This window comes from Argiope bruennichi, chromosome X2 (genome assembly GCF_947563725.1).
Source record: "Argiope bruennichi chromosome X2, qqArgBrue1.1, whole genome shotgun sequence".
Taxonomy (NCBI): domain Eukaryota; kingdom Metazoa; phylum Arthropoda; class Arachnida; order Araneae; family Araneidae; genus Argiope; species Argiope bruennichi.
Genome location: NC_079163.1, coordinates 125,015,596 through 125,289,940, shown reverse-complemented (window position 1 = coordinate 125,289,940; position 274,345 = coordinate 125,015,596). Strand labels below are relative to the sequence as shown.

The 274,345-nt window shown below is 29.8% G+C and overlaps 5 protein-coding genes across 7 annotated transcripts; 3 read left to right on the top strand and 2 right to left on the bottom strand.

Annotated features, from left to right (window-relative positions):
- Positions 1–31,689: 31,689 nt before the first annotated feature.
- Positions 31,690–45,511, bottom strand: LOC129960993 (protein cornichon homolog 4-like). The gene is made up of 5 exons (XM_056074780.1): positions 45,314–45,511; positions 45,014–45,082; positions 35,251–35,363; positions 33,555–33,695; positions 31,690–32,145 (listed from the first exon to the last, which is right to left on the bottom strand). Exons 1-5 carry the CDS (start codon positions 45,386–45,388, stop codon positions 32,088–32,090), a joined length of 456 nt encoding a protein of 151 aa, XP_055930755.1. The 5' UTR covers positions 45,389–45,511; the 3' UTR covers positions 31,690–32,087.
- Positions 45,512–45,957: 446 nt separating this feature from the next.
- LOC129960421 (glycerol kinase-like) lies at positions 45,958–52,095 on the top strand. Its single transcript, XM_056073843.1, has one exon. It carries the CDS (start codon positions 46,080–46,082, stop codon positions 47,730–47,732), a length of 1,653 nt encoding a protein of 550 aa, XP_055929818.1. The 5' UTR covers positions 45,958–46,079; the 3' UTR covers positions 47,733–52,095.
- Positions 52,096–54,793: 2,698 nt separating this feature from the next.
- LOC129960464 (uncharacterized) lies at positions 54,794–101,897 on the top strand. Of its 3 annotated transcripts, none has more exons than XM_056073913.1 (2): positions 54,794–54,918; positions 100,855–101,897. In XM_056073913.1, the coding sequence occupies exons 1-2, from the start codon at positions 54,856–54,858 to the stop codon at positions 101,104–101,106; spliced, it is 315 nt and encodes a 104-aa protein (XP_055929888.1). In that variant the 5' UTR covers positions 54,794–54,855; the 3' UTR covers positions 101,107–101,897. The 3 variants fall into 3 exon arrangements, with proteins under 3 accessions (XP_055929888.1, XP_055929889.1, XP_055929890.1); XM_056073914.1 differs by lacking the exon at positions 54,794–54,918 and adding an exon at positions 54,927–55,240; XM_056073915.1 differs by lacking the exon at positions 54,794–54,918 and adding an exon at positions 60,935–61,104.
- Positions 101,898–125,999: 24,102 nt separating this feature from the next.
- On the top strand, positions 126,000–185,622 carry LOC129960143 (potassium channel subfamily K member 1-like). The gene is made up of 5 exons (XM_056073320.1): positions 126,000–126,174; positions 160,438–160,578; positions 169,875–170,086; positions 174,396–174,582; positions 175,744–185,622. The coding sequence occupies exons 1-5, from the start codon at positions 126,000–126,002 to the stop codon at positions 175,989–175,991; spliced, it is 963 nt and encodes a 320-aa protein (XP_055929295.1). The 3' UTR covers positions 175,992–185,622.
- Positions 185,623–187,708: 2,086 nt separating this feature from the next.
- Positions 187,709–270,529, bottom strand: LOC129960253 (allene oxide synthase-lipoxygenase protein-like). The gene is made up of 15 exons (XM_056073531.1): positions 270,168–270,529; positions 261,531–261,788; positions 218,846–218,890; positions 216,135–216,358; positions 210,124–210,256; positions 206,872–206,967; positions 203,808–203,904; positions 201,496–201,613; positions 199,105–199,197; positions 198,346–198,406; positions 194,769–194,871; positions 193,558–193,649; positions 192,681–192,860; positions 191,276–191,439; positions 187,709–188,266 (listed from the first exon to the last, which is right to left on the bottom strand). The coding sequence occupies exons 1-15, from the start codon at positions 270,447–270,449 to the stop codon at positions 188,152–188,154; spliced, it is 2,061 nt and encodes a 686-aa protein (XP_055929506.1). The 5' UTR covers positions 270,450–270,529; the 3' UTR covers positions 187,709–188,151.
- Between the last annotated feature and the right edge of the window lie 3,816 nt (positions 270,530–274,345).

The following is a 274,345-nucleotide window of genomic DNA, read 5'->3' as shown; positions in this document are numbered from 1 at the left end:
GAAAGTTCCAATGTCAAATATTGTTCATCATTAATAAATAAAAAATAAACTGTAGAGAAATAAGTCCAATGTCTTTAATAAATACAATAATTATTTGTTATCATACGGGAATGGGCAAGGAAAAAGGATTGGAATTTCTAATCAATCGTCTGCATGGTCTCAAGGGCAATATTAAGGGCTACACTAATATTAAGGATGGCATTAAGTGACTTCCAACGAAAAATTCAATATTTATAAGCCAATAATAATCATTCTACTCAGCTTTTTTCATTTTGAAATAAATTTATTATTTATTTATTTATTGCTTAAAATATTATTTCATAATAATAAAGATTGTCCTCTTGAAAAAAAAGGAGCTAATAAAGACTATGAAAATAAAACTACCGATTATAATTTATTGGATTCATATATAAATCTATAGCGAAGTTGCCAAAATGATGTGAAAAATCTCCTATATTTTCCAAAAATGTTTGTTCAATGAAAATTGACTCAGCACATTTTGTAACTATAAAAGGAGAATGAAATCAATTATAAATAATTGAAAATAAATTTGTACATCAAATCCATTTTTTTTATAGTAAATAACAAGACAAAGAGGTTCTGAAAACATTACAGATGATCATTAGCCTTGTTAATCACAGAAGAAATTTCTTCTCGGTAATCGATATACACTATCCACCAATAAGTGATTGGACACCTCTGATCAAAGATATAAACGCAGTTTATTAGTAATCAATAGTTGGTACAGTCTCCACCGGACGCAACTACAGCCGGGGCATAATTTCCCCACAAGTGTCTGGATGATGGAAATGGTATCTTCTACTCGGCTTGGAAAAGACATGAAAGTTCTTTCATTGTTTTTGGACGGTTGCTGCAACCCTTAATTTGGTGATCCAACTTGTCCCAGGGGTTTTCTATAAAATTCAAGTCTGCACTCTGGGAAGGTCAGTCCAGTCGGTTCACTCCACTTCACATGGTGAACTTCGCAACATGACAACTGGCATTATCTTGGAAATAACAATGATCCACCCTGTAAAATTGCCACAGCATAGGAAGCACGTTGTTGTATAGAATAGTGGAGTAGGAACCGCATCGAGCTTATCATGAATTGGGATTAAGGGTCCCGGTCCATACCAATAGAAACATCCCCAGATCATAATTCCATCTCGGCGACACTTTACTGTAGGCACAATGCATTCTGGTAAAAGGAGTTATCCATGCATACGCCAAACATAGACTGCCATCCGACTGGTAGAGATTGAACCTTTATTCATCACAGCAGAGAACCTGTTTCCTCTCATCTAAAGGTCCAATTTCGACGTGCTTTGAACCACCTCAACCAAGCAGCGCCGTTAGATATTGTAATCAAAGGCTTATGGCCAGCAACACGACCATGGATTCAAGCAAATATTCTTCCTTTCGAATGGTATTTATAGAAAAAACAGTCCTGGAGGCTTATTGTAACTCCTGGAATATGCGGGCCATCCGTTTGATGCGGTTTTTCCGCATTTCTTTGAATAGCAGTCGTCAATCTCTATCTCTTAATTTCGTGGGTCTACTGGATCGTAGCATATTCCAATAATCACCACACACCTTCCACTTCTTAATTACAAAAGGCCACTGTCGATTTTGAAATGTTTAACTTACAAGATATGTCCCTTAAGTATCGGCCATTTCTATGTTATCCGACAATTACACCTTTCTCGAAGTCAGACGGCTCTGAATTTCGTGGCATCTTGCATGCGACGAATGCCAATGCTGTTTCCTTCGTGATATTTGAGTACAGAATGCGTGACGTAGGTCAGGAGCACAGATATTCTCATTTGCATGGATGCTCAAATACTTATTTGTAGATAGTGTATATAATAACATTAGAAGCTCTGTTTTCTTGTTGTAGGATCTTCTCTTTTCATAATATTCAAATCAAAATTAATCATTGAAACTTTATTGAAACAAATAGAGATCCACTAGCAGAATAAAATGTAATGCCAAATACAAAATACAAATACTGCAGAAGGAAAATATCAGTAATAATTTCTAATAAATCAGAATAAGTTTAAAATTATAAAAATTTGAAATCTTAGCTAATTGACCTTTGCCACAAACCAGCATAAAAATTGTAAACGTGAAGTTTATGATCCCATAACTAATTCTTATCCATATTTAGGTTTATTCATACATCGACAAATCAGTCAATTTAAACATTAAGAAATCCTGTCTGAGTTGTTTGGGATTTGTGCATCCAATAATAATACAGACGAAAAGATATATTTTTAACCCTGGCTGGCATTACAGATTTTATTGGTTAGTTATATAATAGATAAGCTGTGTATTTCAACTTTTTTATCTTTAATAAAATAATGAACATATTTCTAATCTAAAAGAAAATATTAATATTCAAAAGATTAACGAAAGCCCTGCACCTATTAACGGTGCTCTTTTAAGTGCGTTTGTTTTCAATTGAAAAGGAATTATTAGGTGATTTGGATGCAGAAATAATTATCATTCATTTTTGATATTCCTTACTTCCTTAAATATGTATAATATTTATATACAGTAATTAATATTGCATCTTGTATATCTTTTAAATTGGGAATAAATTCTGTTAATTTATCGATTTTAATTATATATATGTAAAGATATTTTAAAAATTAATTTCCTAATTTTTCCCTCACATATTAACTCATTCTAAAATATTCTCTTATTTCTTGATTCCATTCCACTTTTTCTATTTAATTAATGCAACAAAAGCTCTGTGAAAATGCTTTCGTCGGCGATTCCTACACTCCGAGTGAAGAGATAAAATATTGCTGACAAGCAAATTCTTCTAAAAGATGCTTATGATTCCCTTGTCTGTGGTCGACGCTTGTAGGAAATCCCTATTAAAATCTCACTGTATATATATATATATTCGCAGGGATAAAATTTTCCTTAGCTTTTCCTCATTTCATTTTGTGTCGTTCTGTGTTGTGTTCATCGCTTCTGTTTGTTCATAAATCATGTCTCCCGAGATGGAAATAAAACGAAGTTAAAAATTCAAAGCGTCTTTTCCGTCTTTGGCCACGACTTTGCTTCAAAAATTATGCATTACTTGTAAGAGTCGACAAGGATAGTTCTCTGTGCCCAAATTGTCAAATTAATTAAAAGAATTAAAATTAAATTCCCTGGAGGAGAGGACTTAAACCGTCGTTGCCCTTAAGATGGTTCCGTTCTGGTTCGGCCGCGCTGTCTCCCGTGACGTAGCTTCTTTGCTGCCTTCGGATCCAGCCACGCCGTTCCACGTCAGCCGAAGCAATATCCTCTGCCATCCGTACTCAAGGGTCCAGTTTTCGTTGAATTACCTTCCTTCACTGCCTCCCGTTACCTGTGACCTCATCCGACATTCCTGCTGTGCTGCTCAATACCCTAGTGTTTGTGCTCCTTGTCATAGCTTCAAGAAATTGAAGCTCCTTGTCTGTGCTGACTGATCCAGTTTTCCAAGATATCACTTGTGTTTTATACTATCATCACAACATAAATTCAAATACAGCAGTCTTATTGAGATGTGAGTATAGGGTCAACCTCCCAATTAATTTCTATCTCTTTCTAATTTTATCCCGGATATTTTGTTCTCAACTTTGGAAACAAATATTCCTGGATGAGAGTGGAGAGAGAATAAGAATTACATTCCCCTTCTTGATGTCCTAATTTTTAGGTCATTAAGTTTCGCCCACTAATAGTGGACAAGGTTTAAATTGTCACCACTAATTGGCTAACTAGTAGATTAAAAAAAATTTTCTTTTAAAATTACACATTTTTATACTATTTGTTTGAGCATTAATGTTTATAATAAGAGTAATTTAACTCTCATATTTATTATTTTCATATTCAAGTGTTTCATACAAAATCAGAACTATGTTGATATTTTATTATTATATAAGTTCAATTTATTATCCCATTATGTTACACCCAATTTGATAATTTTAGTGAGTCTTCTACTATTAAAGGACACCATTGTGCGCAAGCTTGCCGTTGAGACATTCCTCATCAAATGGAGACAATCAGCTGAGTTTCTCCAGAAAATAATTTTTATATTGTACATTTTAATATTATTATTTTGGTATTGTTAAATATTTAAGTTATCTAATATTTTTAGAGATATCACTTTATCTTTTTTCTATTTTAAATAATCTTCTTCAAAATGATTTCTCTATTAATGTAAAGGTAAGGGAAACTTAGGTATCTCTTTTAATATGTCTTTAAATTTTAATTTCTTACTTGAACATCACTGTAACGTATGGCTGTGTGTCGAAGGACCCCGACGCACTTCCATGTTTGGGAACTTCCAGGTGGGGGGGGGGGAATTGTAATGATGTTTTAAAACCTAATTTAAAAATTAATTTCCTAATTTTTCGCTCAATTCAACACATATTAACTTTATTCTAAAATATTCGATTCTACTTTTTCTAGTTAATTAATGCTACAAAAGGTCTGTGAAAATGCTTTCGTCAGCGATTCTCACACTCCGAGCGAAGTGATAAAATATTGCTGATTTAAACAAATTCTTCTAAAAGTTCCCTATGATTTCCTTGTCGGTGGTCGATGCGTGTAAGAAATCCCTATTAAAATCTCACAGTATATATTTACAGGGATAAAATTTTCATTAGCTTTTCCTCATTTAATTTTCCTTGATGTGCGTTATATATATATATATATATATATATATATATATATATATAATGTAAACATATATATTTTTGAGTAGTTTCTTGGCTGAAGAGAGAGAAGATACTTTGAATTTTAAAACTTCGCTTTTATTCCATCCCGGGAGGCATAATATATGTACAAGGACGAAACTGGCGTCCATTCACAAGCGATACAAGAGCAGAAAGGCCGAAATATTTATCCCCGGTGATTATATACTGTGAGATTCTGAGAGGAATTTATTTAGACGTGTCGATTGAGGTAAGGATAATCCAGATATCTTTTAAAAGCATTCGCCTAGCTTGATAGATTTTTATCTCTCCACTTGAAGCATGTGAAAGTGCGGATTTATGTAATTTTACATAGCTCGTGTAGCATTAATTAAATAAAAGGTAGAATTAGTTCAGGAAATAAGAGAATATTTTAGAACGAAGTCTATATGGGTGAAATTAAGATATAACTTTGGAAATCAATTTAAATTATATATATATATATTTATATATATATATATATATATATATATATATATGTATGTATGTGTGTGTCCCCGTTGCTGCCTATTAACTATTATTTTCAGATCCAGTTCGCCACTGGTTACAAAAAATTTGCTAATAAAAAACAGTAATTTAGAGAAGAGTATAGTAGTAAAAGTAGAAAATTGTAAAAGAGAAAAGTCAAATTGAATCATTCCCAACAGACTTTCATTTTCCGAAAAAACAATAACTTTATGCTAATTCGGGATATCTAAATTTTACAAGACATAGATATAATTTTTTTACTGTTAATTAATGTTTTAAATTTTACATTTTTGCACTTGAAAGCAGAAATTTACTTTCAATTTATGTTCTTTTTTTTTAAAAAAAAGGTGGAAATCTGTGCGTTTTATCAAAATAATTCAAACTTTAGGCTCGTTCGGGAAGAACTAAATATTTTTCAATTTGACTAAAACATTTTTTGTAAAATATACGAACCTAGTGACAATTCTTTGTGGACTTGAAACTTTGAATTTAAACAAGTTTTTCCTGATACTCCGTACTATACTCCCTAAGCATTATTTAAATGCATTTTTGCTATATAAGAAAGCATTCTCTTTTAAAAATCTGTATATTTACTACAGTATTTTAGAGAGAATATTTTAATAAATATACTATATATGTTCATCTTTTGGTTTTATCTTTTATACATAATAAATAAAATAAAAATGTTAAAAATGATATGTGTAAGTAATTTATCAAACTATTTTGAGTAGCCTATGTGCTCTTTTAGAAGCAGTTGTTGACGAAACAGACAAACAAAATAAATACTGAAAAATTTTCTCTTTTAAGCCTTTAAGTCAAAAATAATGTCTTCGAGATGTTGATTAAAAGCACACACCAAATAAATATTTAAAAAGTGAAAAACTGGTACATTCAACATCTCGATCTGAAAATTCAATTCAATCACATTTTCCCATTATCTTTTTGACAGTTTTAGTCATTTTATGGAAGCAAGAACAAATATACCTTTTCTTATATATTTATCTTATTTCTTATATATATATTAATATTTATCTTATATTTTTCATTTGCCACATTGAGGACAATTTTTGTCACCTGCAGATCACTGCATCCTATTCAGATAAATATACGCAAATAAATGAAAGAAAAGAAAACATTTTTCATTCTTATGTCAGAAAAAGTAGAAAATGCAGAAATATGTTTTTAAAAAGGAATAAAACAATTCATATTTTAAATAATTATGTGCTTCAAATAATAGTTTAAAGATAAAAATGTTATATTCTGTCTAGAATATTTTTATCATCTATGGTGACATTTCAGTTATTTTCAGTTCAGGGGAGAAAATTTTCAACTCAGTGATAGCAGCGATCCATTTTGAATGATTCTTCAAGCTATTATGTAATATAATGTTTTATAATGTATGTTATTTATATTATTATTAATAATCTTTATTATGAGTGTTGAATACTGAGACTTGGGGGTACATAAGATTACGCCTTTCATATATCATTCATAATAATTATTTTAGTGTATGCAGCATAAATTCGTAATAAAGAAGTAAAAATAAAGAAGTAAATTAAAATAAAATTAAGGAAAATCATTTTCCGAAATCTAAAAATTAGTAGTATAGATGCAGATTAGTTTAGTTTAATTATTTTACCTGTCCCGTTTTAAAGAAATACTAGGGCTATTTTGGGACGGATCTCGTAATTTTGAACTGCGATCAAATGACGAGGATGACACCTGAGCTGCCACCCTCTCCTCTTCTCTAGGCTAACATACCACACCAGTGAGAGGACGTTTGACTACGACGGATTTAAAGGGCACCAGCATAGATTCAGAAGAATCTATTATTTATCTAAACAGTCATATTCATTAACTTGAAAATAGTTTAGTATAGAGTATTACATATTTAGTATAATGTTAAAACATAAATAAATAATTTCTTTACATTCACTTGAAAAGATACCACAATTTAAAATAATTATTTACAATGAATATTCCTTTTTAAGATGGTTCATTTCTTCCAATTATGAATGCTAACGTTTCAATGGCTTTGTTTATGAAACTTTAAAAATGAGATAAACCGGCTTATGACGCATTTCTTCTTAATTTACATCAAAACCACAAAAATAAATACATATAAATAACTAATAAACTGAATAAATAAAAAGAGTAATCGTTGCAGTTATATAGGCAATTCAACAGTAAAATACAGGTGGTTATCAAAATAACGGAAACACCTTAGATTTATAAAGACTCCTTTAAAAGTATGATGTAGGACCGTCTTTGGCATGTAATACAGCTTGAATTTGCCTGGGAATCGATTCATACAAGTGTTGAATTGTATTTAGAGGAATATTATACCATTCTTCCTAGAGATATTGTGAAAGTTCTGGGAGAGATGTTGCTGGAGGATATCAATTCCGTATTGAACACTCTAAAATAGACCTTAACGGTTCAATTATATTGAGGTTGAGTGACTGTGCAGGCCAAGGCAGTTTAACTTCATCCGCGAGTTCATCAAATAATCATGATTGGACAAGTCTCGCTGCATGGATAGAGTTTGCATCATAGGAAGTTTGTATCATAAGATGGACCTGGTCATCTAAAATTTTTCTATACTTCTCCCCAGTGATCCTTCCTTTCAAGGTTACGATTGGTCCAGCAGAAAACCACGATATGACTGCCCCTATCATGACAGATCCACCTCCATTCTTGACAGTTGGAAAGAGACAATCACGATCATACGCTTGTGCAGGTGTCCTCCAAACGTGCACCCGTTCTGTTGTAGAAAAAAGTGTGAAATACGATTCGTCAGATCATATTACTTTCTTCCACTTATCAATCGACCAGGTTTTGTGAGTGTCATATCACTGTAGACGACGTTTACCATTAACATCTGTGACAAGTGGCGTGGGAATTGCTGCTCTGCCATAAATGCTCTGTTTATGAAGGTGTCTTTAAACTATAATCACTGACACTGGAGAATCCAGATCGGTATTGAGCTCTGCGGTCACTTTTGATGCAGTTGTTCGCTTTTTAGACATTGCAATCCGCTTCAATACCCATCGGTCTCGTTCGTTGAGCTTCTCTTTCCGTCCTCTATTTTGCTTTGCCGAGCTTGTCTTGCCGCGCTGTGGATATGCTGTCATGACTTTAAACACTGAACCTCTAGAAACGAATAAAATTTGGGATGTTTCGGTCACACTTGCTCCAGCTAGATGGGCTCCTACAATTTGGCCTTTTTGAAAATCTCAGAGGTCCGACATTTTACGTTTTTGAAATAAATCCAAGAATTACAGAACTTCAATAAAGCTAACACATACTACCAGAATATAGACACTGCTATTTATAAAAAAAACCGGAAGCTATTATTGTATTTTAATGGTTATAAAACGCATTCAAAAATGCCACTTTCATTTACAGGTATTTCCATTATTTTGATAACCACCTGTATATACTCTTAAAATAAAGACGATATCAGAATATTATATATAGATAGACGATGCCACATATTTTCGTTATGAAGGATTAGAATAAACCTGAAAATTATTTCCCGTGAGCAAACAATAGACATTACGATAAAACAACAGTTAATTAGTTTATTTTTGCCATTCCCCAAATGTGTTTTTAGCTACAACATTCAATCTACATTAGATCAGCTAATGCAGCTTGTCGACAGCATTTGAGCGAAACGTATTTGACATTGAATTCATTTATTTGTTTCCTTTCATAGCTAGCTGAAGGTTTTGGGTAAGTAAATTATTTCTCTGAGGGATTTTTATTATACCAGCATTCCTTGGGATTAAAAAAGTTAAAATGGAAGTTTATTAAAGATAAATAAAAAAAAAAGATTAGAGCTATGTTGGTGTTCGATCAATTTATGTTCTTATTCAAACCAAACGTAATTCTGGGCAGCATCTCTTAAGCATGGGATAAAGACCAAACGAGGGGGCAGGCAGAGTAATACTGGTTTTCTCGTTTCAACCAAAATTTGGCACAGAACTACAATTTTAGCAAAAAGAACACATATCAACCTTGATTTATCTCAGTCATTGCGTTTATGAATAATCTCATTTACATGTATGACCGACAGACGGTCAATCCCTTGACATATTTCATACAAATTCTATACAGATCTACACTGTAAAATTATTTAAAGAAGATGTGTACCAAATTTTACCCATCTAGCTCTTTACTTTTACAACTATCACATTCTCTTGCACTCGGACGGACGAGCAAACTTTCTTTGACTCGATTTCGTCCAAAATTTGGTAGATACATGCAAATCTGATATGAAAACAACATACCAAATTTCATCCGTCTAGCTCAAAGCATTTTAGCGTTATCGTAATTACAGCCATACACATGCCCAGAATATTTTCGAACTTAGGGAGGCATGAATCGTGGAGATTCGTCAAAATCTCGAGTCAAAATTTAATAACTAAAATATTTTCTCTTAGTATATTTTGTAGACGAAAAATTAAAAATGATTTAAAATATCAACTTGATTTAAAACATTTTGTTTAAATTTTCTGAATCACTGCTTTAATCCTACTTTCCATGATGTTTTAATAATTCGGAAAAAAAAAATAATAATTGTGAGAATGTATACAAAAGAGAATAATGAAAAACTAAGTTTAACAAAATATTTTTAATAAATTTTAAATAATCAAAAACCATTAAATATTTGCTTAAAATTTATTCACTAAAAATTTTCATTCATCAATAACTAAACTATTCAAAATTAATTGAAAAAAGAGCAAAAATAGCCGAAGTCTGAATAAGACTGTGTATAATAAGATATTTACTGTAACAAATAAATTAAGTAAAAAAAATCATCTTGATTTTACTATTTTTGTATTGGATTTATTTTTATCATTAAACAATGCTTCAGTTTTTTCAAAATTTTTAAATAGCGGAAATATTTCCACCCGAAATTAATTTTTTCAGACAGAAAATGTTGAGTTAGGAATTCTGCTAAACATTCAAGTATTCAATATCATCCAAAAATTATTGAGGTTAATTGGTGATATCATATTTTGACTTTTCTTGAAAAATAAAGTAGAAATTGAAAAGCCTAAATGCCATGTATTTATCTATTTTTTCTTTCTTCTGCGGATGTTAAAAAATACTTGAGGGTATTACAAGAAACACTCGAAACAAACTTCCACACAATTTGTGGTTTTCAGGTTCATAAGAAATAGAGTAGTGCATTAGCATGAGCTAGATTTTTAAGGTTGCTCTTTTTCAATCTGTAACGCAGAGTTAACAGGTTTGGTTTTAATAGGTTGCGCTCTCCAAGTTGAATTACGTGTCCTTGAACTCGAAAAATCTTTGGTCCGCATATAATATATTAGTCTCAGAAAATATGTCATCTTTTATTAATGGAAGTGCTATTTGCTTGGGGATTCAACTTTCGTGTAGGATATTTAACAATTTCTTAAAATTATCGAGTATTTCATTCATATTCAAATGGACCTTTTCTATCTCTAGAATTAAAATTTTTACCCTGTTTAGTTTTAATTATTGTAAAGCAATGAATCACTTATATTCATTACGCAGAACTTAATTTAGTGACATAAATCATCGGTTCCTTATCGTTTTCTCTTCTTCTAGTACTGGATTAGTTTTATTTTTTAATGCTTTTTTTGCCATATCGCCAATCCAAGCGCAAATAAGTTTTTATTAATGATTTTGAGGTTTAAGTTAGCTTAATCCAATCGACTCGAATTGACTTAATAACATTTGTAACATATATTCTTGATTTTACATTTTATTCCATTATTTATTTTCTCTTATACGAAGAATGCGAAGAGAAAGTATTACAACCGTAAAAAAAAATTCGAACTTAAGATTTTGACGGATCTTCTCATTTCAGACCTCACTGATTCCGAAAAATACATTTTTGGAATTATGTTTGCTGTCGACTTCTGTCGAATTTGGAATAAAAGTTATTCACAGAAATTTGTTTGTCTGCCTTTGAAAGGCAAATGTGAGCGATAACAACAAAACTTAGGGAACTAAAAGAATGAAATTTTATACACAGATTTAACATCTAAAGTGTACATGCATTTCAAATTTTTGGTTTCAGTCTGTTAACTATTGGTCAGTACAACTGCATACACGTAAACGCAATAACTTATATAAATAAAATATAGTATGAGAGCTTGAAATAAAATTTTATTACTTTGTCAGACTCATTCTAATCGGTCTATAAAAATTTGCTGAAAGTGCATACTCGACTTTCCGCACTATACTAAGAAGCACTAAACGTTCATTGCAAAATTCTGAAAATGAAATTCTGATCACTTGTGGCGTTCACGGCCATGCTCAAAGTCTACAATTTTCCTAAGTGGTGATGAGAATAACACATTTATTAAGTGATAAAGTTTCTGATAGACCACTTTTTCTGATTTATATTACAACACTAAAACAAATGAAAACACCTTTGAAATAATTTCACATTAACTTATCATGAAAGGTAACAAGAGTTATTATTTATAACTATTTATTCCGTTGGAAGGCAATATTAGTGCAGTCTATTGAACTTGTTTCATGGAGATGAGCTTTATAAAATTATATTCAAATGAAGAGAAATGCATGAAGCTTATATGCATTAGGCGTGCGTGTGTGCTCTCTCCATTAGTTTTTTTTTTTTTTTTTTTTTTTTTTTTTTTGTTCGTGAAAGGTATTAAATATTTTGAACTTAGAACTTAAAGGAACAAAATTCTTCATTTTTTTTAAAAAAATTTAATACCTTTTGTTTTATGTCTTTACTTTCGGGTATTCCCAAATAATCCTGCTCGAGGGATGCCTGTACCACAAGCTTTAAATCTCTAATCTAAATTATCTGCTTACAACCTCATCATATTGTGCATTTAATCAAAAGAAAACTAATTGAACTATCAATGTTCCTGCTAATAATACTAAAGAAATCATTTTAAAATTGTCATATTTGTCAGAATTATTGTATCACATAAAAGTAAAAATTACAGAAGTATTGACTCTTGAATATTATTTAGAAGATACTCTATGGTTATTTATTTCACTTTTATCTTCCCACGTAATAACCTTGGAGAGTGGTCATATGATGAGGGCGATGACTTAGAGGAACTTTGAAAAATTTCACACCACACTACAGAAAGAAAATGCGATGCCAATCGAATGAATGAATATCAAACGAGCTTACATAGATTAAATTTTGATGCAATAGAGTCTCGGTACCGTGCCCTGTGCTCTAAAAACCAAGACAGGTAATTTACCACAGCTTCATATAGTTGCAGCAATTATTATGGAAAAAGAATAAGTAAGATATTAAATTTAAAATCGCCGATTTCGAACTTAATATATTATTTTAGTTAGATAAAATCAAATCGTTGATTTATCGAACCGAATGATAAATATTTTTAATTCTTAGGGAAAAAAAAAAAAAAAAAAACTGAATATGTCATTGAACCTGAAATAAACATTTCACTTTTATCTTCCGGGGAACATATACTGGTACTTTTTTTCAACTTTTTAATGAACTGTTTGCACCGCATAAAAAAGTACCATCAATAATTTATACAGATGGATTCTGCATTACAAAAAAGTTAGAAAATAAATAACACAAAGAAAACATTTTAAAGAAATTTTAGCTGCTTCATAAGATCCCGATTGCTTCGTAATTTGTGTTTTGCTTTGTCAGGTGGATCTATTTGGGACTAAGCCAATAACTCGGGGATAAAAATGGATATTTCATTGCAACATTCAGCAAAATTGTAAGGAAGACATAAATCAACTGCAAGGAAAAACGTTTACTACTAAAATCACTTTCAGGTTATGGTCCTTTTAAGAAGCCATGTTAGATGGCGAAATTTTATACAGTGTATTTTTTAGAACTTATAATTTAGGAAGGATAATCAATATTTTCATCATCAATAAGCGATCTTTGTGCCTATCAAAAGTTGAAACTGCAAAGTATCATTATAATATTGTTTGGTCTCTGATTTGTTCAAACTGTTTATATTATTTAATACATATATACAGGGTAGGTTGGGGAAATCAGAAGCAAGAGACATTGTCATTTTTATAGAACATTATTATTATAAGTGATAAAGAAGAGGTCTACATTTGTTGTGACTAAATAATCATGCTCTGTGTTCATCAAAGGATACTTTCTACCTAAAATAATTTATTAATTAATCAACTTGAATTACAGGAACACTCCCAAATATCCTGGTATGTTTTCCAGTTACACCAGATACGATGAGTAATCCAGATACCATGTACTGGGAAACTTGTAGTTCAATTTTGATAACAGTAACGAATTGATTTGAAGAAAATATATTTGAAATGATAAGAAATTGGGGTATGTTGATTTGTAATTTATTTTATTGTCTATTTCCGAATATCCTAAAGTGCTGCTTTTTTTTAACCGAATTTCAATAAAATATATCTTCTATTTCATGGATTATCGCACTTAAACTATCATAAAAACTTAAATCTTTCAATTAGTAGTAATTTATAATCATTCTGTATTGTTTTGTCTGTAAAAGCCTCTATAAAATCAGAAATGATACCATTTTATGGTAGGAAAAGGAAATGTTTAAAACAGAGAATATACTTTAAAAATATTAAAAGCTAGTAGTTCAATTTTATTATGAGTGCGGGGTTGAATGTTATTCTGTGAAATTTCGAAGAGAGAATACTGTCTCATGTATCGCTCTCAATGTATGACCACGGTTTACAAGGTTTGTTCCCAAATAATTCTCGTGTGCCTTCAAAACAGAAGCTTGATCTAAATAATTAAACTTAAATCAAATTGTTTACTGTATTTCTTAATTTTTCTAATGAAAAGTGATAATTAATTCAAAGTGATAACAAATCACCACGCGTATATTTGCTATCACTTGATAAAATACAGCCAATTAAGAAATGCAGATTTAAACATTGCAGAACTTCTGCCTCAAGTTCTAAGAGAGAATTCAGGAAAAGAAGAGAGAGAAAAAAATGAATAAAAATGGCTGATTTTATCATACCGGATGCTCTTTGACGCTTTCCCTAAGACAGAGAGAGCTTCGGCACGCCCTCCGATTTTGAGAAACGCAGTGTCAGCACACTTGCCACAATGAATATGGTAAAATAATGTTTCAGATAATTATCATATCATAAAGCGAATCATACACAGAACATATACAGAACAATGAATTTGAATAATTTGCTGGATTTTAACCCTTTGTTTTTTTATACTTTTTTTTTTTGAGAATTTTTATTAAAGTATTCATTTTTCTTTGGAGTAAAAATCTTAATCGATTGGTTATTTTGAAACAAACCGACAACTTAGAAAATTTAAGCTCGATTTTATAATTCTTTCTGTTAATGATAAATTCAAAGAAAAGAAAGATGTGTAAACATTTCTTAACAATGTAAATGATTCAAGAAAAAATAAATAACAATAATCATTCTTATTCCGTTTTGGTTAATACAGGTAAGTTCATTAATAATTTTTTTATTAAATAATAAACTATATATTATCATGGGGCTACTTTAAGGATAGTGGCAATTCAAAAACCCAGAAAACTGTTCATTTTTGTGCACTAGTTCTGTTTAATTCGACCTTGACACCTAACTCCAAAAACAACCAGATTGGGAATAAAAAAAAAAAAAAAAAAGAGTGAATTTCTTTGTACTAAATTAAAATATCAAATTTTTGAAAAAATTGCAAGTCCATTTACGAAGAAAATGAGTTAAAATGAAACCTACCATGGATTTCTTCCGAAATTAGACACCCTGCTCTGTTGTGATCATTTATTCATTCACAACTCCGCTTGATGACGTCAAAACCCTTTATTACCCTCCGTTCCGGCTTTTCTCAAATATTAAAGGTATGAATCAGCCCTTGACCCAACTTTAGTCCATCAATGGGTGGAGCCCTTGGTCCCATGAAGGAATATAGTAAAACAAATTGATCTATGCATTAAACTTTGGATTAGGTATTCTAAACTGTGAATGGCTGCCACGAATTTTCTGAAAATTCCTATAGCGCTTCTTAAAATTAAACAGTCAATTATTAAAAGCATTTAAAAGCGGAAAAAAATCAAGAATATATACAAAAGCATTTATAACACATTTTGCGATAGCTTTTCATTCCATCGGTTATATTATGCTGAGGATAATCTATGGATCTTAAAAGTTGGACATAATTCCATCACAGCCAACTTTCTAAAAGATCAAACGTAGTGAAACTTTTTTAAAAAAAATTACGAACTATTTGCTGATTAGAAAAAACGCACAATCTGCGAGATTTGAAGGTGATCCGAAGATAAATAGTTTAAAGTTGATGTCAGGATCTGAGTGAAATATTCGAAACTCGATCTCACCAACGACCCTTCATTCATGTGAGCTTGGCGACAGTTACATTTGACGACGAAAGTTATAAGTCCTCCCACGGGATTGGCAAAGAGGTTTGGAGAGGGAATTGCCCCTTTCAAGTGTCGTTCTCATCATCTAACCAAGGCTTCAAATTAGCAATCACTTCGCCTTGTTCGTCTAAAACTCCTTTCTGTGATCATTACGACTCTGAGTTAAATTAAATTAAGTCGGAAAGGTTTGTTTAATTTTTGAATAAATCCAGGATGCTTACGCAAACTGGTACAAAAAGTCTGAAATCGAGATTGTCATTTAACAAAATTGTAACTTTATCCCAATTAATTATTATTCCTATTTACTTCATTATGACACGACACAATTTCAAACCCATATCATTAAACACACGAATGAGATGAACGCTTAAATAATTAATATTTTGGAATCAAGAACTTATTTCGAAAGATTTTAATTTCAAAATAAGTGGTCACTTATTCTTATCCTTATGGGTTCCATCTACTGTTTCATTTCGCCCATTAAGCTTCCGTCGTTTTCATTTCATTAAGATTTTTAGTTAATGGATAATGCAAGTACTCAAGTTTCGACAGCTGATAGATGTGAATTATTAGCTACATCGGAAGCTGCTTCCACTCTTTTTATGCATTTTTATTAATTTGATTTGTTTCATGTTTGTAGAAGCTGAATTTGCAATTGATTTTTCACTCATATATCGATGCGCCAGATCTGTGAAATTTAGTACGAATGTGTCCGTAGTGACAATGCATTATTTTGGTATTCTCGGAACTTAAATATCAGTTAATCGATTGATTGAATTAAATTGTAATTTTGCAAGACCATTTAATAGAGAATTTGAGAAAAAACGAATTTCATGACAATATTTATAACAATGAATTTAGATTAACAATTTTAAACTAGAAATTTACTAAAAAAATAAAAATTTCTTTTTTAAATACCATTATAAATGTGTGTTCTAAAAACTATTTTCTTTAATTTTATCAAAGGTGTTATTTAAAATCCGGAGCGGAATCGAGAACAAAAATGTATTTTCATGTTTGTATACATTGTGATTTATTTATTTAACTGAAAATATTCTGACCGTATTGAAAAATTCTATATTATCTGAGAGTCTTGCTTCAATGAAATGAATGAGAATTAGAGTAAATTCATTTTATTAAATAATAAATTAGATATTAAAAAATGGTATGAAACGATACTCAGATTGAATTTAAACAATTCAAATTCCACTCATGGAATACGAATTGAAATTTTGCACTAGCAGACAAGCGGTTGCAAACGCATGCATTAAGCAATGTAAATATTTTCATGTTTAGAGGAAAAATAGTTTCTTAAAGAGAGAAAGATCTTTTAATAAGAGAGAAAGATCTTTTAATAGCACTTAAACTGGTTGGTCAGCGTGAGTAGTAAAGGCAGTTTTGTCGATATTAATTAAAAATAGCCATGAAAAAGTTTTTAATATTTAAATTAAATAATAAGAACAATTTTTAAAAATAGACTTCATTGATGTACAAAAAAAGGATTTAAGAAATTATATTACACTCTTTAATTCTTAATTTCTAAATCCTTATTAAAGATATCATGAAATAATATTTTTTTGGGGGGGGGCGGGGATTCAGTAGAAAATTCAGTATTAATAGTCCATCACTGTTTAATATAATAATAAATTTTATAAAAACTGGTTTTAAAAATACTCTTTTATTAATGCATTTAAAAAAGAAAATGTTATTATTATTTTCAAATATTTTTTTTTTTTGCTTTTCATGTTTTATTTAATAATTCATAATCATTAAATACAACGGAATTTCGATGATGAGATAATTCACTCAGTTTCACATTTGCTACCAAGTTGCATCATACGTATGTAATTAAAATTTAATTTAATTAATCAATTAAATGATAATTATGTTCTATAAATATTAAAATACTATAAAGTCTTCGAGAATACATGTACAATATATCAAAATGCAAACAAATGAAAAAAAAAATTACAAAATATTATTTTTTATAAATATGAACAATTCAAATTAAGTAAATGTGAGTAACTAAGCTTAGCATTAGCTACAAACCTCCTAACTAAATTTTTCAAAAACGAAACATCTATTCATGTGTATAATCCAGGAGTGATATATATAACAATGGAGTCAGTAGATTTCATAACAATAGGCTTGATATTAATTAAGGAAATAAAACGAATTATTGCATTTGCTGCGCGGAATAATATAAAAGTAGTGGTGTTCAAACTCTAGTCGAAAAATTATTGGTTTCAAAAAATATAGTTATGGAAAAAAGTTGTGGAATAATTTCTTCGAAAAGTTTTGAATAACGCAATTAGGTCTCCCGTAATTAGAATCACAACGTTAATTTTATCAAATTAAATTTAGACCTCATTCTAATTTTCTAAATATACTTAACTGCGTTCAAATTTTAATAACAAATACATTTTTAATGAGGCTGAGCCCCAGAATTTTAAGACAGCACCTTTCTGGTTATGTTTTATAGACAAGCAAGTTTGTTTTAGTTAACGCCTGAAAGTATAAGCCTGAAAGATATCTATATTTATTCTTTCGTTTTTGTTTTTTCGTACTAAAATTCTCATCAGCTAATAGTTCGGTACATATTGCATCTTAACTAATTGGCCCTCTCTCCTAAGGAATGAATATCATTTTCATTTCTTATTCTTTAGACTGCAATTCGTAACTACCATTAAGAGTATTTATTTATGAAATGCAGAAATGTATAATTTTTGACTTAAAATAAAGCATTATCTGAATGTGAAATATGGCTGGAAAAACTATTTCAATTCTTAATTAGATTTTGATGGTGATCGACTAGAATAATAATAAATCGTTCAATTCTATCAAATTTAAAATTTCGATGTTTTTAATATGTATTAAACTTTACTCGTTTTAAGTGATAAATATATCAAACGAAATAATCTCAAACTGTTATTATTGAATCTTTTCTTTATAAACGGTGAAAGATAAAACTCAAATCAATGTGCAGGGTAGCATAATGGATATCTTGGTTAAGTAACGAAACTATTTATTTACAAAAATACACATATAGACATACTAAAGGTTACGAAAGACATAAGAGTGGATTTCATATCCCTCTTTGTTTATACAGCAGCGTTAGACTCCAAGTCAGAAGTTGTGACGTAAATGTCGCACGGAGTAAAGGGTTACTACGGTACATTGGCCGCCGGCTGGAGGCCTTCTATTGCAATTCATGTTGTTAACGTTTTTTGGTGACTATGGGAAATATGAAGTGAAAAACAAAAATGACAAAAATAAAAGCTTGATGTTCAAGAAAAAATGAAAACAAATAGGTAAAGTGCACTTAGGGACAAAAAACACTTGTGTTTAAGAAACGAAAAAGCGATTTAGAGCCGATTAGAGGATGTATTATGGAAAGTTGTCAGAACTTATCAGAAGGCAGTGGCTGGTAAAGCATACTAACACACAGTGTACTTGGAAGGTAAAAGTAAGAGATTATTCAAGAAGAGCTTTAATTAAAATTAATTTCTTTTCATCCTCCGATTTCGCGCTGTAATCTTTACAACTGCATACGGTAAGAATTCGTTGAGTAATGATCTAATTTTTCGGAAATCTTCGAGCATTTTTTGGAGGGATGCAGTGTGAATCGATAGTAGTTTTGCAGCAGGTGCTTGATTTGGGGTATAGAAAAGTTAATGATTAATGAATTCATTTCTAGCAGCTTCAGCTTATGATTTTCTTGTAGATGGGATTAGTTCGATCTTAAGGAAAAGCTTTGTAACCACGCCAAATTGCGAGGTGTCCTATTTGGTAACAATTTATGCAGATAGATTCTTCATTTTTTCTTTGATGAAGCAGTTTGAAATATAATGGTTTCCAATGCATTTAATGCAGGGGCAACACATTTGCACTTTCTTGCCCAGTGAAAGAAATCTGCACAACTGAACCACATTGCAGCTCTGTTTTCTCTTTGATAGGCTTCATTCGGATTTTTTAAAAAGGTATAAATTTAAAATTATGGAATGAATTTAATAATTATCAGTCTTTTTCCAGTTCCATTAGAATTAGTTCCATTATTCTCTGAAAATCTGAATTGGATGATTCTGAGTAGTTGGCACTTTTATTTTTGTTTCAGTTTTTCTGCGATATCTTTTTTATTCATGTCGTTTGAGCCTTTGACTATTACTTTGAGGGGACGTCCTTCATATACTTCAGAAAGTACATACTCTGGATGCAATTGCTGAGGAATAAGTGTTAGGATACATTATGCAAATTTCTTGTTCACTAACATTGTAGTCACTTGTCAGCTTTAAATTTATTGCAGGAATTTTCTGGAATTAGTTGGAAAAGGGGATTTTTCTTGATTGGAGTCTTATACTCGTTTTGGAAATCAAGATCTGGTTTGAAGGAACTGTTTGAAAGTCTTTTTTTGATGTCCTTTTTTAGTGTCTATGGTTGGCAAATTCTTCATCAATGTTAATGAAGACGTCAAAGTAAAGCAGTTCAGGGGTGGTTTATGATAAACTCTCAGCAGAGTTTTCAGGAGCTGTGAGGGATTTTTCTGGGGTTTCCGTGATGTTTTCACAGTTGATTAAGCTAGTTTTTGAGATATAGGGTATTCTTTATTATGTGGGTACTACTTACAGTTCCCAATTGGGCATGTTCCTTTATTTTTCAGTAAAAATTCAATTTAAACGAGGTCTTCTTCAAACTCTTTCCTTTGCTTGGTATCAGCAATACATTGAGGAGAATTTCCAAGGCCTTCCTTAAGTATATTTAAAGCCGTGTTCCGACGACCTGTGACCTTATGGATATGGTCGTAAATCTGCCAACTGACCCATTGTATGACCACCCCCATTTGTGGACATCGATCTGGAACTTCCAGCAAATTGTCGATATAATGAACAGACATCAAAGAACCCCGGGAAACCACAAGAGAGGGGAAAGTAGGAAAAATGTGCCAGACTCAAGGCGGGCACATGTCGTCGGAACGGGGCTTAAGACAGTTGCAGTGAATGAATCAATACAGCCCCGAAATATATTTTCCTTCTTTAATATTGTGTCATATTTTTTTATTGCCCTGTCTTTGCTTCGGGTGATCGGAGCTAAAGTTTTCAAGCAGATTCATGATTTAATTTATATTTTTCAAAGTAATAGCTGAATGAAGAGAATTTATAGATCTGGATCTATTAGAAGGCGGATATATATATATATGGATGTATATGGAAAATATGGATATAAAGTCGGTTGTTGCTACTCCCGCTATTCATGATGAAGAACGAAGCTCTTATGGAAATATAATTCTTTTTTTCAATTTTGAGCATGTCTAGTAACCGATTACTATTTAAGAAAGGAATTAATTAGTGAAAAGAATTGGAAGTGATCAATGAATTCCAACACAATAATTACTGTGGAGCATGAAAATCGTAATATAATCAGAAAAATATTTTTTTGCTTTCAAATGTATCTAATGAGAACTTAAATTAATTTATTGATTTTAAAAATTTCAAATGATCTTAAATGAGAATACCAAATCAATTTTAGTCAGACTTAAATAAGAAGGGAAAATTAGAAAGAATATTCCTAAACATTTATTAGTAAAGATCTGTAACGTTTTCAACTTCAAGTATTATACAAAAACTGAAACGTCAAAGCAATCATTAGATGTATTGGCCACCAGATAAATGCATTTAATATTCACAGGACAACACTCAAATGCAGTTATCTGCAGGGAACGTCTTTTCAAATATTACTTTGGAATTCTTATTACATTGCAGACGGACACAATTTACAATGAATTCTGATTCAAAGTAAATTATCATAGAAATAAACAATCCGTTATTTGAGACAAAAAAAAAAAGTGTAATACTTTATGATTCAAACATAAATAAGAGGAATAAGATATTTAAAGAAATGATATATATAGTGAAAAGTATGTAGCTTTTAAATAAATATTTTTTAATAGTATTTTAAAAGGTGGATTTTTCAAAATTTAATTATTTTCTGCTTTTGAGCCTTTAAAGCATACTTCATTGTTATAAATATGATTGAATTTTGAAGTCATAATAAGAGAATTTTTTTAATAGATGTCATTTCCTGAAAGAATTTTTTCTGAAATTCTCTCGAGAAAAACTGCTCGTATGGAATTAAAATTTACTTTGATTAATTAACCGATAATAAGGTTAAAAAACATTAATATAGTGTATTTCGTATTAGCACAAAATGTGCAATAGTTATGTTGCAATATCGCCACGATATTATATGGCCTCCAGATTATTGAACAATATCGTAGAGATGCTGTACAATGCCTCTCGCTGATATTGTTGCTATCGATAATACACAAGTGTCCAAAATTGTAAATTCTAGTTCATGAGGAAATGAGTGAATTGATTACAAAATTCTATCTTTACAAGCATGAAAGATAGTCAAGATATATATAGAAAATCAAATTAAACAAAAGTATTTTTAAGAAATTTGCTGTCAAGAAAGATATTTTAAAAGTTTCCAATTTAAATTTTTTATTTTTCTCTGCCAGTTGGTTTAGTAAGTTTCCTATTCAGTTTTGCTGAAAGGGAGATTCGGCATGTTATTTGAAATATGTTTAAGAATTTGTTCAAAATGAAAGTGAAATACAAAATTACTATTAAAATTAAAAAGCTGAAAAATAATTATATGCTATTTAGGATAATGTAAAAATCATTATTGAGCTATAATTCCTTTGGACCATGAAATGCAGGCTTTGGTATTGAAAGCCCAAATCATTAAATTAATATTTCTATCTTTTTAAAGAATATATGCGACACTATGTGCACAACAGAACATAAATTAGAACATCTTAGAACATAAATTCACATTTTTTTTAATTAAGTCTAAGAAGATATGGCAGAAAGTGTCGTCACATTGTACTTTCAAAATGCTATTTTTTACTTATTTCTGCAATAAATTATGTAGTTTTAGAAGTTTATTGCCCTCTATAAAACTCTATTTCTTAAAAGAAAATATTTAGAAATACACTGTGGAACTCATAAAAGGCAATTGATTGCGCAATAACAAAATGAAAGAATATTTCAAATCAACAAAAAAATAAATGAACATTTCAGAGAGAGAGAGAGAGAGATTGTACCCCAATTAAGCATAAAAGGACTGAAATAGGAGTCGTAGGATAAAACAAGAGAGTGAAATCGGGATGGGTCTGGACTGGGAAGGAGGAGATATTTAAAATCAGTAAGCTATTGATTATGATTTTAGGTAAACAAAATTAACAACATACCTATTTAAAAGTTTAGCATTAAAGCCTGTTTAAAAGCATTTTTTCTTGAACTATGAAGTTAAATGTTCCATTAGCTTGTCATAGTCATATCAATTGTACTCAAAGGATCCCTTGGATAGAACTTAAACTTAATATATAAAAGATAAATAAAGATATTATTTTCAACAAATGGAAATTTCCAAGACAATGTTGAGCTCTCTGATCAGAAATCTAGTTTTAAAAGATATTCAACCAAATTATAATTCGCAGAAATTTTGATCTCCTTTTTCAAAAAGCTGTGCAATTCTGAACTCTGTTAGTGAGAATAATACGAAGATTTGAGTGAAACAAAAGAATGAGCAGAATTTAAAATTTGTAAGCTATATTCAAGAAATATAAGCTCTATATCTGTACTAAAATTTCTTTCTGTTCCGTAACCATTTTGTTTGAAGGATTGAGATAAGTACATACAGAGCCGGCCTTCTTTATAAAGAGGCCTGGGTGCAAGAAACCATTTGGGGCCCTAACGTTTTTTAAAGTTAAAAAAAAATACAAACACATAATACTATTGCATGTTTATTTAATGCGTCATTTTGTTTTGCAATTAATTGCTTCAGAAAAAATTTAAAAAATTTGCAGTTTCTTTTTCGGTGCTAAGTATAGCAAGGGCATTTAAGCGGTCTGCTCACAAGTTTGACCGAAAATAATTCTTTATTAATTTTAATTTGCTCAAAGAGCGCTCAACATTAGTTATGGTAACTAGCAACGTAAAGAAAAGTTTTAACACAGTTAATACATTTAGAAATAATGTATTAGAATTAATAATAATTGTTTAATGAATTGTTAATTAGACTTTTAATTAATAATAAATTGTTTAGTGTATATTCTAATATATCTTGTGCGTTATTTACTTCTCGTAGATAGCACAAATTTCCTGGATTAGGTTTTCATCTACATCTTTGTTATAAAACGTTGCAAAGTTTCGGAACATTGCTCTAATTCATGTTTTTCTAAAATTTTTATATCAGTGATTAATTTGAAATATTTTTAAATCTATCTTCTATCTATGCAATAACAATATTAGTTAGTGTTCAAAAAATAATATTTAAATTCCTCTACCGGGTTTTCTGTAACTTCAAACTCTTCTATTTCGGAATATAATCTTTTTCGTTTTCGATATTTAGGAAAACGTTCCGAACTATTCAAATTACATGGTATCACTTTTCCTTTGTCTAAAAACGAGATAAATTTTGTTCTTAAATTTGGATTTCAGTTTTAATTTTATTGACTAAATTCAAAGACCAATCGAAAACAAATGTTTTTACTTGAAATAGTTTATTGATAGTGCTAATTTTGGACAATATTGTACACCATACTATTAAACATAAAATAAATATCATTTCTTGTATTAAATCCAATTGACTTTTAGATTCAGATACCTCTGCATTATAATTATTTGTGTCAATAAATTCGTCTAGAGTGTTACAAATTTGTTCAAACTATATATACACTGCTTTAACCGTAACTATTTGGTCTTCCCATTGAGTGCCACATAATGGTTTAAGTGTAACTAGGGGATTCTGCCACTAAACCACTTTAGTATAGCAACAGATATATTCAGGTTCAATATATTCCAAAATATGATAAAACAATGAAAAAAATAAAAAATGTAAAGCAAAAAGTACACTCGCAAAAATCACCTGCATCATGTCTAACTATATTAGTTAACAAATTGTTAACTATGCTCCTGTAGTTTGGAAACTTCGCTCCATACACAAAAACGTTTAACCCTATCTCGTTCACTACGACTGGATCTTCTTATGAACAATTCTTAAGCATTTCCATTTGATCTGTCTTCTCTTTTTCGACGATTTCGTTTTAAAATCGGTACGGCACGACTTAAACTCAGCGTAAAAAATTTTGTCCGTTTTTTGACCATTAATTTTTTCTTTAAAAAATAATTTTTTCAAACCGATGCGAGATTAGCTTTCGCTTGAAATCTTATTAAATTATTAAACCGCGTGTTGATGTTCCCGGGCGAGGTCGAAGTGTTGCCAAACGGCGATTAACAAATTCGGCCTGATTTTGCGTCTACGTAAGCGTTATATATATATATATAGAGAGAGAGAGAGAGGTGTTTAAACGCTTTTGTAGAATTTCCCATCTTTTTGTAGGTGCAGAAAATAAACAATATAAAAAAAATGCAAAATCAAAAAAAAAAAAAAAAAAAAACATATTGCTGGAAGCGGCATCGCAAATTTATAAATTCAAAGAGTATGATAGGCAAGGCATATAAATTGCATGAGGGTTTAGAGCAATTATTCTAGATTGGAAGCTTTAATATTTCCCTTTAATGTTGCTTACCTTTGTGGTATGTTTGTCCTCAACAATTCATAATATCTAAATCAAGCTCATTTAATCTTTACAATAGATTTTGCTAGTCTATATCCTTTAATCAGTTACTTCATCAAGCCATATAAATGGAACATTCATGGTTAATTTTTTCTCTTCGAAAATTAACATTCCGAATAATGATTGAAATTTGTTTCTTATATGAAATATCAGGTGTACAATCCATTTGGATATTGTAGTACGTGGCGGCTTTTATATTGTCTTAAATTTTGTTAACGACATTATTTCCTAAAGCAGGAATAATTTGTTTTTGTGATCAATATGCTAATGATGCAGAATTTTAGTTTTCGAATTTTTCAGGTGGATTATTCATTGTTCCGAACTCTATTTCAATTCTTGATCATGCTGAGGCCCTCTTAATCGCGGAGCCCGGTGCATAACATCCACCCCCAGATGGCCAGCTCTGAGTACATATATTTCTGTTAAGCAGAAGTTGCTCTAGATTCATGGCACATATGTTAACAAACACGATTTTTAAATTTAAACTTGTCAAAAGGGTTTAAATCTTGCATTAGGGAACTATGGTTGGTAATGATGCGTTGATAATTGCCGTAGAGTATGCTCTTAACTATGATGAACAAGTATCTGTGCTTTACTAATGTTTTTAGAGTAATTTTTTTAATAATTGAGGAAACTACACCTAACGAATATTATGAAATGGCGCCTGATTTTTCCATGTGAGAATGTTCAACTTCCTAAGTAAATAACATGTTCCTTGTCTATTTAACGTGGATGAATAAATCGTGTCCCCCACCCCTTTTGAATGAAAAATTCTTTTTTACCCTTTCTAATATTAATACCCTGCTGCGGCGAATTTATATGATTACGAAAGTTTGGCAGGATAAGTTTGGAATATTATAGTTTGCAACATAAAACCATCGCAAAACAGATATTTAAAAAAAAAATCTTTCCTAGAATAATTGCATGGTAGGGGGGGAAAAAAATCGGTTGAATGATGGAAAAGTGTTTGAATCTATAATTAAAAATCAAAGCAGTATATATATATATATATATATATATATATATATACAGTACACTCCCGATTATCCGCGGAATTGGGTGGCACGGCCGCCGCGGATAATCCGAAAAAAGCTAAAAATGGGTATAGCAAAAGAGAAAGCAGTCATTCCAACTTTGAAAAATCGTTTTATGTACAATAAAACGTAAAATAAACAGCAGGAAATGTTTAACTAACGCTTAATATTTTAGTATATCACTCAAAACTAACCTAAAATGCATTTTGTTAATGAAAACAGAAAAGTGCTTTGTACTTACAAGAAGCGTCAAGGATACATAGAAATATTAATACATATGTACTGTTTTAATACTGTAATGTATTATGTAATTGCAAAAACATAACTGTAAAACTACACCTTTTTGAAGAAATCAGTCATTTGTGTTTGCTTCTTGCTTTGGAAGCATTTTCTCTTTTCTTGGAAGAAAAAGAAGAAGAAGAAGAAAAAAAAAAAAAAAAAAAAAAACTTAGTGCGGCAGGCGCGGATAATCGGGAGTCTACTGTATAAGCATTATTTTATGTGAAGCAGAATGCAGTTTCGAAGACAGAAAGACTCATTGAAGTTTTAACTCTATGAGCCTGACCAGCGTGAGAATTCCAGTGCCTCAAAGTCCTGGACCGTTTTTCGTGAACGAAAACGAGGAAGGGTTGGCTTAATTTGTTTTTACTGAATTTACACTCACAGGTGTTTCGACGATTTTTGGTACATTTTTTTTGTTTGCATTTTATCATTGCTTTAGAATTAAGAGTAAATTAAAAAAATAAAATAAGAATAAATTAATTTAAAAAAAATATTATTATCTTCGAATTTCCTTCGGATATTTTTTTTCAAAAGTGTATTTTCTTACTTATGAAGTATGAAAACATATGATGATAAAAATAAAATTGGGATTTTAAGTATTAGAATTAGTGTTTTTTTTATTGTTTTTTAAACCTTTATATAAAGCATATGAAATTATCATGAAATCTTCAAAGAATGGGAAACTATTTTAGCAACAAAAATCTTGAAAATTCAAGCTTGTTTGTATTTTATAATTATTAATAAAATAATTTATTTTTATTAAAGTAAAATTGGGCATGCTTTTATTTGCTTTTTAACTTATCCAAAATATTTTTACAAACTTTTTAGATGTATTGCAATATTAAATAAGGTGTTGGTGGCTCGAAAAACTGAAAGGAAACTAATGAAAAGATTTTTAAAAAATGTATCGTTAAAATTTATTATTTTGCCAATATAAAATATTTTAATTACCAAATATTAGCAATAATATAGAATGCAGTTTGTAAAAATTTCTTTCTTTCTGCATTGTATATTTATTTCCCTGAAAAACTAATTCAGTAAAGATGATCGCGAAGAGTATCTTTACACAATTCTGCCATCTTTGCTTCTTCAAATATATATATATATATATTAGTAGATAAAATACATAATTAGGAGGAGGTGGGTACTCTGGCGATATTTTACAGAAAAAAAAATAATGTTACCGCTTCCTCAAATGATCATTTTATTTATTCTCATAAAAAATCTATTACATAATCTTGTAGAATTTTTACAGCAATTCAAATTAGTATCTGAATTAAAATTAATATTTTTTTTATTTAATTCCATAGTTAAAACATAATATATTTTATTCCAAATAGCAAGATTTTTGTATTTGTATAAAACTTTTTCACAAATAAGGTAATAAAAATATTAAGATTATTTGTACTTTTCTCAAGCATGTAGACATTTATTAACCGGTTCATAATTTTTCAATTATTTTCACAGAAGTTCCTTCAAAATTAAAACTGATTGCATCAAATTTTACTTTATTTCTAAATTTTACATAGCAATTGATTTTAATTAACATTCACCATATTTTTCTAAAATGTACTAATTGTAAATAGGCGAGGAAAGGAACAGAAATTGTCGAAATTTTTATTTAATATCTAATGGAGGTTTCTTTGGTAAAGCAATGCATTTAGAAAAATTGATTTGTAATTAAAATAAGGTATCAGAAAAGAAAACACGAAGAAACAGATTTCGAAAAAATATTTAAATAATGATTGTCGATAAAAATAAGTAAAGAGGAAGGAAATAGATTTTTTAATTGATAAACATATTAAAAAAATTAATATCTTATGCATAAAAAATGAAAAACTTATGGCAATCGTAATAAAATGTTTAAAAAAATCCAATAATTGAATTTAGGTCTTAACTGATCGCCTCAAAGCGCTTGAGTCGGGCCCCTGTTGGACGGGGCGATCTCATTCGAGTTCATAGGGTTAAAGTTTATTATTAATAATAAGGCTAAAGTTAAGCTTTATTTTCTCTCTCTGGAAGACATAATTTATTTACAAGAATGTGCGGACAAGGCATGTCCGCTCACAGCAACAGATTAGTCAAGAAGTGGCGTAAAAAACGGGAGAAACAAATTACCCGTCTTATATAATGTGATGCGTTAATAGGGATTTTCATGGCATGTCAATCAAAAAGCAAGGGAACACACAGTGATCTTTTAGAAGAATTTGTAAAGTCAGCGGTATTTGGTCCCTTCATGCAGAGCGTGTGAAAGTGTCAGCGTTTAGCCAATTCAGCAATTTTATAAAGCTTCTCTTGAACTAATTAAGTAGAGAAAGTGGAATTGGATCAGAAAATAAGGGAATTAAATTACTATGGACTAAATTAAGATAAAGCTTTGGAAATTAATTTAGATTAAATTAAGATTTTAAAATATCATTACACACACACACATATATATATAAATCTTGTAATCGAAAATATTTGTCAGTGTGTGAGCTTCATTATTCTTTTCGCGTAATGTAAAGAAAATAAATTTTATTGATTTACTTTTTATTAATTTCACGAGATTCTTGTCGAAGAGTATTAGATTTTATAGAAGTAATATTTTACTATTCATATTTCAATTAATAATTGTAAAATTTATTATAAAACTAATCTCATTTTTAATCATTTGTTTTAGAGAAATACGATTATATGAAAATTACAATACAAATTTTTTTTTCATTCTTTTGTTTTACTTCATACTGTTAACTGGATAAAAATACAGCATGAGGGGAAAAAAATAGATATGTTCCAAAATAATCTCAAAATATTGCATGGGTAGATTCATGAAAATGAAATAATTTTCTTTCCTTGTTCACAAAAAGGGGAGAAAAAACAAAACAGAGAAGATTTTGAAACTGAGGCATGTAGTTCTCGACCTTCGGAAGCATCATGAAAATAATAATAATAATTTGCTCAATAATACTGGAAAACTGCATCGAAGTAACCTAAATATACTGTGTGAGCTACATTATGAAAGAATTAATAAGAGATGGTGTATATAGTCTTTTGATACTATTTTGTAATTGGCCTTAATACTTGGTTTATAATTCGGAGTCACCGGCCTTTTAAACGCACCGGAAATTATAGAGTTAATGTGCTAATTTTGTATGAATCACTGAGCTTCATGGTTAGAAAATTTAGTCCCATAGAAAAAGGTACTCTTAAAATTTTACCGTCATGACTCAATTCAACTGCAAAAATAATATATGACCCTATCTACTATTCTTTTTTCGAAGGAAAAAAAAAAGCGAACATATTAATTCTAAAAAGGATGCTAGCACACTGAAAAATTGATTTATAGGGATATTTCTAATTGTAAATAGGGTCAAGTAAAGGACCGACTGTTTTAAAAATGAAAAGCTAAACAACAAAATCATTAGCATTTTTGCTAGAGATTAATAAGAGAAGTCATGAATTATTATCAATGCATTCTTTTGGTTTGTATTAAATATCACCATCAAATGGTGCGCCAGTTAGAAACCGCATAACAATGATTTTATGCATAACAACCACAAAAAACTCTAAAAAGACAACTACATCCAAATGGGGCATCAATAGGAACATTGTCGAGCACGCAGGTAACCCATATGATAAAATTTTCCTCGAAATTGCAGCCATTTTTAATGCTCCTGACGATTTATTTGTGCAATTTGGAAGACTGTTTTCAGATCCACCTATTTGCAATGAACAGCAAGTACACCTTTAGCTAGAATATGGATTCCCACTGTTAGATTGCAGAATATGGCGACTTTTATCACCAACGATTGTGCTAATTTGTAAGCATCAGCACCATTTAAGCAAGAGTTATACAGAGCTCTTGTTGAAAATGACAACCTTCATTATAGTATAATTTCCTATAAAATGGTAGAATTTTTTTTGTCACATCAATATCTATTTAACGTTTGTTGAGAATTTGTCTAGTATCTGTATAATTTTTAATAAATACTCTTTGTTATGAAAGTGAGTTTTGGCATTGGTGCAAGCAATACTACTCATAACCAACTGTCATATTTTTTAAAGAATATTTACTTTTGTTGTTGGGAATATGAACTAGAAATTGGGTGTATTAATATGATTCCAACCATTTTTAATAGATGGCGATAGTAGTACTACTTGCCTGCAAACAAACTGGGAAAGATGTATTTGAGAGGTTTGACAACCATTAAAAATTAGTGTGTAGCTTCTGGTTAAAACTTTAAAAAATGACAGCTTTGAAAAATATGCCCAGTTTTGAACCACAAAACTGGGAAGTTATATGGCATTACAGCACTGCAAAGAAAATTGCAGTAGAAATACACCAGTTGCTGTTGGACATTTATGGCGAACATTCTGTATCGAATACAACTTGCAGAGTGATTTCGGCTATTTAAAAATGATGATTTCAATTAACATGACAAAGAGCATGATAAACTACCAAAAAAATTCCAAGATGAAGATCTGGAAGCATTACTTAAACCATCAATGATGAACAACGCAAGTAACAGTTGATCTATTTAAATGAAAAATTGAAAGAGAAATGTCTAAGATATGGTGAAAGAGAAGACAAATTTGTTACCTAAGATGACAATTTGCGTCCACATGTAGCTAGATCAGAGAAAGAAACTTTAGAATCGTTTTGCTGAGATATGTTACTCAACTCGTAGTACTCACCAAATGCTGCTGCTTCAGACTATTTATTTAGCTTCTTACACACTCTTTACAGAGGTTCAATTTCCACACAGGTATCAAAAACTGTCTTGATAACTGAATTGCATCTAAACCATCACTTTCTTCTTCGTAAAATTCGTCAATTTCCTAATACATTGACAAGACAGAAAAGTATTTAGATGCATTTTTTAAATAATAAAGCAGATACAGATTTAAAATTTTTATCATATATTCCCTGCTGTACAAGATCCAGTAAATGGAATTGTAAAGATTCATCCCAATTAAAAAATTATGCCAAAATTTATGAACAAACGTATTTGAGATGATTACTGAATAAACATAAGAAATTAATAAAAATTCTCAAACCAATTCAAAGTTTATGGAATTGTGCAATTCAATAAAAAAACACTACCTAGTAAAAAAAAAAAAATCATACACAAATAGTATAACTTTTCGAAAAAACTAAACAATAGCAGATGAGAAAACATTTATTTTCTTTTACAAAATTCATTGAAGTTTTAGATTACAAATAAATCACACTATACAATAAAATACATTCAGAAATGAACAACCATGATTATACTTTGAAATATGCTATAAAATGTTAATTAGAATCATAAATATAAAAAAATAAAATTTTGCCAGAAATATTTCAAAAAATACTTCAGAATGATTTTAGATGAAAAGCAATAATGAAACAGATGAAACAAAGCTATCCGAAAAAACATATGACCTTTTTTTCAAAAACAAACATTTCAGAACACCACATTTAAATATTTAGGCATGTTAGGCACATATGATCTTTCTAGCAACAAAGAAGCTTCGCACATCAAGAACATTATGAAGCAGCAATGACTTAGTGACAGAATTAAAATTCATCAGATGGACCATTATCTGGAGATTTCATCAAAAGGGATATTATCATGCTGAAATATAAAAGAAAATAATAAGAATAAATACCATAGTTAAACAAGGAAACATAAATATTTCAATTTGAATATTAGTAACTAGTTAGTATTTAAAAAAAAAAGGAGGAGGGACTAATAGCAGTTAAAATAATTCATAATTATACAATAACAGTAAATGGATTCTTCTAACTCAGTGTTTAATACACTATGATATTACTAGCATGAAATTTGGGACCGGGAACATATCAACAGAATATAAAACATTATCAAACAAATGTAAACATATTAACACAATTTCACAAATAACTGAATTTAATTACTTTTGCCCATCAATTATAAATGGATTATTTCTGAGTATTATTTCCAAAACAATATATGAAAATAAAAGGCCAAATAAAAAGGTTCTAAAAACATTTATATAAAATTTCATATATTTTCTGCCAACACTGGAGTGAATGTATAGTTGACAAACATTGTCCAATTTTGGTAAGTTTTCAAAAATCCTTCTTACATTTTTGAGTGGTCAACAACTGCAGCTACAGATAATTCACTTTTTCAGAAAACACACAATTTAAATATGAAATATTTCTTCTCAATTGAGTATACATTAAAATACTACTTAAAACTTTCTTATGGATTCACTTTTAATTATTTTTTTCACATAAAATTGTAGTTGATGAATAATCAGAAACTATTCACTGACTTATACTTTCTTTTATTATTAATCTTTAGGAGTCAAACAATTCACAAATATTGTTACAGAGGTAAGTTTAAAAGCTTTACAAATAAATTATACACAATTGCAATTTAAAACTTTTAAGACATATGTGGGACTGGAAAAATATTAAATTTTATTACTCCCCCCTTTTTTAACCCCTCACCAAATAATTTTCTGGTATGCTTTAGTTAGTAAATGATTTCTTTAAAATTCTTATGTAGGGAATAGATCCAGGATATGATGGATCTTATGGATAGAAAAAATGATATGCTCATTAAAATGCTGTATTAAAATATTCTCAACTTATCGAGAAAGCATATTAATGTGAATTGATCTTCACAACTTGTGAATGAAATAGAAAATGAAATAAATATTCAATGCATTCTTAGATACAGGAAGCTCATTAATATTAAGAATCAGAATGAATCATATATGAATTGTCTACTAGGCTATAATATGCCGGTTTAGCAATACTTGAAGAAATCTGAAGAAGCTACATTTAAGATGAAAACAAACAAGAAATATGCCAATATCTAAATAAATCAAACATCTGAATTATGCAAATTATGGTATAACCATGTAAAAAACACTAGATGAATTTTTAAAAATAATTGAATAAATTACACCAGGAAATATTACTTACAAACACATACTTTACACAACTACACAAACACACACTTTTTGAATATTAGTAACAAAGTATACTCACCAGTACAAGTAAACAAAAAAGAAAATTAAATAGAAAGCTAATCTGATCATGGAATCTCTCATATGCTGCTTTAAGTTGCCACGATTATGAATTTCTGTGGGATCATAAACACCAAAATTTCCAGATGGAACTGTGAGATACCTGGTATGTATAAAAAAGATTTAAAATCAATTGAGTAAAGCTTAATACAATTACAGAAATAAGGAAAATATTATGCATAAAAATAATAAATTAAAATTATATGTTTAACTGCACAAAAATATTTGTAGCAATATTAAATGCAAATTTATAAATATTATAATTTTCCATTTCTTCCAGAAAAGGTTCACAATTAGTTAAAATCATTTTCTTGTAAGAAATACACATCCTTCACAATTGTGATACAAATGAAAAATTTAGTTTCCAATCAAAAAATGGTGCAATTTAAAGAATGCAAAAAAGACAACTAATAGCATTTATAAAAGAGAGAATGAAGATATTTATATGTAACATATTTTTCCAAGCAGTGATATAAGTTAAAATCATAAAATTACATAACCAACAAAATTTTTTTAAAGAAATGTTTAAAATCGCCATTATCTGAAAAGCACTTCAATTAAATACAATCATGTTTCACTAACAGAAATAATTCAATTCTGCCAAATCACGTGCAATTAACATTATTTATCTTAATTTTTTTTATATTACATGCCTTTTTTTAAGCAACTGAATGACAAATTGCCCCATAATAGAAATGTTTCTATTCAATTTAGGTCTTACAATAAATTAAAGATAAAATAACAAAATTCATTTCCTATGGAATGACAGATTAGAAGGGTATAAAAGTATTTTTGTAGCTGTGAGTATTATTTGGTTGTACAGAATATCTTCCAAATCTTTCCTTCTATATAACTAATTAAATAAAAATATCTTGTTCTAAGATAATGGATATCATATAGTACTGGTAATTGTTAGGCTTAATTTTTGTTCAAATTAATTTCTATTTTCAATCAGAACTTTAGTACAAGAGAGAGATGTTGCAGTTTTGATGTTTCACCCATTAATGCACAGAATCCTATTTATAGGACAGCTTCAATCACTTCCATGGTTAAAACAAACACATTCCATTGTTTCTTTTTTGTTTTGTTTCACAAGTCAATATCTATTCCCATACAATTTTCAAAAACCATATACCACCCATTAGCCAGATTTTGAAGTCAAAGCATCTTGATTTGATTTTTTTTTTTTTTTTGCTGCAATTTATATTCATATTAATGCAAGGTATTCAGAAGTGGTCTTTACTTTGCGATATATTACTATATTTAAGTTTTTTTTAAAAACATATATCACAATTTTTTTAAAAAATGAAATTTTTTGAAAATTTTTATTAAAAAATATTTTAAAAGATTTTACTTCAGTTAATTTAATCTTGGTATTTTTAATATAATTTAAAAGAAAATAACTAAAATCCATGCTTTAAGTTTAAATTAACCATAGCATCTCTAAGAAAATTCTGTCAATAATAAACAAAATTAAAAATTTTGACTTTATCAAACAACTTTTTTTGTTAAAAATTCCTATCTTTTATTTTTTACAGTATCAGAATTTTTTGAAACTACTCCTTGTACAATATGCACTTTCTAAGCACTATAGCAGCATCATTGGCAACATAATTTTAAAGTATTTCAATACCATCATATTCTAAATATTAACTTACTTATAAACTTGCCAGCAAGTCATGGGTAGATTAATAAGAAACAATATCCAATGCCACTCAATCAAGAGAAGTACAGTAACCACTCCTTGAGCAACCATTTCTGGGATAATCCACTGTAAAGATCGTAAACAAATTTTTCATTTAATGGATTTTATATCACCTAGAAAAATTATTACAGAATATGTTTCTGTAGCAAAAGTTATTACACTGCATCTACTTGAATCACTAGTGCATAAAACCAACATCTTAGATCAATCACTTGAATCATATCAACTTTTAACTGACAGAAAAAATTTGTCTGCATTAACATCTTTTAGTTTGAACTGTGGGTCAAGATATCGACTGCAGATTACACTAATTAAACATTATTGATTTACATTTCATTAAAACCAGCTTACTAAGTCAATGTTATTTTTTAAGATACAATTTCCACTAATTCATTGCAAAATCCTCACAGATTTTGCTAAATTCGATAATTCTAACAATATAACTAAAATTATTTTCACTGTTAGCCCCATTTATTAGTTATATAAATACCCTAAGCGCCCCCTAAAAAATTCTTAGTTTAATTTTATATACTCTGAACTTGAATACACATAAAAAACATTGCAAATATCAGATAAAATTGAACATGAATTATTCAAAAGAATTAGGGATGAACTTCAACAAATATTAATCAACTTTATTCACCCCAAAGAAAATTCTTGAAAAATTAATTTATGTTCTGCTTCCTGATCTGGTAAAAAACATTTTGAACTGAAAATATATGCCTGTTTTGTAATAGACAAGCATGTGAAACAAAATCATACATGAATTCAATTCTAAGAATATTTAACAAAAATTATCTTACTAATACCATAAAATAAAAATAGATAGCCAGATAATGTTATTTAGAGTGAAGTCTGTCTGATATAAACAATCATGTTGCCAAAAATGCAATGGTCAAAATGAGTTATCACATGTCCTCATTTCCTAATTTGCACACTTTTTTTTGAAATAGAAACGGACGAATAGGATTCATATAGGCATGGCTGGTTGGGCTGGGCAAGTAGTGAAACGCTTATACAAATGTAAAAAACAATTTCACAAAATTTAAAAAAAAAAGCAGCTTACATAATGTTATATTTAATACTATTCAAGCTAAATACTCAAACTTAAATATTTTCTTTATTTCTTGAACAATTGTATAGCCCATAAAACTATTTTATTTATATCATAGATGAAAGGAATCAACAAATGAGAAATAGAATAAACAGCAAATAGAAAATGTCTTCAGTCGGGAAGAATTCATCTTTAACTTTGCTGTTCTGTTCGCATTTACTTCACATATGTAGCATTTGGGTCAATATGACCCGACTCTATAGATTTAATAATATAAAACAGTTATAAAAAAATAAAAAAAAACATTTGAAATTGAAACTCACAATAATATAAAGCACCTATAAAAAATAAAAATATTCAAAATTGAAACTTACTTTTATTTACAATTTGAACAATAATATTTTACTTGAGATTTGTGAATGTTATTCTTACAATTGCAGCATAACATATTAGTTTTGCTGTCATTAATGACAGACAGAGCTTGCACACTGCACGTTTGACACACACTGAAGTATTCTCAGGAGATCCCGATGGTATGTTTTCCCTTTTTCTCTGTATTTGTTTCACTATTTTTATTGAGTCCTCACTTCTTGGTAGGTGTGGCCTTGTTTCAATGAGTGGAAAAATAAGTTATATTCCAAGCTCTTCCAAAAATAGCCTTCGATTAGTCAATTTGTTTTCATTCCATTCACTATATATTGAAGTCCATAGAACAAATGCATTGTACACAGATATATCAAGCATGTTATAGAATACTATCATGGGCCAGCGATTTGTTTTTCTTTTACAAGCATATGTGTTTAAAAGTTGATCAAGAGTATCAACAGAACATTTATATGAATTACAATTTAAGATCATTAATTTTTTTTTTTTTGTCAGGTTCTGTTGCTAACTTCTTTGTCATGATACAAAGTACACATGAGAATAACATTCTTGTTTTTTTAGGTATGTAGTTTAAAACTGTTGTGTCTTCTGAAAAATAAAATAATGAGCTGGGAACTTTGCTTGGAATTTGTTTACGAAGTTCCGATTTATTTTTTCTAATGATGCCAAGCAAAGTCATTTTACGTTTTAGAAGAAGTTGTAATATGTGAAAAAATTACCACATGTAATATTGTGTCCTGAACACTCATAAGTAAGATCACATGCTATTCACATTCCCTGATTTTTCTCTGGCTTTGACCCTTGTTCTTTTCCAGTGTAAATTTGTGTTTTCAGTACATAAAGTTTTACTGTCACATAAAATCCATATTTTGATCCCATATTTAGATGGCTTACTTGGTATATACTGTTTGAAAGGACATTGGCCAAGAAATTCTACTAATTGTTCATCTGCAGTAATATGTTTATTTGGATTATATAATTTTGGTAGAATTTCTATCCACTTTACCCAGATATTTCTCACTGCAGGTAATTTATTCAAATTTCTTCTTTCTTGAAGAGTGGATTTATTATCAAAACGAATAACTCTCGATATGGTGTAAAATGTTTCGAGGGACATTGTCGCATGAAATATGTTTCTGCCAGTTTCTTTATCCCAGAAGCTTTTTCTTGATTCTCCATATGATTTATAAATGCCAGCTAACAGTAATAATCCAATATATACTTGAAAAGTTTTACTTTCAATATTCTTCCACTTTTTTTGACCCAACAAAAACGTCAACGAAACAAGTTTCCAAAACGTATAAATTGCAGAAACTATTGTTATTCTTTTATTTTGAATTATCCCGAATAAAAGTGAACAAGTATGAGTAAAAATAAATGATTTTTTTTGCATTGGGTCATATTGACCCGAACGATATATTAGGTATAATTTGAAAAATATCCCTCCGAAATAATAATAATAATTAAAAAAAAAAACATAAATCCCTCTAGGAATACATATTTATATTATTTACAGAAGATGTCAAGAAGTTTTATGAAAATATTCCTGTAATATATATTTTTACTAAGATATAAATTTTATTTCGGGTCATATAGACCCGAGCAGAACAGCAGGGTAAATAAGTTCTATTACAGAAGTTGTTACAAATTAAAAGCAAAAAAATTACAAAAAGCAAAATTAAACTAAAAAAGAGGGAAATGTTCCTCTTTGATGAATAATAATTTAAAACTATTTGTTTTTGTTAATATTACATGCTTAAAATTTATTTTGAAAAAAATAATTGCCTTTGAATGATTTTAGAAAATATTGTTAGTTTCAGTATTCAGAGACGACCACTTTTCTACGATTCTATCTCATTAATTTTCGGAATTCTTCGATATTCTTTGATCTTGAGTTTCGCCCTATTAGATACTTTTTTTGTTCAATTCTTTTTCAAGTATATGTGAATATCATGTTGTTTTTGACCGCATTATTTTAATTCAGTCTGCGAATATCCGAGTTTATTTTGTTAAATGTAAACATCCCCTCCTTTCACCTTTCTTCTCACCCCTATTTTGACGAATTAAACTGATCCTAACGCTCGCGCAAACGCGCGAAGGGTTTTAGAATTCGTTGTCAAACAATTTCTCTAATGAAAACCAAAAGCTAATGCTCAAAGACAACATATCCTAATATCCTTTAGAACAACATATCCCAATATGGAAATTATTGCATTGGATGATCATATATGATATTCTAAAGTTATTTTGGATGGAAAAACTAGTGGTCATAAATACACACACACACACACACACACACACACACACGCGCGCGCTATCTACCAATAAGTATTTGAACACCCATGCAAATAAGAATATCTGTAATCCTGATCTACATCAGGCATTCTGTACTTAAATATCATGTAGGGAACAGCATTGGATTTAGTCACATACAAGATGCCATAAAATTCAGAGTTGTCAGACTTCGATAAAGGTGCAATCGTCAGCTATCGCAGAGATCCTTAAGAGGCATATTTAGTGACTTCAACCTTCCAAAATCGATGGCGACTAGTGAGATTGATTGAGGTGAGTAGTGATTGTCGGAATGTACTTCGACTCGGCAGACCCATAAAACTAAGAGATAGAGACCAATAAGTGCTGTCCAAAGAAATTCAGAAAAATCGCACCTAACCAATAGCCCACATACTCTAGGAAGCACACTTGCTTGGTTTCCATGGTCGTGCTGCTTCCCATAAGCCCTTGATTACAAAAGCTAACTGCGCTGCTCGGTGGAGGTGGCGCAAGGCATGTCAAAATAGCACAGTAGATGAGTGGAGAAAGATTCTCTGAAGTGATGAATCACGGTTCAATCTACCAGTCAGATGGCAGAATCTGCGTTTGACATATGCATGGAGAATGCATTTTGCCAGAATGCATTATGTCTACAGTAAAGTTTCGCGGACGTGGAATTATGGTCTGAGATGTTTCTCCTGGTATGGAATGGGACCCTTGATCCCAGTTCATGGTAAGCTCAACGTTGACTCCTACTCCACTATTCTAGATAACAATGTGCTTTTTATGCTGTGGCAGTTTTATAGGTTAGATCATTGTTCTTTTGAGGATGACAACGCAATTTGTCATGTTGTGAGATTTACCATGGATTGCTATGATGACAATGGGGTGAACCTACTGGTCTGGCCTGCCAAGAGTTCAGATTTGAATTTTATAGAAAACATCTGAGAAAAGTTGGATCGTCGAATTAAGAGGTACAGCAGCATCCACTCAAAAATCGGTTAAAGAACTTGCATATCTTATCCAAGTGGAGTAAAAGAAAATACCACTACTGTCCATCATCCAAACACTTGTGGGAAACCTGCCACGGAGGGTTAAGACTGTAATTGCCTCAGGTGGAGGCTCTACCAACTATTGAATAGGAATAAATTGTGTTTTTCTCTTTTATCACAGGTGTCCAATTCAAAATTTAATGTAAGAAAAGACCAAGCATAGAAATTGACTAATTATAGGATAAACTATTTAAATTATGTCTTTTTTTAGAAGTTTTATTTCCACTTAATAACAGAAAAAGTTTTATACTGATGTCTGATTTAATTACAAGGCATAATACTGCATGCTAAGGAAACATAACAAAAACTATATGATTGCTTTCTAACTTGGAACCAGTTAGAAAGTACTACAATAAAAAATCTTAATTTTTTTCATATTTCCAATGATATTTGATCATATATTTCCAACAATTTTTGATATATAGAACAGTAATTTATGTAAAGTAGTGAGTTAATAGTCACCAAAAAGTTAGTATTTTCTATTTGAAAATATTCACTACTCAGTTAGTGCCCTTGATAGTGATTAGTATAAAGATTTAATTTAAAAATTTACGTGTTTAGAAAATAAATTTCTTACAGAAACAATATACTTCTATGTAAAATATATTTTACTGATTGGTATATAGCTATGTTAATGCCCTGTATTGAAGCTGAATAAGTCTATTACATTAATACACTTCATAATTTCAAGCCACAATCAGATAATGATGATGACTCTAAAGTCACATTCACCAATATGAGGAGATTCAACTCATAAAAAGAATGGGTGTCCATTACATCCAAGAAGACAACAAATCCCTGAAAGAATTTAAATTTAAATTCATGGTCTTCTTGTACCAAATCCAAGATTTTACTGACCTATTCTTAATCTGGTTAATATAACACCATATATAGGTTTACAAAAATGTAGAGACAGAGTATTTTGTAATACTATAATATTTTTGTTCATTATCTTCCATTAATTTTGGCTTGAAGCAAGTATTTTCTTATTGTTGCTTTTCTTCGTTCCAAAAGCAGTCCCTTATTTTCAATTTTATTTTTTGAAAAGAACTATTTGTTTCAGATTTTTGGATCTGATTTGTCCGTTGCAACTTCAGTATCTGAATAAAAACTCTCTGCCCTATCTCAAGCAAAACTCCCCCTTTTTTTACTTCTTTTAAAAAGAAATGAAACAATATTTTTTGAATAATAATTTATTAAATCCTTTCTAAACTGGAATAATGGCTGGCTGCAACAGAAGAATTAAATATTCTCACCAGTCGATAATCTGGCATAATGAAATAGAAATACACAGAAAGAAAAGGTGAAGCCAAGTCATTCAATCTACATTCTCATTGCCTCAAAGGCCAACCCATGTGTACTGGACAAGGCTGGTTACTGAACTGCAACTCCCCAAACTTTTTTCAATGATAAAATTTAATCATTTGACTATCTTGTTTTCAGTGCAGTATCAAAATTTACTAACAGTTTAACACAAATTTCTTTTGATGCAGATAAAATACAGGATGGGGAGGGGATCAAGATAAGTTTAAAGCAGAACTAAGGAAAAAGCAAGTCTATTTTAGAATTTTGCCAATCCAAGAGCTAAGAATTCCCTTTGTCCCAATTTTTATTTTTTTTTATTTTTGTTTCATTTTTTCTCAAGATGAGCTTCAAAATTAGATGATTTTGAAAACTAATAAAGAAAAATAATTAATTGTATGTAAAATATTAATTATGGATTATTGTAGCTAAATTTGAATACAATATTTTTCTGTTCAAAATAACTGTTTTGACAGTTTTTAAAAATACAGATTAGAAAGCCTGAAAGGAGGCACATTCAAGATTTCTGCAACTCCATCGTCATTCTGTATGATTCTTTAATTTAAGATTATGAAGAAGTTCTGAAAAACATTAGCAGAACCAAGGAACACACTGCCATTACAAATATCAAACAGATTTTTTTTTTATTGTCATTAACAATATTATTCATTCAAAATAAAATGTAGGAAGTTTGAATAAATATAAATTCTTACAGAATTTCAATAAAAGTATTCATACTGAAAAGTGACACAACATACTCATAGTGGCATAAAATACTCTAAATTAATCACCCCCCCCCCTCACTCTTGAATTATACAAAGTATGAAATCATGCAAAGTAAAAGTATACAAAATACTGTAATAGCCAAAAGATCCGACTTCAAAATTTTATGGTATATCCACATGTTAAGAGTTACCTATTTCCACATCATCGCCCCCAAAAAACTGGAATTATGAATGCTTGTCCATATGCATCTTCATGTGATTTAAAGCCACACAGATCTCAAGTGAAAAATTATTTATCTTTTCACTTGGAATAAAACTAGAAGAATAGACTCATTTCTAAGTAGCTTTTATAATTAATAAATAAAATTATCTTAAGCCTAATATTATTATTTTAACTTTAAGCTTCATTAATGTTTTGGATATTCAGTGACAATTATTTAAATTCTAATGATCAAGAACAAGAGATAAAGCAAAAATAATGGATAAAATTTATTCCAAATTCTGAATTAACAAAGAGTAATATCTTAGTTAAAATAATCTTCATCAAGCCAATAATCTAATAATAATCATTATACAATTGAAAGTAGGTAAAAATCCCAAGAAGGATAATTAGTTTAAAACATATTAAATTTAAGAGATTATTCCAATTTCGCTAGAAGCAAGTGCTGAAATGTGATTTCTTTTACTACAAAATTTCAGAAGTCGAGTCATCTTTAATTTTGATGATTCTATTTTGAATTCCATACCAATTAAATAAATGAAACAGAGCCTTTTATTGTCACACTTGCTAAAGAATAAAATCATTTTTGGAGTATATTACTATACAGTTGAAAATGAACTGATAAGTAAGTCTGTGATACTATAGTAGAAAACCAATGCTTTTTATGAATATTATTGATGAATAATATAGAGAAAAATTATACATCAGTTAAAAAATTAATAGAAAATCTAATGGTAGTCCAAGTTTTGAAATAGTGGATCCACCTTAATATATTTCATGTTAAATAAGAAAATATTGTTTATTTTAACAATTTGCAAAAGCTATACAATTTTAAATGAAATTTAATAAGCAAAAATTTAGACTTGTTTACTTTCTCTTAGCCAACAGCAGAAAAATTTTAAATTGACAAGAGAAAAGTATAAATTCTTTAATGAGAGCACGTGATGACATTTAATGTCAAATCAGATCAAAACAAATGCACCGACTTGAATGACAATAAAACATCATTTATTTGGACTGGTTCAGACACAACAATATTATGAACACAAAGTAAGAGGACACATGTTAAATTCTGGATATACATGTTTTGTCCTACTATAAGATCAAACAAAGTTTGAAACCCCATTTTAAAAGAAAGATAAAACAAAAGCTACATTATGAAAGTTTCAGAAAAAATATCAGTATTATTAATAAATATATTTCACATGTAAGGATTTTTTGAAATGTTAACATTTAAAATCAATTATATATATAAGAAATAATCTAAAATTAAAAGAGCACTCTATAAGAAACCAAGCTAAAATATAGGCTATTACAAATCAAATGAAAAGCATAAATTTTGATAGTAAATTCAGTAGATTATTTAAATTCAATTGAAAATTCAATAGTTTTGTAAATACTCATGTTTATTGAGCAAAAACTAGATAAGATAGCATCAAAGATGTAAAAATCGGTAACAGAAAGGTATCTAAGATAAAGAAACCCAACCAATTTAAAGCAGATACACATATTAACAAAAAGATATATTAAAATTAGCAGTGTGTAAGGATATTTTGTAATATTATATTCAAAATTATATACTGAAATGCTTCAATGTGGAATACTTAGCAACAAATTGCAAAATGCAGAGGAATATTTTCCTTCCCTCTGATAACTTCATACATGCTGTAGATTCAGACTATTTTTAATAAAAACTTTAAAAAAAGGTAGAAGAATTTCATGTATTAAAATTTTACTATGCAATGTTTTATAGATATATTAGAAGATGGTTAGAAGCAAATTTACTTCGTACTTAGATCTAATTTTGCAGTGATAGATTAATCTTGCATTATTATAAACCATCATGGGATCTTGTTTTAGTGAACAGTTGGATAGTTTTCTCCTACATAATTTTTAACAATATTTTCACAAGTTTTATAGTTAATAAATTAAGTTCATTTTTAATGCCACTCAATAGCAATACGAGATATTTAAGCCATTACACATAAATATATAAAAATGTAACTATAGTTAGTAGTATAGAATAAATTAAATAATGAAATATAGATTAGAAATGCATTATTGAGTACAGATTATTTGAAAATTACTATTTTTAACTAAGACAATATAAAAGAAAATTATACTTTTATTCCGTTATTCAACAAATTGTCAGTGCCCTCCTACCAAATGCAATTAAGGTTTCTTTGATATGCTGTTTAGAAGCTGACTTCAGTAATGAATATAAGATCTTATAGTCAGCTAGCAATGCTGGCCTGAATACATATTTAACTAGCAAACAGTAAGATATGAGTAAATTCTATAGATAAGAGAAAAATTCTATTATGAAATACACTTTCAGTTATTAAATAATCAAATTATATATTTCTTCATATTTTAAAATCTTATGATAAAACTATAATAACTATTACTTTTATTGCACATGCATTTAACCTCTTTCACCATGGGTTTTTTGTGTTAAAAATGTCTTAAAAATTCAATATTTTTAAACAGTTTAATTACATTAAACACAATAAAGTTTAATCGCTTACATAAAATAAATAAATAATTTCCAATACTAAAAATTTTGACAAAACAAAAACTACAGATGCATTATAAAATTAAACAGATAACGAATAATTTAAGCAGTAAGATAAAATTTACTCATGAAAATATAAGTAACACCCTGATAGTATAATGTTTGTTTGGTTACTAAATTTTATGTTACTTACTTTATTCAACTTTGAACAACACTGTTGAGCGTTTAAATAATCACATTCAAGATCAGACAATGTTATAACCTAATTTTTTGCTAAGGAATATATAAAATATCTCATTTTCTATTTATAATAAAATACTATCACATACATTATTAAATTCAGCACAATATATATATTAAAATAAAGAGAAAAAAAGTCTATTAAGGGTTTTATTTACTCTCTTTTACTTGATTTTATCAATAATCTTACATATTTTTTTACACAAATGAACTTCCTAGAATTAATGTATTATTATGCTTCAGTAAAGGATACAACAAACACTGTTAGGAACAATAATGCTCCAATATCAAACAGGGAAAATACAAATAGAGTAACGTCACCGATCATATTATTTTCAGCTTTCAAACCGCATTGAAATGAGAAATATAGTAATGAAACTTTAAACTCAGTACAACATATCAGAGTCAGTAACCCTTTTCCGCAAGCATGTTTCTCTGGAAGTGAAAGTCATAGTTTTAATACCAAGTCAACAACCTTGCTCGATAGATCTATATTCGATAACCTGTCACTTTGATGATTCAGCAAATAAAGGAATATTTCTTGTCAACATTGTTTTATAGCTAATTCAAGCAAAAATGTAAACCTACACATTAAGATTGACATTTAATAATGAACAGGAATATAGCTCTAGTATAAAATTACAAATTTATATTGAATAGTTAGCTGTTAATTTAAAGTGTCGAGAAGAATTTTAATCTTTCTGATAATATTGCTTTCAAATTTTTGCTGAAAATGTTTTATATAAATCAAGCGAAAGAATATTTATTTCAAAAATGATTACTCAAACCACCTACATTGTCCTATATTACACAAGCGGCTTTTAAATATATTTTTAACTGTATCTGTATTTTTGAATACAAGGTCACATGTGTAGTTTCGTATCGAAAGTAAGCAAGATTTGTGGTCTGTTCAGTTAATTCTGTAGTGCATGCACTTTGGTCGTGAGGTGTGTAGTGGACTTTGTTGTTAAGAAAATATTTAATTTATTTCGCTGCCTCACCAGTTAAACTGAGTAATCATGACAGAACATGTGGAGATTTCAAATAAAGTTAATTTAATAGGAGCAGTTGATCAAGGAACCGGTAGCTCCCGATTTCTAGTCTTTGCACCGGATACTGCAGAAATAGTTACATATCATCAAATAGAAACTAAACAAATATATCCACAAGCTGGATGGGTCGAACAAGATCCAATGGAGATATTATCCAGTGTTTTGACTTGCATTGATAGAACGGTTGAAAAGCTTCGTGAATTTGAAATCGATCCATCCTGTATCAAAGCAATAGGAGTAACAAATCAAAGAGAGACAACTATAGTATGGAATAAATACACTGGTAAACCATTGTATAATGCTATAATATGGCTTGATTCTAGAACTGCTGAAACGGTCGAGACGTTATCTAAACAAAGAGGAGCAAAAGCTATAAAGGAGAAATGTGGTTTACCCATAACTAGTTATTTTAGTGCTGTGAAGTTAAAATGGTTAATTGAGAACATTCCAGAAGTAAAGGAAGCGATTAAACACGATCAATGTTTATTTGGTACTGTTGATTCATGGATCATTTGGAATTTAACTGGCGGTGTTAATAATGGTATTCATGTAACTGATGTTACAAATGCCAGTCGTACAATGCTTATGGACATTCGCATGTTGAAATGGAATTCTTGGTTATGCAGTTTCTTCCGTATTCCAATGTCTATTTTGCCTAACATTCGTAGCAGCTCAGAAATCTTGGGATATTTATCTTGTAGCTCATTATCTGGAGTTCCTATTTCAGGATGTTTGGGAGATCAGAGTGCAGCACTTCTAGGCCAGCTCTGTTTGAAGCCAGGTACCGCAAAAAACACTTATGGAACAGGATGTTTTTTACTTTGTAATACTGGTAGAGTACCTGTTTGGTCCCAGCATGGATTGTTGACTACTATTGCTTTTAAGTTGGGTCCTGATGCGCCTACTATGTATGCTCTTGAAGGTTCTGTAGCCATTGCTGGAGCTTTGATTCAATGGCTTCGAGATAATTTAGGAATTGTTGCAGATTCCTCATATATTGAAACATTAGCTGCCTCCGTTGATGGTACACATGGTGTTTATTTTGTTCCAGCATTCTCTGGACTATATGCTCCTTATTGGCAGCCCAGTGCAAGAGGTACCATCTGTGGACTGACACAATATTCTACCAGAGCACATCTTGCCCGTGCTGCATTAGAAGCTGTTTGTTACCAAACATGTGAAATTGTTGATGCCATGAAGTTGGATAGTGGATTCCCAATGGAACAACTTCAAGTAGATGGTGGGATGACAAGTAATAAGATGCTCCTGCAAATGCAGGCTGATTTGTTAGGTTTTCCAGTTGTTCTCCCTTCAATGCCAGAAACTACAGCCCTTGGAGTGGCTATAGCAGCTGGAGCTGCCAAAGGGATTGAAGTATGGGATATTGCTTCAACTGAATCCAGTGATGTGACGATTGATATTTTCAGTCCTAGCATATCACAGACGGAGAGAGATAAGAGATATGCAATGTGGAAAAAAGCAGTTAAACGTTCTTTATACTGGGATGAGGATAGTTTGAAATCAAATATGATTAGGAATCCAATTTTACAGTCATTACCTGGTGGTATATTTTTATTTACATCTTTTGCTATTCTTTTGCTAGCTGAAACACTGAAATGACCAATATTTTAATAATTATAAAATTGCTTATTTGCATTCTGGTTATCTTAGTTCTATAAAATGTTTTAAAACTTTTTTTTTTTTTTTTTTTTTTTTTAATATTGGTTTAGTGATTAGGCTCTTGTGCATGTATATTTACCGTATGTTCACAGAACATAAACACATTCCTCTGTTATCTAAAGTTTATCATGTAATTGTCTTTGAATTCTGAATCCATTCACAATTTTAAATAGCCTTATGCTGGATAAGCAATGGTATTCATATATTTTTGTTTGCAAGAAGTAAGTTAAGAGTTTACTTATTATAATATTTATTTGTTAATGTTGCTTAGTTTGACCATAGACTTAACCAGAATGCAATAGTTGACTGTTTTTTTTTTTTTTTCCTTTCTTTCTTTCTTTCTCCCAATGAATTGTTTCTGTGCCATTTCTTGTTTAGAGTGAGTGTCCCTTTTTTTTTTTTTCCTTTTAAAAAGTCAAGCTCAGCCAATATTTTAATAAGATGCTTGACTTTTGAATTGCTACAATGATGTGCTTGTATTTTTATAAACGCTTGGCCATTAGTACTTTGGAATTCTTTGGTTTTAGTGACATGAAATTATTAAAAAACTATGTTTTATGGTTGCTATTGTTAGGTACTTAAGAACCATATTGAAGTTCGTATTGAGTATTAATAATTGAAGTTTCTGTACAGAAGTTTTTAAAATTATGTGTTCAGTATTACTTTCAACTTTAAAACTGAATGAAATTAATATTATTATGAAGTCTTGAATCTTGTCAAACGTCTATTTGAAAATGTATTCTGCTAATATAAATTGTTTTGGATACTGTTGAAAACTTATGTTAAATATTTTGAGCTTTGATTATATGAACATTCCATAACTGTAAATTTATGTTCTCAATTTATAATGCTGAAATTGGAATTACTTGACTATATTAAAGCTTGTAACTACTTGCTTTTAAAATGTTATCGTAAAAATGATCTTTATTTATTTAATAATTTTGCATCAATTTTTTTTCGGGTACCGCCAAGTTTGGCGCCAAATTTTAAAGCTAAAGTTGCCAATATGGCAACCTCTCTACGCCTGCAATGTATGGCAACCCTGTGAAGAGAATGGGGTGATGTCGATGATGTAATTATAAACTAATCAGGTATGAATTGACTTTGAATATCAACCAATTAGGTATAAGGGCACCTTTTCGCGGGGAATTTCTAATTTCTACTGCTCCCCAAGTCTTGTAACGTAGTTTTTTCTTACTTTCTTCGATTTCTCTTATGGTGGCAGCTTTTCGGGGGGAATTTCAAGATTTTCTCTTCAGTTAATTGATGATTGGATTTATTCTGATTTCTTCTGCTCTCCAAGTCTTGTAAAGTATTTTTTTTCTTTCTTCGATTTTTCTTGTGGTGTAAAATGGCTGGTATGAATGTGACAAATGAGGAATCCCTTAAATTGAGGATTTTTTTCGATTTAGAACGTTTGGGAGCGAAAGCGTGTGTTGAATGGTGCATTAAAATGGATTTAATTGCTGATGGAAGTGCGGTGAGTGCGGGCAGGATATGGTATTAACAGAAAGGAAAGGTTTGTAGGAGAGAAGGGCATTATTGTAAATTAACGAAATTATCATCGTTCAATCGGGCGAGTTAAAAAAAAAATTGTATTGTTATTTTTGTGCATTTTTTTAAATTTAACATTGTTCAAATTGTGCTATTTTTAATTATTTCTAATTCTTATTTTTGTTCTTTTTGTATACTTCATGCCAAATGTTTCTCCTGCCATAGCCCCATAGACGCTGTAATCTTCAGAAAAAAATCTCTTGAAAATAGTCATAATATTGAGAAATACAATTCTGAAGATTACAGCGTTCGCGGGGCTTGACAAGAAAAATTTGGCGGGAAATCGCCAAATGGTACCCGTCTCTAGAACTGTACCAAGAAAAATAAGGCCACTGACAAAATTTCCTTATTTACAAACAGCAAAACTTCCAAATTTGAGGAATATATTCAATTTATATTTTAATATAGTATGTAAGCAAATGCTATGTTTACATTATGTAGTTTTTATAGTTATTAAAATAATATATTGTTTTCAAATTTCATTTTCTCATGAGAAAGAATCAAGAGTCAATTATCCCCCCCCCCCCAAAAAAAAACATGATTATCCGTATCAAGTGTTGTCCCATTTAATCTAGATAATTGGATTTCAACTGTAGCATTTTGTACCATTGAGAATATTTTGATTTTTCAGATTCTGTATTCTTATTCCTAATTTCTGAGTTTCCTCCCTCCCTCTTTTATCCTTTTTTTTTTTTTTTGTATATTTGAGTATAATAGAAATACAATGCCATTGAGTAAAAAAAAAAAAAAATCACATTTGAATTAATAGAAAGATTAATTAAAATTATCTTGAAGCTGAGTAAAAAATATTTCATAATTCAATAGATAAGTTTGACTAGTTCTGAGATTTAAACTTTAAATTGAACTATATTAGCTTCTAACATTAAAGTACTGTGTTGGGATTAGATTCCATTAGCATTAGGCTACTTTTTTTTATTGTGGTTTATTTTTAACTTTGCCGTTAGTAAGAATTTAAATATAGTATCTTTTAAATATAAAATATATCTATTTTCTAAATTTTTTACCAGAGAAATTTATAATTTCCCTAAATTTTAATTATGACTGATGAATTCTGAAGAATTAGTTTGTTTTGTTTCAGTGTTTATCATTTTGCAATGTCTTTACTTTAAGACTTTTTAATTTATTTTAATAAAGTTATGCTTTCCCTATTTTTACTAATTTTCAATAGTTTAGTTTATTTTCTGATATAAACTTTAATAAGTCATTGTGTTATTTTTCAAGAATGTGCTTCATACCTGTGTTTCTTACAGTTATTCTTTCTTGTTAATTTTTTTCAAAGTTTTATTATGTTTGTTATCTACTTAATGTTTAGTTTTAGAATTGATAAGTTATAAAATTTTTTCATTGTTTCCCCATTTTTTTTATTAATCTTTATTGAAGGATATAATCAAACATTAAATAATGCACAAATATAGAGCAGTATCTCATAGTTATGATTCTCACGTTTTCATTTTACTATAACAAGGATATCAAATTCAAATGCTAATCAGGGCAAATAAATAAGACTTAAGTTTATGTGACCTACAACCCCCCCCCCTCCTTATTTTTATAGGATCATAAGTTTATTTTAAAAACATAGTTAAAAAGATGATTAAATTAATATTTTTGTCTTGATAGTTGGCATCTCCTCCCTGCTATCATCTTTCTTATTTCTGGGGATATCATGTGTGCAGTAATTAATATCAAAACTGATACAAGGTGAATGTTAATATTTCTGGAACTGGGAGGAGACTTATATCCTTTTATAAATGAAAGTAATTCGATAATTAGAAATTAAAATTTTGTAAAGTATTACATTTGCTGGAGTATATTTGCTTGCAGTATATTTTCACAGACTGCAAGCCAGCCTTGAGTTTGAGACCCTTGTATTATAGCATTGGTAGGAAATGAAAACATAAAATAATTCTTAAATGTTTTTTTTTTTTTTTTTTTTTTTTTTTTTGTTATTGTTATCAGAATAGTTAGTAATCTTGAAAATGTTTTTCTCAAGTTTCATTTTTTTAAAACTGGGAATCACCATGATTTATTATCTGAAATTATGTTAATATAAAAATATTCATTTGTGTAAATGCAAGGAAATATTCTTCAATGCTTATTCTTTGAAAATCATATTTTTTCCCATTGGATTTATACTATATCTAGTCGTTTCATCTGATCATGACATATTTATTTTAATTAACTTTATTTTTTATATGAGTTTCTAATGAATTAAAATCTGTATTTTGAAATCCTTCCTTACATATTGTTGTATAATTTATTTGTTAGTTTAATTGAGAAAGTTGTATGCATAATATGCATTTTTACTTTTCATAGAAGTGATATTTTTTTATTTTATTTAAGTTGGTTATCTATATCGTTACATGTTAAATTCTTGTTTTCTGAATACAGTAGATCTATGTTATGCTACTGACAGAATTAGGATATTAGCAATGTGGTTCCTGTTATTATGTAAAATTTGTTATTGCAAATTGATTTGTATTTGGTGTTTGGGTTAGTTGCTTATATGGAAGGTCAGTTGTGTAGATCTGCTGTATTCCTATTTGTTTTAGGAATTTATTTTCAGCCTGGAGTGCCTTTACTGCTGAACAGACAAAGGATTCTTATTGAATGAAATGTTGTCATGCTAAATGTAATGTACTAAATAAAATGTACATTTCATTTTAGTAAAGTTATCTAACTTTGACTGTCAGATTTTATAATTATTGTTGTTGCAAAAATCTTAATAGAATAAAATTTTTGATACTAAAATTTTGTCTTTATAATTACTTATATGAAAATTTTCACTCATTTATAGATAATTAAATTTTTATCTTAATTCTAATTTAGCTGACTTTCGGAAGCTTATGATAGAGTAAAATTGGGGAGATTTTTTTCATGTTATTCAGTAACATATGCCTTCATTTGGAATAATGTCAATATAAATTTAATATGCTTTTTTGAAAAGTTACAATTACTGTTTTTAAGCCTGTTTCAGGTTTTGTTTCTATCATGTGTTCTTGGAATTGGGATATTTTATAGGTGTTTATTTATCTTTTATTGCTTTGAATTCAACAAATACATATGTGTACAACATTAATGACTCCTATGCATACAATTTTAAATTTCTGAAAAAATGTGATTAAAATAATAACACTTAACAGTTGATAATTTTGGAGGTATGGAGATTGCTTTGTCTGATTTTCTTTAGAAACTCTCTTAGAAAAATATGGTGATCGAGGTTAATAAATAATATACTGATGGACAATTGCTACGGACAGATCACAAATGGCTATATAGCGCATAAGAAAAGTAAGCATTATTGGATGCAAAGTGAAATAAAACAATGCCACTTAAATATAAAAACACTTCTGATTCGCTCTTGCGTTTGGTTTTCCGATACCTCTCAAAACATAATTACTGTAACTTTGACTGTCTGCCATCGATCTAGCCGTGTGAAATGTATCCCGAGGCTCATATAATTGCAAATTCAATATATTTTTTTATGAGTTCAGTTTCCAAATGCCTTAAAGCCTAGGCTGTAAATGTCTCTTTTTGCCTTAATTATCGGTTATGATTCCATAGTATCTTTTCAAAACTGTCTCTAAGAAGAAATAATTGGATCGATTGCTAAAAAGAACGAATAAAAGATTTGATTCAACTGAAATTTCTCGTTATTTATATTTACTATTGCATACATATAATCGAAATATGTATTTAAAAAAATAAATGACATTTATTAGATTAATTATAATTAGTTTTTTCATATTCAAGATAAACGTAAGGAATAAATTTCAATCATGTTTGCATGTAATTTCAAAACACTACACTAATCTAAATAAACTACTGTAGACCATATGCTTTTCAGTTGCTCCATTATAAGTTGATACATTACTTCTTATTTTCAAAAACACTGTATATAAGCTCTGAAAGTATTTTCTATTATTCTTTCCAGTATTTTTTAGATATTCGATTTGTAAATATATCTTTTTCGCTAAGTATTCGCAATTGTTATAGGACTGATTTTTCATAAATGCTTTTATAAACACTAGAGACTAACACATTCATTTGGTGGTAAATCGAGATACTGAATTTGTTAAAAGTACCATTTTTTAAAAAGTAATTATCCTAGATAATGCCGAACTCTTCTTTCTTTAGTATCGCAATACATTCATGGTATTCCAAATACAATATGTAAATCAGGTCATCAACTGAAACGGTATTGACCCAATTATCCCCCTCCCCTTCCATCAAAATTTTTTCCCTCTTCCATATCATAAAGCTTATTGGGCACAGAGCCACAATCCCCGATAGACACCCCCGATGTCTATCGGGGGGTTGTGACACAGTCAGCACATTAGGTAGGGCAGATTTCATTTTTGCTTGAATGCCCATCTAACGCTGCTTGTGGACTGAACGGAAGAATTTCAGCTAAGGACCATTGAAGATGCAAATACAATCCATGAACGTTTGTTTGAGCTCATTAAGTGTACCTGTGATGCAAATATTATTATGGTTAATATTTTTTCTGTTTGTTTTGTTCCTGCAATAAACGATCAACATGCACAAATAATGTTCCATTTTACAGTTAATATGAGTGCATTTTGATTTAAGGTTCTATGTAAATGTTCGTTTACTTTTTTTTAATCAATTTTTTCATTCCTCCATTGATTATATTTTATCGCTTTCTCTCGGTAAAGTAAAATCTCAAATATGCACCTCTCTGGAACGTGGATTTATCACTTAAATGTCCGAAAGAAATGAGATAAGTAGAAATCGAATTCTAAATTGATTCGAAGACGTGTGTTAGAAACTATCTTATGCTTTTTTTTTTATTTTTTTTTTACCTTGACTTATTAGCATCATGCAGCATCTACACTTCTTATAGGATAGTATAAAATACATCTTCATATTACGTGTTCGTGAGAAAATTTCTTGGCATGGAGCGATTTAAAATGCTTTATTTTAAGCATATAGGACTAATATTCACTTTCTTCAAACATCACGTATTTAAGAATTAATCTCTATTACTGAAAATCCTTTTAACTTTTTCCTTGACTTTTGGTTAGTAAAAGTTCATTAATAATTTAAGAGATTAAAAGAGTCTGCCAAATCTTTGCACTTAAAGTATTTAATTAGTTTTGTTTGCTATTTATTGAATTTTAAAATATTTCCACTTTGGAACTTGTTTGATTTGTTTCTGAATTTCTTTTCTGTTCTCTAAAAATTTCAGCTATCTTACCAAGATTATTTCCATTATAATATATATTGATTCACTTAACGTAATATGAAGCGAGATATCCGCAATTTAATAAACTGTAAATGAGTCAGAAAACGCCCAGTCTGATTGCTTTCGGAACGTGCGCATTTGTTTAATCGGCAAATCAGCAAAGCATTAACCGATAACAATAAATTTTCACAATAGCCACATTTTTTAGTTGATAATTTAAGTAACAAAGGTCTTCAAAAATCAGTTAGATTTTACATAATCAGCTTGGTGCTAGAACCGAAAATGGAAGGAAAGTACTTGGTGGCATCTGATGATAAGACATTTTCAACAAATTCTTATGGCACGGTAAGGATCACTTATAAATTATTCCTGACATAAGGTCTAAGATATACCTTTTTTATTATTAATTTTATTCATCTAACATTTTTTTTTTTGTTAAACATGTTGAAGTTTTTTCTCCGTTCATTAAAAAATTTGTAAATATGTTTCTTAAGAATGATATCAATTTCAGAGTAGTCATATTTTTTAATTAATAAATTAAATAATAAAGGTTTTAAAAGTTCAGTTAGATTTTGCATATTCAGCTTATTTGCTATAACCGAAAATGGAAGGAAAGTACCGGATGATATCTGAGGACAAAGCATATACAACAAATTTTCATCGCCTGGTAAGGATCGTTTGTAAAATATTTCTGATATGATCTAAGATCTATTTGTTATATACCACTGTCACGTTTGATATTGTTCTAATATTTTTTTTTGTTAAATATTATAATCAATTTTTAAAAATTCATCTTAAAATCTTCTTGTAAATATGATTTCCTTTCGTTTCTAAGAGTGAAGAGAGGTTCTATACCAAAAGGACACTAATACCCAAACTGTTAAAAGAGTATATATATATATATATATATATATTGTTAAAGAGTATAGATATAATAATTTCACCTGTTCTTACAGAGTTGTTAAAAAGGTATATTCATCAAGTGTAGTGGCTTATAACATCGCTTTTTCGAAAAGTAAATCTTTTATAAGCAAATGAAGCAGATGTTCGACGACAGCAGCAGCTTCAGTTTATGAGAAATTAACACATATTTAGCTTTTTTTTCGTAGAAGCTTCGAAGGAAATTATTCTGAAAAAAATTTGTACCATCTTAAAATTAAAATTTTCGTCTTTTCAACGATACCAGTTTCATTTTTGTGCAATTTTTCTTTTAACTGATACTACTTTAGAAAATTTAAAGCATGTAATTTTTAAATAAGGAATTTATATGTATTCCTGTACTGGACAACATTAAAACTTTGAGCTACTCTACCGCTATTTTTTTTAAAAAAATTCTCTTTTATTTCAATACGTATGTCTTGCACAGAGTTTTGCATATCATAATATTCTGTATAAAAGTAATTTCTATGTTAAAAATATTATACATAAAAAAATTTTAATTCCGAGAAACGCCGGATTCATCAATTTGTTACTAATAAAACAATTAATTTATCATCTACGGTAACGTTTAATTCGGCTGATATCATATTAAAATGAATTTTTTTCCCTTCATCATTGTCTTCACCAAATTTATTTTGAAAATTAAACTGCATTAGCCGCGTCCATCGAGGGAGTAAAGGATTATGTCGTATTTCCGTGTAAGTTTCTAAACAGCCTTTTCTTGTATGGTTCTGTTCTGTTAATTAAACTTTTTTTTTTTATAAAAACATTTTTCATTAGATCGGATTATATGCGCCATATTCGTGTGTCGCTAGATAGTGGATTTTTAAATATAAAATGAATGGGACAATTTTTAATGTTAATTATGGAGTTAAAACACCCCTTCTCTTGAATTTGGATGGTGATATGTCATATATATATATATATATATATATATATATATATATATATATATATATATATATATCTTTTCTTCAGCGATATTTATTTAAAACTAGATTAGAGAAATTAATTAAAATGTGGCTGCTTGTAGGTTGACTAAAGTGGAGGGTGGTAAGCACTTGAAGTCCAAAAAGTAATTATCTTTTCAATTCTTTCCTATTATTTTTATATATCAATTCAAAAGAAAATATTCTTCTACGTTTAACTTATCTTTCTTTTAGAATGAAAGTAATATGTTAGCTTTTAATATGTAAGCCATGCGAAAGTGCTAACAAATAAAAAAAATGCTTTGAAAAATTGAAAAGTCAGGGGCAGTGTTCTCTCTTCGATTTTCTTGTATTCTTAAACAAATTAGTTTTTTCCTTTGGTTTCCCTTGTATCCTTCTCTGCATTTCGGTAATGCGATGTAAGGAATGAGGTGGTAAGCTCTTGAAGGTCACGAAAATCTACAAGCTTGCTTGTCTTCCCTCAAATTTCCGCGTACAGAAGACGCAGTATGACGCGTATTTTGTGCTTTTTAATATGATGCAGAAAACCGTGTATGTGTTTTGAAGGCCTTTGCTCCCACCAATTAGATCTAAGCGTCGACAAAAAAAAAAAAAATGCAATTTTGGCAAAATTCATATATATATATATATATATATATACACACACACACACACACACACACACACACACACTCTGAGAGGTTTTTCAATTATTGTTTTCATGTACACATAAATATACAGACTAATACATATTCTTTCCACTGATATATTTCTTTCAAAATTTAACGCATATTTAAAATACTGATGATAAATCTGTAATTTTGATGTAAATCTGGAAAAATAATTTATATATTTTTAAAGATAGATAGAATTTTTGCATTTTTAAGCAATCGCGTTCACATGCATACTGGCAGACAAACAGACAGATTTCGCCTACATTTCACAGAAACCTACAAATTCAGTGTTAAGACTAACGAATTTCATCGTTCTGCATCAATGCATTTTTGAGTTATAGCGTTCACAGACTGACAGACATAATTTCAAAAATGTGTTTTTCGAACTCTGGGAGGTCTAAAATATGGAGATTCATCAGAATCTCGATTTCGGATTTTCGGTCAATTCTCTTATACGAAAAACTAAATAAAGGACCGATGCTTTGGCTATATAATATTGAGAGTATAAATTTTGTTCGTGAAGACATCTTTTCAGATTTATTCATATTGAACGATAACCCCGGACAAGAGACTAACCGATTGATTTTGACCAAGATTCCTCACCATCGATTCATTCAGACATTATTTCCGCTTGCCGTTGACCACTGCTCATTTCTTAGTCAAGTTGAGTCTTAAACTAATGCTAATCAAAGGTTTAAAAAAGTTTAAGTCTTTGGGATAATTATTATCGTTCAATTCTTCATTTCTTTTCGCAATAGCATTTTACTGTACATAAGAGAGTGGTACACTTAACTTTGGGTCAATTCTTATTGGGATTAGGTACTTTTTGATGCAATTAACAAGAATGGAGTTTAATGTTTATGAGCACCATTAAGAATTAATCGATGCCTGTAACATATTTTAATTCAGTGTGGCTAAAATTATTAGAATGTTTCGTCAGTATGATTTACTTTCAGTATTATTTAATGAAATAATATTCTGAAAAGGAATTGGTTATATATTATTGTGTCATTTTCTTTAAGAATTTCAAATTCATTCTAATAAAATTATGCGACATGACAATCAGTTTTATGTAAAGTACCAGCGAATGAATATCAATTATCTTCGTCGTTTAGTTTGCAACGCTAACTAAATTACGTAAGTGAAGCATTTAAGAATAAATCTAACATAAAAGCACAAAATAAGCCTGCGGTAGATGAGAGTTATTTAAGTGACATAACTAAAATAAAATTCAAAGAATTTCAAGTCTTTCACTCATGTCTTGAAACTTTTTTGACATTGCCAGAAGGACAAAATTAACTTATGATTCAGATCACGAATTTGCGTAATGATGAAGCATTATTTATTTTGGTACAAGAATATTCCTTCACTAAATAGATTGTAAAAGAGTCAGCTTTGTCGTATTTTATAGCATTTGAGATAATTATTAACCTTAATTGAATTTCCATTCATTCTTCATTTGACTATCTGGGCAAGGAAATATTTTTAGAGCAACAATTTTAGTTAAAATATTTTTTAAAACAATTTTAACTATGCATTCTTAATGCATATGAAGCCTAAATAAAATAAAAGATAATATCCAATATCAACAGACTATTTAAGTACTTTTTAAACTAATTAGAGTCTTTAAAATAGTTTAAATTAACTCGGTGTAGAAATTTAAATATTAATATGGAATCATGTGTTGATATCAATCATTGAATTTTATTGTAAAACCAATTTTTGTGAAAGAAACTTACAATTGAAAACATTAATATTCTTTACAGGGATTTATAAAGTGCTGAAAAAATTTTAAATTTAGTAAAATCATGTTTGACAATTGCCTATAATCTTTTTTTATTTTGTAGTTAAATTGTCACCAGAAATTTAAAATGAATGGTTAATTAAATTATAGTAACATTCCATTTTGAAGCAACACTCTACTTTGGGTGCCAGGGCCTTGTAATTTTGAATCGCAGTTAGACGACAAGAATAGGACCCGAGTTTACACTCTCTTTGTTTACTTACACGCCACACCGACGGGAGATAATTTGACATCAGATTTAACGTAACGTTCACTAAGCTAAAAATGCACAGTGGATCTCAGAAGGAATTTGGTTTTGAACTTAAAATTTTTCGATTCAGAAACTATAATTCATCGTCGAGCTACCGCAGCTTAGTGTAAGGAATTATATTTATGGATGATGATTTATTATGAGTAGATGCTGTTTTTGATGGTTTAGTCTAGATACATTTACGCCCGGTATCGAAGCAACATTTGGGTTATTTTGGGACGGATTTGTAATTTTGAATCGTGTTCAGATGACGATTACCACTTCTGAGATGGTATCCACTCTCCAAACCTCCGCGACACTCTAAGAGGAGGATATTTTTCCGCTACGGTTTAGCATGCGGACTCTTACTAGGTGAATTTTGGTTTTGAAAGTGGAATTTCCCGTTCCGGAAGCCGAGACCTTGGTATCTGGTCATCGCGATCCTGTTTTTATTGTTTAAAAGCGATTAATTGCAATAACGAAAAATAAACTTGATGATACAATATAAATAGGCTGTTTTTATTTGCTTCTAATACATAATTATGCTCTGTTCTTTGCACAATTAATTCATTAACGAGTGATTAACAACAATGAATTAAGTTAAGAATTGAAATTAAAGCTAGATATTGATGCAAGGAATATAATTCAGTTTTTATATAATGAGATATAATCGATTTTTAAACATTACCATTTTCAAAACATAATTGCAAATTTCATTAGCTACATTCGTTTGTTTTGTTGTATTGTTCTCTAATACTGAAATTGCGTGCCGAGTGTTCATAATATTGATTTGTAGCTGATTGAAGAAGATGAAAACTAGGGCTCACACATTATTGCGTAAACTTCCACAACTAATTAATTCGTTTATTTATGTAATTGTAATACGATTCGTTTATTATTAAATTTGTGCATTATTCATACATTGAAATATTTAATACACGTATTATTTGGAAATGAAAATTTTTGCTATAAATCTAAGGTAATACAAGCACTGATGCATTTATGTAATAATGCAATAATATAAAATAATATATTCCAATATATAGTGTTGCAGCGTTAAAAAGGGTAAGAGAATACCGGGGAATAACATGATTTTTGTGTGGGCTGTCATTGTTTGTGACAGATAAGGATCAATCGCGCCAGAGAAATAATATTATTTTTTTCGTCTTCCCATCGTATTTGATTTCAAAAATGGCAAAAATGCACTAATGGTTTGCTTCCGTGGCTTCTCCTAAATCTGGCAATCATGTCGCATCCACAGCCGTTTTGCCTCTTTCCCCTTCTCCCCCTGCTGGTTCCCGTCGCTATGTCCCTGAATTTACGTTGGGAATAGTAGAAAATATATTTCGAGTCCATATGAAAATTGTTGCTAGAATTGAATTTTTTAAATGAACAAAAAGTAAATAAAATAACTGAATTAAAGTAGTCATGTTTTTGTAATTGCATTCAAAAATTATTTTAAATTTTATTTTCCATTAAAGGAGAAAAACAAACAATCAACCAAAAAAAAAAAAAAAAAAAAAAAAAACTAGAATTAAGAAATCTTTCGACGAAAGATAATTTTGGTCGTGTTTTGTCTGTAAATGAAAAAGAAATCCAAGAATTCTTTTTTAAAAGAAAAACCTTAAGTTGCATAACTGCAATTGTTTAATTTATCTCACCTTGTAATTTATCACCTTTGCATCCTTGTAGTAATTTATCAGACTGAATTCTATTCATAGAGCGTTTTCTCAGGTACAACGTCTAAAGTTGAAATAAGTATTAACATAGGTAATATTTAAAATCAATTCATTACAATAAGAAATAATAAGCTGCCTCTTTCGTGGTTTTTTTCACTTCTTATTATTTTTTAAAAAAGAAATCTGTTTCACAAATTTGCTATTTTGTTATATATTTTTGAGTAAGTTTCTGCTGTTCAAACGAACTACAAATATGGTTTATAAAAATGGCTCGTATGTAAGTATTTTTATTTATTTCTTTTGGAAAAAAATACCATTCGTCATTTAGTCTTAATTCCAGATTTGTCGTGACTAGAATAAAATCATTTGTTTCCAGAACACAATTTTGAGCTTTATAGCACATAAGTCACCTTAGAGATCCTTAAATGTTTCTTTCTCTCTCTCTCTCTCTCTCTCTTTCGATTTTTTTTTTTTGGCAATGTTCCTAAACTGATTTTTTGTGTTTTCTCTTTTTTTATAGATCAATTAATTCATTTGAAAGAAATGATTTATTTTAAATTTAATGTTGATAAAATATGTAGTACTTCTATAAATTAAAACTTTTTTATACTCTGTAATTATAATCTCATTGCAATTTGCTAATTGTTAGTAAATCTCAGTATTAATCAACGAAATTCAAAAGCATAAATGATTCCTAAAGTGAAAGTAGTTGAATAGAGCCGATAAAATAGATTACAAATATTGGAATTCTTTTCTGGTATATTTATCTGAATAAACAAAATGATTTTGAATTTTTTGCTTTGCACTAAGTTACTAAAATTAGCCTTAACAAACTGTACTTCGACCACAGAAAGAATTTGAACAGCAATCCCATGCCCATTTGAAAGTTTGGCATTTATTATTTATACTTCGACTGTAAAATCTTTTGCTTTTTGAAATATTAGACTATTAAAGCAAAAGTTAATTTAAATAGTTTGAAAGCATCCTAAAAAACACGAACGTCGGCGGAAATTAAAAATTTCAACTTTCTGAATAGGTCGAATTTCAAGAAATTATTCTATTTTCACCATTTTAAAGTTGCTAAGGATTAATGTAAGAAAAAAAATGATAATGCGTTTTTGTGTTGCTGCAATTTCGCATGAATAAGTTTAAAGGCAAAAATGTATATGAAAAATTACCTGTACTATAAATAGCAATGGTTTTTCTTTCGTAGTAGAAAACTGTGTCATTCTGATAGGGCTGAAGCATTGTCGATGGTATATGAAAGAAATTCCTAAATATAGTGAGGTAGTACCGGGAATTTACACTTGCTATTTTTATTTTAATAAATATTTATTTAAAATATAAACGCATTGAAGTGTAAAACCTTTCGTCTGCTGCACGATTCACTGTGACTACAATTTAAAAAAAATTGAAATTGGTTTTGAGATAGAAAAAGGAAAATGAAATTAACACAAATGCTGTTGCAAAAAGTTATGTGTAGTTAATAAATAGTTGCGAGCAAAGAAGCTATCAGTACATTCAAAATAATACTTCTTATTGTTTAAGAAATTTAAAATAATTTTCAGCACAACTTTGAGGGAATATGAAATAGGTCAGTCGTTTCATGCGCTTTGGAAATTAAAGGATCTTTATGGAAAGCAGGTACATTTCATGGAGGTTTGACCTATCGTCAAGCTTTGATGACTTACACTGAGACATGAAACGTTGTCACAGTAAACGTCTTTACACTTCAGTTACAATTATTTTTTAGTACTCGTGATTATCAATACATAAAAAATAAAAGTGCAATTGACGAAAAGTAGGCACTAATTTGAAATTTGAAAACGTGAAAATAACTTCTGTTTTTCATATATTCTTGTAAAGGAAGAAGCATTTTTTTTACGGCTTAGAAATGTCCTTAATTGAAAATATTAAAACTTTTATTATATTTTTGGACAGTGGAACTTTTGCAAGCCATAAACTTTTGAGGCAAAACATGCAGCAAATATTTAAAGACGTAGTTATTTTTAATGAAATACATTCGTGTTCGAAAACTCAAAATGTAACACTAAATTTTGATACTCTAAGAAATGTAACTAACTGCCGAAAAAGTGAGAAGTACATTTATTTTGATTTTGCATTTAGGGTGAGTAAATCCAGTTTCACAGTGTAAAACAATATAAAGTTATTAAGAAAAGCGTTCTTTCAATATTTCAACTACAGTATTCTTTGCTAATTTTATTAACGTAAAACATGTTTTCAAAAGATTTGCCTGTTAAACTTTCCGCTTATTTAAGAAAAGAAAAAAAAAATCTTTCATTCGATATCGAAATGAATGAAAATCGTGAGGTTTTACACCTTTGTAACATCTTTTTAAATGGATGATTCCATCTGAGTTTTAAGATGCACCTGCTTGTGATGTGATTTATCTTGTAGAGTCAATGACTTTGTATCTTGAAAGCCACGAACTAGCTTTAAGTTCTCCGACTTGATTATACATCGTGTTGTGATTTCTGCAACTGACTGATTTCGCAATTGGTGAAATATGGGTAAGAGGTAAACAGGCGCCATCAGTGCATGCTACACTAGATTGTAGATACGTAGACATTTCTTAAAAATTCATCCAGCTCTTCACATTTTCTCAAAATCATGAAATCATATTCATTCTAAAAATAACACATTTGTGGTTACCTGGTTGTAGAATTTGATTATTCACTTTTCAAGAAATGTTACAATGAGTTCAATGTGCTTGTTTATATGTGTTATGTGCTTGGTAATATTTTTAAATTTTCAATCCTTATTATTACTTTGAAATAATTAAACATAAAATAAACAACTCTTTTGGGTTAATGCTGAAGTTTGAAATGTTACTCTTTTTTATTGCTTTGAAGTTTTTTTTCACTAAGAAATAATGACTCAATTTTGTTGAGCCATACATCAATTAAAATGTAGCAAATACTTATATAGAAAAATAGAACTTGAATAAATAAGAAATTATTAACAAAATGTTTTGATAAAGAAATTGTAAATTAACTAATTATTCTGAAATAATTAAGATTTGATCAGCTTGTAATATTTTAAAGACAAGCGAATAACGTATTTATTTTCAATCTTTTATTTTTGCAAAAATCGAATAGCTAACTGCTTTAAAAAGCGGAATGGACTAAGTGTATATTGACACTTCCTTTGGCTACCACAATAGATTTGCGCAAGGAGAATCTATTAAATCTACTAAAGTTGGACAATTTAAAAAAAAAAAAGAAGAATGATTTTATTACGGTAAATGGTATTTGGATATTTCTGTTTTACACCAAAGCCATTTCAGATTAATTTAAACCAGGTAATTTTAACTTGTTAGAAATGGAATTCTACAAGCATCCTGAATTGGCATCTTCTATTACACAAAATTTTCACCACATTCTCCTATTCTAGGATTATTGTTCCACATGCTTTTCTAGTGCAACTGCAGAACGGAGTGTTAATATACATTTAGTCAAGAAAGCAAATATACAAGACAGTATTATCGCTGTTTTTTGAAAAAGAAACAGACTAACAGTACCGATATATGTATAAATAATAACAATTTATTTTTAAATTAAGAATTTTATTTTTTATTTCAAAATTGAAAAGTAGAACAGAAATGTAAACATTTAATTTTAAAAATGAGTTTAACTTAAATTAACCTATATTTTACATCGGAAAATAGTAATTATGTAAATAGAAAAAAAAATGGCAAGTTTTAAAATTTTTTTTTCAAATACTAAAATTTAGTAACGTTTCGGAAAGCTTGTGGCTCCAATTACTTGAGAATCATTCTTGATTTCATTACATTTATTTTGAGTGAAAACAAGATCTCATTTTTCTGCCACTCCTTTGGAACGGGTCAGTTGAGATCAGTTTTAGTTTTGATGCTTAATTTCCGAACTTGATGGTCTAGATAGTTCGATAAATGACCCAATGAGGGTGATATCATGTGATTGAGGTAGTGTTTGAATCATTTCCATGCATTATAGAACATCCATTATTATACGATACGAGGAGTATTCTTAGATCATTCTTTTGTTAAAAAATGCATGATCTATCAAGTTCTAATAGAAGGTTATTTGACGTATATTACGTGTAAAATTATCTAAATAATTATATCGATTAATTTTCACCTTGATTATAACTAAATTACTTTTTCCAGAAGCTGCTATGCACTCCCAAATCCTAATCGAAACCACCCCTGTTTAAGTGTTCCTCTAATATAATTGGTTCGAGATCAGCACTTATTTACTTTCCTCCAAATTCTTTGGTGTTGAAGGTCGAATTATTCTCATTCGAAATTCTGCCGATGAATTTCTCTGGATTACATGATTTCCCAAATTTTGACGGGTTAAATTATGAAATTCGTCTAGTTTTTATGCATGAAAATGCACTGTCGCCATATTCACGGTATATTTTGGGTACTCCTCTGCTCATGAAACTTTTCAATGTCTTTTTTTTTCACTGTAGCAGGACTTTTCTCGACTCTACTAGTAAGTTTCCATTGAAATTTGTTCTTCTGATACAATTTCATATTTAAGTCACTCAGATCTTTGATATTCGTTTCCACTTGATGTCATTGGTGAAATGAAGAGAATATCATTAGAGAGAAATGAAACGCATTTTCATAAAAACAGGAAACATGTTTCTCCATAACAATTATAAAAACGTTATGCGAAATAAAAAAGCCAAGCACTCACCATTTTTTTCTTACATTTTGATATAATACGAAAAGAAGTGGTATGCTGCAGATGTAATATGAAATGATTTAAATAGTTCTTTTCGTAAATGGAAATACCGTTTGCGTAGCTCAAACAAAGAATATTGTAACCTCAAATTTGAAATGAAAGCGAATGTGAAGAAATTGTTAAAATGTAATGTTACACATGCTTCACGGACAAAAATAAGCAGTAAAATTTAATTCTGTTAAAATATATAAAAAATGTCGCCACACATTAGAAACCTTGCAATAGAAAGAAGTCCATTTTCAAACTGGCCTCAAGTAAACCTTTGATGACTTCAAATTTTTTAAAACCCCATAATCATTCAACTAAAGTTCTTAAAATACTCTTAGAATCTTTAAATTATTCTTCTATACTCTTTAAATGGCATACTGTTACTAAGTGCCCTTTCTTTGATTAAGGTTTGGCCACTAAAGAATAATTCTGCTTCGATAACACCTGCTCTTAAGAATACGTGCAGGTGAAAGAAAAGTCAAAGGCTACTCTCCAAGGTCCGTGGCTTGGTAGTTAACGTGCTTATGAGAAACGCAATAAAATATAAAAACTGAAAATCCCATACAGTCCTTGCGAAATCCTTGAAGACGCGTAGATTGGCCATCTGTGGCATTAGATGTGTACACAAAAGCGGTTTGCCAGGAGACTACTATCAATGATTCATCAAACAGCTCAAGTATAAAAGGAAAGAGCAACATGCGATATTTTTCTAATTGTGGACTTATACGCGGAAATTTTCTTTGAGTTTCTTTTATCTTACGAATGGAATTATGTGAGAAACTAGAATTAACTTCTGAACAACTGAATTTTTAATAAATATAAATATCTGATTCAAGCTATTTCTAAGTCTCTAGCCCTTTCGCCAGTTTCCTCTACATGAAATTTCGAGAACTGATTACTTTCTAATGTCTCATCTCCTTCAAGGGACGAATTCCAGGAGGAGAAACACTTGTTTTTCTGTAGAATTTTGGAAAATCCTGAGAGTATCGTATTTGAGGACAATGTGTTTGGATTGGATCTACTAAGATATTTTATTGAAATCTGAATTGAATGAGAGAGCAGATTAGAGACAATAACTGAGAGAAAATAATTTTAAAATTCTTGCTCTATGACTCATTTCGAGGTCATAAAACAAAAATTTTAAAAATGTATTAAAAAGGAACAAATGCTGTTAAATAACTGTGATTTGCACAAATGTGTTCAGGGATTAATCGGATTTCTTTTATAAGAAAAAGATGATTAAGAAGCCAAATAAGGCCTCTAAAAATACAAACAATTCATCTTTGCATGACATAGATTTATTTAAGCAATTATTGTTCAATATGACGTCTACCATATAAAATGGCATAAATCTGGTGAATTACAGCACTTGTGACACCTAAGTGGATTCTCTCTGCGTGACGAATGGAATCTTCTTTAAGTTCTGTTATTATGGCAAGGGAGGACTGGTATACAAGGAACTTTAAATAAAGTAACAACAAAAAACAAAAATCGTAAATAATAAGGAAATGAAGTGAATATGTCTTTTTCATTTATATGGGTGGAGTGGGAGTTTCTTTAATAGCATGTTTATATAAGTAAAAATATTTTCACATAAGTTTAATGCAGTGTAATAAGCCTATTCTTGTCACTTAAGTAAAAAAAAAAGTATCCTTATATCATATCATGAGTGATCAAATGTGATTTAATTTTTACAAATTGCTCTTCGGAGTTTCTGTGTAAGATAATAGCTATTTGAGTAAATTGTGTGAATATCTGTTTTTTTGTATAAAATAAATTTTATTTAGATGCAGGTATTTCTAATTTCAGTCAGTCGCAGAGAACCTGCACTTAGAATACCGAAAAAACACTGCTTTAATTTCAAGACATGAAAAGAATTTAATTTTGAGAAAAGTGATATAACTTCGAATTAGTCAAGATTTAGTGGAGGGGGAAGAGTAATTAATAATCGAAACGTAACTCAAGCTATGTGTCATTTGCTACATGCCAAAAGAGGAAATTTGCAAAAAAAGTATGAAAATTTTCAGTGTGCTGTTGATCTCTCTCTTTATATATTTATATATTAACTAAGTTCTACTGTGTAACTTTTTTTAGAAGTTCCAAAACAAGTGCGAAAGTAAATATTACACCTAAGATATGGATGACAGACATATTTCTTCCCGTATTAATGTACAGAAAAGTGAAACAAAGAATAATTTCACATGCTGCAGTCATTGTTTTTGGCACGGAAATCCTTAACTACGATGCATACAACCGTCAAGAACTGTTACAAATAACAGAGAAAGAAAATATCTACACCCTTGGAACAGCAAATGAACTTATTTTTATTTTCTCGTATACGAAGCATACAGAAAGGAAATATTGCAATTATCAAAAAGATTGGAATTCAATATTTTAACAAATCTACACGTTTCAGGGTTCCCTGACTCCAAAAAATACGCTTTTGGAATTATGCTTATATGCCTTTGAACCTGATAACTCAAAAAACGGTTTGAGCTAGATAGATGAAATTTAATATAGCGTCTTTACACTAAAGATAGATTGCAGATTTCTGTCAAAGTTTGAACAAAATCCATCCAGAGGAAGTTTTTCTGTCCGGTTGCCCGAGAGCTAGATGAATAAAACATGGCAAACAGATTTAACATCTAAAGCGCAGATATGTATAAAATTTGGAACCAAATTAGTCAAAGGGTTGACCATTTGTCGGTCTGTACTTTCACAAGCATTTAAAACTGTAACTCAACAACGCAATGACTTAAATATGGAATATTTAGTATGTGATCTTATGACTATAATAGTTCTGTGTCAAATTTGGATCCAATCAGTCGAAAAAAAAAGGCATATTAAATATATATTTCTGTGTATATGTTGCTTGTGTATTAACCGCATCCCAGCGATTAATCCTCAAAGATTGAACGCTAACAGATTCTTTTGTAATTATTTTTCGCCAATGGCATGCGTTAATGATACACAAGTATATTTATTAGAGGGTACACGAGAAAGATTTCAGAGAGTCACCCTCGCTGGCTTAATTTAATTTCTCATGGCGGTACTTTTACAGAAGTATACGACTAATGTAATGAACGTTTAAAAGCTTTTTGTGATTTTTTTTACTCTAAAAATGAGGCTGATACAATTTTTTCACATCCTTAGCAAATGTATTTTAACATTTTAAAGGTCATAACGAGAGGGAATTGGCCTCTTGACGTTTTGACCCACGGATTTAATTTGACCTAATTATATAACGCATCGCATTTGGGAAATTTACTGTTATTTCCATCTATATTAGAGAATAAAGGACATCTGAGGTACGAGGGCTATGATTTTTCAAACTCTGATGAACCATAAATAAAGACAAGAATAAAGAACAAACTTAATTTAATATCAGAAGGAGAAACAGGGTAATTCATAATGAATATAACGATAACAAACGGCTATAACTATTTAATGAAAAAGAATTTATCGATGATTAACACAGAATGCAGACGGAACTTCAAAATTTCCCATGCCCATAAACAATTGAAGAACTCAAAGTACGCATTTGTAATGCGTTTGCGTCGGTGACAGCAGACATGCTTCAGAATGTATGGCGTGAAATGGACTACCATCTAGATATTGTCCGTGTGTCCAAGGGAAGTCACATAGAACATCTATGACGTATGCATACAAAATATTGAAGTTCCGTCTACATTATATGTTAATCTTATCAATAAATTCTTTTTCATTAAATAGTTATAGCCCATTATAATCTCTATATTCATTTTGAATTACCTTGTATTATTAATATAAGTTAGTTACTTTTCGGACTTAATCTCTGCGAAATTTTCGATATTTGTCATTTCGTTTCATCAGGTTTCCTGTGTCTTCTTCAAAAAAAACGTTGAGATGGTCTTTAACGTTCCTTTGAAACTCCTCATAAGTCTGGAATTATTGTTTTGGCTTCCTAGCCAGTTCTTCAATTTAGGGAAGAGAACTTCGCTCGGTTCTGAGGTGCATTCTCTATGAAGGGGGATAAGAGCGCAAGACTGTCGCAACAACAGATCTTATTTAACGAGTTTATGAGTATGAAATGGTTCGGAAAAAATAACCCCGGAAGATGCTAGAATCCCAGACTATCAGCTGGTCGACCATCATGATAAAATTGCAACTTTGGAGGGTGAATGTTTAAACATTCCTACTCCTTAATCTTCCCTTCCTTCCAGACTAATGAGGAACTTTAAGGTTAAGACCTATCTCACATCATTGGCGGCAACGTTCTTCGAAGAAGGAATCAAAAATCTGATCCATTGATATGAAAATTGCCTGGATTAGTCGAAAAGTAACTATATTTGTGCATGGCTTTTGATAATAAATTAATTTTGTTCACTAGTCTTTTTTTATGATTCATCAGAGATTAAAAAAAAAAAAAAAAACTGACTCTCGGACTTAATTGTTTTCAGGTGATTTTTGCAGTTTAAATTAATTACTGTTTTAATTTAATTACAAATTTAAAATTAAGTATCCTGTAATTTAATGCACGCGTCGGGCACTTCATTGTTTGCTCAGGATTAAGTTACAATCCTATTTGGATTACGCCGCCCATTATACACCGCGTGAGCTGAATAAAAAAGGCGTAGTTAATTAACTCTATACAAGCATTATGTTTAGTGTGCTAAAATTGTTATTTTATTCTATAAAAATTTAGAAATTTTAAAGACACAAAAGACTGGATGAGGTATTTGCATTTTTTGATGCACACAATAATTTTCTTTTTTTCTGCGGATGCTACTCTCACAATCGATGTTAGTTCAATTGGGGAAATATTAAGCTAATTCTAGAAAGCACGAGAAGATATTAAAATAACAATTAGTAAGATATTTATCTATAAGTAATTTCTCATGTACATCATTATATTGTTACTTCCTTTTTTTTTGAATTTATTATGCTAAATATTCAGGTTATTTGGGAAATTTCCAAATTTTTTTTGGCTGATTAAATTAGTAAAAAACCTAGAGGAGAACTTATTATCAGTTGGACGCTTTATATTTTTAATAAACTAATAATTGTTAAAACTGCAGTGATTCCACTGATTTACTTTATGAAAAGGATTTCATAAATAAATTAATTCTCCAGAATTTAAATCATTTTCCCAAAACTCAGATCTTGCAGTTTTTTTTATTTTAATTTATTATGTAAGAGTAAATATATATATTTTTTATTTCCAATTATTTCTCCTTTAAAGTTTGCTTTTCTACCCTCTTTTTGCTATAAATGTATATTAGAAATTAGAAAAGTGAAAAAAATTTCCAATAAACAGGCACTAGTTTAATAGCGCTTAATTAATGTAACTTATTTAGTTGCTTGTTTGCTGTTTATGCTATAAAATTCTTCATAATCATACACTGATTGAGTATAAGCAAATACATATGTATACAAAATCAGCTTCAGAGTCAGACAAAATCGTAGCCAAATATTTTCATACTCCTTTCGCCAACTTGGATGAGTTAGCGATTGAGCTTCGTCTTCAGTCAGAGGAGTGTATTTGCTAAGGAGGAAAAGTAAGAAACGGAAAGCAAATCGCAGAGGAGTAACAAGGCTGTAATAAACGAAACTTTGTCTACACCTCTTAATTTATAGATAGACAAGTCTATCTATGAGTCTGACGTAAGGTTTAACTTCTTAGCCATTTCCTCTTCAAAGACATTAATAAAAATGAGTAGGTTAAATTGTAAACAATTAAAAATTTGAGAGTAAAACTGACTAAAATCTTCCTTAAGTAGCATAAGGAAAAAACTGGGATTGGAAACGCTTCTATCTAATATTATTTTTAATTTTTCTTTATTATAAAACAACGTCATAGGACTTATCACATATCATTTCAAGAAAAATGAAATTTGATTTCATTTGGTGGAATCTAAAAGTTTTATTATGATTCATTTAACGGAGTTCTTATTCATCAAATGTTTTCTTTTACTCATTTCCTTGTTACGCTTCTCAGGAAGCTGAATGAGGATAAATAACAATTTCGAGATACACTTTTTCTGTTAGAGCTGAGGTACTCTGATGCATAAATAAATAAACAAATAAAAATACATGAAATGCTTATCGAAATTTTAAGCTGCATGAAATAGAACTGACGAGTCATATAATTGAATTTTTAGAAAATAAAATGCCACGAGAGGCAGTAATCACAATCAGAATCGCAAACACCGTAAGCACCAATTTTTTACCTTAATAAGTTCTCTCTGGTCTTTTAAATGTGTCTCAGAGGAAACAATTTTCTAAATCGTATTTCATCAATCATTATAATGAGAAGAATAGTTTATGACTATAGGAGGAAAATTCATTTCCTTTTATCTCTTGATTACCTTACAGCTAAAAAAAACTTTTGTGTGTGTAATGTTTCCCTAGACAGTCGAGAACAGAAATTAATCAAACCTCTTTTTCTTTTTCAGTTAAGTATGAGTTGAATTTACTTTCCCTAATTTGAAATAATTTTTACGGATAACTATTAGCGAGTAACGCATGTGTTAAGCCTAGGTTTAGTGAATTAACTATTGATTATACTGCTCTAAACATCTCTGTGTTGATAATTGATATAATTAATGCATCTCTTTTGTTGATACAATTCTGAAATTTCAGTGGCCCATCATGTTTAAGTATTACGATTCTCGGATCTATTTGTTCAGTCTTTTCTCAAAGCTGAAAAGCTGAAAGATGCAATTGTCATGTAGAAAATGAATTTGTATGTAAAAATTGAATCTCGCATAATTGAAACTTTTATTAAAGATTTTTTAAGTCACCAAGACGTGGAATATGAAGGCGTTTTATCAAAGATGAAATCAATCTCCCTAAAATCATCCCTTATACAGTAGTTTAACGAGGGTAAATGGCATTTTAATGGTCCTGTCACTTGAGTTTCTTTCATAACTTGTTCACGTTTTTTTAAAAACATTTCATGTTAAATATTATTGAAGAATCCGAGGTTTCGATACCACCTTAGAGATTTTGGTTCACTGTAAATAATTTATATTCTTCTTAATTGAAGAGTTTTGTTCTGGAAATAAGTGAGAGATAATTGTCTATTTTCTCCATACAAAAACAATTTTTCATCAGTGAAAATTAAAGCACTTTTATACTAGGGATGCAGAAGGAACCACCACTTTGAATTTTATGATACTGAACTCTTATTTTGAATTTTAAGGTATGGATTGGGCTTTCAAATTTCTGGTTTTAAAATGCAGTTTTAAAATTTAAATGAATTGCTGTTTAAAATAATTTTTATTCTTACTCCGCATCGTTTCACTTAAGTTCTTGCAACTTTTAATAAAACTTTATAATGATGTATTGTTGCTTATTCCTTCCAAGGATTCCGATGTTTAAATAATTGCTTTTAATTATCATATTTAAATGATTCCATGTTGAAATTTGTATTTGATCTAATGCTATTTGAAAACAATAAGTTATATCAAATGATAACACATAGAAAAGTTATTGAATTTTCAGACTTTTGTCACTCCTTTCATATATTGTTAATTATTATTTGATATCTCTGATTGAGTAGATATAGTGAATTTTCAATGCAAAGTTAAATCAGGTAGCGATTCTTTTAACTATGCTATTATTTGCTAGGAGATAACTGAAAGAAGTGATTCTGCAACTGATAACTCCAGTTTTTCTTGTATTAAAAAATTCAACTTCTTACCATTTCTAAAAAGGAAAGGTCATTTATGAAGAGATAAATAATTTTCCTTTCTCCTTGCTGAAAGAGAAAATGGTTGAAACCATTTAGAAAATGATATTTGCTTTGGACATTTGAAAGTATTGGTTCAAATCGTTAGCTATTTTCTGCTTATAGATTATTTTTTATTTTGACTTGCTGCTTAATTGCAGGACTTTTCGGCTTAAGCTTTTCATGCACAAATAAATATATCATTTCATGCAATATTTAGAGCTTTTCACATATAATACATATATTCAACAATTGACGAGGAGGATTTTCAAGAAATTTTTGCATTATACCTAAAGAGGGAGGAGTTCGGATCATTTGCTGTTTCTAGAAAATACGGTTTTCAATTTTACAGAAATAAACACATGAAAAAATGTCTGATCCTAGCCCTCAAAAGAAAGCAGTTGGCATTGGACCTTAAATAGACGAGTGCATTTGCTGAGAGGACAAAAGCGCGAAACAGTGAGCAAATGGCAGAGAAATAACAGTACTGCAACAAATATGACTGTGTTGATGTCTCTTAACTTATCAAAATGGTCTCATCTGACATCACACAATGCTTATATTTCAGTTGCCATTTCCTGAAATCCGAAAAACAGCAAGATTAGTTTTACTATTCTCGTTTTGAATAGAAATTTTTGAAAGTATTATTAAGATAACCGCTATATTTTATGCCAGTCTTTGGGATCACAACGAAATTAAATCATGTCATTAAAATGCGATTGCAAAAATTTCAAAGCATGCATCGTCATTCCGTATTAAAATAAGTAACATATCAAAATATTTTTTGAAATATTTATTCTTTTGCGAATGTATTTTTGAGATTAAATACATTTTCCGCCTTTCTTGCAAATATATATTACGTCTTAAAACAAAATTACAAAATCTGAAATCAAATTTCAATTAAACTTTTTTTCTATTAAAATTTAATTAAAAAATTTTCCTATTCAAAACTATTGGAAGTAGATTTATCTGATTTGAAAACTTTTTTTTGATGTTGTAACAATGATGAATGATACACTTTCCTCTTTTTTTTATGATTGTGGAAAGAATAAGAAAAGTTATAATATTTCGTTCTTAATTTATGTAAAAAAATCCTATGAATATTATTTATGCATTTTAAAAACTTAATCTGCCAAGCGTTATCTTTTTTATATTTAGATATATACTTAGTTTGACTTTTAAAGTAATTCATTTTATGCCTCAATGCTAATTTAGCCGACAACAACTTCATAAAAGATAATTTTTTATGATAATTTCTTTCATATTTCACGAGTTTCTCATTCTTTAAAATAAATTCTTTTTTTTTAAATGAATATTCCTAATAAGGCTTTAAAGAATTGAGATATAATTACATTTATCAACTCACATTTCTTTACAAAAATATAAATAAAAATCGTGATATCGCGTAAAATGCGCCATTCTTGATATTTTTAACTAATAGGAAACTTCAAAACATTATCGGTTATAAAAAAGATACTGTCATTTTGCATGTAATGTACTTAAAAATTGAAAGTTTTGGTAAGTGAAAAGTCTCTTAAAGATTTCTTTTCTTTGAATTTCTATTAAGCTTGTTAAATCTAATATATTCAGATTTAATCCAATACATTTGCGCTCATTTTATTTCAAACTTCAAATTTAATTATATCAAAATGGAAAAAAAAATCATTATTAAAAAATAAAACTTTCAGCATTTGTTAGGTGATATTGTTACAAATTCGAACTAAAGAATTCATTTAATTTTTCTCTTCACCTCATTTACCTCGTTTTAAGGATTTTAATCAGCCCTGAATTGTTGAGGCGAAATTGAATGAACATGTAATTCACAAAACATAATATTATGAAGTCTGATATTTAAGGACAAAGAATTTATAATAAATAACCAGAACTGACTTTCCTTAATTAATTTGACTTAACTAGATTAGGAAATCTTCTATTCCTGCATTTCATTTACATTTCTTTTATTATATTCTTATGCCAATCTAATTATTAAATAAGCGGAGCAGAAACTATAACAAGGATTTTAAGCTAATTAGCAGTTAGTATTAAATAGAAGATTGTAAATTTCATTTGATTTAGAGAATGAAATTAATAATTATTTGAACCGCCTTCAAATTTAATTAGTGAGTCTAAACATTTTTTCCACGATGATTTTGCATTCTAGAAGCTTTATTTTAAATGTATTTTTTCAAGGTTTCTAACTTTGAAAAGGCATTTTGAATGAATTACTTATTTTTTAAACATGGTAATTTGACTGTTGAAACTAATTTTATCTGATTAATTTAATTTATCATCTTAAATGAATGAAACAAATATTTATCTAAACTACAAAATCGTTTGGGAGCCGAAGTTGTATTTATATTATTTAACAATTTGCGCAAACTTTTAGAATGAAAAAAAAATGTATTATTGTTAAACTTTTCTAATGCATCTGTCATAATGCAATAGAAAAAGATGACGCTTCCACTTCACATTTCTAAATTATTTAGAGCGTGGGACCGATTTGGGGATGGGACACTTTTAAACATACATCTTACTGTATAGCCCTATCTTCCACTAGATCAAAAGATTTTTGCAGTACGTTAATATATATATTTAATTACTAACAAATAAATGAAAAAAATAATCCAATAAAGATGAAATAGTTCCAACTATATATATTACACATTCAATACATTTGGGAGCAGAGATATATTCTAATAATACCAATAAAAAGAATTATTCTAATGTAAATAGAAAATGATATTAAATAAATTTTAAAAAATTAAGAATTTATCAAAACCTAACACATACTAGAATATGTTTAAAGGTGAGGATCACTAAAGAAATTATTAGGTTAAAAATTAATAATTAATCTCAAATATGAAATGAATTGTTCTGAATTTTTGATCAGCAATTGTTCTGTTCGCAGTGCATCCCCAATCTGAATTGCCGCATAAATTACACGAGAATGAGTTGACTTTATAAAAGTGTTTTTCAAAATGTTCATATAAATATTAATGTTTTCATTATCATGAAATTCAGTTTGAAAATGATAAATAATTTTATAAAATCCAATTTTCATGGAAAAAAATATTTTAAAGACATTGAAAGTGATAAAATGATGTTTATATAGCAAAAACAACAACAACAAAAAAAACCCAAAAAAAATGCACATTATCTATTATTAAACATTTTTATTTAAAATTAAGTGTTTCATGTTTGTTAATATGAAATTGTATAATTTAATTTTAAGTGATGATCAATTTTGATGATGAATCACTTCCCAATAGGCTAGAAGACTGAAATGTTATACATTTGAGTATTATTGATGGCAATTACACTATTTAGCATTTTAGGAATTTAATTATCAATTAATATTAAATTAAATTCCAGTAGCATCATCTGGTAGTTTTGATAAACAATACATCTCAAGATTGAAAAATAAAAATTAATTAAATTAAATGTTTTTTTATTGTGTCAGAAAGTGTAAATAGGACTATTTTTACTATAGTATTTACCTGTGAAACGGAGAAGCATGTGCCTTATTACAGAAAATCTTGGGTAAGATGAAAAAAAACTTTCCCCCTTTTTTTTCAGAGATAGAGATTTGTTTACTTTAGTTGCAATCGTGCTCAGAAAAACTGAAATCAAAACTTTCCAAAGTTTCATTATTCGTTTTCTATGTCTCTGCAGGATATAAAGGTTATGAGCAATATTCAGTTTTTGTATTTGGTTCTTTTCCTGAGGAACATGTTAGCCTGACATATACCCATGACTTCCCATCATAGAGTATTTGGAACAGGCATTTAATGTAGTAAAAACTTATGTTTGAAATGACTTATTATATGGCAGGAAGTGATATTGAGTCTAAGAAAGAATAATTGTTCTGTCCCATCAATGATGTTTATTATTTTATGTCAAACCAAAAACTGACCATTTTTAAGAATCAACTATGTGATATACAATTATATTTCTTCTTACTTTGGAAATTATTAATGGTGATTTGAAAATGTTTGAAGTCAAGTATGGAGGGTGGAAAACTGTTTTCTAGGAAGAAGAAACAAGATGGGGAAAAAAAAAATTGTTGATAATGATTTTAAGTCTTTTCAACAAGAAACGGGAGTTGTGGAGAAAGTGGCTTATCTTGAATTATCCATGATAGATTTTTCAATACATAGATATATTGGTCGATTACATTGAAAATGTCAGAATGAATGTCTGTCTGCAGGTTTGATGGATTTGACTGTGGCCGATTGGAAAGGTTTGAAGAGAACCAATTCGAACTACTATATATTTGGATTTTTTTTGTTGATAATTGTTTTGCTATTTCTAATAGTCAGATAAAAGATATATTTCTAGGTCCTACGCTGAAGTAGATTTTGATGTAGTTTAAATATTTTTTAAGGTTGTGAAAATTTCAAAGTGAAACGTGTTGAATAGGAGACTGAATGTTCTACTTTCTACAACTAAATTGAACTATCAATTCTCACACGTTTAAAAAAATACTAAAATATTAGATATTTCTTACTTGTGTATCAATCTTTAAATCTGAGATGTTTCCTTTTCGTGTGTCAAAGTACTTTTTGTTTTTATAAAGGCTCATTTCTTGATTTTCCCCGTCTAAATTAGAGGTCGAATGAATATAAATGCCCTCAAACTAAAGGAATTGAATAGATAAGATACTTCATATGCGATATTCCAAGAAATAGATTATATGTTTAGTGAAAAATAGGAAGAAAAAAACCCCCAGTATTTTAAAGTAATTAGAAATAAGCAGAAAAATAAATTTTATAAGGAAATATTCAGTTCTAATCATTTCAAATATATTCTATTCGGGTCAGTTCATTACTCTGACCTGAAGGCATATCACGTGTTTTCGCAATTATCCCTTATTCTCTGAGTAATTGAGAATTTATCGGAATAATAATGAGCATCGCTGTAACTGAGACTGATTAATTAATAATATTGAAACAAAGGCAACTTTTTTTGAATCCCATAGAGCATGGTTATGCACTCACTTAATCTACTTTTCTTTTCCTTTTCATACGATTATTTCGAATGGAAGAAAAGGAAATATTCTACAAAATTCTTTCCCATTAACTTTATCTGATTCTACAAAAAATAAAATGCGTCTATAAAGACTTTTTAATTAAATAATTAATGCTAATATGCTAAAGCTGCAGCTTAAAACAGATGAATCTAGCCTATGGTATGCGTAACCCTCGCAGTATACGTGGCGAACTATTAAGACTACTCGAAAATGATCTAGGTAAGAGGCTGAAAGAGAAACATTAGGAGATTCTAACATTTTGTTTCCCTAATTATTTGTGAAAAGTGAATGTGAAAATTCAGTGGAACACTGAAAGTCAGTTTAAGGGGGAGGGGGAGAGCTGACGAAAAAAGAGAAGAAGATAAGATAGACTAAGATGCAAGAATTGAATAATGATTGTTGCCATCATTTCCACTCACCACCAATCATGTTGCAAGATTATGCACGAGCCATCCATCTTTACGCAAAAGTTGTTGCTTTATTAGGGACCACTTTTCTCTCTGTTCTTTTTCTTTCTTTTTTCTAGAGTTGTACAGAAAAATCCCGGTTCCCCTCAAAGCTTTCATTTCGACATTTTTATTTAAAACGAGATTAAAGGAAACATGGTTAACTGATTATTACGATGAATAATAATTTGCTCTCATCCAAAATTAACGAGAAATTATTTTAACACTGTTTTATTTTATTTTTATGTTGAACTAATTCTATTAGAAAGATAGGATAAAAATTATAATAAAAAATACATCTTTCAAATACTATTACATCAACTCCATTCGCTTGACTTCGACGTCAACCTAAGCCGTTGCTGTTATTAGTAAAAACTTTTTTCAGTGAAAGGATAATAGGGAAGGAGAGAAGGCGGATGCAGCAGTCGAGGGTACTCAAAAATAAAAAGATTAATGAAGGGATGCAAGAATAAAAATAGGTTTAAAACCTCTCTAAAGCAAAAGTCCCCAAAATAAAAATCTATAATCATGAATTTCCTTTTTATGCATAAAAATAATTTTTTTCTGTTGTATATTTATAGGAGATTTTATAATTTTGATGACAGTCAAAGGGCGCTGGCAAACTGTTTTTATTTACTGTCTATAAATAAAATAAAAAAAAAAATAGATAGTATATTAAAGTTGCCAGACAAGTTAGATATGATGATTCCTACAAATTCCTTTTATGATTCCTACATTAAACCTCACCGGAGTAACTCATTTGCATTTTTATCATCTTATTCGTATCTAATTTTATATTAACGAGCACTAAATAATGTACAAAAATGATTAATCTAAGATTGATTAAATGTGCTTCTGATGCCGGATAAATAAAGCATATTGTTATTTTATTAAATTATTCTGAGAAATTAATCAAGTATTCTTAAGAAATTTATTATAGACATGAACAATTTATTACTTCGCCTTTCCTGTCTTCAAAATCTTGTCTTCCTATCTTGAATTGGAAATTTTTATCCCTATCGCATATGAAAAACACATAAATTTGAAATTTATCCTTGAATTGTATATTTTCATAATAATTTATTAGATGTACTAGAATAATTTATTAGATTCGTTCTTAATACTCATTATTCTGTTATACAGAATATTAATTCTAATTGTGATCCAATAGCTAAAGATGGGCATTTTCATTCGATTTGAAAAAATGCTGTAAATGTCTTAAAGAATTATATTTTTTGTTGTTTGAGTAGAAGAATGTACTGAATACTAAAAAAAATTATATCTAAATTTTTACACTATACCTTGGTCTTGATAGTCAAATTTATTAAAACATTTTTGACAGGATAACAATTAAAGAAATAAAACTCCATTCTTCTACGACTTAAATTGCCCGAATTATGAACTTTTGAATGTCATTGTTTTTGTCGATTTTAGACTATTTCAACTGATATCTTCAGGAAGATTATCGAATAAACGAACTCCATTTCCTCTAAGCAGAGTTCAATAAGCTTCATTAGTAAAAGCTTCATAACTCGGTCAGTTATCCTCGGAGAAAAGAGGAGCTTTTTTTTAATTCAAAATTTTAGAGTATCAAGAATTTTAAAGTAAATATGGATAATAAAAGCAGCAGAGTGTATGGATTTGATAATGTTTTATCTGTAAATTTGTTGAATCCGGCAACATCAAATATAATTATTTACCTCATTTTGAGCAATTTTTCAGCTGGAAAGTATATGCCTATATCTAATGATTTAGAAATTAACTTTTAGATCATGATTAGAGCGTGTATCTTATATAATATCTTATGCAGTCCATTGGAATATAGATGATATCTAAATAATCAACCACTTTTAAAAATAATGAATGAAGTAAAAAAGGAAAAAAATATTCTGAGTGCATTTAAAATTTTAGACACTATTACGTATTAGATAAAAAAATCATTTAATGGTTTAATCATCCTAGCAAAATGTTAAAAATATCCGAAATCATAATCTATTAGTTAAAATAACGAATAAAATGAATGTCGAAAGTAATTTTGATTCTGTGCAGATCAATTTATATGATTGCGCTTAACAAACTAAATCATTTGAACTATTATGCATTCCTGAGAAATACAGATTGCATCACAAATAACCACATACTTTTGAAAATAATAAATGTTGGGAATCAATTTTAATTACGTATACTTAATTTGATACAATGATATAATGAAGTGAAATCGTGATGAATATCAAAATCACTCAGGCCAAAAATCATACAACTTTTTTTTTATCATAGATAAAATATGTAAAAAGAAAGTATTTGGTTTTTACATCAAATTTGAAGATCCTTATCAAATTTCAAACATCATTCTTGTGCAGGAAATCTGTCTATCTGGCTGTCCGAGTACAAGTAAACGCGACAATTATAAAACAGAGGAACTAGATAAACAAAATTTGACACTCATTTTTAGCATCTAAAGTGTAGATCTTTATCAAATTTTAAAGCAAGTCTGACAAAAATTGACCATCTGTCGGTTCGATATTTTAACATGCATGTAAACACGGTAACTCAAAAACACAATGACTTAAATAGAAATTTTAAAATTTAAATGAAAACACAATGACGTAAATAGAAATTTTAAAACTTAAATAAAATTTTGTTTTAAATGAAAACACAATGACTTAAATGAAATTTTGTACATGATCTTGAAACTATAACTTTAGTTCCAAGTCAAATCTTTGCTAAAAAGGACTTCCAAAATGCATATAACATTTTCTTGTATGCATTTTGAAATCCTCATGTTCGAGACTCTAAAAATAAACATCTGAGCGCTCTTGGATTTCACAGCTTTTCCAGGCACCAGAATTTTATGCTGGGGGGGGGGGATAGCACCATTATTACACAATATGAGAAAAAGTGTCGAGGAGTCGGCTCTTTCTGATTGCAACCAGGAAGTAAATAACTGGCTCTCAGTCCCTGCAATTTTGTTTTAAAACCACGGCATTCAAAAGATATACAATATCTGTCGTTTTTCACATGCTTGATTCTTTCTATTTGGATTTTTGTAGTGTTTTCATCTTTTTATCTGATGTTCTTGAGATACCTACCTCTCAAGGTCTTCCTATCACATCTCAGATATCACTTCACAAGATTGTTCTTTAAAAAGTCGGGTAAAATTGAAAAAAACAACAACATTTTATAGTCAATTCGTACTATATATATATATTTAAATTATTCTGATTGGATTGATTTTAATTATTAATATTACTAGTTTTATGATTTTTTAACAACTTTTAAAGGGATTAGTTTAATAATTTTTTGAGAAAGCATTTAACTGATTTTGCAACAGTTTGAAGGAAAAATTCATTAAATAGATTAATATATTAACTGCATATAACAAAATATGAACGAAATGAAAAATTAATTTGTCAGTCAATGGATTAAAATCAGCTGAATAGTTTGACTTTGCCTAATTTGATTGACATAGAATTTTGAATCTGCACCAGATCTTTATTGGAACTAGCTTTGAATCGTGATCGGATGATGAGAAAGACACCCGAGATGACTCCCTTTCCAAATTTCCATACCACATCAGAGGGAAGCTAATCGATCCTGATGGGCCAAGACCCGGAAATGAATTTCGATTAATCGCACTGAAGTCACGAAACCATAACTTTGTCATCAAGCTATTGCAACCAACCAGCTAAAATTAGATGAAAGTCCTCCGATCATGTAAAATTTTACGACTTGAAACCAAGCATTACAATTTTTTGCAAAAGAGCTACATGTAATAATTATTTTTTCCTTTAGTTATCTTCAGTATTGCTTAAAAAAAACATATATTCACTTCTCGCTTGACGGGTCCTGGCACGGAAATGGGTTTCGAATAATGGAATCTGAAACTGAACATTACGATATTTTGCAAAAGAGCTAAGTGTAAAAATTATATTTCCTTCAGTTATTTCCAGTCTTGCTTAAAAAGTATAGATCCTCTTTTCTCTTCAATGAAGTGAGTTATATGTTCGTTTAAAAATTCATACTTGTCATTCATTTTTTAATTTATTTTTAACTATATTTTCTTGTTGGCATCGATTCTTACTTTTTCGTACGCAAAATAAAAAGAATTGTAATCGTAAAATAATTGACTTCAAAATTTAGGTTCATGTTCAAATTATAAACGTCCTTGAGTTCCAAAAATTTATGTCTATATTTCTGTGAATCCGATTACTTAACAATGGAACTAGATAGACAATGAAATCTGATATATTGTCTTTTTGCCAAAATTGTAAATATATATTGAGTTTCAGATAAAATCTACCAAAGAGAAATTTCTCTGTTTATCTTTATGTACGTGAAAGCGTTAGTTCAAAAATGTAAAAAGGTGCAATCAGAGCCGGTCTTCTCTATAAAGAAGCCTGGGTGAAAGAAACTATTTGGGGTCTTAAATTTTTTGTAAAGTAAAAAAAAAAAAAAAAAAAAAAAAAGGTACAAACACGAACATATATTACTATTTTATATTTATTTAATGCGTGATTTTGTTTTTGGTACTATTTACAATTATTATTACAATATTTTATATTATTTATAATTAATTATAATTTTTCGATTAATACAGCAAATGCATTTAAGCGTTCTGCGCCCATGCTTTACCTAAGACAATTGCTTATGTATTTTGTTGAAAGAGCGCTCAGCATTCTCTGTAGTAACTGACAAAGTGAAGAAAAGTTTTAACACAGTTCATGCATTTAGAAATAATTCATTATAATTATTATTTAGTATGTATTGCAATATGCCTTGTTCAGTATCTGCATCCCTTTTATTTGAAATAAAATCAGTATAAAACTAATTTTCTGTATTAAGTTTTCATTTACATTTTTGTTACAACATTTTACAAAGTTTTTGGAACATTTTTTCTTATTTATGTTTTTCTAAATGAATGAATGAAAGAATTAATTAAAAAAAAACAGGATTTAATTTGAAATACTTTTAAATCTATCTTCTATCTGTGCAAGAACAGCACCAATTATAGAATTAAACAATGACATCTAAATTCTTCTACCGTGTTTCCTAAATTTCATCTTATGCTATTTCGGAATATAATCTTTTTATTTTTTGAATTCTTTTTAGGACAAATATTCTGAAATATTCAAATGACGTGTTATTACTTTCGCTTCGTCTAAAAATGTGATAAATTTTGTTCTTAAATTTAAAATTTAAGTTTTAATTTTATTGACTAAATTAATTTAAAATAGTCAAAAACAATTGTTTTTGCTTGAAATAGTTTATTATAGTGCTAATTTTGGACACTATTGCAAACCATACTATTAAACAAAAAATAAATAGCATTTCTTGTATTGAATTCTACAGACTTTTAGCTTCGGATACCACTGTTTTGTCGGTATTTTCATTAATGAATTCTTCTAAGGTATTAAAGTTTGTTCAAACTTTATCTAGACTGCTTTAACCGAATCTGTTTTGACTTCCCTACGAGTGTCGTATAATAGTTTAAGAGTAATGTTTAAATGTATTTGTAGAATTTCTCATCTTTTTTTAGATGCAGAAAATAAGTAATATAAGCGTTACAATAAAAAAAAAATACAATATATATTGCTGTAAGCGGCATCCCAAATTAATAAATTAAAATGATGTGATAGGCAAGAGAAATAAATTACATGAGGGTTTAAAGCAATTATTCTAGATTGTATACTTTATATTTCGATTTCCTATTGCTGTCTTATGTCTGTTCTCTATAATTCAAATCATCTCACTTAATCTTTCCAATAGAGTTTTTGCTAGTTCTTCTCCAGTCACTTCAAAAACCCTATAAATGACTCATTTATAGTTAATCTTTTTCTTCAAAATTTGCATACCTAATAAGGACTGAAGTTACTTTTTTATGGGAAATATCAGGCTTACAATCCATTTAGATACTATAGTACGTGGATGCTTTTGTATCGTCTTCAATTTTGTTCAATACTTCATTTCCTAAAGTATAAATAATTTGTTCTTGTTCCATGTATTAAATGATGCACAATTCCATTTTTCGTTGATCCATTAGCACAACGTCGTATTTACTTTATAACTCGATTAAACCTTAAAAATATCCATTATTAGGGGTACCTATTATTTCATGGTTTCCTATAAGTGGAAGATTATTACAGACTAAAAATATAATCTCATTTTAAATTCTTTAAAATAGTAATTTAAGTCGTCCTGTTTATTTATTTATAGTAATTTGATTTGTTTTCTAGCATAAATTTAATCGTTTTAATAATTTTTTCCAAGTAATAAACGAATTAAAGTGACTAATAGAGCGCTCATGATCTTGAATTACATTTGATTTTGCTATCTCCGTTTATTATTGCCACCTAGAAATCGTGTAAATAATTCATTCCTCTTTTTTTGAAAAAAAAATGTAACAAAAACGGAATCTTGCATTTTTGAATACATTAACCAATTGCGAAGCTGAGTTTTACCATTTGACATTTTTCTTAAAGTAGTACTATTATCTGTCTGCCTTTGCATTATTTGCGAAATCTCCTTTGGGTTTCCGTACAATCCGGTATTAACACAAAACATTCTAAACTTATCAATTATAATACTTGGCAATAAATCTGGATCACTTATATTGACTTGATCATATCTGTTATTGTTATTTTCGTAGTTATTTTTTGATTCTATCGTATTTGTATTAACATACGGTTCATCAACGAAATTCACAGTTTCAAACAGTTTCTACATTTCCATGACAAGATTGTATAGTTTGTGCGGAACTTTCTTATCCAGTTGAAACTTGAATTATAACTTTTGAAGTTGAAGCAATTTCATTGCCATAATTACTTCGCAGACAGGAAAACAGATTTACTTGTGATTTCTTGAAATTTAGCTCTTCTTCTTCTTCTTTTTTTTTTTCTTGCTAATTTCTCTTTCTGACACCCAGAGGGATATTTCCTGACATGAACATGATTAGATCTAACAATATTAAATAGCCTGAATTTTCAAAATACTCTCTGCAATCTAACCTAGAAGTGAGTTAAATGACTGTAAATCTACTTACCGTAGGTTTATAATATGTTGCACACTTGCACTAGACTGTAATATATCTGTAAACTTCGTATATTTCCGAACTCTTCTATTGTTTAAGTTAAATTTATTCCTTTCATATTTTTATTCCACGATTTTTGTTCAAAATATTATTTTAGTTCTTGATCATATTGGGGTTAGGTTCTGGTGCGTAGCATCCACCGCACCCCCCAGATGGCATACCTTGAGTACAATTAAACTAAGAATGAAATTTTTTACATGGTTTATCGCCAGAATTATAGATTTGTATCAGACTATTTGCATGAACTCGTTGATCAACTGTTTATGAGTGGTTATGTATGAATGCTATAAGTCAAAAACGCGACAAGCCAGATAAATGATACAGTACACTCCCGAGTATCCGGTTCGGGATTATCCGGCTTTCGTACTATCTGGCTTAGTTTTTTTTGTCGTAATTAAATGAGGAAGACAAGGCGTTGCATTGGCAACATTGCTAAGGCATTGGAAGCAGACTTCTGTTTCAATCCTCCTACGAGCCGTGTGCAAAATGCAAGTTGTGACAGGAAAAGAGCAGCGTTCTGCTCGCTGTTCATAGTTTTGTCAGTGTGTAACGAAACAGTTTATTGCCGCTGTTCCTGATTATAACTGCACAGTACTTAGAGTATTCGTAAATTGTTCTAGGGATATGCTTAGTGTTTTTTCTTAAGTATACCACAGTGAAGATTTCAAAATGGATGATAACCGAAAAAAAAAAAGTTGTAGTGATTATGAAGAAGAAATTACGCGCTATTCAGCGACTAGACTCTGGTGTAACAGCAAAAACCGGCAACTGCTTCTATGATTCACCGAGCCGCATTAACATTCTATTTGGCTTGAGATATATGGAGGTCTTAGTACTCAATAAAAAGTGAGAAAATACGTATTATAACAGTGAGTTTTGGTATAAAAACTTTGTCTTCTGGTATTGGTGGGCAAAGAAATACGTTCATAGAACTCTGGCATGTCAGGCTTTTTGCTATCCTGCCTACTCTTCCGCCACATTAGTCCGAATACTCGGGATATATTGTATTTGATACATGTTGAATCAAAAATTGAAACCATATTTCAAATTTTGGATCAATCTGTCAGTGGAAAGATAGTTAAATTATGTACTTTATCCGCTTCATAGCACTGTGAAACTTAAAACGCTCCATACTGACAGCAGAACATTTATATATAGGGAACATATTCCTGCTTCTTATTAGTTTACTTTTTGATTTTAAGATTTTTTTTACGTTTGATTAGTCTTTCCATAGAATGAGAGACAGTACGTAATTCGTGGGTGAGAAGTCGCCAAATTAGTAAGTGGATTCTTGTTTCTCCTGGAAATATGATAATGATGCGGGATTTCTACCACTTCTATGACGGCATATATCTCTTATGAGAGAAGTGCGGCCATGACCAGTATTGGCTCTAATAGCTCCACCTTAAGTTCTCGCGTCGATGTCCCGATAATTATTATTCAGCTTATAACAAATGCTTATGTAGCTTATAAAGAATGCTTATGGGATCATCAATTGTTACATTTTTAAAGTAAACGAATTATGAAAATGTATTTAATTAATTTTACAACAGTCTCGAAGCAAGAAATTTATTATTCTAAAATTCGCTGGCAGTCTTCCCGTCGTGACAAATTATTTGAGATGATAAATTAAAATTCCTTACAAAAGAGATATCATTTAGATCTCTATCTTCATGGAAAACTCTCAACAAGTTGATAATTAAAATAACTCTTTGAGACAAATTTGAATTAAGCACTTCAAAAGCCTTCCGTTCTAAGACTTCCAAAATTATGAAATTCATTTATTTGCTTTGTTAAACTGAGTACGTGTTCTTAGCTGTCAAGAATACAACCATACATTTCATTTATGTCCCTTAAGCTTAATTACTTGAATGAACATAGCTTTTATTTCTTATTCTCTCCTTTTGTCTGCATTGTGTTTATCAGAGAATGTAACTAATTAACAAAGAAGTTGAAAATTAGTTGCTTCTAATCACATTTATTGACAAATGATTGTACTAAATTTACATAATTGTCGTAATATACTTTTGCTAAAATATTTGCGACGAGTTGTCTTTACTTTATTTTATATTTTGTATAAGTCTTTCAAGTAAAAGTAAACAGTTGATATTTTACGGACTAGAGACCAAAAATATAAATGGCGCAGAAGTGAATATTTGTTTTTATTGGTGACATTTTCAAGAAAATCTTTCAACTATTTTTGAGCATAGCCAGTTTTTGTCTTAGAAAAATGTTTGAATTTTGAAATTTAATTGATTTTTATTAAAGGCATTCATAATTTTTTTCAGATGATATAAGTGATATTTAAAGAATATGTGATGCTTATTTATTATTTTAGAAATGCTTTAAGAAAATTATATTTAATTTGTTGTTTTTTTTGCAATTTAAGAGCAATGAGTGATTATATTTCCATATTTTGATTAGATATTAGATAGAATTAGATCTTAAGAAAGATAAAAAAGCTTTATATACTAAATTTCAAAGCACATGAAACAGAACCTAGATTTCGAAATTACTACTTCATTTACCAAGGGATATCGATCAATAACTACTTCATATATTTCCGCGAAAAAGATTTTTAAAAACTGAGAGGGTACCAGTAGAAATTTAAATAAATAATTAAAGATGCAAAATTTATTAATTTCTAAAAATTTAATTTTTACTCAATTGATTATTATGGATAAAATAGTAAATGGTAAATCTTTCAATCAATAAAAAAATTAAGAATAATCAATAAAAATGAGTTCATAATAATTTTTCCATTTTGCATGATCCATCATAAAATATTTACATATGTTTTATTTCTTCCTGACAAGTAATGTGTATCGTCGATTAACAGCTATTGCCATATAACTCAATTTTCTAAATTTTTCAAGAGGAAGAAAAAGTTAATTTTTTGCAATGAATAACGAATATAGCATATTAAAACTGTTATAAGAATATGACACCTTACATCTATCTCAGATACGGGAAAAATTCTGTCATATTTGTTATTGATTGCAAAAAAAAAAAAAAAAAAAAAATCAGTTTTCCTTTCTTCTGAAAAATTGAGATAAGTGATGCTTCTTGCTGGGAGACGGCGTGTAATAATTTTTTGTCATAAGCTCGGAATAATTCTGATCGAAGGTAACAAATATGGCTTCGATTTTGTTTTATTGTAGAAGAATTCCAATATTTATCTTCCAGTTTGACAAGAGTTCCGAAGGAAATGTCGTTTCACCGACCGATCATCATCAATAACATATGAACCTGTTTCTTCGATCCGTAGTCTTCCGTCATCATTTTCTGTCTGATCTTCTGATTCAATGTAATAACATATCTCTTTAGAAAAAGGAAACAAAAAGCAAACAAAACATGTCGAAGGGATACTTTCAGTGAAGAATATATCGCCCAAATAAGTTTCCGAAGAATCTTTTTACTAAAACAGGATAGATAATATCTTTAATATAGTTCGGTTAAATATATCGTGCAGTTTCATATTTTACAAGCAAATTTTGCAAAAATTGTTGCTAACTCCTTAATGTTGGCATTAACGTACCACTCCAAGTGAAATGATAGATTTTGGGCATAGAGCTTAACATTACTAAATATAGCATTGGAGACAGTACAAATAACGACTACTACATTCAACAGAAACTTGTGTTTTCTAATTTTAAGAACATATTCATTTTTTAAAGTTAGTCACATAATGCTGAAACGAACTTTTGAATGAGTATTACTATATTTTAGCGGTATTCTATGTTTTTCGCATGCATCTTCACAAACATCCCTAATAGCTCTTAGAGAACTTTTGAGGATATTTGAGTCATAAAAATGTTAGTTTAGAACATGCAAAGAGACTACAATGTTCTTTTTCAAATCGGCCTGAAATCGGTTCTGTTGTTTTTAACGAATCAGCCGTTAAAATTGGGGTTTTTAAAGCATTGAGCGCTACTGTATATGTATAAAAAAATCTGTTATCTTTAGAGAAAGGGGCTTGGGATTTAACAGGATTCATAGGCCACCCTATCCAAACTAATACATATGGTTAATTATGATAGCATACACTTTATTAATTTGGATATAAATGGCATTTAATGTGCTAATCAGCTAAAAGGAATCTCAAAAAGGACACCAAAATACTGAAGACTGCTAAATTATTCCTAAAGATTGTATTAGCAACTGCAACGCAGCCACTAGAAGATTAGAAATAATATTATTACATTCTTCATACTTGTATGTATAATATGTAATAATTCTTATTAATTAGATTTATGATTTTTATTAGTATTATTATGTATGTGTCATTTTTTCATGCTTGTACGATGTTTGTCTAGGAATAGAAAATCACAGGAAAACAATAATACGCTTTATTTTAGCCTTACTTGATCAAATGTAAAGTATTTTCTAACAATGATTATAATGACAGCAAATCTTTGACAATGTTTAGTGGAAGAAAACTAAAAATAATTTTATGCTTGTTTTCTCATATATAATCAAAATCTGCCTCTGTCTATGAAATTTGTTTTCTGAAATTTCTGAAAATTGCTTAGCACTTTTATTCATTATGCATAATGATACTCAAGTAAAATTTTTTTTACCACTATACACTGAATGCAATAATTTAAAATGCGTACATAAATGTAACATCTAAAAGTGAATACTTATAATGATTTCTACATGCTTCTTCTAGATCTTCAGTGTTTTAACACATTTAAAGAAATTTTTGCCCTTTCCAATAGAGAGGAATAATTATTCGACTCATTCAGTAAAATCGATGAGAATCTCAATTGCAAATTTTATAGAAGAATAAGAATATTTACATGCTTAATTATAAAAGCTTCTAAATTTAGTAAAAAGGCTTAAAGTTTGTAGATATTTAAAAATCAGCATTTAAATTACAAACCTTAGTTCTGCCATAAAGTTTCAAAATTTGTCGTATCATTCTAGTATCACTTAAACTTCCAAAATCTCTGGAGAAGGCAATTTAATACACTAAAGTTGGTTTTCAACAATATTTAAACTAAAAAGATTCATAAACATTAGTATGCGGGTATTGTACCACCACCACCACCAATCCTTTGGCGACAGCGCTACTCTCTCCTAAACCCTCCTCTTCCCTGGCGAGGCAGTATGTGAACATATTGAAAAACATGAGTAATTAATAATTCAGACAGAGCGTGTCTGTATAAATGATTGACATCCAAATATAAAATGTATTCTGAAGGCCTTACTTCGTCATAATGTCGCAAATTTATATTGCTCACCTCATTGCGATGAGAGATCATCGCAATGCCCTCTCTCCCTCCATGCTCTATAAATAAATGCGTATCAGATTAAAGTAATTCTAATTAAATTCTGGACATGTGCAAACTTACCTGTCATACTAAACCAGGGTAGGATATAAATGGTAAGGGTCTAGCCGATAAAGACTAATGAAAGTCGTCGAAAGTTTTCGAACACACCTGCTTATAAAATAATGTCCCTCAAAACATAAATCATGATATTCACCGAAATTTTTTATATTAAACTTTTTCCATACTTTCTTTACACGAGGTTTGCCACGCCCTCGTCTTGAACAGACATGTTATTTTACATGACTAAAAAAAGATGAACAAGGAAGTAACTTTTCTTCATCAAATTTCTCAATACTGCCTACTTACATGAACAGCAATGTTTATACGGATAGCACTCTTTGCGAACCATAAGTTCATTACATTTGCCAAAGCATTTTTTTTTGTGAACATTAGTTGGTTTTCGTTCAAATTTCACATTAACTTTTCAAGAGAAGTACTTAAAAATAGATAAGAATTTAAAAATCGTAGACGACCTATGGGAAAGGATACAAGCTACTCACTGTCATTGAGTATGCATTAGTATTTTATTTTTCTAAGCTCTGTATGATGAAATTAGAATCGTTCTTTTTTAATCATGAATAATGGCAGGCAATATTCTTTGCATAATTAAGCATGAAATGCAAATTTTATATCAATAATTTCCCAATTGCTTTAAAGCCTTTTTAAATTCGTTCTCGTCCTTTGGAGTACAAGTGATAGGCTATAAGGCATCTAAAATTTGTGAATCTAGATGCCTTAGAATCTTGGCTTTATTTAAGAAATTTGATAAAAACATTTTCCAAAACATTTTTTTCGCAGTACACTATAGGTGGTACATAAGTCGTCATCAGAATTTCTATATGCCTGCATCAATATTAAAAAGAATACATTCAAAATTCCTGTAAATAGCAATAGAAGCAGGTGACGTGTTATGGAATTTTCAAACAAATCATTTATTTTTAAGAGTTGACATTTAGATTTTTGTGTTGTTGTTTCTTATGGCACTCGCCACGGACAAGATCGCTGTTCAAAGACAGCCGATTTAAGCCTAAGAGGGAGCGCCTCTTGTTTTTTATCGTAGAGCCAACTTGGGCCAAGAGTACGACTTGACTACTCACGCATCACTCATTCGCTTGCACAACCTCTTTTTACAGGAAGGCACATTCACACATCTCACAGATAGAACAGGAAGAACAACCATGCCCAAACCGGGACGTCCAAATCACGGAGAAGATGCGCTACCCCTATGCCAGAAGGCCGGCATTTTTTGAAAGGAATGATTTGTGCAATCTGTTATATGCTTCTCCAAAAATGCGTTTTCCGAAAATTTTTATGCAAACAATAATTATAATAAAATGACTATTGTTTCCAGTTTGTTAAATTCAACAGAAGTCTGATAATATTTTGAACGAAGCAATAATGTCTTTTTTTCACTTTGAGAAATTAGCAGTAAATTTACATGAAGTTTGTAAGCAGTTTTTGTTGTTGGGAATTTTATTTATTATTTTGTTAAGTGGAAATGTTTCATGTTCATAAAATTCGCTGAAATATTATTTGGTTTTCCAAACTTATCAATATCAGATTGAGGAATAGGAAAAAAAAGATAGTAATTAAGTTAACATTTATAAACATAAAGTAAATAGCATGAAAGTTTATTGGTATGACATACTTCATGCAGACCTACTAACACACACTGCGTGAAACATCTATTACCATGATTTTTTACATTAATTACAGTTTCTTTTTTGCTACAGCTTCTGGTAAAAGATTTCGGACGAAACATTTAAAGGTTGATATTTTGGTTTTTAAATTTCTAAATAAGGAATTTCAAATCAAACCTGATCCATTAGTAACAAATGCGAGGAAAAAACCTATTGCCTAAGGATAAAAAATTCTTAAATAAAAAAAATTAAATGTTATAGAATAAAGCTATACATGCTTAAAACTCGAGTGCAAAATATAAATTATGCATTTTGTAAAATTATTCAAACAAACATTAAAAAATTGTTCCGCTTCAAAAGTTGAATATATAAAATCATAAAGAGGAAAACTACTGTACCTTATCAATGCAACCATACATGTTGATTGATTCTTCTTAGAGTAAGGTACATATATTAGATTAAAATTGTGGTTAGATTAAAATTATGGTTAGTTGTGGTTAGATTAGATTAAAATGACAGCTTTTTTCTTCATCTTCGTTAATTTACTGAATGAGCCCCAATATTTATGTAGAACTTAATATCTTTTCTTGTTTCATATAGTTTATAAGTATTTGAAAAATATACTCTCTGACACAGGTAAAAAAATATGGTAAAGTGTTTTTTTTCATTCCTTCTTTGGGATAGATGAGTTCACTTGTAAGGGGTTCAAAATGGTCCAGATATCAGTGTTAGGGGACCGCATGGGAACAAAACGTTAATGTGTATACGTCACTTTTAAATGATCTTTATTATGAAAGGAGGGACAATAATTTCATGTTCTGGGCACAGTTTACAGTTGCAAAGCTACTGATGGTGATTAGAAGCGAAAAAACCATATTATACTCTAGGCTCTTACTACCGCTACGCCAGTGTCCAATTACAAATGTGTTTAATCTTAATGACTTAAGTCATTCTTGCACTGTGGAATCGCTTGGTCTTGGCAACTGGCTTTCCGTAGCTGCTGAAAGGATTTGATTGTTCTGTTCTTTGACGTGAAACTGTCCCGCTACTCCTGAGGCAACAGTGTCCTCTTTAGAAGACAAATCTTGACCGATTGCAAATGGTTTTTGCAAATTTGTTTTCAAGGATGAAAGTCCTGTTTGATCAACTAAGGGACTTGTTGCAGCATGTTTTGTTCTTTGTGCATATAGAAAAGCATCCTTTCTCTTTTCTGACCTTGCCTTGACTGGAACTTTTTCAGCCTTGATGGCAGAAAGTGTGCGGTGCAACTTGTTAATTCTTATATGCTTTTTTAGATAATCCTTCCTGCAATAATTTCTATGACACAAGGAGCATTCAAACTTCTCTGAAGAGTGAACTGAGTGTGTATGGTTCCACAAGCTTGATCTATGAGAATAGGATTTGCTGCATGATTTACAATTGTAACTTCGCTTCTTTGAATGTGAAGGATTTTCCGGAGACAGAGCAAAAGACTCCTCAGTTAGTGGTATCTCGACTTCACCAAGCTGTATTTCGACATCTGCCATTTCACTAGACGAGTTGGAATATGAATGAAAACAAAAACTCTCTCTTCATTTGTGTAGATTGCAGAGCCCCGTTCTAGATTTTTCGGCAGGTGGAAATATCGGTAAATCTTTTGTTAAAGATTATTTATGACATTTTCAGAAGTAAGGCCTTCTCTCGTCTCTTATTGGTAAGTTGAATGCACCTATTTTGTCTCTGCACATTAATATACGTACACCTTAGATACGAAAGTAACCACTCACATAAGAGCAAGTTCAGGTTCTCCTTCATTATACTGCCTCTATTTATTTTTGACGGGAATAAAAGATAAGATAATCAAACCTTGTGAGTCCCACTATTGGGGGCGGCATCATTGAAACAGCTGGACGATTCGCCAAATGACTGTTGACCACGCATCTATTCCGATGAACATCAATACCCATCAGATTCAAAAGACGTTATACAATAACTCAGCTGAAGCTTTATTGCTTGGCCACTGCTCACTTCTTTTCTCATTTTATTGACAGAAAATTACAGCCACTCTTTATTTTGAATAAAGCATAGTACTATTAATCAATGCATGCGAAATTTTCAAGATAGGTGTTTTTTAAGACTCTTTTTTTTCCGATTTGGCAAAAATTTTAGCTATTCATAGTTAATAAATTATACTTGATTGATGGGATAGCGTTCTTTAGAGAATGTGTTAGAAAGGCTCACGCAAATAATTTTTTATTGCATTGCTCATTATGTATTTACTTTCTCTTTTGGGTAAATAAAAATTATAATCTTTTTTTTTCAGAGCATGAGTTGAGAATTGATACTTGGAAAACTTTCGAGACAATCTTTTTCGAATCATTAAAGAAGCTTCTAAATTCTGTATTCACAATTAGAGGAAAGACCAGAATCCTTTTTTAAATTGATGTAGAAAAAATATTGCTTTGCGAATTTTACTGAAAAAAATTATTGCATACTACTGTAAAAAAAAAAAAAAAAAACTATTTTTTGCATAGAATTAATATTACTTGAAAAAAATAGCCTAATTTTAAAATCATATTTATTCCAGATAAGATTTAATGCATATATTTTAAATAATCTATTTTCAAATAGTACCTTGAAAGAATTTTTACAAAGGAACAGATTCGAAATCATTAAAGTGTATTTTAATTGCTACAAATGAATGCTTTTGGGAGTGGCAAAAACAGAAAAAAGTATACTGATATTACTATTTTTTTTTTTATTTAAGACAATCTTAAGGTATAGGATCAGCATATATATACATTTACTTTGCCTTTACAATAAGATTCAACATACTTAATCTTGAGATAAATATATCATTTAGAGAATTGATTTCATGCAAATTTTTTTGTACAAAATCTCTTGCAAATTATCTAAAATTCAAATTGAAATTTGCGAATGCCTCGGTGGCCTGGTAGTAAGGTCTCGGCTTCGGAATCGGTTCGAGACCCAATTCCACCAAACAATCGTTGTGTAAGCGGATCTGGTGCGCGTTAAATCCGTCGGGGCCAAATGTCCTCCCACTGGTGTGATGCGGAAGTTAAGAGAGGAGGGTGCCAGCTTAGATGTCGTTCTCGTTATCTGACTACGATTCAAAATTACGAGATCCGTCCCAAAATATCCCTAATGTTGCTTTAAAATGGAATGTTAATATATGCGAACTGAATGAAAATTGTCAAAATAGCTGTTTGTAATTATACGTCACAGATTCATCGGTTAAATTCTTGTTCGTAATTATATACCATACATTCATGAGCTGTTTGATTTCTTTTAGTTTCTGCAGCTGTCTTGAGCTTCTTGGATATTTTGTTCGAGATAATCCCTAAGGAATTCTACTAATGCTCAGTATCACTACATTCCTCTATGAATGAGGTTTTCTGAGCTTTGCTACTTATTTCTTTTCATAGAAGATTCAGAAATATCTTGCCGAATAAAGGATGAATAGCATCTGAAGTCTGTTCGTTTTGAATTTCGCAGAGTCGTTCCCTTTGCTCTTCATTCAAAAAGCATTCCGATGGGGGAAAAAAAGTAAAAAAGTTTTTTTTTTTTTTTTAACAAAAATATTATTTTCAAATCCCAAAAGTTTCTTCCTTGGTTCATGTCATAGAAATCATGGGGTTGTTCTCGTTAATACCAATATATCCACTATTGTTTGGCATTTAAAAAGAAAAATCCATTTTATTTGAAAACTATTGCCACAGGAATGAACTGAGAATGATTCCATGTTTTATTACAAAGATACGGCTTAATTCATACAGTTTGTGCTTTTGAATATGCATACAAATGACGCTAGCAAAATCAGACACAATGTAATACTTGAAATTTCCAAGACTAAAAGGCTTTTCAGAGCAGCTGAGTCCTTCACTTCCCGAACAATTCTGGGTTACAGCAGCACTTGTTTTTTTTTAAATTTTATTTGAGTATGGTCTTTTACAAGAGCAGCAAAGGCTCAAAACTAATACGTCAATATCGATTGAATTGACAGAATTGCAATATATTCAGCAGTATTCACCAATTGCCACTCCACGAAAACGAATCAACCTGTTGCCATTCTACTCCAAGTTTTAATAATTTTACATGTAATTCTTCTCGTTGCCATCTTGAATAAATTTTGCCAATTCTTGCTGCTGAATTAGAATAAATTTTGTCACTTCTTGTAGCCAGGGGACACATATTTTGCCATTTCTTCCCCCTTTTGTCATTGCCATCCAATTCATCTAATCCATTTTGTCAATCCATCTTATTTCTCAATCCTTTTTTATAACTTTTTGTTTTCCTAAAAGAACTACCTTGAATCTGGGGGGGGGGGATGGAATGAAAGAGGTTATGGGGGGGTCACCAAAGGACTGATGCTGTTACTACTTTCAGTGGTGCTGTACCCGCATTTATTATATACAAACGTTTGTGTAGATTTATGCTGCTCTTTTATTTATAAAACACAGTGAAGGATTTGACATTTTTGATATTATAAGTAGATGGCCTCAATTAAAGTTTCATAAAGTTATATATCAACATTTTTTTAAAAGAAAAACTCCATAAGATCTATTATGATATTATAAAAAAAATATCTAGATCGAATGCTTAATATTTATCTTCACGCATGAATTTTGTTTTATTCTTGCTTTTATAATTTTTCTGAAAGTTTTCTTTTTGCTTTGTCGTCTCGTTTTTTTTTTTTTATCGCATGTGATTTACAATAATAAATCTTGCACTCAATACAATCTTCTAATTTTTAATTAAAAACATGGACAGTCGAAAGTGCCGTTATATGTCCCAATACGGATGCATTTATATTAAACAATAAAAAAGAATCAGTTTTTTTAATTCGGCAAAGTTCATCATTAGAATCAGCATTTTTACTGCCTTTTCTTACCCCCCCCCCTTCTAAACTGAGATGCCTATCAATGTTTCTGATAGAGTCGAATCGTAAATGTAAAGCGCCAAAGACAAAAAATGTAGCTGAAAAATTCAATAAGCATTATCATAATTAGGAGAAATCTGTTGATCTAATGTCTAACTGCATTTTTCTGGTTTCTTCTAGATAGGAAAGTTCCAACAATTTTTAAACTTATACGTAAAAATTTACTTTAAAAATAAAGTACTCAGGCAGTTTGATATTTTTTACTTCTATAAAACTACAATAGAGGGCACTGCATTGCAACAATCCGTCCGTGATTGTGGTGAGGGAAAAGGAATCTAAGTTGAAGATATGCATGGCTTGAAAGAGCGCTCAACAGGAGAACTTTTAAGAATACTTTTAAGTATACTTTTTAAAGAATTTTCATAGGGTTTTCAAGCAAAAGAATGGTTTGATAGTTAAAACTCTTTTCTTTATAATTTCTCTTTTTGGATTACGGAATGAAAGCAATGCAAACAATTTCCGCAAAAAAAAAAAAAAAAAAAAAAAAAAGTAAAGGATTTAAAAAAAAAATGTTTTTGTTAATGTATTCAAAATTGAAAAAAAGAAATGTTTTTATTAATGTATTTAAAATTGGAAATTTTTTAAATCAAAAATATAAAGGTCAATATAAAATCTCATAGACATGACACACAAATTTAAATATTATATTTACAATATATTCCTAAACTTTAACAAATGTTTGTAAATTTTCTTTTTTTAAGCTACCGATTGAGGTTTAATTTCCTCATAGTATTGTTTTTAATGAAACTTGTTTTCACTATTCTGTTTCGACCTCATATTTTCAAGAAAAGTAATTTTTTAATTTTCACTACATGAGCAAAAGCATGTTTTTATTTTCTACTTTTTATTCTGGTTTATAATCCATTCTTCGAAATGTGAGGGAACCTTGTATTCAATTTTTTCTGCTCAAATTCATTCAGAGATAGCGCTTGCGATTGCGTTTGCGCTCATAACCATTCTCTAAGTTTTCGCACCATGCTAACGTGGTATCATTTAACGCGCGACTTCATATTTAGAAGGTACCAGATCCAAAGACACGACGGGTCTTGGGACGGGATGGGAAATGTGATTTCGAACCTACCAGCAGTAAATTTGAGACCTTATCTCTAGACCATCACGACTTCTTGGTATCGACAAAACTAGAAGATTCAAATTTGTAAGATAAAAAAAAAGCTTATTAATGTGACTCAACAATTGATGAAAAATATTCCAGAAAATCTAAAATACTTTAGAAAATTACAAATTTTCTAAATATAAATAAAAGGGGTGGACTGTATTTTTAATCTCCTACCTTTTCTTACATTCTTTTCTAATTTTTTCCAAACTTCCGATTAGAAAAAAAATGCTAGACAAATCTGTCATTTCTAAAATATAAAACGAAATGCATGGCTATGTTGTTAATGCTGAGAAAACAATTCAAATTTATTTATAAAGAGATATTTTGTAGAAATAAGTATACTGGATCCTTTAAACTCATATTTAAAAAGCATGAATAACAGATATATTACATATCTATTAAAATTAAGTGGAAAGACTATGTCAAAATTATTCTGCTTACTAAAAATTTCCATAAAGAACTTAAACGTTTTAGAACCACTTAGCTATAATTGATGAACCACTCTAGTTGTCATTAGTGGCTCTGTTTTTTTATTTTTAATCTAATAGTATTCAACTAAAGTGCATGAAAGTCAGTTACCGATATTGCAAGTCTCTCCCCAAAGTCAGGAATCGAAATATGCAATACTCAGATAAAACGTAATTAAATTCATGATTTTCATTCTTAAATCGTCTTTCTGGCATTGAAAAAATATGCCAGAAAGAATGTATAAGTGAAAAAACACATCTTATTGAAGTTAGTGAAACTTTCCTTATGTTGTTGTTTCTTGTGGCACTTATCATAGACAAGCCTGCTGACAATGTCAGCGATTTTAAGTCGAGAGAGCGTCCCTTGTTTTTCAGTAGCGCCAGCTAGGCCCAAGAATACGTCTTAGCTACTCATGCGTCATATTCGCTTGCACAACCCCTTTTTACAGGGAGGCGCATTCACATACCTCACAGATAAAGTACAGATGGAAAACAACCATGTCCGAACCGGAACTCGACCCCGTGACGCCCAGATCACGGGGAAGACGCGCTATCCCTATGCCAGGTCGCCGGTCAAAAAACTTTCATTATAATACTTAATACTAGACTGGATTTCATTGAACTAATAAGAAAGTTACTAATAGGAAAAATCAGCGTCGATTATGCTAATTTGTTCGTAATTAGATAAGTTACGTATCAATGGATTGGTCGATCAGATTTCCCCTTATAATTTAAGTACGCAGTTATTACATATTGGCTGAGAAAATTCCAGTTTTTAGAATTGATTCTTACAATCAGTGGAATGTTCTCACCTCGAATATCTCATATATTTACAAAATATGATACATTTTGTGCTATGTGAAATATATGATATATATTATGGTTTCAAGATTGCATGCAAAATTTCATTTACTTCTCTCTTCTTTGTGAGTTACAGAGTTTACATATACACGATCAGATAAATAAACAGACAGTTTTTTTGCCTTTGATGTATTTAGTCCAAAATTAGGCATATATTTACAATTCTGGCGCAAAGATCATAATTTAAAAATCCTCGAACCAGATCTTTTCATTTTTAAGTTATTATTTTATTGTTTACTATTGTTATTTTTCACAAGCGCATGGATGGGCTGAAGAGAGATTTCCAATTGATAGATTTGATTTAAAATTTGGTGGAAATCTAAGTTTTGGTATGAAGATCCATATACTAATTTTCACATGCTTAATGCGCTGAGTTTTTCCATAAATGTGTTTATGTATAAACCAACAGGGAGGAGAATTCAAATGATAAACAGGTTTTAATAATGAATTTCAGCGATATCTCATGGTCGTATTTTCTGAAGCTTGCAATACTTTTTATTGTTAAACTTTATTCACAAAAGCATAAATATTGCCTTACTTTTTAGTTGCTGATATAAATGGATGTAATGTATTATCTTTCTTAAAATCAAAAATCATTTATATTTGTGTTTTCCCATATCATTTACTCATACAGTACCTATCTTGATTTTAGGTAAATCCTGCCCACGAAGACAGCAAGAGCATGTCTCTGGAATGCAAAGCAAATAAGTCATCTGGTAATGAAAAATCCAGCAAACTTTGCTCTTGCTCCATGGGTCAGAGCTGTGAATGTGGTAAACCGAAAAGGAAGGTGCTTTTGGAACCTTGGGCAAGATACAAATCTATCACTTTAGCAGTTGGACTTTCGATCTTCGGAGTTTGGCTGGTTGTGATTGCCATAATTGCCAACCAAGGGAAACTCTAATTTTCGGTGTTCCAATTCATTAAAAAATTAGATAGAACAAAAGATTGAGTCACTTTTGTACAATACTGAATATGATCTGAATAATTACTGCAACTCTCGAATGATTCATTTTTAAAATTAATAGATTTGTGCAAATATTCATAGTTCATTTTTTTGAAGGTAATATTGAAAAATGCATTAAATGCAAATTTTGTTCAAAAATATTGATAATGTGCTTAAATGAATTTTTGTTCGATTCTGAGAATCTTTAAATGTATTTTCTGGAAATGTCGATGAAAAAAAAGGACAAAAGCAGTATCATTTCTCTGATTTATGTATATAAGTTTTGGCAAAAGAAAAATTCTTATATCTTATTTTTTTAAAAAGCATTTTGATGATATTTTATTATTATATTTTGAAATCTATAAATGGAATAATGCGGTATGTTTTTAAATTTGAGAATGAAACTAGAATAGACTATAACTGAATGCATACAATATGAACGAAAAATAAAACTAAAGCTTGTTTAAACTATTTGATATTTATTAAACGTTTGATCTTTAAAAACATATTTAAATTGTAAAAGTTCAATTTCATGAATCAATGTTTTGGCTATATGAAATAAAGTTAATGAAGTATGCTTAATTGCATTTGTGATACGATTGTATTAATGTTTTGTGTGTGTGATTTGCATTTTGGGATACGTATCTGCTTTATGGTTGTTTTATACCATTGCATTATGTGATATAAAAAACAAAAGATCTCTTTTTTTAATTAATCAGTAAGAGCTCAATAAAGTATTAGCTATCTGGTGTTTCTAATTTCTTGTGACATTTTTATGAATCTTTATTTTTTTATTTAATAACTCTTCTTAGGCAAAGCCGATGACTATTCCATTTTGTTACTGCAAAGATTTTAAATAATATATCAAAAATGTTAAGAGATACTCTAAATTGATAGATACAGCATTCAAAAGATAAAAAAAAATGACGACTTTTTTTATCTCGCTAAATTTAAAAAGGAAAACCAAAGGGAGTAGTCCTCTCGAAATTTCCTCGCATATCTTTGATGATTATTCGCCGGGAATGGTAATACACAAGTATCAGAAAACAGAACGCACATTTTGGATCCCTGTTTCCCGACTGATTAAAACCAAAATTTGACAAACTCCAATTACAATCACAAAATCAAATGCGAAATATTTCATGCATTTAAGTCATTGCGTTTTTAAATCATCATATTTACATGCTTATGAAAATGAAGGCTGACAGATGATCATATCTCTGATAGATTTGACTTCAAACTTGGTGCATATCTACACTTTAAATGTTAAATATGTGCTCCTAATTTTATCTATTTAGCTCTCTTAGTTTTGCAGTTGCGTTAACTTCTATTCGGGGCTGCCACAGCGATCTGGTTGTAAGGTCTTGGCTTCGGAATCCGAGGACTTCATGTTCGGGACTCGATTTCACCAGAGAACCATCATGTAAGCGGCTCTGGTGCTCGTTAAATCAGTCAGGGCTGAATGTCCTTCCGCTAGTGTGCTGCGGAAGCTTGCTGAGTGGGTTACCAGCTCAGGTATCATCCTCGTCATACGACCGGGGTTCGAAATTACGAGGTCCGTCCCAAAATAGCCCTAGTATTGCTTAGAAAAAGGGACGTTGATGTAACTAAACTAAGCAAAAACTAAACTATATTCGGAGAACCGGACAGACAGTCTTTCACTGAATGGATATCGTTTAAAATTTGGAAAAGATCTGTACATTTTAACAGCGATTATATACCAATATTATCATATTTCATGCATATAGATCAAAGCATTTGTGAGTTTTTGTGTTCACAGACATTCAAAATTCCAATTACATGTTTTTCGGACCAGGGAGGTCCGAAACGTGGAGAATCGTCCAAGTCTAGAGTCCGAATTTTTTGACAATTACAATACTTTCTCTTTACATATTTCATATAAATATTTTATATACTTCATATACGATAAATTAAAAATGCTATTTAATACAAAGGAAAATACTTTACAAGTACTTGGCTTGGATTGCTGTGTGCCGTTTACGTGGAATGTTTGAATATATATATCTCGAAAATATAATTTTTTTTATAAAATGAAAAAAATCTTAAGAAGGTGTATATTTTTAGTGGTTTTAATTTTTAAAAATATTCTGACTGTTTCCAAATTTTTTTTTCAATAACTTGTGTCTAAAGTACAGTACATCTGATGCGCTATGACTAAGCACAGTAATGTTGATATATCACTTTTAAGATACAGTTTAGCTGTTTCATTCTGTAACTTTTCAGATTTTGATTGATAAACCAAAAACTTTAACAGGTGTTCGTGGGTAATCAAATAAAAGGGACCTGATCTGTCTTTTTTCCATTTATTATACATAAAGCAGCTACTGACGAAGACATCTAAAGCACATTAACATAACATCACAAAAGCACGCGCACACACAGCAACAGGAAACACATCCGTTACATCTCTCATTAGGCATTACAAAATTCTGAATCATAAAGTAATAAAAAAGAAGCGTATCAAAGTTCAACAGAAACTGCGCATGCGCCGATTTCCTGATGACTACAGCTGGAATAGGGGAAAGGCGTCTCTAAGACGGAACATCCCGGCCCCCGTTGGACAGTTGTCCAACACCTTCTTCGAAAGGGAGTGGGCAGAGTCTGTTGATACTTCGCCGAAAAATTCCTTTAGGGGTTCTGATGTCTGCGACACGGACTAGTCCATCTGTTCCAGGATATGTCCTTTCAATTCGGGCCAAGTTCCATTCCATGGGGCTCTTGCTATTATCTTTCAGGAGTACCAGCTGTCCGGGTTTGATGTTCAGTTCAGGTAGTTTCCATTTAGCTCGAGACTGCAAGGAGTTGAGATATTCTTGACTCCATCTTTTCCAAAATTTGGTTCTAAGAGACTGGATGAGAGACCATCTAGAAGATAAAGAAATGTTAGTCAAGGAATCACTGGGTTCTGGTATTGACAACAGTGGTGCTCCCACCAAAAAATGGCCAGGTGTCAAAGGTTGAATATTAGCTGGATCGGCAGAAAGAGGACACAGTGGTCTTGAATTCAAAACTGCTTCAATCTGTGTCACCAGCGTAGTAAGCTCTTCAAAAGTCAACACTGTTGATTTAGTCACCTTCAACAAGATCCGTTTCATAGCTCCAATATTTGCCTCCCATAATCCACCGAAGTGAGGAGATGCTGGAGGTATGAAGTTCCACACTATACCTTCCTTGGCACAAAATCTTTGCACGGAATCCGATTTGCATGCTTTTAGCAGAGAATCCAAAATATTTTTTGCGCCCTTAAAATTAGTGGCATTATCACTCCATATGATTGAGGGTTTTGACCGCCTAGCTATGAATCTCCTAAGACAAGCTAAAAAACTCTCAGTAGTCAAATCAGACACTACTTCAAAATGAGTAGCTCTTGTACTAAAACATATGAAAATTGCAATGTATGATTTTAAAGTCACCCTAGACCTTTTTAGATTAGGTTTAGTAATTATGGGACCAGCGAAATCGAGTCCCACCTTTTCAAATGGTCGAGATGGGATAACTCGATCTCTTGGTAAATCGTCCATCATCTGTTGAATAGTTTTATTTTTTACTCTAAAACAGGTTAAGCATCTTTTGATTACACTTTTTACTTTGGCTTGACCAGCTGGTATCCAGTATTGCTGTCTAATTAAATACAGAGTAGTTTGAACACCGGAGTGGAGTGCTTTTTTATGAAAGTATTCTATAAGTGTATCTGTGAAATGGTGTTTCTTTGGTAAGAGTAGAGGAAATTTTTGTGAATCTGGAAGATCAGAAAATTTTAATCTTCCGCCTACTCTTAAAAGTTCATCATTATCTAAGAATACATTTAAGTTCAGAAGGGGATTATTCTTTGGAAGAACTTTATTCCTTTTTAGACAATTTATTTCAAATTCAAACTCTCTCATTTGTATAATTTTTATTAAAGATTTTGTAGCATTTTGTAATTCTTTTACATTTAAATGATCTTTCTTTCTGTTTTGCAGAGCTGATTTACAATTATGTAAGAATCTTAAACACCATGCAGTTACTCTTATTAATTTGCTGAAAGAAGAATATCTTTTAATCAAATCATCATTTAATGGATTTACTTTTGCTATTGTAGAACTTATTAGAACATTCTTTTTCAATTCTAAATTGTCTGCGTCTTCTTTGATATTTGTCTCATTATTTATTTTAGCTAATTTAGGCCATTTACATTCATTTTTTAACAACCAATTTGGCCCATGCCACCAGAAGTTAGAGTTTCTCAGTTCATGTACCGTTAACCCTCTTGATATTAGATCAGCCGGATTATCAGTTCCAGGAGTGTGATTCCATTCAGTGGGATTGGTTATATTTTGGATTTCTTTAATTCTGTTTTTTACGAACACTTTAAATCTTTCAGGGTCACCCTTCATCCAATAGTAAACAATTGAAGAGTCAGTCCAGAAGAATCGTGTAACAGGAAAGTTAATGCACTTAACTATTTTACAGCCTAGTCTTGCTGCTAAAAGAGCACCCATTAGTTCTAATCTTGGGATCGAAAGTGTCTTTAGAGGGGCTACTCTACTTTTTGAAGCGACCAAATTTGATTTGATTTCCCCGTTTTTCAGTAAGACTCTAATGTACGCTACAGTTCCATATGCCCTCTTAGAGGCGTCGGAGAAACAATGTAGTTGAGCTTCAACTATTTCATTGGTTTTCGCTTCGGCGAAAAAATATCTAGGTATTCTAATAAGATGCAAATTTTTTATTTCTTCGCACCATTCATTTATTTTAGTGGTCAGTGTTTTCGGGAGAGGGTCATCCCAGTCTAATCCCAAGCACCAAATATCCTGTATTAGACATTTTATCTTGATGGTAAAAGGTCCTACAAACCCCACTGGATCAAAAATGCGTCCAGCTACTTGAAGAACATATCGTTTGGAATTTATCTTTTTAGACAGGAATTTCTCTAAGCTTCGAGTGTCAAACTGGAATATATCTAAATCGGAATCCCAGGCCAATCCTAGCACTTTACAAGGAGTTAAAGCAGAGTTATCATTAATTGAATATTTTTCTTCGTCTATTTCTAAACCTGCCTCTCTCCATTTATCACGAAGCTCAACTGAGTTAGTTTTCCATTTCCTTAATTCCATGCTCGCTTCTTTAAAGATGTTATAACATTCTAGGCTTATTTTAAAAGCTGAATCAAAGTCTCTTTGGCTACAGATTAAATCGTCGACATACAATGATTTTTCTAGCATTTGACAAGTATTAGAAAATTGTTCTACATACCTCTTTAGATGGTATTGGATTGTAGCTGCAAGGAGGAAGGGGCTTGATTTGACACCGAAAAGAACTCGAGTCATCTTGAAAATTTCCTCTTCTTCCTTTTCCGGATCTTCCGTCCAGAAGAAACTAGTATAATTCTGATCTTCTTCGGCAATCTGTATTTGCAGAAAGGCCTTCTTTATGTCGGCAGTTATGGCAACAGCCTGTTCTCTAAAACCTATTAAAATCTCAAAAAGATCTGGAATGAGATTGATACCAGTATGTAAACAATCATTTAACGACAACTGTCCTTTCGCATGAGAACTCGCGTCAAATACCACTCTCAAACGAGTGGTAGTTTTATCTTCCCTTATTACCGCCCTGTGAGGCAAATAAAATGAAGGTTTTTCTTCTTCACATGTTATAACTTTCTTAATGATACCTTCTTTTAAATGATCTTCAATAACAGCTTTATAATCTAAAAACAACGAATTATCTTTAATAAATTTTGATTTTAAATGCGAAAACCTCCTTTTAGACACTTCAAAGTTATTAGCTAAATATTCTTTCATATTTGTTTTCCAAGGAAACTTTACAGTATATCTTTTATTTTGATAAACAATATTTTCTTCAAATTGTTTCATAATTTCTTTATCTACAGTATGTTTTTCGAAATCATCCTCTTCAACCCCTTCTACCCCTAAATTCTCAAGATCCCAAAATTGTTTAAGTTGGTCCGAAATATCCTTTTCATCTACTACAATCTTCATGGTCATTAAATCATTTGATAAACCTACGTGACCTTGCAAGCACCAACCAAAAATTGTTTCAGTCGCTACCAGTTTGTTATTTAATCTTTTTATTCTGCCTGAAACGATTTCATAATAATAATCTACACCAATTAATATTGAGATATTCTTGCCTCTATTATCAATATTATCAGCTAGCTGTAAATTCTTTAATTTATTGTAAATTTTAGTAATATTGTTGTTAGGTACAGGAAGAGTAGTGGTTGAAATGTTTTCTGTAACCAAAGCTTCTACTTCAATACGTAAAGAGGGATCCTCACGGTTTTTTAATTCTACTCTCACTATACTGTAAGAATGTTCCTTTGCTTGTTTAGCGCCAAAAGAGTATACCGATAAAGATTCTTTTCTTATTACTTTCAACTTTAATTTTTCTGAAACTTCACGTGTTATAAATGTTCTCATACTTCCATTATCTAACATTAGTCGTACTGTTTCAAATTCATTTGTTTCATCATTGCGTACTAGGGCTGCACATGTTTGAAGAAATATATTACCGCGAAAGAAGCTTGTTTTGTTTTTATCGTAATGTGAAATTGCGGTAATTACGTTCTTATTATCTTTATTTAAATCGGACATGTTAGATTCTGCTTGAGAGCAAATAGATTTATTATGCTTCTTCCCGCATATTTCACATGTCAAATATCTTCTCTGGCGGCATTCATTAACTCGATGTTTTGGCTTCAAGCATAAAAAACATCTGCCATCTTGTTTTAAAACACCGAGTTAAATGGGATAGAGTAAATGCCCATACATCTCTGAAGTAACTTTTAATGATTCTAAACTTCTTAAGTTTATCTCTACGGTATCATACAACTTCCTAAGACCATAAATATTATTTGAATCAGTTACTGGTACAAGATTTAGTAATTTTGACATGTGTGCGTTAATAACCAGTTCTTCTCTGCCAAATCTTTGTTTCAACAATTTTAAAGCCTGATCATAATTCTCGTCTGAGAGCGCAAAGCCATTAACCGCAATCGCGGCCGCACCCCCTAATAGTGACTTTAAATATGAGAATTTATCTATTTTTGACAGATATTTGTTATTATCAATAGAATTTTGAAATTGATTCCAAAATTCTAACCAGCAACAGGGGTCTCCATAATATTTTTCAATTGTAAGTTTAGGCAATTTTATGGTCTTAAAATTATATTCGTTTATAGGTACGATGGCTGAACTTTCCTGAGTGTTGTTTATTGCATCTAAATTAGGATTTCCTGTAGCGCGTAATAAAGAAACATTTGATGATATTGATTGGCGCTCTGATTCGTCTTGTAAACATTTTAATTGCGCTGATAACTTGGACAAACAAACTATGATTTTTTCATTGTATTCGAAAGCCGACTCAATTTCGGTTTCGAATTCCTTATCATCTTTGATTAGATTTTGTATAAGTTTATCATAGTCTTTTAACTGTGTAGACGATATATTCAAATAATTTAAGGCCTCTTGCAAATCTTTGGTGGTAAGAGAATCTATTTTCTCTTCCAAATCGCTATTAATCTTGTTAATGTACTTTGTAACTGAAGATCTATGCAAACCTCTGGTTTTTCTCAATTTAGAAAGTTCATCCATCGTTCTTATATTTAATATTCAAAAACTCCAAATTAAAATTGTATTTCTAATACATCAAATTTCAATATCAATTTTAGATTTATTCATGCATTATCAATCAATATTTCAATAGTATTCTATCAGTAACCAATATCTTTAAAGCGAATATAGTATCAATATGTAACAAAAATTCAACTTCAAATATAAAAATCAAATTTCACTATATTGTTACATTCATTCCTTTCAACTTCGGACATTCCAATCCATGAAATTAAATTACTTTAAATGTCCGAGTTTCTCTTAAATAAAGGAAAATATTCGCTCACCTTTCTGGTTACTGATTCCTTTCGATCTTCATAGCTGCTTTTCCATTAGATCAGGCCCGCGTTGGGCGCCAAAATGTTCGTGGGTAATCAAATAAAAGGGACCTGATCTGTCTTTTTTCCATTTATTATACATAAAGCAGCTACTGACGAAGACATCTAAAGCACATTAACATAACATCACAAAAGCACGCGCACACACAGCAACAGGAAACACATCCGTTACATCTCTCATTAGGCATTACAAAATTCTGAATCATAAAGTAATAAAAAAGAAGCGTATCAAAGTTCAACAGAAAGAAACTGCGCATGCGCCGGTTTCCTGAGGACTACAGCTGGAATAGGGGAAAGGCGTCTCTAAGACGGAACAACAGGTTTCAATAACGAATTTGATTTGATCGATTCGGAATCCAAAAAAGCAAAAGCAAAGAAACTAAAAAAAAAAAAAAAACTTCCACTGTCGTTTAAATGTTTGCATATCACTTAAACTGCTTAAAGTATAACTGCTGATGATCCATCAAATTGTTGTTCTTTATGCTTTTAAAATCAGGTCCAAAGAATCGATACTTATTTATTTCAATGTCAGCTTCTAAAATTAAAGTAGAATTTAAGAGTGATAATCAGTGGCGGATTTTGGCCTCTTGTAGACTTAGGTGTTGTGAGCTCCTTCTTTTAATTACTGCTCAATTTCGCTTCTCTTTTCAACATATTTTTTAGCATAATATAAAAGGGATGAATTTTTTTATTTAACTAACTATGTAAAAATATTTTTTATTCATTTATTTTTTTAATATGTACATCATTGAAAAAAGTGATCAAGTAATGAAATTCATAAAAATTTACTGTAATTATTACCTAATAATTTCAACTTTATAAATATAAGAATTTAGTTATTGTCATAGATGATAAAGAAATAATAAATTTCAAACAAATAAAATATAAATGAATATTTTGGGAGCTTGCCCATTGGAATGTAGTAATGGAATTTAATGAATGATTGATATTCCTTATAAATATGTAAATGATTGATGTTACAAATGATAAATTTTACTTCAACAAACAATTTAATAATTCGCCGAATATTGAAATTCTAATACATTATTGTTACAGATATCACCTCACCTCCGGGTTCTTTTGGATAATGGTGGTGATATGATGTGAGAACACAATCAGCAGGCCTCAGTAGAAAACAACAACGGCGTTTATTTAGACGAAGACACTAATACAAAGACGACGAGTACACAGACGACAAATATTTACAGCAGAGACGAACACGGGACAGCACACAGTAGCACACTACAGCAGACAGTAGCCCACAAGTAGTAATCGTCCACAACACACGAAGCGGCCAGACAGAATCCAGCAGGAGAGGATTCCTCGGAGCTTCGCTCTACGGTCTCTCCAACGGCTGAACTTCTTGCTGTCTCTTCTCGCTTTAGCTGCCGACTCACTACTTCTCACAACTGGCTACTACACACAATATACGATGCTTCCTCCACAGTAAACAACAGGATTCGGCACACAGCAGTTCAGTACTCGTACCACACAGCGCTGGTAATTCGTCGTTGCTTTGCTATTCTCTGGAACACTAGTTACTATGCTTCGACTCCGACTACAATTACCGGCAACGTACACTTAAACGTAGACGAAAGATTCTGTGGTATCCACAGCGCGAAACGCTGTAACCTATGATCAGAGATGGTTAGTTCTGGGTTGGTATATTCGCTGGAATGAAGTCTGGGGCTTGAGTGGAAACTTGGTACGATTTTGGAGTGTTTGTAGTCTTGGGTCTTTGGCAGCAGGCAGGTCCAATCCGGGTGGATCTTCCAGAGGAGGAGTGAGGTTTCTAGGATGTGATGGTTTTTTATTCTTCGGAGATGCATCTTCCCTTGGTGAGGGAGGTGTGCAGGGGTTGGGGTACTTGAGACTGCCGTCCTTTTATAGTTCCCAAGAGGCAGGGCTAGTAGCTTCTAGACCAATCAGATGTATCTCGGTTCCTAATGGACGGATCGACAAAATTCTCGAAGTTTCGAGCATTACCCATTTTAGTCGCCAAAGTCAGCAAATTCGTCGCCAAGTCGCTAAATGGTCATCAAGTTTGTCACCAAACTCTGGGACCTCTCGCTAAACATCCGGCAGCATCCAATACGGATCAGTCTTTCTTATGATGACACTATTCGTGGTGGACAGCAAATGGAACGTTTGTAACATTATTATTCAAATAATTTGTATTTCTTACGAATTTGTTTATTTGACAATAAGGCTAATAACATTTTTAAAAGATCTGCTGTGACCCTCCTCAACGCAATTGGTCCTAGGCAGCTGCCTAGTCTGCCTATTTAGAAATCCACCACTCATATTAATTTAAGTATTATTTTGGAAAACCTTTGGACATAAATCTTCAAAATTGATTTATTCTGAGTATTAAATTATGCAACATAACAAATTCTACTTTCTTCTATTTCACATAAAAGTATTTATTTTTTATGAAGTAGAATTTTTCTTAAATTTAAGCTTTAAGAAATTGTTGAATACTGAAAATATGCAATTTTTTTGTTAGGATAGTGTGTGATGCTTTTATTTAAGAGTTTTGAAAGTTTACCTGCATAAATTATATATAATTTAATTTTTCAATTGTTTTATCATTGGATAACTAGCTAAGAGTGGTAGTTAGCGTTCGATTTTTGTATGTTCAGTTTTGATTAGAAATGTTCATTTAATAGTTAGCGCCTCATGTTGGTTTTATTTACTAGAATAACATGCCGTTTTGAAGCTATATGGGCTAAACAAGACCTGATAAATTTCTTGCATATATTGATTTAATTTCATTAAAATCAACATATAGCGATACTTAATTTCATTATCTTTTCTTAATTTATGCTAAATAGCGTTGTTTTTTTTAAATATATGGAAACGTCCTGTATAAAACTTTTTGTATCTTTAAAAAAAAATTTTTTTTTAATGATCACTGATGTGAGCGGCTTATTAGAATTTTCATAAAATATCAAAATGTAATACCAACTTAATGTAAGATATAAAATTATTTCGAAAATACAAATGAGGTAAATGGATTGTCTTTTTTAGAATCTTTCTTTGAATAAGCTTTTAAAGATGAATCTTTCGTGGAAGCTTAGAATGTGATCGTATTATCACATTTGAGCAGTGTACCTATAGGTTAAAAACAAACAGAAAATACTAATGCAATTAATCAATAAAAAATTCCGTTTGAGAGTTATTCACGCAAGCACATACTCGACGCCCTCTAACACACATGCATTCACTTTAGTTATTTTTAGAGAATGAAACAGGAGAGTAATGGCTTCCGTTTTCTTTTTTATACAATTTTCTGTTTAAAACACCTCCGAAAAAAATTTGTATAGATTTTTTTGTCCATCATTTTGTAAAGCAGCCTTACTTAATAATTCTATGCATGCTTAGTTAAAACGAATGGGAAAGATTCATGCAATCGACCAATAAAAAATTCGTTTTGCAAATTGCTAAAGCAGATTGCTCTTTTCATTGCAGAAAATAATTTAAAAATCTGTTTTTAAAGTTCTGTTTTTTTAGTTTCATAAAGGACGGAATTGAAGTGAAGTAGTTTCATGTGTCTCTTTTGTGTAATGCATACAATTTTTTTTTTTTTTTTGCATATTTTTTATCTATCATGTTATAAGAGAGCATTATTCTCTAATTTTATGAAAAGTTTGTAGTCGTTTAAATTTTCTGTCGAAGTATATATTTATTTTTTACTTGTAGTTCGTACCCGAAAGTTTTCTTTTCAATTAAAGAATGTAGATAATGATTTATCCGAACTTTCCTTCCTCCTCTTCTCCTCCATCCACTCAACTTCCATAAAGATTTTTCTTGAGGAGAAATAGCAGCGTTTGAGAAGAAGAAAAGATTATTCTAATTATGAAGACGGGACTTTTTTTTCTGTCGTAAAAGTGTATTTAATGCTTTAAGCTTTGAAAAAGACTTAGAAAACGGAGGCGTACATACTTATTCATTAATTGGCTGAAAATGGTTTTATATATAAGCTGATTGTTATATAAGCGCATTTATGATTATAATAGTTATTTATAGTAAATGGTAGGATTATAAACTATTTTATCTTTGAAGTGTTGCTTTTTTCTGAAATTTTATAAAACTTTTTAGAAATGTGCGCGTTAACGAAAAAAAGTTTTTTTTTTTTTTTTTTTTTTTTTTTTTTTTTTAAAGCATTAAGAATCTTAATATTCATTTCTTTTTATAAAAAGATGTTCTTGAACTTGGTAGTAGTAAAAATGATAACTGTTCTTTATCAGGTGTGCGACAAATTTTAATAAGCTTGTCTTTTTCAAAACGTATTTGCACAATTACAAGGATATTGACTTATTCATGCCCCTATTCAAATTAGCAAATTTTTTAGCTGAAATAGTTATAGAATAATTAGAACAAAATATTTTTTTACTATTAGAATGATTTTTATACAAACTATATAACATATACTCCAATATTAAGGTGATACGAAAAGCAATTAACAATATTCAACACACCTTGAATTTATTAATAGGAAGGGATAGAATTACTAATGGATAGAATGATAGAATTACTAATAATTACTAATGAAATAATTATGATAGAATTATTAATAATTACTAATGAAGTAATTATGATGGAATTTCGAATGCATTTAATCTATTCTAATCGAGGCAAAAATGCAAATTTCTAAACAGTTGTAAATAGACAACTGTTGTAAATTCCAACTATAAAGATGCTCTCAATGACGTAACGAATATGTTTAATATTTCTTGCTTTAATAAATGTATTTCTGAAAAAAAAAAGCGATATGTTTCAAGCAGTTCACCAATTCTAATGGCTATATTTAGAAAATAATCTTGACATATTAGCATTTTAAACAAAAACAAAAAAAAAAAAAAAAAAGTTCGACTCTTCTAAGACTAAAAGTTATGAAACTTTGAATGTCAACATTTTAGATAATTTAATATCTCAACGGCTGCTTCAAAGTAAATAGGCCAATCAACGCATTACAATTCTATAGCAGCTGATTGATCTAAATAATGAAATTAAAAGCTTAATAATTTAAATAGTTTTAATCGCAGAGGTAAGGAATTCTTTTTGTTTTAAATGTTAGTGTGTTAAGACTATTTTGATTAAAATGACTGATAGGACCGAGGAACTGCATAAAAATTTAGGTGTCGTGATTTCTTCAACAATCAATTTATTGTATCAAACAGACTAAAATATAATACTTTAATTAAAGGCTTTGTCTAATTAAAAGTATACACCTGTCTAATTATTTAAAAATTGGTTAGAGTGTACATATTGTATACTAGCCGCCTTTGGCGACCAGTCGGTTCGCCAATCTTAATGTTCGTTAAAATTTTAATAATTAAATATTTTATGCAATTCCAACTTTAATAGATTCTTCAGCAAAATATTTTAAAACTTCAAATTTTGATAGTCATATAATTCACTCATAATATTATAAAGGCCTTCAGTCATAACGTGATATGTATCTCTCTAATTTTCTGTTGCCCCTCGTAGAATTTATGCTTTAAATTAAAGTGTAAATGATTAATCTGCAATTAATATAATAATATTTTTTACTGAAACAAAGCATTTTTTTTAATAATATGATTACTGATAATAGAGTCACTGAGCGTTTAAACTTTATGGGCACTAAAGAATATCTTTCTTAATTTATGTAATATCTCAAGAATTTGTCAACAAAGTTTCTCAGATTCATCATGAACAGATCGATTAATGAACAATGTTTCATTTTAAATGCATCAAACACTAAGAAAATAAAATGAATCGTTTAAAATAATCGGTCGAAAACAGGTTTAAAAAAACTACTTAAAAAACGATGTACTTAAAACTATAAGCATATACAAAAAAAAATATATAACTAACATAAATACAATTTAATTACAAAACTACACAAGTAACCTAAAAATAATTTAAATCATTGAAAACAGGTTAAAAAAAACTACTTAAAAAACGATGTACTTAAAACTATAAACATATGCAAAAAATATATAACTAACATAAATACAATTTACTTACAAAAGCATGCAACTAACCTAAAAATAATTTAAATCGTCCGTTGAAAGTGGTTGCTATGACAACAATCAGAACAATGCGCATGCGTGAATTTTCTTCGCCAGTTAGGTAACGCAAATGTGTGAATTTTTCTACGCCAGTTGGGGTAACGCTAGGCAGATTATACATTTTTAATTTCCTTTATTCTGTGTTATTTTAATTCAAAAGTACTTCAGAATGAATCTGAAACATGGATTAATTAACAATGTTTAATTTTAAATGCATCAAACATTAATAAAATAAACAGAATCGTTTAAAACAATCCACCGAAAAATATTAACCCGAGCCTCATTACTGTTGGGAGAAAAAAGAAACGGAAGCCTTACTCATTTGGCGGTGGGGGAAATGGAAGTTTTTTTTTGGCGGAAAGGTTGGCGGTGGGGAAAATGGAAGATTTTTTTGGCGGGAAAGTTAGTTTTTAATTAATAATTAAAATTCTAATTAAAATTTCAAAAAAAGGGACCCCAGGTGCACATTCCCGACGTCTAAGGTATACACGTACCAAATTTGATAGCTGTATGTCAAATGACCTGGCCTGTAGAGCGCCAACACACACACACACGCACACACACACACACATTGAGCTTTATTATAAGTACTAGCCGCCTTTGGCGACCAGCCGGTTCACCAATCTTAATGTTCGTTAAAATTTTAATAATTAAATATTTTATGCAATTTCTACTTTAATAGCTTCTTCATCAAAATATTTTAAAACTTCAAATTTTGATTATCATATAATTCATTCATAATATTATAAAGGCCTTCAGTCATAACGTAATATGTATCTCTCTCATTTTCTGTTAGCACCCGTAGAATTTATGCTTTAAATTAAAGTGGAAAGAATTTATCTTCAATTAATATAATAATATTTTTTACTGAAACAAAGCATTTTTTTATAATCTGATTACTGAAAATAGAGTCACTCAGCGTTTAAACTTTATGGGCACTAAAGAATATCTTTTTAAATTTATGTAATATCTCAAGAGTTGGTCAACAAAATGTTCTTAGATTCATTATGAGCAGATCGATTAATTAACAATGTTTAAATTTAAATGCATCAAACACTAACAAAATAAAACGAATCGTTTAAAATAAACGGTTGAAAACAGGTTTTAAAAAAACTACTTAAAAAAACGATGTACTTAAAACTATAAGCATATACAAAAAATATATAACTAACATAAATATAATTTACTTACAAAAGCATGCAACTAACCCAAAAATAATTTAAATCATCCATTGATAACGTTGTCATGGCAACAATCAGAACAGAATGCGCATGCGTGAATTTTCTTCGCCGGTTACGTAACGCAAATGCGTGATTTTTTCTACGTCAGTTGGGGTAACGCTATGCAGATTAGAAATTTTTAATTTCCTTTATTCTGTTTTATTTTAATTCAAAAGTACTTCAGAATGAATCTGAAAGATTGATTCATTAACAATGTTTAATTTTAAATGCATCAAACATTAAGAAAATAAACAGAATCGATTGAAATAATCCGCCGAAAAATTTTAACCCTAGCCTCATTACTGTTGGGAGAAAATAAAACTGAAGCCTTTCTCGTTTGGCGCTGGGGATAATGGAAGATTTTTTTGGCTGAAAAGTTGGCGGTGGGGAAAATGGAAGATTTTTTTGGCGGGAAAGTTAGTTTTTAATTAATAATTAAAATTCTAATTAAAAATTCGAAAAAAGAAACCCCAGGTGCACATTCCCAACCTCCAAGGTATACATGTACCAAATTTGGTAGCTGTATGTCAAACGGTCTGGCCTGTAGAGCGCCAACACACACACACACACACATTGAGCTTTATTATAAGTATAGATATAGATATAGATAGATAACATGTTAAAATTCTCTATTCTCTAAAATTTTGAAATTCCTTACATGATTTACTTATTTCAACAAACATTTGTATAATTTTTTTATATGTTTCTACAAATTTTGCTCCATAAGTGAAGTCATTATTCTAGCAATAAATGAATAAATTTCATAAAATAATTTTTATAAACCCATTTTTATTAGTACACTATAAAGGAAGAATAATAATTATTTCACTTATAATCTGTTTTTACTTTTTAAGTTAAAATTCCTTTTTAAAATTTTACTGAATATGAATTTGGTTTCACCTTCATTGCCAAATGAAATACCAACATTTAATAGAAGTTTAATTAAATTAACTGATAATTAAGTTTTAAAATATTAAAATTGTGTAATGTATTTGAGTATATACAACTGTACAAAATTTCACAAAGAGTCAGGAGAGTCATCAGTTTAGAGCATTAGAAATTAAGTCAAAAATAGATTTTTAAAAAAAGTTCAATTTTTGCAAATATGAAACAAGTCAAATTGAATGTAATTGCGTAAAACGTACAATTTTATTGTGGTCCAACATTTTTAAACCGTTAAAAGTAGGTATATATTATTAGCTGTAAAAATACTTTAAATCACCCAAAGATTTATGGATGTTATCCATAATATTCAATTTAATAACTGGTGTAAAAAAATAACATTTTTATTTAAAGGAAACATTAAGAAGAAGATTTTACTGGTTAAAATGGAATACATATATAAATTTCGAAAAAAGGAAAAAAAGGCATTTGGCTCGTGCATGATTAATCCGCTTGCACGAGCTCGCAGCTTAAACTTCGACGTCATCTTGATGAAAGCAGGATCACCACAGATTCATATTTTATGCAGTAAGCGTGAAAAATGTGCTACTGAAAACAAAATCTAAACTTTTATACGGTTTCTCCATCCAGTCAGGCACACTTTGTAAAATATATTTGACACAATAACATTTTAAACAAAAACAATACCACTCTTCTCCAGCTAAAACTGACCGAGTTGTGAAGCTATGAATATCACTATTGTCAATCACTTCAATGTTCGTCTTGGGAAGAATCATCGTATTTCCTCGAAGCGTCTTTGATTGTCTTGAAATAACGAAATTAAAATTTTAGCCGCAGAAGCGAAGAACTTTGTGTGTGTGTGTGTGTGTGTGTGTGTGTGTGTTTAAAGTGATTTTCGTGAAAATCCACTTGAACGAAAGCATCAGAAAAATAGGAAGTAAAAATAAAAGTTGAATGTTTCGTTGATTGTAAAATAGGACAGGAATTTTAACCTCTATAAACAGGCGAAAACAGGAATTCTTTTCATAAATAAAAAAATATTTTACACAAACCTGGTTTATAGCTTACATATATTGTTGAAATGCATTCTTGGTTTAGATGACAAGGAATGCATTCAACATCAAGTTAATTTTGACTTAAAATGTGTAACCTTTATATTAATTATATTTTTGAAATTGTTTCTTGATTTATTCGATGATATTAATAATAGACTGCCCTTAATCTACGAAAGATTTGAAAAGAGCCCTCAAGATATCAAATCTATGAAAAAGCCGTAGGAACTAGTTCCATGTTCGAAGTTCTGTATCGTTCGGAAATCACTAATTCTGATCAAATTTTAATATCATGACGGAAGGAAAAATAATGCAAGAATTTTTATTCTTAATGATTTTGTGCTGTCATTTTTTTATATACAGGAGAAAAATAATAACTGAAAAAGAATTAAAATTGCCCTTAAGATTAAGATAAAATAAATGATCATGCTTTTTTTTTCACGGGAAGGAAATATATTCGAATTTTCTTATTTGTTCTTATACATTTCTTATTTGTTCAATAGATTTTGCACAAGGAATGTGTTCTCACTTAACTCGGATCTATTTCATAAAAATGGGAAAATAACTATATTTGAAAGCAGATATGTAAAATTTTAACTCCCTATATACTGGCGCAAATGAACTGAACTACCCCGTTTGCTATTTTCTCCGTGATAAGTGTCGAATAGGATTGCTCTTTTTCCTTATATACTTTATCTGACACTGTATCTATTAAGCAGTAAATCCCGCTTGTGACATTTTGTTTCATTCTTCAGGCACTTATCCCATAAATCCTTGTTTGTTTTGAGCTTATGAGATTGTATGGCCATTTTAGCCATGGTAATGGGTAACATATTCTCCTTGAAATTGATATCGGTAGTTGAGTAAGTCAAGGCAAAATACAGATACTCTGGTGGCATTTTAACGCAATTGGTTTTTAAATGTAAGACAGGTCATTCCATTTTCTTTACAGGATGCTCACGAATTTCCTGAGCAAACTATATAAATAAAAGTGAAAATTTATAAAAAGTTTGTGTGCTACAGAATATAAACTACTAGATAGATTTTCTTCAAATTTTTCTCACAAATACTATTAAACATAAGGAATGTTTAGTGAATATTATGTGATAATTACCTAATCAGTGAACTTCTTATTAATAAAAACAATGTTTTCATATGCAGAGAGGATTATATTATCTTTATTGCTGCCATTATTATAGAATAAAAATTTTACAGATGTTTTAAATAAGTTGTTCTTTTAAATATAATATTTTCCTTTAATAAAGAATTTTACGTGAATTCTGCGTTATATAATGGATGATATGATTGGAATATTTGATTATACTCACTTATTTTGTTTAATTTATCTATCTCTTTGAATAATAGCAAAGCATGAGTTAACCATCGATTTCCTAATTTATGATTTTGGATTTTAATCAATATTGCAATCCATTATAAAAAAAATATCTATATAGTTTTACACTTGTTTGTGGTTTACATTTTTTTGTAAAATGGTGCAGGCTTAATTAAATTTAGGTGACATTAAAATAATGTACATTTCTTATAAACGTCCCCATGTTCAAGAAATAGTTCACCTATTTCAAAATGTTATCTTTTTACTCTTATCAAAACATTATTTTAACGAACTCTGGAATTTGAATTCACTGCAGAAAGAAAAATCATCTCTTTTCTTATAAATACATTAAGCTGGCAAACATTTTTATGAGCTTTTTTTCTCAAGGAATCTACTAATCTGTTGAAAGAAATCGAAGGAATTGAAAAATTTCGAATTGAAAGTAATTAATGTATTCACCTCTAGAATTCTTTCTGAATATAGGAAGAATAATTTAAGCGGTACATAGTTCCATAGTATGAAAGATAAGATAGAGGGAAACATTATTTTGTTCTTTCAAAAATGAAATTTTCCTTTATATCATATTTAAAACAAAAATCTAGAAATGGAAGTTAACCGTAAAATAGGGTGAAAAGAAACTAAACTCTTCCCTCCCCCTATAAAAACAGACCCTTGGACAATTGTATCAAAAAATAAATGTAAATTCACAGCCGCTTATGTTTTACTTAGATGGCAATAAATCAAGAAATCAAAAAACAATTATTTTTTAGGTTGCTTTATACCGATCTTTATTTGTAAATGTCAACTTTTCTGTCACGTTTCCGCACATTTCCATGTAAAACAACCATACAATGATTTGCAATTAAATTGCAAATTAGTTTTTAAATGTACTTCTAATCTAACTCTGTGTTGACTGATGGATATTTTAGAAGGAGAATTTATTGGAAAAATAAAAACAATTCTCAACTATTTTTGTTTTTACTAAAAAAATACAAAAAAGCCAACTTGTTTAATTTTAAAGAGAAATGATAAATGAAATAATCATTTCTCTAATGAATATAGTGAATTTTTAAAGCATTTCATGTATTTTGTTATAGGATGTTTATTTTATCTTCTTCAAAACACGATCAAAAGTTTCACGCGTAAAAGTTAAAGCATGTAACGCAGCCAGAAAGTAGCGCCAAAAGTATAAAATAATTTTTCATCCTTTCGTTATATTTGTCTCTTAAATCTCAAAAATATTTTATCTTCACGGCGCTCCCAGCCCTAGAGATCCACAAGGCCAGCAATATTTCTCTGGCTTTCTCTTCGCTACGCAGTTGCATTCTCTCTTAACCCCGGAGATTCTGAAGTGACAAAGGATTATGAAAAAGTAAAAAAATTCGTATAGATAATATGTTTTTAAAGTTTTCTTATACAGAATAGGATGCTTGTGTACCATTATGGGAAAACTGTTCCTGAAAAACAAGTTTAAGTTAATAGATGAGTCATTCTGTTTTCGAGGATATGCTTAGAATATTGCTCATAACCAATATTGGTAAAAATTCTAGTTTAGAAACATAATTTTTAGAAGTTTGTTAATGCAAGAACTATGTTTTTAATTTTTTACATGAAAAATAATGAGTGGGAAGTTAAATTCTTTGTTAATTTCATTTGGGAGCAGAAATCTATGACTCTTTAGCTTTCTAAATGTATTTCTCAGTTTTTACACTTGAAGCTGGAAAATGGTTCTTTTTATATCATTTTAAGGAAACTCGAAAGCCTGTGAAAGAATAGTAGATTTTCTAAATTTTATTCTGTAAATGATTTACCGTTTAAAACTTGAAACGAGGAAGATGTATGGATTTTGATAATTTGGGGGAAAAATTCACACTTAGTGTAAAGTAAGTCCTGGATCTGTAAGATTTATTCCATCATTAGAAATCCAATTTTCCGACAATTTCCATTAGTGTTTCATTTTATTCTGTTATTCTAAGTCAATTCAAAATTGTAAAAGAAAATAAAGGACGAGTCTTACAAATTTACAGTAGGAGTTAATATATAAATATGATATGCATTTCAGATAAAGATATGAAATCAAATCCCTGCATAGAATATCTATAAACTTGCAGTCATATATTACGGAAGGAAATGAGATACCAAGTAAAATTAAGAATGCTAACGCGAAGAACTGTTCAAACAAACATATGTTTGTATATTCTTTGTCAAAAACTTTTTTACAGATGGTTTATTGGATGACAGATGGTTTTATGACGAAAGTCTGTTTTGCGTGTGGGCACTCAGGGAAGTCCATCTCCAGTAGTTATTGTTAATTTCATTTCACCTTTGACTTATTCTTTCTTTTTAACTTCAGAAGGATAAGATGGTTACAAAATAACAATCGTGCAGGAAGGTTTTTTTAAAGTATCCTTTTTAATTAGAATCATGACTCCATTTTATTACTTTTATCAATGTTAAACGCTTTTGCGTGAAATTATAAACGCCGTTTCATGTTTGAAGTTAAAAACGGAATTTTTATGAATGGTATTTTTTTGAACATTTTGATTTGTTATTGTCGACAATTTCGGTTAGAATTAGACTGAAAATTGCTTATAAATCTGTTTCAAAAAATGTTCCATATTTGATAAGAAACAAAAAGTCAAGCACCTAAATGAATAATAATACTAATATGTATTTGATATTTCTAAGAAAAAAAGGTGTCTTAGTTTGTAAGTATGAAAAATAAATTTGAGTTTTCTGTTTTTACTTTACAAGTCACACTATCTTAAATTATGTTGCATAAAACTGAAATTTTAATTCGCATTCTGTGTTCGGGGAACAAGGATTAATACAATTTCTTGAAACGCCAATGTTCTTCTTCAATTGGCTTTTCTAAGTATTGAATTGAAATGAACGAAATAAAAAAGTGAGAAAACTCCTTAAATGTTTGTATCTATTTCAGATTCATTATAGTTTCAAATCACATATGGCTTTTAGGCAATAAAAATTATTTGTGTTACTGTCTGATTTGATCATGATACGAAAAGATCTGAAAATATCACATGTACCAAAATTGAACTGAAAATGTGAATCAGATTATTTGATTAAAATGACTAGGAGTAGTATAGTTTAATTTTTAAAATTCGGAGAGAAAAAGAGCGCCTAAAGGTTTTAATGAAAAGGTCACTGTTGTCAGACATTTTTGAATTATTTGAAACTGTTAAATATTTTATTCTTTTGAATCGACTGCTTATATTACCCGTTGCTTTTATTTTCCATTGCAAACATTTTTAAAGCATTTCTGATAAAATAAAATTGAATAATTTTGCATTAGATTCGAATCAAAAGGATATCCATAGATTATTGAAGAAATATCAGCAAGCTATATCAACATCGCAAAAAAAAAAAAAAAAGGTAGTGAAAGATAACATTTATTAAATTCGATTGCCTTCAAAGTTTGCCAGTTTCTTTAAAATGGAATTAGTAATTCGTTTAAAAAGATAAGATTCCTTTGTAAATATATTATTTCCCAAGAACAACTGTTTTCAGCAAAGCAATCATTTTAAGGGTTTTAATATAAGCGAAGTTATGGGGGTTAGTTTATTGGGAATGATTGATTGCCGATTCCTTTATTCATACGTTGCCTAATCAAATTTCGTTGAAAATAAATATATAATTTGATTTTGTTATCTTAAATTTATTCTGATCACACAAAATCAAATTTTCTCTTTATATTCTTATTAATTAAATCATGCATGCAAATTATTTATTGAAAAGATATTAATGTACATTTCTTTTATCTAAGTAGTTAGAAACTGTTTATCGATGCCATATTTATTAGCCATACCATATTATTATTATTATATTTTACATAGATTAAATACATTTTGATACCAAATTGAAATCTTCTCTTTTATTCTATTTCCTTAAATCATGTCTATAAGGAGATGAAATTCATGATAGAGTAATACAAATTTCTCTAAATAATATTCAAAATTTGTTTTTTCTCGAAATTTTGTTATGATATTTTACGACGATAATTATTTCAAGATGGATAAATTAACTTAAGAATTTGCGAAATATAATGATCACTGAAGAATAATTAGTAAATAATTAAAACAAAAAATGAATTTTTATGCTTGTTTCTTATGCATGATATCCCGTTCGAAAGTTTTTAGTTAGAAATTGTCACTTTGAAAATTTGTACAAATAGCATTTCAGGACATTTGGTTCAGATGAAAACCCCAAAACCGAAGTTTATTTGAAATTTTGAAGCTTATAAATGACGTGTTCTGGTAATTTTAGATTCTTATTTTGCTACCAAGTACCACGTAAATATTCTTCTTCAAATAATTCTGTTACTAAGTTCACAGCCGAGTCTAACAATTTTACATTTTATGAATAATTTTTGAAAAATTTAGTAATTAACCAATAAAATTATATTTATTTGTCGCATTTTTCATACACAGTTTTGAATAATTGGAATAATTTATGTCATAAAAAAGCATTTGCTTACTACATATTTTACTTTAAAAAGGTGAATTTTGGCAAAGAAATGTTATTTAAGTAATTAATGCTTCTAAATTTATTGCCTTTAATTAAATAATTCTCTCTACATCTTAACGTTACATCTTTGTCATGAAAATTTATACGACATTCGTTAAAAAACAAACGAAAGAAAATTGTTCAGAGAATGACATATTTAGTGTTTTAAGTACATAATGCAATATAAAAAAATGAAATCTTTAAAATATCTTTATGCCGAAATTCAGAGTCAAAAGCAGATGATTTTGACTTGAAGAAACGGATAAAAGAAACGAACTCTTTTATTCAGAAATACTATAACCTTAGGGAATTCTAACATAAACTTTTTTATTTCTATTTTACGTCCATACGAGAATATATCATTCTGAATAAAACTTCTAGATTTTATTCTAGTAAAGAAAGAGAATACTTTTCTTTGTGATTTTCAAGATTTTAAAAGGACGTTATAACATTTTACTGTAGTATATTTCAATTTGTTTTGGTTGTCATATATATATATATATATATATATATATATATATATATATATATATATGTGTATATATATATATATAACTTAATTGATCTTTATTAATTGATCTCTAATCAATGGTTGTAATAATCACTTGTTAATTAAAATTTCTTCTCGTTTTTTTCTACTTGTTAATTAAAAACTTTTGCTTCTTGAAGTTAAAAATGTAATAAATTAGTAAATTCTTTAGTCAATTATTAAATTTAATAAAAATATAAACTTTTTTTTTATTTATAACTAAATAAAAAATGGAAATTGGTAATGAGGAAAGTATGAATCACTCTGTTATCTAGAATTAACAGTTTTAAATATATGCGTTCTGATCTTTTCTTTAAAATTTTTATTACACAATTTATTTATTTTTTGCGGTGCACACCGTTAAATACGAGTCATGATTTCCTGCATGGATGATGTATGAAGTGATATTTTTTAATGTTGAAATTAAATTTTTCAAGTAGTTAAAGAGGTTTTTTTTTTTTAGAATATTTAAATACTATTGCTATCGATTACCCATAATAACCGATCAGAATAAATGATATTTTTTGAATAAAACCTAGGATATCATAATATATATATATATATAGTTTACCCATAATAATATTCTTGGAATAAAACCTAGTTTACAGCTCTAATGCATAAATGAAACATTTATTATCGTTTAATCATCTCATTACTGTAAAATTATTTCCATTTTAACATTTTGAAAGTACAAACGGGCTTGAGTTAATTGCGGTGGTAACTAATTGGTGAGAAATCCAATTATCTGTTTATTCTTTCAAATCTAAATATTTTGATTCTTTGATGCATGAAGAAGATCTCAAAGCGGAGAAAAATATGAAACACCATGTCTATATATAAAGGCAATATTAAGGAATATCACTAAATAAGAATGTTCAAAATATGAAGACTTTTAACAGCTATCACAGCAACCAGATATATATATATATATAGACTATGCCTCAAAAAAATTTTAATCTTTAGTAAAATTATTCTCATAAAGTGATCCCTAAACCGGTGAAACTGATTTTATTTAAAAAAAAAAAAAAGCTTTACAAGTCAATATCTGGGTAATAATTTTTAAAACTTATCCAACAACAAACTACGAAAAAAAATTAATCTCGAAAGATCTTCAATGTTAAATCTTCTCGTTTTCAAAGGATTCTCGATTTTATTCGAAATTCTCCCGCTTTCATCGTCTGAGAGCCGAGGGTTGCGCATGCGAGAGGGCGCCACGAGAACGTAGGCTGCGTCTCGAGGCACGGATGGTCAGAGGAGCGATGGCCGTGAGCAAGAGCAATCTGCGTTTGATCCTGCTGTCCGCCTTCTACTTGCTTTTTCTGGTAATCGGGGCCTCTATCTTCTCAGCCATCGAAGCTCCTCTAGAAATTAGCATCATCCGTGACCTTCGCAGCACGAGGGCAGCTTTCCTCAAAGACCACGCCTGTCTTACAGGTCAGTAACATATGCTTCCCTCATACAATCTTTCGCCCCCCACCAAATTCCCCATGGGCTTCTATCAGATAGACGGGTGTGAGACATAACATTTATTACATGTGTATTACTTTTATACCATACTTTATAATCATTGCAATTATCGAATGAAAAATTAAACAAAATATACGGATAAGAATTATAAATGTGAAGATAGTGACAGGAGATTGGGCATAAAGAAGAAGCTTTTTCAAATATTTAAATATTCATGAAACAAATCCAACATATAAAAATAGGTATAGGTAGATAGATATAAGGAATAGAGTAAATGCAGCAGTCAAAAATTTTATTAAAGTTATCTTTATTATTCGTCTGTCTCAATATGTAAATGGATAAAATAGATGAAAAGAGTAATAAGTCTATACAAATATAAATATATTATAATTAAATAAAAAGCAAACTGTAGGATGCAAATCTTCATAAAATCTCTTCATTTTCGTTGACATATAGAAATTAGCTTTTAATTCCTTAATTATTTTAAGTGAGGAAAAAAAAGAAAACGCTTTCGATTTTTGAACTTTTAATTTTAACCAATTGGAGGGATTTTCTTTAACTTTTCGAAGACTGAATTGATTAGTCGTTTCTATTAAATGGGAAAAGAAACAACTGCTTATTTACCCGCATCTGAGGGAAAGAGTAAGGTAGATGAGTCAAAGAGGTCGTCACCTCTTTCGCTATCATTTCAATATCTTTCTAAACTTAATTAGCATACTTTGATCCTTTAACAGATACTCAACATACCAGCATTTTCTAAGTGCTTTATCGCTGTTTCGATTCAAAAAAGAATAATGACCTCTTGCTAAAACAGAACAAAAATGAAAGGACCGTCACTTTTTATATTTTAAAGATTGTTTACCTTCTGATATGTTTTTCTTTTGTATATTATAACAATTTCGCTGATTTCTATGCGGATAGGAAGTAATTTAATCTTGAAACAATGCTTCTTTTTTATGTTAAAACGTTTTTATCTCAAAGAATGAAATGGATGAAAGCGGAAAAGAAAGATGAAACGGATGGATTCGTGCATTCGGAAACAGCAAAATAGTTTTGGCAGTGTTTCTGTCTAAATTGTTTGTTCGTGATAGAAACAGTTTTTGAAATGTCGCATAGTCTGAAAAGCAGTAGTGAAGAGTGACATGTTGTCTCTTTACTTGATGTTGTTGAAGAGGAGTCTCCAAGTTTGCTATGAATTCAAGCGATACCAGCGCAGCTGTTAAGTGATTTAATAGAAGTATTCAACTTTAGACTGTTTTTTCACAGTTGCTATATTCTTTCGATGCAGTATTAGCGTTGTGCACAAAAGGATAATTTTAAGAAAGTTCATCTAGCTTATTGTTCAGAGCATGTCTCTTTAATAGTTATATTCCTTTATTTTTTTATACTAGAAAATATAAAGTTAAGATACGGAAATAATAATATAATTCCTTTTATTTGTAGCGCTTGCAAACAAATTATGTGTGCTTTTTAAAATAAAGGTTTGAATTATAAGAGAATGAAAATATTTATAGAAGTAGAACAGAAGAAGAATGTTTTTCTTTCTTTTCCGCTCTTCCGCAAAACTTTTTAAAGTTTTGACTTTAAAAATGCTATATTTTTAATCATCAATAATATCTTTGATAAAAATGTTCAATGTTTGCATAATTGCTATTAAGAAAATGAACTATGTAAAATATATGAACACTTCAAAAGATAAGTGTTTAGTATTCGGTATTCAAGTAGAATAACTACATAGTATTCGACATTGAAATAGAATAACTGTATAGTATTCAACGTTGAATTTTTTACAGCTAAGTTAGAGATCTCGACTCTAACGAGACATAGCACTCTCTCTCGAAGAGTGGTATGTATAAGAAACTAAATATATGCGATTTATCTTTTAAAAAACGTTTATGACATAGTTCTTTACATTTTATTACTAGAGTGAAATTTAGTTATGCAACTTTCAGAGTAATAAGTTCGCAAAATTTTTATTCATACTTTTTCGTATAAAAATCCATGTAAAGAAATGCTATCAGAAATCTAAAATTCTAGATTCGCTTTTAATGATGATAATTTTGAAAGTGATGATTTTTAGATATGAATTTTTTAGCCGTGAAACTCAAATTTCATCGTAGTTAAAAAATTAATAAATGTTTCGAAAATAATTTTTTTAAGCATTAAAAAAAAAGAGAGATTAAAATTTCGTCTTAGCTACAAAATCGTCAAATATAAAGTAAAAATATTCTTTAAACAAAATGTGATTTGATATGCATCGATCGCTGATGACAAATCAAAAGTAAGAATCAAAGCAAGCACTTGTAAGATTCATGAAGTAGTTGATCTTAACTGCAAGAAGATGAAAAGTGTTTCTTAGGTACTTCTTTAGAATTAAAGGGATTAGTATCGGATGAAACATGTTTTCACTTAACATCTGCCGGAGACTAATCTTATCAAGAGATGGAGATATCAATAAGATGATTTCATGAGACGGATTTATTTCATCCAGAAGAGGATTTGAAAAGTCCTTTTTCAATATCATTTTTTACAAGCTTTCTTTCACCATGGAAAGGTCTCAATGTGGTTGTTCACTTCATAGCTTTGAACCATTTGTTGCTGATAATGAATATTTGAATAAAGAATACCCTAAAAATATATGTTTGCTTCAAATATTTGAATTTATCATGGATTGAAGAACTTGATTATCTGGCGTTGGAGGCGGGGGTGGAAGGGCCTCGAACAGAAGATGAGATGCTGCTGTAAATATAATCGAGTTCTAGACATCTTGATGGTATTTATGGTATGACGGAGGAGTTAATGAATAGTCTCTTGTCTAGTAATATGTCGTATATCTCGGTGATGGATGAACTGACTGAATGTAGCGCGTCGATTTGGATCTATTGGATTGGGTCTGTTAGCTCTGTTGGGTCAGTTTTTTTCCCTTACTTCTCTAGTGTTTAGATTGTCTTACAGATAAGGCTTAAAAGAATAATTAATCATTAAAAATTTTCATCAAATAAATCAAAAACTGAATAAATCGAAAATTTATTTAAAAAGAAAGCTTATTTCTTTCTTGAAAATAATTTCGAAGATGACGCATTTTCTATTACTTTTCTAAATAATTGTCATAAATCAATTGGTTATTAGTTCTTCTACATCTCTGCATAGGTTTTGATTTCTGAAATTTCCTGCATCTGATTTACGTGTAAGAGTAATGAAATAAGATTAAATATAAAATGCTAGTGCATCAAAACAAATAAAAAGTTCAGCTTCCAGAGTACAACATTTCCTGGCCACCGTTGCCACAAATAAACCATAATTTATTCATTTAATAATCTCCAAACAATTGTAGTGACCTAGAATAGTGAGATGCGTGGAGAAAAGAGGTATTGGTTGCTGATTTTATAATTACTGAACTGTTTCTGTCTTTTCTTAATATTCATTCTACTGCAAAAGTTGACCCAGCCTCTTTAATGATTTCTTTATATGCGACACAAATATGGACCAACTTCCTTTAAAGAATCTTAGAACAAAGATGTTCTTTCCCTTTACACCTTCATATTGTTGTTTGAAATATGTGTCGTCTCAGATCTATGTGGTAACATATTATAACATAACTACAACGTCAAACAATTGAAATTGAAGAAAATGAAAGTCTCCGTGTCCGGTTATGATTCAGCAAATCTGAACCCGGAAGAGATGTCAGAATGTCAGACTCGGATGTAGTTGTAATTTCCTGTTAATAAGGTATTGCATAAATTTAAACCTTAGTTTTCTAAGTTACCGCTCCTAAATATTTCAGAAATCTTTATTAAACTGAGCTGCTGGAAAGAAGATGAGTTGCAATGAAAATGAAAACATAAATTGGTTATATGGAAGTAAAGGAATTCATAGGCTGCATTTCATTTGTTTTTGCCCCATCATTTAATTCTACCTACTTTGTGAATAATTTCATATTCTTCCATCCAGCTTCTGTTTTTGTTTTTATTCACGAAAAATCTATATATTTCTCAAATATTTATAAGTAAAAGTGAAACTATATAAAGAAAAAGAAATTATTTATATAAATGCTTTCAAACATAATTTCCTTATGATAAACTGATTGTACCTTGTTATTATTTGCTATGCAAATGAAACGTAATGCCAGAATATGATTTTAAAAAATCTTAATGGAACTTTAATGTTTGATTTTTAACAATAAAAAATTGATAGTAGAAAAATATAAAATATACATATGTCTTTTTTATTAGTATATGAATCTGAATGGTTATTCTGACAATAGTTAAATTGCTTATTTTGACTTTTTAAAAGCCTGATTTCACAATATCTTCAGTTTTACTTAAGATGAATGTGTGTGTGTGGGCTTTAGCACACGGCCAGACCGTTTGATTTAGAGCTACTAAATTTGGCCTAGATATACTTTTTAAAATGAGCAACGTGCCCCTCCGAGTGATTTTTTTGAAATTTTATTTGGTATTTAATTAATTAAGAAATAAACTAGATTTTGGTGTTTTTTTTGTGAAAATTTCCGAAAATATTCTTGTAGAAAAAGGATTTATACACCGTTTTTAAGGCCCAAAAAATTATCTTTTCAATGATGCCTATTTAGTTGTTGTAAAGTTCTTTAATTTATATTTAATTAACTTTTAAACATTTTTTTAAGTATATTTTACAAAAATATTTTCATTTTTTTGAATGAGACAAAAATAGTTTTCATTGTTTCATTAAATATTTGATCGCTCAATTTTCTTCCATTGTTGAAAACTAAAGAAATATTCTGTTTAATATCTATGTAGTTTACAGAACGAATAAATAAGTGAAATCACAATACTGCTAAATTTAGAACATAGATGAGCCGAACATAATAGCGCTATGATGTCATAGAATTCGTCTCCATTAGAAAAATTCGTGTACACAATAAACAAAGCATATATAAGACTAATAAAATAACATGGCTTTAATGTCGGACAGTATGACGGAATGATGGACATGAAGTCTTATTGAAACAATTAAATTGAAATTATATATAACCGATATCTCCTGCCAATTTGATTCAATCATACAATATTGCTTTAAATATAATTCTTATTAAATTATATTATTTTTAATATAATATTTTATTTAATCATATTATATTATTCTTAAATATATTACAAATAAATTAAAAATCATGAATCATTTTATATGCTTAAACTTATATTTCTTTTTAATTGACATACATTTTGTGCTTCCGGGAGGCAGTCTTGATCTTTATTTCTGCTCCTAGAAGAAACTTGTTCTAAATAGTCATCATTTTATATGAATCTCGTCGTAGATTCACGAAAATAAGTAAAATCAATAAAGTTTCTATGATATAACTTACGTAAGCAGCGACCTGGACAAGATTGTTAACGATGAATTATCTCGTAGACGGCAGTCAACGTATTAACATTAAAGTTCCTAGATATACTCATTATTTTTCATTCTGCTTTGAATTAATTCATTGCTTTCCATTCATTGTTGTCCGTTCTGTTTTGAACCAATGCAGTCTATAATCAGCATCATATTTAGTTGGCGATATTGAGAAAGTTATCTGTTGTATCAATACGGCCAAAATGATTTTTATTTAAATAAAAATAACTGTAATATTTGAACAGAAGTTAGGTTTAAACACAATAATGGATATTCTGTTTAGTAAAACACTATATTTTGAACAGAAGGTACTTAACTCAAAGAATTTTTTCCATATTCGTAATGCGCAATAAAACAAGTAAGATGTTGGTCACCAGACATAAGGTATCTTGTCGCTTTATTTGTATGTACTATAAACGTTGAGTTCCTATTGTAGAGAGCTCTTTCCGTCAAGGATTTTAATTGCATTTATTGAGATGAATATGATCACACAGGCTCATTGGCGACACACTTTTTCCCAAAAGAATTTGCAAATTTCACATATATAATGGGAAATGTTTGTATTCACAAGTAAAAGAGTTGGTTAGTGTTACTGCTTATAGTTTTTATAATTAGGAAAATATAAATAAAAAATGAAACTTTATTTTAAAAATGACTTGTATATTATTTTATAGTTCAGATTTCGCTCTTTGATGAAATGAATAGAGTTTAATGTAATGATAAAATGCCCATATCTTATAACATAATTGATACATTTATTTGTAGAAGCAAGAAGGTACCAATTGTAGTATATTTGCTCTTTTTTCATCGGCTTGATTTCATGTGATAGATTAATGTTCGACTTTAAAATACATGAAGACAATTATCAATAATTTTATAGTTTTGAACCGTCAACTGGCAATGAAGATGAACAGCAAGCTTAAAACTAGAAAACATCGATTCAGCAAGAAAAAAAAACCTTCAATTCAAACTTAAAAATCTTCTTTGTCTTCATAGATTCAATGTATCGTTAGTTTGATTTTTTTATTAACAGACCCAGATGATTCATTTCTTTCTCATAAAACTTTTTTTTTATCATAAACCTGCACAAATTAATTTAATGCATGATACAGGATTGTTTGCGTAAAAAATGTTCCTTTTTTCCTTTCTTATTTTCCCGACATTTTTTCCTTACTTAACACTGGCAATCTAACATCAAAATGAGGATAAATAAGCTATCAAGCCATAAATATTTAACACTCCTGCAATTAAAAACTTAGAACTATTGTGGTTAGTTGACAATTGCCCATGGATTGCTAAAATAGTGTTCTTTTCAAAAAAGTGTATTTATTCATTTATTTTTATTATTAATTCTTTATTTATTATTTATATTTAGGGATATTTTGATTCATATATATTTTTTATACATTTATTTTTATATTTCTTCAGTGAACAAATAGTTAGTGCAACAAGTGTCTTGAGAGGTGCAGCATAAATACGGTTGAAAATCAAAATGTAGAAAGTTTTAATACATTTCTTTGTCATATTTATTTTTTTAAATGGTGATAAACCGTTCAGTAAGTGGTCGATTCCTTTTGATGAGAAAAGATATTAAAGTTTTTATTTGATGAAATGGTGAAACATTCACCTTTAAAAATCTCTCTCAGTGCCCGACGTTCAAATCAAAGCGTGCTTAGGCAAGACGCAAAATAATTACTCCTATACACTCCGAATTCGAAGCATTACTACCGCATATCATTATTGATCCGGTAATGCAGATAAATGCATTTTCGGTACTCCCATAGAATAGATTCTTTTCTTTAGTGATGGTCTCAAAGGATCTCGTGAGAAAAGTCCGTCTGCAACACATTATGAATGCATGGACCAAAGTTTCAATGAGAGACTTCAATGGGATTTGCTTGTATAAAACGCGTTTTGACACCAGACACACAGAAGCCTTTGTGAAGAGTCCTTTGCCAATATTTAGGATCAATCTTTTATACTATCGCAAGCGGAGAAACAAATAAAAGTAAAATGTACGCAAGTTTAGTTTTCGAAATCTATCTATTATAAGATTAGTTGATATTTTGGAATTAAGTCAAGAAATAAAATTACCAGGAAATATACACATATAAATTAATGTATGCTTGCTTGTCTTCTATTCCACAATTCGGTAGATGCAACAGGTACACGAATGAAAGGGCGTTGTATGAAGGAAAGATAAGAAGATAAAAAATTTAACTGTCAGACATAATAATCGAAAAGAGTAAGGAACCATTCTCCTTATCGAAAATTAGACAAATAATTGGATTTACATGATTATCTGAGGGAGCCTATGGATGTTTGGCGTTCTGGGAATTGAACTCTGTATTAATATTTTTGTGAAAGTGGCTTGTCATAGAGCGTTTTACGATATATTTATAAAAAGGCAAATAGTAAAAATAATACATGTAATAATTAATATCTTGCTGTTTTTAGAAATGACTAACATTCCATGAACTAGAAATCGTTTAACAAATGAAATCAATTCATTATAGTGTAGAAGTACTTTGAAATTAAAGTATCGAATATATGAAATTGTAATTAAATAAAAATTATTTTTTTAAAAAAATATGCATGTTTAACTAGTTCCACTTATAATTTAATTAAAGTAATCCATATTAATTGCTATTTTATTAGTGTTTAAGTTTTATTTTAATAGTTGAAAATCTGATATTAACCATACTAGCATCTGGGATTAGATTTGCATCAATACTTTCCAGATTTTCTCTCATTTTTTAACTGAAATGTTTTTGATCGGCCTAGGAACCTGTTGTATTCGGACTTTTTGACTATCAAAATTTATTAAAATGGTGTCAAATATGACATAAAAATATTTTCCTTGCTTTCATTTATTGTAATTGTTAATAAGAAATAAATTAGAACAAAATTCAACAAACGAATGAACAATCTTAAAATAGACTTTTTGCAACAGGATGTATAACGATGTGCTTTTATATATATGCAATAAATTAAATTTTTCTATCTTTTTAAAAAATAATTATTTTCTATCCACTTAATTTCGACATTAAAAAATATTCAAACTTCCGAATTTTGCGCGTTTACAGAATTTTATGCCGGTTCGAGTCCCGGTTCGGGCATGGTTGCTCTTCATCTGTTCAATCTGTGAGATGTGTGAATGTGCCCCCCTGTAAAAAGCGGTTGTGCAAGCGAATGTGATGCGTGAGTAGCTAAGACGTATTCTTGGCCCTAGTTAGCGCTACTAAAACAAGAGACGCTCCCTTGGCTTAAAATCGCTGACTTCGTCAGCGAACTTGTCCATGGCAAATGCCATTATACACAACAAAAACAGAATTTTATGGTTCTAATAACTGTAACTTTAATTGTCTTAACGGCTGCTCAAGCTGTTAGTTTCAGCTCTAGTTTCGAATTCGAGACGTGAAATTCATTTCCGGAGTTGTTAAAATATCGCCAACTTCCTTTTTCACACGCTGCTTGCTTTGAAATTCTTAATGGTGATTTCTTGTTGCATCTCTCTCATGGATGATCATAGTTCGGATTCGTAAACAATAATATTTGAAGAGTACATTTAAATTCATCTTCAATACTATAAACTTAAAGTTTAAATTAAACTGAGTTATGGCTATACATCATAACTGCAATTTCTTCAATACTCTACAGCGCAACACCTTTTATCTTTAATTGTATATATCGTAATAAATTATTCTTTTATCAAACTTCTGCGTTAGAAACTGAAATATTCGATAGAGCTTTAGATACCATCCCATTAATTTCTTATTTTCTTTCTTTCATAGGCGTTATTGCTTATTTTCTTTCATGGCAATAAAATCGGGCGCATTTGAACTATCACAATATCCAGAACTGTTTGGAGTCAGTTTTAAGATCACTTCAAACAACATAAACCTATTACTATCTCACTGTCAGACAGATAATAAAGTTTCATTCTAGAGAGAAGATAGAATTCAATACCTTCCCTTTCTGAGAAAGTGTCAATATTCGCGAAATACCGCCGTTGCTTCTTTGCTTAAATGACAGTGACCCACACCGTATTTATTACAATAAGAATATCGTGCGTTTTGGTCATTAAATGCTTCATGAAAGTTGGTTTCAGTCATGAAATTCATTAAAAGCACTCTCATGCGGGATAAGTTTCACAATGCCAAACTGCCATATAAGTGAGCCTATTATCCCCCAAGTTGCGAAAAATATGTCTTGAAGATTTTTCTTTTTATCTTCCGAACTTTTCACATTAAGTAACAATTATTAACTATGATGTTTTTCTTTGCTGCGTTGTAACTTGATTGTAAATTTCCTGACAGAAAAAAGTTTTTCCCTCAAAGTTTTTCCTCATTATGAAAATAGTTTTCTTTTTTGATAAGCACATAATATATCAGAATTGCAGGTAAAATATGAAAAGAATCGGTACGCAATGTAATGAATGATAGGTGGATATTGGAATAAAATGAAAATAATGTTTTTGAGGTAAATTCAAATTTACTCTATTATAGATATATACAATGAATATTTTTCAGCATAATTTAAACCTATGTAATAATTAAGGTAGTTAATATTAGGTCTTATAAAATGTAAGTCTAAATAAATTTTGATATATTATTTATTGATGTTTTCAAAAAATTATCAAGCATATCTACTAAAGTGCGTAAATAAACATAATTCAGTACAGAATTTCTGTTGAGTTAATTTACAGAAAAATGTTAGTAATTAGGCTTATAAATAAATATGTATTCAAATAATTTTGAAATGGGATTTAAAATTTATTTTTCAAACATTCAGTGAATTTTTTTAATCACTTTGTTAAATATGATTTCTTTGATTGTTGTAAAGTTGTAACGTTTGCAACTGATTTTTCACTCTCTGATTCATGTACTAGAATTCTGAGATTTTTCAAAGCTGTACGTTCTAAATGACAATACTATTTGAATATTTTCTGAATAGAATTATTCATTAAGGTAATATTAATTTAATTTCGGATTCATAAAAGTGATGCCATCTGATAGGAATTTGTGAAAAAACATATCAAGTTTCCATTATGTAATAAAAAATTATAAATTGAAGACTAAAAAACAATAAATAAATAAAGGAAAAAAATATTAACTTTTTATCACACTAATAAAAATAACTTTCAAATAATTTTAAATTGAAAACTAAAATGCAGAAAATAAATAAAGGGGAAAAAAGAATATTTCTCCGCCCGCACCTTCTTGGGAATAAATTCAGCCTTCCTTTGATTAGAATTCTCAAGTAATATGGAACAACTTTAACTTGTGAAGTAAAGTTACTTTATTAGTGCTAGACTTCACTAATTCCGTTAATTAGAATTCTCAAGTAAGGTACTTCTTTAATTTATGTAGAAATAACATTCTAGATTTCAATAAATTTAATAAAATACTTTTTTGAAAGCATGCTTTTATTTTTATAAAGTATAATTTTTTAATTACTTTTCTTTATCCCAGTCAATTATCTTTAATTCATTTTTGCAAATATTATAGAATCTTGAAATAGTTTTTTTATCAAATTGCTTATTGCCAAAGAAGTAAAAGGTAATTAAATTAATCCATTAATTAATAATTTTCTCCTTAAAATATTAATACTGTATATTATTATAGAATATTAAATATTAAAATAATGGACATGGAAGTGCAAAAAAATTTCAAAAACTACTTCACATCAGTAAGTGAATGCAAGTTTGATTCCATCTCTAAAGACCTGAAAAAAAGTTAATTAAAAGAGTATAATAATTTCTGATGGTATCCTCATTAATTCTGAGTTTTTAAGCTATTAATACATACTTCGATTTCAACACAGAATTCTTTGAATTTTATTTTCCCTTACTTAGGTTTAAAAAAATTTAAGACGACTTCTTTTCTTTTGAGGTATACAGAGAAATGTAAATGTGCAAAATATAAATGCTAGCGCAATTTGAAACGCAGAAAAAACGTTTGAAAAATACAAAGTTCTGCAGTTGCTTTTTTAAAATAGTTATCTGCCTATCACCGACTCAAATATTAAAAAGTAAAAATAGTGTTTAAAAAGTAAAAACGTTGTGCTAATACATGTCCTGGAAGTTTACATCTTATAATTAACTACTAACAGAAATTGATATAAAACTGATAAGCTCTAAAATACTGCCAAACTATTCAGAATTAAAACGGTAAATCTTATGTACAATATTATCTCAGGATAATAACCTGATTGCGAGTTTCGTCAGTTTTGTTGTTGTGTGTTTTTAAATTACCGCGTTTTAGGACTAGAGCTGTTTCGTATCTCTTAATATCTCGAGGACTAAAAAAAGAATTTGGTTACTTTTTAAAATCAACATCATAAGCAAAGGGGTAAAATTCAAATTTTTCTTAAAAATTAATATATATGTATATTAAATTCCCAACAAGGTAGGGTTAAGTATTACGTAAATATATTTGTATCTTGCCTCTTTCTTGACAACAGAATAAATGAAGACAATTTATAGGTTCTTTAATATGTGCTCTTTCAACCTTCATTGATGCTATCTTTCGAAAAACTTTTTTTTCTATGCAAACCTTGCTTATCATAAAAATAAAAAGATTAACACGGGAAGAGAAAGAAAAACTGAAATAAACATTTACTTCCATCTTGAAAGGAAAATAAACATAAATAATAAATATCATGTATGACAATAACATATACATATAAATAACAAAAAATAATTAATAACGTTGAGCAAGAGTGCGTAACAAAAGATCCACACAAAAATATTCACACAAGCAAAATCATTTCAATAAAAATACTACGTACGTCAATCAACTCGGATAATTGTTTATATAAAGAATCACTGATTTCAAAAATTGCCAGAATTTCAAAATTTGTATTTTTATTCAAGAGCAAATACGACTGTCCTTTAATGTTATCTACAGATTTATTACGATGAAAATTGTGCTTGTGGATGCAGTCAAAAACTATGTTCAATTGGATCTTCATGGCCTGAAAATATTGCTTTTGTCTCTTATGTAAAATACCGAACAATATGTCAGAAATGAACGTTTTCATCTGTTGTCAAATTAAGGGCAAAACGTCAAACGGAGTTTTCTCACTTTCAGTGCGTTGTCATAATTGCTAGTCTATACAGTCCCTGAGAAACATTCTTTTTGTTTTCCCCAAGCGATTGTAAATTCCACCAAACAATCGACGACCAAAGTAATGAGAAGTGGGAATTTGCATGGGGCGGAAGAGGATGAATGGAAGAGAACGGGATGATACGAAAATGAGATCCAGACCTGTTTCTCAATGCGAGATTGCAATGGCAGTTAATCAAGCCGCGTTATGCAAAGCAGACTGATTCTGAGTCTTGAGCTTAAGATGATGGGACTTCATGAATATTTAAGCAAATGCTAGTGAACTATTTCTTGAAGTTATAAAACAGAGCCAAAATAAAGCCGGTTTATATTTACATGGAACGATTTCACTAACTTTTTATCTTTTGGAAAAGCTTGATTAATGGCTCGTAAATATTCTCTTAATAAGAAAGTTGGAAAAGTTTTTTTTTGTTGTTATTTTGGCTGTATGATAAATACTGTTAGTACTCAGCATCCATCAAAATAGGCTATAAATACAGAAGTGAAGTAAAACCGATTTTTCGTCCATCTAAACCGGAACCACATGAATGGAGGCGCGAAAAACTTAAGTAACTGGGCAAAACGCCAAGTGTCGTGTGGCTACCAGGAAAGATCGATTTCCGCCAACGGCAAACAATTGTATTTCTTTGCATACGCATAGAAGACTATTCACCGCGTCGTTAAGATGTATGAATTTATCGTTGGACAATTCATACCAACCTTTTTCTCCTGTTGGATTCCATTTTCTTTCAACATCTAAATCTAATCTTTTCTCTAAAATAAAAAGATACGTGTTCTGACTTCAAAAATGCTCATACTTTTTTAAGTGGCAGAAAGTAGCCTCTTAAGTATAAAAAATATCTCTTAAGCGATTTTTTTTTTATATACTAACTGGTTACAACACACCGTCGCTGCACAGCAATTGGAACTTAAAAGGAAAAAGTTTTAATTTCGTCCGCTATTCGTAAACTATTGCTATTTTTTACTGCTTGAAGCACTATTGTATTTCTTTTGCATACATATTTAGATTATTCGCTGGTATTTAAGGCACTGTGTCGACTTATTATTTTTTATTATTTCTTAGTTTCCAGCATACTATTTTTGTTTTCTTTAAATTGAAGTGCTAAGGAAATCAAAATCAATCTCTTCACTAAGATATTTATGCCATTCTCTAAGAAATATGTTCTGCTTTCAAAAGATATAATTTTTTTTAGTAGTGGAAACCAACTACTTAAATATGAAAAAAAGGTATACTTGAACGATTTTTTCACCAGGTTGTATAATGTATTAACAGTCGATGCACAGTGAATAGGAATCAATGATTCAACTACGAAAAAACATTAATATCACTGAAACGAGAGATGAGAGATGTTAAATTCTTCACTTTCTTAATTCATAAAAAATTAATTATAAAATGTGAATCAAGAAATTCCTTTAAATAATCGTGATAATTTTTAGTTATTGATAAACTGATTTATTGCTGCATTGTCCACGGTGAAGGGAAGATATTTATGGCTGCTGTAGTTTTTAATCAAATTCGGGGTATCGCATTTAGCCAATTCCACACACAAAAATCCGCCTTCCAAGTATAGCTTTCCCTTTATCTTCAACTCATTAGAAAGGGGAAGTCAAACCGACTTGGGGGCAAATCGGTATCATTTGATGCAGAAGTTTAATTTAGCTCCATTATATATTGAGTGAAATTCCTGAAGGGCATTAACAGTTAATTGGATTAAATTTGTGTCTAAGCGGAAAGAAAACTGAGACAATTTCAAGCATCGGGGCAATAAAAGCGAATAATTCGTTGCTAAACACACATCATTCTGTCATCTTTTTTTTAAATCTATAGCAAAATAAATTTCTGAAGTAGATATGTTATTGCTTTCAAAGAATCGTTTCAACATCAAAGAATATACTGTTTATGAAGAATACATGATTTCGCGCATTTCATTTCAAACTGAAAGTTAAAACAGTTGAGTTTTGTTTGAAATGCACCGATAATCATTTGAAAATATAATGAAATCTCATTAAAAGTTTTAATTTGACTATCTAGATACGACAGTTCTTAAAAAAATTATGCATAAAGTATTTCTTCTTCGTCTGAAATCATTGTCTTTATTTTCTCTTTGATTTCTAGTATGGTAATAATGCAGAATTTGACTCTATGAATAAGTTGAAATATGATATCAGTAAACTAAAATTCTGAGTGTAAGTTAAATTTATATTTTAGTAAATTTAAATTTTGCAAATAGTTATAAATTAACACAAGCGGGGACACCTATTCCCAATTAACGTTAACGACTTCGGCAAAGTCATAAATATTGAAATGCCAAGCGATTAGCTTCTTTACATTGTTAATTAAGTAGGATTAAAATTAATCCTTTAGCCCGCAGAATATTGACGTAAGTCTTTGATTTTCTTCTATCGGCCTTTGAAATTCTTTGGCCAATTATATTGTAGGATTAGCGAGAAACTAAAGTGTGACAGTTAAATAATGGAATGTAACTGAAATATACCTTGATATAAAAAATTTAGGCAAGGGCCAGATAATATCAGCATTTTTTCACTTTACTTTAATTTTGATGTTTGAATTTGAGTCATTTATGTCAGAAAAGTATATCTCTTCTATAAGCAAAGCTTAAAAATCTGAAAATAATTAATATACTGGGGTTTTCTGGAACTTATTATTAAAAATTTAGATTTAGAATTTTTAAAGGATAAATATAATTTAGTTATGAAATGTAAAAAATGCATGCTTTTCAGATCATCATTATTTGATTAAAAAATAAAAATAATGTAATGGGTATAGGTGCATTTGCCCGAAAGACATTTCCTACTTTTTATCTTTCACCATTAGGCTGAGTATTTATTCAAAATATTTTATGGCTTTCAGAGTTTTGGACTGATTTCTATGAATTTCTAAGGAAAATATACCTATCTGATAATGTTCCATACGTTTTGCGACCTAGAAAGTAAGACTGAACCTCTGTTCTTGGCTGAATTCATCTTTCCTAGAATCCTGCTTAATATGGCAATTAGCATCATTTTGGAGCTTAATTTCGCGGACTTCTGCGTTATCATGAAAAAGTTTAGGAGTAAGTTATCTGCTTCAATATATGAATTGCCAGATAATTAGACAGAAAAAGCAAAAATATTTTGACTTGACTGATTTCACCATTCAAGGATTACGCCCCTTAATTGAGAAGGATGCAGTTTAACACAATTAGAATATGTCGCTACATTTGCGCATTTTAAATTTTTGCTTTATAAAACGCGTAAATAAAACAAAGTTTTGTTTTATATCACGTATACAGAAATTATGAGTGTACATAACATAATCTTAAAAAGTTTAAAAATTATAAATATGTTCCAAAATTTCTTTTATGTCACCGAGATTGTTTATTCTTATTTTTTTTAATCCTTCGTTCGAGAACAACTTCTTTCAAACATATTATCATTTTTACTTTTTCGCAGATGAAGCGTGCAAAAGGAAAGTGTTATAATAGTCAAAAAATTCAACTCGAGATTTTGATTTATCTGCTCGTTCAGAATTCCTTGAATCCGAAAAGCACATTTTGTCTGTCTATCGGTCTGTGAACGCAATAACTCATAAGCGCAGCGAATTATAAGTATGAAATTGGATTTACGATCTTTTCCCAAATTTGAAGCTTTTCGAAGTTTTGGATGATATTTGCCTATTCAACCATCCACGTCTCTTTAAAGATAAAAACATTAATAACTAGCATAAGGAAATTAAGAGTATAGATTCGTCACCAGTCATGTAGATCCACAATAAATTTTGGAGCTTATAGTCAAAGAGTTAACCATGCCTAGGTCTGCACATTTCAAACTATATGAACAAGGTAACTCGAAAACGCAGTGACTTATGTTAGACAATGAAATTTGGTAAGCCAATCCAGCATGTCTCGTTAAGCGAACATTGCTCGTTAAGCGAATCACTTTTTAACATTTTGTTTTGCAAGGTACTCGTTAAGCGGAAATCGACTATAATTGCCTGAGATAGTTGAAACAATAAGATAAACATTATTAGAAATTTTTGAGCGATTATATGCCGTATTGGTATGTATTATCTGGGAGAAGAGTCAATGAAAATTCCATTACTTTATCACTAAATGGGAGAGAAAATTTATTCAAACATTTCAAGCATCGAAAGAATTTGGATCGTTGGGAAAACATGTAAATTGTTTTGTATATGAATATTTTTTTAACAATTAAACTATAGTTAAGAAAATTTTATTTCTTTCATTTCTTCATACAAGTTTTGAATCTTGATTAAGTTTATTCCGTTTTGTGTTTTATTGTCTCCATAATTTCACCCCTAAAAAGAAAATCTCATTATTGCAGTTTCTAAAAATTGAAACCACTGCAAGGGGCCTTGGGAATGCTGAAACAAGAATAATTTCTTGAGGTTAATTGTGCTTGTTGTTTGAAATAACTTTTGAGTGGAATTTAGTGGCTTCATTTCTGGTATAGAGAAATAACTGCTTTTTTTTTGCTCCAAGTGATATTATTTTTTAAATTGGACGTTCTAGCCTAATTAACTGCGTTAATGTAATAAATGAGTAAAAGGTATGTGTATATGAGCGTGCATAACTTTTAATAGACTTAATAAATCAGAGCAGTCAGTAAGAATGAAATCAAAACTACATTATTACTTAGAACCAAAAACAATGCAGTTAATTTGCTCAATTTAGTTATTTAATCTAAATCAAATAATGTATTAATTTTTGCTTTAATATAGGAACTTTCTTAATTTACACCTCATTTATATCTTATATTGCTTATTTACAAAATTTTAAGTTAAGAAGTTTATTATTAATATCATATACTGAAGATCAGCAACCAAATTCTCAAAACTGAATCAGTTTAATGCAATCAATCCATATTTATGTATGAATTTTAAAAAATGTATTATTATTTCTTCATCAACACATTCGCGTACAATATGAAATATTAGGTAGAATTATTGATGTCAGATTTTTCTCTTCTGGATTAAAGGGATTTTTCTTTCGAACTATTTATCGAGCAATATCCTAGTGATGTGACATTTTTGTATTTTTTTTATTGAAGGTCATAGCTGTCATTTGTATTTGTGGATGGAATAAATATTTAACTGTTATAACCGTATTGTCCGTCAATGTGTTAAAAAGAACGAAGTTTTAATTTTCTCAATAATGATGATGCTATCACTATATAAAATTTGTGCTTAAATCATATGCAGTCTATGAATTGGGAAAGAAATTCATTTCAGAGAGGAACAAGTCATTGATCCATTTGACAGGAAAAAACCTATTTTTTACATTGGAGATGGTACTTATCAAGGACTAAAGTGATAAAGTGATTACAACAACAAAATGTATTAATGCACATTTGAAAAAAAAAGAGTCATTAGCTTTACTAAGATTTTCCTGGATTAAGGAAAATACAAAATTCTTTGACCGATTGGAACAGTTTGGAATATAAAGAAATTCTACGAACTGACGTAAATGTATCCAGCCCAGACCAGAAATGTTTTTGTTCAGTGGTAGTGATCCTTTTGATCAACTGTTGCATTTTTCTATCCATGAATGTGCTAAAATTTTATACAGCTGTTTGTAGGCGAATGTGGTTGGATTTGTTATAATTAATAGTTCATTTTAATTAGAATTTAGGAATTCCTTTTTGTAGGAAGAAAAGTTCATAAAACGACAACAAAGAACCCATGCATTTTACAAGGTCGATTCTACCCTTAGGTGTACCTATGTGATCCGCCTAGGGGTGCCACAATAATTTTAATCTTATCTATCAACGAAAGCATTGTTTGTATGTCGAACTTCTCATCTTATAATAAATTTTTAATTGCTGTGTGTATTTGACTATGACAATGATATACAATTAAGCATGTTAATTAATTTTTTAATTAAAAAGAAGGTTAAGGAATAACATTAATAATTTTTAAAGCAATTTAAAGAATTTCTGTTAATTAAAAACAAGGGCCTAATTTTCGAGTCAAATTCGTTTATACTTGGCTTTGTTAAGCTTGGTAATCATGTGAATTTGTAAGTATGTAGTAGTAAGGATTTTTTTAGTTTGCTATGTGACAAATAACCGTAGCACAATCTGTGGTATTTGCTAACATTTAAGTTACTATTTAGGTAGATATGACTTTTAAATTCTTGGAAACTTCGCGTTTCTGACTAAGAATGGCTACGGCTTGAGTTTTAAGGAAGAACGAGAAACGATTGTACAGTCTTTACCTGTTTTCTGAAAACAATTTAGAGTTGTAGATAAAATAACTCATCTGCATGGCGCACAGCAAGACATTTAAAAAGTCTCAATGAAGCCAATTCCTGCCCACAGCCTACATGCTAAATGCACCGCGTCAGCTTAATTTTGGAACATATAACTTATTTGCAACGAGGAAAAATCATATAATGTCACAAAAAGCATGAGATAACGTACAATTAAATTTGAAATTATAGGCACAATTACGTTTGTCACATGATGTATTGACTAATCTCATCATTCTAGCTCTGCGTATCTAAGCAAGGATACTTAATAAAGGGGAAGTGTATGATGGTCAAAGTGACCTTTGAAATATACAGGTATCATCTGAGGTAGAAGCCTGACTTTATATCCAGTATATGGGATTAGGTTGCCTTTATAAATAATTTTAGGAAAATTGGGCTCACATTTCTTGGCTTTGAAAAAAAAACAGGAAAACCTCCAGCAGCAGCTTGATTACAGAGAGTAAATACATTCGATGCTAAACTGCAATTTTGTCGATCCATTTTTGATAATGTTAGCTAAAAGAACAATCAGGATAAGGTCATGACCTTACTTAATTATAACCTGCAGTAACCCTTTTCAATTGGTGGGCTTCAATTGACTTTATTCCCCTACTAACCTATTTTCACCGACAAGTTAATTTTCCTGAATATTCTTTTCTGTTTTATCATTGAACCTAAACTACTCCGGGAACATTTAGATTTTCTATTACTACTTCACCGGAGAAAATTTATAGACAACACACCTAGGTAATTTTGATTTTCTACAATACATCTTGCTGAAGACAGCAAAAGAATTCAATGAATTTTCTCTTTCATTTATGTTTAATGAGTTTTACCGAACCATTTGAGAGCAGAAATGCTTTAATGGTCAATAAATACGTCCCAACGCACAATAATGGGACCAATTTAGATTCATGAGATGAAATCTTCTTTTTGAAGCGAACTTCGATTCCTCCCCGTGGACTGCATATCATTTAATTACAAATTTTATACCATTAAGCATCTCGAACGAGTTAAAAATAGGCTTTACTGATAGAAATAAAACGAAAAAATGTTGCTTCGTTGTTAAAAATAGTGAAGGTCAAAATGAATTTAACTTTCAATTATTTATAGTCACTATTAATTCTTTATAACCTTGAAAAACTGGATTTGTGCATTATTATGAAATCTTTCTACAATGAAACAGGTGTCGAGAAAGCTATATTTAAATGTTTCAAGACAACTGGGCTATTTTTATTTCAACCTGTTAGACGAAAATAACCTCTATTTCAGGTTTTTTTTTTTTTTTTTTTTTTTACCAGTTTATAATAACAATTCTGGCTTTTTCAGAATGGAAAAACGCCAACTTGAAATAATTGAATGAATTATAATTCTTCTTCATTTTAAGGAAACATTTATTTTTTATTCATGAAAATAAAATAAATTCATCATAAAAGCTTGATAAACACAATCATAAAAAGAGCAAGAATCTATCATTTTTATATGACTCTTTATTTATTTATTTAATTATATTTTTAGCTGTCTAGAAAAAGCATTTTTAAAACTGTTCATGAAATTTAAAGTATGGATTGAAAAGCCAATACTCGAAAAAGCCTTTTTTCCTTTTATTTTACAATCGAACTTAAAAAAAAGATTTTTACGAACTTTAAAGTACATCTTTCAACGAAATTTGAAATATTTAATATTTTCCGAACTCTTAACATTATTTGACAAAGTAAGAATAAAACCTCTTCCAAACTTCAAGAAAATATGTTTTTAATTGTTTTTACCAGGATTTGAGATATCAAAAACAAAATTTAAATATTAGATATTTAGATATGTTTGAGTATTAGCTATTAACTAAGCAAATCTAATGGATATTAAAAGGTTGGGTTTTTTATTATTTGGTATATGAAATGTACAAAGAAAAAGCAAATTAATTTTTTAAAAAACGAGATTTTGATGAATACCCTGTTGGAAATCTTTCAGCATCCAAAAAATATATTTTATGTTTGTATGTGAGTATCAGGATCCAAAAATGGAATGTACCAGACAAATTAAATTTGATGAGTGGTCTCTTTACAAAAATTGTAATTATGTTTCAAATTTAGTATGAAATCTATGGAAGGGTTGACTGTATGTTTATTTTTCGAGATGTAAACACCATAATTGAGAAACGTAAAAAGCTAGATAAATGAAATTTATTCCTTGGTTTTGTCACTATCATGGCAGAACTATATCAAATTTTTATTTCAATCGAAAAAAAGAAAGAAAACATCCTAAATACATATTCTGTTTTTTCATTGTATTATGAAGCACAAAACGCGCTATCTTGTATTAGCATGCAAATAAAATCGAGAGGAAATGGGAAGGGTATCAGAATATTATCCGTTCGGCCGTAATGTAACGAACAGTAACTGAGAAACGCATTGACTTACCAAAATGAATTTCGTTATATGATTTTGTCACTAGAATTATAGACGCATGTCAAATTTTGAACAGAATCTCCAAGGGATTGATTTTTATCGGTCTGCTTAATTGGGGGTATATTTATGTCATAATTCAAACATGCAGTTTTCTAGATGAATGAAATTTGATGTGTTGCTTTGTTATCGAAATGATAAACATGTATGAGTTGTAGACTCAACTGGCAAAAAAAAAAAAAAAAAAAAGAGCTTAAGTGATAACTCAATTCTATTTACTTCACTACGAAGCTGGATATTTAATGTATCACATGGAGAAAATATAAGGGAAAAGAACTAAACACTGCCGCTTGTTTAATTTTGTATCTGACTGTCTTGTGACATATATGCCTATTTCTTCATTTCCTTCGAAACACATTCAATTGATAATAAATATAATTGCAAAATAATTCCTAAGCAAATCTTTTTCTCTTGGCTTATATTCATTTGTCAGATTTATAATCTTAGTAGAAATACGCAAGTGTATCGGAAAAGTGATGATTTATTTTTGTGCAGTTTAAACAAATCGTAATAGAATTTGTACTCGTTACAATTATGGCCTGCAACATTGACAAGGCAGTACGCCACGTGAGATTATTGCGTTAATAATAAACATCAAAAGTTGTTGGATTTAACATCAAATTAATTACGGAAATGCAATTTACTTAATAGTTTGACAAAAGCAAAGATGTCATTTGGATTGAATGCCGTATCAAAGGTCAAAGATTGCCTTATCAAAATTAGAACAAGTACTGTTCTGACATTTGTTTGCGCTCAGCAAATCTAAGTATTAGAATTTCTTGATGCAACTATTCTTATTTTATTATCAAGTCTTTTCTCATTCATTGTAAAAAATTATTCGGTATTTTTTTCAATCGCCAATGTTTCAGACTATGATTTTAAGCAGACTAATTACGATAATACGCAAATTGTATGTATTCTAATTAAAAATTCTAAAATAAAACACTCAATAACAACATTTTATGTATCTCGAATTAAAATCCTATTACCATCATTGATAATTGAAATCATCTCAGTTGTTGTTGCCCTTTGCCGCTGACTAAACATACGTTGTACTTTGCCTGAAGATCCGCTTTCCAGAGAGACGTTGGGCCAAGTTGCATTTCTAAACAAATTAGTTTCACGTGAAAAAAAACTCTAATCCCTCTTATCGAAATGAAGTACTTTCCATTATGATAAGTGCAATCTCTCTTAGATCTTTTAAACAAGGATGGCTTGTTCTTTCCATCAGAAGAGAAGTTTGTGGTATTTTCTGATTGTTAAAATGATTAAGAGAAGAAAAGAATTCAGCTGCGAATATATTTATTCTAAAATTATGTAAATTGTAACTGATTCGATCAATGTAACATTTAGGATGGGTTCTAATGTCTTCAATGTGTGAATCCATGAAGTTCGATTGTTACTTCCAAATCATCCGTCAATCCAGGAAAAAAAGACGGAACTTACATTTCCAGAAATCATGAACTTTTCTGGAAACATAAAGATGCCAGGACACAATTTTTCTTCAATTTAGTTTGAAAAAGATCTACTAAGCAATTTTTGGAGAAGATACTTTAGTTTCAGAAAAGAATTTGATAAGTTCAAAATAAAAAAAATTCTTTAACAACAAGTGTTCACCAATTATATAGAATTTTTTTTAACTTAATTGCTATAAAACTTTAATAAAACGGTCGTTTTGTTAGAAAATTTTCAGTTAAAATATTGTTTTTCCGTTTCGACTCATGATAGATACTTGTAATCCTTATCTGAAACATCGTGTTTTTTGTAAAACTTTGCACTGATTAATAAGTAACTCTTGAGAAGCTTTACAGAAATCCTATCAGATCCTTTCATCCTATCTCATCCTTTTTTGAAAGAAAGAATTACAGTAATAGTATCTAAGCTTTTAATACCAAATATTGTTCGAAAAGATGCACAGAATACAGTTTTTATTATAGTCATTTGTATTTTTAACTTCAGAAGTTCTAATAACAAAACATTTGTTACAAAATTGCTTTCCTAATGAATTAAAAGAATTTAAACTATTTTAGTCCAAAAAATTTTTTCAAGATAAAGTCATTTTTAGCGTAGAAGATTTAAATGAAAATTATATAAACTGGTAGAAAAACATTAAAAAGAAGGAAAAAACATACGGATTGTAAAATTCTATTTTAAGTATTTAATTTTATTGAAGTGTTAAAATATTGATAATAAAATTTAAATAGAAATATTGTCATATGTATAGAAATATTCACAAGTATAAGCTGTATTTAATTATTATTTGTGACCAGTAAAAAATTGACACTGACTGATAGTCTTAAATCGATTTCTAAAATATGAGCTGTAGTCAGATGGAACATTCGTTTTAGAATGCTTTGATGGGGGAAAGGGCATTGCAAAAATTATAATTATTATACCCTTCCCTTATAGTGATCTGGGATATTGTTTTTAAAAGCAGCAATGCTCAAAACTTTGTGTTCATATCTTAATACCTGAAAATACAAAAGCAATCGACGCATTCTTTGCAAGTTTGAAATATATTTGCAATCATTGAAATAAGTAAACTACACGGGGTGTTCAAATAAAAAGGTACGAAACGTCGTAATAACGTAACCGTTAACATATTTGCCTATGCAGCTATAGGAGAACATAGCGAGATATCTAGGGATGCGATTGGAGTCTCCGGCGTAGATCGGAGCATGCGCGGGCTTCTGCATGTGCAGGAGAGAGCAGAGGCTCTATTAAAGAGCGCCATCCAATTGACGTGGCAGTGAATGTGAAGATAGGATTCCTCGCGCACAGAAGAACCATCAATTCCGATGTGTACTGTGAGACACTCCGAAAACTACGCAGGCCCATCAAGAACAAAAGACCGGGGCTACTCATGGAGGGCGTGATTCTGCTCCATGATAACGCGCGTTCATACGTCTCCAGGGTCACACACACGTGACTGGCCAAATTCAAGTGGAAACAGCTCGACCATCCGCCCTACACCCGGACATATCACTCTATGATTTTCATGTGTTTGGTCCCCTGAAAAACATCTGAAAGGGAAGCAATTCAACTCGGACGGTGAACGCAAAGACGCTGTGAAGGACTGGGTCTCGTTGCGGCCACAGGAATTCTGGGAACAAGGAATCCTTCGCCTCGTTAGTCAATGGGATCGTTCTGCTCAGGCCTATGGTGTATACTTTGAATAAAGTCTTCATTTATACCCACAGTGTCGTTTCGTACCTTTTCATTTGAACACCCTTGTAAAATAATATTAATATAAGCAATTATTTCTTCAATTTCTGAAATACTATTAATTAGAAAAACAGACACAAATGGGACAAATCTAACAATTTAATGTTCTAGTTTCTCTCTTACGCGTTTGTTGTAGTCTCTTATGCCCATAAACGATTTTGTTAATTATTGTCTCATTTATTTCTCATGGTGAATTCCAGAAACACCTATCATCAATCTAGTTAGAAAAACACTCTTAACATTGCTTATGGGTGAGACTCAAAAATAAAAACAAATTGGACGAATATAACAAATAAATGCTACGAATTCTCCTTTACGAGTTTGTTTGTTGTAGTCTCCTATTTCAGAATTTACTTTTAATAATTTCTGTTTTAGTCATCTCTTATGATAAACTTCAAAAAACTTAATTTTAATATTAAATTATATGAAGATATTATTAAGATATTATTTTATCATTGATAATGGCCGAGGTGCAAACATAAACACAAACTGGACGAATATAACAACAAAATCCAATGAAATTTCCCTTACTTCTTTGTTGTAGTCGCTACTATCAACATATACTCTTAATAACTTTTGCCTTTTTTTTTTATATATATTTCGTGACGAACTGCTATAACTCAGTATGATAACAACCATTTTAACACTGTCCGTGGGCGAGGCTTAAAAATGAACACAAATTGGACGAATATAACAACTGCATGTCATGGTTTCTTTAATCTTAATAATCCATCTTATTCATCTCGTCTAACGAATCATTAAAACTCGTCTGATCTATCTGAGAACAGCTGTCTTGGCATTGATTTCTGATGAAACATGCCTATAACTATCTAAAGTACTAAAGATCATAAAGTTAGTTTAAATTAACCTACTGCAGAGATAACATGTCATTAGAGTTCAGCGAATATTGCTGACAAAGCGAATACTCGTCAGTTACGATGAATATGTTAAATCAGAACTTCCCAAATTTTCGGCTGCTATCCAGAGTAGGGTCATGTGGATTGGGGACAAAAAAGATCACCAAATTGTTTCAGATTTGTAAGTTATTCCAATAAAAATAGAGAAAATATAGTCACTTTACTTCAAGCATTTCACAGAAACTCAAATAACTTTCGCTGAATAACTGTTTGAATTTAAATTTCTTTTCTATTATTATTAATGATTGCTTAGTTTTTGTGTTTATATTCCGCTTTTCGAATCGCGACAAAATCTTTCCATTTGAAAGCTTGTTGCTAGCGGTAAAAGTTAAAAGAAGTCCTATTCTCAGCAAACGGATGTTTTTCTGACATGCTAGGCTTAGTAAAATTCAGAGCTTTGCAGAATTTTAAAAATCTGTGGTGATTTACGTTTATGTTAGTCATAACACGACGCAGCGTTATGCTTCTGCTTTAAAGAAGACTTCAGCGACTTACGTTATTTTCTTTTCCTGTATATTTTAGAAGGGTATTTAACACAAGACACTCTTAAGCATCTATCTATTTTTTGCTGCAATGAGTCAGTTTGAAGCAGAAGTCAAAATAAATTTAGTATATATATATTAATGCTCTTACGCCTTATAATAAATTTTAGCAAAATTTAGTAAATAATCGAAATGATTTGTGGGCAACTAATTAAATAAATTTATAAGATTGATCATGAAAGCTTACATATCAGTTGTTTTGGGGATTTTCACCAGATTTTTTTTAAATATAGTGTACAAATTTCTTGTATTTTATTTCTTGTACTAACTACAGAATTCTTTAACCTTTCCTTCGAGATAGATTTGAAACAATTTCATATCACATTTATACATAGGCTCGAAACAGTTGAGTCATTTTGATACCTAACATCAAAAATTAGTGTACCACATTGAGGAATAGGAAAATAAAGAGTGGTTGAAGGGATGGATTTGTATTAATATGATTATAATGAAATATACAATATTCATATCATATACATTCAAAACCAATACATATTTATAAAAATAGATTGTAATTTTTTTAATTACATAGAAATAAAATCTTGAATGGATATCAAATTGACTCACTACGTAAAACTAGTATTAAGACAGTCTAGCCAAATGTGTAAATTGTATATGTTACTTAAATATCATATCCCGTTGCAGGTAATGAAATAGACCTAGAGTTTTCTCCAGTTATGGGCCAAAAAGTTTTTATCATATTCTGATGAAGAGAGTTCTCCTTAGTAATAGAAAAGCCAATCGAAAAATCTTGCAGAAAATGGGGCATTGAGAAAAGACATTTAGTTCTGTATTTTTTTTTTCTTTCTAATGTTAGAATTGCTGTGGGTAAAATCGCCATTACAGGAATCACGTAGTTTCCATACGAATGGTGTGACTTCAGGAAAGTGTCATTTAGATTGTATAAATTCCGAAAATAGATACTATCTGTGATTACAATTCTGTACGGATCTCATTTCTATAGCAGTTTTACAACGAAAATCGATCTTTTGAAAAGCATTTTCAAATGGTCAACTCTGCTTGAGTGTGACTTAAAACAAACGTAAGTCTACCGAAAAACGAAGTATTTCGCTTTTATGTTGAGATGACTTTGTTTATTTAAGAGAAAAACCAACGTTAAAATTAATAAAATATAAAAAATCATATTTTTTTATTTCTTTAGACTAGAAAATTAAGAGATTTTACTTTCACTCACAAAATTAAAAGATTTCATTTCAAAGATCAATTTATCATTATTCATGATTCCACTTGACTCGGGAAACGAAAAATTCCCTCTCCCTCATAATCAAACATTTAATGTCTGTGAAGATATTTCTCGGTTCTCTCGAGTTGGCAGATTATTTTAAACCACAGACAGGCTAATGTATTTACTCAGGCGGGGTGGGGGGGAGGTGCGAAGTGGAAAGCTCAACACAAGGGGAATACGATTGCATTGACATCTATCTTCTTCCTGTCATCAAAATAGGACTATCTGACACCAAATGATGTTTATTTCTCAGTGGCCTTCTCGTGAATCGGAGAACATCTAGTCATGGAAAAGGTAGCAAAGCTCATAATTAGGGATTGCAATACCGGTATTTTGAGCCATTTGTACAATTTTGTAATACCGGTATTCACAAGTTTAAATACCGGGTTTTCGGTATTTACTAGAAATTTTTAAAATTGTCTCCACTATATGTTCAGGGATCGAGAAAACAAAATAGTATACATTTTTGTTTTTATGTCCCCCTAACGGGCGAAATTAATTAACTAATTAATGGCTTAATTAATTGCTTAAATCTAAATTAGCGAAACATAGATTATCCCTGAAAGAAAATATTGTATCCATAACGACTGATGGAGCAACAATTATGAAAAAAGTTGGAAAGTTGATTGGTGCAAATCAGCAGTTGTGCTATGCACATGGAATTCAATTAAGAGTAATAGATGTATTATACCAAAAAAAAAAATAAAGAACAGAAGAATTCAAATACTGTGGATATAGAAACTTCGGATTCCAACTTTGAAGAGTGTAAGAGTGAAAGTGTATTGATAATGAAGATAATGACAATGTAATTGTTGAAGAAGATATTGCTAATGACGATGAAATATTAATCTATCAAGAATTGCTTCCTATAATTTATAAAGTTCGAAAAATTGTTAAGATATTTAAACGTTCCCCTATAAAAAAGGATTTATTACTAAAATATATACTAACTGAAAATAAAACAGAATATATGTTAATATTAGATTCTAAAACACGTTGGAACAGTTTACTCCTAATGATGGAACGATTTTTGAAACTGAGAAATCCAATCCAAAAAGCAATAATCGACTTACACCTGTAAACCTGTTTTTCAGATAGTGAACTCAGAACTAGAATTCGACTTAGAATTCAAAACTATATCAGCTATATCAGAACTATATCAGCTCTACTTCCAATAAAACTGACTATTGAGGTATTATGTCGAAGAGATTCTAATAACAGCTAATGCAACAATAAATTTCATGTTGCAGTCCCTGAAAGAACAGCACACATCACTATCTAAAGAATTATATATTACATTGAAAAATCGCACAGAAGAAAGGCATACCGAAATAGAAAAGGTCTTACGGTATTTACATAATTAAAAGAATTTTAAAAATGAAGATGAAAAAGAAGAACAGAAAATAACCAATTCAAATTTGATTAAATTTGTAGTAAAATTTCTTAACATTTTTTTACCCACAAACCTATTCACATTCAGAAGAATTCGGTTCAGTTGTCGAAGATTATGATGGCACTCATGTCGATAGTGAAAAGGAATTGTCTCTTGAACAAAAATTAGAATTAGCGATAAATAAAAAAATTTCAACGAACCAAAATACAATACAGAAATCAGCTATATCCGAAACCATCCGACGAGAAATCGATTTATTTGAAGATGAGGGATTTAGAGGTAAATACTTGAAAAAAAAATATCGCGCATTGCTAACAGTATCACCAGCTATCGTAGATGCCGAAAGAGCGTTTTCGACAGCTGGTAATTTTTGCACAAAATTACTTTTTAGGCTTAATGACTGTAGAATTGATGCATTATGTTTTTTTTTTAAGATCACACTTCAAAAATTTATAATAGTACCACAGACTGAATAGTGATATTTACACTTTTTTTGTGATTTAAATAAATAAGATGTTCCTTTACTTTTTTGTGATTATATACTGTTATAATTAATAAGTTACAAATTATTTTTTGTGATATTTACACTCTCTAACAAAACTGGCAAATAAAACAAAGAAACACCTGTGTTTTCTTTCTTTTTCTAAAATTTATCCCGGTATTAAGATTTAAAAAATACCGAATACTGGTATTGAAATTTTGGTCCGGTATTGCAATCCCTACTCATAATTACCTTGATGATATTGAAATATAAGACTGGTTTGGTAAATGCTGATAAAATATGCATGGCAAGTCCATGGTTAATTTGATAAAATCCACCATTTAACATTTTTGCTCTTAATAAAGGCTATTAAAATTATGCCTGTCTTAGGATTTAATGGGAAAGATTCTTTTTTCTGTTTTTCTTGTATTAAAAGTTTAATATATCTACTTGCTTGTTATGATAATCATGATCACACATGCTCATCAGATGTCAGAAAATAAGCAGTTTAAGTGGTCCTTTTCTAATAATTATGTAATGTAAATGTCTCTTAATTGTTAAAATTTTCAAATGATAATGGATTCACATCGTTATCCTTATATTGCAACAGTTGATAGTGTCTCTTACCCTGGCGACGGAATAAAAGCAAAGAAAAAAAAACAGACGTCAAATCATGTAAGCCAACTTATAAGCTTACTATGAACAAAACATTTACATTTACAATTTGGGAATCCATAGCTATAATAATAATATGATACATATTCATGTAGGATGAAATAGATGGCTCTCGTGGATCTCAAAAATCATGACATGTTTTATAAAACGTCTTAAAGAGCTTATGCTTCCAGTCATAGACTTTTTTTATGCATTTGGATTTGGGCAGGTCAAAAGAGAATCGTTAAATTAAGCTTAAATTTGCAAAGACTAATTGAAAATCCATGAATGTCCACTACTTTCACTAATCACAAATTTCTTGTTCTGTCTGAACATAATTGCTTGCCAAATGACGCCGGCTTCAATTTTATTGAATCAAAGGCAAACAAAAAGAATTTATTTAACGCCTTAAAAATTGGATCAGTTTAGCTTCAACGGCTAAAAAATAAATCTATTTTACTTAACAAAAATAAATCTATTTCACTTAACAAAAATAAATCTGTAGAGGCCGGCGTCCTGGCATAGGGGTAGCGCGTCTTCCCCGTGATCTGGGCGTCCTGGGTTCGAGTCCCGGTTCGGGCATGTTTGTTCTTCATCTGTTCTATCTATGAGATGTGTGAATGTGCCCCCCTGTAAAAAGGGGTTGTGCAAGCGAATGTGATGCGTGAGTAGCTAAGACGCTCCCTTGGTTTAAAATCGCTGACTTCGTCAACGAGCTTGTCCATGGCAAGTGCCATTATAAACAACAACAACAAATCTATAGAGAGTTTCAGTCGACATCGGAAGGCTGTATATACAATACAAAGACAAATACTGGTAGGGAGGAGGTTAAATGACTGGGCATAAAATGGCTAAGCTGAGTCAAGATGGATTCCATCTTCTCTAAGGAACCTTTGTAAAATTATTTTCCTGTCCTTTCGAGACTCATAAAAGAAAAAAAGAAGCACATTTTGATCTACTATTGCACTACATTGTCTTTCATTTTAAAGGAGCTTTCCTGTGTTAAAGAGAAAACAGGGGCATCTACTTTTCTGATGTGTCTGTCTACTGTAGTTGAAGCAGCGATTGAGATTCATCAAAAGAGTCTAATAGAGATACTCATGTGCACAAAACAGCCGTGGTCATTGCTAACTTCAAATAAAGAGAATGGGAATGAAGGCGTTGATTCGAAAAATGCGCAGATTGACCTGCTCAAAAATTCTAAGGGAGAATTAACTTAAGACATGTTTTCTATTCATTTGAAACTATTTTGAAAAACTTAGCTAAAGTTTTTATTTAGTTTTATTTTGGCTTCACAAATGTTCTTTGTATAATTCCTTGTTAATAAAAATCATTTGTTATATCATTATAAAAATGAGTACTTTTTTACCACTATTAGCATCCTTTTAACTTAGTTGTGACATTTATTGATTTACTCTGAATGATTTCTGAGGTCGCCATATATTCACAGAGACGACTATAACAGTTAAATTCTATAGAAGAAATATTTTGTAATAAATAGACTATTTTACAACCAAATTTAACCTAATAAATGGAAAAAATAAAGAGTGGTGAAAGAGAGAAATAAATAAATAATGTATGCTTTATGTATTATTTGGTTTCTTTTCAACTTCCATCGAAATTGAAATAAAGAATAAAAAATATATAATGCATTTATTGTTCTAAGACATTTTTACATCTGTTTATAATTTACATGTTTTGCTACGTTTTCTAATGTTTCTTAGATAGTTGCATTCATTTGCAATCATCCAATAAAAATTTGTATAGCTCAAGAGCGGCAAATTTTTAATATATTTCATAAATTACATTTGATATACTTGTATATTCTTCAAGAATCTTAAAGAATTTTTTATGTATATTCACGGATGATTGCGAAAATGCACTTCTACATAAACATATTAAATGGAAATGAAAGTTTTCCGAAACTTATAAAATATTTCCTGTAGAAAGAAACAAATAAAAAGACAAAAACCCGCTATTTCTCTCTCAGCTAATATAAATTAAGAATATACCTCTTTTCATCAAAATGCTGTATTAAATTTCATTTCATTCAAGTATAGACGGTGATTTCGTATTTGCATAAATCTTTTATGCAAAGTTATCAGTAATCACAGGTTTAGCTTTTGATTTTTTTAAATATTTTTCTTTGAATCGCACTGCATGAAATGTCAAAGCACCTCTTTGAAATTAAATATTTCATTTCAGTGTATAAAAATTGAAACTGAAAACTTACTCACGTAATGAAATTTACTAAATGTGAAAGTATTGAATATATTCATTACAGCCTCTTTTCATTAAAGAACGCAAATAATTCTTTTCTGTCGATAACAAACGGTCGATTGATGAATGCATTATTTCTAGCTTCATTGTATGACGAATTAGTTACAATCTTAATTAGACTATTCTTACATGAGCAATTTATTTATCCTCATCGTAAATTACATCTAATTATATAAAATTATGCTATACATTTTTATGAAGAAGAATCATCTTTCACATGTATGTCAATATATTAAAACATCATAGCAATTATTTTTAAGTGTGACTTTACTACTTTTTTATGTAATAGTTTACCATCAATGCAAATCATATTCCTACGAATCGATAGTAATCATTTTAAATATTAATAGAATTTTATCGTAGAGAGTTTATAAAAATTAGAAAATTAAAATAATTCTATTTATTTGAAGTCACGTTCACAAAAAAATAATTCTTGAGCATGTCATTTAACATTCAATTAAGCTGGTGTGGTAAGAAAGTTTGGAAAGGGAAGTGCTGGCTCAGACGTCTTCACCACTCAGAATTATTATGTTCCTTTACAAAATAACTCGTGTTATTCTAAAATTGATGTTAATATAAATAAATTAAGTTAAAACTAACATCTAATTTCACATTGTTTTACCTGGAGCTGCGTCATTACATTTCTATTCACTTTCAAAATATATAACCGATTTCAGCATTAAATCATCTCTGCACACTTTATAATGGTCAGTGAGCATGGATTGACTTCATTTGCCCTATATTAATACTGCTTATGCAGAATCAAACCAGAAAATGTCTGGAAATACAAAAATTAAACCAAGCTTCAAAAATTAGGATTATATTAGAATCTAAAAAAATCCTCTCGGCGAGCTGGGAAGCTGGCAACATAAATTGTTGATGTTAGAAAGAGTCAAAATTAGGGCTTGAAAATTACTTTTCAGCCCCTAACTTCTAAGATATTGTAGTTATCGAAAAACTTTAAATACAAAAAAAAAAAAAATGTCTGTCTTAATGAGGCTCTAATTTGGCTAGTTGGATTTAATTTTCTATTTTCAATATTAAGAAAATTTCCACCCTTTTCAGCTAGATGGGCCATGTACGAACTTGTCACAGATTTTTACATTTCTAACATATTCCAAGCTAGTTAAAATCCAAACAAAGTTACTCTAGTATATATATATATATATATATATATATATATATATATATATATATATATATATATATATATATATATATATATATATATATATATGCGTGTGTGTGTACAAGGTGGCCAAAATTAAAACGCCCCTACTCTGAGCTCTCTATACAGCGAACTACTCAGTGTAAAGGCTCCAAAATTGTTCAACATACTACTCAAGACATGGGGAGACGGATAACGCGAAAAAAAGGTCCAGAAACACCAGTAGATGGCGCTGTACAACAGAAAAACATGATAAAAAGACTTGTGATTGAATGTTTAATACATTCGAAAAAAATCTGTTACAAATTTGTATTTTGAGTCTTTTCAGCATATTATTGTTGTACAGCACCATCTATCAGGGTTTTAGGAACTAATTTTTTGTCGCGTAATCCATCTCCCCATATTTTGAATAATATGTTCGACAATTCAGGAGCCTTTACACTGAGTAGTTCGCTGTATAGAGAGCTCAGAGTAGGGGTGTTTTAATTTTGGCCTCCTTGTATGTATGTATATATATATATATATATATATATATATATATATATATATATATATATATATATATATATATATATATATATATATATATATATATATATATATATATATATATATATATATATATATTCCTGAAGTCTTGTCACATGAGCCCATTGCAATAGGTAGTCTTCCTATAGGAATCTACCTAAAATAGTGGCAATTCTTCCTTTCACTACTAACTTGAATTCTATTCATGCAATGACCTGGCTGTATGGCCTGGAGAGTTTAGGTTGGGGACATGATACCACCAATGACCTTATGTGCATTCTGCTGACGAATGTGAAACATAACGTTTGTAAGTCAAATAGTTCTTTTGGTGTGACGTGGCAGATTGAAGAGTGGGTTCAGGCACAAATGCCGTCTTTATCATCTTAAAATTATGGAATTAACCCTAAAATCACTCTCGTGTAGTCCACTGACCTATTCTTAGCCCTTATACTCGTTTGGATAGATGAGGGTGGCGTCTAGTGTAGTTTCAAAATGGAAGTCTATGTTATCTAAACTTTTATTTTTCAGACCCATTTACATTCTGAGTTTTCTTTCTTTACAGATGAGGAACTCGAAAATTTTATAGTGAAAATTATCAATGCCAACAACAGAGGAGTATCAGCGACAGGCAATGTTAGCAACGAGTTAAACTGGAGCTTCGGCCAGTCCATATTTTTCTCTAGTACAGTTATAACCACTATAGGTGAGTCATTTCTATATTTAATTCAAAGTGAGAGTGGACTTCCCAAATCCAAATATTGTTATAATTAGGACATTTCGACAAATAGTGCATCTACGTTCTCTTCAAGATATTGTTCTTTATTTGGTCTTAAAATAGTGCATTGTTATATAGATTTGCAATACAACACTGTAGTGAAAGCTTATAAGCCAATTAACAGCGACGACGCTACACGCGCAATGGCTTTCGTATTGTGGTCATGCTACTGAGCTACGGACCACGTGGTCCCATGTTCTATCCTCGCCCATACCAATCCGCTGCATTGGTGACCTCGGAAACCGAACCTTCAACCTTCGTGCAGCTGTTGTGGCGCGATCTAACCACAGCAAACCAAAGTCATCAGACTCACTAGACGCAGCAACACAAAAAGGTCGCAGCAACCCGAAGTTGTCAGAGTCACTTGACATAGCAACAGCAACCACTCGCACACGCTCGCCATAACGCTTGGCGCTGCTCAAATGGGTACAGGACATTAGAATCAACAGCTAAAACATCACCACTCACTAGACGTATCGTTCGTCCCACCTTCGACTCACTGGAAGGAGTGTCTGTAGTGAAAGCTTATAAGCCGGTTGACAGTTACGATACACGGGCAATTGCTTTTGTATTGTGGTCATGCTACTGGGCTGCGAACTACAAGGTCCCAGGTTCTATCCTCGCTTATTCCAATTTGCATCAACACCATTGACTGCTTACTTAATTCTTTTAGGTACAGTGTGGCTATCATCGGAGTAATCTGCTTTTAATAATCAACCGATGTTATCACTTGCACATACATATTCTGAGATGGTAACATGATAAGCAAACGAATGAATAAATAATTTTAATTAACTAATCTAATCTAAGTGAATGAAATAAAAAAAATTTATATATGAAGTACTTTTACATAATTTTTTCAATAAATGTTTTATTTATTAAGACAAGAATTTTGAGTGGAGAGGCTTAGATTCTAATAGAAGTAGACAAAGAAGCTGTTGTTTAAATTTCTTTCATGTACTCAAAACCTCAGTTTACAATGACATTGTCTGACACCTAGAAGTTCGCATTACAATTGAAGAAGACGTTATCATAAAAAAATTTTAAAAATATTTTGTTACTATAGAAAGTATGATAAAAAGTTTAAAGTATTTTCTGCGATTAAAATGAATATAGAAACATTCTATTTATTTCAATTTCTGTGCATTGCTAGAATAAAGAAAAATTAAGATATGATATGTTTATTTCAACAAATAATCGAATATTTAATTTAATACAAACAGAAGAATGCGTTTTAGAAAATCACCAAACAATGCACGAAAAAATCACATAAAATATATAATCACCTGTTTTTACTGCTATATTTGTTATTAAGGAATGCATTAGAGGATTGTATCCTCTCCACAAATTCTGTGTTCATGAAACCATTAAATATTTTGTAGCTTTAACTTAGAGTTCTTGATACCTTGTTTTATGAAGTACTCTATGTGAAAGTTACAAAATATTTATAGATATTTATTAACTGATAATTTTTCACCGTTTATCAGTAGGTTTGTGGACTTGCATAATTTCCACTTTTTAGACAAACTTGGAAATACTAAAATCTGTATACACTTTTTTCATTTTAACCTATTACGTATCGTGTTTTCCATCATTAACAACAATACCATAGTGTAACCGCTATCGTATGCTTGTCACAAGTCGAGAATTTCTGATATAGAGAAAAAATAGAAAGATGCTTCTCAGTCGCTATCTTCTAATTAAACCTGGCTTTTGAATGTCCTTCTAATTATTAGTTTTGCAACAGTAAAACGGAATGCACAAATATTCCTAGAACCTTTAAATGCAATGTTAATCTTTTACTTAATAAAAATATTTATTCAAAATAAATTATTATGATGTCAGTCACAATTTAAAATATCTCAAAAGTTCATCAAATCAATCAATGGTATCAAAACTTATTTGCAAAGCTGAAGCCTTCTCCAAATACTACATATCGTCGCTTAACAAGCAACACCATCTATCTCAATTTTTCAAATTCTACAACAAGAAGAAATGTCTGAATTTTTGGAAACTATAACCAATATTTCTGGGAGCTTTTTCATATCTGGTTTGAACATACAATCTCATATTCATATGAAACGTGAAAAAAATCGGAAGAAATTCACTACTGATTGTAAAATATTCAGCCTTTGTAAAACTTGGGAAAATTAAGATCTAACTTGTTTAGCGATGGTATATTTGCATCAAAAGAAAGATCAACAATGTATTTATAAATAGCGTTTTATAATTTTAAGGCCTTCTTAGATATTTTTGAACTTAATTTCTTATATTTTTGTAAATCTCTGGAGTAATTCTACAGTCGAAAGAGCACTAAACTACCGGAATTAGATATGAAATTAAATATACAATTACGAAAGTGTAGATTAAAAAATTTTGCTCAAGAGTCTGACTGTTTTGTTATTAAGTTTATAACATTTTTCTTGGTAATCAATCATAAAGTATTTAGTAGATATTTTTATGATTTAAAAGTAATTCATAAATTGAAAAGAAATGGATTAGAGAGTCCTTTGTGCCTATAAACACATTTAAACATTTTATTTTCAGTAGAAATATAAATTATACAATGTATGAAATATAGAAAAATCATAAATGCACTTATCGAAAGATTTTGTAATTAACTATTTCCGATCTTATAGAAAAAGATATCTGATATATCCATCATCCAATCGAACGAATTTCAAGAAACAGCCTCTGATGTTGAGGAAGTTACTCACAACTCACGATCTGTTTACTTCAAATGCAGTTAATAGAAAGGTATAACCGAATTTTGAAACTTTTCTTTCATGTTGAAATCAACGAGCCGCTGGTGCGTCAATTTAAGTTGAAGAAAAAGACTTTTTTGGAAAGCCATTTCTTTTAATATTACTTAATTTTGTTTTACAACTTTCAGAATTAAAGCTTTCTTTTCCAGTATCGAATCTCTATATAACGATGCTCAGTCTGGTTTCATTTTCCAATAACTTTCGTTTATGAAAAAAGCAGACATCCGATTACATAGCGGAATAAAACAGAAGCGTTGGAAATGTTCCTCGTTTTCTTCTTATAAAGCTGACTGGAGAAAGGCAATTATGTTACCGTAATTCTATTGGACGAAATGAAGCCTTATTTTATTGCTTTCCCAGAAAAAGTATCAAAGTTCTTCAGAAGTGCATTTTTTGGGATATAGAACATTTCTGATCCACAAACGAATGTTGGAAAATCGAACTTTATCCTAAACCAAAATTTGTTTTCTTCTTCAATAGGGGATAATAAAACGACTGACAAAGTCAAAAACTGCGAAACTGTAATTGCAAATTATGGGAAAATTGATTTTAATTTATTATAAGCAACAAACCTTTCTTTGTTTGAAAGCAGGAGTTATTTTTTTTAATAAAGAGCAATTTTTATTTTTTTGAGAAAATATCAAGTATCGATCTTTATACTTTACAAAGCATTTAAAACCTCTACTTGCACTAATAAAAAACTTAAAAATGAATCTCTTACTCCTCAGAATTTTAGTAATCAAACAATAGATACAACGAATTAAAGCTTTTTTATATTGATTAAGTTGAATTTAAGCTTGGAAAATATAGTCTCTCAATCAATTTTTTTTGTAATCAATGTATTCAAGCATCTTTTCCTTTAGATTATTTAACTGCTAATACATAATTTTATTACACACTTTAAAAATGAGTGATTTTCTTACTCCTGAAAATTTTTCAAAAATCTTTCTCAATTGTCAATTATCAAAAAACTTTTTTATATATGTTGCTGCATGGCCAAATCTTGCTCTTGAGACCTTAAACTCACTAAACAACCGAAAAATATTTGGGCATTGAGATTAAAGAAAATTTGATGACTTTGAACGAAAAAAAAGTAACAACCTGAAATAAATGTATATTGACTGAAGTACCACGAAGCCGATTCTAAAACATAAAATATTATTTTGCATTGTATAAAGTAAGTATGGTAATGCTGTAAGTACATGTTATAAGTAAACATGTTTTTGTGACCAAACAGAAGTATCCGAAAGCAAATGTGTCTGTCAGTTTCTTTAAGAATCAAAAATAATGATGAAAATCATATGTCCAGCTCTGAGTTTAAAATACCTTATTTAAATTTATCAAATAACATTTTTAGCGTACTTTTGCAGAAAATATCCAAGTCATAAAGTCTGCAGAATGACGGTCGTCATGGCGACACTTATCCTTCCTTTTCACTTAGGGAGAAATATGGCGGAAGTTTTATCTTCATTAATTCATGGCACTATCTTTCATGGGCTAGTTTTCAATGCACTTCTTTAGAATATAATCTACAAAAAATTAATAAAATCAGTTTCTACGGCAACAGACGACAGCCTGTTTATGTCGAGGAAAATTCCTCGGGTTGTCAGGCTGTAAACTTCACAACCAACTTTTATTTACTAATTTCGTACACTTAAGATTTTCTTTTATTTTCTAATTTCACACTTCAAGTGTTAATAAATGTACTAAGAGAATAATAAAAAAGTGGAGCCATGGAAGGAGCATTTTAAGCAGCCTTTTTCCAGAAATCATTTTAATAAATGGCTGGAATTGAGATTTTTATCAAATGTAAAAAAGCTCCAGTCTGTATTTTTCATCTCGATTCTTTTCTTCTTTTCTCAATATTTGTACTTATATGATAATTCATGGTGGAAGTGGAATGATTCTTATCTTAGTAGAATGATGGTTATTTATGAATTTCGGAAAGTAAAATTCCATGTTTAATTTGAATTTACAATGATTGGTACTTCTTTTGATTCATTTTAATTTCATAAGATGTTTTAAGCCTTAATGAACTGTCAAGAGAACATTCAGGAAACTTCAGTTCTGTGCAAATGCTTTCAGAAACTATATTTACTAGATTTTGGGGGTATAATGTCGTGGATTTAAGAGCTCTTCTGTATTTTATCTGAAATTTGATTAAAACTTTAAGTGTTACCATAAAATAAGTTTCCGCTATTAAAAGATAAACTCTCTTATTATTACATAAACTACTCTAAATGCTCCTCCATGTTTGGGTCAGACCAATTTAGGCATTGGCCAATCTCAAGATCTGGTATAAATGTGAATCTTAATGAATCAGATAATTTGTAACAACAAATGATATATGATATATAAAAGTCAGTGGTAGTGGTCTCCAACAAACTTTCTCGCATGCATTCTAATAGACTTGGCAGGTGAGAGAACGCCTTACATGGCCCAAGCGCACAATAGTTAAGAAATATTCACATTCAGCGTGAATTTGACATTTTTACTGAAGCTATTATGTCATGTTTGGTGAGTTGTTTGGTGATTAATCCCTATCATGTGTTAATAGTATCCAAAAATCGAATTGATGCTCTAGACACGTTTTTCTCAACCGACAAATAAAAATTTGACATAAAACTGCACTTGTAGTCACAAAATCCCATACCAAACATACCAAATTTGATACATTTAAGTCCTTGCATTTTTGAATTACAACGTTTAGATGTTTCTGAAAGTACAGACCAACGGACAGTCAACCTATAGTTGTATTTATCTCATAATTTGATTGGTGTTTACATTAAAGAGGTTAAATTTGTGCATCGAATTTTATCCATCTAGCTCTCTTCGTTTTTAAATTACCGTGTTAATTTATATTATAACAGCCGGACAGACGAACTTCCTCTGAACATATTTTATTCAAAATTTGGCAGAATTCTTCAAATTTGATGTAAAGACTGTATACTAAATTTCAAACGTCTAGCTCAAAGCGTTTTTGAGTTATCTTTGTCATAGACAGACAGTCATTTTCTAAAAATTCGCTTTTCTAACATGAAGGTCTAAAACATGAAGATTCGCCAAAGTTTCGAGTTCGAATTTTTTGATGATTACTATACTTTCTCTATACTACATATACGAGAAAGTAACTAGTATTCGTTGATAAATAAAATAGTCACGCCATTCTAGACTCGGATCCGTTGTGATCGGTGTAGCTGATATTTTCTTGAGATCTTGAAAATATGGCTATTAAATGAAACTTGATGGATAATTTCTTTTGAATGTGGTGCTCAAGAGTAGCTGAAACACTGGAGTAACAGGTTTTTGAATTTTATTTCAAAATTCTTTAGTATCTTAGAAATTTTTGACTTTCTGAAGTATAGTTGAAGTAGAAACACCCACTTGTTTGGGAAACCATTTTGTTGTGTGTTTATCATCTGAAAATCTGCTATCGATATCTGCGTTTAGGGCATGAACTATTTGCAGGACTCGGATATTGTCCTACTGGATCCAAAGATTTCATTATTGTGCAGATTCCTTTTTTGCGAATTTTAAATTCGAATTTATGGAAAGTATGCATGAATGTGTTAAGTATGAGTGGACAACAAAATTGTTTGAAAATTTTTAGTTCTCATAGGTACATCTAATTAGAAGAAATTTCTGTCATACTTTAGATAGATTTATGTTAAAAAAAGTTTATTGAAATTTTATTTAGACAGTTTTTTTAATGTATTTATAATAATTCAAATTTAAAATTGGAAAAGCTTTGCAATTATTTTGTTAAAGTTTTATTTTCTGTTGCACTAGAAATTTTGACTTTTGGAATAAATAAAAAAAAATGGAATCAGACAAAAACAAGACGGATATCAAACAAAACCAGAGGGAACAAGACATTTACGTCGCATTTTAGTAAGGTCAAGAAAAAAGTGGATGTATTAGCATACAAACTAATGAGAGTTAGAGATAAATTTTATAGAAAAAGGAAACACCATCTAAGAAGAATCTACACTAAGACCATCGAGCCATTTGTTCTTTTCGGATACGGTGCATGGGAACATAGGCTAAATCTGAAGAAAATCTGAGAAGCTTTAAATGCAACTCAACGGCGTCCTCTCATCATTATGTCTGGGGCATATAAAACCATTTCTACCGAAATCCTTCAAGTGATATCGGGAATTTTGTCAATGGTTCTCAGGGCAACGGAAATGTTCACTAAATTTCAAATAAGCACTACTAGTAATAAAGTTAGAATAGGAAACAAATGCTTCAGCAGTAAAGATTATGAGATGTATTTTGACATGTTCGAGCAACACCCTACAGAATGGCTTATTCATGGTTTTCAAGTTAAAATCCCAGATATGAATGGAATAGAAATTTTTACAGATGATTCGAAAGATTATCATAAAGTAGAAGCTGCAATAGTAGTATACTACTATGAGAAAGAGATAGATAAAAGTCTTGTGAAATTATCGAACCATGCCACAAGTTTCCAGGTGGAAGTGCAAGCAAGCTCTAAAGGTGGCCATTCAATATTGTGAAAAGGTGGAGGATGGACAAAAATGCTCTTTTTCAGATTCTCTGTCAGCCCTACAAGCCATACAATCATCCCACAATTGTAATATGGAAATATGGAAGATAAAAGAAACGATAAAAAATGTAAAAATTAACAAGTTGATAGAGATGAATTGGATTAAGGTACATATTGGGATATATAGTAATGAAAAAGCGGATCAATATGCAAAGTTGGCGGCGCAGAAAGAAAGTGTTGATATACTCGTAACTGTCCCCAAATCAAATATGTCTTAAAATGGGAATTAAGCGAAGAAATAAAGCTTCAATGGTTCGACAGATAGTATATGTCTAAAAAAAGAAGAATAACTTTATTCCTAACCCATAAATAAAAATAAGAAGATACCATCCACTGGTAATCCAAATTATATCAGGACATGGAGATTTCCCGCATGTTTCCGAAGATTTGGAAGAATGCAGAAAAATAAATGCATCTGTGGAGGAATCGGTGCTATTCACCATTATTTAAAGGAATGCATAAAAGTCTCGGAATTAAGAAAAAATCTGGAAGTTGAAAATGATGACTACTTACGTACAGTATGTTTTTATGTTTTTATCAACTGTTTGGATTTCTGTTGCTGTGAAACGAGAATTTGGAGGAATACTGAGAATTTGGAGGAGGTTTTCTTTAAGTTATGGCCTTTTCCTTGTTTAATAGGAAGTTAGATGAACGGAAAGATGAGGAGAAAGGTCAGTGATTGACCATTTTATGGATAGGGGCCAACTGCCTCAAAGAGGATGTCAGCTTGGTAAAGCGGTCAGTGTTATGGACGGACAATGCTAAAGATAGCAGTCGGTCACAACAAATTCTGTCGATACTGCTACTTTCAGTTGTGGCGGGGTGGTCGGCTGTACACAAGAAAACAAAGTCACACCATTCTTATTTCAGACAATAATAAATTTATCCTAAAGTGTTTATTTCTTTGGATTTGCTTATAATATTTCTGTATCTACGAGGAAAACTACCATTAAGTCCGATTTGATGTTTTCATTGAAATCGCATTATCCTGGTTGCATTTCAGATGAATAAAGTATCGTAGCTATAAGTCGGGAAAAATTAATCTTTCTCAAAAACATTGCACTCTGCAATTTCTTTTGACTCGTCTGTAGAATATTAAATTGTTATTCGTGATAATTTATCTCTGAAATATAGATTTGAGCTGATAGTCAAAACCTGTTATCGGCTGTAATCACATTACTGAGAATCAACTCCAAAATATATATTTCGAGATAAAATAGTTTTTGCAAAGCATTGAAAAGAAATTTCTAATGCTTCATTTTTCTAAAATATATTATCGCTTTATATTGATAACAAATTAGAATTTATTCTTGGAGCATAGAGAATTGCATCTTTCGGTGCAGTTTTCAATAATGAACCAGAAATTTACAATATGGTACTGAATTACTGATTGTATATCTGTGTCCAATTCGGTATGTTCATATCCTTTTTATGAATCATTCTAAGCATAACTTACAAGATCCAAAAAGAGATTTTAAAAAGTATTAGCTAAGAATGCAATAAGGTATGTAATTAAAAATATTCTATTTCAAGACTTTTAAGTGAAATATTCTTAAACTTAAGCCGTCACTTTTTACAACTTTAAATATATGCTGTTATACTTTTTCAGCTAGAGTACACGCGACTTTTATCAAGCTCTGAGTAAAGGTTGCCAAGTAACTAAGCCTTTCTTGGAAATAACCTTTTTTATTTTCGAAAAAAAAAAAAAGAGTGAATGACTCGTTGCCAAAAATGAACGCTTAAAGATTTCCAACCAGTAAAAGCATTTTTTTCCCGGCGACGATTTATTAGGTATTAGTCTCTAGTTTCTGGATTTCTTCCGTGTTTGGTTCAAATCCAAGAATCTATCGTGAATAATGCAGCATGTAAGGCATGATTATTTTTTGCAGGTTATGGACATGTGGCTCCTTTGTCTGAAGGAGGTAAGATTTTCTGCATTGTGTACGCTTTGATCGGCATCCCTCTGACACTAATTCTTCTGACTGCATATGTCGAGCGACTGCTCATTCCTAGCACTCTTTTCTTGCAATTTATGAACTCCAGACTTGGACATCTCTACCAGCCTTTCCACATTCGGATTGCTCATCTCACCTTCGTCGGGGTACGTTTTGAATGCATGATATAACTTCTATCTCTTTTATATAACTTCTATCTCTTTTATTAGCTAGCATTTATTCTGTACAACGCCGAGTTATTTTATTCACTCTAAAATAAATTACTAAACAGAATCTTCTTAAATTAATATCGAAATAGAAAAGAAGCTAATGACTACTTTCCTGTTATTTGCATTTAATTAATTAATATTGTTCTTAAATTTTAGTTGAATTAATTTATATTAAATGTTTTGAAAAGATAAAATAAGGAAAATGATATTTACTTGGTGAAGGACTTATTTTCAATAAGTCAATGCTTCATTAAAGACATGTGAATAATTCTTCTTATTTTATTAATATATTTTAGCCATTTACAATGTACCAGTTTTATAAGAGAGGAAAACGGAAATCTATTGAAACAGCTCAAAACATATTATTTCATAAGAATAAATTTCGTTATTATGAACATGTTTTAGGGATCGAAACACTATGTTTAGTATCTTTACCAGTCGCGTAGCTATAGGTTGCGCTACCAAAAATATTGTAATTTATTACATAAGCATGTGAACACTGCTATTGCCCTGCTCTATAGTAGAGTTGGCTTGATACCCGGTTTTGCTGCATCAGATTCAAGTTGATACGATTATGCCTGATACTTTTATTGAACTCTCTTTTACCTAATACAGCCGGTAACTGATTCTTTCCCCCTTGGAATGAATTCGAGAGCTCAGTAATTATCTATTCTCGCATTTGCACCCAGACTAATAATTGATACTAATACGAATATGATTTCAAATTGGGATTTCGCTTCTTCGGAAAAGGTATTGATGACGATGTGCTGGAGCCCTTGGTTTTGACCGTGATTAGCAAATCAGTGAGAAGAGAAAAAGAAAGGCTTTGTTAAAATAGTTAATACGAAGGAAAAGGAAATTCTTCAATAGCGTATGCACTTTATGTGGGGCAAAGAGCTGTAATAGCTGGGGATGAAATATATAAAGTTGAAAAAAGCATCACGCGAGCTAATAGCGTCACCGAGGCAGGCTATCGAACTAGGTTATATCGACCTGATACTTAGTATCAAATTGATATAGTATCACCCGATCGAAAACAAATGAAATCGAGGATATTTCTAATCGGTATTAATCGTAACTCGATACAGACTGATTCCGAGCACCTGATACTCTTAATATGTATGGTTTGTGTATCTGATACATTTGAGTATCCGATACAAAGTATCAGATTAATACAGTATTACTCAACCCTAAAAACAGAAAGGGAAAAAGACACTCTTAATTTTTTCCCCAATCTTTAACGTAATTCTTAACATGAAATTAAAAAAATACCGACTAGAAAACATACTGATCTATTAATTGTTAAAAATCATTTTGTTTCATTAAGTTTACCTGGAGCGAGTACTTATTTATTGTTATTTCTAACTATTCCTGTCATTAGACCAGTGCCGAGAATCATATTCAAAATGAAAATTGCAATTCAATAAAAGTTGTAGAAATTTGTTAAAATAAAAAAAGTATTACTTTTTAGTACGTTAATAAAAATGTATTAAAAAGTTTTTTTACTAAATTTATTTTATTTATTGATAATCTTTTACTAAAAATAACCAGCTCTGTATGTATATAAATCGGTATCAACTTTCGGCCTGATTCGATGAAATAAAATTGAGCAAAAATGACATTTTTCAGATTTTATCTTTCATTTTTTTTCTTAAGTCTCATCTGAACAGGAGGTTTGTTGAATTCCGTTGAATATCAATGAGATAATAAAAATTAGACTCCTTTAATTCTTTGTAATGAAAGCAAAAAAAAAAAAAAAAAAATTATAGTGCTATTTTTTAAAAAAACTTTGGTCTCGAAAACTGATAGCAATCTTCGCTTAAGACTCCTCAATAATATTTTAAAGCAAAAATACATTAATATGGCCATATATTAATATCTTGAATTTTCTTCTTCAGGGAGAAATAGCATACTAATTAAATATAAGTTTAGGAATTTTATTAATAGTTCTAAAGACCTCTGCCGAATCCCAGCGTAATCTTTCAAAGCTTAAATTAATAATAAAAAGGTTATTTAATGTCCTCAAGAATGACTATCCATTTTACCATTGCTTTCATATATAGAAAGTTAATTATAAATGAAAGTGGTTAAATGAGCTAAAATATAAGAAAAATAAAAGTTAAGGAAGAAAAAAGAAAGTTAAAAATAAAAGAAGAAAATTTGAGCTTAATAAATGCTGTAAATGTTCCCTTCTTGTATCAAAAATTATTAAAAATTTTATTTAGTTATTAACTCTCCTCCAAATTTGATTTCGTCTCTCAAAATCCAGCTGGAAACACTGATTCGGAATCACAATAAATTGATGACAGGTTTGATTCAAACGAAGATGAATAAGATATAAATGTGACTTCATAGAAAAACAAAGCTGAATATTATTGGACCGACAGGTGGAGAAATTTATTTGTTGAAGCGTATTACCTTACGTGATCGTACGATTTTTTATGAACATTGATGCATTTATTCACAAATATTCACAGCTTGTAAAGTTAAGAATTCAAGCAATACATTAAAATGCATTTAAAACGAAGTTAAGAAGTTTAAAGGGTTTTATCGTTTAAAGGGTTAATGTTTGTTAGTAAGTTTCGAGGTAAATTTTACCTACAGAGGACAATCTGCAAATTGGTAAAAAAATGGCGGAAATCCCCACGAAATGCTTTACTTACAAAAGGGAATATTTCTAACACTAGATTTCTGGACTTATTAGTTTCCTGTAATAAGAAATGTTTAGTGTGTTAATAAACCTTGCTTTTACTAGGCATTGAAGTTTTTTAAAACAACATTTAGGAATTAATCCATAATAATCGATCATTTGCTGCACTTGTGTTTATATTTAATTATGGATATCCAAATTTTCCTTTAATGAGAATTAGGTTGCATAGCATTTTTTGTATTTGAAAAGCATAGTACAATTTGTACATAAAAACATAGGGCATTTTCTGAACAAACGCAAAAGGTAAAAATTAATCACTACCATTACGGTTTAATCAGAGGAAAATAACTTCACAAATCAATATTGCTAGTTTGGTATAAAATGCAAGCATTTGAATAAACTAAACGAAGCATTTGACTAAGAAAAATATTTTAGAAAATGTATTATGAAAAGATTTTTCGCCTCTAAAAATAGATGTCAAATCTATCGAACCTCAACAGGTATTGTTCAGTGTAGTTGTCATTCTTTTCTCTAAAAACTATTTTGAATTCTTTTTTCATCATTTTCTTCAATGTTTTGGCCGATTTTTTTTGGGAAAGTGCCAGTTGAAAAGCTCTTTAAGTTGCATTATGCATTTCACACAACGTTTGTAACGTTTTTCCGCAAACAGACGACATAAATTTATTTTGTTTCCACTGTTCACGATCATCTTGGGGTTTCTGTTCCTCACAGCTGTTGCAAAAACTTTTGTTACAGATTTTTTAAAAAAACCAAGATATAACATTAACATGATTATTCTATCGAACTCAAATAAGAAAATAGTTTTTTTTTAATTCATTTTTTTTATGAATGCATTGGAACATTACATCTTCAAAGGAATAGTCCTATTATAGAATATGACGGAAAATGTAAGCAGAAATGGATCGGTTGAAATCAAATTTTCATCTTTCATAAATCTGAAATACAAACTTAACAGAAATTCTCTTTAAATAAGTTTTACTTGAACATTTGATTGAAAAATTATATAAGTGGAAATGTAGATTTTTAATTCTTCACGAGAAACAGCTGAAATGCATCTGATAGTGATAAATGATGCAAATTTTCTGATATTAATTCAAAAGGAAAATAAACAAATAAACTTAATAAAATTAGTTCTTAAAAATTCACTTTTATTTCGTTTCTAAAAATATAATATTTTTTATTTTAATCTTTGAAAATTTAATTTTTTTTTATTTTAATTGAATTTGAAAATATTTAAAATCGTGTTGACATTGTCAACACACTAATATGCAAATTTTAAATTTCTACTATATCAGGAAGCGAGTAAAATATCGATCACAAAATTCTATTTTTACGAAAATGAAACAAGACAAGTTACATAAATGATATATTCACGCGAAATGTCTGAGTTTGCTTCTACAATTTTGAATCACCTTGAAGGAATTCTGAAAGATAGAAATTTATGATAATCTAGAATTAAAAATTTATTAAAGTTTTATTTAGTTTTCCAACGATGGCAATAATTGTAATTTAAACATATAATTTTAAGCTTTCACCTTGGAATAAATCCTTGAATGGATTTTTTTTTCTTTACAGCTCATCGTTTTCATTTTCTTCTTCCTCATTCCGGCCGGAATCTTTACTGATTTAGAACCTGACTGGAACTATTTGGACGCTATTTATTACTGCTTTATTTCTTTGACAACGACTGGTCTTGGAGATTTGATTCCTGGAGATAGTCCCAATCAACCATACAGGCCACTTTATAAAGTGTGCACAACAGGTAATCTCTCTTTTGTGTATTATTATACTTGAAAAGCGATTCTACATTCATCAATTAAAGACAGAAAATGAAAGAAATAATGTCCCAGAAACAAGTTTTTCATGAGTCAAATACGTATAGAGTTTCTGAGTCAGCTTTACAGTATTAATTGCAGCCGAATTTTTCCGCACTAAGCACGTAATAAAGAATTGACAGAAAGGTTTTCAAACCAGAATAATAATATTCATAACTGGTAGTTTTAGAAACAAATATCAGTGGGAAGACAAGTGCTTTTATTGCAATGAATAAAAATTACTAATGAATAACATTAATATAAATGATGTTGATGTAATTATATAAGTTTAGTTATTTTATAATTATATAAGTTACGTTTATTTAATAGAAAAACATGATTCTGCAATTTCCCGTTCAGAATTTTATTTTATGTTAAATTTAATTTATTGCGTTTTAAAACTGAAAAGAAGACATATGAGGTTTTTAAAATGCTAAACTCAAATTTGTTCTTACAATTTATAGAAATGAAATGTTTAATAATATTTTAAATGAAATATTTGAGTATTATGAATTATTCATATATATTATTTCTTAATTTAGGCCGTAATTGTTTAATAGTAATCTTAAAAGCGCAATATAACAGTTAAATGCAAGTTTTCCAGCGCATCATTTTTGCAAAATTGAACTTTTCCCATAAAGCTTTGATTTTTCTTGTTTCTGTTCTAACTTTCACATTGTAATTGAAATATTCATAACAACGCATTTTTCTACTCGCTGTAGGTAATAGTTTTATAAAATATTAATGCCACCGTTACAGGAAGGCTTTCGAGGAAAGCTTCCTTAATTACTTTAGAATGATGAATGAAATTATTGCGGTTAAATAATGCATTTTAATACGTTAAGGTTTTGTCGTTGCAAATAAATAAACAAAATATAATCATTGAGCTATATAAACCCAAGAATTAGAAAAACTGAAAATCAAAAATAGCGTAAACTGGCATAAGTAAAGAACTAGATAAAATCTAATAATTGAAACTGCTGTATGATTTCAAAAGGGAATTAACGTTAACGTTTGTATATTTATTTATATAAATTTTAATATTTTTTCTGATTCCTATTTATTAGGTTATTTCCTGTTTTTCCTGTTTTTTTATTTTTATTTATTAGGTTATTTATTGATCGGCTTGACCTTCATGATGCTCTTCTTGGCTGTGCTGTATGACATTCCTCAGCTGAATTTTGGTATGTTCTTTCTCTTGAAAAGCGATGGTACCTCAGATCCCGAGAAAATGCGTTTGCACCCTTCAACAGGATTATACGGGCCCAAGTACTCACAACATATCGATGAACCAACGATTCGACACGTCAAAGCAGTACCACATCCTCAATCTTCTTCCCCAGAAGACAACCCTTAGACGAAATTTTGGTGTGATGGGAAACATATCGTTTAATACGGTAGGAATCGACTCAAAATTGATGGCTTTTGGAAGAAAATTTTAGTTGACCTCACCTAAATCATTGTTCCCTTGAGGAATCCAGTATCTTACGACCAAATTTATCCAGACACGCTGGATTGACTACTTATTTTGGATGAACCAACTCAATGAGTGCCCACTTGTGTTCATTTAGGACCTAGTTTTAGGTCATAACATGTGCATTGCGTATGTAACTGTTCTTCCACTCCAAGTGCAACTTCTACAAGAGAAACGAAAATTCCCCTAAAAGCCCAAAAGTTGATTCTTTTTCACCATCATGGGCAACGAAAAATTAAAGACGAATTGAAAACACCGTTATCGATTTACTGGAATAATCAAAAAATGATCTCATCAATCAATTTCGGTATTACCTCCTAATCAAATATTTATTGGGGAATATGTATTCAGGGTCTTGGGGATGTCTGGATATCGCTACTCTACTTACTTATGGTACTTAACGTAAATGAAACGCTTCTTTTTCAACAATGAAAAGCGGAAAATGAGGTTATAAAATTTTAGTTTAAATAAATCTTAATAAATAATAAAATTATAGATTTTAAATATAGAAATTATGTTTAAAAACAAATTGCAATTTTCTATATTATATTTTAAACAATTGTGCTGCAACGATGGAAATTTAGAAATAAGTTTAAAATTCAAATGGATATAATTAAATATATAAATTTCATCCGAAATGAATCATATAATAAATCGAATCGTGTAAAGTGGAAAAGTACAAGACATTTAATTAAAATTCTCATTAATTATTAAATTAATAATTTAATTAAGACTCGCAGATTTTCTAAAAAATATTCATCCCTCATCGTGAGCATTATAGTTTTCATAATAATATTCTTCTAGAACCATATTCTTCTTTTTACAGAAACTGGAAAGTTGCTGCCATCAGGTCACATATTATCTCATCTTGCAGCACGTGCTCAGTAATTTACAACACTTTCTATGAACGTAGCACTTTAATAATAACCTGATGAATAACAACTATTCTTTATTGTTAGGCACTTTTAAGGAATATATTTAAATGAAAGCATTAATTCGCGCTAATACGAGTAAGATAATTAGAAAGGATTCTGATGAATGACATCTGGCAATCACCGAAACTTCTAGGCTATGTCGTGCTCATAAATGGTGAGAATAGAAATATCAAAAACTTGTTAGAAGTTTGACAAGGTTGTATAGTAATGATTGCAAAACTTTTTAATCAGGATATCTTGCAAGTTTATATATAGGTGTCAACTTGGTCATGTTAATGATTTATGGGCGGCTGATATCCAATTAAAAATTAATCCTACTTCATTGATGCCATCAGCATTTTCTTTCAGCTCTCAAAGACCCCGGATGAAGTCACTGCTTGATACCATTCTCCTGTTATCAAACACTTTTCAGGAAGAAGATTTATCGAAGTAGGCATATTAAAAATGGATTTTAATTGCTGAAACTGCAAACAAGGTCGGATATGTTGGTCCGTTCTGTTTCGAGCTTTAGCCAGAGTGAATGCTAATTGAAGATATTTGAAAATTATGTGAAGACTAATTTTGTGGTAATCCTTTTGAATCTCCTAGTTCAACTGTCAGCAGAATGCTATAAATGAATTAGATGATGTGTATGTTGTTTGATGTCCTTCTTGTACCTTCTTCTTAACCCCAAAAACCTATTGCATATCGTCCTTTTTCCTAGAATTTCAATGTCAACCTTATACCAACATCCTTAAAATACTAAGGAAATTTAATGAATTGAACTGTTGTCGTTTCAATTCAGATTCTCTATAATAGTTGATGTTATTTGGACATGTGAAAGTTTATGGTCGTTTGAATGGAATAGGATTTTATGATCTAGTTATTATTTATCATAATTTGCTGTGCAAAACATCATTGAGTGTATTTATATATGCAAAATATTATATCCTACTTCATAATGTAAGACACTTTACAAATAATAAATGTGCAATAAATAATTAGCACATCGAAGGTAGATAAATCTACATTTTAAATAGTTAGAGTTAAAATATATATTTTTTTCTCATCAGATTAACTGTCTTGAAGAATTTATAGTCTGTTTTTTTCTATAACAGTAAAAGCGTCTATAAAAAGAACGCTATGATCTCAAAATAAGTAAAATAAGTATTTCATGAAATTGGTTTTTCTATCGCGTGAAAAAAGCATATTTTTCATTTATGCAAAGTCTTCTGAATATACAATAAACAAGTATTAATATTGCTGCATACTCTATTAAATTTTGTTATAGCTTAAGGAAATGAATAATTATATCGAGATATAAATTTAAACCCATGCAGCTTAGTTTATTTTATAGAAAAATAAAATTACTTTCGAATGAAAGTAAATTATGCTGAAAATGTTCCTGCTTTCAGACATCATCGAATTTTAAAATTTGCTTATCTTGTTGCAAGTTGATTTTAGTAAATTTTATAAGATCTTCAAGATCATTGTTATAATATTTTGTATGCTTTGTAAATTATTCTTCTGAATAATTATACATTTTGGATCTTTTCTTTAATTTTCAGACTATATCAGTTTTTCAGGCACTAAACAATAATCTGAGAAATATTGATATATTTTATGGCATACACAGCTATTTATAGAGGTAAAAATAAACTAATGATAAACTTTATGTAAATGTTTTCAAATTATAAAAAATATTTTTATGCTGCCGAAATGAGTAAGCTTGGGTAAAATAAAAACTCAAAATGCAAAGTGATAGTGCTGCAATTTTAAAAACATATGTATTTTGCAATGGCGTGGCGAGGATGAATGACTTTCAGACGCAATACTTATCTTTCCCAAACGTCAAATTTGTGGTCTCCTAGCTTTAAACACGAAATCAGTGGCAACTCGCCAAATAAAAAAGTTAGCAATGATGCAAAAAATATCTATTAAGCAATGGCAATTAAAAAAAACTGCTTTACCCATTAATAGCCTAATACTTTTAATTTCAAAGCCAGATATGACGTTTGTTACATTCCAAAAATATTAAATAGCCAGTATATGATATAAGTTCCTTGTAATTTTGTCATAAAAGATTATGAATGTTGATTGAGCAGAACCTCCCTCTCACCACTGACACTTCAATCTGATAATACTCGCCCCAAAATTAATATCAAATAAAATATGCAATAAATTATTTGCATCGTTTCATTGCTTTTAATAAAATTAATAATCATTGATATCTTTTGATAAAAGTTATCATTTGAGAAAATTATCCTCTAACATAAGAAAATAAATATTCAATAAACCAAAAGTGTTTCTAACCAGACAGCAAAAATCGAAAGTGGCCAATGAGAAAGAGAGGATTGAGAGAACGAATTTTAGATGGGAATGAAAAGAAAGAGGAAATCAGCTTATTGTGCTCCAAGGCTGGGCTGGTCTGAGGGCAACTTTAGTGCTTCTAAACTCAAAGGGAGAAAAGATTGCTTTTAGTCCCCAAATTAATCAATCAATTGTGACGAGCCACGAACTGCGTTTCTCTTACTTGCTGTTTCATTTTTCGTCTTCTATTCACGTTTTTATTGTCCTTTTTCCACTTTCTTTCATCATGGAACTCTCAGAGGGAAGAGGTAAACAAAGTAGAAGAAAATAATTGCAGGGAATGTTGCAACTCTGCACCCTATTTGGATAAGTTGCTACTGTACAGGATACAACAAAAAAAAATCATCGTTATGTTCCTCTCTCTAAAAGTTCTGGCAGAGGTAATCAGTTATAATTAATACCCTTATCCACTCCTCGCTACGTCACTGATATAAACTTCGTGTTTATTTTTGCTTCAAAATAAATAAAATATCATATCATTGTTGCACTTTACTAATAAAGTAATATTATGTGCTTTCCTTAGCTTGCTTATTAAGTACGGATGTTAGAAGAAAATTTTTGAAGAACTTATAAAATGGCAGAATTTATAAGTGTTATTGAAAATATAGAATATGATTATCTGTGTTTTATATGTGGTTGGAAAAAAAGAAATACTTTATAAAAAAAACTTTTAAAGCTAATCACTGTATCTACCGATAGAATTTCCTATAAGGAAATCTAAGCTCATCTAGATAGTATTTAATGTGAATTTTCTCGGTATTTAAAACATTTAAAAAAATAATTTTAGTTTACACCGAATCTAAATATGTGACTCGCTTTGTTATTTATACCAATCTATGAAAATAAAAATTTTTAGAGGCAAATAATTTAAAAGCTCCTTTAAAAAGTGGATTGTTTTTTAAATTCAATTTAAGAAAAATTTCAGGAAAAGCATTTCTTCGGACTAATTAATTAAACTACATTAAGTTATATCTTATAGTAACTACGTTAAACTGAAGAACAGTTCTGGTGTTTCCTTCTACAAATTAAACAAAGAGAAACTTATTTGCCTCATTAGACGGAATGGTTGCATGACAATTGATTAAAAAAATAATCAGATACTCTCAGAGAGCCCTTGATACTGAATGCCTATCACGAAAAAAAAATCAAACTAGGAATTGTAAGACATTTCAAACTGTGCTGCATTTAGTAATTTTGCATTTGTAAAACACTTTCTTAATAGATATGTTTTTAAAAGGTGATTATTTTTATTCATTTTTTTCACAGTTTTACGATCAAACATCATTTAACTTTTGGTCATCAGCTTTTGGTTCAAAAATTAAGTAGAATTTTAAAATTGCGGTTAATTTACTAGAAATTTCTGCGTTACCAGTTTGAAAATATTTATCTACTCTGAGCCCTTCTAAGCGTCTTTCATGTTAAAATGAAGAATCTAGAACCTTTTACACTTATACACCGACCCTCTTGAATCAGCCATTGTGATTTGGCAAAGTGATCAGATTCTGTGATTCTCTGAGACACTACAGAATTTTGATTCTCTGTTCTGACTTAAAATGGGATTTATTGAGTTACATGTCTCTCTAGTCATACTTTTCATTTATCATTCATTTATTTTTATTAAATAGTTGATATAAATAATTGACTATTTGTATGAGGAAATTGGGAATTTGGGACACAGTGTTATTTTATATTGTAACCATAAGACGTAAACCTGAATATGATCCATATGGATGAATGAGCCTGAAAGAGGAATAATAAGAAAAACAGCATTTTATTTTAATTTTATTTTTTAAAATAATTAATTATACTAAAAAATGATTCACGGGTTCATTGCCTTGCAAATTATTGAAGAGTTTTCAAATCTTAGAATAAGAAAGAAACGTTTTAGATCTTTGATGTCTGAAAAAGATTTCGACAGCGCCTTATTTAAGAAAAAAAGGGGAACTTTTATCTGCAAAGTTTTGTCATCGCTTATAATAGAATGCACGATCGCCTTTTATTTCATCAGATATTCAAATGCATCCGTGGATTCTACCGTTACGGTCGTAATATATCTCAGATCATTAGAATTCATTCCAACCCTTCGATTCTATTTAAAAGACACCTTTAGTTTTAGTGAAAATTCAGGTAACCGATGTAGGGTTTTTAACAATTTTTTACTATATAAGATCTCTATACAAGATTTTTATCTGATATGAAATTACCGGTTTCTCTGTTTTCAAATGAGACGCCCTTAACATTCCAAAATTCGGCTAGTGTGGTTTCTGATGCGAAGGTATCGCTGCACTTTTTCGCACCATTCGTTTTCTTAAACCACATGAATTATCGATCCTTAATGGTCTTTGTACAGAAGTCAAACCTTTTAATGGATGACTCGTCGCGTTTTGAGGAGAGTTTATGAACCTGAAATATTTGCCCATTCGTCGCAAAAAGTTTTTAAATTATAAATGAAATTGAGATAAAATCCCCGATAGTTATTACTCTATCCAACATAAAACTCGTCCAGGTATGAATTTTGAAGAAAAATTTTTATTGCCATGTTTACTATTAAGAATCAACTGCAACTAAAGCAAGCAATGTATTAAAGTTAGAAAATATGTATTGCTTCACATAAATCGAAAACGGTGAAGTGCCAAAATACATTATCGTATTTTTATCATAGACTATTGATATAAAAATACACGAATATTATGTTGGAGGTTAACAAAATTTTAAAATAATCATTGACGAGGGGCACGCTCTTCAGACATTGAATGTTGATTTTAATTGAAGATTTTAGATAATATTTATAGAATTAGAAACAAATATAGAAATATGGAATCTAGCTAACTGAAGGTGATGAGTTTTTTTTAATTTTAAATCAAATACTTTACCAACAAATATTATTGAAAAGATGATACATACAGGTAACCCTCGTATAACACAATTGTTATCGTACCTAAAAGAAACCCATATTATACGAATTCGTTCCATGCAAAGTAAAGAAGTAGGGCTCTAAAAATTAATACTCTACTTGTTAGTTTCCCTAAAAAAGCCATTTTATGCGAGTTCGTTCTTTACGAAAAAAAGAAATAGTATAAAAAAAGGAGGAAGAATCATGAAATTCATATATATTATTTCTAGAACTAAGCGGAAAAGGCCAAATTTGCATTACATTGACAAATTTATAATATTGTTATAATACGATATTCAGAGGTTACCGCTTTTTGTACAGCTATCAATCCAGGTACTAAGGGCTTTTCGATCTCATGAGTTGTTATGTTGTTGAGTCCAACTCATGAGTTGTATGAGTTTGGACAAGATGTCGTATTTATAGGGATATAACAACCAGCAGTATCGACAACTATAATTTTATGCTCCTTTCTCTCTATTGTCTGGATTATTGCTTCATAAAAATGCAAATTCTTAACTGCGGCATTTATGAATCTCTTTCCACATCTAGTCAACAAGTGTAACCATTACTTTTTATTCAGGTGAAATGAAATACTAGTTAAAAGTTATTTTTTTATTTTCGTTTGGCATATATTAGGATCTATTTAAAATTTTAAAGATAAAGATTTTGAATTCCAATTTGATGCATCTATGCTCAAATGACAAAATATTCTTCGCTATCTCGTAGATATTTCTAAATCGAAATAATTTTTCATGCTAGCATTTACGAATTATTCGGAAATTTCCTTCAATTCAAATGTGACTTTTTGGTTTTTAAATACGTTCCATATTATTCGAATTCCGGAATTACGAATGGGACTCCTTTCATTTTTAATTCCTTATAGCTGAATTAATTGCACAACAACTTTTTAATTGTATTTTTAGTTCATTAGATAAGTTTTGGTGTAAAATAACTACAGGAAAGAGGAAAATAGTTCTTTAATTAATTAAAATAATATCATTTAATGGATAATTCTAGAATTTTAATTTATACCTTCATCTACCATTTATTGCTACAGTTGGAACTACACTTCTGTGCCTTACTGAGTAGGTAAAGCGCTGTATGAAAGTATTCACGCAACACTGAAATATCGTGCAAGTATCAAATTTTTATATTACTTGCTATTTCTATATTTCTCCAATTTTAAGAGATTCTGGTGAGTTTTAAGAGTTTTATTTGCTTTCTTTGTTGGTCGATGATTTCTCAATTTTTGAAATTGGGTTAGCGTGGCAGCATGCTGCCAGAGGGATTTTCTCAGTTCTAGAAATATGTTAAAGCGAATTCGCATACACAAGCATCTTGTTCCAAAATTTCAAATAGAATTTCTCTTATTTTTAAAATCTTATATATTATTTGCAGTTCGATGATTTCTGCAGATTTGAAAATGATTTTAACGGGTTCTTAAAAGTTGTAATTGAGTTCTATGTTCTTCGAAAATATCTGTACTTTTCTAACCTTGTGATGTTTTGTTGCAAGATATACTCCCATGGTTATCAAATTATATTAGAGCGCGATCATGTATAAAAATTTCCGTGTTATATTGGGGTTACTAATATTTGAAAGATACCAAAAATAATTAAACATAATCTGTATTCATATAGATGACTATAACAATAATATCCATTGCAGATTGTATTACAGCAATATTGCCTAAATAGAATTCAATTCTTTAAAATTTCTATGCTCGGTATCATAAACTCCTTCGAGATTATTTCTTCAATACTTTTTGCACAGTTTTACTGCCGATGAATTTTTACTTATAAAGTGACTGAGTTTTACAAAAGCAATTTGTTCAAAAGAACTGTTATTTAGCCTTACGGAGCAATATGAAGCCTTATGAAAATTTAAATAGCTACATGTTGAAATAGCATTGCTCGTTCAGTTTGGAAATATTTTCCTCATTAGCTCTTTTCATACATTATTAATTCTCCGTTAATCGCAGTTCTTGGTTAGATTTAAGATTACAGTACGGTTTCGCTACTACACTCGGGGAACGTTCGCCAATCGTTAAAATGCTTGTCAAACGGACACCACTTTGGCAAATTACCTGGGTTTTTCTTAAATACCCAAAATTTCACTTGAAAACAAAAAATATTTTGCTGCATACCTATAGAATTTGAAAATATCTGAATTTCTGTATTTGGCGATTCAATGAGTTCGGCATGTTTTATTTATGCGACTATATTGTTATTCGTATTTGTATTATTACTGCGACTAACGGAGATTTAAATGCATAAGGCATCTGAAACTTTAAGAATTTCTATTTATCAGATTACGGATTATTTAATCAGATTATTTATTTTTAATTTATGTGTCCCAGAAATTATATATCATCAAAATTGTCTTAGTCCTCTGTAAAAAGTAATATAAAACAATTTATGCTATTCAATTAGTTAAATTTGTTTAAGCCAGAGACAGTCACATTTTTAAAATGCAAATGTGCCGTTTTGTTCAATGAATGTGTTACAGTCATAGAACTTTAGAAATGCATGAATAATTCGAATTTCTATATGTGTATTAGTTATTTCAAAAATTTTTTTCATCTATGTATGACTTAGACGAAATATGAGAAAATGGTTCTTGAGATTTGATGGATTTTTCTCTAGATGGTGTTTATTGACTCATAAAAATAGCAAGCTGGGACAAATATTCACGGAAGACAAAATTTATGAATAAAAAAAATATTTTGTAATTTTTGACAAAGTGAAACAAAATGACTTTTCATCAGTCAAGTGCTTGAAATAAACATAACACAACTATCAAAATTTTTATGAGATGAATTGTCTCATTTCTATTGAAGATAACGTTTCATTGTGAAACTTGTTATATTTTCATCATCATATTGAAATTAAATGCTAGAAATTGAAATCCTTAATCCAAATAAAATATCTAACATATTATGGTAACGGAATATTCTTTGAAATATTCTCACGATATTTGTCCCATCCTGTAAAAATAATATTTTCCATTCATAAGGGATAAAAGGAAATGTGTTTGATAATATTTTGTAAACTAGTTTCAAATGTTATATATACATATATATATATATATATATATACACTGAATGTCTTTCTATTCTCACTGTCATCAACAACATGTTATATTAAGATATGCTGCTGCATTTAAAGGAATACTGTGCTTTCATGTATATTTAAATATTTTCTTGATCATTTTTTATGTTTCAGTGTTCTCTGTGTAAAACACTTTTCCTGTGGAAAAATTCATGAAAATGTGATCCAAGATTATTGTAAAGTATCGAATGTAAAGATCGCATCTATGTTTTAAATATAATAAATTATTGAAGATGTTGAAAATTAACCTCTTTTTTCCTGCTGCTTTCCTTTTTTATTAATAAATCAGCGACTTTCTAGTAATTTCGGGTTAAAAAGGTTTAATGTAAAAATTTTTCATGGAAGACATAATTCTTGTAAGATATTGAATAAATATATATATAATTTCATTTTAAAAATTTGGTTTGATTTTAATGTTTAGGTTCAGGGACTTATGAGAATTTATTTAATTTAATATCGAGATGTGTATCTGGCAAAAAATAATGATTAAAAAAAATTACAATAAAATTCAAGAGTAGTCAGTCATACCAAAATTAATCTGTTTTACTAGGAACATATAAGTGGAAACGTCATATCTGCTTACTAGAGGATGTTGTTTGACCTAAAATGAGTTCAGTTGTGCAACTATTAAGAGATGGCAAATAGGCATTTAATGAGCGATATAGCTCATAGATACTAGCGAATAGTGTTTATTTTGTATTGCCAAAGATTTTCGAGTAGACACTTGTTCCATTATTAATTGCTTGGGAATTAGATAATTTATAATTAACAACTGCACTGAGTATTGACAGCGCTTATTCTACACTAAGCTCCAAATTCTACATTCTGTGTTCTGTACCACGGTGTTTAAATCATGATCCATAAATTCAGTATGCATTAGCACCGTCGGTTATCGGTCGGTACACCGTCGGTTATCAGTGGTAGAAATATTCCAAAGATTCCTCTACCAGTTAAAACTATAATCAGTCATCGCGGTTTCTCTGATAAATTTAAATCGTTTAAAACTGATCTTTGATAATTAAGTTTTGAAGGATTTTCTTAATACAAAAATATTACCAAATAATTTTTTTCTGCTCCTGAGTACTATGCCATAACCAAAGACAGAGTATACAGAATCTGATGGCAGTGACATTCGGCTTCGTAAATTGTGGTGATTGCTCTGAATATAGGTAATACTCATAATTTGGAATCAAAGCCAAATCACAATGATTACAAATGCGTTGTGTAGCTTATTCTTCAAAATTCTACAGAATGATGTTGGAGCTCCATAGATTCAATGCATTCTCTTAAAACCGACATGAAGAGATATCAAGTCAAATTTTCAATAACTAGAAGATTCGAAAGCGTTATCAATCATTTAAAAATTTGAAGCAGGATTACCAGCGGTTCCAAAAATCAAATTCGGAAGCATCCTCTACCACCTAAAAAGTTGAAATTCTGCATTCATCATCGGTTTCTATAACAATTTTGAGTCATTCAAAATTTATTCTCATTCCAAAAAAATTTCTAAATACAAAATTATTTATAGTTTCTTTTACAAATTTTAAATCTATTTCAGTCTTTTGTGTCATAACCTTCGACTGACCTCATGGCACAAGCATTCACCTTTGTAAATTGCCTTAACTTTCCTAAATATGGGCTTCTTAAAGTATAGCATTTTTTCCTTACATCAAGCTATCTAAAAATATAGGGTTTTTTTGCCATGAAAACTTTAATAATACGTACTTTTGCCAGATTTTTCGATATAGACAATAAAAAGAAAATTCACGGAAACAATCTTGTAAATATATTTTAAATTGTGTTAAAAGTTGTCATTAATTATTTATTAATGCTCCATTTACGTATCTTCGGTTTCTTTGAAAATGTATACTTAGGGTTGAAAAAAATTTCAACCAAACATGTAGTATCGAAACTATTTTGAATTTGAAAAGTAAACATGTGCGGAAAAAATATTTAAAAAGTCTTGATTTAAAGGCTCATTAGAGAAAAACACTCAATACAGCTTGTGCTTATATACTTTTTAAAGAAAATAAATGAAATTGGAAAACTTAAGTATACAAAATGAATGAAACATTTTTTAAACAAAAATCGATTATGTCTATTATGTCAAAAATTTTGTCTATTAGGGGAACATGAAGATATTTCCATCAGTTTTTTTCTTTCTTCATTTCTTTTTATATTCTAATTGTTATGAACAAACGGATCGATATATGTTAGAGCGTTGAATTTGTGCAAGGGAAAAAGATGAATTTTAGATTTTATTCATTTGTCCGAATGCAATTATTTCGGAAGAAATGAACATTAAGCCAAACCTTGAAATGTATATAAAACTTTATTTAAACTGATGGATAAAATGCAATGACTTAAGCACTATGCAATCAAATTGAATGGGTTATGAAATGGTTTCGCTTTTTCTACATAATGATTGAAATGATGAAAATTCAGATTACAGACTTCAAATTCTGCTCTTACGGAACATTTACAACTTTCCTACATAACATAAAGACTCTTGAGCAAATGATAACTGCATATATTACCATGAATGCAATGTTCCAAATGATATAAAGGGGACTGATGTTGATATGAAACTAATCATATCCATCTATTCATGTCTTGATCAATCCTACATTGCGATGGTCTGGCATGGTTCCAGTTCTTAAAGCTCTTTGAATTAATACTTCATGCAATGCTAATCCTGATTTTAATTCGACTTCAGCAAATTCTTTGTCCAATTTTGAGGAATACTGAGATTCGCTTCAAATACTGATAGCATTGGGAATGAACTCGGGATCTAGCCATTCATATGTGAAAGCTTGGGATCTGTTGCGAAGTTTGATTTGACGGCTAATTTGCGCTAGTTCCTCTCGAAATCTGAAATACAAATAATGAAAAAATAAAATTACAGAACTTTTAGATATATTTTTGAAATAAAAATTTAGGAATACTCTTACATATCTAAAGCTAAATAAGATTTAGAATGTTCGTCTATCGTCACAGTAATGTCAAAATGCCGAATATCAACTTTAACAAATAATTTTTTATTGAAGCAAGACATCTGTTTTGGTAATTTACTTTTGTTCTCAAATTGTATTTGATCAGTATATAGAAATTTAAGTTATAGAACAAAAGCAAAATGTCATACGTTTCTAGCGGTTTCAAATGTTTCTTCAAAATGTCATATGTGGTGTAAGTGAGGTCTTATACATTAATCATTTTATATAACAGCGACTATATCTGTTTTATCACTATTTACGCTTTAAAGAATAAAAAAGTAAGCAATCATATATCTATCTCCTATTCTTATTGCACAAATTTTCGTAATATTTCCACATTGTTTAGCGCAATGTTTAAATGTAAAAATCATTTTAAACGATCCATGCAAAAAATTTTAGAGGTATAATAACTAAGACAAATTGATTCAGTTTTTATGCACAAAATTCTTAGGATAAACTTTAAGCTTTGGCATAGCCCACTACAACAAACATTTTTCAATATAAGAATATTTATGTCATATCGCGTCACTTGACACAGAATGAAACGAAAATTATTCAGGGCAGCTTCATTTAAAAGTACTTTTTTACAACGATGTTTACAACAATTAATCAAAATTTCGCACTCCAACAGTAAAATACATTTAAAACGTCAATGGAGCAAATGCAATGAAGTTACAAACATACCAAATATTCTTACACACTAGCAACTACAACGGATACTCGAGCTACAAAGTTTTCAATTGAATCCATTAAAAAATCCATAAATGCGCACAATATGTGTATTAGTGCTGGGGGATGCAATTATGAGTAATTAATGTAAGAATTGCTGTAAGAAACACTTTTAAATGATACTGCATGTATTTATTTTTCTTTTATATGCATTTCTTGCATTTGTGCTTGTCCGCATAAAATGCCCTCATACTTTCCTAAACAAAAATACTTCTTGTAGTATGATCTACCATATTTTAAATTTTGTCCCATGCATTTCTAAACACATTGTATACTCGACATGTTCAAAATGCTTGTACGAATTGGCATTTCAATATAATACTCTTAATTCTTCCTTTACAAAGCACCTACGTTTTGCCTATTTTTAAGAAAAAGACTTTTGACAATATTTTTCTTTATTAAGTTTTTTTTCTTTGGGTTTTTCAAAAGTTCAGTTCAACTGTTAGTGAAAATCATACATACTGTGGAGAAATTTAATATTCTGAAGCAGTATGGAAGAAAAATTGCTTATTAATGTATTTACTTGCATTCAAATTTAAACAACACATTTCGAATCTAAAATTGCTTCAGGAATTGGATGACACACAAAACTTTAACACTTTAGAACACTAATTAAGTCATTCTTACACTCATTTCTTACGTCGAAAACTCCTTTCAAAATGTAAATCATGAATAATATTCATAAATTCGATAAAAAAAGTAATACCATAGCATAAATAATGAAAAAATTATGATCCGTAGGATTTTAATTAATGCAGTATTAGTCATAAGAATGAAAGGTTTCACTGGATGATTTACAGAAATTATTTACTTCCACATAGGTTTTACTGCTGGTAGAAAAATAAAACTGTTGAAAAGCTGGTTTTCTCATAAACGCCTACGTTAAATCAGTGCCAGAAAAACTCAGCATAATTTCTTCTTGACAGCATCTTTTAACTGACCAAATTCCGACCTTTGCTTCGAAGGCAATAAAAAAAGGTAAAAATATTCTCTCGAGAGGATGTAAATTTTATTAATTTCCATAAAATGTTATCTTTGAGCAGTTTAAGCTAATTATTCAATCGTTGACATGTTTAGATTATGTTGCCCATGAGCTTAAGATTCTCTTCAGTTAATGATTAATAGAATACTTTATTTCTAGATGTTTTCCTTTAATTAACGAGGCTAAAAGCATATCTGCCTTTACGGACCTATTTGGAACCTCTTACTTAAACAGCATTAGTTCCACGTCAAGTCAATTAACTTCAGTTCCGAAACTAAAACTCATTTACTGGATTTATGCTCACATTAAATAGAAAATTAAACTTGCGTTTAGAGTATAATAAAAGACAAATTAAAGTAAAATTTGTTGCAATTTTCTTTAATAGATTCAACTTAGGAGATTTACTGTATTAACACACAAAGAAATTTATATCAAATTTAGAAGATGAAACTCTGAGCAGTTGAAACATTTCGGATGATTGCGATTCTTAAATGAATCTCATGTGAATTACTGACATAATGTTTGCACAAACAGTATTTTTCCATTAATAATATTATTTTAAAGATAATTTTTTGGTGGAAAGTTTTCTGAATTCATCCCAAGGGTGAGAATGTTGATGTTTATGACTTTTTGCCCTTTAAAAACATCAACTACCGATTTTACTGCTAAAACGTTGCACACAAATTTGCAACTGGTATTTTTAATCGCAAAGGTGAAATACAAACACCTCTACTTTTAAAATGCTATTCATGGAATTTATATTCACTATTATTTAGTTTGACTTGTTTGTAAAAATGGAATTTTAAATCGATTTTTCACTCGTCTCCTAAGCTGCTAGAATTTTGAAATAATATGCTATCTGTCCCTTATTGACAATGCATTTAGTATTTTAACATTTTAAAAACTTAATCAATAATTAATTACTATTAGGATTAAATTGAATTTCGAATTCTGAATAGTGGTGTCACCTGATAGTGAGTTTGAGAAATAAACTCAAAACTAAACAGTATAAAATAATGAAATGTTTTTAAAAATCTGCTGTTTAGAAATAAATGTAAGTGTGCTTTTAAAAATTATTTTTAATGAAATTTATTTGAATTAATAGAATATAAATAGGATGATATGAGATTTTCTATCATGCAATGGTTTATAAAAAGGATAAAATAAATGACTTACTCTTCAGCCGCTTGTACACATGCTGGATGGAACATGAACTGTGATTCGAAGTCTCCTAATGACTTAGTCGCTCTCATACTCAGTAACTTAGTGATTACCATTATGTCTAGTGTTGTCTCTTTATTTGGAATACGGTTCAAGATATCACTGTCTGGCAAAGGAGACTATAAAAATGAAATCAGAAAATAATTATATTATAGATTAAAGAACATTTCTTTTGATTTCTTGAATACAAAAAAAAAAATGATTATAAATAGAACTCAACTAAATAAATGAACTAAATTGACAATTTTTGTCTCGTAAAAGGAAAAAAATATAATCGTGATAAGCCTTTTATTAATGTAATTTAATGTTTGATAAAGTAATAATAAATCTTCTTTACAGATTTTAATACGTATGGAAATAAAATTATTTCAATATTACAACTCAAATACTTCTCTTTTTAAAAAAACATTTATAAAATTGCTCAGTCTACAGAAACTTAAAACTGTATTAAAGGAAAATGGTGGGTTTTTATGTATGTGTTGAATATATTTGAAACATTTAAAATGTTTCGGATTATAATGTGTTTTCTAATTCCTCATGGGTTATTTTAAATTCTAAAAAATTAACCCTATGTTTGGCTCAGTGTGTTCTACATTTGGAACTTGTGTCAAAACCCTCATCATATACCTACTATTATTTAAATATTAAAAGCAACAACAAATAAAATAAATTTAAGCTATGTTTCTTTCAGTATGGTACATATCTTTATAGAATAAATCAACAATTTAAAAAAGGAAACGAATCGCAGATCTGCATTTAGGGAGAATTAAAAAAAAAGTTCCCATTTATTAATTTCTCTTAGCCAATTTTTAAATGAGATATTGGCTTGCTTACTGGTTTGCAGCTTATGTATTAGTTTTCCTTCACTCTTTACGGCTAAAGATAAGCTTTTACATAATAGTATGCATTTAGAGCTCTCTTTCTCTAGTGTGTGTGTGTGCGTGTCTGTGAGTGAGTGTGTGTGTGCGTGTCTGTGAGTGAGTGTGTGTGTACTTGACACACACACACTCACATAATGTATGACATAATAAAAATCACAAAAACATTTTCCTCATTTCAGTTGTTTGATTTTTTCTCATCTTCAGTTGTTAATTTTTAACATTTTTATTTCCCACGCATTTTAATATATTTTATTTGTAAAAAAACTGAAAAAAATTTTGAGATATATTTTATATATACAACAAGTCCTTTCACTAATGAAGTTTCTCTGCAAAGCGAACTATTATTGGCATTACATTCTAAGATATATATGATGCAAAAATTATGTATAATGAGCAGTATATAAAAACCATTTATTTTCATAGAATATTTTTATTTTTGTGCATTCTAATTAGTGGGTATCAACATTTGAATGCCTTACTTTGTCTTTAGGGGGTTCTCCATATAGTATTCCTGGGTAATTTGGCGGGAAAGCATATTCATCATATTGTTGAAAATTGGCCGCTGCATGTCCTAAACTGCAAGTACTGATTATGGACGTAATCGAGTCCACAACTTCTTCTGTGTTTGTGAATCGGTTGTTTTCTTCACCGGGAACGCCCTGAAACAATACATCTGATTATGGCATAGTTTGCTTCAGAGTTTATTCAACACATAGTTATGTATTAATAAAAATGAACTATTTATTAGTTATTTCTATTACTTTTATACCCTATTTTCAAAATTCTCTTTCAGGATTTTCCTAACAAAAAAGTCATTAGGGAAGTTATATGATCAATGAAATAAATAATAGGGTTGCATTATTTACTACAGAGTGAATAAAAGTCCAGATTATCTTTCGTAGAATGCAAGAGAAATTCACGAAAAAAAACTACATTATGATTTTTAAAATTTTGCCTTAAATGTAAAAGAGATTAAATAAAAAAATTAATTGAAATTCATACATAATATGGATTTTTAGAATATTTATGGCTACTTCTATATTTAATAAGGAAAATTCATTTTTATTTAATAAAATAAAAATTACCGTATTTTGAATGCTCAGGTGGCATTGATTAAAAAAATTAAGTCAATGTTGATTTGCAAAAAAACAATTTTCGTACATTTAAAATTCTAATATAATGCATAATTGGCAAAAAATGACAAACAAAACTGACCGTTCATTCAGAATACAGAAAGGCAGATAGGATGTCTCTATTTATGGAATATAAGGACTTCAAATAATTTTTTTCTATCATTATAAAATTCCAAATATGATTTAAAATCTGTGGCAGAAAAGCATTTTTTTGTGCACTCACCAGAAATCCACATCCTCCTAACTTACGATCTTTCACCATCTCGGCTCTCCATTGCTGCAGTTCGTAATCGTTGATCACTTTTTCATCCGTGTCTAGAAAAAATATAAAATATAATAGCCTTCTCAGAAGCCATTTATTTTTATTACATTATTTAATAACTTTTAAAACAGAATTGATGAAATAACACACAGATCTGAAACTCACCATCCAAACGTAAATTTATGTATAAATGTCAAACAACGATCTGATTTTGATTTAAGATTAAACTTAAGCTGCAATTTATTTCCTTCTTTCAATAAAATTAGAATTAGCTGTGAATTTTCATCCTATTTCATTATGCATATCGTGTTCTTTATGGCAGAGTTAATTCAATTCTGAAAGTTTTGAAGTTATTTAATGGTCGTTTTCCTTCCATATTTATTAAATCCCTTTAAGGCTTTTTGGGATATCGTAAACTTGCATTTATAATGTAAAAATAAGAATCTGGTTGATGCTATGCCAATATAATAAAAGTAACAAGTCAAATGTAATATACCACAAGTTAATCTAAAAAAACCTTATATCAATAATTCTATGCCAGTAAAATTTCCAACAATTTTTATCGATAACTTTCTTGCATTAATAGTATAACAGAAAAAAATATCCCCTGTTTTCACGCTATTAAAAGTTAAAAAAAGTACATTTAAACAAATCTTTCTATATCAAAAGTTTTGTTTCAAATAATGCCCAATGATTTTTAAATATTAATAATTTGCAATTACAATGGAATAGAAAAAAATTCCATCTGATGCTATGTTAATAAAAATAATACGCAGAAAGATCAGTTTTAAAATTTACAACCAAACAAAAGTCTTCATATCAAAACTTTTCTTCCAACAATTTTTAAATATCGATAATAAATTACATTTACTAAGTAACATGAAATATGTTGACTGATGCTGTGTTACTTAAAGTAACACAAAAAGTAATTTTCGCAAGTTATGGCTAAACAAAACTTTTCGCATCAAAAATATGGTTCCAACAGATTCCATAAGCGTTAAATGGTTTGTAATATGTGCTTCTCGAACAGTAGTCCCATCAAAAGAATTTCACCTGATGTTTACAGTGTTAATGCTTTGTCCATCAAAAGAATTTCATTTCCGTTAGTAAAGAATTGCTAACTGAATTTTTTTTTACTGTTGAAAGAAAACAGAAGATATAAAACATTTTACCATAGAAACGATGCACCACCTTAGAAACGTATTTTCTTATCGTATGATAGATTAAAAAAGCGTCGTCTCTATAAGGATAATGAGGCAAGACATCGCATTCCACCTGAAAAAAATGTTATTATGAACAAAGCCACAACAATATCGGTTAAGAATTTTGAAAGAAAACAATCTTCATTATGGATATTTTCACTTCATGTATAAGAAGTAAGCAAAGAAAAAATATTATAAATGTCACCTGGGGATTTTGATGATTCTCCAGGTTACAGGCTTTCCTCATTCCGAAATCGATAGTTCTTGGAATTAGCCTTTTATCAGTAAATCCGAAAGCTCGAAAACAGAGGGAGGTAAAGGAGTGAAATGTGGTATGTGGTCTTTCCACAAAAATTGTGCGTCAGCTTCAAATTTTTGACTAAATTTAATAAAATAATGTCTATCTCTCTGTCTACTAGTATGCACGTACATGACGTCTAAAATGCAACAAACTAGATGGTTTAACACGTTGATGGACAGATCGCCCTCAGGCATCAACTCATAAAAATGATATGAAAGAACACCTTACGACGTAAATGGCTTAATCCGTTCTGTCCTATCATATAATTTTATAATTATGCGTTGTGACGCTAGGCCTATAGACAATGTATGATAGTAGTCTCTCAGCAGGCACTGCCACCAAGATTGTACTGTCCATCAACATGTTAAATACAGTATATGGTTTTTGTCACTAGTCAAACTTTGGAATAAATATGTGAAAGAGTTGATTTGCCTGTTGGTCTATGTATTAGGGAGAGTGTGAATCCAACGAATTAAGACGGTAATGATCTAAATAGATGATTTTAGATGACTAATTAAAGTAGGTGAATTATTTAAAAAAAACTGTAGATCGATCTAATTTTGGAATGGATATATCAGTGGGTTTGCTTTTTTGTCTATATCTTTGTAAATATAAATAAAACTAACAATAAGCTATATAAATAAAATTCGCCATATGATCTTGATATTAAATTATGAATTTGTATCAAATTGTGAATTGAATTGGTTTACAAGAATAGGCTCTAAATGTAATCTCGATTTTCTTCGTTATACAATATAATTCAATATTTTATATAAGTAGTTTAGAAAAACACCGGAAGAAAAGATTTCAGCTTGTGTTTTGTTATTTAACAACAGTTATTCAAAATTGATTTAATGCGTATGCGTATAATACGTATGTACAAGGTGATCGGTAAAGTCCTTTAAAGCCCTTTAGATCCAAACAGCGTCTTGTATAACGCGTACATATGGTAAAGTGACTATATTGAATTTATTGGCACAGATGAAGCACCCCTAGAGGCAAAATAAAGAAGTTACAAAAATAATTTAAAAAATGAAATGCGATCGCCAAAAAGGGTCAGCTAGAAAAATGTATGTTGTACCATGATAAAAACACAGAAAAATGTTTCATGAAGGTCACTGTAAAATTGGTGCAGATCTTTGCGATTAAACTTATGAACTTTCCATGACTTGAAAAAAAGTTTGTCCTAAAACTGAAAAATGTATTATCCGGTCATTTCCTCTACCGCGTGTTTTAGATTTCTTATATTATTTTTGTTTACTTTCTTCCTTGCTTACATTTCACTACGCCGTAGCTTAACTTGAAAAACTGTGGGATAATAACGAAGAATATATTTTTTAATTTAGGTTAATCCCTTTTTACTCCGTGAAACTTCTTCCTGTGTTTTTATTATGGTATAACGTACATTTTTCTAATTGTACACTTTGACCGATTTCTTTTATTTTTTGAGTTATTTTTTGTAACTTCCTTATTTCGCGGTACGCTGTAACCTGTCTCAATAAATTCAGCATAGTCACTTTACTGTAGGTACACAGTATTTGCCTGGCTATACGAGATACCATGTTGAATTTAAAAGAATTAAAATGATTTTACCTGTATATAATGTATATAATTACCCTGCATATAATGTATATAATTACCCTGCATATAATGTGCATGAATACAGTGCGTTTGTATTGAGTATCAGATTGCTACCATATAGATTATATAGCCACAGATATGTAAGACAATAATAGAAAAGAACTGTTGTCCTTGTTTGATTAATATTTATATGCATTTATATTATCTCCGTTTTTAATTGGTGTGATACTCTAATTTCGAAAAACTGGTATAAATTGCTCACTATTTACAGAATGAGTTCATTAAATATTGTAACTTTCATAAATTCTCCTCCAAGCAATACGGGTTGCTGCACCTAGAGATAATGTCTCAGTTTCAGGACTGGAAGTCCGCGTACTCGAGGCCCGATTCTTTGTACGAGTTATGGACTTGGGTATGTTAAATCTGTCGTTAACAGGCAAATGCCCTCACATTAGAATGGCGTTTGTGGGCCGAAATATGTTAAAACCGTCTTCAAGAGACACTTTTTTTCTCAATTTATAGTGGCCAGGAGATATGAAAGGATGGAATGCGGACTCAGGTACCGTCAAATCTAACCTTTGTACAAATTACGAAGTCCCTCTCTAAATGTCATTTCAAAATGGGGCATGAAACTAACTAAACTGAACCAAAACCACCAAGCCACAAAAGGCTCTCTGGACTGACGTATAAATTTAGTGAATCGAAAAACTTTAATATGATATTAAGTTTATAAATTCTTCTGAAGAAGTTATTTATCTAAAAAAAAAACTTTTCGAAAAGACAGTCTTCATTTTAATGATAATGCGTTCAGCTAGTTTAAGGATTTTACTATTACAAAATATTATATAACGTTTAAAAATTTCAGAACTGCTTTGCCTAATTGATTTAATTTGTATATTTATTACATTTTCGGCGAAAACAAGGCAGTAAAAAACTCTTTATCTGATCTCTTCCAGAGTTTCCGGATAAAACGGATGTACCAGAGGAGGCTTGCGAAGTGTTTCCTTTCAGTCAAATGAAGTTCCTTATTTAATAGAACAATGTAACTGGTTATAGGGTTTTCGTCTTTTTAAAGAGTAAAGCTCTAGTTGGTGGATATTATGAATTCATACATGAGATTTAATGAAATGTTTTTATTTTTCTCAACATGTAATTATTTTGAATTCATGAATTTATGTATATTCTGCTTATACATGAATTTTAAAGAATGAACCTTCGGATGTTGTATAAGTATTTCATAAGTAATTACATGACGATTCCGTATGGAAAAGATACAGGAGAGTCTCATTTTAGAAAATATTTCACGATCGGCCTTTTTATTGTTCATGTAGGAAAGATAGAGGAGGATCCCGTGTATAGAAAATATTATAGATAAATTCGGTCACTGAGAACATATGCAGGAAGATTTGAAACCTGGAAAGTATTTCATACACTCTCCATACGGAAAATAAGCAGGATGAATTCATATTGAGAAAATATATCTATATCTATATTTTGAAATGATCAAATCCATTTATTGAAAAGGAACATTCGAAAACATCGCAAAGATAACAATAATTCTTTTTAAATACTTACTTTTACATATCTTAGAAATTTTTGATTAAGATTTCACAATTTCAATACAATTGAATAAATTGCCAATAAAAACGAGAAATATCAACTTACTCCTCTCGATTTAATCTCATTGGGAACTATTCCATGGACATTCATGTGCCACCGACTCATGCTGTAAAAAAACGATACTAAAAAAATGTCTTGACATAAAACAATCTGAAAAATTAAATATAACTAAAATAAGTATTCCCCCACAGTCATGATAAAATGGAAAACTTGAGTTAATTTGGAATAAAGAAAAAAAATTATACAGGTAGATTTCATCGTTTGATAACTTATACTGATTTAAGCGTATAAAATTATATTCGTTGGTAAAGTGTTGAAATTTGCCATTCAAAGATTTTCAAAAATTTTTTATCAAATGTCGCATCAAAACATAAAACTCAGAATTTAAGTAACTCCTTTTCAAACAAAATACGAATGAAGATGTTGGTTTAAAAAAATTTAAATAAGACGAAACCTTTTTAAAAAATAAATTAATAAACACTGATAACTAACTTCAGATTCACGAAAACAGAATTTCTCATTTGTTTTAGTCGATGCTTAAAGTATTGAAAACAAATTGCCAATGATAGTTAGCAAATGTATTAAAATAAGGTAGCTGTAGAGCCTATTATACAATAAAGGTTAAAATATGAGGAAATCAGTAAACATTAAAATTGTAGTGAACACAATAAAATTCTTTATCTTAGCCCTACTCGTAGTAGATCGTAAACTCATAAACTGAATTTAAAAGAGAAATGATATAGAAATGCCATAAAAATTATTTTTTTCGACTTAGTTATAAGCTACTAATATCTTCGAGCTTACCCTTTCGCTATGAGTTCGAACATTCCTTTTCTGCCAATGGTCATCGTCTTGTCTACCCAACCGCCGGGCGATATTAGCTTCTCTAGACCTCTTCTGCAAGATAAAAATCAAAAGAATATTTCTAAAAATGTATCGGAACTTTGCCATCTGTTTCACAAGTTTTATACATGTGATTATTCATTTTAAATACCACGCTCTTCATAAATATTTTAAGAGACAGAAGTTCCAATAAATGTATCTGAACATTATCTTTTTTTATAGCAGTACAAAATAACTGCTATCGATTGTTTCTGAGGGTTTTTTTCCCCAGATTTATACAAGTTATTTCCGCTTATATCAGTGTGATCAAAAAGTACCAGGATTGTTATCATTAAACAAAAGATGTGAAATTTTATTGCGTATGTTTAATATAATTTCTTCCGATCATGATGAACTTCTTCCAATGTCCCCATCTCTCCCAATCATCAAAACGCCATAAAGTCTTTTTCGTGAAACCCCTTTAGGTTCGCAGCGAATTTTCTTTTATTACACAACTAAACTCAACCAATAATCACAAAGAAACAGTCTCAACTATGGAAATAAAAAAAAGCACATTCAGGTGAATACAGAGTTTACAGGACCGCATTTTTTAAATATTTTTGTCAAAAATTTGTGAGTAACAATGGTTTTATGAGAAGGTGCAATATTGTAGTGAAAATACCATGCGTTGTATCATTAAAATTCAGATCATCTTCGATGAATTGTTTCGCACAAACACCACAAAAGCTTCAGATAATATTGTTTTTTTGATGGTCTGACCAATTGGTAGACATTTATAAGGCACAACGCACCAACAACCAAAGAAAACAATCAGCATTATTCTTGATTTCCGGGTGATTTTGCCGTGTTTTTTTTCAGTTTTGCATCACTATTCTAACACCACTCACTTAATATCAAATGCATATATCTAAGCTTCATCATCTGTAATAATGCGTTTTGAAAGCTAATCGTCTTAAGAAATCGCTTGGTACACTTGAACATGTATATAAAGCCACTTGAAGAGTGTCGAGCCGCAAATTTACATGGTCTCTACACAAGAACTAAATGGTAAAGGAGCTTGTGCAATAGTGTCTCAAATTGTCAATCGATCACCGACAAGTTCCGATTCTCTGATTTGATCGACATGTTAATGATCATTTGAAAAATAATGGTCTACCATAACTGTGGCAGATTCTTTACCTCCTTTAAACATTTCGTAATCTCAAACATTTTTGGTTTTGAGAAACAATCGTCTTTAGAAGCATTTTGAAGTTTTTGAATTGTTTTTGTAGCAGAAATTGCATTACGGAAACCAAAAATTAATGCATATTCTTTGCGCATTCGCCATGTTGGAAAATCGACAAATTTAGAAGGTATCTCATTAGAAACAACTTTATTTTAAGACGGCAGAACGAAATAAAATATTGAGTGTAACCAGATGTTTATATATGTCGCAAAAATATTTGATAAAAATGTGTAAGTGATTTCTAGTATATCTTTTTTAAATTAAATATCCCCGCTTCTTTTTTATCACAGTAGTATATAACCATATAATACTTGGCTGCGAATGAAAGTTAAAAAGGGAATGGCGAAAAAGGTTTAAAAAATCTGCGATTTTAGCTGCTTAGAAATTTTTAAAAAATTCTGTATTTATGCATAACTTTTAAAAGAATTTTTCTGAATTCTTTTCATAGGTTTGATGTCTTTTTCTCATTTAATAAAAAGCTCTTTGTATTAATAATATGTAATATAACACACTGAAATAAAAAGCAAGCAACGCCAAATTATTCAAAACATTAAAATTGTTTCAGCATTCTTCTAGCAAAACAAGCAGCGATTCATTGAAGTCAAATAAATGCAACGTCAAATTATTCTGAAGATTAAAATTACTTTAAACTAACATTTAAATATATTCTGATCTCTTTTCGTTTACATTAAAACTTTTCATCTTATATATATTACAATACAATGAAATTTAAATTACATAAATTGCATATATTGCGCTTCATTTCAGTCGAAAATAATGCAACACTAAATTATTCAGAGAAGCCTATTTCTGTTTGATCATAATAAGTATAGAAATATAGATCTAGATTTTATATGCTTATTTTCCAAATGAGCAGAATTTTCACAAATAATAACATCTTGCTTTTCATTTCCATTCTATTCATGTTACTGTAGCTCAATGCCCAGAACTAATTTTTTTTTAAATACGCAAAAGGTATTTATGATATATTGTATAAAATCTGCATCAATAATTATTCATTTATTTACATTAGGACATTGAATCATTGCATTGCACCAGTATGCAAATAGTGTACTATTTATTTACATAAAGGTGTAATTCAATGACGCAAAGATCTGAATACTCACGTATTAATGGCGAGAAGGAAGAGGAAATGAGGTGCCAAGAGTTTGAAAAGCGGATGTGAGTTGGAAAGATTTCGGTGGGTACAGATCACGACTCCTTCCATTAAAAGATGAGTGAAACCTGAAACAAATGTCATTTAGCTTATGAGTTTCTGGAGCTACTGAATTCTGTAAATGAAGATATACTTATTGGATAATTAAGATAATCCCTTTGAAGAAATAAATCTCTTCTATAGATTGGTGGATAAAGATTACTGTTTTTCCTATTATTTTCCTGAATCTCTGAAATTTCAGCAGCGTTTTCGAAGCATTATATTCCTGCCAAAAATTGATACAGACAAATTCTGATATAATAAACATTTTTCATGGAATATCTATTCTATGCCATCATAGTTTCAAGAAATTTATATATATATTTTTATGTATCAATGACCTCGGTCCACAAACAATGTGATATGAGATTAAAAGAAAACTGACTTCTTTTGTTTGTTTACTAATAAAACTCGCGTTTTCTTTAAGAGTTTATTCATGCTACAACATATTTTTTGAATATTACGTAATATATTTTTTGAAGATCTTCTAAGCGTGCTGCCCTTTAATAAATAGGATAAAAGAAGATACATTTTTTTTTTTATTACTTAACTTATTTTTCAGGAAGATAACATCAAAATTTTAAATTAACTCGCTTTCTATTATTTTTGATGAACTTTTTTCAGCACGAGTTAGTTTTAGTTTTAGTTAGTAGTATAGTTTGGTGAAGCCTTGATTTTCAACTTGTCATAAAATGTTCCTTCTTTAGAGAAAGATGAAATGCTGAGCTTTATTTTTCTTTACATCAAAAAGGAAGTTCAATAAATCTCTTTTGGCACGTAAACATTCAACCGAAATTCGCAATGGTTGATGCGCCATGATTTTACTAGAATAGAAAAAAAATTGTAATCATTGATTATTTGAACTTGTGGTTTTCTCTTCTGATAAAGCAAATAAAAGAAGAAAAAATAATCTGCAGGAATTCCAAATGGAAAATATTGAACAAATTTTTAAATAATAGGTGAGTGTTTTAGTGTATTATCAATCATTCTGAAAAATAAATCTTTTTTCAGTTAAATTTCTAAAGATAAAACGTTTAGACATAGGTATTTACGGATTGTTTTGATGAAATATCTCCTTTTATACAAAATTACGAAAATTTTAATTGCCCTGGACTTGATTGATAACCTATGAATACAGAGTATAAATCAAGTTCGTGTGGAATCTGAAATTGTGCATGCTTGAAAAAATCAACGAACTACTAACGATGTTCACTATCATATCAGTTTAATCAGCTTGTTGTTTCTAGTAGCACTAATTGTGCAGTCGATCGTGTATCACATTTCCATCAGACTTAGAAATGCAACAGATATAGAGAGAAATACTTAGTTGTCTATCAGGAAAAAGAAACTATCTACGGTAAATAAGGGAATATGTCCATGAAAGGACATTGTCGATGTTGAATACATGAAAACGTCAGATAATAGGGAAAGAAGAAACAGTGACGCTTTTGATGCAAAGTGCTCTACACCAAGAAATAAAATTAAAATCTATCAATATTTTTTTATTCGAAGATAAAAAAAAGATAATCTTAACATCTCTTACTAAATAATAATAATAGTAAAATAAAACAATCACAATGAAGTAACGAAAACGAGTTTAAAAAGAAGAAATCAAGGATTTTTAAAAAGTATTTGATAGTAAGTAGTTTGAATGCAGTTCTACGTTTTCTAGCTGCTATTTCATGCTAATTATTAGAACCATTCCCACAGTAGAACTTTCTTAAGCAATTTCAAGTATTTCATGGTTGCTTTTGTGGCTCTTGGTACAACCTCATGAGTAGCTGTCCCTGAAACTCTTGTATGTTCCTAAACTCTCGTATTTACTTTTTGCCACCATTAAAAATAACATGAAAAAATACAAGTAAACTCCTCTCATTAAAGCACCTAATCATATATAAAATATCAGTCAACGGTTAATAGCGACATTCATTATCACAAAGCTCTCTAATCGACTTAGAGCCTGAAGCAGAACAACAGTCGCTCACGTTTCCGTCTGAGCATAATGTCTAATAAATAGAGAAAGAAAGAGTCACGTAGCAATCCATTTATTTACCGAAGTAAATACCATCGGTTGTTTTTTCTGATATATGTATACAAACAGAATTGCCAGTTATAACGTAATTTAGGATCATTTATTGTTGGATAACGATTTAAATCCGACTTCAAATGAGGCCCTTTTTTAACTTAAAAGGAAATGATAAGTTTTGAGTGCTCTTTACATACCTAAGTGAGTGCAAGATTGATGAAACATGGCGTCTGCATTACTATAGTACATTTTTGCCGTCAACCACGTGGTTGGAGGATCACTGGGAAGGAAAACCTGAAAATAAATTACAAAAAGAACTATTCAGTAACTCGAGAAGATTGAGAAGACAGACATTTGAATTCAAGCGAATTTCATTTTCAATATTCTCTTCACTAAGAAATATGTAGTAGAAACGTCTTTTGATCGTTGAGAGTTAGTTTCTTAACTATACAAATTTCTCCAATCAACTTTTATTAAATTGCATTACTTTAAATAAACAAAAACGTTCTTTGAGGTAAATATTTTTTTTTCCGAAAATCACTAACTTTGCCATTGTAACTTTCTTCGATATTTTCATTAAACATGGAATCTGTATGGAATTTACTTGCATGCTTTTGAGAGTTTTTGTACACGAGTGAAATATGATTATACATCATGGTACGAAAAAAAGAATGTGCTAAACAAGAGTTTTAAGAATTCAAAAAAAAATTAAGTAGATTGACAATCTAAATTTAGATGAATAAATAACATTTGTATAATATACTACTTTTAAAAGGATTTTATTCATTGTTGGCTTCCAGTGTAATGTAGCAAGAACTAATAATTATAGAAAGAAACTTTTAACTCATGTTTTTCTAGAGATTTTAACATTTATATTTACCAAATTAGCAGCCCGATGGAAAAAATATGTATCATCACCGATGTATTTTCCAGATTATTTTGAAGTAATTGTTATCTTCTTTAGATTGACTAAACCCGCTTACCAGTTTTCGCTTTTATTCAAGTCATGACAGAAAAAGTTATAAGAAATAAAGAATGTTCAGTCAAGCGTTTGGTTACAAATTCTGTCACTTAGATAGCCCAGTTGTATTCGAAGCTATCTTTCAGTACACCAGAACAAGCAACAAAAAGTAATTAGGTGACAAAAGAAAACTTGCCACGCTATAGATTCTAAAGGATATCAAATACGTAGTCCTTTGTTTCTTTAAATTGTCTTTGGACTTTCTAAGGAGACAAATGAGCATTGCTTTTCTTTCAAACAGCAAAATTCCTTTTAACTCTCTTTCCTGCTTTTTTTTGTTTTGTTTTCACTTTCCAAAACTTTGTCTGCATTTTGGAAATGCTCGCTTTTTCTTTATCTATGAAGCTGTCACTGCAGTTGATAACTATACTCATTATTCTAATATGCCTACATTGAAATATAACCTTGATTTTTTAAATATATTTTCGGCATACACAAGTGTGATGTTAAATTCTTCCACAACAGTAGACATTTTTAGTTTTCTTTACAACAATTCCACTTTCAGATGGTCGGACTAAAGCTTAGATAATTTAATGTATTTCTTAGCTTTATATCATTGTATATATAGGCTGATCCTTCCAATGTAAATCAAAAACAAATTTCTAAATAGTCAAAAATAGATAGATATTTTTTCGATTGGAAAAATGTTTTAAATTACGTAAAGAATTACATTTTATGTGTTTTGAATTAATAAATATTCTGCTGAAAAAATTATGAAGTCTAAATTTTCATACAATCTTCCAGTCTAATCAGTGGCATTTAATAACATATTTTTGATACACTAACATATTAAACAAAACAAGAAAGAAAAAAAAACCGTTTCTTTCGTCTGCAACTAAAACTGTCCGAATTATGAAGTTTCAAATAGCCCTATTTCAGAAGATGTTTGACCAATTCAATGGCCATCTCAGGAAATATCAACCAATCAACGGCTTTACTATATGCGGCTATTGATTGGCTTAAGATAATTAAACTCAAAGCTTTATATTTCGGTCAGTTTCATTAGCAGAATAATAGAATTTTTTTGTTTGTTTGTTTAAAAGATGAACGAACCAAGATTATTTTGCTAAGCATGATTAATACTACTAAGAAGCAATAAAAGAAATTTTATTTAGAAATTTTTTTTTCAGCAGTCTATTTATTAACTTAAATAAAGTAAAATGTAATTCTTTGCGTCATTCAAAACATTTTTCCCATTGGAAATACATACCTATCTTTAACGGTTTAGAAGTTACCTATAGAACCAAGATCAGAGAAGGATCCCTGCATTTATTTACTTCAAGCAATCAAGTTGTACATAAATAATTTAATTTCAGATCGAACACAAGGACTGTGATGGCCTTATGGTTAAAGGACTGTAAGCTCGAAACATGGTTCGATGGAAAACCCCATTAGCCTTTAAGCACGTTCATATAAATCAAATTCCCTTATGCTAGTAAGGAGTTGAAGGATCATTTACAGACGCAGTTCCTCAGCAACAAAGATTTTTTTTAAATCACAAAATTCTTCTAAGTATAACCCTTTGTAGTTTCAGAACATAGAGTTAAATTAATAAATCTAACTTAAAATTCTGGTACTACAATTTCTTGAGCAATAATTTGAAAAGCTATTTGTAATCGAAATTATTTAATTTTAATAAAATGTCAAAATGCTATTTTATAAAATAAAATGATATTTTCTAACGTATCTTTTAATTTTAAGTCGTTTTTTGACCCCCCGATTTTCAAATTTTCTCACCGTACCAGTAAGATAGAATGGAATGGAATTAAGATTCTCTCCAGATTGCTATTTAGATTGCATGTAATGCAACCTTTCTTGGAGATCAGAGTAATGCTTAGAATGCTGCTAGATTTTTTTTTTTTTTTTTTTTTTTTTTTTTTTGCTATTTGCCATTCACTGATAAGACAATATACAAAAATTAAGAAAAATTTAAGAATCAAAAGTTAAGTTAAATTCAAGAATCATGACGCATAATCTATTACATTTGTATAAATTCATATTTAGAATTAGAAATCAATCGCTTTGATAAACTAAAATAAGAATATCTTTGATACCGAGAAATACATGATCTTTTTAATATGAGTAGTTTTGTGTCAATAATAAAAAATTTATAAATTAGATTTCAATAAAGAAAATGTATTATTCTTAGAAATAAACAGATAAGATAAAAGTGGAGATCAACGTCCATCCTAAACTTTTGAAACTTCGAATACATTGCAAATAAAATCTGTTACACTTACTGGATTGTCAGGCCCTTTTTCTTGAAAAAGCTGAATAGCTATGGGCATTAATTCCTTATGTTTGTTGAGAAAGAATAAGGCTAAAGGAGCACACAACTGCAAAATATAAGATTATTAGTAAGTTTTTTTTTTTTCTTTTTCTATTAAAATCTCAAAAGATAAAAATAATGCAAAAATCAAGCTAATCTGTGATTTTAGTATGAAATGAGGATTCATTTATTAGCAATGGTTTTATAAAGCACGCAAAAGTAATTTTAACACGTATTTTCCAAAGATCATTATGTGTTTGTAAAGCAAAGTATCTAAAACTATAATCAACTGAAGAAGAAAATAAATCAGGAAAGATAAATAATTTGAAAACGTATGATTTGTGTTTTCAAATTCTAGCTAAGATACACTGTGTCGCAATGGCACAGTAAGAGTGATGTATTTAGTTTATGATCATTTAAAAAGTAGCTTAAACTGTTAATTACAATTTCTTAAAAATACAAAAATGATCACAAAACAGATATTTTATTATTTCTAGCAGAAAAATTCATAAAAAAAAGGATACTTAAATTCAAACATAAAAAAAAAAAAATAAAAAAAAAACACCATTTTAATTCTTGAATTGCGTTGGTTTCCTATCCTTCTCAGGATCTAATAGCAGCAATTTTAATTCTTTTCTACCGAAATACTAAGAGCGCCCATTTCCTCTTTCGTACGCCCTTGCTTTGAAATTCTCATAAAGCATGGCTTTCATTCATTTGGCCTAAATCGTAATGGCGTAGATTCATTTTTAATCTTCTATGCTCCAAGTTTAAAATAAACTAATTTATAACCTTTCATTGCGGGTATATTTTTTTCAAAAGGATTCTAAAGAATTAAAAAAAAAAAAAAAACCTTAATTTTTTTCATATATATAGATATATTTTGATAATAACAGCTTTAAAAAGGACATTTTGCAAGAAATGAATGAAATCATTTTTTAAAAAACTAAATTTGCACTTTGTTTAACGTTCTTGTCTACAATTTACTATTAATATACTTTAAAAAAATCACATGCAAGAAAATTCGTTTTACTATTCATCGAAACGAATCATATCTGAAAAACTCCAGTTTAAAATACAAGGTTTTATTAATGAAAAATATTTTATTTGCTTTTCATTTTATAAAATTAATATCCTTTAATGAATTTCAGATTTCTAGTAATGACGTGAAAAAAGAATTTTTTTATTCAACATATTTACAAACTGAAGCTTTCATTTTTAATAGCGAAGACATTCAAATTCATGAAGTTACTTCTTAATTCATCCTTATACGAAGGTTTTATCCATTAAAAAAATGCTAGGTAGTTAATCAATAATCATGAAAGAAGGCATCGGACATATTCTGAAATTGATTAAATTTCGAACAGCAAAGAGTTATTGATTCATATTTCATCTCAAAGAAATATCGAAAGACAGTAATTTCAGTCATAAAAAAGTAAAAGAAACTGACCTTCAAATGTTAAATAAAAAAGCATTTACAAGCTTCAATTTCTGATATATATATATATATATATATATATATATATATATATATATATATATATATATATATATATATATATATATTTCAAATACGTAAAACTATTTTTATGAAAATTGATTCACTCGCAATTTATTGGGTGAGAAGATAAGTTTAGCAGTGAATGGGACTTCATTTCTGTGTGAATTGTATAAAATTCTCCATTTTTTAGAAAAGGTTTAGTTTCAAGAAAAGTTTCAAGAAAATCCTGAGTTTGACTAATGATGCGAAGATTATAATTTCTTTTCATCATGTATCATCATTCAAAAAATACGTTAAATGTAAATTATTCTCGATGATAGGGCAATATGAAATCTGAACCAGAAACTGCTCTGTTGATGGGATTCCATTAAAAATTGATGTGTATCTAACTCAATAAATGTTTTGCTCTCTTCAAAGATTGTAGTGACTAAATGGTCATGGTATTATTTTTGTTAATAGTAAATTGCTCAGTAGACTAGGAATTTAAGAAAAAATGACAAGCTTCAACTTTTAATATATATTTTCAAGCATAAAACTATTTTTGTGAAAATCGGTTCACTTTTTTAATCATATTTTATTCGAGAGAGAAGATAAGTACAGCAGTGAATAAGATTTCTTTTCTAAGTGAATCGTATAAAACTCCCCATTTGTCAGAAAAAGTTCAGAGTTTCAAGAAAATTCTAAGCTTGACTAATGATGCGTAAGTTACATTTTTTTTTTCATTACTTATATTCATTTAAGAAATACGCAGGATATAATATATATTCCACGATGAGACAAATGAAATCTGAAGCGGAAAGTACAATGTTGTTTGGTTCCATTAAAAATTAAGGGAGACCGAACTAATGACTAAATGGACGCAGCATTATTTTCGCTAATGATAAAATGCCCAGAAGTTCGGGATTATTTTTCTGGTTATTGTTCCAGGTTAATATTTCCTGTCTCACCTCTTAACATTAATAGTGCTTTTAATTGAAGTTCAGAAAATTTAGCCACTTTAATCATCGCTCTTCAGGTTTTTAAAATTAATAACAGCAAATTAGGAAAAGAATCAAATCGGATTCCTTTAGTTGTGATGCTATAGGTTTTTATTTTTAAAAATACGAGTAACAAATGGGAGATATGGAATCAAATTTGGTTCTCCGCGCATCAGTTTTTTTAAGTTAATAGTAACAAAGGAACTAAATCTATTCACTTTAGGCATCACCCTTTAGATTTAATTTTTTAAAGTTAGTAGCAACAAAAATGAAGAAAGGAATCAAATCTGTTACCTTTGCTTACTGCGCTTCAAGTTTTTATAGTTAATGGCAGCAAATATACAAAAAGAATCAAATCTGGTATATTTAGTTATGATGCTCAGGTACTTATTTTTCAAATTAACCGTAACAAACAAAAGAATAAAATCAAATTTGTTTCCTTTTTGCCGTGCCTTTTCAAGCTTTTGTTTTTGAAGTTAATAGAAACAATCGTAAGAAAGTAATCAAATATATTTATTTTTGATACTACACGTCTGATTTAATTTCCAAGATTAATAGTAACAAAAATGAAGAAAGTAATCAAATCTATTTTCATAAGAAAATTGACAATTTCTTTTGTTTTTAAAGGAAAAGCATGAAAAAATAACTGAAAATACATATTGGCAAAAAAATGATCCGATATTTGTCTATACTATTTTTCAAGTTTTTCAATGAGTTATCAAAGAATAAAAAGTAAGTTACGTACCAATCGATCATCCTTACAATTGATGCCTTGTAAGATTTCCAGGTCAATTATGAATATTTTTTTATTCTGTATAGCCTCAGCCAAAGTTAGTCCTTCCAAAAATGGTTCCACCATATCTGCTGTTACTCCAAAACTTTTCATTTTAAAAGAAAAAGTGAAAATAAATTTTAGTTTCTTTATGAAATATAAAATGGCATTTTCCTTAAAAGAGATTTACTTCAAATAAGAACAAAAAGTAGGTTTAAGTAACAACTCAGTTTGAACTCCATTTATCTTGATTTCGCCACTTTACAGCAATTCTATTAGGTGGAATTAAATATAAAAAAGAAAATGACTGACATATATTTTTGATTACTTATGCGTAGCAAGTATTATACATCCATTTGGAATTTTTAAAAATGAATGTTAAGCTAAATTTGGGTCTTTATCGATTAAATGCCTTTTTTTATCAGTTTTATAAGAAATTGCTCCTGAGATATGAAAGAAACGCTGGAATTTGTTTTTAATCTCTTATATTTGAATATTTTGTCATGAAATCGCAACTTCCGCAGAACTTTAAATTTGGATTTACCCGTATTAATCTAACAATGTGTATATTAAACAGTTATTTAGTGATTCACATCTGCAAGTTCATTTTAATAAAATACCACCATTCACTGAAATTCGAATGCAACTTCGATTTTTGGAAAAACAGCATAAAGTGGCATCTACAGAATCACTGTCTTTGACAAAAATAAAATCAGAAATGATTTTGTCACATATTCAAAAGTAATAACGAAATAGACAGGTTAAAATTGAAAGTCAATGTCCAGAAGATTGTGAAAATGTTCAGCATTATTAAAAAAAAAGAGGAAAGAAGTGCGGAATTCGATCTAGTGAAGAATTTCGTGCCTGCTCGTTCATTTAAACCTAATGTTTCTATTCATTGGAAATCGGACTCTAGTGTGATAAAGCGAAAATAAAACATAAAACAACATCGACCGAATCAACGACTTTGACAAGAATGAAATCAGAAATTCTTTTTTGACAAGTCAAAAATAAGAAGGAAATGAAAAAGCTGAAATGTAAAGTCAGTCCTTCGACGACTGTAGCGAATTACCGGAAAAGAGAAAAGGAAGTAGTGAAGTTGGTTCTTGACAAATAACTGGAAATCGTGTATTAAATAGTGAATAGAAATTTGAAATGTAAAATTTTCTCTGTTGAGGCGAAGACATTCCAAATATCAAAGGAAAATCGGTAGAGAGGATTTTTTCTTCTTGCTTCATGTATGTACAATCAGTAAGAGAGTTCTTACCTGAACACATTCTTACATTTACATGGCATAGCGCGTTTCATTTGCAACTTCTTAGTAAAACAGAATGTATTTTCTACCTCTTCGTATTGACTGAATGGTTAAATAATCTTATATATATTGACAATTTTTCAATAAAGAACCTATATTAACCCTTAACTGGGGACGTGCGGTCTGTGAGATCGCTAGCGATGGATTTTCGGTCACCCCTATTCTATTTTTATCAGTTGAATGGATTGACCCTGTAGCTTCCTGTTTTGTGACATTCAATACACGTGCAATCTTTCAACCGATTTCAGCAGATGCTTTTTAAAATAATTCATTTATTTCTTTGAGCGCGGTCTCTAAGACCGCACCTCCCTGTTAGTGTCCCAGTGATAAACAAAGGCAGCAGATGAACCCCGAAATATTAATGAAGCAGAAAGTGATTTTAGTGATAAGGATAATCGTACAAAAGAGTTTTTCGATGAAAGTTCGCATTCAACTGATTCTGATATGTATTTTCAAATATAATTAATTTTTCTAGTAATAATGTATTTTGAAAAATTTATAAAATATATTAATATACCAAGAGATATATATATACAGAATTTATAGGTTGATTTTTATACTATTTCTTAACCTGTATGTTTAAAATGAACTAGAAAACTGTGCTATGAAAGTCTCACAAGCCGATAAAAAAAGGGCCAATTTTACCCATTGTCAATTTTTATTTGTCATGTAATTGTTGAATTTTACATTATATTGTCTTCCATATACCTTCATATATTGTAAAAATAAATATGATTTAAAAAGTAAAAAGTAATATGTTTTTTCAAGAATATTATTTGTTGTAACATGTCATTTGAGAAAAAAAAATGTATCTTCCAACGCATTTACTTTTTTCAATAATAATATATTTTGAAAACTTTCTAAAACATATCTATATATCAAGAAAAATATCTGCAAAATATATTGGCAGTTTTTCATACTAATACATTCATTAGAAAATTTAATTTGAGGGTAAATAAAATGCAGTCTCGTAGACCGCACTTCCCCAGTTAAATCCTAAAATTTCACCTCCCCAGTTAAGGGTTCAATTCATTTATCTAGTGCTTTTGAATTATCACATTTACATACTTACGAATAAATAGATTCGCAAATATTCACGGCACTGACAGATTGAATCCAAAACATGACAATAAATTGACTATTCAAATGATAAAATTCTACCCAAATTTCCTTATTGCAGCACTCAGAAGAACATATAGAGAGATTTCCCGTTAACTGTTTTCCTTGAAATTTGACGCAGATCTAGAATTGGGGGGTATATACAGTGAACACCGCTCTTAGTGATCCAATCCAAAGCAATCACTATGTCCGAAAGATCAATAGAACCGAAAAGGTTTGAAAAATAATACAATTCTGTCAAAATAAAATGATACCAGAAAATGCGAACCAATGGCATCATTTGTATTACCAGGCCTCTCAATCTTCTTTGGAAAAGTCTGCTGACTTTTCAATGAATCAGGGTCAGCCTCTTGATTGGACTTAATAAAAACTTCATGTTGAACTGCTTGGACATCAAAATGAATCACTACAAGCAAATTTTTTATCACAAGTCCGGCGGAGTTTTCATGTATTTTGGCTTATAAAATAAGTTCTTCGCTTTTTCGATCAGTAAATCCGATTCATCGTCCCGTCTGTGATCACAACAAGCGAAATCTATAATATCAAATTTAATTTCATATGACTAATTCTTTGCGTTTTTAAATTATGACATTCATAGGCAGACAAACATAAAATAAAAGATGTTTTTATTTTTTTTTCATATTTAGGAGGTTTATAAAATGGCAATTTATCACTATCTCAAGATCAAATATTTTTCACCATTACAGTGCTTTATCTTTTTATACTTCAAATACACGGCAGTAAAAAGACACTCCGAGCAAAAAGACCTCCTGTAACTCTGCAGTAGACATATCTTTCTGTCTGACCATTTTCGCACTATACAGACTGAGCTGGATCGCACAAAGGAAATTTCCTAACTTCTTTCACAAAGAGTGTCGATTCAGCTTTTGCGAAATATTCCCATTATTTTATTTATTTTTATTTACTTTACTTTATTCATTTTTATTTCACTTTTATTACTTCTTTTCCTCTTAGTTTTACTGTTGCCGTCCAAACTGATAAGGGTTCTTCAGTCTCTTCAGAGAGGTTCAAGCAAAAATTGGAACACATAAAACCATAATAAAAATATTTCTAAGCTGAGGGGAAGGCATTGACTTTCAGTACCGAAATACGTTGCTATTTATCTAAAAATACTGACAATGTTTGTAAGGAATCTGTGAATTTTCTAAATGTGACATTCCATTTTTTCCAAACAATAGAACATAACACTTTTACGATTAAGGTAAAAAGTTAATGGATTTTAGTCTGACAGGAGATAAGAATATAAGAATACTCGTCAGTAAAATCTCTTGCTAGATTTATAAGATAATGTCACTAGCATACCAATCTTCTCCAAAACTATTAAAACAGACTCGACTCTAAAGCATGTATTACATTTGCGTATAGTTGATTGCTTTTTCATTTTATATTAGCTTTTTTTCTTATTGTATATAAATTAGAGATATTTCAAAAGGAGCAAATAAAGAATGAGGCGTCATTCCTCATTTTCATAATCACAGCTTAATTCATAATAAAATATTCACGTACAAAACTATTTAAATGTTTCTCACCAATACAATGAAATTTTTCGGAAACATAAAACTTTTTAATGAATTCCTTTTCACATTTTATGATGAAGTAATACAATTTTTTATTGAGTTTTTTCCCCCAGAGTAACATGAACCGTAGTGGCCTTAAGATCTCAGCATCGGGTCCGAAAGACTCCAGACTCGAAGTTTGATTCCATTAAAGATCTATCGTGTATATGGACCTGCAGCACGTTAAATCTCAAGTCTCGGGTCAAACGTCGTGCCAGGTTATATATCGTATTCGTTATCTGACCGTGGTTTACAAATTATGAGGCCCGCTCCAAATGAGCCCTCGTGTTGTTTCCAAATGGGAAGTTAAAATGGTTAAACTAACCCATCGTAACATATTCTAATATAACATTTAAATGCGAAAAATTTTCAGTGAAACTGTGTGAAAATACTAAACAAATTTATTCGCATTCAGAGTTTTTTTGGCAGACTTGCTTGCTTTGATTTCTTTGATTAAAGCAATCAAAACCACTGGAAAATGTTGTCCCTTGATTTTTTCGTAATGAGTGAAATTTGTGTCGCAAAGTATACAATGAAGGAAAATGAGTATATATTTTGGATGTTTTTTTCGCTTATTGGGTGCAATATTTTATATAGAGTGTTGTTAGAGTGTAGAGTGCTTATATAGAGTTATATACAATGCTGTTGATAAGACAGATACCGAATTTCATTCTTCCAACTTATTACTTTTTTGAGTTAGGGAGTTCGTATTATTACGAATTTGCAATATTGTTTCCCAGCTCAATCAGTCTCTCATAAAGAAAGAGAGATTTACAGATAATGGATAGTGAATAAATGCCAAGTCAATGACCTCCAACCTTGGCAACAATTTGTCAACAAGAGTGAAAGTCCCGAAAATACAAGATTTATGGCCATATCTCTATTAAGAATTAATTTCCAGAGACCCTTCTAAAATTTACTATATCCTATCAAGGAAATTATATAGCTCTTACAGGAGCAGCAATTCTCTCTTTAAACTGTTGATCGCGAAGCGAGATTTTTAGCAGCAAATTCTGGGTGTTATCACTGTTTTCAATTTTCTGATCGCTTTTGTTGGGAGTTTTTATAAGTGCTGTTCTTTGGTACACCTTAGCCGTATTTTTTTGCTATATGTCTTGTGGCACAAAGCGGCGTTTTCCATTATTCCTCGTACTCTCACCGCACGATTTTCGTAACAATAACAACAGAGAGACCGTCAGTCCTTTGACTTAGGTCCAAAACTTAATGTAAATATGCACTTCTAATTATAAATCTATGCACGTTATTCCATCCATCTAGATAATTGCGTTTTTGAATTATTATGGATACATGAACATAGACAGACGAGCAAATAGACTTCCCATAAACGAATCTTGTCCAAAATTTGATAGAATTTTAAAAAAGACTTGAAAACGTTTCATACTCCATTTAATTGTTGTTGTTTTATTTACATTAATACTAAAGAGATATCTGAAATCTCAACATGATAATTAGTGCTCTGTGTTAAAAAATATATGACATCTTTTTTCCAATAAATTCAAAAGGAAAAACCTCAAGTAGGGATAAGAACAAAATTTATCACGTGGAAAAAAAAAGGTGTGCATTTAATCCTAAACTGTAAGATTATTTTTAAACTACAATTGCGCGAGGAATGCAGGAGAAACGTTTAAAAATACTTTTAAATAAAATTAAGGACTTGAAAGATATTATTTTTTAGTTAAATTTCTAGATTAAAAATACTACAATTTCAAATAAGAATATAATTAAATTAATTCCTCCATTGATTATTACCTTATCTAAAATGAATATTAAAAAGACAAAAGTGCAATTGACACAAATAAGCATCCATTTTCATTGCAAGATTGCGATTCTTTTCAGACACAAAAAATATTTTTAATTTTAAAATATTTATAAAACATTTTTTCACTAAAGCATGGATGAATTTTTACATTACAGCATTTTTTAGACATGAAATGTTTTTTAAAAAAACTTACTTTTCTGGGATTATTGTGCATAGTTTGATGAGAACCGGATTGACACCTTGTACCCTTTGCAGACCAAACCATCGATCCTCGTTCCAATATTCTAAGCAGGCGGGCTCACCAAGACTGTATTTATAACATTTCTTCAAATCACAGATGGATTCCCATTTGTCTGTCGTCCAACGGATAAGTTTGGTGTCGAGCATAAAACGACCTTTGCATTTCACGATGTCCCACTGAACATAAAAAGATGAAAACATTACTCGACAAATGTCTTTCCGAATCAATTCACTGAAAGAAAATCTGTTCATACTAAATTCTTATAGCGAGCGAGATTAAAGAGCTCACTTGAAATGATTGATTGTTCAAAAATCTAAGCCATGAAAAATGAGTCCATTTCAGTCACTGGAACTCTTTATTCCAATTTTATTTGATTTTTATTACAAACTCTCGGATATATCCTGATATCAATACTTTCATGTATAATAATTTAGAAGTAAAAAGCTACCTTTGTACAAAATAATATAATATACAAACACTTTTTGTTGTCAAAAATGGTTTTTAACTAAAAAAGGAATATCAATTGAATCAAACGATTTTTAAAAACGCCAATATCTAATTTTCTTCCTATCAATAAACCTAATTCATATTTATTCATGATATAAATTATCAATCGACTTTTTACACTTTTCTTTAAGTTTTCTTCGAGAATTCTGCTAATTTATTGTGGCAACAGTTTTTCGAATTCATTCTTGTTCTTCACCTTAAATAATATTATCACGTATATTACAAAAATTATCATTTAGATAAAATAAAAATCGTTGATAAAAAATATATAAAAAATAAACCAAAAATATAAAAAAATAAATGTTAAAAAAAAATAATGTTCAAAGTATCTCCTTTTAACTCGTATTGGAGTAACCATAAATGTTTTTTTTATTTCAAAATCATCTACCAAATATTTATAAAAAGTGAAGAAAAAATGGTGAGAATGAAATAGATATAATTAAAAAAGTAAAGTGATTTTTAAAATGGTATGAAATATTTCCTACGGCATAATTTGTTCTGGTATTATTGCGGAAAAAAGGTAAAATTTGGTTTAATTTCTAATCAATTCAATATTACTATATATATTTCTATATCTAATTGAATAAATATTAAACCCAGTTGTTAGGGGGAAATATAGAGCGAACATACATGCATAGCTTCAATGACTTTTATTTATATTTATATGAATAGCTTATATATAAACAAATGCAAAAGATATTGGCTCGATAGAATCTTAAGAATTATTAAAGAATTCTCGCCTTTAAATTATAATACATAAAGAATATGATCTCTGAAATTTCAAAAATATTATACCATAATTTGTTTCTGAATATTAAGCTTTCACAAGCACAGACTCTGGTTTAAATAGTATGAAGAATAAAACGATCACACGAATGGCAGTTGACATAAAGCTTTAGGCTGGATAATCCCTGTCTTGGTTCCCCATCCCCCTTTCTCTCACTCGTGTCTAGAACGTTCCAAGTTCCAAGCTTTAGATTAATGACTGCATATGCTATTCCTTCTCGCGTTAGCTCGATGCCAAAACTCAAATACCCAGAACGAGAAAGAAAAATGTGGTCTAGTGGAGTTTGTCAAATGCGTGACTGCCTTTCGACCTCAGACAGATGGGAGGCACTTGTTGAAACGGTGAAAAATAGCTGTAGTGAATGCGACTGTTTTGAACTCAATGCACTTTTCATTATTGATATTCATGTTAGGAAGGAACAAAACAAAGCGAACTGGCGATCTTTTATCCACGTACACCCTTTAGCTTATTAAAATAAATTGATGTAAAACAGTTCTTCAGTCACACCTACCGACTTGTCAGCGCTAGATTAAAGCTTTGATTTCAAAGTTCAGCTGGAGAGTTTCAGCTCCGATTTTAGTGTTCCTTTATGTGTGTGTTTATTTCTTGTGTGTGCATTCTAAATGCTGTTAATGAGTAGAAATGTAAAAGTTTATTTAATAAAGTTACAATCCATTTGTAATTTGGAGTATTAGGGATTTTTGTATCAAAGCTATGGAATGCCCACTTCTCCAAGTCTCAAATATGGCTTGCTTCAAACATTCACCACATCTTTATGCAGGCACAAACTGAAAATCGAATGAAATAGAATTAATTTTGGTTAGTAATTGGTTAATTTGGCTAGTAATGTAATTTTGGTTAGGAAAAAATCAAATAAGCTTGAATAGCTTTAGGTAGTTTTACGATTTGGCATCATTTTATACATCTGATATTAAAGATTTACGACATTTGCCCCAAAAGAGAAAAAGAACGAATGCAATGCCTTTGTTCACGTTTCATTTCTCACTTAAGTTGTGAATTAAAAAATAAACCGCCTTAAGGGGCAGTTAAAATGAAGGATCGTATGCTTTAAAGATAGATGAATGAACTTAATCTTCAATTAATTGTTATTTTGGCTTTTGAATAATGAACTCTTATTTTAATTTTTTGTGCTACATCTTAGCTGAAAATCAAGTTCAAGTCCGGATTTTTATTTTTCAAAGACACAGTAAATGACCTGAAACATTTGGTTTTAGATATGCGTACTAGTCCATTTCGAATGGTTAAAGGAACAGTATGGTAAGAAATAAATCAAGAAAAATGCATATTTTATATTCATTTCCAGTCATTTTATTTCTCCCAAAATAAATAAAAGCAATTATAAATGTACCTTGTAGTCCTCTGTAAATTGTTCGTCTTCAGGTAACTGTTTTATCTGTAAGAAGATCATCAAAGAGTTATTTGCAATCATTAATGGCAAATAATGTGAAACAATATTAAAGGAAATTATAATATTTCAAAAAAAGTAGAATTGCATTTCTAGGCATATATTACATGTCCCTATTTTAATTGTATCAAAATACGCAGCAAATAATAAAGGGATATCGCAGTAAAATCAAGTTGTTGGTAACCTTTCATATCGATATCGGGTGTCATATAGCCAAAATCAAAAAACAGGATGGCTGCTAAAGTAAAAAAAAAAAAGTTAGTTAAAATAGATAAAAATTAATTGCATAAAGTTTAAACTAATTTTTATTTTTACCAAAAAAAAATTTTTTTTTCTTATTTTCGAACTTTTATTGGTTATATTAGCTCTATATGCCATATCTTATGTCTCTGTGGCCATCTTCATTTTCGGTATTGGCGACTTGGCATCCTTTGGTGTTGTGATAGCTCGTCACCCAGAGGATTTGGGTGAAAAGGAATTTAACATTGTTATCGGTGATATTTTACATTTATTTTTACAATACTCTATCGCAAACATTTTTAAAAGCAGGCAAAAAAGAAAAAAAAATTATGGTGCCAATATAATTTATAATAAAATTCAATAAGCACCCAAGCAATATAAAAAAAATCCTTATTACTAATGTAATGAATGAAGTTGTAATTGCATTTCTAATAATTCCTCATAATTTGTTTCGATCCGGGATGCCCTAACTATACTATTATTTTAAATTATTATATAAATTTTAAAATCTGAAGTGTGCAGGATAGAATCTATAAGCGGGCCCCAATCTGCCAATCACTACTCAATGATGTGAGCACAGATGGCAGTGTGTCTTTAAAAATGTGTTCTAAAAATTTTTGCTAAATTTCAAACTTGGGTTGGAAGTAAGTACAGATATTTATTCAAGAAATTTCGCAGAGACATTAAAACGAGTTTACATAAGTTATTTTTCGAAAAGATTTGCATTTCAGGTCTTTCAAGGAAAAATTACTTTCTTCAGACTTTTAACTCAACGGGTCTTCAACCTAAGACTTCACGGAATTCCAATTAACTGTTTGAAGAGCAAACACAAACTTATGTGTACATTAAAACTTTGAGATCGCCTTAACCGTCTGCCTTTGCACGAGAAAGCATTAAATGGATCAACGTTATTTGTCGTATAAATTCTTTTCATGTGCATGGCAAAGATTAAATTTTATATTACCAGATGATAAAAACTTATGCCCCTAAAAAGAAATTTTTACTCTCAACGGTTGCTATTTATATTTAGCAGTGTGTTTATGCACGAGGAAATATTTCAGATTACTTATATCAGCAGAAAAATAAATATAATTTCTTTCAGTTGGTTGAAATAACCAATACTATATAAGTATTACAAAATGCTTTAATAATCTTCAATTTAAGCTCTTATTTTCGAATGAATGTCAATCATTACCGATCAATTCCAAAATTTATTTGGAAGCGCACATGTATTTTAAATGTATCATGTGGGCATGAACTGACTCATTATATACGACTCCCGTTATGTAAATTGACTCATTATATGCGACCTCAGTTACATGAATTAAATCATATTTAGCATTCTTCAAATGCCAAATATTAGATTGAATTAGATTTTTGAAACATTCGACCTTCGTTATGTCAGAGCATGGGAACAAGCTTTGTTAACCTTGTAAATGAAAAATAAAGTCAACGAAAGGACGCAGGATAAATAATTCATTAGAGATTCGTGGAAAGTAAAAAGAAATAACGAATAAATGAGAAACTTTCATTTATTTTTCGTGTTACATCACTTGGGGAAATATAATATGTTTTCTTGACTCCTTCTTCGTTTAATTGCATATCTTTCAAGAAATGGAAATGTCAAAGTATTATGAAATTCAGAGTGCAAATGTTACAGCGACATCAATGGAAATGTCTCTGAAAATAACGAAGCTAAGAAAATATTGATTTAGCGAATGCCTTTTCTAGGAGAACTAAAGAATTAATTTTGCTTCATGAAATGATTTAAACAAAATATTTGATTCATCTTAATCAATATATATCTGTACATACGAATAGGTTGTCTAACTTTTTTTACTTTCTCGTATACGAAATGTACAAAAAGAAACTACTGTAATCAGAAAAAAAAGTCGATTTCGAGATTTTGATGTATCTACATGTTTCAGATCTCTTTGAGTCTGAGAGACATATTTTTGGAATTACGTCTGTCTATCGTGAACATGATAGCACAGAAATACTTTGATCTATATGGATGAAATTTGGTGCATGGTCTTTATACCATATTTATAGACATAGGAATTTTATCTGTCTGTCGAGTGAAAATGCACTCGATAACTACAAAATGTAAAAAAACTAGGTGGATAAAATATGGTGTTCTATTTTTACAGCTAATGTGTAGATTTGTATCAAATTTTTAACTAAGCCCGCTAATGAGTTGTCGATCTGTGCATCTGCATGCATGTAAACGCAATAATTCAATAACGCCACAACAACTTAGATAACTGAAATTTGGTACATTAAAATCTTTTTATTAAAATTTTAATTCCATTTAAAATTTGGTTTCAATGGGTCGGGAAAAGGCGTCTAAAATGCTCACTGCACTAAGGACTGTCTATACACTGTCGGCTCACTGTACTAAGGACTGTCTATACACTGTCGGCTCACTGTACTAAGGACTGTCTATACACTGTCGGCTCACTGTACTATGGACAAAGGAAGTCTGTCCTTCTACCCAAATGTTGGAAGAAGTGGAATTTCAATGTTACTCTTTTGGTTTCTTCCGATTTGAGATTCCTGTGTAATAAAACTCTGAACACACTAGGCGTTCACGGCTTTGGCCAGGGTCCCCAATTTCCATAGGGGGTGGGGGTATAACTCTTTTATCAGGGAGTATACGGAAAAGTTTCAAGGAGACCACTTCCGCTTCTTGAAATTCGAATTTGTCTAAATACATTTTCATGCTTTTATGAACCGTTATTGAATCCAAATCTTGCGTAAGTGAAGAAAAATTTCAGCGTGTTTTGTTTATAAATTTATACAATAGCTGCCGCTTGTTGTGATCACGAACGTAACGATCAGTCAGTTGTACTGATCAAAATGCCAACAACAGCTATCATGTATTTAAATACATAAAAAGTCGCCAGTTCAAAAGATCAACAATTCACTTGCAGTGATCCATTTCAGTGATCAGAAGGCAGAGTTTAAGGTCGGAGGTAAGGTCAAACACCAAGAAAACGAAGACATCCGCTTGTCACTACAACCTAATTTCTACTGTACCAACACTCTGCAGTCTTTATCCAATAAATGCTTAGTAACTAAAAAATGTTAATTTCAATAAATTTTTCAAAAATGTGTTTGTTTTCCTTTATAATTTATTGAATCAATTTTCTAATTAAAGCGAATGAATAAAACCAATGATGCTGTGTGGCCTGTTTTACTGACATCCTTGTATCTCTTGCTATTATTTTTATTCATTTTGGGAGTATTGATAATTTGGATGTTGTGATCCAAATCCAAATTGTTATGTGACTGGGACCCAACATGATCATTCAAACGGCGTCCACTGTAAGTACATCAAGCTAATTACGTAGAAATTGCAAAGCCAAATTTGCATAGAAATTGCAAGCTAATTGCGTAGTTAAATTTCAGGGGTAGGGGCATAGTAATGGGGAAATAGCAAATATTTCGTTTGCTTTAAAGCGAAAGAGTTATTTCAGAATAAAATTTTGCTTAGTATTTCATCAATCCTATGTGCATGCTGTGAAAGTAATCGACTAGAAGAATGTTGAAGACAAGTTGATATAGCACTTACAAAAGAAAAATAGTATTCGTAAATTACTCGACTGTGTATTTTCCACAGTTTCCTTTAAAGACGCTATAAATAATGGAAAAATATGTTGTTGTTGTTTTCATTGTCATTTAAAAAAAGAAGTAGGATCCTGACAAATACAGAACAGTGCTCGAATAAAAAAATTTCTGTTCGATCGATAACCTCAGATTTGATGAAAATCTATAATAAATGATACATGAATTTAAAGAGAAATATATCAAGTGTTTTTCAGTTACAAATGTTCGATATGTGTCCCTCTTGTTACACGGCATACGTCCAATATGTAATCCAGTTCGTCCCAAACATTTTTTAACATCACTCTGTCAATAGTTGTGAATGCTGCACAAATGCACTCTTTAAATTCTGGCATTCGGCATTGGTGGTTCATAAACAATGTCTTGTCTCAATTATTTCTTTTTGTGGGGTTATGTGAAAGATAACAGACAAAACAAAATGCTACAAAATGTTTGGAACGAACTGGATTACAGATTAGACGTATGCTGTGTAACAAGAGGATCACACATCGGACATTTGTAACTGAAAAAACTTCATATAATTCTCTTTAAATTCATGTATCACTTATAGTAATATGTGCAGTACTTTCAAAAATATGAATTTTTTAAATCGGGTTCATCATTTGTACTCGCCCTGTATTTTGTCTTATTGAAGACATATGGTTTTGAAAACTTATATTTGCCTCTGCCTAAATTCTATTAGATTTATATTAGAATGCATATACGAGTTCAAAAATAAAGCAATTTACGAATGACTAACATATTATTTCCTTATCGATAACTTTAAAAAATTTATAAAGAACTATAAAACAGGAAATTTTGTGAAGTAACAGATGTATTGAAATTAAAAAATAAAGGCATTCAAGCTTATATATATATTTTCCTTTTACGAGGTTTTTGTTGCCTTTTACAAGCTCTTACACACATAAGTCAATTATATAAAGCACACACCATCACAGAATGTCAAGAATGACTAAAGTAAAAAAGTCTGTGAGTAAAAAAATCGCAATCAAAAATATTTCAATGCATGGTGAACGATGTGAAATATTGCAATAACCTTTGAAGTTCACGAACACGACATTGCAACGAAGCATATCGTGAAGTAAAATGAAACTAAAATATGCATTGATGTTATTGTAAAACAGCGGAAAAAGGAAATTACTGCAATGCAGACGAGAAAAAACATCAAACGGAACTGATCATGGCCTTAATATAGAGTACTGTCCGCAATCCAAGAACATGTCAAACACCAGCGTCAAGTCTGATTAATATGTCCTAAAAGTCTTTTGTTGGAAGTGAAAGCTTGATGGATGCCCTAAGTAAATGCACTCTATTGGAACAAGAAAGAAAACTTCCTCTCTTTTTCGTATGTAGTCATTTTATTACCGCAGTCCTTTCACTTTCCAGCATTTCTGCGTGAGTATGTCCTCCATACGTAGGTGAATAAACTTGATTATTCAATTATATCAAGGAAACAAAAGAGACGAGCAATACCATCTATTAGTGACAAATCTTCGAAGAAATATGGAATAATTTGTACACATTAGTATGTGAATCATTGATGACCGTGATAATTTTTCATGTGGGTCGAGTTGGCTAGCAGCGAAAGGCAAAACCAAACCAAGAGTTCAGTTTAACTTCTAAAATGAGTCAATTCACGCTCACATGGTACACATCAAATGAACAACTTCATTTTGGAAACCTTTTCGAATCTTGACGCTTAAGAAAATATGTAGTTAATTCTCGATAGTATATATTTGTCATATAACTGACATTACGTACACAGACTCATTTAATTCTTATTTTAGAATGAAATGAATAATTATACGGTACAAAAAGAAGCATATTTTTAAAAAATATATCTATCCAATAATATATGATAAAAACGTATTTATGTGGTTTACATTTAGTTATATTTTATGTATTTATAATAAATTGTTCAGCGAAAGCATGCATACGAAGGATTTCGCTATCGAATAAAATCTACAATTTCGATTCATTTTTATGGTATTTTCAAGAAATATAGATTTCTCTGAATATTTCTCATCTTTCCAACTCAGGAAATGTTTTTATGATGGTAAGTTTCTTTTCAGAACATCTGCAAGAAAAAATCACCTGCCCCTCGTTATTGAATGAAATCTTCAGTCCCGATTTTCTTTTGTGCATTTTCAAGCAATATGTTTTTCTTCGAACATTTCGCCACATTTTTAGAAAAGCTGCTAAAGAAGAATATTTTTCGAAACGTTTTTATGATAAAAGGTGCATGACATCTGCAAAAAAAAAAAAAAAAGCCTGGTGCATCGCAAGAAAATATGCAATGAAGGGATTTTAAGATATCACCAGGAAATAATGAATAATAATTGTTCGTTTTAACCGAGTTTTAATTGTTTTTCATATCACAAAATTTGGAAAACATAGAAAACCTTTTAATACGTAACAGGATTTTAAGTGGAAGTCTATTCACATTTGAAATAAATGTAATCTAATTAAAAATAATATTTTCAGAACATATCTGTTCTCTTAAATCGGCAATTCTTACATATTCCGTTATTAAGAATAAATCTCTTGATATAAATGTAAAACATCAATTGGTAAAGTTTTCTTCCCTCCACTCTCGTATTCACATACATGCATGTGCTGTGTTTAGTTTCATCAGGCAATAAAGAAAATCAAGTATGTGTGTGTGTGTGTGTTTTCAATTGATTTGGATTGATGCATTTACCATAATTTCGTGCCAAAACTAACACATATTTACAATTTTAACCTGAAAACCATACACCAAATCTCATTCTTATATCTTTGCATTTTGCTATAGCGCTTACGGACAAACTAGCAGGTGTGGATAATTACACTTTTTTCATTATTCAAGGTGGCTAAAACATGGGACGTTTTTGATGGCTGCAATATTTTTTCTTCAAATACTTCGTGTATAAGGAAATAATTATATCCTTCAAGAAATGAAATGTATATGTCAGATATTAATTATATATTCAAAGCTGTACGAATGATATGGCCTTGCACAATTCTGTGTCTTCGCAATTTCAATAATAATATTACATACAATAATCGCTTGTATATAATATTGTATACAAACGATTATTGTATCCAAAATACGACTTGCACATTATTGTACAAGTCATATATTGCATACAGTAATCGTTTCGGAATCAAATACGGCAGTAATGCTACTTTTCAGCTTGAATAGATAGGAATGAATCTATTATTTCCTCTGTCCTATACTAATAATATCAAGTGAATGTTTAAACGTAAATTATTAGTGAAGTAAGTTATTTTGGAGTGCGGAATCGGAAAGCTTTAATTCAAAATCAATGTCCCATGTCATTTGTTTTGACACATTATTGAATTTTTAAGTTAATATTACAGTTAATAACTATTTTCCTAATTTCACCCGCTGATCGAAATCAGTTGTTTTATTTCAGTTGAATATCAACCCGTTGTAAAAGCAAAATGAAGAAAAAGAGCTTTTAAACAAAGATCTAATTGCGATTTTCCAGTTCTTGATGCTCCAAAAGAAAAACAGAAAGTAGGAAGGTTCAATATGTTAGTTACAAGACAGTTAGCGCAACAAAATGGAAACTTGCTTCCAAAAATAATCATCAAGGTGAATCTTATGCTAATGTCGATTCTTTGAAAAAACAAAATTGTGAAAGTAAATGCTAATATTATGGGAAAAAACTTGAAAACTCAGAACAGCTATCACAGCTCACGCCATTAAACTTCTCTTATTTACATTATGCCGAATTTTGAAAAAAAAAAGAAAAAGAAAAGTCATAAATTCGATTTAGAAGCACCATTAAACCATTTCTTATTGAAAAGAATAAGAAAGCTATGGGATCCTACCAATACATGTAAAATGCAGTAACGAAATTATCAAAGAATCCAGAAACTATCTGAACACTCAAAATAAAAATTTATCGTTTAATTGAATCTAGTTTTTTGATAATATATCTTGTGTTCTATATTTTTTTTTCTTTTGCTACTATTATTATGTGAAAATCCATCCATCAACTACTATTATTATTACGAGACAGAGGGAATAGGAGTTTTTTTTTTTTTTTTTGAATCAACATTTTTTAAATTGGGCGTCTATTAATTGTTTGATACTGGAAAGAAGGGTTCTAAGGAATGTGCTCTCAATTGAATTTGTTAGAAAGAAATATCTTTTTTTATTATTATTATTCTTACGAAAGTGGTTAGACTTCAATTTAACGGAATTTTCTTGGTTCTAAAGGAAAAATTTCTTTTATTTCCATGTCTTTACGAATTTCTTACCAAGACTTCATTTTGATTTAACTCTTTGTGTGCGAAATTGTCTTTTTTTTCAATAAGGCATCAGGTTGATCTTATAGATAGTTATCTTCTACTATTTCAAGGATGTCAGATTTTTTCAAGAAGGAAATAAATGGACAACTTTGATTTTTATCTCTCCATTCTTTCATCCAATGCATTTTTTTCGATTGTTTCTGACTCTGAGGAATGTGTTGATTAAATATACCAGCATAATATTTTTTGTCATGGCGACAGTTTCCTTCTAAATGCTATTTCTTCCCTTTCGTCTTTTTTTTCTCTAAATTTAATGCAAAGAGAATTTTTTTTTTTTTAATTTACCTAGTTCTTAAATTTCAAAAACACTCCATTACTGGTTTCACACACTTTTAATAAACTTGACTTGTTTCATGTATGCGAAGTTTGAATTGTATAAGCAATTTTTCATTCATCCTTTTTCCAAGTTGTCCCAATTTTATTTTAAACTTAATGAATGTAAAATTATTTTTCCTCTAAGACACATCCAAAATAAGACGTAGGCGCATCGATTCCACTGACTTCATTTGAAATGTTGGTCGATCAATTCAAATGAATCAATCTAATGTCACAAAAACTAATTTACAAAAATCTTTTTTTATTTATTTGCCAAGAAAGGCATAATATCCATAAGTGGCCTAGGAATCTAAGACATTACATAGCATGGCAAGATGTGGCTGAAGAATTTTAATAGTTTGAATAAGGCTACTGGTTTCCTGGATTAACCAGCATTATCTAAAAACTTGGAGTTTGGTGTGGGCTCTGCGAATGAATTTTTTACAGTAATCGAACTAGATACGAGGTTCTCCCAGGAGCGAAAATCCTGCATTTTCTTTTTAAGGTCTCCAGGAAAATAATCTATTCCCATGCAGGACGTTGAGAGTATATAGGAATCTAATCAAGTTGGGGTGAAAATAAAGTTTTTACTGAATACTTGATTAAGGAGAAAGTTAACATTGATTTAAAACATCAGAATATCAGAAGATCGATGATTTTTACGGAATACTTGACTGCAGAGAAAAGTTAATATGATGCAAAACGGCAGAATATCAAAAGATAGATTGTGTCTGTAGAATATTTGATTACAAAGGAAAGTTAACATTGATTTAAAACGACAGATTATCAGAAGATAGATACTTCATAAATCTTATGAATTCTGATTGGAATTTCAAATATCGTTCCTGGGCGCATCCATATGAAAACTGTATTCATCTGAAAGCAAATAGCTTTAATGCGTTTAAAGATAAAATATTCTCAAACTGGCCTAGTTTCCTTGCGCACTGAGTACCGTAGATAGGAGCTATATTCGCAGATATTCCATGGTTGCTTTGACGATCAGAAGTCCATGACTCTTTGCTTTATGAACTTAGTTAGATTGCTTAGAGCATCATCAAATTAGCATTATAAAAGTCCCATTGTAGTGAAATAATGTACACATAGTTATCGCTGAACTTTAAAAATTTTTTAATAAAAGTTTTGTTTATGCCTTATTGTTAGAATAGTTGCAAAAAATCAAGCAGCAATAGTATAATGTAAGTATTCCCAACGTCCCTTTTTGAAACCAGCAGGAATGGTCTCCAAGATTCCAAGATAATTTCTCGCATATTCTCTATTAAAGATCTTATCCCCTCCCCGTGCATAAGTTTAGGGCCCTCGGTAAGTCCATGAATGCCTTGCATGGCATCAGCGAACAATAGTTACGGAATATAGATTTTTTTTTATCTTAATGCATATTTTTATTGAATCTATCGTGCGAATGTATATTTTGAACATAGTTTTATAAACTAATTGAAACGAAAATTTGACATGGAACTACAGTTGTAATGCGATTACCTAAAGCATCTCATTTCCCTGATTTAAGTCACTGCGTTTATATGAGTTATATGCACGTGAAAGCACAGACAGACAGACGGTCAACCCCTTGAAGATATGGTTCCAAATTTGTAAAAGATCTACACTTTAGGTTCTAAATCTGTGTACCATGTTTTATTTGTTTAACCCTTTTCGCTTTTTTAATTTGCACGAGACAGATTTCATCTGAATGTATTTCGTTCAAAATTCAGTAGAAATCTGCAAATTTGAACTAAAGCTATAGAAAGCTAAAGAACTATTTCATTCGTCTAGATCAAAGCATTTTCGAGTTATCGTGTACATGGACAGAGAGACTGAATGCCAAAAATGTGTTTTTCAAACTCAAAGAGGTCTGATTGTGGAGATTCGTCAAAATCTCTTGTTCGAATTTTTTGACGATTGCAACACTTTCTCGCATATGAGAAAGTAAAAAGCATTTGATTCGCAATCTTCTTGTAGTAATGGGCAAAATTACAGCACAATGGAGAAGAAATAAAGCACTCGTGGTGCACATTCCACACACTCGTGGTAAAGTACTCGTACTATCCATTTATATAACAGAATATTATAAATGTGTCAATAAACAAATTGATTTTTAAAAAAATAAGCTCTGTCTTGCCAAGTTTGGAATGGAAAAGTTCGCTGACATCTAATATTTCAAAGTGTAAATTAAAACTGCATATCGAAAACTCTCCCCATAATATAAGGGTCAATGACATTAAATATTACTTGATTTTTATCTTTAACAGATGTTTATAAAAGAAGTTTTACTTTTATAAACCGAATAAGATAATAAGTGATATATAAAGTACAAAATAGTTTTAAGGACTTGATGAATTATCAGGCATTTATGAGTTTTACTATAAAATTCATTTATACTTTGGGCATGTAAAACTCAATTTTTCATGACTCATCATAAGATTCAAAAAATAAGTTCTTGTAATCTATATTCAAAATTGACAATTTTCATATTAATAATTAATTGAGTCATTAATACCCTTAAGTAAATTAAGAATTCTTCTTGAATAAAATACGAAATGCAAAAGTCATATTTTATACTGATTTTAGAAGAATCGCTATACGAAGACATTGTCATAAATAATTCATTCATTTAATATAAATTTAAATGAAAGCATTTAGGAATGTTTTTCTTACTTTCTGATACACAAGCAATGTAATGTAACTCCAAGAAATTCATACAGCATATAAAGTGAAAACCACTTGTTCCAAATAACCTAGAAATCTTATACAATCCAATGGCACTAGCGATTGGAGTTAACAGCGGTCAAAAGGACATTTGGGTCGATTCTGAATCAGAATGAGTACTACAAAAGCTATCAATATGCTGTCTCCGTTACTATTCGAAATGTATGGGGCTCTTTGAATAGAAGTGACCAACAAATCGAAAAGAATATGGAAGAATGCGCTATCAATAAAATTCTCATTTCGAAAAAAAAACTAATTTAAAGCTGAGATTTGTTTATTTACAATGTAAATGAAGCACAAATATGAATTATATTCGTTTAAAACTTGATAAAAATATTGGCAATGTTAAATCACCGAAAGCTCTATGAATTTTTACTTTCTCATTTACGCAGTACAGAGAAAATATAGTAATCGTCGAAAAATTCAAACTCGAAATTTTGACGAATCTCCGCGTTTTAGACCTCCCGGAATTCGAAAAACACATTTTTAGAAATATCCGCCTGTCTGTCTTTTACAAAGATAATTTAAAAGTTGAGGATTGAGCTAGACGTGAAATTTACACTAAATTTGCAGATATCTGCCACATTTCGAGTAAATTCTGTTCAAAGGAAGTCCGTCTGTCCAGCTGTTCGAATATAAGTTAACATTATAATTGCAAAACGAAGAGAGTTAGATAAATACAATTGGGTACTCAGATTTAACATCTATACTATAGACACCTGTCAAATGTTGAAACAAATTCAAACAGGGTTGACTGTCTGTATGTTTGTACTTTCAAAAACATGTCAATGCGATCATTCAAAAAGGCAATGACTTAAACATATCAAATTTGGAATGAGATTTTGTGACTACAATGTATTTTTGTGGTAAATTTTTGTTTCAATCGATTGAGAAAAACGTGTCTGAAACACGAATTCGATTTTCGGCTATTATTAACGCATGCCAGGGATCCATCGACAAATAACTCGCCAAGGATGACAAGATAAATTCGGTAAAAATGCCAAATGCACGTCAAAAGTTAATATTTCGTAACTATTGAACACCAATGGCAGGTCAGGCTTCACTGGCTTGACAAGTTTATTAGAGAGTATGCGAGAAAGTTTTGGGGAGACCACCCCGCTGGTTTGAAAACGTATTTATGTCTCTATAACTTTATTGAATCGCAGAGAGCCGTGATAAACTTGGAACTAGAGATTCGGTTCCAGCATCAGCTCATATTCGAGTCCCGATTCCACCAAAGGTATGTTGTGTATGGAAGGTAGTTTGCAAATTAAATCCGTTTCGATCAAATGTTCTCTCGTTTATCTGATTGAAAGTTTGGAGAATGTAAAAGCTGTCCATATGTTCAAAATTAGAAGACTCATCCCGGTCCATGACGCCTACGTGGCAGTGTTTCTGTTTAGAGATCGGATTGGCGCGGGTCTGATTCCATCGGGCTGCGGGCCTGTTGCAAATGAAATTCTCCTGTCAGGAAGGGTTCTATGTATATTCTTTGTAAATACGGTTTAATATTTTTATTATATTTTTGTACAATTGTCTCTCAGTAATCCTTCTGATATCAAGGCCAAATTAGCAGAAGTTCTTTTTTTTTTTTTTTTTTTTTTTTTTTTTTTGAAGAAACACATTTTAATAACTAAATCCGTACTCTTGATAAATAAAATTTTTTAACATATAGTAAATATTATAATAGGTAATGTAAAGCCCAGCGCATCTGAAACCCTTCGAGGTCAAAGCCTCTCCTGTTGGAGAGGCGCGGAAGCTTGAAGAGAGGAGTACTAACTACACCTTACGCGGCTCACCCTAAGAATTGGAAAGTAAATATGATTTAATTAAATATAATATGAAACGTGCTTCAACTTCACTTCGCAGTGATTATATTGTGTCTATTATTTATAAATAATTAAATTCACCTAATTTGTAATTAAAAGGTTAGGTGTGTTTTATATCAGCTTTGTATCATGATATAAAATCCTTTTCAGAATAAGGATGAATAATTCAGATTAATTCATCAAACACCGTGGATTATCCTTATGATCTATCCCAAAGAATAATATTTTAATTCAGCGATGGAAAAAAATTAATCTGCAGCAAAAGCATTTTACTTGCAAATTTTATTTTATTTAATTACCCCTAATTGTAATTTGAGAAAACCTAAAGAAATTCAACCTTTCTAGATTTCATAATTTCGTTATTCATATTTCATTTCATTTACCAAATGTTGTTTTTTCTACGAGTAAAAGAGTTCGTCCCAAATAATGTCGCGATTTGATTTAATATAAATAGAATATTAAATAAAAAATTAAATTTAAAGAATTAAATCTTCTGCAGGCAAAATTGTTAATTAATTTTTTGTCCTTAATTCGGTTTTAATTCAAACCTGAACAGTCAAAAATAAACAGAAAATCTCAAAAAAATAATAATAATAACTTTATCTGACAGCTCAATTTTTCTATCTTCATCCACATATTTAAATTCGTGATGACAAGCTAGAATATTCGAATTTCATAAAATTTCTTGGAGTATTAATCGTAATATCGTTAGCGCCTTCTTCCGGATGCCCAATTGACGCAAGAGAAATCGTTTAAATGGATGAAAATTCTTTTTCCTTTTCTTTTCCGGAAACTAGATTTTTTTATTTTTTATTTCAATCATTCTCCAATTCCGAGAATGCAAATAAAAAAACCTCTTATTCAAGAGAATGCAGAAATTTCGTAATTAAAAGTTCTTCCCATTTATTCATTTTACTTTTTCTGATCATTTCTTTGAACAAAAAATTAGAATTAAGCAAAAACAGTTTTTAACAATTGAAAGAAAGGAATGAGAGTTGAAAAAGAAAAGTGAAAGGAAAAGAATGTGTGGGTGGGAAGGGAACTTTTTTATTCTTTTTACAAGTCTTTTCCGCTTTAAGGACCTTAACAATCAGTTCAGACAGCGCACATGTATGACCTTGTTTTGAACCACAAAACGAATTATTCAATTAATAAATTGCACTTATTGAGGATGTAGTATTTTCGTTTGAATGATAAAAAAATTTAATGATAATTTTCTTTACGCTGTATCTTTATAACTTTTGAAATATACATGATTTTCCGTTTGCACCATTTATTATTTTAAAAAGACTTTTTTTATTCTTGTTTTTACTTATTTATAAGTGTGCCACCAGAAATTACGAAAATTCATCAGTTTTCTCGGTATGGCTTTCTATAATTTCATAGTCATTATTTTATTTCAATTATTTTCTAATTTATAGTTAATTATTAACAAATATTATAAAATTTTGAAATCAATATATTTCAAATTCTCTATCAGGGAGAGAGGTACGCGTTTGGAATCCAAATTGAATTCAATGAATTGCTCAGTATGGAAATAATTTATCAAAGCAATTTTGAAAAGCTAATTTTTATTAATGTAATAAAAAGCAGAATTTTTTAATCTTGATTACTTTCTGTTTTTTAGTTTTTTATTAATAATTCAATGTTACAAAATGTATGGAATCTTGAAATTAGCCTCTTCTCAATGTCACTATCATTTGTGAATGGAAAAAATATGCAATTTAATAAATTGGTTAACTAGGTTTTAAATTAGGAAAATATTTAAAAAAGGATGAAAATATTAGAATAGTGTCTTTTTATCTAGAATGCACAAATGTACAAAATTTCAAAACTTTAGCGTATTACGAAATGAGTAGAAAATCGCTTACGAAATGAAGACGTAATAAATATAAATTAAATCAAGTTTTTAAAAAGTAAAAAAGGCCAAGACCAGCGACAAAAACCTACGGGCCGCACCGGTTTCTTGTACAGATAGAAGAGGCGTTAGCCTCTAAATCGAGATAGTGTGAGATTTTAAATTCTATTAGAAATACAACACAATACTAACTCAAAGGCGAAAATATAATTTTGATTAGAGAGGGAAGCCTAAAAACAATCTTGGACATGTGAATTGATATTGTCAAATCCGCCATTATAGAAAAGCAATTCTATCCAATCCTGTTCACGATGCATATTCAATTCAAATTGTTAATGATATAAGGATGCAATAGATACAAATTAATTAAGTGGCAAAAATTTAAATAATGTATATGATGCAAAATGAGATTTCTCTAAACGTTTCTATTCTTCCTGATTTACTTTGGTTAAAAATGTCTGCCAAGCATTTGGCAAACTTTTTTTTTTAATTCTATGGGGCATGTTCGATTCTAACCATCATGTATTTCGGTGAAATGTAAGGACTGTCAACTGTGATCATTTCAAATATGTCTAAAACCTAATCCGGAATGAAATTCCGTTTTCACAGCAACCATCAGCATTATTCAGCTTTGCTGACATATAAAATAATGTTAAAAAACCTTGACTAATCCTACTTTTGATTCCATCACCAATCCGAAATGTCACATAAAATTCCTGACCTTCTTATCTTCACATAAACAACAATAAAACTACAAATTTCTTCATAATTTTTTTAAAATCTGACACTCGTGTTGATATACTTTAATAAAGTTACAAAAACTTCTCAGCGTATGTAACCATATTCAAAAATTCGTTTCGCAACATGAAAGCAATTTATTTTTCAACTCGAAAAATGAGAATTTTTTTACTTTTGATATGTGACGACACATGAACACGAGTGAAATTATAGTGACTAGAAAATCCGTACTAGTTTGGACAGATCAATTTTTTTTCAGAATGAAAAAAAAGAATGTCCTGGATTTTACTGGATAATGAAAAAAAAATGTTTCGTATATTTTTTTTAATTTTTTTTAAGTAAATAATTTTTATTTCTTTTAAAATCTACTTTATTCAATTTTCAAAAATAACATTCTGAAGAATTCTCCATCCCTATTTTTACTAATTCTCTACATCCGTATCGTAATTCGTTTCAAAAATATTCAATTCCATGTTTAAGTTTTCAATTTATAATCAGTAGAAGCTCTTGTAAATTGGAAACGAGACAAGCGAAACCAATAAAAGAGCATTAAAAACATATAATGTTTATTCACAATGAGCATAAGCTAAAACTACAGAGCTTTCTATCATATGTAACAAAGCAAAGAAAAAAAAGGAATAAAAGATACAATGCATAAAATGTCCTGCTTGGTCTCATATTTTGCATACTGACGTAAATTTGAGAATACAAAAAAAAAAAAAAAAAAAAAAAAACATTTACTTAAATTATGCTTAAAGAAATGAGTGGTTCTATTTCAGAAACCAGTGATGCAATCTTGGAAAACAGTTGCCTTAATTGAATCGATGTTATAATTTTTATCTTGTTTTTTATTAACATGTTTCTATTAATTCGCTTTCTACTATGTCGATTTTAAACTAATTTCTCTATCAGCTCGAAACTTTAAACATAGTTCAAAACTGAATGACAAAGTAACATTAACTCCTTTCTTGTCTATTTGCTTGCTAGTCAGTTCAGTACAAATTTTGTGCTCAATTACGATTTTCATTATCGACAGATAGCTCCATGCCAAGTGGTTAGCTCATCAGGAAATTCATTTAAAATCGATTCTAATTTCCTGCGCACAAAACTAAAAAGTAGAAAATAAATATTTAAATAAAAATAATTAATATACCTCGTTTTTAAAACGGACGAAAATTTATTAAAATTAAATTCTTAAGTCACGATCACAGATTTTCAGAATAGTCTGTATGGAGTTATAAATCTTTTTTGAACTAAGAGAAATTATTTGATACTTTTTAGGTATTACGTATATCAAAACCCTGTAAACGTGGCATATTAATTTTTTTATTGAAATAATATTTCTACTTTAATACACATTTACTAATATTTAAATACTTTGCTTTAAAAATAAATAAACTGCAAAAATTTCTACACTTTTTTAAAATTAAAATTACTTTCTCCCATTATGTATTTTTTTAAATTTGGTTTTATTTCTGCTATTTATGTTCTTTCTGCAAATAAAAAGAACACTAGCAACAGACAAAAATACCACTCATTTGAGTGGAATCACGTATGAACAAACGTGGAAGATTTAAGCTGCGAATTCAAGAAACTAGGCGCCACTAGGCTATTAATTAAGAATTTTAAGAAGACCTTCAAGATTGCTGATTGTGCTAAAGGCGAAGAAATATTGGCAGCGCATTTGTAATGCCAATGATCGTACAAAGATGTATAAGATGCAAACAGGCGCAGCCTATCTATTTCTACAGAGAGAACAAGTTAGAAACTTGGTATACATACTTGGAACAGTACTTGAGTCCGCGTACCTTCTCCAAGCTTCTGCACCACAAGAACTAGAGGGTATTTGATTCTCCATATTAGATTTACCAAGCACCAGGTCCACATAAACGACGTTATTTTTTATTTATTTATTTTGTAGCATTAGGCTTCAAGTTTGGAACTGAGACCAAGACCTTACCAACAGAGCAGCCACCACTGCTTCTTTAAAATAAAAGAGAATTACTCCAATATAAGATTTCTATAAGTACCTATCCCAGTTATATCATCTCCCGAATATAAGTTTTGACTCGCGAAAATATTAACTCAGCCTATTAACCCCTCTAAGATTCGACAATTCCAGAAAATAAAATTATAATAAAAAACATTTGTATTCGAAACATTTCATTAAAACTTTCAAAATGATTATATCCATCATTAATTAATGCTAATTTTTAATATTTATTATTTTTATTTCCCCTTTATATATATATACTTGAGATTGCAATATAGCTGGACGGAAAAATGCAATCAGAAATCAACCATCATTTTATGGACTCCAGATTTACTATTCTATGCCGGATCCTAGTATGTGTTGTTTGCTATGCAAAACTGCACCAATTCCAATCCATCGCACAGAATACTACTTAGAATGCAATAATCGTATTGGAAAATGTTGTACCGAAATTTTTTTCGTAATATTTTGAAGAAACTTGTTTTTTCTCAAAATATACATTTTGATGTTTTGTGATTGAATCCCAAATTTCTATTCTGGATTTGCTTTTATAAATTGTGTGTGTAGCTTGCTATGTAAAACTAAACCAACCCCAATCCGTCTCACTGTATACTATTTAGAATGCAATAATCATATTTGGAAGGTGCAGCTTCAGAATTTTTCCTATAATGCCTGCAAAAGTAACTATATCTCAAAACATACATACTGATGCTGTGAGATTCCCGAATTCCCATATCATCTTTCCTCTTATAAATGAATTACTACTGGGTGTAGCAAAATTAGTATACATGGATGTAGCTACGCAAAACTGAATAAATTCCAATCCTTAGCTCAGCAGGCTGCTTAGAATATAACAATCACTTTTTGGGAAATCCTGCATTAGAATTTTTTTTCCCAATGCTTTGCAGAAACAGATATTATTGCAAAATATTTATTTCGATATAAATTCTAAAACACAGTTCTGCATATTCTAATTCGGATGTAACTAGTGTCTTTTTCTTTTGTTTTTATTTATTTATTTATGTGCTCATATTTTTTCGTTTATTGGCTTATATTTATTCACTGTTTATTTCTTTATTTTCTTTTATTTATTCCTTATTTTTATTTTTTCTCCTATTTATTTTTATTCTTATACTTTGACTTATTCACTGTTGAAGAAGCTAGCAGAAAAAAAAAGCTCTGCTTGCCTAGTAAAATTATAAAAGCTATAGAACCTACTGACTCATATACAAAAAAAGATAAAAACATTTTTTTTTTCAGTATAAAACAGCCAAAACTTTCTACTATGTTTTTTTGTACTGTGTTCTGCCTGACCGTTGGCAACACACATCCGACAGCTGCATGCGTTTCCTACTTCCGGGTAACGGGCTCTTCGAGGAAGTAAAGAGGAAGGAAAAAGAAAACTTTGGGATGCAATCTTTAGGTGGGGAATTTGTTCCTCACTTGTTTCCACGTGGAATAAGACAGAGAGAGCGTGAGGTCTTTCTTCTTTCTCTTCTTAACTGTTGCACAGTAAATGGGAAAGAGAGTGAAGACAGGGTGGGTTTTTCCCGACATAAAATATTCGAGGAGCATTGCTTTTGAATGCTAAAGGAGAATCCTTGGGATTTTTATTAATAAAAATTTGTGAAAATCCTTTTGGAATTTTAAAAGAACTTATTTGACAAGAAAGATTTCCTGAAGTGTAAAGTTTATCGTATATTTCTAAATGTTTGTTTAAAACAACTTATCGTTATTTTTGGCTTTTATTTATTTATTTATTTATTTTTTGTACAACTTTTGAATAGAAAACAGAATTAGACGGTATGACAGTCCTCTGATAATCCGCACAATGGCCGGATAAAGCACTAACAAATTTCGTTTAAGAGTGGGGGATTATATTTATAATTATAGCTAAAAAAACAATGGATTTCTATTCTTACAAGTTTGGTGGTTAATGTTTATAGAGAATAAAAACTATCAGTTATTATTTTTTGTTGTTGTTAAAATGCCCCAAATAACAAGAAATTTTGAACGATATCTCAATGATGTTATTAGATATTCTAAACGTACTATAATATAACGTAAAGGTATCGTAATAATATTGTAGGGCATTGTGTGCTAAAAGGGATTTGCAAAATTGGCAGTAATAAAGCACAAGCAAATTTTATTTACAGTGGGAGAGGGGGCTAGCGTATGTAATTATAGTTAAAAAAACAATGGATTCCTGTACTTACAAGTGTCTTGGCTTACGTTTTTAGAAAATAAAATGTATCAGGATTTTTTTTTTGTTTATTGTTAAAATTCCCCAAATAACAAGAAATTTTGAAAGGTATCTCAATATGTTATTCGATATTCTAAATGCACTTCAATATAGTAAAAGTATTGCAATAATATTCTTGGGCATTCTGTGATAAAAGAGATACCATTTTTATCAGTGATGAAATTATTTTAACAATTTTGAATAAAAATCATGGATAATCGAAAAATTACTATATTTAATGATAGAACCGCTAAGTAACTCAATAAATAAGCAAAAAAAAAAATTTAATATAGGAAACTTTTTTCCTAACTTTACAGTTGTAAAAGAAGAATTCTCCTAATTATCTATTTATAAAGAAAATTTCTCTTCTAAATTTGGATTTTGACCCCCACCCCCACCCCATTTAAATCCTGCCATTCGAATGCATTTTTCTCCACCAAAATAAGTAGAGCAAATCAATATTAAATAATATTTATTTACTTTTTGAAATGAGAGAACACGTTCACTAAAGTAAATAGTATTTAATACAAATAAGATGTTTAAATAATATTATTAACTAAAAATTAAAGTTTAAAGAATGTCTTCATTCTTTTACCTCAATAGTGATTAGTTACACAAATATATCTTTATCATTTGATGTTATGTCTACATTCCTGCTACTTTTACCATTTTTCTTAGCATCAGACTCTATCATTTAACTTCCTTCCCTTCATACGCGCAAAGATAGAACTTTGTAATTAAATTTTCAGTCACTTCCTGTTGTGCTTAGAGTTCCGTATTTTTTGCGCTTTTGTAATCTCGAAGAAAATAACTCACTTTAAAATTTTCAGAACTTAATTTTATAAATTGATCAATTAATTGAATTAAAATTTCATATTAATGAAGCCCCTTGGTAGTGAATTTCTTTAAAAAATCTATTTCAACATTCCGCAATGAATTGTAAATTAAAGACTAAAATGTAGCAAATAAATCTGAATATTTTTTTCTTTCTACTTTTTTGCGTATTAATAAAAGTGTCGTCCTAAAATCTATTTTAATTAAATTTATTTCTTATTCAATTTTCAGGAAAATGGAAAGAGCTGTTTAGAATAATCCACGCTTTAAGATTTCTATAAAGCTTCACTAAATCCTTTTATAAACGGAACATACTCAAGAGTTCCCCTTATTACACTCTGAAATGCTGTCTTTCTTTCCTCACACGATACAACTGATTAGACTGAAAAACTAGGATAAACTTCCACCTTTACAGAATTTCGAATTTTACTGCATTTCCTTCCTTCCATTTGTTTTATTACTGAGAAATTCAACGGTAATTCTTTCGCATTTAATCAAGCGTATTAAACTAAAACCGTTCAATTCAAATGCTATGCATATAGAGGTTTGATTTATTCGATTAAACTTATTCGATAAGAAATTTTCGGTTGCAGCTCTGTAAATTGCATGAATGAGTGCTATGAAACTAAGAGAAATAAAAAATAAATCATTTTGAAAGAATTTTTTAAATAATTAATTAATTAAAATATATTAGATAGGAAAACTGAGACAAACTTCTAAATCTACAGAATTAAGAATTCCACCAGATTTCAGCGTTTATATTTGTCTGATTCAAGTGATATTAAGACGGCATGATAAAGGTTTTTGTATTTGATCAAGTGAGTTTAAATTGATATTGTTCAGTTGAAATATCATGTAAATCGAGAATTAGATTTATTTAATTATTTCACATTTGATCAAAAGTGTTTAACAAATATTGTTCAATTGAAATGTCTTGTAAATTGAGAGTTAAGTATGTTTGATTAATTCTTTCGCATTTAATCAAGAGTATCTAATTGATATTTCTCAATTGAAATGTTATGTAAATCGAGGGTTAGATTTATTTAATTATTTCACATTTGATCCAGAGTTTTTAACAGATATTGTACAATTGAAATGTAATGTAAATGGAGAATTAGATTTATTTAATTATTTCTTTCACATTTGATCAAGGGTATTGAATTGATTGTAATTAAATCGAATTCCATATTTTTAATTAAATTTTGTTTTTTTCCAATTTATAAAGCGTACTAAGATGATATGGTTCAATTCTTACGCCATGTAAATCGAGGGTTGTTTTTTTATTAAATCTATACGGAGCAGCTCATTTTTATTTCTGAGTAGTAGCAATCTGCATAAATGAGTGTAAGGAATAGAGGAGAAATAATTTCAAACGAAATTAGTTAATATGATAATTAATTAAAATATTTAAATTATTTAATCCAGTTTTCTTCATTAAACTCTTTCCCACGTCAAGTGAAAAATACAAAGGTATATGATTTGACTAGCGATTTATTCAGCAATAAATGAAAAATAGAAAAATATAAAGGAAGTAAGTATGCATCACTGAGCAGCGAAGGGTTAAAAACATTTTTTGAAAAGTAAACAAAACTTTTAGTAAATAATTAAATCACAAATTATTTTTTCGAAAATCTCAAAGACAGAGTAAAAGAAATTTTATTAGAAAATTATAAACGAAGCAAATATGCATCACTGAGCAGCGAAAGGTTAAAAGCATTTTTTTTAAGTAAACAAAACTTTCAGTAAATGATTAAATCACAAATTATTTTTTCTAAAATTTCAAAGACAGAATAAAAGAAATTTTATTAAAAATTTAAAACTGAGATAAAAAAAAAATTACCGAAACCTCCTTTTTATTAAATCCCGATTAGGAGTCTTATGATAGATTAACGAAGAAAATAAATTCACAATAAAGTGTAATTGCACTAATAAACAAACAAAAGACGGCGTTTTGTAATTAAAAAAACGTTTCCTGCTTTAAATGTCAAACAGCGGACTTTCATTTCAGTCGTTTTCGTCCTTTCAATTCCTTTGATTCAGATGGAAATGACATCTTTCATATTCATATTCGCACCCATCTTATTAAGCAAACAGAAAGCACTGAAACAGCGAGCATATTGAAATGCCTGTTATTTACATAATAAGATGGGAAATGCTAGAGAGGAACTCAGAAATGTTACATTGCTTTGTGGAGTCTCTCTTATTATACTTAGTAATTGTTCGGCTATAATTAATCGCACATCTCGAAAAGTAGAATTGCTTCAGAGGAAAGTAAGGGAGTTAATGAAGTGATTAGCTGAATTAATTAAAATATCTCATTAATTAGGAACTTCTTTTGAACATCACTTTAATTTTTTTTTCGCATAGAATCGATTTCTTGTTATAAAATTAGCTCAAATTAACAAGAAAATTAGGGTGGCTTGCATAATGTAACAACTATTTGCTAAACTTTTAACGTCCCGCCTTCTATTACTTTTTTAATCAATTATTTTTTATGTGAGCAGGAAAACAATTTATTAACCAATAATAATCTAAATCTAATAATAATATTTTAAATATAAACTAATAATAATAGTATAAGTTTAATAATAATAACCTAAATCTAATCAAGTGACACTTGAAAATATCTAAAAGTGATACTTTGAAAGAATCTGATGATAATCACGAATATATAAATATAATTTTGTAAAAAAAAAATTAATACATTGTTATAAATAGTGTAAACTGAATTATATAAATTGTAATAAATTGTGTGAATTTAGTGGGATAAATTCTAACATAAGCACAAATTTGTATGATAGCATTAAGAAAAACATAAAAATAAAATGCATAAAATTTGTAAGAATTTCTACCATAATTCTGAAATTATTGAAAATAATACCTTTCAAAAGACGGAAAATTAAATGATTAGCAGCATTAGACCTTTCCGCGGTGACCGATGAAATGCAAAATTTGGCTAAAACCTACAGTTTTCCACATAACAAATTTCATCCATCCAGTTTATTTCATGTATGAGTTATCATGCTCATAGACACAATTTTCCTTTTTTTTTTTTTTTTTACGAATATGTTTCGCACTGAGTTACAGAGAAATCTTTAAAAAAATTCTTAAAATCTTGAGATTGCATTTTTGACTTTTACAATACTTTGTCTTTGTTGATCTATATACAAGAAAATAAGAAATTTTAGATTTTGTTGAAAAATCTAAACTTCTGGTACTAAACCGTTTTGAAATTTCAAAAGCAAACGATAATTTTATGGATTTCAGTGTCAATCACGGTTATCGAGCAATTTGTAAAAATATATTCGATTCATATTTTTGATTTAGTTGCAATTAAAATAACTATTTAGCGGCATTTTTAGAACTTTTTATAAGAACATATTCTAACCATACATTTTATTCAGTTGCAATAAAAGTAATCATTTATTGAACTTTTGACAATAATGGTGACTCCTTAACTTAATTCAAGGTGGAATTTGAAAGGAACAAAGGGATAGTATTGTACTTAAATCTTAATACAATGGAATCAATCGCTATCCAGATGATACACGTCAAATATGTAGCGTTATTTTGTTTTTAGTATCAATTACACACCTTTTGGGAAATAAAAGCTCGTCGTGTCACAAAATAGTGTATCACAATGCGCGCAAATGCAAAATAACTGTGGCGTTATACCAATTCAATTGTGCTCATATACAAATGAAAGTGTAAAAATGTAAAAGTTGTTGTGCAAATGCATCATATTAATTTCAGGCAATTGTCTCTTATTTTAAATTTATGTATAATGTTAAACTATTACAAGCCCGCTTGTCCTTGGAAAAATGTAATATTCTTGGGCTGTTAAGAATGTGGCAATGAATCCTTTATCACATATCTACAACTTAAAGGATTTTCGAATTATTGCAAAAGAATGCCGATCAAACGGCAAAAAATAACTAAATAATTATGTTATAAAATGACTAACGGTGCAGAATTATCTGCTTCGAAGCAAATGAAATGCATTTGATCGTAAAACGGGAATTTTGAATGCATTTAAATAAAATGACTCCAAAGAAAAAAGCCCCAAACGTCTCTTTCTTTTCAAAAGGACCGGATATTATATCAAAGGAACGTAAGATTCTTCAATAATAAAAAATTGCTGTATAGAAGGATACTTGAACCAAGTAGACCGCAAATGCTCAGCTCTTTTTCTAAGTAATGGAAATGAAGTAAGCGGCTTGTATCTTCAAAATGCTTTTAAGCAATGAAATTTTTAAATAATTTCTATTAAATCAATTTATTTGTTAGCCCGTTATCGTTTTATTCAAGTCTTGGTTTTTAAATCTTTAATGTCTTGGTATGGTAATAAGCATTTATTTTTTTTAAAAAATATTCATTGGCTTTCAAATGAAACTGATTTTTATAAAAATGATTTCTAAAGCAGTAAGATTGTCTTTCTTTTTTGCGGACTGCCTTTGCAATGAAAAGTTATTTCGTTAAATACTCGAAATTAATATTAACTTTGGTGTTTTTTATCGGTGTTTGGTGTTAACTTTGGTGGTGCTAACAATTTCTGCTACTTCTTAAACGATTTGATATCAAAACATGATAAAAAAAATTTATACACATTTCAGTTCTGATTTTCGAATATAGATAAGATATTACAAATAGTTTAAGGCTGCAAATAAACGGAAGTAATAAAAAAAGATTAATTTCAAAACAAGAAAATGTTAAAATTTTTATCAAGCTAATTTGAAATGGAAAATTTCATCATTTACCGGCAGAAATTTTAATGATTTAGAAATTTCATATTTTACTAAATTTCATACAACAGTTTCAACTAGGCTGCGCATAAAAAGACAAATTGACAAGTTTCACTTCTAGTTCTACTATTTTTCTCAAAAATTGTAAAGTAATGAAAACAAAAATTGATATGTAAATTTTATTAAGATATGCCTTTATTTTCGAAATTATTAAATAACTATTCTTCTTCTATAATTTGCAAAATGGAAAGTATGTCATTTGTTCTATTTTAGAATTCAGTAATGTTAAATACAGTGGAATTTTATTAATTGATAAGTTTAATTGGAATTAATTTTATTTAGTATTCATTTGTAATTCAAATTCCCCCTTTTTAAGCGAATTTCTTATTTATGTAATGTTAAAATTTAATCTGTAATTCGAACTTATTTTAATTAATTTAATGCAAAAATGAAAATGTGAAAAAATATTTTTATGATTTTTTTAATGAAATATTTTTGTTAGCCAAAAATAATTTCTAAGTATCTTAATTCACTAAAGAATATTAACTACTAAACAATCCATGCAATCAAAAAAGCAATACATAATTTCACAGTTTTTAATAAACTAAGAATACGTTAGTTATGATTTTTATTTTGAAGTTTAATTGAGCATTCAAAATGCTGCGCACCGATTGCTTGTAAAAGCTTCATATTCATTAAAACTTTTGGTTTGAAATTACCCTTTTTTTTTTTTTTTTTTTTTTTTTTTGCCTAACAGATTTTTTTTGTTTTTCAAGTTATTAAAATTTTTGGAAGATAATAACAATGATATTAATTATTATTATTTTTCAGTTTAATTATTAATTAGGAATTATTTATTAAAACTATTGAATATTAAAATAAACTATTACTACTATTTTTAGTTTACAAATTTTAGCTGTACTCATTTTATGCCCAATTTTTTTAAAATTTGAAATCTTGGATCAATTGAATTTTACTGTGCTTGCGCCAATTTGCATTGTATTAATTGTTCATTTTTTATTTAGCAAAAATAACGAAGTCTTGAAATGTTATGTTCCAACTGTAAATGAAAAATACAGAAGACGTACTAATTAATAACCTATTGATAAAGTAATGAATGGCGCTTGAACAACAACCCAGGAATCTATTTTCAGTTTCATTTATTATATTTCACTTCACTCTCTTGCGCTAATTTTATGACTTCACATAATTTTGATACCGTTTTATTTTTATTTCTGTTAGCATTATGATACCTTTGAGATTATCAAACTCCAGTGGTTCAAAATTTACCTTCATTTATGAATCATTTTTTTATTTTAATTAAATCCACCCATCCCATTCCAATTGGTTGGCTTCAGCTAATTACGGTGCGATAACAAAGTTTTTCATTGCTTTCAGACAATTCAATTTTTTCAGTACTATGATAAATGAATGTCATTTCAATAAAATGCAGACGTATTTGTAAATTTCCAGGTTGTGGTTATTTTTCTCACAAATAATAGATCTATGCATTTTACTGTTTTTTAAACTTGTTTCATGAAATTAATTTGAACATCAAACGAAATGTTCGATATTTTTAAGAAAGAAAAACTCTTCTTTCAAATGAATCATTCAACCGTCACTTAATCTATGCCATCCATTAGTTCATTTTAACTCAGAAACTAATTGGAATTGGGTTTAAAATAGATTGCATGTCTGTTTAGATTTGTGTCCCACCAAATGATTGAAATATTCTGGTCAGAGTAATGATAAAGTTTCAAGATAAGAATTTATAATTCTAATTCATTTCATTAACATGTCCACCTGAGTTTTAAAAGAAAGTGCCGTTTTGAACCACGATTTATAGGGGCGCCACATTTTAGAAAAGCAAGAGCCCTCGAAAAAAAAAATTTTTTTTTTTAAAGCATTTTGAAAATTATCTAATTTTATGTTTTTATTTCATCATGAAGATCATGCAATTGAAATTATTCAAGTCGAATTATTCATTTCTTAAATTACTTTTGGAGCATTATTTTAGTAATATTCATATTTAATTATCATTTGTTAGTTTTTGTTATAATTCTAAAAATATATTGTGTTTTATAATTTTTGTCTGATTTTATTATTAAATGCTATTTACATTGCATTAAGAAACATTTTATTATTTTGTTTAAAATCATTTTTAAATTTCAGTTTTCCTATTTTTTATACGCGAACTTTTTAGAAAGTGATATCCAAATAAGGACTTTTCCTACTTCAACTTGTCAAAATTTGCTACTTAAAACTATTTACATTAATATTAAATTAAATTGATAAAAAATTGGTTTTGAAAGTTTTAAGGGGAAAAGGTTCCCCAAAATTTGCATCGGCTAAGAGTCTCCAACCCTATAAGCATCAGTTGTTTCATATAAATTATAAGAAGATATTTTTTCAGAAGTTTGTACAGTTTAATACAATGGTTAGTTTTTTATGACACATTATTTATTTAAAAAGAAAATGCGCATTGCAGGAAAAATTCCACTTACAGTGCTTAATAAAATGAACATGAAACGCATAAAAAAATAAAAGCTATAATTAGAGAATAATAAAAACATTAAAAAAACTTATTAGATATTTTATATGTGCACGTAGTCAATCTATAAATATTTAAAGAACTAAAAATTAAAAAGTTGTAAAGTTTGAAACCTAAAAAAAAAAAAAAAAAAAAAAAAAACTTTAAAAATATGTGAGTTTTAAAAGTTAAATATATTCAATCGTAAAAGCGTTGAATTAGGAACAATACGCATTAGGAATATTAAAGTTCAATATAATCAGTATTAAAGACAATAAACACCAGTAATTCAAAAGCTAAATAAAAACCAATCTTTAATACATAAAAAAAAACATATTAGAATTTTAAATTATTTTTTTACAGTCACATTAAACTATTAGTCCTTACAGTATGAGTTGAAACATTATTTTATGGCCTTAAGATAAAGTAAAGAAAAGAATTTTACGATAACTGACAGATATTTTAATTCTATTTTAATGACATTTTTAGATGTTTAAACCATTTACAGATCACAAAATATTTTCTTCATCTTCCTCTCTAATCAAATTACGATTTATCAAAATAGTTTTTTTTTATTTTTTAAAAAATGGGAAAGGGGAGGGACAAATCAATGATGTATATTTGTACAAATTTTCATTCATGGTAAATTTAATTATTTTTTCAATTATTTCATTAGTTAAATTTGTTTACTAATTATTCGTTTGTAACTAAATCATGTGGTTGTCAAGATTCCAATCAAAGCCCCTCAAATCCAAATTATAATAGGAAATGCACAGAAAAGCATAATATTCTTGCTAAAATAAGGAAAGGGTTAAAAAAGCTCAGTTGCTATCAGCAATTAATTTTGAAACGAAAAATTTTAAAAAATAATTGTATGAAAATTGAAAGAAAAAATTATGCTCAATGTTATCCTTTCTTTGATGAATGAAATGGTTTACACAGGTGACTGAAGTGACGAAGGGCGTGTAACGCGATCAAAAATTAAGATAAATCAAAAGCTGTATTTTCACATTTTTATAATCATCCCAGCTGTAAACAAAACATTTATCTTTGATTCAAGCACCATCTTAAAAGAAGTTGTCACTATCCTTCCCCCCTCCCCAACTCGAACAGCTGGTGATTTCAAGGTGAACTAGTTCTTGAAGTATGAATGAAGCCAACCGTTGCCTAAGCAGACAAAAAGCGTCAGAACCTCAAATTGTAATGTGATGAAAACAAAACTTTTCTCAGCACTTTCCTTCAAATACTGCATGATTTTTCGTAAATTGATCTGACATCCAAAATTGTCCGGAATTTTCATTATTTGTCTTGGATTGAAAGAGACCCATATATGTTCAGAATTTTAATAAAATATTTTATATTGTTCATAATTTACTTCTCAAAAAATAATTCACATTGAAAATAATGCAACGTCCACCAATACTGTTCAAAATGGCCTGGCGTCTCAATGAACAGGGACATTTTCGACTTTTTTTTTATGTGTTCTTGATTGAAAAAAGTTCCCTTTCTTATGCGTAGTTTGAATTAAGTGTTCCGAATTATCCGATATTTACTTCTTAGAAAAATAATTTGTACTGAAAAATATGAACTACGATTAATTTAAAAAAAATAGATTTAAAAGTTCATTTTAAATGTAAGCAAAATAAGGGCAATTCTTTTTCTCTACTTTTACCAAACAAATTAATTCACCAAATGTCCCAAATAAGCCCTTTGAGTTTCGATTTTCAAATCTTGGGTTAGGATTGTAAAAATATCCCGAGTCTGAAGCGAATGTCTCGGTGTACCTCGTTTTTGACATTATCTGTAAATTGTTTAGATTAAAAGAAAGATTAACTAAATTTATGCACATCAATATATTTGCAGTTATATTTTATATTGATGATATATCGTTTAAAAGGGATTTTTCATATTATTGACATGTCCTTCAAAAAGAAAACACAAACTCCTTTTTTTTTTATTCGCTGCATATCGAAGAGAAATACCATAAAATATATTTTCATAACAATTATATAACACTGCAAAATCCTTTTGATTGAAGGATTCAGCAACAAATCATGAAAAGTAAATAATTCAAGACTGATAAAATTATTAAACATAATATGGAAAGAAGGTTCCCAAACATGGAAAACATAAAAATCCAGCTCTCGTCTGTCACCTTTCTCACTAATTGAATGAGTCGATTGAGAATACATTTAATTAAAACACCGATGAGCTAAGCATTAAAACAAAAATAACTCTTCGGGTAAATATTTTGCTACGTTTGCACTTTCTGTCATATATCAGAATCATTTATTAACCCAAAGTGGGCCCCATCCTTCGTCCCTCAGAAAAGCATTTGCCTGAGGGAAGTTCAGGCAAGATCCGGTACTCAAGCTAAAATAATATCTGAAGTTATCGATTTCTAGACTACACGGAAGTTTCTGGGGGCATAAACGGTATTCTAGAAGAAATACGAAGTGTCACAGCTATGATGAGTCATAAACAATAAAAGTCAAGAAAGCACTTAATCGATCCATTAAGCCCCATATATTAAGTTTAATGCAGTCTCTGTTAACATCAATCAAAATTTACGAGCAACGTTATGAAAGTGCTAAGATAAAATGTCTTCTCGATAATATATAATACAACAATAAAATATTTTGCAAATTATCCATGAAAGTTTATTGGTTGTGGACAATAAGTATTTATTTCTTCGAAGTGTCTCTTATCTGTTACTTTGAAGTATTTCTTGATTTGCTTATTTGAAGCGTTTGTCAATATTAAAAAAAATAATAATTTTTCTGTGAATATTGATTGCGCTTTAGAATCCCCAATACTGAGGATATGATTGAATATTATACATAGAGTTTGAGCAAATATATGTTTGAGTATTATACATAGAATAACTACTGCTATCGCGACCCACTATATATGATTCCTCGACCGTTATTACTTCCAACAGGAAAAATGTTTTAAATGATGTAATAAATTAGGTTTGATGTTTTTTAGTCGATAAATGTATTACTGAAAAAAATTACGAAGTCCAAATTTAATACATATTTAATTTACACCGAATCATATTTAATAAAATATTCTGAACACACTAGCATGTTAAATAAAAACGTTTTGCAGATCTGCGACTAAAACTCTTCGAATTATAAAGCTTTGAATATCGCTGTTTTATACCATTTCATTTTCCGCCCCGAGAAAGATTCTCCAGTTAATTGGCGATATTCACTCGAGACTAGCATTGATTCTCTTAAAATAATTAAGTTGAAAGCTTCATAACTAGATCACTTTTAGACACAGAAGAAAGTGACATTTTTTGTTTAAAATATTAATGTATCAACAGTATCTTACTAAATATGACTAATAAAATAAGATTATGTAATTTAAATGACTATGTAATTAAACTGCATGCAGACTATGTAATTAAAATCTATGTAAAATTTAGACTATGTCATTTTTTTCTAAAATGCATTTATTAACTTTTAAAAAATAAAATTTAACTCTTTTCAACATCTAAAGCATTTTTCCAACCGGAAGTATATGCAAATTTCTAATGATTTAGAAATCAGTTATGGTGACACGGTTGGTTTATTTTAGATATATTTACGTCCCGTTTTAAAGCACAGATATTTTGGACGGACCTTGTAACTTTTTCGCCATGTCCAGATAACAAGGGCTATAATTCAGTTTTGATTCTGCATGATCGCTGCAGGGGAGAAATCTTGGTCAAGTTTAAAACTCTGAACCTAGCTTTGAAACTAGGGAAAAGTTTAAAATAACATCTCACTTAAAACACTTATTCTGGAAATTCATACTCCACATCAATGTGGAGCTCTTCGATATTTTACAAATAATGACAGATTTAGTAAGCAATAGAAATACAATCTTAATCTAAATTTGGTCCTATAACTGGAGTCCCTTGAACCGAAGATAGGGTACAGCAAGCGTCAATTACTATTATTAAACAGCTCTTGAAATTAATAAATATTATATAAAGATAGTTTGAATTTGAAAACACAAACATCTGTAAATTATGAATTATTGAAACCTAAATCATCTGTAAATTTTTGGACATAGCAAAATGATTAAACTGGACAAGTCTAAAACACACACACACACACATATATATACAAAAAATTAGCAAAATTCCAAATAAATCTATGAACTGTATTTGACAATCTCGTTTATTGTTTCAAATTTGGAAATGAAATGCGGAATTAGATTTGTATTTTTTAAATGTCAAAAGGAAAAATTCAGAAACATTTTATTGCCTACATGGATTACAGATTTAAATAACAATTAATAAATAATAACATATTTAAATAATAATATTTAAAAGATTTATAAATGAAAGCAAGATTTCATTTTCAAAAAGCACAAATCACCTTATTCTAGTTATTACAATCCTATCCTATAAAAGCCTATTTTCTGAGATCAGTCTGAGTAGGAGGAGTCCTATTATTTTGTCTCTAATATGTCAGCTAAAAACTTGTTTCAAGTTCTGGACATTTTGTATTTGACCATAATTCTTTGGCAAAAGAAATATCTGTTTAAAATACAGAAGTGGACAAAATATACAAGCTTAACTAAATCATTTATTTTGGCAAAAGAATTTTTACAAAATATGATGTTTTTAAATTATTCAGGAAATCTAATATTTTTTAAAATTTTTTATTCGAAGCCAAATATTTCTAACTCATTCTCTCGATAAAATACTAAAAGAATTATCATGGCAATCCGAAGATTAATATCACTGGTTTAATACAGGAACCCATATTTCAGTTTGAGGGAATGCGCGTTCATATTTTTATAGCATTTTATAAAAGCGGAGAAATGACGACAAAAGTCAGGCGAAAAAAAAAAAAAAACTTCTGTCTTTACGAACTTGGATGAACCACTTTTCAGATGTCCATTCAAGCGAAGTAAGCTGAAGTAAATATTTTCGTCCTCATCGTTTTTCAATTATCGTCAGGGATCGTTTAATCAAATTCAAGGGGGAAAAATGATACTCTTTCAAAAATTGCTGTATCGACCAGAGCGATGTTTTAAGGCATAGATTTTTTTTTTATAATTATGAAATATCGCATTTTTTTCTAACCTAGAAAACTCTTAATTCGAGGACAGCATGCTCTTCTTAATAAAATTGCTTACAAGAAAATAAAGGCTTACATGGTTAATTAACTATTGTAAAGATATCTATTTTCCAGCTTGGTTATTTTTTCAGATCTTAAAATAAGAGGCAAGAAGATAATAGCCGTATGGAGATTTCGCCTGCACATCTATTTGATCGATCGAAATTTAACGAACTAACCTCCATTAAAACTTGCGAATGAGCGCGCAAATTGTATATTATGCATATATGCTAAATATGCTCATGTACAATGTAATCCTTCTCTTTTCATTCATACTTCATATAGTATATATTTTAAATTAAAACCCACTTCCACTATATACCAAACTCAGAAGAAATGTATGAACACAAAATCATAGGTATCTTGTTAAAATGCTAAAAAAAGAATATCTATATTAAATAATTTTACAATTTTAATAATTATTTCTAACTAATTATTATAATATGAAAAGCTGAATAACAATAATGTTGATAAATATTTGTTATAATCTTATGCGATCGAATGCAAATCCTATTTGAAAATGAAATAGCGAAATGAGTGTTCCTGAACTTCAGAAAGATTTGACAGAATTTTAAAACTTTCATTTATTATATTGAATTTAAATTACGATTATTAAATAAAAAAGTTATTTTAAACATTGAACAGCAATAATTTGCATAAGGTATGCAGATTTTATGCATTTATGTACATTCATGCCCATTCAAGAGCACATCAGATAGATTTCCTTTCGGTTATGAGGCACTGAAAGCAAATATGAAGATTGATGAGGCGCCCGATTCTTTGGTTTCAGTTTAAAGTAAAGACCATGTCAAATTAGGGACACGAATCCTCAAAATGTTTCCAATTAGAAGAAATCTCTGCAAAATATGCTTGAATCAATTGCTATTGCATTTATGTAACGCTAAATTAAAAATATAGCAGAATAAATTTTATTTATTTTCAGGAAACAAAAATTATTTTCTAATTCACCGATTTAACATTTTTCTCGCCAATTTTTAAAGATTAACACCAAAATCCGCCAAAAAATCTTAACCACAAAGGTATCTTTTCATCGCCCATTTATTTTATTCCTAAAATTACATATTTGCAACTCGATAAGCACTTGTGAAGTGTGGATTTCCAGAACGCAAAATTGTACATATATATTATCTTAATTGCTTTCATTTAATTTTTTCAATGTTAATATTTCATTCAGTGGCGATATGCAGCAGAATTTCAATATCTTTTCAAGGTGAAAAATGAAGTCAAAGAAATGGCACAAACTACGAAAGAAATAGACAGTGAAGGATCATTAAATATGGAAGAAAATCACAAAAATTTAATCGAAAATGACTGCTGAAGAATGGGATGATCTTGTAACACAGTCAACAATTAAAGCAATGATAGTGAAGCAGAAGAAAGAGTATCTTAAACTTACAAGAAAACAAACTTCTAAGGAAAAGCTCAAAAACTTTTTAATTTTTCAGTGGAGATTGGTCTAAATGCGGTAAGAAGAGGGAATTTTATGAAAGGCGTTTAAAAACGCGCTCTTTGCCGTAAAACTTCTCAAAAGTTCTGTCGGCCCATTACCCCAAGCAATAAAAAAATAGTTAAAAAGTAATAAAAATCTTTTTAATCAACATTTATTTCACTTCTTCTTTCTTTTTAATCTTAAATTTTTAGGGTTTTTTTTTTTGAAATTTTACATAGATTTTTAATTTGAACTACACATAATATATAGTAATTTCCACATAAAGTTCCAGAATAGAACACGATTCGGCAATGTCCACACTGTTTATTAATCTCAGCGTTCGACAAGGGTTTTCTGTACTTTTTTACTTGGCTCACCCAATATGTTCGGTTGTGGTTGAATTTATTGCAAATCATGGATTTACATTTGTTGTCCTGCCACATGGTTGCGACACAATTTTGAAAAAAAGCGGAATGTGTAAATAAGCGACGCGTGTCACCTGAGATCCCACCATCCAATCCGAAACGTCTTTTTGCTCTGAGCATCCAATTCAGTTTTCATGCATATTAATTACAAAAAAAATCATTACTATTTATGTACGCATTTATTATATTAAATAATAAGGGTTTTTATCTTAATAAAAAATCCTTCAGGGCCATAAAACCTCTTTTTTAAGGAACATATGGTTTTCAACGCAAAAAGCGTTTGCTACGCCATGAATGAAATGGGTCGCTGGAGATTTGACTTCTAAAAAGTCGGACTTAATATTTAAAACTCCAGGACTACCTTGATTAGAGAATTTATTAATGACAGTTTCAATTATGCCAACCGGCCCATGCGGCTACGTCAATAACCTACTGAATTTCTCATGTGTTTCGTAAGATCATAAATTGTACTAATACAAAAGCAATTACTTTCAACAGTTTTCCCCCCTCCAAACGTTGCATGCAAGGCTTATTCCATTTTGAAAATATTTTTTTTATTCTGTTTGCGAACTGAAAAATGTCATCTAGAAGAAATTTATTCGTGCAACAAAATTCTTCACAACAAGCCTCCTCATTCTATTCCATTGACATAGCAATAAAAAAAGGAACTTAATTACTTTTTGTATAAAAAGAATTTTAAGGGATATTTTCTAGAATCCCAGAAACCTTCCTATCCTCCGATTACATAGCAAGGATTCTACTACAAGAGCAATTGTGTTATCACTTAAATGCATTATCACTATATATTGCAGCTATCCTATCCCCTAAACGATAACAACCACTGTTCTAGTTAATTAAACGCCAATGGAAAGGTTTCCTTGTTTTCTACTGGGACCTATTGTCTAACGATAACTACAATCTTGAAACTGTTCTTTTGTCTTGTTATAATTGGAAACGAACCGATAATTGGAAAAGGGATCAGCAAACAGTAAAAATTATCAAGCGATTTGAATGTCCAAATGTGCGTAAATAAAGCATTGAGAACTAAAGTGAATTAACCCACCTGTTTAAACATGGCTAAGCATTATATTGAAATGAAAGGTTTGTTGTTGTTGTTTTCAAAAAAAAAAAAAAAATGGCAGATCATCGCAGTTTAAGTTCAGAGATGATAAATAGAAACACTTATCAAATGATTAACTTCAAATATTAATAAAACATTATGCTTAGTTCACTGAAGTATGCTGAGTATCAAAAACTGTAGGTTGCCACACTTTCATATCTCAGTTCCAATTACACAAATTGAAAATGAATAAGTAATTCAAATGAAAACAATGAAACGATATATCAAGAATAAGAAATTTTGAGTCACTTTTGTTTAACATGAATTTTTTCATATTAGTAAAATTAGAATTTTGTTCATTTGTTTCCCGGATGTGCTCAAGAGATGTAATTTTGCACGCTTATGTATTTTCGACGAAAATATATTATTTTAAATCTGATTTAAATCATTATTTAAATTATATTTTTTCGCTATGACCATGGTGCCACCTAATAGTGAAAACTAAAAACAGCAGATTTCAAGATTAAAAAAATAATAAAATAAAAAATATTCTGCTGTTTGATGCATAAATAAAAGTGTGTTTTTAATTCACTTTTAATCCAGAATAAGCGCATTCACTAATGTTAAAAGCACACATTCTATACGTCAAAACTCTAAGATCCTGCTTCTTTTCATTCTTACAATATCATAGAAATATTTCTTGAAACTTTCTTTCAAAGTTAATTTAAATATTATTATATCTAAATTTCTAAGAAAGGTAATGAGTAAATATTTTTCCTAATTCCGAAATCCCGAGAAGTAGAAAGAATCAAGTTTCAAATTTCACAATTCTAAATAAATTCTTTAAACTAAAACTGTAAAAATTTGCATACCTCTAAAATTAAATTCTGTTCATAAAGATTCTTAGTAATGCAATCAAGGATCAACATCTTTTGAATAAAAATTAAATCTCCAGCGAAGCGCCAACCAAAGAAGATGCACGTCGAATTGCCAAACAGACTTCATTGGCATTCGGAGGAGCATCGGATTTCAACTCAAGCATGAAGGCCATGTGGACAATAAAAACAATCTGAGATTGGAACAGAGAGCTTATATTTGATGATATTTCTCTCTAGGAATCAAAGAAGACGGTTAAGAGGGGTGTGTTGCGTGCTTATTGCGAGAATTCTATTCAAAAAATTTAAGAAAAACAAGTAAACACGTTCGTATTCAAATTTTATCTGTACATAGAAAAGCCTATCGGATTAGATAAGGGAGAAAAGTATTTCTCAACAAAACCCACGTCGTAATTATAATAATGTATCGTAAGTCCTTGAATAATAAAAATTCGGAAAGGTGGAGATTATAAAATCTATAAATATGAAGCAAATCATTTGATATATTTATAAGCGAAGTGAATTAATGTGTTCTAAAATTTTTCACATAATATATAAAATTAATAGTACAGTTTACCGGCTTAATTTAGAATAATATATTTTGCTCTAATTATTGGTATATAAATCTTATATTCCTCCAGGGAGAATCTGAAATATGGGAATGAGGAACTTCCTGTATGGTGGGTGGTTCTCATTTCCCTGTTGATAATATTCAATGACGGATTTCTAATTAGACAGCATAGCTATTGAGGAGAGATGCAAGTAGCTCGTTAAAAAAGAAGTTTTTAGCCTAATTTCCAAAAAAATATGTCTAAATGATACAAATTCTATGAATTAAAAAGTAATGTGACAGCTTCATTAACACTTCATTAAGCATAATAGCCCAACTCCTATCTATTTCATAACGTTCACTTAGCTTTATAATACTTATAAATGCCGAAGGTCTGCTTCCAAATACTGTGCGCAAAGTTGAGCATAAGTACAAAAGTAAACATTTTCACTAAAATAAAATATTAATCTGAAATAAATAATTAATAGGTTGTTAAGTAAAAAATGTGGTGAAATGTGAAGTTAAATATGATTAGTTTTTTACCAAAATTATTAAAAGAGGGGCCTCATAATAACATTATCTATGGCCACAAAATGTCTAAATCCACCAATAAATACTTAATGCTGTGTGGCCGAATCACCTTCAGTTCCTTGTTGTGGCATTTCTCCTACGAGCGTCGTTGTACCGTAGCTGGAGATAGCCATTAGTTCTCAATTGGCTGCGTCACCATGGTGGTCATTCAATTCACCTCGGATGCTTGGGCAAGGCGGAAGTATATAAATCTTATAACCCCTATTTGACCCGGACCCCATTTGACCGGATCATTTTGCCACAGAGTTATATTAAAGTTAATTAGTTAATAAAGAATCTCTAGTTATTTCAAATTCCCTTTATTTGAGGTAAATAATGTTCGAAAACCTTCAATTCATGAAATAATGATTTAATCATTAAATTTTGATGCAAAATAAAATTATTTCTGTTCCATTTATTCCATAGGAAATAAAATGACAAATATTTCAAAATGCATTTTGTTGATTAAATGACACACGGTAATATAGCAGCCAGGCATAAATCCAAAATGGCGAAAGATTTATATTATTGTCTTATTACACCGTACATTACACCGTAAGTATTACCTTGGTCCCCATTGGCTTACTCTTTCAAATCATTTCGATTCGTGAGCTACCATTTCTCTTAATGCAGTATGCTGCCTTGGGACTGTCATGGTTCAAGAAGAATAACAGAGATCTTTATGGGATGGCATCGCAAAGTATGTGACATAATCGAAGAGAGGGTATGCATTATGTTTTATAAATGGAATAATTCTATGAATATGATTTATAAATTAATAATGCTACTAGGTATTTAAATCAGATAAATCTTTCGAGATGCGTAAATATTCAGTATTTAAATTAGTTCTAATTCTTCCCATTAAATCTGGCTCATCAGTTTTCTTCTTGTTGCTTTGTCTTCAGTATTCTTGAGACACGCAAATAAATCTCTTTAAGCCCTATTTTGATTCGAACTAATTAGATGCAACAAAGCATTCCATTTAAGTTTTTCTATTCAGTGGAAAAGGGAACCTGACCTCATTTTGTTGCGTTTTTTGGCAACAACAAAATGTATGCTCTTTCTATCTATCAATAATGATCCTAGTAACTTCTAATCCACAAGTACGTGGATGAGAAATTAATGGATGAATTAACAGGTTCTAGCTTTCCTCAGAAGTAAAAAAATCATGTTGTGCTACCTTGGCCTTATGCCCGATGCCGAGACGTACCTCCAACTGGTAGATATGATGTATGAGCCATTGATAATTATTTTGTACCTAATCATGGTCACTTCGTTATTATTGCGACGATCCGGTCATTCAGGAGCCGGATACCTAAGCAAGAATGAGTTGACTTTTAAATTTTCCATAAACAGTAATCAAGGATAAGCCAGAAATATCTTTTAACTAATATTATAGTAATATAAAAAGTTCCTGGTTGAAGAGATTGGAAAAGAGAATTAAAGCAAATTCTACGCTCCTCACCTAAAGAAGCTTCATTTTACATACAAATGCCATATGTCAAGAAAAAGACACTGCATCAAGATAAAAGACATCTTACAAATGACCAACGTGAATGATCTCCCCGAAACTTTGTCGCATATTTCCAATAAAATAAATTATCCCTCTCCCCCCCCCCTGCCTTCTTCCTTCTTATAGGCTTAGGTAAAGCCGCCAACGCCTTGCTTGGCAGTAGCAAACAATAGTTACGAAATATAGATCTTTGGGGTGAATAGGCATTTGGATGTCTTTTTTCTAACCTATTGTAGTCAAAATTTGATGCGGAGCTTAAATTGTAGTCATAAGATAACGTACTCAATTCCACTGATTTAGGTTACTGCATTTATGAGTTATTTAATTTGAATGCATGCGAAAGTACAACCTGATCGTATCCACCAATCAAGTCCATATACCATACTTCCTATATCTAGCTCAAAGCCTTATTTTGTCACTGTATTCACAGACAGGCTGCCAGAAAATATACATAATGTTAAAAAATCTGTTTTCCGAAATCAGAAAGCACTGAAACTCGGAGATTCGTCAAAATCTCGAGTTCGATTTTTTTGATGACTACGATACTTTTTCTATACTTCTTTTATTAGAAAGTAAAAATTGTTTATTTTAGCAAAATATGTATGAACCATTCAAAGAATCTTACTCAAAACTCACATTTTTTAAATATATAAAGCTGCGAAAGAAGAGCTTATATTTGTAAAAATTTCAAAAGATTTTAATATCCCATATTATGATTTTGCAACGATTTTTGTAAAATTGATATAAAAATTCCTTTCTTTCTCAATGTCTGAGAGCTTTCCTACTAAATAACAAGCGACTGTGTCCCAAAAAGACTTTATAATTTTCAGTAATGTAATTTTTGGGAAAAAGAAAGAATGACGAATTTTTAGAATTGCATTGACGTGCATATAAAAAAAATCGCTTATAATGGGAAGAAAAAATAAAATTACGAAATGATGATTAGTCTTTAATCGCCCTATTAATACTTCGCTTATGTTTCGTGTTTACACGAAACATTCATCTATTGTCACTCTCTCGGAAGTAATGACACATCAAATGACCTCCTGACCTTTGAGCAAAATGAGGAAGAAAAGTAATTAATCTTTCTGCACTTGATGAGTGATATTGAATGACGTTTTAATGGATTATTATTAGGTGGAAATGGCGTTATCATCTATAGACTAGCTGTGTCATAATATAACACCATGGTATATTGCGAAAAACAACTTTTTCAATGGAATTCATTTATACTAACGTGACACACGTCAAGAACTATTTTGGACCTAATTGCGCATAATCCAGTGCAATAAGATCAACATTTTATTTTGAAGCACATGAGATCCACCTTCGACTACTTCTCAAAATATGAAACTGAAACCGGATTAAATATCTGATGAGACATCCTCTCCAAATTTCTAAACCACAACTGCAAGACAACGCTTGACGCGATGATATAACCTCGGACCAAAACCGCTTTACTTGACAAATCATTGATGGAATAAAGGGGAGTGGTTCCCCAAAAACTTTCTCGCATACTTTCCCCCACCTTCTTCTTGTTATGGACTTTGGGTAAGGCCGCGATTGTCTTGTGCGGCATTGGCGGACAATAGTTGCGAAATATAGATCTTTAACGTGAAGCTAAAATTTTTACTGCATTTAGCATGCGATCATTGGCAATTTTGGGGCGGTTAACCCTTGTCATGTGGTTAATACACAAGTATCCAAAAATCGAATATTTATTTTATACGCCTTTTTTCCGACTGCTTAAAACCAAAATTTAACATAAAAACTACATTTGTATTCACAAAATCATATATCAAATTTCATTTATTTGAGTCCTTGCGCTTTAGAATTATTTCGTTTATATGCAAGCAAAAATTTGCTAAAAATCTGCAGGTGTGGTGATAAGTCCATATAGCAGATTTCATCCGTATAGCTCAAAGTGTTTTTGAGCTATCGAGTTCACAGACAGACAGACATAGTTCCAAAACTGTGTGTTTCGGACTCAGGTTTAAAACGTAGAGATTCGTCGAAATCTCGAGTTCGAATTTTTAATGATTACAGTGTTTTCTATTTGTATATTTCGTATGCAAAAAAGTTAAAAGATTATTAAGCCCCTAATCCTGTAGTCCCGAAATCGAGTCTTTGTTTCTAGACCTCCGCAATTCGTTGCGGATCGTCCAGCATCCTCCCAGCATAAAGTCAAGGGCATGAGATACGACTTTTACCATCAGAATGAGGACAGAAAGAGCTACGAAAATTGACTCCATTACCAAGATGCAGGTTTTGGTAATAATTAATTTAAATTATCGTAGTTTTACTTTGAATTTTACGTCTTATATTTTGCTTTAAAAATGTAGGTGTCTTTTTTATTAATTAACATTTACTTAGTCAAATGAAGCACCCATTTTTATATATATATATACTTCTTCTCCTTCTTCTTTTCCTTTATTTTTTTACACATTTATGTATTACCATTTTTCCAGTGTGAAAGTTTAAAGCGTTGAAAAATATTTTATGCAAATCAGCTATCACAAATGTGAAACTTATCTTGAGCTGAGCTGAAACAACATAATAGTGCTGAAATAGGCTTGGTAAAGAAAAAATAATTCCAGGAATTTAAATATTTTTTTATTGAGCAGACAAATCAATTTGAAAATTATTTTGTTACCAATGAATTCATGTGACGTCAGAATCACATGATAAACTTAATTGTGGATATCACCTAACAATAAATAGCACTTTGGTTTACGTGTTTGCTGTGAATGTAATGGTGTGCCAAGACGCTACATTCGTTTTCCTCCTACAAAATAAAGCGCAATCGATTTCAAAATTCAATTGATACAGTGCATTTGGTATGTATCATGTGAGAATGAATAAAACCCACAGCAAAATAAATTTTCATTAAAAATTTGCTAGCTGAATTACAAATTCTCAACTGAAAAAATCTACATATCCGAAAAGAACAAATAAACGTCTCTCGTTGTTTTAATCCCCATATTTTCAAAACTAACTGCAATTCTACGTTGCTTCATATAAATCCGATAAGATGTTTCAAACATATGAATTCATTATTATTAAAAATAATTACCTGAACCGGTCCGTTTACGACGTGTTGTTCATACTGGTATAACCTTCTGTATTCTTTGAGTTCTGTTCTTCTTTGTTCCTGAAATTCATCTTCCTGAGGTAAGCAGCAGTCATATTCGTAGATAATGTAGTGGCGTTCTGGCCGCACCCATCTGTGAACGGGGAAGATGTGCTCACTACCGTGGGTTTTGTCCTCCACTACAATTCGCTCAAGGAACCAGTTGTGACCCAAGCCGAAAGAATCACGCCAGAATTCAGCCTGAAACATTACAAAATAATATTAAATATAACATAAAAAGGCTGATAGGTTGGACTGAAGCTCAGTTTTAAAGCTTGAAACTTATTTAGTAACTGTGATAGGATCCGACTGCAAGAAGAACAAGGGAACCGATATTCCAATCCATAAAAACATAAACACTAATAGATTTAATATTCGCAATGTTAGATATACAATATTTAGGAAGCCTCAGATATGGGAATGAAAAGGTTCTGGTATGGTGATTAGTTTTCACTCCCAGTGCAAGTGCATTAATGTTGTGAGATAGAGTTACCTCCACTTCCGAGACGGGCGCGTCTTCTATGAAAAAATTCTACAGTGATAGGTGATGGCCATTAGGATTTCACCTTAATAACTTCGTTTGTGATGCTGTTACGAAGGTTATTCAGGTTATTCGGTTTACTAAGCAGGGAGAGAATAACTCCAGTGCGGTCATTCGATATCACATGTTAAAAGGCTTCGGCAAATTGTCCTATATCAAATGGAGTTAGAATTATGAGTGGATGTATTTTATAGCCGTTTCTTGTTTATGGGCCGCATCTATCGTGTCTATGGGCAGCTAATATGCCGTCTTGGTCCATTATTGTTAAGGTTTATTTTAGTTATATTAACCACCCCTTTTGAAGCAACACGAGGGCTATTTTGGAAACTTAATTTTAAACTGTGGTCAGTGATGAGGATGATGCCTCAACCGTCACCTCTACAAACTTCCACATTACGCGCGGTCCACGGACGTTTGACATTTGATATCAGATGTAATGACAACCAAGTCATCACACGTGACAGATATTTAGTAAAATCCGGTTTCGAAAAATGAAATCCTTCTGTTCCCAAGCAAAGACTTACCATAGGCTAACGGGGCTTCTGGTTTGGTGAGGAAGTTATGAGATTGGGCTTTTAGGTAATCACCTCTTCAACTGAGCACATTTGAGAATAATGAGGACCATTCGCATTTACGAGACATCTATCTATCAAAATATATCGAGATAAAACATTATCACCTTCACTTGTAATCTACGCACTTGTTTCACGGTTATTCCATACTAGTTCAACAGCAGTTTAGCTCAGTTTCATAAAGTTTTCATAATGTTCGACTTCATCTGAAATGAATGGTATGGATCTTTCTAAAGGAATTGAAACAAGGTCCCAGAAGTTTCTGATCGAAACCTTTCTGCTTGTTGAATAGCTTCACGTAAAGGAAAACCATAAGTCAACTAAAATTGCTTTTAGTGAAACAATGAATGGGAATTTTAAACTAATTGTCTCTCTGAAAAGTAGAACAACTCAATGCAGAAAATGGTCATCTATTCCGGTAGGAGAAATATTTAGCATTAAACTAAAGCATCCCTTGCTGCAATATTATTGAAAATTGGCTTTCAAACTAAAGGCATATTCTTTCCTACATTTTCATTCAAATTCAGACGAGTTTGCCTCTATCAGTATGAATAAAATATACATAAAAATATTTATCTTATTAAATTTATAAATATTTAATTAAATCTTAAATAAATGTTAAATCAAATAACACTTTATAAATATTTGAAATTCATAGAAATAAAAATTCCATTTGCTGGCAACTTATTAAACAAATATTTTAGATGAATTTAAAAACATTCAAATTCGTGAAACATGAACTATTTTAAAGTATATGTGGTACAGTATATATAAATATATTACTTCATAATAAACAAAAAGAAATTTTCAGTACACTTCTTTATTCGAAACTGAATATGCGAATTTAAATTTAACAGAGAGAAACAGATTTCATTTGGACTGATTTGGTCAATAATGGGTAGCAATCCAATATTTTCGTGTAAAGACCGTATGCCAAATGTCATCCGATTATCTTATTTCATTTTTTAAAATTATTGTATTCACAAATAGAAAAGCTCCGGTGGCGGTGGCCTGAGGGTAAAGTTTCGCCGTAGGGACCGGAGTACACCAAATTCGAAACTCGATTCCACTGAACTCCTCCCCTATAAGTGGGTCTGATTTACATGCAATCCGTAAAGACCAAATAACCTTCCGTTCGCTTGGCACGAAGCTGGAAAAAGGGCGCCGGCTCCCATGACATCCTCATCGTCTGACCGTCTTTCAAAATTGCGAGTTCCGTCTCCAAACAGTTCTAGTAAGCTTCGAAACGAGACATAAATATAGCAGGAATAAACTTTTCATCGAACTCAGGAAGGTTAAGGGTAAAACGCAGATTTCTCATATACTCGAGATCGAATTTTTTGACGATGCTTGATGACTTTTTCTTGTGTTACGACGGATAGGAGAAAGCAAAACGGTGGAATAGATAAAAATAAGCGCATATGAAGCTAAATATTTACCTAATATAAAATTGCTTGAAAATTTCAAAATTAACTACAGTATAAAAAGCCGTGAATTTCGGACGTTTCCAAAAACTTATTTGAGAAGAGATAAATATTATCAAAGATTAGAGGGGATTCAAATGTACGGAGATTTCTACGAATGATAAGCAGATAATTATCAAGAGTTGCGCAAAAATCTTTGTTTTTATAAAATGAAGGTGAAAACCTTCAGTCCATCCTCAAAAGCAGTCAAACGTGTTCTTTGGTCTTTCATTGCAAAATTGTGTTTCAGAATAAAGCTTAATGTAAAATATAAGCGCTTGCTCAAACAAAGGAGAAAAAGAAAAAATAGAAGTAAAATCGAGTTTTCGTTCTATTTTATATGCATTTTCTTTTTTCTGGTGCATTAAAATGCTTAGAAATTAATTTTTAAATACCTTTAATAAGAATAAAATCTATCCCATAATCCATGTTCAAATGTTTATCGCTACTTCTATCTAATGATTTGTAAAAAAAAAAAAAAAAAAAAAAAAACGTTGCTATTTGCAACGAAAATTGCACCTAGATTATTTGAACATTTTTATTCTGATTCATTGGCAATTCCAAATTTTTTCATTGGTTCCTTGAAATTCATTTTGATGATATATAGCTTCGTATTAGAATTCATTTTGATTAGTTTTAGTTTTGATCATTTTTAATTTAAAACTTGTTGTTTTTCTTGTTGTATTCAATTTTAGTCCCAGTTTTCCTAATTAAAATTGTTACGTAAATCGAACTTCTACGGTTCCGTCATTTCTAATTAGCCAAGTCCCATTCTAAAAAATAGATTTTTTTAACCTATGAAACATTTTTTTCATCTGCAGTTGTATTTTAGTGGTAAACTTTTGCAGTTTATAATAAATTTTATTTGATAAAAAATCAATAAAAATTTCGAAACTTTTCCTACATTTTTCAACAAAACAGTTCTATAATGTAATTAAAGGAAATAAAGCAAAGTGTTCCTAATTTATTCAAATATGTGGAAATAACAAATCGGATTTTGTGATTTATAATATCACCATTGCTTGTAAAAAAAAATCGTAGTTTTATGAATTACTGTGAAAAACAATAATTCGTTCAATGCTCATAAAGTTATCAGATTTTTTAAACTTCAATTATTGATGCTTTTTGGAAAAAAGAATTAATTGGGAAAAATTCAAATAAATTAAAATTTAAGGGAAAAGAATGTAAAAATCAGAAATAATAAAATGCTGTCTAATTAGTTATTTTTTAAAAAACAAGAAAAATGAAATAAAACGAAAATATACAAATCTTTTTAATACAAACAAAAATTAATCTGTTCTTTTTTTAAATACAAAGGGAAATAAATTTATATTTTTTTATTTAGAGAGAAAATTAATCGATTTTTTTATACGAACGAAAATTAATTTTTTCTTTTATTATAAAAACGAAAATTAATCAATCTTTTTAATGTGAAGAAAAATTAATCTCTCGTTTTTCCAATACTAACCAAAATTAATCTGCCACTTTTAATACTATCGAAAATGAAACGATCCATTATTAATACTGACGAAAATTAATAAATTCTCTTTAATGCGAGTTATTTAATAATAAATCGGAAGTGGGACAATCGGGGATATTCAATTCAAACATGGGGTAAAAGTGGGACAAACAATCGAAAGGAGGAGCTGCGTCAGATAAGACGAGAGCTCTTGACACTTTAATTGATAGTATTTATACGTTCCATTAGTGCCGTCTCACAATTTTTTTAATTTGATATTTACTACTCATCGTTCTCCTTGAATAATGCAAACATAAATAATCAATAGTATAATTATATTTTAATTTACATTGAAAAGAAACTTAAGGTAGCATATATTACTGCGCGTTCTCCAAATTATCAAATATACAAATTAAATGAAAAATTATATGCATCATTTAAAATGAACTCTGTTTAATTTATAAACTATTCAATAAAATATATAACTAATCACATAGCCTATAAGATAGATGTAAATATTGAAACCTGAATTAATAATGAATTTGATTAAAACTGTCACTGTAATTCCCAGAAGGAAATTTTAAGTTTTCTTTCATTTTATTCCGTGATAGTGACAAGTACTGAAATGAATAAACAACTAAAATTTTATGATTGATCCAAATTAAAAAATACTGATTCTTTCTGTATATTCTTTATTCTCAGTTGCTTTCAAATCTTGAGATCTCAACGAATGTTTCGGATGAAAGGATTTTTAAGTGGAGATCATTTAAGCTACGGTATAAGCCGAAAGTGATTTTAAACTAGCAACCTAACTATAAGCCAAAACTAAAATTGCCTTAAGGAAAATTTAAACGCACCTCATCAACACCCTATATTTTCCAATGTTATGTAAGATCAAATGAAAGTTCTCGGCTCTTTATCGTTTCCTCAGAATTCTCTCCTCTCGTCAGAATGTTTTCCCGAAAGTGCGATTCAGATTTCAGCTCCTATTACACAGAGTATTTCGTTTGAGCTAGCATTTTAATTAACGTCCAATGGCATAACTGTGAAGCCGCTTCCATCTCTGCAAGTAATTACTTAAAAGTGTTTCATTTTATCCCTTGCAATTTCTCAGAAGGAAGCTTATTCTACAATCAAACCATATTCCACTCTTCATTACTTGAAGTTAATTATCTTGAAAGGGTTATTTCATCGATCATGGCAAGCGGATTTCATGTTAATGTCGCAATTAAACGCTACCTTGAAATAAGTTCAGAACTTTATAAATATCTTGCAAACACGTATGTAGATTAATCCGTTAAAATGTACGACATTAACCATTTAGGATTCAATTAAGTTTCATTTTAAACACCAATGGCATCAAATTTTGGAATGCTTTGACGCAACTTTTTAGAGCTCGATGGAAAACATTTAAGTAATTACACTACTTGACATTGTTAAATGAAAGTATATTTATTCAGAAAAAAGTAACGATAAAGAAAAATTCAATAATGTTCCAGATTTTTCCAAAATGTGCATGTGATAAAATCTTCGGTTAAATTATTTTTCTGTGATTGACCGAAACGGTGACTAAATTTCTGAACATCAATTAAGTAACAAGTTAAAGGATAGATGCACTAGTGATGGACAACATCCAGAAATATACAAAAAAAAGTAAAAATAAAAATGAAGTTCAGGAATAATTAAATAGTTAATTATTTGAAAAGATAAAAAGAGATCATTTATCCCATATAATAAATTTCGCTAATACTTTTACCATATTTTCTTCAATCTGATTCATTTATATCGTTCATATCACAGGTACCGTATTCGAAATATCGTGAAAATTAGGAAGGAGAGTTACATTAAAATCTAACTTTTTAAAAGCTAAATACAGTTAATTATTTTTTTATATGAACTATTTCTTGTTAAGTAATAAGCGAGCAAATTCGCTATATTTAATTCAAATCAGAAATACTTTTTCAATCCGCGAGAAAAAGCCAAAAATTAGAATTGACCCGTTTAATTCGGAACTTATAATCACTTTATATGAAAAATTTTGAAATTAAATTATTAATTTTATTAATTTTTTTTAAAAATTAAGCTTTTCCCTTTAATATAAGTTACTTGCTTAATAAATAATATTTTAGAAAATCTGAGACATTTTGTTGAATTTCGAGATAAGACGGGGACATTTTTTCAATCAAAGCAAACAATCAAAATGCTTGCTTGTCTCAATTGATCCAGGAAGTCTGGTCACTGCAGATAAACTCAGTAACCCATGCCTGTACAAATTCAATTCAAACATTATCTTTAGTTTCAGTTTTAAAAAATTAACCAGAAATCAGCCTTGCTGATGTAAAATGCTTTTCATGAGCTTTGTCCATGACCTTTTCATTAAAAAAAATGTGTAATCTGGTTCTCTTTTCCTTCTCTCACTATCTTCATGAAATGTGATACTTATCGTTAAGCTCTTCTTCCGTTGAAATAAAATAATTTTAAAAATGGAGCTGTTGGAAGTATTTAATTTATTATTTTATGTATATGAGATAAAGGAATCTAGCTGAGAGATTTCTACACTTCTGGCATCTCCTAAAGTTAAAACAGGCTTCCAAACATCTCTTGACTGAAATAATTTTAAGGTTCTTTAACTTTGAATTTTTGCCTTTTTTGACTTACTTCACTCATGCTCATAAAATACTTGTCACTTCTTAAATCTTTATATATTAGAATAGGTGTAGAAAACTTTCAGCAAGATGCAGTTATTTTGTGTAAGTACATATATATATTTACGAAATAACTGAATCTAGTAGAAAGTTTTCTGCACCTCTGGCATCTTCGAAAATTAAATAATAGAAATATTTTCAAAGGTCTCGTGAAAGAAATGATTTTAAGTTTTTTAGTTTTATATCTGTACCTTTTTAGACTTTTGATTTAATTTCTCACTTTATACTAATATGAGTTATTTATTTGTCTCTATATTATAATTGTTTGCACAATTTATGTTTGAAAAAGCGAATTGTTATTGAATTTTATGATATATAAATGAATCTTTAAGAGTGCAATATAAAAGTTATGGATAAGGATGTTAATTAGTGGATTATAAAAGTGATCATGTATAAATATCGCTTTATACTAAAATAAAAGTTCTTTATTTGTTTTTATCATATAACTAACCACATAAATAAATTTTTAATTAAATGTCTTCAAAAAACATATCTTATCATCAACTGAGGCGATTTATATAGATTGCAACTATGCAAAAAATATAAATTCAGGCGTGTTTAAAATATTTCCTTTTATTCTATGAATTAAGTAATTTAGTTGTAATCACAACTTAAATTATTTTTAAATATTGACCCATTAACATATTATATTTGCAATGCAACCAATGTATTACATAGTAAAAATAATCTCATGAAATGAAGGACTGCATTAATTTAAACAGCATAGCAGCTTACATTGGTTTACAATTTATCTCTAAATATTTGATACTTATATATTGAAATTGGTATAGGCAATGAAAAGATAAATTCAAGTTTTTAAAAGAAAGAAAGAAGTAAGAAAATAAAAGCGAAATAAAATAAAATCCCAAAAATTTAAGTGCAAATTCTCAAATTATGTGCAGGATATGTCATAATATATTCTGGCTAAAAATTAAGAGTAAAATATTATGAAAAATATCATACATTTATCAAATTATGTGAAGAATTTCATATTAAACTAAATAAGACTTCAAAAAATAAAATAGATTAAAATTTTACAGCCAAAATAAAATTTTGTGATATTTTACCCATTTTTATTTTCAAGTGTTTTGTTGCTTGTCAAAGGAAGAGATATAAAACAAAAAAATGAATCTAAATTGGCAATTCTCCATATGCTGCTGTCAGGGGTCACCAAAATGCATTGGAAAACATTTCGAGCAAGATTTACTTACATTGTTATTTTATAGATAGTCAATTTTTCACCCTCGTTCCAGCACGTTTTTAAAAGTCACCCCTAAAGCTACCAGCAACAGCATAGTAGTAAGACTGGTGCAGCACGTAACTTGGAGAGAGTCAAGGGGAAAAAAGGTTAAGGAATTTAAATTAAGCAATTTAAAATCTAAGGAAATAAGATTTTCTTAATTGTCATAAACACCAAAAAAAGCCAAAGAAAGCTCATTTAAACTATTTCTACCGAATTATACAGAAAAAAAAATGAACTGAAATCTATTCAGAGGTTTCAAACCATGCCTATTGAAACCATGTGGACGTGAGAGAAACATGTTGAAGGGAACAGTACTCTATGAAGGAAGAAGTGAAAGATGACAGATCATACTAGATTGCACCGTCTCATACATAAAATTGTTTAGAGCAGTTTCTTGTCGTTCCAGTAATATTAAAAATACTTGAGTTGACATGATCTGCCGATCCTTTTCTCATTAAAATCTTCAAAGTGAAACTAAATCGAAAGACTGATTTAGGCATAATTCACGATTGAGCTAATTGCGTTTAATAAAGTATTGTATCACAGATATGCTTATCATGACTTGTATTTTAAATAAATTTTTTAGTAGAATTTTACCTTTATGGGTTGTCCGAAACCATTGCCGGAGCAAGCAAAGAAGGTGCACGTGGCCCCTCTCTCGTGGTCATTTTTGAGAGTCCGGTTAAGTTTTAGTGTGTCGGTGGCCTGGTCCTTTTCATCGTAGAGAATGAGCCACACATTAGCATCGGTTCCAGCACGTTTTCGGTCGCCCGTTGTCACATGGATGATGAGCTCCCGATCCGTCTCGTCGTGGCGCAAGTGCGACCAGATGCGACCCATCGCACTCAGAGTTTCTGCTACCTTTGACCTGACGCTCATCTGGAAGACTGGCGAAAAGCCAACATCCGCTTACAAGGGAAACCGGTAGAAATATGTGCTGGAGGAAAATCCAGCTGCGTTACGTTTGCAGGACTTTTATAAACGTCATTAGAGTCAATCTGACCACATGGTTTCCCGGGTCCAATAACAATAAATGAAAGTTAAGAGTGGTTTTTCTCATGTCCTTAGGTCAAGTGATGTCTTTTGTTTGTGGTTTTGACCTTAAAGTGGGAATGTGTTGTCAGGATGTATAGAGGTGAGGGACCGTTATGAGTCTTCGAGTTCGCTGGAAAGTGAAAGTAAAAAGGTGATGGGTGGGGAAATACGCATTGGGAAAATTTGAGAAGTTAGTACGAGTAATCTTTCATATTATTTTATTTTGATGAAAAAACTAAATTTTAATAATAAAGCTTTAATTCCTTTTCTCCCTTCTTTTTCCTTTTAGACAAAAAAGAATTTATAAAGGTTTAAAGCATCCAAAGTTATTAGTCCAGTTATTAGCATCCAAATTTTTTTTAAAAAATCAAATAAATAAGTTTTATATAAATCCAGAAATAAGTTTTTATGAATCCTTTATATAAACTCTGTTAATTTATTTCAAAGTGTAAATATAATGAAATTCAAAAATATTGCAATAATTGTATTATTAACCAATCAGTGTAACAGGTGTTTAGTATATATCGCACTTGATTTTTTTTCTATTTAAATTGTTTTTAATAACTTTGCTTTATACAAATCATTTTCTTGAATGCTTTTTGTTGTCTATCAATATGGATTCTAATAGTTTTCACTTAATTTAGCAATTTTACTCGTAGGTTTTAGGTTGAGTGAGTGTGTTTTGTTTTGAAAATTTTATAAAGAAATTCAATTTTATTCATAAGTTTCAAATGTATGCCATTGATCTTAAAGAGAATACACGCGATAAAATTTAAAAAATGTGTTTATTTAGGATCTACAAAATTTGTCAAAAACTAAATTTTTGAAAGATTTGTCGATCCATTTAGAAACACATTGTAATAAAAAACTTTTATTGCGTTAGAGATTTTTTTATTAAATTTTAGCAGAATACTTCTCAAAATCAAAAGAAAAAAAATTCAGCTGAGTAAATTTGCATTGTGCAAAAAAAGTTATCCATGCATTTTTTATTACCATATTCTTATATTTTTTTCACACTTCATCATTTTCAGATTTTATTCATTTAAATAAAGTCAACACATTTTTTTTCAGTCAAAAAAAAAAAGTCTGACATAAAAAAAAGCTTGCTTCTGCTCATTTCTATTCAAGCACTCTAAAAAAACTGTGAAATAGCTGATGCAAAAAAAAATATTAAAAATGAGGTCATATTTCTTCCAGTAAGAAAAAAAAGTCAAAAAAAGGAATCTTCTGGGCTTTTTTTTCTGGGCTTTTCTTATCTAGAATGCATTTTTTTTTAATGTTTCTTTAAATTAAAAAATATATATCAATACAAAGTAATGTAATGTAAGTAAAGTAATGTTTTTATGTAAACAAAAAATTTGTTTATATTTGCTTTCAAGGAAATAATTAAAATAAAGTAACTATTTACCTTAAAACTTTATTTTCTCGGTGCTCTTTTCAAGATTCTCGCTTTCTACAAAATTAGTGATTTAAATGATTGAAGCATGCTATAAAGAATGTTGACATTTTAAAATCAAGATAGTGCAAGTCAAAAAAATTGCAATTCAAGATTGCAAGTAAAAAAAAGAACAGAGGAATGCGATAGCACGTCCAGAAGTAAAAAAATCGTAGTGATAAATACTTAGATAAAGAACTTTCTAATAAGACGCAGAAAGCTATCGTTACCGTTGTCGAATGTGATTGAGGTCAAATAAGGCAAAATTAATGAGACACATTCACTGGCAACAGAAAGAAAGTTTGACAAACAATTAAGATTGCGATTCGTAGATTAATGAATACATACTGGAACAATGAATGGCATTCTTAACACGCAAACTGGCTGAAAGAATTTGGTGGGGATTTCTTTTTTTGTATCCTGAGAGTGAAAGTTAAGAAAGATGTTTAAACAGCATAAATGAAATGAAGAAGATATATTTTTGTTTAAGAGAATACTCTTACATTTACAATATCTAAGGCTTTAGGTTTCTTTTAAGTGAAGTACTAGAGTGCAAATTTGATAATAGAAATATTCTTTATCAACTAGTTCTTTTGAAATAATTAAAAATTAATTCGAGAAAGAATATTTTAATTAAGTTGTTTAAAAATTTTAACTAATTAAACTATTGCCCTGTAAATGAACCCATTTTCGATGACGAGGCGTACCTCTATTTGATGGATTGTCTCATATATCGCTTGTAAAAGTAGCTATAACATCTCAGCCACAGAACTAGACTTTGCTATACACGACGGCAGGATTATTCAATTTACCAATGATGCTACGGCAGGGTGGAAATATATTCTTTGCTGTTTTTCAAAATATCTGTACTTTTATCAATATTGTTAGAAAACATCCTTTCATTTTTACTTAACGTTATATTACAAAATAATAAAGTCTTAATTCCCACATAATTTTTAAGTAATTATAATGAAATAAAACAATTTTTGCTTTTTAAAAAATTAATCGATGCATTTGATGATATAATAACGATGTTTTTGGTGTGTATTTCTTGAAAGCAATTTCCTTCATCAAGACACATAATAATTATTTTGCTACTGAACTATGACTATAAAATTTCTTGTCAAATTGAATAACAGAAATCAAAACATACATTTAACCTTATTTTTAATTTTTTCAAGTCACTGCGTGAATTATCAAAAGACACGGAATAGCATCTCCCGTCGCAAACATTTCGAAAAAGAAAGCGGCAAACTCGTTTTTCCCATCAACAATGTTCACTGATATATTAATAGCAAATTTCACTATAACAAAATTTTAAAACAAAAATATGATAGAAAAAAAAAGAATACCTAAAAAAGTCTACAAATGTATAACATAAAAAAATTTCCAGCAGTAAAGCAATCAAAGTCTCGGGATTTGCGAATAAAAACACACACTGGAATTTAAAGTTTCGTGCAACGTATGCAATGTTTGGAAACAAATGCTAAGAGTAGATTTTCCAAATTGGTTCATATTTTCACGTAACGATTCAAGTAGTAGAAATTCTTGGGAAAAAATGAGACAAGCATGTAAAATATTGTCGCGGTGGAAAAAAGTTATAGCGAAACATTGTTGCTTCACTTCGGGAAAATACAAAACTGACACACGTAAAGTGAGACAGATAATAAAAGAGAAACATGGGACAATAAACTGCATTCTACTTCAAAAGGAAATGAAAAAGTTAAATTAAAAGATGAAAAATTAATGAGACAACGGTAAAGAATTTTCTCGGGAGACAAAACTTCTTCCAAAGTTAGTTTAATTAAGTTATATTACCAAGTTATATTACAAGCAACTTTAACCCTATTTTTAGGATGAACTCGTGATCTTGAACCGCTGTCAGATGACACGGACGATACCTATTTATGATTCCGGGAAGACAGTGAAGAAGACCACAATGCAGGAAAACAGTTGGCCCCGACAGATTTAACGAGTGCTAAATCCGCTTACAAGTCAGATCTTAGGTGTAATCGGGTTTCGAACCTCGACCTCTCCGGATCAGAAATCGGAAACAATCAAAAATTTCTGTTTTTACTCAGTATTAATCTTGTACCAATACAAGTAGAATTCCCTCTAACGAGACGTACCTTAAAAATAAAAAAAGAAATATATTATAACTTCTAATAAGATATAACTTATCTTCAGAAATCAGAACTTCTTAAAACTATGGCTCCCAAACCTTTATAGGGTTATGGAAACGAATTTGGGTCGCATAAACTTTCATGACGCCTTGTTCCTTTGAATTCTTTAATATTTTTAAGCA

Bases quoted from the DNA above. Each gene is read 5' to 3' on its own strand.
- LOC129960143 (XM_056073320.1), top strand. From the start codon at position 126,000: ATGGCCGTGAGCAAGAGCAATCTGCGTTTGATCCTGCTGTCCGCCTTC. The intron at 160,579-169,874 runs GTGAGTCATTTC...TATTTTTTGCAG, and splicing joins TACAGTTATAACCACTATAG to GTTATGGACATGTGGCTCCT. The intron at 170,087-174,395 runs GTACGTTTTGAA...TTTTCTTTACAG, and splicing joins CTCATCTCACCTTCGTCGGG to CTCATCGTTTTCATTTTCTT.
- LOC129960253 (XM_056073531.1), bottom strand. From the start codon at position 270,449: ATGAGCGTCAGGTCAAAGGTAGCAGAAACTCTGAGTGCGATGGGTCGC. The intron at 198,407-199,104 runs GTAAGCTCGAAG...GTTTTTTTACAG, and splicing joins TTCGAACTCATAGCGAAAGG to CATGAGTCGGTGGCACATGA. The intron at 188,267-191,275 runs GTAAGTCATTTA...TTTGTATTTCAG, and splicing joins TGTGTACAAGCGGCTGAAGA to ATTTCGAGAGGAACTAGCGC.
- LOC129960421 (XM_056073843.1), top strand. From the start codon at position 46,080: ATGACAGAACATGTGGAGATTTCAAATAAAGTTAATTTAATAGGAGCA.
- LOC129960993 (XM_056074780.1), bottom strand. From the start codon at position 45,388: ATGATCGGTGACGTTACTCTATTTGTATTTTCCCTGTTTGATATTGGA. The intron at 45,083-45,313 runs GTATCCTTTACT...GCAAAAAATTAG, and splicing joins TGTTCCTAACAGTGTTTGTT to GTTATAACATTGTCTGATCT. The intron at 33,696-35,250 runs GTAAGTTAATAT...TATACATACCAG, and splicing joins ACTTGCTGGCAAGTTTATAA to GTATCTCACAGTTCCATCTG.
- LOC129960464 (XM_056073913.1), top strand. From the start codon at position 54,856: ATGGAAGGAAAGTACTTGGTGGCATCTGATGATAAGACATTTTCAACA. The intron at 54,919-100,854 runs GTAAGGATCACT...TCTTGATTTTAG, and splicing joins CAACAAATTCTTATGGCACG to GTAAATCCTGCCCACGAAGA.